This window comes from Cololabis saira, chromosome 24 (assembly GCF_033807715.1).
Source record: "Cololabis saira isolate AMF1-May2022 chromosome 24, fColSai1.1, whole genome shotgun sequence".
NCBI classification, from domain to species: Eukaryota; Metazoa; Chordata; class Actinopteri; order Beloniformes; family Belonidae; genus Cololabis; species Cololabis saira.
Genome location: NC_084610.1, coordinates 779,370 through 1,036,647, shown reverse-complemented (window position 1 = coordinate 1,036,647; position 257,278 = coordinate 779,370). Strand labels below are relative to the sequence as shown.

Sequence of the window (257,278 nt, the reverse complement as noted above, 5' to 3'; positions counted from 1 at the left end):
TGTCCCAGCTCGTCTCCTGGTCTGCTCACATTCAGCTGCCACATTACTGTAAAATACCACCCTGTGCTCAGATCTGCAGAGATCCACACTGGACTGATGGAACGTCTCTCTAAGGTTTGATATTCAGAGGGAAACATGTTACACAAAAACAATATGTGTAGGTTGTAGTAATTAAATATGAACAATCTACCGAAATGAGGCAATAAAGCTGCTGTCGTTGTAACAAATGTGATGTTAAAATGACCCTTCCTCAATAAAATGCACGCACATAACATCAAACTTAATTCAAATACAACAATACTTTATTAATCCACAAATGGAAATTAAAGGTTGCAGTGGTCATGAATTCAGACTTTTCAAAGATTCATTGCAAAGGTTTATAATGTAACTGTAACAACCTTGGATATACTGCTGCAATGATGATGCGAGAGATTTAGTTGCTCCGTTTTTAAGTGTTTATATGATAATATTACATAATAGATAAAAATAAATGTGAGAGGAGAGGGTGTCAGACAGTAGGTGTGGTTGAAATCTCCAAAGTTGCTCCTGAATGAATCGCTTCCGGTTGTGTTTGTTGCTTGGCAACAACCTCAGTGACGGGGTCGCTAACAGGTAAGGCAGGTGAACTCCTTCAGTAGATACAAACATCTGGGCTGCAGAGGTGCTGCTTCACATCTATCTATCTATCTATCTATCTATCTATCTATCTATCTATCTATCTATCTATCTATCTATCTATCTATCTATCTATCTATCTATCTATCTATCTATCTATCTATCTATCTATCTATCTATCTATCTATCTATCTAAGTATGTAAACACACACACACACACACACACACACACACACACACACACACACACATATATATATATATATATATATATATATATATATATATATATATACACACACACACACACACACATATACAGTACATTCAGTTTTATGTATATAATCTAAAAGAATAAACAACAAATTCTTTATATAGTTCAGAAGTATGTTTTAAAATATATACATAGAAATAAATATGTATGTATGTATGTATGTAATGTATGTATGTATGTATGTATGTATGTATGTATGTATGTATCAATATATATACACAGACAAAGAATATATATATATATATATATATATATATATATATATATATATATATATATATATATACGTATATATATATATATATATATATATATATATATATATATATATATATATATATATATGATATATAAATAAAGAGAAAAGAAAAATAGAAAATTTGGGATTAAAAAGTCTTTTAATTTCTTTTTAAAAATTGGAATAACTTCATTCATGTTTTTCAGTTTTTCATAAAAAAACGTATAAGGATAATTTTGAAAAACAAAGCTTATTGGTATCCTTTTAGGATGAAGAATTTGTTGTTTGTCTTTTCATGATAACATATAGCAAGATATATGTATTATAATGACATGAGATATGTTGAATTGTTTGGTTTGATTTGTTGTCATGTCATATTCTATGAATGACTGTAATAACCAGCGTTAATGTCCAGTGTTATTATTCCTGGTGTGGTTTGCGGTGCCACCTGACTGCGGCCCAGTGACTCACCCGGGTCGTCCCTCCCGCGCATCCAGCTGTTTTCCAGCTGTTTGCAGCGGTTTTCCTGCGCCGTGCAGCGCTGCCGGTGTTCTGCCAATCCTTGTTCCCTGCCAAGAACTGCTACTTTGTGGTTCTGCGCATGCGCACAGTCGATTTTCAAAGTTTGCATCATTTCTTGCACGATGTAAAATGGATAATATGGGATGTTGAGTATTTGATCCTTCAAAATACACTTACCCATGACATGAATTGCATTATACTTTGTGAACATTATACGATAAAGAGAAAAAAAACAATTCTATCGCTTTATTTGATATTCATTCATTCATTCGCCTTTATTTAACCAGGCAGGTCATTAAGAACAAGATCTTATTTACAATAACGGCGTGGCAAGCGACAAAGACCACTTGGGGGGAAAAGGAAGTGGTTTAGGGAGTAAAACACAGTAAAATTGTAGCTCTACAAAGGTAGAAAACCATTAGGTAGCATTTTTTGGCAAAGCAGCAGAAATTGGCATAACACCGGAGGAAACGCGCATCAGCTCCTCTCGCATCTGGTGGCCCGGCCGCCGCGCATGCGCAGCTTCGTCTCCATCATCTCCAGTATTCCAGTGGAAGCAGCAGCAGCCGCGCATGCGCAGCGTCGCTCCATCATCTCCAGTATTCCAGTGGAAGCAGCAGCAGCAGCAGAGCTAATGGGTAGGTCCTGATTCTCCTTTTACCAACACTAACCCCCCCAGGCTCGGCTCATTCACAGGCTCGGCACCGGGACGCCTCCTCCGGCTCATCCCAGCAGATTGCGGGTTGATGCGGCGGAGGACGTGAACGTTAAAGGGTGTTAGTTAGCACTGCCGAGCTACGCTGCTAAGTGGGCCCCGTCCCGGCCCCGGGTTGGCCCGGCCTCGGCCCCAGACGGTCCGCGGGCCCCGCTCACGCCGATCCCCCGGAGCCCGGGCCCGGGCCGCGGCTCCTCGCCAGTCCCGGGTCTCCGTTCGAGCGCGGGAAGGTTTTAATTCCGATTCCACGTTCCGAAGGCGGCGCGCGCAGCCGCGCTACGTCCCGCAGCTAAAGGCTGATTTATGGTTCCACGTCACACCGACGCGTAGCCTACGGCGTATGGGACGCGTAACGGCGCGCGTCGCCGCGTACCCCTTCGGCGTATGCTACGCCGTCGGTTTAACGCGGAACCATAAATCAGGCTTAACTGCTGCTGCTGCGGGGATGTACACAAAAACACGCACGTCTGGCGTGTTTCTGCACAAACTCCCGCACACACGCACACACCAGCGGCTTCTGCGGGGCGTGTGACGCGGATCTGAGGCTCATTTCTCCCCGCAGTGTTGGAGCAGCAGCCCGGGCTCGAGGTGTGATGTTGGCTTTAATGTGGACGTGGAGGAGAAAGTGTTGCTTTATTGTCCCCGAGGGCAGAAAGGCGTTAAAACCACATTAAAACACAATAACAGGTTAAAACTCAGCGTCACAGTGACAGGATCTGCCACCAGACATGAAATCTTTGTATTTATTTATTTCCAAAGAGGCAGTCCTGACCTTGTGCAGCTTTAACATCATTGAGGTTCACTCTGGCCATCGTCCCACATTGAGGTTGAGTGATTGAAACCAAGCAATAAATACAAAAATAAAATAAAGGCAGACATAAATTCAGTAAAATATCATAATCAGGTTTATTGGCCAAGACGGGGAATTTGATCCGGTTGTTTTGCTCACAGTACAGTAAATAGACAAATGACAGCTCTTATTAATGTATATACAATTTTTAAAAAAAAAAGAAAGAAATGTGCAGCAGTATGAGGTATACATGGTTATTGAAAGGTGCATTGTTACAGCATATGATTGTGGTTATTATTATTATTGCACAGTGGTTGATTTCTCTGAGACTCTATGAGTGGTGAGAATTCGTCAGGGTAACAGCTTGGGGGAAGAAACTTGGTTTATTGTCTCCGAGGGCAGAAAGGCATTCAAATAACATTAAAACACAATAACAGGTTAAAACTCAGAGTGACTAGATCTGCCACCAGATATAAAATCTTTGTATTTATTTATTTCCAAAGAGGCAGTCCTGTCCTGACCTTGTGCAGCTTTAAGATCATTGGGGTTCACTCTTGCCATCGTCCCACATTGAGGTTGAGTGATTGAAACCAAGAAATAAATAAAAAAATTGAATAAAGGCAGACACAAATTCATTAAAATATCCTCGTAAAAACTGGCATCAACCTGAGAACTTTAAAGCTTGCCATGATTAGTTGTTTTTATTTTACTAACGGTGTTGACATGGTGCCCAAAAGTGTTGAGATTTTATTTATTTATTTACTGATGCACATCTTCAGCATTGCAGCGAGAGAGACAGCAGCTGGGTTTGTCATAAAAATCCACCTAAACCTCCTTCATCCAGTCAATTAAGTCTGGTATTGTGGTCTGTAGCGATAGATGATCTGCACCGTTTTAACCATACTAAACATCTTTTACTTATAAAATAAACCAATCGGGGCAGCCTTGTTTTTCATGTTGTACGATCAATGTTTCTGGTGTAGCTGTAGCTTTTAACCCCAAAAGAGGCAGTCCTGACCTTGTGCAGCTTTAAGATCACTGAGGTTCACTCTTGCTTTCGTCCCACGTCGAGATTGAGTGATTGAAACCAAGAAATACATTTAAAAAAAAATAAAATAAAGGCAGAGATAGATTCATTAAAATATCAGAATCAGGTTTATTTGGCCAAGTCAGGTCAAACAGGGAATTTGACTCGGTTATATTGCTCACTGTACAGTAAATAGACATATGACAGCTCTTATTAACATTTATACAATTGCTTTAAAAGTGAAAAGTGCAGCAGTATGAGGTAGACATGGTTATTGAAAGGTGCATTGTTACAGCATATGATTTGGGTTATTATTATTATTATTATTATTGCACAGTGATTGATTACTCTGAGACTCTATGGTATTTACAAAAACGGATATTTCCCCCTCTATGTTTTGAAAAATACCATCATATCATATCATCAGATTGTTTTCAAAATCTCTTCATCTACACCAGTGGTGTTCAACCCGGGTCCTCGAGATCTACTGTCCTGCATGTTTCAGATGTTTCCCTGCTTCAGCACACTGTGAAACAAGGAGCTGTGTCAACAACAGAACTGTCCACACCTTGATAACAAGCTAATGAGGACCGTTAATTAGAATCAGGTGTGCTGAGGCCGAGAAACATCCAAAACATGCGGGACAGAAGATCTTTAGGACCAGGATTGGTGACCACTGATTTACACGAACCTACGCTGTTAAGGTGCTATGAGCAGCCAAACCTACAGGGGGCAGTGTAACGGGAAGCATAAAGTCATGCTAGCCAATCGGAATCCTGGAAAAAACATCAACAAATGACATGAGTAACTACAGTAGACTAAAAAATTGTAAACACAGGTCGTACACGTGACGCTGGTGACGTTTCTGTCGCATAATGTGACGTTCTTTCCCTCTGTTTACAAGCAAACGTGAAGACAGAGTTTTTGCCAATCTCCACTTTGGCTGGAGTTTTCAGAAATGATGGTTTTTGGTGACTTTGAGCTTCGTTTTCATGTAAACGAACGGCCAAAACGCATGAAAACACCACCGTTTTTGCTACGTGTAAATGGGGCCTATGAGTGATGAGGGTTCATCAGAGCAACAGTTTGGGGGAAGAAACTGTCTCTGAGTCTGGAGGTTTTGGCGTACAGTGCTCTGTAGCGCCGTCCAGAGGGGAGGAGTTCAAACAGACTGTGTCCTGGGTGTGAGGGGTCTGGTCCTGGTCCTGGACCAGTACAGGTTCAGGTCCTGGTCCTGGGTGTGAGGGGTCTGCAGAGATGCTACCTGCCCATTTCCTGGTCCTGGACCGGTACAGGTCCTGGATAGATGGGAGGTTAGTCCCAATTATCCTCTCCGGAGACCTAGGGCCAATCCCAATACACCCCCTACTTTCTACCACTAGCCCTAAGAAAAGAAGCCACAGATTTTAGGGCACTTGAAATCTTCCCAGGGCCCTGTCCCAATACCCCCCCTACCCCTACTTTTCAGCACTAACCCTAAATTTTGCGTGCTATGTCACTGCGTGGTTTACGTTAGAGTACATAAGCGACTGCGTAGTTACGTTTGCACAAACGTCACACCATACCAGGAAGCCCAGAGCTAAAAGCTGTTTTAATTTCAGCTGTAGCGCTGTTAATATGCCACTTTATTAAGTTTTAATATTTTTTCAGGCGTAAAAGTAACCGTTAAGATCCCCAACCTGGGCTCAGTTTATCCAAATAACGCCTGTTAAGAAATTTGATACGATGTTTTCGGGGATGATAATAGCCGCTGGTCCGCAGCTCACGTACAGACGTGATCGCCGGGTCAACCTGCACCGTCGTCCCGGGGAGAAACCTGCAGCTCTGTGGAGAATTACCGCTGGCTGAAATAAATCATTTAGGAAGATAAATGTTGGTTTAATAGATGAAATCTAACAGTTGTAGCTACGCCTGTTAAGAAATTTGCTCAGAAAATGTAGGAATGAAAACTGCCTGCCGGCTCGGGAGCTGATTTATGGTTCTGCGTTAAATCGACGCAGAGCCTACGGCGTAGGATACGGCATAGGGTACGGCGTATGGCGCGCGTCGCCGCGTAACCTACGCCGTAGGCTCTGCGTTGGTGTAACGCGGAACCATAAATCAACCTCTGGCGAGGTTTGAAAAAGACTTCGCAACAACGGGCAAACGAATGATTACGTACATTCACGGAGTGAATATTGTGAAAGTAAAATATATTTCTCGCTAGAAATGTAATCAAAATGCATTTTTATGTAGAAACTAACTCAAAATATTGATTTTATTCACTAAAAAATAAGATATGTCCGCCATGTTTTTTTTTTTTTTTTTGATTCAGTCCGCAAATGACGACGAAAAGCATTCTGGGAAATTTTTTCTAGCCCTCGGTCAGCTAGTGAGCATCTGAAAACCCTCGCTCTGAAGGGCCAAATTTATAAGCACTACCCCTAAATAAGCACACTACCACTAGGTGAAAAGAGGAATTGGGACACCACTACCCTCACGGGAACGCGCAAAATTTAGGGGTAGTGCTGAAAAGTAGGAGTAGGGGGGGGATTGGGACTGGGCCCTAATTGTCCATGTTGGTTTTTTAAGTGTTGGTTTATTGTCCCCGAGGGCAGAAAGGCATTCAAACCACATTAAAACACACGATAACAGGTTAAAACTCAGCGTCAGAGTGACTAGATCTGCCACCAGATATAAAAGCTTTGTATTTATTTATTTATTTATTTATTTTAAAAGAGGCAGTCCTGACCTTTTACAGCTTTAACATCATTAAGGTTCACTCTTGCCATCGTCCCACATTGAGATTGAGTGATTGAAACCAAAAAATAAATAAAAAAATAAAATAAAGGCAGGCAATTCAGTAAAATATCAGCGTAAAACTGGCATCAACCTGAGAACTAAGCATGATTAGTTTTTTTTTTTTTTTTTTTTTTTTTTTTTTTTTTTTAAATACTAACAGTGTTGACATGTTGCTCAAACGTGTCATCAATGAAAGTGTCGTTTTTTTTTTTTTTTTTTTTTTTACTGAGTCCTTACAAAAACCAGGAAACTGGACCATATTACATCGGTCATGAAATCACTACACTTCCAGTGAGTCAAAGGATAGAGTTTAAAATCTTACTGCTGGTCTACAAAGACCTGAATGGTCTTGGACCAAAATACATGCTGGATCTGTTGGCTCCCAGAACCCTGAGGTTCATCTGGATCTGTTAGTTCCTATGAAGCTCCCAGAACCCTGAGGTTCATCTGGATCTGTTAGTTCCTATGAAGCTCCCAGACCCCTGAGCTTCATCTGGATCTGTTAGTTCCTATGAAGCTCCCAGACCCCTGAGGTTCATCTGGATCTGTTAGTTCCTATGAAGCTCCCAGACCCCTGAGCTTCATCTGGATCTGGTTTGTTGTGGTTCCAGAACCAGAACCAAGCAAGGTTCATCAGCGTTCAGTTATTCTGCTCCTCATCGATGGAACAAACTTCCTGTAGACCTGAGGTCTGCTCCAACTGTAGATCCTTTAAATCAGGCCTAAAAACATTACTGTTTACTGAAGCGTACTCTTAAATTAAATACTTACCTGCTGTACTCTACTGCCCTTATTTTCAACAACTTGTGCTTTTTATTATTTTACATCTATCTACCTCTTTTTTACCTTATCATTTAATTTTATTTGTTGGGGTGGTAGTCTAGTGGCTACAGAGGTGGGCCTGGGTCTGGAGGTCCCAGGTTCAAGCCCCACAATGGCAACCAAGATGAACCACCTTGAGCCCCTGAGCAAGGCCTTAACCCTAATTGCTCCATGGTGTGTGTCTCCATGGATAAAAGCATCTGCTAAATGACAGTATTAGTATTTCCTGTTTAATTGTGTCTTGCTGCTTTTAATGTTGATGTAAAGCACTTTGAATTACCTTATGTTGAATTGTGCTATACAAATCTTAGATGTTCTGCACTGTTTTAACCACACTAAACATCTTTTACGTTGTGCTGCAGTGACATGTATTTCAACACTTTGCGTTAAATGAGGATATATAAACCGGGTCGGAGCAGCTTTGTTTTTCATGTTGCACGATCAATATTTCTGGTGCAGCTGTAGTGAGTTTTACATGTCCACAAAATCCTTCATTTTGTCACCAACGTCTGACTTTAGCTGTGGTCTTTTGAGGCGAGTCAGCCAAGTCATGTACCACAGCTGGGACATTCGCAACGTAACTGCCTCAACACCAGCAAAAATGCATTTTAAAATACTTCCTTGACATGTTAAGATACAGTGTAAGAAACGAGATTCTCCTGAAAACGCCAGTCAGATGTTGCATCTGCATCTAATGACTTGAAGTCAGTTTTTGTGATTCTTGCTGATTCTTATCCACCTGGATCTGGACAAGTGGACCAGGTCTCAGATCACACAGAGACCGGTCGGCTGTGTGGCATTCAGGGTCAACATATTACCTTTTTGTGTTTTTAAGGTACTTCTGGACTGTGATTGAGACTGACTTAGTTGCTGTCATCTCTTCAGTTGTTGCACGACTGAGTTAAAAGCTTCTTTTTTCCCGTTTTTCCCTCTTCCTCCTGTGGTCACCGGTTCTTGATCTTGTAGTGACCCGAATCACGAGTGGCACATGAAGGTTAGCAGCTGCTTTACCAGCCAAAATGACTTCTTATTGTTGTCGTAACGAGTCAGTGTTCTCAGAAATAGTTGTGCTCTGGATAGGCGGTGGTTTAAGCCAAATGACATGGCAGATATTAAGCTGTAATGATTGCTGTGATCATTTAAAAGCTGTTAGGATGCTTTTTTAATCCAGTAAAAGGGTTAAACGTCCCAAATATCACAATATGGACCTCTTGAATGATGCTGAGACTCAGAACTGTGTTATGACACAAAAGCTACTATGTCTGATTTATATTCTTTAACATTTGGATATTCAGATGGAACGTTTTCATTTGCATAAAGTGTAGTCCTTAATGGACCACAAATGTGGTTACTGAGACATCTTTGGCTTTGTCGTTTTAATGTGATTTTTCTTTTAAGCTTCAGTTCAAGACCACATCCCTGTTAGACCTCAGCAGCGGTATTTGTGGATATTTCTGCATTTACACTTTTTGTGTGTGCAGTTCCCATCATGCGGAGGACAGCTGGGTGCCAAAACTTGTACCTTACCTTCGACAGATGCTTGCTACGTCACATTTTAAGGTCAGATACACCTTCTCAGATGGCCGTAAATATCTTCCGCTCACTATTTCTGTAGGCTCATCTTGCAGCGCAGACATCAGTGACTCTGCAGTGATGTTTGTCAGGTGTCGCGTTACTCTCCTTGTCATCTATTAAGGACATTTCTCCTCAACATTGCTTCTTGGTGACAGAGTAGTGACGACTCCAGTGCATGCGGCGGACAAAATGAGTGCAGTGGGGGCCTGTTACATTTACGTTTGAGCCAGGCTCAGTGTAAAATACTTACGCACTGATGGGATCGGGTGAAACAGTTTGCTCTCTTTCATGCAAAGGATCACAGTAAACCTTTGCTTGTTCACACCGACCAGGCGGTGGCTGCTGAGAGCGGTCGTGGTCGCGTTCAGGCGGCATGCCGGCATTGCAGAATCGCCTTAGAGAGCAGTAAACTCTGGATGCATGAGTTGTGCAGTAACCTGGCAGCACATTCCATCTCTGTCGCTTATAAACAGAACGGCAGGGTGCAAAGACGCCGCTACCGACCCACCTTAAATGTGCTGTGTGAAAGAGCCCATTGTCTTCGAAGGCCCTTAAATGCAGCAGTTTGACCAAAATAATGTTTAATGGCTTCAAAAATACTCTTATCTTCTTGGAAGAAATGTAATTGAAATAATTCAAGATTCATTCATGTGATAGTGAAACATTTTTAGATGTAATGTTTTTCTTAGTACTTGACGTCGTCCTGCTGTCAGTAGAACATTAATATTGGTGTATACGTCTCAGCGTTGAAGCTTTTCTTACTTATTAAAATCTTGGTCACCTCACAGCTCTGATTGGAGAAATAATTCTGAGGTGGATATTCCTGCTGTGTTCTGCTGATTGTTGTCCAGTCCCGTGACCCAGTTTTGACCCGGCTAGAGTGAACAAAAACATGGTCTCATTTATGATCATAAGATACTCTGGTACTGTATACGCATGAGTTGATGGTTCACTCAATGACTGCGAGGTGTCCTGGTCCATCATCTACGGGGGCCGAGATCCGCCATTGCTGAAAATTAAAGAAACGCTGCAAATAAAAAAACGCTGCTGCAAATAAAATAACGCTGCTGCAAATAAAATAAACGCTTTGCAAATAAAAAAACGCTGCAAATAAAAAAACGCTGCTGCAAATAAAATAACGCTGCTGCAAATAAAATAACGCTGCTGCAAATAAAATAAACGCTTTGCAAATAAAAAAACACTGCAAATAAAATAAACGCTGCAAATATATATAAAAAAACAACACAAATAAAAGCCACAACGGAAGTGAATTACCGGGGACTATTTTTGCCGATGCACCGGTGTTTTTACGTGAGAGGAGAAGAAGAAGACGAAGAAGACGTAAGTGAAAAGGAAGAAATAAGAAGATCGAGGAATAAGAAGAACAACGAATGAGAAAATAAATGAAAAGGTTCAACGTCGCTACGTGTAATTTTTAATGTGCTTAAGGTGCATCAGCAAAAATAGTCCCCGGTAATTCACTTCTATTGTGGCTTTTTTATTTGTGTCGTTTTTTTTATTTTATTTGCAGCGGGGTTTCTTTATATTTGCAGCGTTTCTTTATATTTGAAGCAGCGTTCTTTTTGTTTGCAGCGTTTATTTTATTTGCAGCGGCGTTTGTTTCTGTTTGCAGCGTTACTTTTATTTTCAGCAATGGCGGGTCTTGGCCACCGTGCTTCACATTGGGTGTGACGTGTTTCTGCTGAAATGCTGTGATTGGTTTCCTCCAAGCGTGATGTTGGACATTAAGGCCAAACATCTCCATTTTGGTCTCATCTGTCCACAGGACATGGTGCCACAAGGCTTGTGGCTTCTTCAGACGGTCTTGTGGTTCCATGTTCTTCTTAGACTGTTGAGTTGGTTCCTGGGAACGGTCCCAAACCAACCGTACCGGTGCAGTCTTCTTCCAAGTGGGCTGTCATGGACTTTAACACGTTCAGAGCATTGCATGGTCTGACTGTGGGGTAAATCTGCTAGAGGTCTTGGAAAGGTCCACAACGGTCCTGAATGTTTTCCTCTCGTTAATCATTTTCTCACTGTACTACGTTGAACTCCATAATATTTGTAACCCTTTCCAGATTGCTGTGCAGTAATAATTGCTTCTCTAAAACCATTGCTGACTTCTTTCCCCGTCGACACTGGATTAACACCATATATTGGATGCTTCAGACCAGGAAACTGCGAAAACAGAGGCTTTTATAGCGGTCTGCACACTTGCTGATGATGAGCAGCACCTGACTGCATATAACCTGTTTAAGTCCTGAGGAAACAGTAAGGGAGTGATCTATTAGTTGTCTTATTTTCTTCATTTTTGGATAAAGAATAATAACATGGTGAAAAAGGTTTCATGTCGTTGTCTGTCGTAGGTTGTATTTGCAAATACTAAGACCATCAGCAGTAAGATGTAGTATTTTTTGTTGTGAAGCTGAACTGTGGACCTGTGTCAGTGCAATGACCCAGTCAGGAGTCAAAAAGATCATATCATTGAGCTGTGATGGTTGACGTTGGGGACTTTGGCCAGTTTCATATTCAGGGTCGTTAAATTGAGTTGTTTTTCTCTTATGATGCCTTGATGTCGTCTTTATGGTTGCCATTTGAAGATGGAGCTCATAGAAATAAACAATTTGAGCTGATGAATCGCAGTTTTTCTGTCTTTATAGCTGCTGAAGCGCTGACTGAAAACATTATCTCTTTTAATGTTTTGCATATAAGGACAATTAAAAAAAATTGCTCTTCAACAGGTCTTATAATGATGTTATTACAACTTCAGATGAACAGCTTCACAGGATGTGACATATTCTGCGTTATTATTTATTTAACAGAGGAATTAAAGAATTAAGAGGGGAAGTGGCAGCCGGGTGCGACTAATTGAATGCAGGTGGATCAGTTGATCATCTGCCAATGTGAGCGCTCTATTGAAGCAGAAATTGTGGAGATTTGCTGGTCTGAAGCAATCGGGTGTGGGTTGATATAATACCAAGGAGGAACGACGTCGTTATTGGTGTTAGTGAAGCAGTTGTTGGTGCCCATCAATCTGGGGAGGGTTTCCAGGACACTCCCAAACAACAAGAAAGATTGTTCCCACGTAGATACAAACTGGAGGTCAGTCTTGGGAGGATTGGATGTCCCAGCAAGTTTATCTCAAGGTCAGACTGTGCAATACTCTGGGAGATCATGTTAAACCCCAGAGCTGCATCTCAGACTCCACCGGCCTCTGTTAGCATGTTGGAGGTTAAGACCATACAAATAGAAAGGTGAAGTTGCCCGAAGAAAGCCTGTAAGCCAAAACCAGCATGACTTCTAAATGAACCACAAGACTTCCTGAACGTTACCTTTGGGATAGACCAGACCGGAGCAGAGATGTTTGGCTGGAAGGCAGAGCTCAACTGTCAAGCATGGTGGTGGAGGGGGGATGATTGGGGCCTGCGTTACATCTAAACCAATGGTCTCCAACCTTCTCTGGACCGCGGACCGGTTTAATGTCTGACAATATTTTCACAGCTCAATCTAAAGGTGTAGCTGATAAAAACGAAATAAAATGACAAGATCGGCATTAAAAACTGTGGTATTTTCTCAATAATGACGATGATGATGAATAATAATAATAAAACATAATTTTCGAAAAAATAAAATAATGGAAATAGTAAATTACCTTTTTAAATAAATATTTCTATAAATGTGTTTTTATGTTTGTTTTCTCATTAACGTTATTTAAAGCCAGGCTTTTATTTTATTTGTTGGAGACCGATATTTAGTGCTTTTATTTTGAAGGCGTCTCAGCGAGACCTTGTAAACATCCGGCGCTTCGGACTTTAACCGTAAAAGTTTAACGGCAGTAGAAAGTTTGTCTGAAAGACTAAACTAGTGTCAGGAATGTTAAAGTGGAGCCTAACTGACACAAAACACAAACACAAAACACCTGCTGATAAGGATTTGTTTTCTTTGCAAATGTTATGCCGTATTTATGTCCAGCTTGAGTTTGGTTGCCATGGTTACTCATGTATTGTGGTTAACGGTAGCTGTTATTACCGACCGAGCGAGCAGCCGTGTCGGTCTGTATTTAAGTTAAATGCAAAAGTTGAAACTTATATGAATGTAGAAAGACTAACTCTATTTTATTTTTTTATTTTATTTTATTCCTTTATAGCTCTTACGGTGTGTTTGCAGTGTATTTACATCCAAGCAATAAAAACATTGAGAGTCAACCATCATCAGTCGGGGCTACAGAAATTATTTTTTCTTTCTGTGCGGCCCGGTACCAAATGACCCACCCGGGGCCCGGGGGTTGGGGACCACTGATCTAAAGGACCTGAACCCCTTGTGTGGACCGGTATGGATAATATTTAAAATGTGAGGCCATCCGGCTGAAATTTGGTTGTGTGACAGGACGGTGATCCCAAACACGTACAGTTTTTTATTTTGACCCGGTGTTGTGTTTCCTGCGTTGTCCGTCAGAGTTGTTTTCTTTTTCACGCTGACGTACATCAGCAGCGGCTTTGTGCGCAGACCTTTTGTGGGTTGCCGCGACCTGTTAACGTGCAACAAAACGGCTGTAACTTGTCTGCCTTCATCACTGGAAACTGTAAGGTAACCACACAAAAAGCCTTTGATGAATGCCTCGGAAAAAAATAAATCCACTGTAAGCTTCTCCCTTCCTGTAAGGCTTCAGTTGGCTTTGCTGTTCAGGTGGTTATTTTTTCTGCACCGTCGTCGTCCCGAGTCTGCCTGTCTCTTTTTCGTGTCACTCTGAACAATGAATGTGAAAAGGCCAAAAACACAGTCCTCAAAAAGATCAGCCTGCAGTAAAAGGTTGGGGATTTGTTATGTCATTCACTTTGGAAGTGGCTGTGGCTGTGAGTCAGGATGTGGTCACACAAGATGGGTGGCAAAACGCTAGAAAATCAGATTTACATGGACGCCTTTAGATGAGCAAAGGTGCAGATGAAGGTTCGCATCACATTTGTAATTTCTAATCAAAAAGCCTTATTGGCCGCCCGCTCTCCACAGTTTTAGGCGATACGAGCCAATAAAAAAAGACAAATGAGTATCCTGTTTTTTCCAAACATGGCGTTATGGGAAATTAGATTTTAATTGTGGCAGTTTCCCCGATTGGACGCTGCAGCATCTCCCGAGACGAGTCTACAGGTGCTGCTGTGTTTCCTGATAAACAGCATACGTTTAACTGCTGCCTCCTTTTTTTTTATTTTTTCGCATCCTCCTGCGTACCTCTATCCCTCTGTGGTTGTGTCGCCGGGTTCGCTCCGAGCAGCTCATAGAGCAGTTATGAGTCAGCAGCACCAGCGACGGAGACAAGGCTTAGCACGGAGCTCCATCACTCCGCCTGACTTACAAGCTCCCGGCATCATCCCGTATTTGAACTTCACGCTCAGGAAGACGGTAAAAACTTCAAATATTGCTGCAGCAAAACCTAACGGATCGCTCTACGCCACAGTTCCTGTCCACGTTTTCAGTCACGGTGACGTAAAAAAAAATCTGTGTAATGACAGTGAAGGGAAGAAAATGAAGGCTTTTATCTTTCTTTGTGCTGCACGGTTGTTAGAGCAGCAGTGATAAACGTAGGAGTGGGCTGGCGTGTGCAGCAGAGTACGTATCACAGCTGAGCAGACGCTGCTGTGGGTCCAGACACTTCTGCAAAGTACAGTGCTGACTAGTTGGTTAATAGAGTGTTTATTAACTTTTCAGTGGTTTCCTTTTAAGTGGTCCTCCAGGATGCTGCATGTAAAAATAGAGCTGTGCAATATGTTTCTTTAGCATTAATGTTGCAAATAGATCTTTTTTTTTCTTTCTGATACCAGTTGCGATACCTCTGATATTAGTATCGGCTGATACTGAAAACTGATCCCATTCCAGTGCTGCCTTTAGTTTTTAATAACAAGTTAAACAAGTTTAACAGCATCGGATGAAGAATGTTCGTTTATTAAATGAAGAAATCAAGGAATTAAAGCTATTAAGTTTTAAAATTAGACTCAGATCTTTAAGACCAACAAACAAGAAAACTGGAAATTATTTCTACGGGTAAAAATATGTGATTTATTTTATACAAAATGTTCTGCTCTTAAGACTAAGTTAAAACCCCTCTCTGACATGCCGTCGTCACCAGCAGGATTTGTTTGAGTCCTTCTCATAACCATAACTCCTGGATCGTTTAGGATATCTAGACAATTCCAAAGTTTGTGTTAGTGAGAGTTGGAGGATGCAGAGGATGGGGTTGGTTGGCTGTGGTGACCCCTGAAGGGACGAACTAAAAGGAAAAGAAGACCTGGAACAGCGGGATGGAGGTTTTGGCACATATACAGGACTGTCTCAGAAAATTAGAATATTGTGATTTTCTGTAATGCAATTACAAAAACAAAAACGTCATACATTCTGGATTCATTACAAATCAACTGAAATATTGCAAGCCTTTTATTATTTTAATATTACTGATCATGGCTTACAGCTTAAGAAAACTCAAATATCCTATCTCAAAAAATTTGAATATTCTGGGAATCTTAAACTTAAACTGTAAACCATAATCAGCAATATTAAAATAATAAAAGGCTTGCAATATTTCAGTTGATTTGTAATGAATCCAGAATGTATGACATTTTTGTTTTTTTTAATTGCATTAGAGAAAATAAAGAACTTTATCCCAATATTCTAATTTTCTGAGACAGTCCTGTAGTCTTTACGGGGCTATCAGGACATCTGACGCAGAATCACAGATGACCGTCGCCAGCGTGTCACGTATTTACAGTCTATTGGTCACACATTTGTAACGCTAGATTCTCTCTGTCGTTACTTTTTCGTGGTTGGTGGCGCAAATCCATTATACTACTACTACTACTACTACTACACTATGATCCACTAAATGGTAACCTTCTAATCGAGTTTTGGAGAGCAGATATTTGGGTCTCACGTACTATTGGCACTGGACTAAAATTACCTCTGGATCAGCAAAATCTGTGTTTTATCGTAATTTACAGATTTAAACTCCGAAGTGACGTCGAGGCCTCGCATTTTATTAAACAAGTTACATTTTAAATATTGATTCAAAAGCATCTGATGAGACACTGGATGCTTAGGTTTCAGTGACGATGCTCCACATTTTGGCAAGCCACAAAATCAGCGAATCGGGTATGGGGTATCGGGTATCTTTTAAGTTGCCTTGGTAACGGTAAACGTAACCAGAACTTTTGTTGAAGCCTAATGGGTAGAGTTTCTGTGTGAAGCCTTATGTTGATTCATTTCTGTACGTTTATCTTTAAAAATATCAGATAATTTCATTATTTTTGGTGGATATAGGCTAAAGTTGTAACATATCACCACACGACGATGTACCACAATCGCCGAAATTACTCTGGGAAAGACGCTGAAAAGGTGACGAAAGGATTCCAGCCTGCACATCAGCGAATTACTGACATGTGCATTCGGATGGGATTGAAATGATCTCATGACCACCTCAGTGGTTGCTGAAATAGGTAAAAAAAAATTACCGCAGGTCCCCAGATCATTTTAATCCCGTGCAAATGTGGAATAAGTCTCAGAAAAAGAACACGCAAAACATCTCTGTCACGCGTTTACGATTACGACTACGTTGACCATTCATTGCTGGCCCTATTTACCCACGGGAAAGATTTTCTCTGCTGGCTTTTGTAGCATCAAAGAAGGATTAGCCTTCGGTTTTTTGGCGACTTTTTCTGATGCTGATATTGATCCTGGAACGAGTCCAGTTAAGTACAGACAGGCCTCAGCAACCCGTGTCTGCTAACTCTGGAGTTTCCTTTCAGAAATGAGAGAAGTTCACCCACAGTTGCCAGAAATCCACAGCGATTGATCTGGATGATCAGCTCCTACCGGCCGTTGAAAACGTCAGATTTCGCTGCTCACTTGAACGTTTGCGGCTGTGGTTTAGTTGAATGGTGGCCTGGTGTCCCAGAGAAGTGAGAATGATGCTGTGGCGACAGTAGTAGGGCTGGAGATCGATTCAAATATCAAGATTCGATTCCGATTCTTAAGATTCAGAATCGATTATCACGCTTCGATTCGATCCGATATTGATTTGGGTTACTGTTAATAAAACTGTTTTTTCAGCTGTTGCATGAATTATATGACTGTCTAGTTCTGCAACATATTAATACTAGTATTATATTGAGATTCAACAGCAAGTATTGGCAGCTAATGATGCTGTAAGGACCAATCAGCTCCCAGAATGCTGATAGAACTGCTTTCAGAAACATCGTGGGTCAGAATTACCAAACAGATCCAGGGAGGAAACAGACGGATGAAATCGGTTTTATTTTTTCCCCATTTACGAGAATTTGGTTTTTAACATTTATGCAAATGTACCCCAAGACAGTATATAAAGCAAAGAAATATAGACAATGTATGCAATTATAACTGAAAACTTTAATGTTTTCATACCTTTAAACATATTTAAAGGCAAAAACATGGCACCAGTTATTCTCGTGTCCAACAAAACATTCCTTTTTTGGGCATAAACAAAAAAGTACCAAAAGTTGTAATGATGAAAAAAAAATATTTCTTCTTTTTTTTTTTTTAAATCGATCTTTAGACATATGAATCGATTTTTAGGAATTAATATGAGAATCGATTTGAAATCGGAGAATCGATCTTTTCAACACAGGCCTAGACGGTAGTCCGACAATCGTTCAAGGTTAGCAGAAAATACAATTTTAAAAGGAGAAAAAAAGCTTTTTCTGGGGCGCTGCATCGCTCTCCTGGTCGAGTGTAAACGGAGGCTCCGGTCCTCGTGGAGCCGGCCCGGGTTCAACCCATTTCCTTCAGAAACGGCCTCTTTTGCCATCAGATCTTCTTCTTTTGGATAAAACTGGTACTGGATGGGCAGGCAGTACCAGCCAGCACTCAACCCAGGTATCGGTGTTGAAAGGAGAAAAAAAAACGTAATCAGAAAATTACTACCTGGTTTTAAAGCTGGATACTTGACAGCAACCAAAGTTGTCAGAGGAACAGACCCGTCTTTAGTCTTGTGCTTCAGTCTCATTCATGTTAATGAGTGAAATGTTTGTTTTGATTAACGGTTAATTAAAATAATACAATGTGGCTGCGGTACTGGTATGATAAAATACATTTTCAGAGTCTCATACACTTTCTAAGGAGAAATTTTCATCATAATAGTGACAACAAGGAATTACTTGGCACTTTTTTCTAATAATCACGAATATTGGTGTTCATTATTCATGATAATTTTTTCACAGGGGTATGATCCTTCAGAGCTGGCTGACGTATAACATCTTCACCAAACACATCTGTCTTTCCTCTGTTGCGTTTCCATTCATCACTTCTGGTTCTGCACAGATGTTGAGGTTCTGTGACAGAAATAATGATTTATTTGACGTAACATGCCGTTTTCCTGTCTTAAACCGGCTTAATCTGGTCAGTATTGGCACCGACACCAAACGTCATTGATCCAGGTCTGAGCTAAATATTTAAATATAATTATGACCATTTTTACTCTCTTTTCCAGCTTATTTGAAACAAAATTAACTGGAAAACAGAAGTAATCAATTGTAAATGACAAGCCGCTGCAGGATATTAGTTTTCATTGATAATGTGATTAATTCCCAGAGCAGATCGTTTCATGAGCGTTTACTTCTGTGTGAAAATTGCATCAGTTCATGCCTTTGTCTCCTCTCTCTGGCTCACACAGGAACCATGGGAATAGCACGACCCAGCAGAGTTCAGGAACCAATATGCTGAACAGACTCTACGTGTCCCATTGAGGCACCGTTTTCTGGCCGCTGAATAATAAGTGCTGAAACATTAATAATAAAGGACTTTCCTTGGAAAGCACAGATCACGTCCCCCCTTGTGACCCCTCCCCTCCCCCTTCCCCCTGTCTGCCGGGATATGGCTGCGAATGACAACGTTCAGTAATGGAGGTCCACGCGGCGTTGAGCAGTGTAGCCATGAAGCAGCTGGCAGGGTAGGGTCTGCCGTGAGCTCGCCTCACCCGGCCCGCCGGCCCCAGCAGAGAGCAGAGTCCCACGTGGAAGCGTAATCTCACGGCCCCGCCCGTCTCCTCGGCCCTCCCGACGACCCCCACGCACACCCACCACAGCTTCAGCTTCGGAGAGACGGAACATGACGCGCATGGCAAGGACGCTGGTTGATGTCTGATAAAAGAACCTCTGAGGTGTCGCGCGCAAAACCGGTGGAGCAATGAATGGCGGAAAGGACTATGAGGCGGGAGACGAGAGGCAGGCCGTCCCTGTCCAGGTCCCCATTGGCTGGCAGCGCAGGCCGGAGCACGGCGGAGGTGTGGCCTACGTGAGGTAAGAATAATGTCATGAAATAACTGCACACATACTTTAAAAACAGCCCTTTTCAACAAAGATCAATGATTTAATTAATAATTAAAAAAAAGTGAGGTTTCTATATTTAACACTCTTTAGAACTTAATCTAGAGTCCCATAGGGCACGGCGGTGCATGTCTTCTCAAGCCGTGCCAGCGCCGACAGGAAGTCAAATGTGAGATTGGTATGGAGAATCTGGTGAATTTTCAAAATAAACTCTTATTTTGATATTACGTAAACCAGTGGAGACTGTGTGCAACCAATTCACAGGGTTTTAGAAGAAAGTTAAACCATGTATGAGCAGAGGTCCAGCCTGGCTGTAACAATATATCGTGCCACGAAATTTCGCGATACAAAAACGTCACGAAACGTGTCGTGGAGGTGACAGTGTATCGCGATATTGGGTTATTAATATTAATCTATTGTGTTGACTAGTAACGCGCATCCGACCGCGCCTCGACCCGCAGACCAAAATCTTCCTCCACTCAGAAGAAACTAGTACCGTTTTGGTCCCGATCACGGGACTCTTGCAGGGTTTTGAGCTCTGAACTTTTACTGATGTAAGGCTGGTGTAGAGTTAAGCCTTACCTTATTAAATTAAACCTTTTTGGGGTTGTGAGTAGGATAAACACGGGGAAACTTCTGCTGAGTTCCAGTGTACTTTAATGTCCCTCAACAGTGTAGGATTTTAGAACATCCACAGCACCTAGTGCCGTACTGGGGCGTATCACTCCGCCCAATCTAAAACAGACTAATCACTACAGATAAACTGTATAGTGTCATTATAGTCCCTGATTTACATCAGAATATAAAGAATATATTTATAAAATAATGAACCCTGAATTACCAAAATAACCTTCTTAACAAAAATAAATCTCCTCTTACACTTATAAGGTTAGCATGAATCAATCTTTTTTATGATGTAAAATTGTATGTATTTATTTACTTTTATTTATTTATTTAATTTTAGTTGTTAAATTTCTGGAAAAGAAAAAAGTCAAGTCATACATGAGAGAAACTATTCAGTTTGTGGCTAAATATTTGTACTTATATGAATCTGAAGATGCATAATGCAAACCTGACATTTACTTTTAGTTCAGTTTGTGGAAAATGGTTGGCCTGGCTTTCTCTTTAAAACTTAAACAGTTATAAAGCATTACAAACTGGAACAATAGGGCAAACGTACAGCATTGTTTTGTATTTTGTGTCTTTCAAATAAAAGACCATTTTTTCCAGTCATATGTTCCTCATTCAAGGTTGTTAAAAAAAAATACTGCTATAATATCGTTATCGTGACCTCAATATGGTGTTTCGTACCGTACCGTATCGTGATATTAGTGTATCGTTACAACCCTAGACACCGCTCATCGTGTTAATATGTACAAACATTAGTTTGCTCCAAAACCGAGCCGCAGCATTTCCACAGCCTGTGGGACCCAAGTGTTTGCGTTGTTCTTGCATCTATACCAGGGTTCAAGCTCACTGTTTTTGCTTAGATAAAATGTAGGATTAGATAGGAAAGCAATTCAAATGGAGGAATGAGGTTTCAGTGGGTCTGCGGCCATTGATCCCAATCCTTCCCCTTGTTCAGTACGGAGATTTAGATTGGCTGCTCTGGATGGGACTGTGGTTTCCAGGGTGCAGCATGAACAGACGCAGAAGAAATAGACAAGAAGCCAATGATGGCGCTTTTGCCCTAGTCCCGCCTTCCCCCGGCTCGGCTCGGTTCAGCCCAGTCTTGCACGTTTGCACTAGGGGCTGAGACGGGTAGAGCCGCTCCAAGCCGATACTATTTCTGTAACCATTCTGGCCAGGTTCTTTGCGGGCTGAGCCGGGACTATTTCCGACGTCACCACCCTCCGCGCCACTGATTGGTCGAGTCAGCGCGAGAGCGACCCGCAGCTCGCGGTGATTTTATTATAAAGCGCAAAACGTCTGTTTGGTGATCCAACTCTGAGGTGCAGATGTTCATAAATATGGTGGCTGACGAGAGAATTAAAAAAGGGATGTAGACGGGCTGTTTTACTCTCAGCCGTTCGCGGCTCCAGCTGATTTCTCATCAGCGCCGACATGAACAAAGCGGTTGCGCAATCGAGTACGTCACAGCAGCTTCACCCCAACCTGCCCACTTCTCCCCTGGCTGTGGAAAAACAAACGGGTAGAGGCGGGTAGAGGCGTGACGAGCCGAGTCTGGCCGAGTAAGTCCTAGTGCAAAAGTGCCATTAGAGAAACGGATCATGTGACACAAGCGGACCCGTATCAACAAAACACATCCAGCTCCGACACAAAGGTGATGGTGACTGTGGTACGTCATGTGACCTGCAGATGCCACCAAGGTGTTTCCATGGCAGCTTCACTGATTACAGCTTGCAGTGTTGTTGGCGATCAGCCGCGTTTCAGCCACGTGTCATCCGGAGCTGCTCCTGCGTTGCCTCTCCGTCACGTGCGAGTGTGACGTCGGGGAAGCAGTGCTCAGCAGAATACACAGCTGAGTATTTATTGGCGGTTGTATTGACGTCAGCAGCAGCGCATCTTTCACCTTTCATTGGTGATGCACCGTATCAGGCTCTAAAAGGTGTTGTGTTTTCTGTCTGACTCTTTGGTTTTTTTGTTTTTTAATTACCATAAAAAGGTACGAGGTGTCTGCTGACACGAGCGCTCTCAGCGCAGGTGAACTTCCTGAGTCTCAGTGTCTCCTCCTTTTCCTGCTTAAACTGCTCCTGTGTAGGGCTGGGTATCGGTTCAAATGTCAAGATTCGATTCAGATTCTTAATATTCAGAATTGATTATCATGATTCGATCCGATTTGATATTGGCTTAGTGTTATTTAAAATGTTTTTTTAGCTGTTGCCTGAATTATATGACTGTAAAATAACTAGTGAAATAATAATTTCACAATAATTATTGTGAAATAACTAAGAAATAAATAACTCAAACAGGCCTTTCAATATCCATTTAAAGTGCAAAAAAGAAAGAAATTGCAACAGTTCATGCAGTAAACAAATCATTTTAGCTTATCTAATGTATTCTGTCACCACGCACACATATTGCCATGAAGCACCTGGCATTTTTCAGAAGTGTCATGACAAACTGTGTGTCCGACTACTGGGATTAAAGTTCACCTGGCGAAAATGATGGGAAAAAAAATTGATCTTTAGACATAAAAATCGATTTTTAGGAATTAATATGAGAATCGATTTAGAATCGGAAAATCGATTTTTATTTTTATTTTTTTATAATTTCATTTTTTTTAATTTTTTTTTGTAACTTTAAAATCGATTTTTGTCAACACAGGCCTACCCCTGTGTGTTTTCCAGCATCCCGGATGCATACAAGAGACCATAAAACTGTTGCAGGGACTGTTCTGGGAAGATGCTTCAGACCCCTGATGTTGCTTTGAGATGAAACGAGAGGATTTATGGACACAGAGTTTAGCAACAAGGAAATGTAATTGTTGTGGTGTATCAGGGGTGAACATCAGGTTTTGGTGTCGGCCTTTGAAATCCGAGCCTCCGACAGGTTTGTTTACCGTTCACACACAGTTGGAGCTTCTCTAATTGATTGGCTCTGCAGGAGATGAGCAGAAACGTGGAGGTTTTTTGATGCTGCTGCTCGCCGCGTGGAGTCACGCTCTGCCGCCGAAGCGGGGCTGCAGTGCGTTGGACGTGCGCTCGCTGCAGAGATGTCTTGAACATACCGTACTTTGGGGGGGCTGTTGGCAGCTTTACGGAGACCGGTCCGTAAGGAATGGGCGATATTTTACCGTTCACGATATACCGTCAAAAAAATTCCCCACGGTAAGAATTTGTCATCTCACGGTAAAAACGATTAATTCCCGTTTATGACATTTTTGTGTAAATCAGATTTATGGTTCTGTGTTAAATCCACGCACAGAAGGAAGGAAGGAAGGAAGGAAGGGAGGAAGGGAGGGAGGGAGGGAGGGAGGGAGGATTGATGGATTCAAGTTAATTGGTGTAGTTTAGTAGTATTTAGTATCTTTTAGAGCAGTGTTTTGGGGGCGCCAAAGACTGAATGTGGTGATAGATTTATAGTTACAAAGGTGGAGTTGAGTTGTTTTTTTATCGTTATCGGGATAAATGCCAGAAATGATCGTGATACATTTTTTAGTCCATACCGCCCATCCGTACGGTCCGTTGGCATGCCGCCCAAGTGTTCATACTAACTTCTCTCCTCCGTCATGAGTAAAACCCAGCCCCGGTGCCACGAGGACCTGCTAATGAGTCGGGTCCTTTAACCAGTCAGCGTGTCATGTGGGCTGGAAGTTGGCGTCCTCCCCGGCACGTGTATTTACCAGCCACAATGAACTCGAGCAGTTGGCTTGTGCCGGGTTTATTTTGGGTGCTGGAAAGAATCCTGCCTCCTTCTGTGACCGGGCCCTGATACTGTCGCAGCGCACTCGGCTCGGCTGATGTTCCTGCACGTTTTATGGGCTGAGTAGATCCGAGCAGTAGATATTTTCCAGCCGCTGTAAGGGGCTGTTTGTGTCTGCGCCACCAGTGTTTCTCTCCTCCTCTCCTTTCTTCCCTCAACGGGTTAAACTGCTTCCAAGCCAAATGTTTCACAGGACTTGACATGAAGCTTTTGGGCTGAAGTGTTTTACTTGTTTTGCTCATCCTGAATGGGAAATGTTCATCATGTCACGCGAAAGCAATTGCAGAAAATATGAAAATGTATATAACCTAGAAAAGAAAGGAAATGCAATATAAAAAGGTGTGTTTTATTAATCTGTTTGAGTAAAACAATTAGGCTTAGATTTGGAGTCACATGGCCATGTGCTGTGATACGATTGAAGATAGCCTGCATGAAAATCAATTACAATAAAAACTACTTTTTATGAAGTAGAGGAAGTCAGTAAATGCAGATTTTTCTACTAGTTGGATTTGAAATCACTAGGAAGCTATTGGGGGGGAAAAAAACTAGGTGTTTAATTTGACTCTTGCAGCCCATCAACTTAGATTTGGACTGACTGGGTCACATGATATGTTTTGTCGGGTGTGTAATTTAATGACGGCCCCTAAACGAGAGCGGGGAGCATCTGTTGAACATGTAAGCTGAAACTAACCTCACTGCAGTTCTGCTAGCGGCTGCGTTTAGTGATAACACTCCGCTACCGTTCGCCCACAGCCACTGTTCAACTGATGCGTCCTGAAATGATTTCATGTTAATTTAATTCTGATTTAACTTATACGCCAGCGTTGCTGGGAAACCCCTGACAGGTGAAGCAGAACATGTCTCCAGTGTCCTCGTTACAGAGTCTCAGGAACTGGTCCTCGTCCCGGCGTAGGCGCCTTCCACGTCACCAGCCCCGGAAACGCTTCAAACTAGTGTTTTGATGCACACAGATGATGATTCATAAAGTGTGACGCGTGGGAGGATTGATTTCAGTGTTACAAGTCTGCAAAAGCTGCCTGAAGGAGCTGCTAGCCTAGCGTTTAGTAATCTGACTCAGAGACCTGGCAGCTCAGCTCCTCGTGTGTTTTTAGACAACACTTAGGAGCGTTTGTGCCGTGCGACGCCACCAGCCTCCACCTCACTGTGTTGTTTCCCCGTCTGCAGTCCCAGCGGCTCGGTGCTGTCCAGCTTCGAGCAGGTGAAGACCTACCTGCTGACAGATGGAACCTGCAAATGTGGCCTGGAGTGCCCGCTCATCCTCCACAAGGTAACGTTGTTGTCGTCGTTCATTTAAAACACGCCGGCCGTGCAGAGATTTTTACATGTACAAGCTGCAAGCTGGAAGGACCTTTTTCTTTTTTAAGTAATGGGCCTAGGGATGGGAATCAAAAACCGGTTCTTGTTGAGAACCGGTTCCCAGTGTTTCAATTCCTTGGAATCGTTTGCCTTTTTTGCAAACCATTCCCTTATCAATTCCAGTGGGACGAATGACGTCACCACGAAACGTTGCGTCGTTACACAATGTGCGCATTCGCACCGAAAGTTTGGTTACATTTTACCAAAAAGGATGACAACAGGGCGACTTGCAATACTTGCAAAAAGGAGAATTTTAATTTCTATTAGAGAAAAATATTTATTTTATTATTACTATTTTGTATTTTATATTTATTTTCAAAAAAAATATTTTTTTCTGGGACCCCCCTGGCCCACCATGGAGGAGCCCAAGACTGGGGGCATCTTAACACCTCACTTGTATTTTTTTGTTCGAAGATATAAAACAAAGTTGATGCTAATCAACCTGTTTGTTCTCCTTTTTTCCAAATGGGAATCGATAAGAGAATCGAATTGTTAAACAGAATCGAAAATGGAATCGGAATTGGAAAAATCTTATCAATTCCCATCCCTAAATGGGCCTGCTGTAATCTGCAGCAATGGTTGGTCGAACACAGTTAAATGTGAAATGATGAGAATGTATTTAATACAACCTTTCAAAAGCTTTTTTTTCTTCTCCATTGTAATGTTTTGGTGCTTCTGTTTCAGTTTTTAAAACACAATTCACCTTAAATGTTCCTAATTTCATCAATGCCCACCAGAATTGACCAGCTTTTAAAGCAGAGGAAGGTGGTGATGAAGGAAATGGCGCTTGCTGCAAATTAGTGAACCAAGATGCAATGAAATGGGAAGGGATAAATGAAAGAATAAACATGCAATTCTTTTGTTGTTGTTGAACATTTTCATTGGGGCATGAAAACTCAGCCCTGTCAGCCTGACGGGGCTTCAGGGAGCTCCTAGTTCTGCCTGTCATGGAGGGTGTTGAGCATGGGCAGTATGAATCAGTTTCACTTAAAATGAATCCCGGCAGCGACTGCTTTTTAGCAGCATCCCCCGCTCCCCAGGCATAACATAAATTTAGGCTGACCACCTTGCAGATCGCTGAGGGACCGAGCTACAAATGCTGAATTTTCTCACACCACCACTCATCTCGTCTACTGAAATTCTGTTGTTTGGTTTATCTTTTAAAAAAGCGAAGCAATCTTAAAGCTCCCTTTTCTTAAGTGAGCACATCTAAATGATCTTAAGATGGGGTATGACACCTCAAGGTGCGAGAGGAAGTCTTGTTTATTCAACAATTGTTCTACATACACACTGTGTGTGCCGTGAAAAGAGCCCCGTGAGATAAATGCAGTGCGCTGGTAGTTAGGTCTGTAAATTACGTCATCCTCAAGGATAGTCACCTGGCACCACCCAGCAGCCGTGCCATCCTTTTCCTGGGCCCAGAGCATCTTTGACAGGTCCTCTGATTGGTTGCATGCTGTGGGAATAAGCTTTGTTCTTTCTTTGAATTTATGATCACAGCATATCCTGGTTTTCTCTTTCTTAAATTGCAACTGCATCTAATGTAAAATGTCTTTTTTTTTTTTTTTTTTTTCATGCTATAATAAAAACAAATGCAAATGGGACTTAACACGCATTCCCCTATGTTCACATCACACTGATATTTTTCCTCAGGTGTTTAACTTCGACCCAGGGGCGGCTGTCAAGCAGAGGACAGCTGACGACGTGAAAGCAGATGAAGACGTGACCAAACTCTGCATTCACAAGAGGAAGCTTCTGGCTGTGGCCACGCTGCACAAGAGTATGGAGACGCACCCACCGCGGACACGAACCAGTCCTGCAGGAGGTAAGAGCTCCGGAAAACATGGCCGAAGTAGGGCTGGGCGATATGGACCAAAAGTCATATCTGGATTCTGGATTCTGGATTCTAGCTGAATGGCGATACTCGATATATATCGATATTTTTTCTGTGCCATAATTGGGGTTTCCCCCAAAGCATTATAGCATAGCATCTCTGTTAGCTTCATTTTTTTCTGAGACAAACCCTTAAAAAAACAGTCAGTTTTAATACAAAGCCTCGTGCCAAATGTCACACAGGTACATTTATTAACAGAGGTCTGCACAATATCAAAATGTATAAAACAAATGAAATAAAAATAAACTGCCTGCATATATAGAATAAAAATGCTTCTTGAATAAAATAAAACAAATATCCCTTTCCTGCATAACAGTTAAATTAAAATACACTGCAATTAATACAATGTAGACAGTAACAGACAGACTTTTCCACTGAGGTTGACAGTTGTGCAAATAACAAAACATTTGTCTAAATCTCAAATAAAACATTCAAGTCAATTTGTCACAAAATAAGCTATACCAAAATCATTAAAAAAAAAAAAAAAAGATTTAATCGATATAAACAATATTGTCTCGTACCATATCGCGTTTGAAAATATATCGATATATATTAAAATCTCGATACATTGCCCAGCCCTAGGCTGAACCAGTTCAGATAAACTCAAAAATCATTTAATAGCAGCTTAAAGGAAATAGTTCCTGGTGGCCGCTCCTCTTGAAAGGATAAATGGCAATATGCAGTTATCCAGTCTTTATTTTCAGAACTATTTCATCCACGGTGTTGGTATCGAGTAAGCTCACATGTGCTTCGTTTGCCTTCAAGGTACATCATCTGTGGTTGCTGTGCATTCCACAAGTCAACGAGCAATAAGGAGTAAACCCCACGACTGCCTGCCAAATGCTGTTGGACCCGACTGCAAGAATCCTCTCAAGATGTCAGCTGGACATCAGCAGCAGCAGAGGCTGTACTCGCCCCATGAGGGTGGTGGACCGCAGCACCCTGAGCTGTACTCTGGATACTCCAGGATACAGAGACTGGGCAGTGGGGAACACGGCCCCAAGTCCCCTTACCGGGCCGGGTATGGTGGCATGTTGAGCCCACCTCCCTCCAGTGCTAAACTGTATGGAGATGGCGCTCAGTCTCCCAGTGTGGACACTTTGGGTAGTCCCGACGGTTTTCCCAGGACCAATCCTTGCGGGTTTCCAGGAGCCGGCAGTCCCGGCTCAGTCTCCATCCTCGGGAACTCAAGGACGCCTCTTTCTCCACCCAGTGTGATGCTCCACGGCTCTCCTGCAGGCCAGCTGTCCTGTGCGATGACAGGAAGGACTAGCACACCCCTCTCCCCTACGGCCACTGCCAAAAGCCCTGTCATGAACATGAACATGCCTCGGGGGAACTTTCCCCCTGGTATGGATATGCCTCGTGCAGCATTTCACCATAAATCGCAGCCCCCTGTGCATCCCGTCACACATCCTTCATCCATACCACCGCCACCCTGTGCCCTTCAGAAAAGGCAAATGTCTTCTGAAAAGGACCCCTTAGGTATTCTTGACCCCATTCCCAGCAAGCTCCACACCAACGCCCCCAACCCTTCCAACTTCCAGCCTAACATCCACTCTCAGGTACCAATGATGAATGTAAACATCCCCCCTCCCGCCATTGTCCCTTTGCCAAGCAACTTACCTTTACCCACAGTGAAGCCCGGGCCTGTGGGGCACGGTGGCCATGTGCAAAGGACTCAACAGGGTGGCCCGACTTCCTCAATGTCGCCCTCTCCCGTCACGTCCCCCGTACACATGACCGGACCCGCCCTGGGGAGGATGGAGGCCTCACCGCATCGCTCTCGATCGTCCTCCACCTCCTCCGACCATGGAAACTTTGCAATGCCCTCTGGGCACCAGGGCCCATGTGGCGCCATGAAGGTTCCCCCTCGTTCCCCCAGGTCAGCAATGGGGTCCCCTCGACCGGCCATGCCCTCAAGCCCCTCCACCATTAAAACTGACCCACACCACCCATACAAAGACGCCCAGCTGCTGCCAGGGATGGCAAACTCCATCGGCACCCATCAGCACAACAACCCCATGTATTCACCCACTTCTTCCACTTCATCCTCCTCTTCTCTGGCAACCCCCAGCGCTTCCCAGAAGGGCCACCCCGGACTCCTTGGGATGCCCCTCAACCATATCCTCAACCAACAGAACGCCGCGTCCTTCCCTGCCAGCAGCCTCCTCTCAGCCGCAGCCAAAGCACAGCTAGCAAATCAAAACAAACTCAGCGCTGGTGGCAACAGCACCGCTGGCATGGCTGGTAGCAGTGTGGGTATGGGTGGCGGCGGTAGCGGAGGGGGTGGTGGGCACCCCGGCTCAATGAGCGGCCCTCAAAGCATGGAGGGACACAGCACTTTAAACCCCATGCTCCCGCCAAACTCCACCATGCTGCTCAACACTCCCGAGGGCCAGAGCGGCCGGGCAGCTCTTAGAGACAAACTCATGGCCCAGCAGAGGGATCCCACGCGCAAACGGAAGCAGTCGTCTGGCGGCGCCGTCAACCACGACAATGGCAACAACATGGCCTACAGCATGCTTAACAAAACAGGCATGGGGGGATCCCACATAGCCGGGCCCAGTGCCACTGAGCAGCTGCGGAAGGTTAGCCGAATAGGAAACCTACACCCAAACACCTCCATGGCACAGCTGCTCCAGTCCATGAGCAGCCAGAGTTTGCACAACCTGGCTGGGAACAGCCATCGCCCGGGTCTTAACCCCGGCCCCGGGTCTGGTGCTCAAGGAGCAGCGCAACTTCACTACAGCAGCAGCGCGGGGATGGTTGCCGGTGGTCCTCAGCAGAATCTCCTGGTCCAGCAGAGGCTGCGGTGTCCGGGAGACGCCATGCAGCACTGCCAGAGCATGGACTCCTCTGGGGGCCACCTGGTCTCTCGTCCAGGCCACTTCCCTGACATGATGGCTCATGTTTCCTCCATGAGTAACTGCGGGCCCATGGGGCCTGAGGGCATGGCGTTGGTACGGGCCAAAACTAACCCCCCACCACTGTCCCATCCCAGTCCACATCCCTCACATCTCCAAGGGATGGGCCGGACTAACATGGTGGTGTCACATGGAGGCGGGGATGGAGGCTGCATCCAGACCATCTCAGATACAGGTGAGATATCGGTGCTGCTGATGCAACACTTTTCATTTCATCTCTGTTTTGTTTTGTTTCTTTTCTTTCTGCCAATTATGATTTTATGAATATTCTGATTAGAGCTGGGTATCGATTCAAATTCCAAGAATCGATCCGATTCTCAAGATAAAGAATCGATTATCCCGATCCGATCCGATCTCAATTCGGGTTAGTGTTATTAAAACTAAACAAAAAACAAACGCATGCATTGTAGGTCAATTGATGATTCTAAATTGCCCGTAGGTGTGAGTGTGTCTGGTTGTTTGTCTGTATATGTGGCCCTGCGATGGACTGGTGACCTGTCCAGGGTGTAACCCCAGCCTCTCACCTGAAATGAGCTGAGATAGGCTCCAGCAGACCCCCGTGACCCTGCAAAGGATAAAGCGGGTATAGATAATGGATAGATGGATGGTTATTAAAACAGTTTTTTGAGCTGTTGCATGAATTATATGACTGTAGTTCTGCAACATATTAATACTAGTATTATATTGAGATTCAACAGCAAGTATTGCAGCTAATGATGCTGTAAGGACCAATCAGCTCCCAGAATGCTGATAGAACTGCTTTCAGAAACATCGTGTGGGTCAGAATTACCAAACAGATCCAGGGAGGAAACAGGACGTATGAAATCGGTTTTAATTTTTCCCACATTCCGTTTCGATTTTTAGGAATTAATTTGAGAATCGATTTGGAATTGGGAAATCGATTTTTTTCAACACAGGCCTAATTCTGATAAGTGTAGTAGGCCTGGGCGATAAACCGAAAATTTACCAAATTTACCTTCACTGTGATAAGCGACGTCAATTTTCCCATGTCGGTAAATTCTGTGTTTTAATTAAAAAAAATAAAATGAAAATACACGTCTTTTAGTCAGATTTTTGCTGATGGGCTAGTTTCATTCCCCTTGAAGACGCCGTGTCCGTAATCACGTGACTCCACCCATCCAGTCTGAACGAGAAGGGAAACCCAAGAAAATGACTGATGGTTCAAACGAAGAAGCGGCTGACATAACAAGGCTGTCTAGTGTGAGACTCGAGGATTTCAACAAGTTCACACACTCTCACGCCACACATGGCCTTTCTTATGCTGAGAAATTAACTTCAGCGCACAGTAACTCCAACGGCCCATCATACAAACGGTGTGCTACTGCGCGCTGAGCTCTGAGCTACATTTATTGTTATCGAGGTAAAACCGCCTTATTTATCGTGATATTGATTTGAGGTCATATCGCCCAGCCCTAAAGTATAGTACAAAAATAACATTATTAAACAACCATAAATGCTGTTGTGACTTGACTTGATTTGACCCAAACAAACAAGAAAAAACCTACAAGTCACTGAGTCACTGATTTACCGGTAACAGATGAGTCTTGCTCCTTGGGCAGCATGTCAGCTGAATGAATAATTGTCCATAAACATCCTCTGTGATGCTCAAAAAAGGTATTTATTTTTACACAGAAGCTCCTGTGTAAAATAAAAAGACCAAAAACTGCAACAATGCAAGGCCAAAGTTAAGATTATCAAAAAAAAACTGTGTGCTCACCGGCAACCAGGACACCTGCCCGTGATTAGCCTCATCTTTCTGAAATCTATTCCCCCAAACTCCATACACCACCTACAGTGCAAAAAGGGCACTACAACAATTCACATACCCACGCAAGTTATTAATTGTGGAGCACAACAATACAAAATTGGCTCTAACAGTTGCCAAAAAGGGGGAAAAAAGTGAAATGGCCAAAGCCAAGTACCCCCATAATTCAGAAGCTAGAGGATCTACTTTCAGCAGCAGTGACTGGAGCAACTTTGGCCCATTTTTCTTTTCAATGTTGCTTTATTGAGGTTTTTGGGTTTTCAATTCTGCACAGCTGTCTGAAGGTCCAACCACAGCATTTCAATAAGGTTGACATCTGGACTTGGACCAGTTCTTTCCAAAAGTGCATTATTTTATTGTACAGTCATTCTGATGTAGGTTTTCTGCAGCGTTTGAGATTATTGTTCTGTCACATGACCTCATTTTGAGAAAGCTTTAGCAGATGTCCTCAAATTTGTCTCTAGAAGACCAATTTGTGTCTGGTTTATAGAGGAGGTCACTGTTGCTGGCGATTAGGACCAAACGACTCTGCACTGGTCTCATCTGTTCATAGTTTCACCAATCTCAGTCGTGCTCCCATGTTCTGTTAACAGAAGAGGCAGACAGAAGAGGTTTTCCAAACAAAAATGCTTGTAATTTTTGGTAGCATAGACCCTAAGAATCAGAAGAGGAGAGTTGGAATCAGAAAGACATTGCACAGGTACAGAGAAAATAGGGCTGGGCGATATGGACCAAAAGTCATATCTCGATATTTTCTAGCTGAATGGCGATACTCGATATATATCGATATTTTTTCTGTGCCATAATTGGGGTTTCCCCCAAAGCATTATAGCATAGCATCTCTGTTAGCATCTCTGTTAGCTTCATTTTTTCTGAGGAAAACTCTTAAAAAAACAGTCAGTTTTAATACAAAGCCTCGTGCCAAATGTCACACAGGTACCTTTATTAACAGAGGTCTGCACAATATCAAAATGTATAAAACAAATGAAATAAAAATAAACTGCCTGCATATATAGAATAAAAATGCTTCTTGAATAAAATAAAACAAATATCCCTTTCCTGCATAACAATTAAATTAAAATACACTGTGCAATTAATACAATGTAGACAGTAACAGGCAGACTTTTCCACTGAGGTTGACAGTTGTGCAAATAACAAAACATTTGTGCAAATCTCAAATAAAACATTCAAGTCAATTTGTCACAAAATAAGCTATATCAAAATCATTAAAAAAAAAAAAAAAATTCTCGATATAAACGATATTGTCTCGTACCATATCGTGTTTGAAAATATATCGATATAAATTAAAATCTCGATATATCGCCCAGCCCTAAGAGAAAAGGTGTGTGGTCCGACCAAATAGCGGACAGGATCTGTCAGTGTGCTCGGGGGTTAAATGAGGAGTAAGTGGTGAGAGTTGAGCTGATGTGAACCTGCGTGCCACCATGATGCCAATATTTAACATGCTCAGCGAGGCCTGTAGGATCTGAGATGTAGCTCTTTATTTCTTCCTATCTTATTTCTCTGAGCGTTGCATGGTCTGACCTTGGGCTGCATTTGCTGGGAACATTACATTTTCCTGGGAATTATTGCCAACCGTCTTGAATGTTTCCCATTTGTAAATAGTCGTTTTCACTGTAGAGTATTGAACTCCCTCTTGGCATCGTTTTAACACACATCTGAATGCTCCAGACCAGCAAACGTCCAAAACTCGTGCCTTTAATGCAGTCTGAACACCTGCTGATGATAGATCAATGAAGAGATGATGAGTCCCAGCACCTGACTGCACCTGACCATCATAAATCCTATGGAAGTAAAAGGGAGTACTTAGTATTTCCTTCTTGATTTCCTTTTGACTTCATTTTTATAAATGAATAACTGAGATTGTACTCGTCAAATACCGAGACGATGTGCTGTCACAGTTCTGATCATATCAGGCCCTTTGAGCCATAGAGTTAGAAAAGTTAGAGAAACGCAACAAAAAATGAGTCTTTTCTGAAAGTAAAACACAAAAGTTCCCAAAAAGGTTCTCAGAATACCGTTTTTTCCGCACTATAAGGCGCAACGTATTATAAGGCGCACTAAATATCTGGTAAAATACCGTACTATAGTGGCTGGGGTTGAGTTACGTATCTACCTGATGGAGCTGCTACAGGAAATGCTACAAAATCCTACAGCAAATGCAAAAAAAAAAAACAAGAAGAAAAGTACTGTATGTCAAACTTTATTAACAAAATAAAAACCAGCTTTGCTCCGTCTGGTCAAAGTCGCCATTATGCGAGTCAGCGTCACTGCTGTTGTCTTGAACGTCTGACGATTCCTGACGTTTTTAGCGCCGTTACTTCGGTGACACCAACTACATTATCTACAATCCCCCTGACTACATTACCCACAATCCCCCTGACTACATTACCCACAATCCCCCTGACTACATTACCCACAATCCCCCTGACTACAGTAACAGAAATTACCGTAATGATCATATATAAGGCGCACTGCCAGTTTTTGAGGAAATGAAAGGCTTTTAGGTGCGCCTTATAGTGCGGAAAATACGGTAATTACTTCCTATAACCTTTCTAAATGAAACATGTCAGATTGCAGTCACACCTGATGAGTTATGATACGACTGTCTCAACTCTGTTAGGTGTTTTTAAAAGAGACGCAAAGGGAGACGACGTCCAAAACTCTGATACTCTTCAAAAGTGAATTTAAACTCAGCGTTCCAGTCCTGCAGGACGGAGACGTCGTCCTGTGCCATGAATCGGTGTATTTCACTCTGGCGTCCCTGTGATGAGCTGCCACCGTGATGGAGCCGTGGTTTCCATGGTTATGAGTGAACTAAAACTAGAGGATTTAGGTGATAGGCCCCGGGCCGAGACAGTCGGGCTCCTTCAGAACCTCCGAGCTAATGAGCGGGCCACTCATCTTTGGAGGCTCCGCTAATTGTCAGTCAGCCAGTGTGTCTCTTTGTTTCACGTGCATTGTGGCATCAGTAAATGGTGTAAGAAGATGGAAATGGGATCTGCATCACGCTTTAAGGGAAGCAACCCAGATAGGGAGCTCTAAAGAGCTTCTCCTGGCAAAGCCCGTCGCTATAGTAACAATAGACCCTGAATAGAGACCAGAGTGAAGCCTTTGATGAGGGTTTAGGCCTGTGCGCGTTTGTGCATGACTGTTACTACTTACGTATTACCGTGTGTGTGTGTGTGTGTGTTTATCTGTGTGCATATGACTACCTTGCGGTGTGACTGTAAATATATGTGTGTATGCATCCACATCCATTTTAGTGATTGCTCTGAAACCGCAGAAAAGAACGAGATCTATTTATTTTTATTTATCAGTTTCCCTCCCTGATGTAGGATTGGACTGGGTTTATGTATTCGCTCTGCATTTGTGTGTCCTCGTATGGTTTATAACGGCGATATGACAAAGGTTTGCTGCAGGCCACCTGTTCTTATCACCAGGTCCCCGGTTATTTTTATTTCCCCCGCATCCAGTCATTAAAATTCAGGTGGTTTTGTTTAGGCCTGCAGGTTGTCTGAGATGTTTACCATCAGTGGGAAGGAAACGGGGGTGAACATTGCAGTTCTGATATCCTCGTAGCGTCTTCGGAGGCAGGCGGGGGAATCTGTAAGATGATGAACCTTTTATTGTAGGTGGGTCAATGACGTGACGCCTATATTTTCTGAAAAACAGACTTTTTTTTTAATTCAAAAAGGGTTTAAATGGATAAAACAAATACCATATATATGAACTACCTGTCCCACATATGGACTCACTTGAATTTTACAAAAATACTAGTTATTTGGGATTTTGTTGTTGTTTTAAGCGTCAAAATGTCATGTGGTGCGACCGTCCGACCAGGACTCTTGTTTTGAAAACTTTTTTGAAATCACTCTAAATGTATTTAAATCAATCTTCTTCTATCTGGCATGATTTCTGAAGTATCTTGTAGTGTATAAGATTGCAACACATTTGTATTTATATTTCCATCATAATATACAAACAAAGTTTGACTGATGTCCATTTTATGAAATATCATGAGGTGCACCATTTAAAAAAAACAACCATTTTTGTATAACACTGAAAACTTGTAAAAGAAAAAAGATTTCAAGATGTTAAGGAAATTAATTTGAATGAATCATGGTTGCACCACATTACCTTTTTTAAGGCTAGTGCCATTTCATCTTGACAAAAACCTCTGAAATCACTTAATTCAAAATTTTTATATGAATTTATGTGTACATAACATTCTTAATGTTTGAACTACTGCAATAGATAGTCTTTTTTTTATTATTTTAAAATTGCCCTGTTGAAAATCCTTATTGGTCATTGACCCAGGTCGGGCTCATGCCAGACTGTCCATACTGTCTCCAAGGACCAGGGACAGTTTCTTCTGATAATCTTTTAACAGCAGACCAGTGCCATCCAGAAATTAGGAAGAGGCCAGGTCTGTGTCTGAGGACTGATGCAGAACTGTGGATCTGAAAAATTCAAAAATCAGTCGTGTTGCCATCGTATTGTCTGCGCTGATTGTCGGAGACTGTCGCCTCGAGTGGACGAGCTGCAGCTTTATGGAACGACGTGGTGACGAATCCAGGTGTCGGTCGTGCTCAGACTTTTTGAAAATGATAAAACAGCTCCTGGGCTCCTTTTATTCAGGCTCCGGCCTGATTCTCACATTTAAAGATTAGGAGACGGAACGAAAATAAGTTTTATTTTTAAAGTTTAATTATTTCTTAATCGATGATCAAGTCTTGCTTAACACCATAAGGAATTGACCTCTCGTTAAGATCCGCCCCTCAAACACAGAAGAGCCAATGGCTGTTGAGTATCAGTTCTGCAGGAACCAGAACTCGGACATCTGTAGTTTTCATCTCCGCAGAAAAGCAATGAAGATCCTGAACTCTCCTCTGTTTTATGAAGTTAATGCCAAAACAATTTGAAGACGTGTTTGGTTGGTTTGTGTCTGCAGATCCGGCTATTTTCAGAGGGTGGAGTTTAATTTATTCAATTTCCTAAATCTCCAAAAAATGGCTAAATGTTTGCTTTGGATGAAGCTGCCAACTTAACGTCCAGAAGATCAACTCTGCAGAAGTTACCTGGAGTTATATTTGTCACAATCGTGTGTTAATCTGCGATCGTGATGAGAGTAAGATGATTATTTTCCTGCTTTTATTGGAATCTATACTACCTCGCCAACATTTAAGTCCCATTTGAATGCTCCTCAATATCTTGTGGCAAGTTTTTTCACACATTGTAGATAGATTGTCCAAGTTAGCAACAGTAACCAAGGGGGCGGAGCTTATCGTTGGGCCAATTGAATGCGTCTAAGGAAGAGTTAACCTTTTTCTTTAATGGCATTACGTGACGTTTTACTATTGCATCCCATTTTTCACTTTTTCTGCTAATTCAAAAGCTTGTGGCATTTGAACCGTTGACCTCTGTCAACCTGGACAAACGATACTCGCTTTAGCTGCTCACAGAGTAAAATGCCAAGCAGTGTTTTTAATGACGAAGGTATCTCGCTCATGTCATTACCCGCTAGTCGTTTTCACACAAGCAAACCTGACGTTTCCCAGACCGACTTCGTTTCAGATCCCTGCGAGCTTTTACCTCGTTTTTACCAGGTTCATCCACAAATCTTATTTTTAGCCAATATTTTTGTTGCTGTCAGGCAACAGAAATGTCCTGACGTGTGTTGACACAAATTTGTGCAGCTATTGGCAACAGCTCAGTGCACGTATGCACATAGAAGTGGTGGTTGGTGTCGCTGGACGAGCTGGGACGGCTGTTCTTATGGCCATCTCTGGGATTTAAGTGTCTGGAGAGGAAAGTATCCAGGGAGGGAGTTCCCCGCATCAAGAAGGCCTCGTTGGTGTCGGGGTCAGGGGACATCGGCAGGTTAACGTGTCATCTCCAACATGAAAACAGCTTCCTCCTGCCTGGTACGACACCTCCGGCTGCTGCTGCTGCTGTCACGGTGCCCAGGATGTTTTTCTGGAAACACTTTATGTTCTTAATGCAAATTGCATCATTAAAACGCCACAGCCTACCAGAGTGGCCGTCCATTTATGACCATCATGTACCGTCCTCTGACGGCTGATTCCAGCAGGATTAACACAACAATGAGATCATGGTGCTTAAATGTCTCAACAGTCCCCAGAACCGGGTCCAGTAGAGCAGTGGTCTCCAACCTTCTCTGTACCAGGACCGGTTTAATGTCTGACAATATTTTCACGGCTAAATCTAAAAGGTGTAGTTGATAAAAACTAAATAAAATGACAAGATCGGCATTAAAAACTGTGGTATTTTCTCTATAGTAATAATAATAATAATCATAATAAAGAATAATAATAAAACATCATTTTCGAAAAAATTAAATAATGGAAACTGTAAATTACCTTTTAATATGAGTATTTCTATAAATGTATTTTTATGTTTGTTTTCTCATTAACGTTATTTAAAGCCAGGCGTTTATTTTATTTGTTATATATTAAGGAAACGGATATTTAGTGCTTTTATTTTGAAGGCGTCTCGCCGAGACCTTGTAAACATCCGGTTCTTCGGACTTTAACGGTAAAAGTTTAACGGCAGTAGAAAGTGTGTCTGAAAGACTAAACTAGTGTCAGGAATGTTAAAGTGGAGCCTAACTGACACAAAAAACACCTGCTGATAAGGATTTGTTTTCTTTGCAAATGTTATGCCGTATTTATGTCCAGCTTGAGTTTGGTTGCCATGGTTACTCATGTATTGTGGTTAACGGTAGCTGTTATTACCGACCGAGCGAGCAGCCGTGTCGGTCTGTATTTAAGTTAAATGAAACTTATATAAATGTAGAAAGACTAACTTCTGCTACAGAATGTACAGATGCTACAGGAATTATTTTTTCTTTCTGGGCGGCCCAGTACCAAATGACCCACGGCCCGGGGGTTGAGATCACTGCAGTAGAACACCTTGGAGATCTGCAGTGACGATATTATGTTGCGGTTGTGTCATAAATGTTTGTTGCACCTTGTTTATTCGATGCAATGAAGAATGAAGGTGGTTCTGCAAACAACACTGCAGAAACCAATGGTAATATCACAAGTGACTCTTAAGGCCTTGTTTGGTGGCAGAAGTGTCTGTTGGGATGTAATGGTACTGTGTGTCTAAACTGGAGCAGTGAGGTCTTGGGAGGATGTTCCTGTTCACCAGGAGACGTGTCGGGGTCTTAGGGGCAGGGAAAAGTCTTTGAAAGTGGTCTAGTCTTTGGCGTCTTAGCTTTAGCCTCTAACCATCTGTTTCTGAGCAGCTCGAGAGCTTTGAATCCCCCCACCTACCACACACACACACACACACACACACACACACACACACACACACACACAGTCTTGCATCAACAAATACTCCAAAGTTCATTGTAAACCCCCACAGACCCCCTGCCACCCAGCTGACCGCCGCCCCCATCCCCCAGCAGTCTAAAAATCACTCCACCCCTCCACCCACCCGACTCCCCCAACAAGCTTCCTGGCAGCGGACAGCACCACCAATCATCACTGGGTTCCCATGGCAACCTCCCCCGGCAACAGCCGTCACTATATCATAGCGGTACTGGAGGATGTGGGGAGGACGGGGGGAGGGGGTCGGCCGAGTCGTGGCTCTCAGCGTCGGAGAGGAGGGAGGGGGGTGGAAAGAAAAGAGGAAAGGGGAAGAAAAAAAAATGGAGAACACACACAGCTGCCCCTCAGCTACGTAGCATCGCACCAGCTGCTCCAGTCGCCGCTCGGCCACGCACACACCAACAACAACACACACACAAACACGTCAGGCCTCGGAGATTTGGTATTTGCCTGGGCTTTGTCTGCCCAACGTTGCTGCCGGGCCGTCTCCTCATTCATTGATACATCTGTGGCCTTGATGTATTTTGTTCATGCTCCGTCCTCGGATGCTTCGCTAACAAGTCTGGCTGTTCATCTGGCAGCTCGTCCATCTGCCGGTTTTAGGGTGCAACAGATTGTTAATGTGCGACTTTTTCTTTTGTCCCGAGTCTGGGCTCAGGAACGTTTTGTCAACAGCTTTGCCATTGATTTTGTCTTGTTTTATAAAAGCCGTAGATTTGAAAATGTCACAGCGCTTCTGTCAAAAGAAAACGCATGATAATACCAGGAGCACCGACAATGGGACCAGAAATCTGTACCAGTTGTCATTTGTGATTGTGTTTGGGACATCTTGGAAAACGCAGAGCAGGATGAGATATTAAGTTGAAGCAAGAACAAACTAATTGATATTCATCCTCTTCCTAACGAGTGACAGGGATCGTTCACACATTAAAAATACTTATGTTTAACCCGTTTTTGAGATATTTTCGACCCAAACAAAACACAAATAGAGCAGCAAGATTATTTCTGAAGCGCAAAAGAGCAGGAAATACTCGAACTAGAACCTACTCGGCTCTACTCGTCTCATCTCAGCTCGGCCTGGTTTCTTTTCCATAACAATCCACCTGGAGCCGAAGTAGGAGGTTGGAGAAGCTGCTGTGACGTATTTGATTGTGTATCTAAACGAAGAAGACAACAACTCTAAAGATGTAGAACCTGGAGGAGATGATAGATGTGCTACTGGGTCTGTGGCTTGTGTTTGATATCAAGTTAAAAAATGAGAGTGAGAGAAACTTCAAGCTGCAACGCTTTTTAATTTTGTTTAGTTTCTCTCAGCGCTGCTGAAAAGTCAGCTGGATCCGTGAGCAGCTATGAAGAGACAGAGCTCCTGGTAGATCTGGTCGTTCCTTATCTCCTCTAGATCCCTTTTTAATTCTCTCCTCAGCACCAGGTTTATGAACATCTGACCCTCAGAGTTGGATCATGGAACAGATGTTTGCTGGTTGAATAAAATGAACAAGAATCCGTCAGAGTCTCTTTCTCTGATTTCCTCCTCCTGACTCAGACGTCTGACTCCAACCCCCCGACCAATCGGTGGCCTGTAGTGTGATGATGTCAGATACAGCCGACTCAGCAGCTTAGAACCTCGGCAGAATAGATCAGAAAAGTATCTACTCGGCACGTTAGACCCCTGGTGGAAAAGAACCAAACTGGGGCGAGTCCAGTCGGTCTGTGTAGGTACCAGTGGAAAAGCGCCATTCCAAGCCCTCCTTTGTTCTGATTGGATAATGTGAATGTGAAATGAAATGTACTTGTGACCCGATGTTTACTGGCTGTGAAGAATCGGTAGAGGTGTGAGTTGTCCTGACCCGTTAAACCCACACCCTGCTGGTTTTTCAGGAACCCCCTCGTCTCTGGCCGTCCTGCAGCCTCACGCCAAGGCCGGAGGTCCGCTGTACCAGCAGCAGGTCCACCAGGGCCTCTCCCACCCGGCCTACCAGGGCCAGCAGCACTTCCCAGACAACCCGTCCTACGCTGAGGGCAACAGCGCCAGTGCGGGCTCCATGGCCTGCCTCTACCAGAACTACCAGGTGAGACGCAGAGGTGGCTTTTCAGATTTTGGCCCAGTCCCAATACTCCCACTAGTCCTACTTTTCATCACTACCCCTAAATTTTGCACGTTCCTGTGAGGGTAGTGGTGTCCCAATTCCTCTTTTCACCTAGTGGTAGTGGCTTAAACGAGGGCTAGGGGGCATCAATCTAGCCCTACAGAGCGAGGGATTTCAGATGCTGACTCACCGACCGAGGGCCAGAAAAATTTCCCAGAATGCTTTTTGTCGTCATTTGCGGACTGAATAAAAAAAAAAACATGGCGGACATTTCTTATTTTTTAGAGAATAAAATCAATATTTTGAGTTAGTTTATGCATAAAAATGCGTTTTGATTACATTTCTAGCGAGAAATATATATTTTACTTTCATAATATTCACTCAGTGAATGTACATAATCACTCGTTTGCCCGTTGTTGCAAAGTCTTTTTCAAACCTCGCCAGAATAAAAGCTGATTTATGGTTCCGCGTTCCACCAACGCAGAGCCTACGGCGTAGGTTACGCGGCGACGCGTGCCGTACGGCGTAGGCTCTGCGTCGATTTAACGCGGAACCATAAATCAGCGCCGGCAGGCTGTCCTCATCTCGAAAACTTTGGAGCAAATTTCTTAACAGGCGTAGTTACAACTGTTAGATTTCATCTATTAAACCAACATTTATCTTCCTAAATGATTTATTTCAGCCAGCGGTAATTCTCCACAGAGCTGCAGGTTTCTCCCCGGGACGACGGTGCAGGTTGACCCGGCCGTGAGCTGCTGCTGCTCCGAGCCGGCGGCTCTTCTCCCAAAACATCGGATCAAATTTCTTAACAGGCGTTATTTGGATAAACTGAGCCCAGGTTGGGGATCTTAAAGGAGCATGAGGCAGGATTTATGAAAAACATTAGTATACATTTTAAGTTTTCTAGTAATAATGTCAGATGAAGCGTTCCAAACCCAAAAGAATGTTTCCTCTAGTGTATCTCTCCGTTGCCTTGAACAGGCTGTGTGCTGCAAAATGTGCTGCAATTCCGGACCAGAATTTCCCGCGCTGGGCTGTGGATGTGACGTCACATGACGCTGCATGCACGTTCTCCCCGTTCTCCCGTGCCGGTGTGGGTACCAGATTGTATCGGGCTGCAATATTTTCCCCGGAAGTGTGCATTTTTTCCCCGCGATGGTATTTTAGTCAGAAGCAGCAGATCATAGTGGAGGTAAAAGGGAGAAGAAACATATACAAGGAATTATCAGAATTATCAGTGATCTTACTGACATAGGCTAAAAAAATATTAGAGTTAAAATATTTATTAGGGACTATTTTCATTAGACAATTGGGAGATTCATCAGTGAGCTGAAACAATAATAGCCTACTATGTACAGTATAGGGTAAACAATCTTTTGCTTGCTGCATAGCAGTAAGCAGTTAAATATTTTGATCTTAATAGACATTTTAAATTATCGATTTGCTTTATTACATTTATTAATCATCAGTTTTCACAAGACGGAACGTCATCAAAAACGTCATCACGTACGGTCAAAAGCCAATCACAAGACGAAACGTCATCACGTACGGGGAGCCGGTAAAAAAAAGCAGGTGGGAAAAAAAAGCACCGACACCGGCTTCACTGTTGGCTGCAGTACCCCCAACGGCCGTCGTGGCGAAGGGTGGCGCTAGAGAGTCTCATTTCTTAAAAGGAGCCTCATGCTCCTTTAACGGTTACTTTTACGCCTGAAAAAATATTAAAACTTAATAAAGTGGCATATTAACAGCGCTACAGCTGAAATTAAAACAGCTTTTATCTCTGGGCTTCCTGATATGGTGTGACGTTTGTGCAAACGTAACTACGCAGTCGCTTACGTACCTGAACGTAAACCACGCAGTGACGTAGCACGCAAAATTTAGGGGTAGTGCTGAAAAGTAGGAGTAGTGGGAGTATTGGGACAGGGCCCAGGGAAGATTTCAAGGGCCCTAAAATTTGTGGCTTCTTTTTTAGGGCTAGTGGTAGAAAGTAGGGGGAGTATTGGGATTGGCCCTTTACCTGGTCGGGGAGAGAGAACTGAGCGTGTTTGTGTGCCGACAGCAGGGGATGTTGCAGCACCCAGCGTTTGGGGAGGACCACCAGCCCCCTGGTGAGGGTCTTCCAGTGGGTCCAGCGGGCCCGGACAGGGCCACTGGGGGAGGCCCCGAGGTGGTGGATGCCATCTACCGGGCCGTGGTGGACGCCGCCAGCAAGGGCATGCACGTGACCATCACCACCACGGTGAGCGGCACCACGCAGGCCAGCCCGGTGCCCGCCCTCAGCGCCATGAGTGCCTTCACCGCCTCCATCGGGGAGCCCGTCAGCCTCCCCCAGGCCGTCAGCGCCGTCCTGCACGGCCACCCGGACGGGGAGATGCTCCCCAAGCAGGCCCGGCCCCGGCTGGTGAGGCCGGGCCGGGGCCACAAGAACATGGATCCGGGGAAAAGGACTCCGGACGGCCCCGAGGTCGGCGACTACTTCCGGTCCCCGGGCCGCGGCACCCCCCGAGGGCAGTGGGACGGGGAGCAGCACGGCGGGGGCTTCGACGGCCACAGCAGCAGCACCTGGGGAGGGGAGGAGTTTCTGGAGTGCTCCACGCAGGTGAGGAGTAGTCCCTGCATAGAGCGGCCCGCCAGCCTGGCCCCCGCCCCGCCCTGCCCCTCAGGGGGGGCCGGAGACCACGGCCTGGCCCTGGCCCCCGACAAGGCCTTCCTGGAGGACGGGTACCGCTTCAACTGCATCCGGGCCCCGGCCAACTTCAAGGAGCACCTGGAGCAGACGGTGGAGCGCTGCGCCCACATCAACGGCTCCACGCCTCACTACAGCAGCCGGGGCTACGGGGAGGTGCTGGGGCCCCCCCGGCAGGAGCTGACGGGGGACGACCAGTCCCCCAGCTCCTCCACCAGCCTGGAGGGCCCGCTGGCCACGGCCAAGGACTACAGCCACTACAACGGCCACTTCAACGGCATGGCGCCCAGCCCCTCGGACACCAAGAGCCTGAGCAGCGAGGAAGACCTGCGGCAGCCCGACTCCCCCTCGTCGGAGCTGCTGCACTACCGCTCCAGAACCTTCAACATGGGAGACCTGGTCTGGGGCCAGCTCAAGGGCTTCCCGTCCTGGCCCGCCAAGCTGGCCGGGGAGGAGCAGCTGCACAGCGCCGCCATGCCGCTGCGAGACCAGGCCAAGGTGAGACGCTGGTTTATTAAAAATTACTTCCTGGTGGCTGAATGTTCCTGAATGTCCTTGAATGCCTCCCGTCTCTCTGCAGGTGGAGCCGGAGAAGCTAAAAACACTAACTCACGACTTGGAGGCGCTGGACCGAGCCGCCAAACGAGGCCTCAAGTAAGTTCACGGTGACGGAGCTGATGTTCACCACACCTGTCAAGTTCTGGATTTAAAAATACGGGAAATGTTCTGCCACTGTCCCACCAGCCCAACCGACGTCCAGTATCTTACATTTTAAGATAGATTTACGAGAAATCCAAAATAACTACCTGTCAAACACTTAAAAAAACTATAATAATACTGAATAATACTAAAACTATAATAATACTGAATAATACTAAAACTATAATACTAAAACTAATAATACTGAATAATACTAAAACTATAATAATACTGAATAATACTAAAACTATAATAATACTGAATAATACTAAAACTATAATAATAAAACTAATAATACTGAATACTAAAACTATAATAATAAAACTGTAATAATACTGAATAATACTAAAACTATAATAATACTGAATAATACTAAAACTATAATACTAAAACTAATACTGAATAATACTAAAACTATAATAATAAAACTAATAATACTGAATAATACTAAAACTATAATAATAAAACTAATAATACTGAATAATACTAAAACTATAATAATAAAACTGTAATAATACTGAATAATACTAAAACTATAATAATACTGAATAATACTAAAACTATAATAATACAACTATAATACTGAATAATACTAAAACTATAACAATACTGAATAATACTAAAACTATAATAATAAAACTATAATAATACTGAATAATACTAAAACTATAATAATAAACTACAATTATTTGCTCAGAATTTGATAGTTCTACCTTTGTTGATACTGAAATGCTATGTACTTCCTATAATTCCTATAATAGAGCCTCAATGAAAACACAAAGGGGAATTAAAGCACATTTTAAATATTTTCAGTTTATACACACATTGATTGTCTTCAGGTAAACATCGTTCTTCCCCTGTGAGACACTAAAATCCCAGTTACACATCTTTCAGAACACGTAACTGAGCCCCATCCGCCTCCTCTTTAAGACAGTACATTTTTGATCCAAATTTTAGAGAAATTTACACGAAGTCTTCGCTTTTTGGGCAGAAATGCCTTCTCTCGAGGGACAAGTGGTGCAGCTGGTAGTGAAGCCGTCTCACAGCAAGAAGGTCCTGGGTTCGATTCCTGCCATGGACGCTGTGGGCGCTGAAGTGCGTGTTAGTTCCCCCATGACTTCAATAACGTGATCCTTCCACACGTCCGGCAGGAGAAACCCCACCTGCTCACTCCTCAGCTTAAGAAGGAGACCTGAGCTCAATGCAGGGTCTCCCTGGGTTTCTCCCTCGGGATAAAAATATTAAAAAAAATAAATAAAAAAAAAATGCCTTCTCTCTCGTTACATCCATCCATCTCTGATTTGTTGTTCCGAGTTTGCTCCCGTTGTCGCCATAATTCAGTTTGCTGTTTAACAATTATTATATATATAATATAATATATACAGGACTGTCTCAGAAAATTAGAATATTGTGATAAAGTTCTTTATTTTCTGTAATGCAATTTAAAAAAAAAAAAAAAAAAAAAAAAAATGTCATACATTCTGGATTCATTACAAATCAACTGAAATATTGCAAGCCTTTTATTATTTTAATATTGCTGATTATGGCTTACAGTTTAAGATTAAGATTCCCAGAATATTCAAATTTTTTGAGATAGGATATTTGAGTTTTCTTAAGCTGTAAGCCATGATCAGCAATATTAAAATAATAAAAGGCTTGCAATATTTCTGTTGATTTGTAATGAATCCAGAATGTATGACATTTTTGTTTTTTTAATTGCATTACAGAAAATCACAATATTCTAATTTTCTGATACAGTCCTGTATTATCATAAAACAGAAGATTTATGGGAAAATAATAATACGGGAGGACGGTGGGAAAGAGGGGTAAAATACGGTAAAATACGGTAGTTTCCGAGCCAAAATGGGAAACTTGACAGGTGTGGATGTTCACACGTACCTGCTGATGTTTGAAATCCCGTTTCAGAGCAAGTTGGTGTCTAGTTTGACTCCAGGTTTGTGCAGCTGAACACTGCCCCCTAGTGGTCAAAGTGTTCCACACACACACACACACACACACACACACACACACACACACACACACACACACACACACACACACACACACACACACACACACACACACACACACACACACACACACACCACAGTCCTCCTGGTTGCATGGGTCTGAAAGTTAATCCTGTAAATGTTCTCCAACAGACCGGGGAAACTCAATAATCACTTGGAAGCTGCTATCCACGAGGCCATGAGTGAACTCGATAAGATGTCGGGAACAGTGAGTGTCTGCTCCTCTGATCTGGTGAGAATGCTCTGCTCTCCCGTCCAGCCCTCCTCACCTGCCGTGATCTCTGTCCCCAGGTGAAGCTCCCCAAGCCCAAGAGGAGGAAGATCTCCAGATAACAGTGAATGTGTCGTCTCAAGAACGTCCTCAAAGCCTTCAGAGACTTGGTCTGTTCAGCCTTGAAGCGATCTGAGCTCTCTCCCAGGTGCTACACACGGACTCTCAGTGGTACTTCATCCTTGATGACAACCTGACTTCATGACTGACCACGGAAGGTGCTGGAAAATCCAATCACCAATACAGTTTTAACTGTAGGAAGAAAAAAACCAACAAAAAAAACAAGAGAAACGGTTGCAATTTGTCTACAGCTCACTGAATTTATTTTTTTCTAGTATAAGATAGTAAAATAAACAAAAAAAGCTGCAAGCATTACCTTACATATTTAAGAAAAATAGACAGTCCAAATATTTCTGATACATTTTCAATATGTATATAGATAATCCTGAAATTTCATGCTATTCAGAATTGTATGTAAATATTGTACAATGTCATGTACAAGCGTACCTAATGCACATTTTATCTTTTATTGTACAAAAACAAAGCAGAGGAAGCGTACCAATGTCTTGGTTTCTATTCAGAAGTGCGGTTGCGTTTGGGCCGCATGCGTAGGACGAATAAGATACAGCCTAAAGCTTTTATATGACCAACCGGAGTCGTGCCGTTTTTCCTTCCTTGGTTCCGTACGGGGCCGGCGACGGGCCGGCGCGGGTCCTCACTCCTCCGTTACCGTGGCAACGTCACACCGGTCCGGCGTTTCTTTACGAAAACCCAAACCAGAATGAACTTTACCAGCAGAAAGAGTTCAGCGCGACAAAGGTCGGGGGTCGTCACCGGGCCGGCGGAGGGAAAAGTCCAGCCCGTTTGTAGTTTTCACTCCTCAGGTACGTTCCAGGCCGCCGGGAGAACCAGTCTGGTTCTGCTACACATGGTACCGAACACCCCGCACCATTTAAAGTCTCTGTCCAGAGGCCGATTCTTCTGGTACCACCTCCTGTCCAGTCTGGAGGAAACGGAGCAGTTCAGGGCCAGAACGGTCCGTGGACTTCACCATCCGGTTTTTGTTTTGAAATGACAAAATAAAAATAGAGAAATAATCCAAAATAATCCGTTTCCCATCTTTTGTTTTGATAATAAAAAACAGAAAACGAACCGTTATCCGTTATCCGATTTCATTGATGTTTGAAAATCGAAATTGGGAATTAAAACAGAGTGGAAAACTCTTTTCTCTATTTCCTATCCAGTATGTTAGAGTTCAGTACATGTTATTGATTGGACGCTGCAGCTGAACGGACTGTCACAACATCATGACGGAGTGAAGACAGATTACAGATTAAACTCATGTTTCACTCCCAGGTTTCAGATTGGATTTATTTTCTGTTTCAACATTAAAAAAATCTAAAAATGTTAATTTTCAATCTGATCAACAAAAGAACCAGAAACAACTTTGTTAATTTATTACTGCGCATGTGCAATCCCCCCATTTGTCCAATCCTTGTTTTCAGTATCCTCCAACGAATAGGAAATAGAGAAAAGAGTTTTCCACTCGCTGTTTTAATTCACAATTTCGATTTTCAAACACATCAATGAAATCGGATAACGGATATTGGATAACGGATAACGATCCGTTTTCCGTTTTTATTATCAAAACAAAAGATGGGGAACGGATTATTTTGGATTATTTCTCTATTTTTATTTTGTCATTTCAAAACAAAAAACGGATGGATGAAGTCCACGGACCCAGAACCCCCAGAACCCCCAGAGCCCCCAGAGCCCCCTCCTGCACTTGATTCTGCTCCTCCGCCCCTGAGGCGTGGACCCGGTCCGGAGCTCGTCTCCCACCGGTTCTGAGCGGTCCCGGAAGCGCTGGGACCGAGACCCGGGGTGTTTCCCCCCCGACCCGGCCCGGGCCGGCTGCTGCCATCACGTTCTGGTGCTCATTTGTACGAGTTTTATTCTAGCCGTTTTTACCAGAATTCTAGCTTTAGTTAGCGTACCGAACCTCAGACAGAACTAGACCACGCAGAGGAAAACACTAACTCCACGGAAGCATTTCTCGCATTTAGGGGCCTTTTTGTTTTTGTTTTCTTGTTTATTGGTGTAAATTATTTATGTACAGTGCTTCATATTTATTTTAAGCTTTACAAATATAATAGATGGCAATAATACTACCAAGAGTTGAGAACTCGAGCCTTATATGTGTGTATATATGTTTTTCATGGATCGTGTACTCTCTCCATCATAGATGTCATATTCCCTCTTCTTTTATTTAAGTTTGTTTTGTTTCTTGAGGCCTGTTGTTGTTACAGATTGTCACAGGTTTCTTGGGTAATATTTATGAATTATGCACCTCTGGAGTTGTGAAATGCAGTTTTTAACACTACACATTGAACGCAGTCGCGGCTCGATCGATGGATCGGTCTGACAGTATTGGAAGCTCCGGATCAAAGCTGCTGCTCCGGGTCAGAACCCGACCCAGCAGCCCCAAACCACGGCAGAAAAACCACGTGCAATAAAGCGCTGCATCTCTGGGGATTTCACGCCCGCTCCATCCTGCACGTCTCCCAGCATCCTCCAACCCTCACACTTCTCTGTCCTTTGTTTTTATTTCTTTGGTCAAAGTGTTTTTCTCTCATCTGTTCATTCGCGGGAGCGGATTACATTCACTAGAAAAGTAAAAACAAGAATTTTTCTTTTACTCTTTAAAAATAATTATTTTTTTTTCAGTTTTTCTGACTTTATTCTCCTGTCAGGTTAATAAACACTAAGATAATGTGCACCATAAATCCAATATTGGAGCTAAAATAGCTTTTACGACTGGATTCAAGTAAAAAAAAAAGAAAAATCCAGTAAAATGTTTTTTTCTGAGGAAAAACAAATCATCTATATTTTTCAAGTGAATGTAAAAACGCTTCTGCGTCTCAGAAACGCCACAATGTCATTTTTAACTGTAGAAATGATCATTTTACTCCGAAGTACCCTGAAAACAAAATCCTTGATGTGCAAACAACTTTATAACCTTAAAGCCAAATGAAACCCGACGGCCGTTTTGAACTTTGAACTCTCTGCTCTTCTTGAAGGTTCCTCTCCGACTCTCACTACGTTTGAAGGAAGTTCATTTCTCACTACAGAGGGATGAAACGTCTAATTGGGTCAAAATGTGCTTTTTTATTTATTTTTTCTTTGCAGACTCGAGTCTCGACGGTAAACTGGGGCGTATTTACTTTTCTTTCTACGTGACTTGGGTGTCGGACGTGTGAGCTCCTTCGGTAAAGTTCATTCTGCCCTTTTTATCCCGTTTTTTTGTGCAATGACTCGCAAGACGCCGCGTCACGCGTTACAGATGCGTCACTTTCATGTTGTTTGTCGTCAGAGCTCCAAACATTTGCGGTTGTCTGTTTTTCTTTCTTCCTCCTGCCTGTGATCGTGTGTGCTGGGGTGCGAGTACGACTTTTATTTGGTTTTCTGACCTCCACCTCATCTTCTCCCTCCTCCACCCTTTCGTTATCAGTATTTGATTTCTTCAGCTTGTAATTAAGTATATATTTCCTCACTAATATATACTTAACAGAAAATAGACTTGCGTGAAGTATGATGTGCACTTGTTTGCTCTAGTTTATTTTTCTCTCCGCATTAATGTGGACTAGGGATAGTTTGTCAGAGTCCATTATTTTGAGATTGTTTTGACTTTTTTTTTAAAAGGTTTGATGTAAGCAGCATTTTTTTGTAAATATTGTGAAACATTACGGTCATGCAGTGATGTAACATTTTGAATAATGTTGCACAGATGTTTAAGATATTAAAAACATGTTCACTCTTACTGGATGATGTGGTTTTTGGAGTGACTGGTCGTCTAGCGGTGACTCAGCACGGACCCGCGTTTCCTGCTGCGGAGCGCCCTCTGGTGGAGGAACCGAGAAACACTCAGAGTGAGAGCTGCAGTCAGTACTGGAGATGAGGGGGGATGAGGGGGGATGGCATCCCCCCTGAAATAAATACAGTCAAAATCCTCCCCCCCTGAAATAAAAACGGTCCAAATCATCCCCCCTGTAAAACTGACATCCCCCCTTTCCATCCTTTATGTCATTTCATCAATGAGTGTGGTTTTACTGCTATTTCAACATTCAGAGTCATCACCAGAAAAATAACACCAGAAAAATAACTTATTTGACAAATTTCACCCGTTTCAAGTAAATTCTTCACTTGAAATAAGTAGAAAAATCTGCCAGTGGGACAAGATTTATCTTCTTATTACAAGTAAAAAAATCTTGTTCCACTGGCAGATTTTTCTACTTATTTCAAGTGAAAATCTACTTGAAACAGGTAAAAATTTTTGTTTTTTTCCAGTGATGAGGCTTGTTTTAAGTGTAATGAGATTTTCTTACTAAAATGAGACATTTTAACTAGAAAATAAGACAAATATTCTTGTTAAGATTGTGAGTTTTTGCAGTGATCCATGTTACTTATCCTGTGAAGGACAGAGTCATATTGATAAGTTCAGAAAAGTGTTTTTTATTGTTGTGTTTTGATGTATTTGATGTAAGCCCAGTGGATATTTAAAGCTTACAGAAGGCTGCATTTAACTGCTGCTATGTCATTCCTGCAGTATTTCTGCAGGTGTTTTGGTCACTGCTATTATTTGTAATCAGCACAAATTATCTGTCCCCATATGATCAAATCCACCATACATTTTACAACTCGAGTACTGGCTGCAGTAATGAGGTGGGTCTGCCCACGGGGGACCCGGACCGGGCCTCAGAGGTCAAACCCGGCTCCAGGGTCCAGGGCAGCTCTTTCAGCAAAGGGTTGCCCCTCTGGAAGGAAATAAATGTCATTAAAATGATGTGATTACAAATGTGTGCTGTTATCATAATGATAACAGCATACTTTATACTCCTTATCCTTTTGTATCAAATGCTCCAGGTATTTTAGTAATTGCATGTTAGGAAGGAGCAGTGGGCTTTTCAGAAGACCCTCTGTAGACTTGTAGTCAAGACCTAAACCAAGACCAGACAGTATCGAGACCGAGACCAATAAAAACCTAGTTATTTCCTGATCCTGCGTGATTGTAGAACATCATCCTGGTTCAGCTAGTTTCCATATGAGCTTGTATTCAACTGCAGATCAATAACACAGAGAAGTGGATGATGATGTTGAACTCACTATAAATGTTTTCATCCATCAGCTGAGATCAGATATGTGTGGCGACTGCACTACCGCTATTTCTACACTATTGGAGGATTGACTCCAGTGTTTTAAGGATTGACACACACGACTACTAGCTAGTCCCAAAGTATCTACCAGAATAGCCAGCTCCAACACCCCCCTCCACCTCAGAAAAGTCATGAATATAAATGTTACTGATTTAAATTGGACTTAAATTGGAGATGAAACCTGAATTTTAAATATTAAAGATACAATTATCGACTTGAAGTTGTATTTACCATTATAGTAATCAGATTACACCGTATATCAGCATCACTGAAATGGACCTGATGCTTAATCAATCACGATATGCAAATATTGTTCATATATTTATTCAAATAACGCCGTTATAAACACAAAACAGTAAATACAGACACATGCAGATGCACCAAAACATTAAATCAAATGCACAATACAAATAGTTAAAAACTGTACATTAACAAGAGGAAGAACTGCTGATTCCAGATTCTGTCACCTTGGTGTGCAACGGACTCTCAATGATCCGAGACACGGAGATTATGTTGTTTGTACCAGCAAACATTATTTGGTTGAAAAGACGTTTAAAAGACGACTATGGTCACCGTTGAAAAGACGTTCAAAATATAGACAATATTTCACCAGGAAATGCAATATTACAGAAATTCTTATCCACTACATGTACACATAATGTTTTGTCATTGTGGACAATTGAAATTTCGCATTGAAAAACCAGTATTGGAAATTAAGGTGAAATTTGGTCTAAATATGAACGTTTAATAAACGTCTTCAAATAGCGGGTGGAAAAACTTTCACTTTTGAACCAATTTTGAACTATTTTTCAACATAGTCGTTTTTTCAACGTCTTTTAAACGTCCTTTAAACCTGAAAATGTTTACTAACTTTGTTTTAAAACAATTTTATTTTATTGTTTTACTTATTGGATGCACGATGATTTCGGTGTAGATATTTAAAAAAGTGTCAATGGATGAGAAAAAAGCAGGCGAAGGATGCAGCGAGCGCATGCGCGCAGCGCGCTGCTGATGCAGGACGTCGTCGCGCACATAGATATATAAACGTAGACGCCGCATCGAGTGTTCTTGCTGCTGCTGCGATACGTCAACGACGCCGCCATATTGGATGTGGCAAGACTGCGCTGTAAACTAATACAAGTAAATGGACTTATTTTCATAAAGCTCCTTTCTACAAAGAAAATATATTTATTTTCTCAAATGGCAAAAATAAGAACTTTATTGATCCCACATAGGAGTAATTCATGTTATATCAGCTATAGAGAACAAGGTAGTGCCGAAAAACAATATATATCCTCCCTCACAAAAATAAGAAAAATAGAGAAACATATTTTCTAATCAACAAAGCATATTTTACATGAACATATTTACATTTTTTCAAGTAACAAAATAACATATTTGAACAATTTTTCAGATTTATTCAGTTATTTTATTGTCTGAAACTTTCTTAAATATGTTTATGTAAAATATGTTATGTTGATGAGAAAATATGTTTCTCTATTTTTCTTATTTTTGTGAGGGGGGATATATATTGTTTTTCGGCACTACCTTGTTCTCTATAGCTGATATAACATGAATTACTCCTATGTGGAATCAATAAAGTTCTTATTCTTGCCGTCTGAGAAAATTAAATGTATTATATTTGGTGCCTAACTGTTTCCCAAGTATATTAGTGCCTGTGTGAATGAATAAATGAGACGTAAAACGCACATTTCTTTGTAGAAAGGTGCTTTATGAAAATAAGTCCATTTACTTGTATTAGTTTACAGCGCAGTCTTGAACATCCAATATGGCGGCGACGTTGACGTATCGCAGTGCTCCGTGCTGCGTCTACGTGTATACGTCTATGGCCGCGCAGCCTCGGCGTGCCGCGGGAGCGCGCACCCCTCACTGGTCAGCACGATGCGGGTGTCGATGCGCATTCTCCCCTGAGCATCCCAGTGCCAGCCGGGCCGACACCCTCCATCTCCTCCTCCTCCAGGTCCTCCCTGCTGCTCCTTCCCCACACAACGCAGCCTCGGCTCGGATGAAGGTGTTGATGCAGCCGGACGCGTCTCACTTTGTCGTCACTGCTGATTCTTTTCGTGTGGAGGAGGGCCGTCAGCATCAGCATCCGCAGCCATGATGGATGCGGCGGAGTGCGGGGTGCGGGTCATGTGCCGCTTCAGGCCCCTGAACGCGGCCGAGATCACCCGAGGAGACAAATACATCCCCAAGTTCAAGGAGGACGACACCGTGGTCATAGCGGCAAGTTCCCCGACGGTTGTCCTGCTGTCCTGCTGGGGCTGCTCGGGTGTGCGGGGAGATGGGAGGCAGGCAGTACTGGAGTTGTATAAAAGAATCAGGGGGGATGGTGGATTTTATCATATGGGGACAGATAATTTGTGCTGATTACAAATAATATAATATATTACAAATAATAGCAGTGACCAAAACACCTGCAGAAATACTGCAGGAATGACATAGCAGCAGTTAAATGCAGCCTTCTGTAAGCTTTAAATATCCACTGGGCTTACATCAAATACATCAAAACACAACAATAAAAAACCCTTTTCTGAACTTATCAATATGACTCTGTCCTTCACAGGATAAGTAACATGGATCACTGCAAAAACTCAAAATCTTAACAAGAATATTTGTCTTATTTCTAGTTAAAATGTCTAATTTTAGTAAAAAAAATCTCATTACACTTAAAACAAGACTCATCACTGGAAAAAACAACAATTTTCACCTGTTTCAAGTAGATTTTCACTTGAAATAAGTAGAAAAATCTGCCAGTGGAACAAAATTGTTTTTCTTGTAATAAGAAAATAAATCTTGTTCCACTGGCAGATTTTTCTACTTATTTCAAGTGAAAATTTACTTGAAACATGTGTAAATTGTCAAATAAGTAATTTTTCTGGTGTTATTTTTCTGGTGATGACTCTAAATGTTGAAATAGCAGTAAAACCACATTCATTGATGAAATGACATAAGAGATGGAAAGGGAGGATGGCAGTTTTACAGGGAGGATGATTTGGACCGTTTTTATTTCAGGGGGGATGCCATCCCCCCTCATCCTCCCTCAACTCCAGTACTGGATGCAGGTCGTGTGTGTGTGTGTGTGTGTGTGTGTGTGTGTGTGTGTGTGTGTGTGTGTGTGTGTGTGTGTGTGTGTGTGTGTGTGTGTGTGTGTGTGTGTGTGTGTGTGTGTGTGTGTGTGTGTGTGTGTGTGTGCGCGCGGGTAGATGGGATGCAGGTCGTGTGTGTGTCGGGTAGATGTTGGAAGAAAGTCACCTGCAGGCAGCACGCCAAGTGCGCAATCAGCTCCTCCAGCCTGGAAGCTGCATGAAGGCACATATGTTTGCTTTGAAAACAAAACCCTAATCGATTAGTTTCATTGAGGAATTCATAATTTTCTAGGTTTGTTCAACTCAGCAGGGCCGACTCCAACGTTTTGGAGGCCTGATGGATCCTGTTTGGGGGGGCTGCTTTAAAACCCAGGAACAAAACAGCCCTAAAGTTCGGTTCTGCGATAAAGATGCATAAAGATGGCTCCCCATCACACCCCAGCAGACTTCTGGGTTGAGGGGAAGGTGGAAAGAAAGAAACAGTTCCTCTGTTGACCACTGGGGGTTGACTTCAACAGTGAACCAATCTTCACTGACCTCTGAATTCAAATATCAAACTTTATGGAATCAGAATCAGCTTTATTGGCCAAGTTTGAACATGCCAGACAATGATTTTGACTCCGGTTATTTCTCTCACTGTACCCAGATTTAAATAGTAGCAAACATTAAATAAACAAATGTGGCTCTTATTAACATATACAATTAAAAAAGGTGAAAGTCCTTTGTCCATGTTGCAGCATCCTTTGCCGGACACCGGAACCTGCAGGTGGTCGTGGGTGGCTTGTAGCTTGCATTACGGAGCACAAGTCTTTCCCTGACCCTGCACCCCAAACTGGGACTTGCTGATTGGGCCGGAGCTTCGGGAGCTGCGTGCTGGCCTGCGGTCCCCACCCCTGGTCATCCCGTTGCTGGCCCCCCCTTCTCCTCCCTTTTCTCTCTTTTGTCCTGCAGGTGGTCGTGGGTGGCTTGTAGCTTGCATTACGGAGCACAAGTCTTTCCCTGACCCTGCACCCCAACCTGGGACTTGCTGATTGGGCCGGAGCTTCGGGAGCTGCGTGCTGGCCTGCGGTCCCCACCCCTGGTCATCCCGTTGCTGCTTCCACCTGCCTGCTGTACTGTTGCCGTCCCTGACCCACCAGTCTGGCCCTCGGCAGGAGGGTCCCCCCTTATGAGCCTGGTCCTGCTCAAGGTTTCTTCCCTCCTAAAGGGGAGTTTTTCCTTGCTACTGTTTGGCTTAAGGTTTTTCTCCCACTAGGGGAGTTTTTACCTGCCATTGTTTATGTAATAACTGCTCGGGGGTCATGTTCTGGGTATGGGTCTCTGTAAAGCGTCTAGAGACAACTCTGTTGTATTAGACGCTATATAAATAAAATTGAATTGAATTGAATTGAATTGGCCTGGAGCAGCATTATGAGGTAGACATGGTTATTGAAAGGTGCATTGTTACAGCATATGATAGTGGTTATTATTAGGGCCCGAGCACTTACAGTGCGAAGGCCCTATTGTATCTGTAGGAATTCTTCGCGTTATTATTATTATTTTTCTGACAAAAGGAAGGCCTTTTTGCCCCCCTAAACGTGCCCAAAAAGTCACCAAATTTTGCACCCAAGTCAGGCCTGGCGAAAAATTTGATATTTAATGGTTTGCATTAATGGGCGTGGCAAAATAGCTCAACAGCGCCCCCTTGAAAACTTTGTGCCTCAAGCCCCACAATGCGGTTTGTCGTACATGCACGAAAATCGGTACACACCTGTATCATGGCGCAACTTAAAGAAAAGTCTCTGGGCGTCATGTCGAGAAACCGAACAGGAAGTCGGCCATTTTGAATTAATCGTGTCATTTTGACGAAATGAATGCCTTCCTTCGGCAGTTAATACGGCCCGAACCGTAACGTGCACCCAGGTGTGTTATACATCAAAATGTGCGTATCCATCCTCTGACACCACGCATTACTTTTCTCTTTCAAAAGCGTTACCGTGGCGACGCTAGACGCCAAAAAGCGCGCCCACCCTTCATCTGATTGGTTCAAACAGAAAAATCTTTGAGCCTCAAGCCCCATAATACGGTTTGGTGTACATGAACGAAAATCGGTACACAGCTGTATCATGTCGCAACTTAAAGAAAAGTCTCTTGGCGCCATGGCCGAATCCGAACAGGAAGTCGGCCATTTTGAACATTCTGAATTAATCGCGTAATTTTGGAGCAATATATGCCATTCCTTCGAGAATTAATACGGCCCGAACCGTATCATGAACCCAGATGTGTTATACATCAAAATGTGCGTCTCCATCCTGCGACTACGCGCATTACTTTTCTCTTTCAAAAGTGTTACCGTGGCGACGCTAGACGCCAACAAGCGCACCCCCCCTTCATCTGATTGGTCCATATTTGATAGTTCCCCAAAAGGCACCAAATTTGGCACGCAAGCCAGGCCTGGCGATAAATGTGATATTTCATGGTTTGCATTAATGGGCGTGGCAAAATGGCTCAACAGCGCCCCCCGGAAAACTTTGTGCCTCAAGCCCCACAATACGGTTTGACGTACATGCACGAAAATCGCTACACACCTCTATCATGGCACAACTTAAAGAAAAGTCTCTTGGAGCCATGGCCGAAACCCAGGTACTTTTCTCTTTCAAAAGCGTTACCGTGGCGATGCTAGACGCCAAAAAGCACGCCCACCCATCATCTGATTGGTTCAGACAGAAAAAACTTTGCGCCTCAAGCCCCATAATACGGTTTGACGTACATGAACGAAAATCGGTACACACCTGTATCATGTCGCAACGAAAAGAAAAGTCTCTTGGCGCCATGGCCGAAACCGAACAGGAAGTCGGCCATTTTGGACATTCTGAATTAATCGCGTAATTTTGGAGCAATTTATGCCATTCATTTGAGAATTAATATGGCCCGAACCGTAATGGGCACCCAGGTGTGTTATACATCAAAATGTGCGTCTACATCCTGCGACACCACGCATTACTTTTCTCTTTCAAAAGTGTTACCGTGGCGACGCTAGACGCCAAAAGGCGCGCCCCCCCTTCATGTGATTGGTCCATATTTGATAGTTCTCCAAAAGTCACCAAATTTTGCATGCAAGCCAGACTTGGCGATAAATTTGATATTTCATGGTTCACATTAATGGGCGTGGCCTAACGGCTCAACAGCGCCCCCTAGAATACTTTTATCTGCCATAACCTTTGAATGGTTTGACATAGGAAGTTGTGGGTGGTGTCATGGGACTCTGTAATGAGTCCTTAAGCTTCGTTGGCCTTAATTAGCCCCGCCCCTTCTTCTGATTGGTTGTCCCTTTTTTCTGCTATAACTTTTTAATGGTTTGACATAGAGAGTAGTGGGTGGTGTCATGGGACTTTCTACTGAGTTATTAAACTTCGTTGGCCTTAATTAGCCCCGCCCCTTCTTCTGATTGGTTGTCCCGAATTTCTGCTATAACTTTGGAATGTTTTGACATAGGGAGTCGTGGGTGGGGTCATCAAATTTTTTATGGAGTCCTTTACCTTCATTGGCTTGAATTAGCCCCGCCCCTTCTTCTGATTGGTTGTCCCTTTTTTATAATAAAATCGCCACGAGCCGCCAGTCGCTCTCGCGCTGACTCCCGCTTCCTGATTCAAACGTCTGCCGGCCCCGCCCCCCGACCAATCAGTGGCGCGGAGGGTGATGACTGCCCCGCCCCCCGACCAATCAGTGGCGAGTAGGGTGATGACGGCCCCGCCCCCCGACCAATCAGCTCCCTGTAATGTGGTGACGTCAGAAATATTCCCGGCTCAGCCCGGTTACAACCTTGGCAGAATGGTTACAGAAAAAGTAATAATTAAAATAGTAGGGTTTTACTAATATTTATAACTTACAAATATTTAAAAAAATTAGAAAAAAACAGTTCGAGACCTATATCCCTAAATATCGATATGTTGGTCTCTCCTAAGCCAGTAGGTCAAATAGAAAGAAGTAGCTGAGTCTTAGCTCAGCCAGAGCGTTCCCGTCTTTGGAGTCAGATATCCAGAGTTCGATTCCAGCAGTATCCAGATATTTTTGTCAGCGATTTTTTTTTTTCTACATCAAAATGTGCGTCCCTGTCCTGCAACGACGCACATTACTTTTCTCTTTCAAAAGTGTTACCGTGGCAACGCGAGACACCAAAAAAGTGCGCCCACCCTTCATCTGATTGGTTCAGACGGAAAAAACTTTGTGCCGCAAGGCCCATAATACGGTCTGACGTACATGAACGAAAATCGGTACACACCTGTATCATGTCGCAACTTAAAGAAAAGTCTCTTGGCGCCATGGCCGAAATTGAACAGGAAGTCGGCCATTTTGAATTAATTGTGTAATTTTGGCGCAATTAATGCCTTTCCTTCGGCAATTAATACGGCCCGAACCGTAATGTGCACCCAGGTGAGTTATACCTCAAAAGGTGCGTCTCCATCTTGCGACTACGCGCATTACTTTTCTCTTTCAAAAGTGTTACCGTGGCGATGCTAGACGCCAAAAACCGTGCCGCCTTCATCTGATTGGTCCATATTTGATAGTTCTCCAAAAGACACCAAATTTTGCATGCAAGCCAGGCCTGGCGATAAATTTGATATTTCATGGTTTGCATTAATGGGCGTGGCAAAATGGCTCAACAGCGCCCCCCGGAAAAATTTTCTCTGCCATAACTTTTGAATGGTTTGACATAAAGAGTCGTGGGTGGTGTCATGGAACTCGGTATTGAGTCCTTGACCATAATTGGTGAAAATTAGCCCCGCCCCTTCTTTTGATTGGTTGTCCCTATTTCCTGCTATAACTTTTGAATGGTTTGACATGGGGAGTCGTGGGTGGTGTCATCAGACTCTGTATGGAGTCCTTGACCTTCATTGGCCTGAATTAGCCCCGCCCCTTCTTCTGATTGGTTGTCTCTTTTTTCTGCTATAACTTTTGAATGGTTTGACATAGGAAGTCGTTGGTGTTGTCATTTCTGATATGCTTATGGGGGGCAGTGGCCGTGAGTGCGAGGGCCCGTTCATCGCTGCTTGCAGCTTTAATTATTATTATTATTGCACTGAATTATTATTATTGCATTGAATAAATAGGGGTGTCAATCAGCGGGTTAATCAATTACAGGCATATTAATTTATTTTTTAATCTCTAACTTTACTTTTTCTGTTTGCGAGTTGCCTTTATTTGGAACTCTGTTTGCTATGGGTTTCCTGTGCTTTTTTTTTTTCAAATTTTATTTTAAGATTTTAAACACAGTCAGAACATTGACCATGAACAATACAAAGTCTGGCATAAAAAAAGCAGATACATTACAAGACATACATTGAATGAAGTCCATAGGATATTGCATAGTAACATAAATATGATTAAAGATACATCCTAGGATGCACTGGGACACATCATCAGTGATGTGCCTGAGATCATCGGGGGTTTCGGGTCTTTCAACAATCATACCCCCTCCTTCAGGTGACCCAGCCGGGGTTGATCAAGCCCCGACTTGTGTCCCAGTAGCATTGGCCCACAGATCGCTCCTCCTGATCCAAAGCCATCTCGAGGCTCTCTCTGCTGCCTCCATGGTGGACTTGATGGCTTTCCTTTTTGCAGCCCCCGTAATACCAAGCAGCGTGAACACCTTGCAGAGGGAGCGGCCAGCAAACCCTCTGCAGCCTACTTCAATCGGCTCACAGCGTGCCTTCCAGCCTCTTCTTTGGCATTGCTCGACCAGCTCCTGGTACTTTGACCGCTTCCGCTCGTTTGCCTCCTCTATTCGGTCCTCCCAGGGAACTGTCAGTTCTATCAGTACCACCTGCCTTGAAGAAACTGATGAAAGCACGATGTCTGGCCTCAAAGATGTTGTAGTGATGTAATCTGGAAACTTGAGCTGCTTGCCCAAGTCCACACGTAGATCCCAGTCAACTGCTGAGGTGAGGAGGCCGGCTGCTGGTTTGGGCTGTGACTGCGGCTGCTCTCCAGCCCTGATAAAGGCAATGTTCCTGTTGCCGGGTTGTTGCTTGCTGCTGTTGCGTTTGGCCACGGTGGTGGAGATGGCTTCAGCAACTGTCTTCAGCACTTGGTCGTGCCGCCAACGGTAGCGGCCCTCCCCCAGGGCTTTAGAGCAGCTGCTTAAGATGTGTTCCAGAGAGCCTTTCCTGGAACACAGCGCACAGGCAGGAGAGTCAACCATGCCCCAGAGATGGAGATTGGCTGGGCTGGGTAGGACATCATAGACAGCTTGGACCATGAACTTGATGCGCTGGGGTTCAGCCTGCCTGAACTCAGACCAGGGCACCTTCCTCTCCAGCGCTCCCTCCCATCTTGTCCATGCTCCTTGCTGCTGCATGCCCACCATCCTACTGGTCCGTTCCTCCTCAACCCCTGCCCGCACCTCCTTCAGGACTAGCTGGCGTTTGTCCTTACCTCGAACCTTCTCATAGCGAGGTTGAGGAATGGCTCCCAGTCCTGCACGGCCTGTTGCAACGGTGCCCACCAGAGCCCTATGTCTCAGTCGAGACTCAGCCACCTCCAGGCCTTCCTGAGCCCTCCACTTCCTATGAGAGTAAGTTAAATAAAATTAAATAAAACTAAGTAAGACATTACTTAGTCTCCAAATATTCCTTAAATTATGTGTATGTGTTTTTATTTTGGGCTTCTTGTGCTTGAGTTGTGGGAGGAAAACAAAACAATGGAACGTCACAGCTTGCAGTGGACGTTGATTGGCTGTCCCGGTGTGTGGGCGTGGTCTCAGTGTGTGGGCGTGGTCTCGGTGTGTGGGCGTGGTCTCTCTGTGTGGGCGTGGCTAGCAGACGCTGCTAGGCTCCCATGGAAAGTGAAAATGGAGGAGCATGTGAACGTTTTCGGTCCAGTAATTGGGAAATGTACATTTCTAAAAAACCCCGACGGCACCTTTGATAAAGGTAGATTGATATGTGTTTTTTGTGGAAAGGAATTTGGTTACCAGCTAAAGTTTAGCTAACGCATGCGCAGCCACAGCTAACGTTAGCAGCAATGGTGTTGCCATAACAACGTACAACGGTCTTCTCAGCCCCCGGGTCTGGCGCTCAGAAGGCACGCCGATTTTTTTCCAGTGGCCAGTCGCGGTACTGCAACCAAAAATCCCATGGGACCCAGAAAGCTTTTTTCCCATAGACCGCAATAGTAAAAGAGAAGCCTCTAAAACTGTTCACAGGACACCTCCAGCTGTAATCCCCGGCAATTACTAATCTTTGTATTCTATATTTTTAAGTCATGGACTTTATATCCGTCAAAAATGTTTAATAACGGCCAGAAAAGTCAAAGAAAAGTCTCTTTCTGGGCGTGACGACACGGCTGACGTCACAGCCGTGTCCGTGCATTCCAGGGATGTTTTATATTAATATATATTATATAATTATATTATATTAATACATTAATAATATATGTAATGCTATACATGTAATAATATACATTAATTAAGATATTATATTAATACATCCATCCATCCATCCATTGTCCACCGCATTATCCGAGTCCGGGTCGCGGGGGCAGCAGTCGGAGCAGGGATCCCCAGACTTCCCTCTCCCCGGACACTTCCTCCAGCTCTTCCGGGGGGACTCCAAGGCGTTCCCAGGCCAGCCGAGTGACGTAGTCACTCCAGCGTGTCCTGGGTCTTCCTCGGGGCCTCCTCCCGGTGGGACATGCCCGGAACACCTCACGAGGGAGGCGTCCAGGGGGCATCCTATACAGGTGCCCGAGCCACCTCAGCTGGCTCCTCTCGATGTGGAGCAGCGGCTCTACTCCGAGCTCCTCCCGGGTGACAGAGCTCCTCACCCTATCTCTAAGGGAGCGCCCCGCCACCCTGCGGAGGAAACTCATTTCGGCCGCTTGTATCCGGGATCCTGTTCTTTCGGTCATGACCCAGAGTTCATGACCATAGGTGAGGGTGGGAACGTAGATCGACCGGTAAACCGAGAGCTTTGCCTTTCAGCTCAGCTCCCTCTTCACCACGACGGACCGATACAATGACCGCATTACTGCGGCCGCCGCACCGATCCGCCTGTCAATCTCGCGCTCCGTTCTCCCCTCACTTGTGAACAAGACCCCAAGATACTTAAACTCCTCCACCTGAGGCAGGAACTCTCCCCCGACCTGGAGGGTGCAAGCCACCTTTTTCCGGTCGAGAACCATGGCCTCAGACTTAGAGGTGCTGATTCTCATCCCAGCTGCTTCACACTCGGCTGCAAACCGCCCCAGTGCATGCTGAATGTCCTGGCTCAAGGGAGCCAACAGGAAAACGTCATCCGCAAAAAGCAGAGATGAAATCAAGTGGCTCCCGAACCGTACCCCCTCCGGCACTTGGCTGCGCCTAGAAATTCTGTCCATAAAAATAATGAACAGAACCGGTGACAAAGGGCAGCCCTGCCGGAGTCCAACACGCACCGGGAACAGGTCTGACTTACTGCCGGAAATGCGAACCAAGCTCCTGCTCCGGTCATACAGGGACCGTACAGCCCTCAGCAGAGGGCCTCCGACCCCATACTCTCGGAGCACCCCCCAAAGGATGCCACGTGGGACACGGTCGAAAGCCTTCTCCAAGTCCACAAAACACATGTGGACTGGTTGGGCAAACTCCCATGCGCCCTCGAGCGGAGGGTGTAGAGCTGGTCCAGCGTTCCACGGCCAGGGCGAAAACCGCATTGTTCCTCTTGAATCCGAGGTTTGACTATCGGCCGAATTCTCCTCTCCAGCACCCTGGAATAGACTTTCCCCGGGAGGCTGAGGAGTGTGATTCCCCGGTAGTTGGAACACACCCTCCGGTCCCCCTTTTTGAAGAGAGGGACCACCACCCCGGTCTGCCAGTCCAGAGGCACTGTCCCCGACTGCCACGCAATGCTGCAGAGGCGTGTCAGCCACGACAGCCCCGCAACATCCAGAGACTTGAGGTACTCAGGGCGGATCTCATCCACCCCCGGTGCCTTGCCACCGAGGAGCTTCCGAACTACCTCGGTGACTTCAGCTTGGGTGATGAATGAATCAACCTCTGAATCCTCAGCTTCTGCTTCCTCGACGGAAGGCGTGTCAGTGGGATTGAGGAGATCCTCGAAGTATTCCTTCCACCGCCCGACGATGTCCCCAGTCGAGGTCAACAGCTCCCCTCCTCCACTGTAAACAGTGTTGGCGGAGCACTGCTTCCCCCTCCTGAGGCGCCGGATGGTTTGCCAGAATTTCCTCGAGGCTGACCGATAGTCCTCCTCCATGGCCTCCCCGAACTTTTCCCAGACCCGAGTTTTTGCTTCCGCGACCGCCCGGGCTGCAGTCCGCTTGGCCTGCCGGTACCCGTCAGCTGCCTCGGGAGTCCGCCGAGCTAGCCATGCTCGGTAGGACTCCTTCTTCAGCTTGACGGCATCCCTTACTTCCGGTGTCCACCACCGGGTTCGGGGACCTTACGGCCGCAGCTCCAGACAGCCACGTCAACAATGGAAGTGGAGAACATGGTCCATTCGGACTCAATGTCTCCGGCCTCCCTCGGAATCCGGTCAAAGCTCTCCCGGAGGTGGGAGTTGAAGACCTCCCTGACAGGGGAATCTGCCAGACGTTCCCAGCAGACCCTCACGATACGCTTGGGTCTTCCAGGTCTGACCAGCTTCCTCCCCTGCCAGCGGATCCAACTCACCACCAGGTGGTGATCAGTTGACAGCTCAGCCCCTCTCTTCACCCGAGTGTCCAAGACATACGGCCGGAGGTCAGATGACACGACTGCAAAGTCGATCATTGACCTCCGGCCTAGGGTGTCCTGGTGCCACGTGCACTGATGGACACCCTTATGCTCGAACATGGTGTTCGTGATGGACAAACTGTGACTCGCACAGAAGTCCAATAACAAAACACCGCTCGGGTTCAGATCGGGGAGGCCGTACCTCCCAATCACACCTCTCCAGGTATCACTGTCACTGCCCACGTGAGCTCTGAAGTCCCCCAACAGAACGATGGAGTCCCCAGTTGGGGCACTTTCCAGCACCCCTCCCAGGGCCGATTTACATTTGACACACTTCCATAAAAGGTTTAGCACTCCCCGTCGGGGAATCAAACCCCGGTCTCCCGCGTGACAGGCGGGGATACTCACCACTATACTAACGAGGAGATGAACGGAGCACTGCATCTGTTCAAGTTTGTTAAAAAAGTAAATTGATAACTTTACAAAGCTACTTTTTTGTTGTTATACAGCTTAAGAAAACTCAAATATCCTATCTCAAAAAATTAGAATATTTTGGGAATCTTAATCTTAAACTGTAAGCCATAATCAGCAATATTAAAATAATAAAAGGCTTGCAATATTTCAGTTGATTTGTAATGAATCCAGAATGTATGACATTTTATTTTTTTTAATTGCATTACAGAAAATAAAGAACTTTATCACAATATTCTAATTTTCTGAGACAGTCCTGTATGTCAATGAAGGAAGACACCTCAAGTTGAGGACTTTTCTCAGCAATTTTTAGGTGTGATTAATTAGATTAGTTAATTACAGATCTTAATTAATTAATCTCAATATTTTTAATGACTTGACAGCACTAGGAATAAATTAAAGTATTTCCAGGAGTTTCCGGTTGGAGCTCGGCTGGAGCTTGGCCTGCCTTCATTGACATGTTTCCGTCGCCGTACCTGATTCAGTCAGGATGAACGTCAGGTCTCCAGCATCACAGGTTTGGGTTAACTTGTCTAGTTTTGGATTAACGGGGATTGAGCAGACTCGGTTCCTGCGGAGCGTTTCCCAGGGTGCCAGCATCAGAAGTTACAACATCCAGGTCAGCATCTTCTCATCCTCCATCTGAGGTTGATTTAAAACCACAGGAAAACATTCCCTGAATCTAGAGCTGTCTTAAATTAAAACCATGATCCACATGCACTGATACAAATACTGGATTTGAGAGCAGGGTCCTGGTCCGGTTCAGGATGCAGCCCTGCATCACCGTAGTGGTGCGTTGGTACCCAGACCCACTTCTGTCCAACGGACCAACCGCTCCATCAATCAACCAAAGCATGCTGCCATGGCAACCGTGGGTGCTGAGAGCTGGCTTTTTACAGGGATAAAGATTTTAGCTCTGAGAGGAAGAGTGGGAGGGGATGATGGATGATGTGACTGGAAAACCCTCCATGTTACTGGAGCGTCTCCAGCCAGAGGTTATGTGCGGGAGGTTGTTGGTGTTTTCTTCTTCTGTGTGTATTAAAACATAATAAAAGTGATCCAGAGCATCATCAAAATGAATAAATGACCAAATGTATTCATAATGATGCAAAACATATAGTTTAGAAACATTTAAAGACAAAATTGGGGATTTTTTTGCTTTTAATTAACAATAAAAACGTCACTTGCTGTGTATTATTTCACACGTCAGACGTTAACCCATTAAATGTCGTCCATTTGTTTGTGAACTGACGACTTTAGAGCGTCGAGTTTGCTGTGAATCCTTTAAGATATTGATCTTTTTCTCCAAACGGACGTTTCCTAGAGTTGTAGATGTGTTGTTACCGTGACAACCACAACGTTTGTGTTTTTGTATTGTACAGGGTAAACCGTACATGTTCGACCGAGTGCTGCCGCCCAACACCACGCAGGGGCACGTGTACGACCAGTGTGCCAAGCAGATCGTCAAAGGTATGTGAGCAGTCGCTCACTTTTAATGTTTATACCCTTTAAATGATTTGTTTTTATTCGTCAGAGTAGGGCTGTAGTACATGTAGTACAATAAAGTACTACCAGCTAGGAATGGGCAGTGTGGACTAAAAAATGTATCACGATCATTTCTGGCATTTATCCCGATAACGATAAAAATGACGATAAAAAAATACCAATTCAACTCCATCTTTGTAACTATAAATCTATCACCACATTCAGTCTTTGGAGCCAAAACACTGCTCTAAAAGATACTAAATATACTAAACGTCATCAATGGCAATTTATCTTTCTTTCTTTCTTTCTTTCTTTCTTTCTTTCTTTCTTTCTTTCTTTCTTTCTTTCTTTCTTTCTTTCTTTCTTTCTTTCTTTCTTTCTTTCTTTCTCTCTCTCTTTCTTTCTTTCTTTCTTTCTTTCTTTCTTTCTTTCTTTCTTTCTTTCTTTCTTTCTTTCTTTCTTTCTTTCTTTCTTTATTTCTTTCTTTATTTCTTTCTTTCTTTCTCCCTTCCTTTCTTTCTTTCTTTCTTTCTCCCTTCCTTCTTTCCTCTTTTCTCATTTCTTTCTTTTTTTCTTTCTTTCTTTCTTTCTTTCTTTCTTTCTTTCTTTCTTTCTTTCTTTCTCCCTTCCTTCTTTCCTCTTTTCTCATTTCTTTCTTTTTTTCTTTCTTTCTTTCTTTCTTTCTTTCTCCCTTCCTTCTTTCCTCTTTTCTCCTTTCTTTCTTTCATTCATTCTTTCTCTTTTTCTTTCTTTCTTTCTTTCTTTCTTTCTTTCTTTCTTTCTTTCTTTCTTTCTTTCTTTCTTTCTTTCTCCCTTCCTTCTTTTCTCCCTTCCTTCTTTCTTCCTGCTCTCTCCTTCCTTCCTTCCTTCCTTCCTTCCTTCCTTCCTTCCTTCCTTCCTTCCTTCCTTCCTTCCTTCACGTGCGTGGATTTAACGCAGAATCATAAATCAGTTTTACACAAAAACGTCATCAACGGGAATTTATGGTTTTTACCGTGAGATGACAAATTCTTACCGTGGGGATTTTTTTGACGGATTATCACCCATTCCTACTACCAGCAGTACTTTATTGTAGTGAGTCTTTAAAATTCAGGTTAATTTCATAAGCTGCATAGAAAAAGTCAATAATCTTCTAGTTGTTTTTCCAGATGTGTTGGCCGGTTACAACGGGACCATCTTTGCGTACGGACAGACGTCGTCGGGGAAAACGCACACCATGGAGGTAAACGGCCAGCACTTCCAACACCGTACTTTCCCAGTCAGATGTTTGTCTTTAAACTCTTCTCATAGTTCAGTGTGGTCTCTGAGGGTCTTGAGTAAAGCTAACTAGTGTTGGTTGTGGTCAGGGCAAACTCCACGACCCGCAGCTGATGGGCATCATCCCTCGCATCTCCCACGACATCTTTGACCACATCTACTCCATGGACGAGAACCTGGAGTTCCACATCAAGGTAGATGCACGTCCAGCTGTCTGCCGGGGCCGGACTGCCTTTTTTCATTTATTGTTCAGAGTACGAGCTGCAGCTATCGAATATTTTAGTAATACATAAGATGTTAGATGTTGGTAACACTTTACAATAAGGGTCCCTTAATTAACGTTAGTTAATGCATTATTAAGCATTAATTAACAGTTTAATAATAGTTAAATAACCATTATTATGTATTACTTAACATTAATTAGCATATTAGTTAATGCATTAATAAACAGTTAGTTAATGCATTATTAAGCATTGATTAACAGTGTAATAATAGTTAAATAACCATTATTATGTATTACTTAACATTAATTAGCATATTAGCTAATGCATTAATAAACAGTTAATTAATGCCTACTGCTCAGAGTTAATTAATACATTAGTAAGCATGAATAAACGTTACATGATGTAATTATTTATCCTTATGTATGCATTACTTAGTATAAAGTAATACATTAGTTAATACATAAGTAAAACGTTAATAATGTCCCTAGTAATCATTTACTAATGGTGTTTATTTGGAGTGAATATGCATTAAGTAACAGCTACCTAATACATCTACTAATCATTCACTAATGGTGTACATGTTTACTGGATGGGCATTATTAAACAACTATTTAGAGTCTTAAGTAATCATTTCCTAATGGTGCTGTGTATGTTATCAGGTAGCTTACCTGACCTTATGAACGGTAACCTGACATAAACCTTAATAAATGTATAGGAGTGGCTCATAACCATTACTTAACCATTAGTAAAGGCTTGCTGGACCCTTATTGTAAAGTGTAACACATTTATCCCTTAGGTAACACATTATTAATGCTTAACTGCCTCATAAGCATTACTTAACCATAATTAACCATTAGTAAATACTATTCTGGACCCTTATTGTAAAGTGTAACACATGTATCCCTTAGGTAACACATTATTAATGCTTAACTGCCTCATAAGCATTACTTGACCATAGTTAACCATTAGTAAATTAAGCAATCACATATAAAGAAGTTTACACTTTTTATTTAAAACAAAATAAAACAGATTTTAACAGATAACATTTGTTATATATATATATATATATATATATATATATATATATATATATATATATATATATATATATATATATATATATATATATATATATATATATATACACACACACACACATCTGTGATAACAGATACCTAACAATAATTCGCACAGAGGAGATCTTTGAACAAACATTATTTAGTAACATAATACAATAACACAGTATGATAGGCTGCCCTCTGTTTATCCTCCCTGGAAATGTCTGCTCCCTTTTGACATGATGAGCTATGAGTGGCACCAGTTCTCTCCTCCCCCTCTTCTCCACCAAGCAAAGCACCGGCTTCCCTGGATGTCTTCGCCCTGGCCGCCTCCGCGTGCTTTGCACCCCCAGCATCCCGAACACCCACTTCCTCCGCTTCCAGCCCCCAGCCATCCTGCCCCTTCCATACTGTGTTTTGGGGAAAATGACAGAACAAGAAACAAGATTATTAACCTTGTGTCAGATGCATTTATAATGTTAGCAGGAATAAAGTTGACAAATCTGATTAGACAAAGTAAAATGCAAGATTTCCATGGAATGGATGATTACTATAGCCAAATTTAAGAGTTTCTATAGGAATGATTCTGTCCCATTCTGTTTTTCATCACTATAAGCATGAACATTATAAATGATGGGCTGCTGTTTCAACTTGGCTTCTGTCGATCGGCAATCCAATCGTTTCACTGCGATTCAGAAGACAATCAACAATGTTTTTTTTTCTTGCCGATGTTATAAAACATACACACATGCTGCTACAGCTGTGTAGCGCCCCACCCATTGTGCTCTGGCTCAGCTGATCGACGCTCAGACAGCAGTTAGATCTTGAAGTTTTTAACTATTTTTATACACACAAAGTACAGCCAAATACCAGGCTAAAAAATACAGTATAGATCTCCACATTAGGATGGTGGACCAGAGCATGTGAGGGAAACAGAGCAGGTGAGAATTTTCTTGCTCCTTGCTTACAGACCTGTCCAAAAAAGCAGCGTTGTACACTTAAACCCAAACCTGGCATCGTCAGATTCCAGTATGAGTTCTGTTTCAGATCTCTTCCCTCCCACAGTTTGAATAATAATTTAATCAATTACATACTTTTCGATAACAAACAGATCCAGCTAGAAAACAAGCTGGTTGTAGGTCAGGTATGGGTGGCCCTGGAGCTAAATTGGAGCGGGATGGAGCAGGAGCGCTGGTACAACTTTTAAAATAAAAATCCGCACCCTGCTCCCTGCTGGAGGCCGCATATTTGCACTTCGCCACCAACTTTTACTGTTGCGCTTGTATTTGGTGCCTTTTGCATCTTCAATTGGTAAATGTCTTTGACATAACATTTAAACTCTTCTTTCTAAACATATTTCTGATAATTGCACATGATTTTGTAATGTTTTACCTCAAAATTCTGATCAAAATTTACATATTGAATCTTTGAATATACTAATTAATTTTTCCACATTGGTGATGTGGTTATAACTAGTCTCGTTTCCAAACTCTAATATTTCAAAATGATTGTCTGGGAAGTTCCACCTCAATTTTGTAAAAATAAGCGGGTGTCTGGGTGGAAACGTTTTGTGAGTTTAAAAAAAAACAGTGTTGCAAAACCAACCAACAGTCTTTTAGGGTGGGCCTTTCGTTGCTAACATTGCTGACGTTTCTGGCAAGGTGTGTGCAAAGCAGAGCTAACCAATCATTGGTTGAGGATGAAAGACTAACACAGATTTTCATTTAATTTCATTAACTTGTTCTGCCCATGGAAACATTCAAATTGTACCAAAGGAAATAGCAAACAGTTGCATCTTTATCCATGTTCAGAAAGGAGCAGGAAAAAGAAAACTCTTATTTAACCTGCCTATTTTACCTATTTTACCTTTTCAAGGAAGCTGGTTGCAACCAGCAGTAGCACTATTACAAAATCCTGCACTAACTTCCCCAGACATTCAAGTCTTGTCCAGTCTCGACCTGAACGTTGGGCATCACAAGACTAAGTCATAATTAATAATATAAAAAGTTACCTTTCTTTTATGTCTGAAGTGACTCATCTATGATCACGAAATGCTCCTTCCCCCAATTCTCTGTCCTTCTCTATGATGCAGCCTCTCCATCGCTGTCACGCAGACCCCCCGTTGCTTTGCCATTCTTGAAAGAGTTCTTGAGGATGCAGCAATGTTGTCCATCATGAAATCAAGCTGGCGAATAATAATAATAATAATAATAATAATAATAATAATAATAATAAAAATAATAATAATAAAAAAAATAAAAATAAAATAATAATAATAATAATAATAATAATAATAATAATAATAATAATAATAACAATAATAATAACAATAATAATACTGACCAAAAAAGTTATCCCACAATGTTAGCCAAAGTTACCTACCATTCAAATCGGTCCACAGATCCACAATCTTTTTCTTCAGCTTCATTTTGTGATGGCACCGGTTGCACTTGACTTTCCATCTCAGTATTTTTTTCTTTTGGAGCCATTCAATTAGTTTGAGGTGTTTGTGTTTTTTTGCCTTCTGTCAGCTCACTCAACTTGTTTGCTAACTTTAACCCACGCATGTCGTGTGCTCCTAAAATGAAACGTGCAGCTTGGTAAATGGCTATCCTGTTAAAATTACTGTCCGTCCTGCCAGAAAATTCTGCTCCTCCTACAAGGCAGTTACACCCAGGTTACACCGCGATAACTCCTGAGTTCTGGTGCGCGCCAATGCTGCGTTCATGACACCTCAGAACTCTGGGTTTCCCCATTGAAAACTCCCATTTCTGTCTTCAAATCGTTCCAGACATTGACATTAGACATTGTTGTGTGATGTCAGAAAACTGATTCTCCAAGAAGACTCTGAATTTCCCGATTAGGAGCACCAATATTAGGCCTTAGTTAAAAGCCTTAGTTCCGAATTGGCCTGAACGCCGCACGCCGCACTTTTTTCTTTGCGCGCACTGACCGCGGCCCCAGTTACAGAAGCGTCTCAAGATGGATGAGCTCGGAGTCTCACCTCGCAGGACCAGGATAACCACGCACAAGAAAAAAGTGGAAAAGGGAAATTCATCTGGAAAACATGGTAAGATTAATCTAACTACGTTAAACTGTTAGCTCTTAATGTTAACTTTATGACACTTTTTTTGAAAAGTTCACAATTCGAGTTGTCATAACAAATACATCATTCTGACAATATGTAAACTTTTCAAAAAGATGCTGCATATTTGACTCAGTAACACTTGAATAATGGAGAAGAAGAAGTTTACGTCGGTAAATTTGAAAGACTGACTTCTCAGTCATGTAACTGGGTGTGTGTAGAAGCTAATACACCTTGTGGAGGCTGACACTTTTTTAAACGGAAGACCCCAACTAAACACGGGAGCGGGATGGATGAGACGTCACTGAAACTTGATGTGATGAAGCTCTGCTGCCCCTGCTAGTTTTGGGGGGGTCACCAGACATAAAACCTGTTTTCTCTGTATTTTGAAGGTAGAGGCTTAGATTTATTAGGAATTCGTCTGAAAAAAATTATAATAGGTAAGAATTACAGTACATAAAAAATATGTGGTTATAATGGGAGTCAATGGGGCAAATTTGGACATGAAGGTAAAGAGTGTAAGTTTTTTTAAATGAACAATCATTGTTCCAAAAATAATAATGCATCAAAATAAATGTTATCAATTATTGACATAGTCAATGTTGTAATATATTTCACTTTGAACCTAATTTTTGAAAATATTGCATATTTTGTGATTTTTCTATTGAAAAAATCAGGAGTTGTAAAAATAATGTTTAAAGATTATAATTAACTTTATATCTATGGCTAGGTCTGAAGTTGTTGAAAAGATTTTATGTGGTGAAAGTGAAAATAAATATGTATTACATTTTTATTGCACTTTTATGAGATGGTAGTACATGAAGCAAATTTGGACTATGGGTAAAAAGTGTATATTCATTTTAAGGGATGCTCGAGGGTTAAAGAATGATGGGTGTGTACGTTGTGGGTGCGAAAGTTGTGTCATAGCTGTGTTTGTTGTTGTAGGTGTTTGTATACAATAAGCAATCAAACTGATGTAATCAACCATCAATCCTTGCATCCATAGCTTTGACATGTCTCAAGGAGGCTCAACAGTCCAGAAGAGAAGACAGTGATGATGAAGCGATGAGGGGATCTGAGATGCAGCATGACAGTGAAGACGACAGTGAGGATGACTCTGAATCCAGGATAAGGAGAAAAAGGCGAAGAAAAGCAAACATCGCTCTCGCCTGCGGGGTATGTGGAACGTATTTCTTGGCTGGCTTGAGCTGTATGTGTCTGTTGTCCCTACAAGTAGATCAATCTCTCATGACAAGCTGACAGGGCTTGAAATTAACTTTTTGACTTACTAGCCAAGTGGCTAGTAGATGAAAAAAGTTATTAGCCAACCAGATTTTTCACTAGCCAAAACCAAAACGTTGCTTTACTTTTGTATTTCGACATCACTTGTATATAGCAGTCATCGTAGTACCATATTACATCAATCCTGTTTTTCTATACGCTACAATTATCATTCAGTAGTGTACTACTATACTATTGGTGGAAAATGAGATTGCATGATGTGTTCTTGTATAATTTAATTTCAGTAGTTGCCTACTTAATTGTAAATCTAACATTTATGGAGGAATATATAACATTACACCTTCAAAGTAACACTTTGATCCTGTCCTGTCTGTATATTCTATAATGCAGCAGGTGTATTGTATAAATAATGTGTTTATTCTGGGCTGGATAAAAATGTCCAAAGAGAACGAACAAGTGAATTTAAAAACAAGCAGCCTTTTTATTATTAGCTCGAAAGTGTCTTATTAAGACTACAACAACCAACCTAGCCTGTCTTAAGACAACCACAAGACACCAGCTAAACCATTTAAGGAACTATACAGTGTGTTCCCTGCTGGTCAAACTGAGACATTGCATTGGTCCATTTTCTCCAGTTGTTCTTCAGAGTGTTTACTATTCATTCTTCAGAGTCAGACTCAGACGGTTCACCCGGAGTTGACATCAAGAATAAAAAATAAAAAGGTGCAATGGTGCGCACAGTATTGGGAATCTCAATTTGATTTATAAATGGCACAAAAGTTGGGAATATCGATTTTTCTAACTAGCCAAGTGGCAAGAAAATCTGTCTCGCCACTTGAGGAATTTGGGTCGCAAATGGCAAGTGGCGAGTGCTAAATTCAAGCCCTGCACGCTGATAGAGGGATGTACCAGAAGGACCAGTACAGTCCAAATGAATGTTCATTTCCAAAAATGATTCACCCCAAATGTGTCCATTTTTATTTAGCATTTTCCCCTCTTTTTCTCCCAATTTAGCCTTGATAATTCCCTGTGTGTGTCATGGTGTTTCCATGTACCTTGGTGAAGTTGTGCCAGAAAATCCTTCTACACTGTGTTGAGGTGTCACATATGGGATTAGTGTGTCTCGCGGCACATTGAACATTAACAGTAAAATACTATGATTTGTTTTTTTCTTCTCATCAATCTCATGATTCAAATGATACATTCCTTCTTGTTCTTGTGTGTTTATATTAGTTGGAGGACCAGGTGATGTGGTGAAGGAAGTCCTTGCCATTTTCCAGACGGGGAAGAATATGGCCAAATCCTTCGAGAAGTATGGAGTAGACAGACTTACTATTGTGAGGACTGCAGCGATTGCCGAGCTCGCAATAGCTGCTCCAGAAGAATATGATCAGGTGGAGAAGGGGGAGACGGTGGCAGACTTTGCTAAAAGATGCAAGGAGGTTATAAAGGCCACTAAAGTCATTTCTGCTACAATACATAAAATGAAGGATGATGAAATTATGCCAGCCTATCATACTGTGTTATTGTATTATGTTACTAAATAATGTTTGTTCAAAGCTCTCCTCTGTGTGAATTGTTGTTACGTATCTGTTATCACAGATGTATATATATATATATATATATATATATATATATATATATATATGTATATATATATATATATATATATATATATATATATATGTGTGTGTGTGTATAAAATGTATACATATAACAAATGTTATCTGTTATCTGTTATCTGTTTTATTTTGTTTTAAATAAAAAGTTTAAACTTCTTTATATGTGATTGCTTAATTTACTAATGGTTAACTATGGTCAAGTAATGCTTATGAGGCAGTTAAGCATTAATAATGTGTTACCTAAGGGATACATGTGTTACACTTTACAATAAGGGTCCAGAAAAGTATTTACTAATGGTTAATTATGGTTAAGTAATGCTTATGAGGCAGTTAAGCATTAATAATGTGTTACCTATGGGATAAATGTGTTACACTTTACAATAAAGGTCCAGCAAGCCTTTACTAATGGTTAATTATGGTTAAGTAATGCTTATGAGGCAGTTAAGCATTAATAATGTGTTACCTAAGGGATAAATGTGTTACACTTTACAATAAGGGTCCAGAATAGTATTTACTAATGGTTAATTATGGTTAAGTAATGCTTATGAGGCAGTTAAGCATTAATAATGTGTTACCTAAGGGATAAATGTGTTACACTTTACAATAAAGGTCCAGCAAGCCTTTACTAATGGTTAAGTAATGGTTATGAGCCACTCCTATACATTTATTAAGGTTTATGTCAGGTTACCGTTCATAAGGTCAGGTAAGCTACCTGATAACATACACAGCACCATTAGGAAATGATTACTTAAGACTCTAAATAGTTGTTTAATAATGCCCATCCAGTAAACATGTACACCATTAGCGAATTATTAGTAGATGTATTAGGTAGCTGTTACTTAATGCATATTCACTCCAAATAAACACCATTAGTAAATGATTACTAGGGACATTATTAACGTTTATTAACTAATGTATTACTTTAAACTAAGTAATGCATACATAAGGATAAATAATTACATCATGTAACATTTATTAATGCTTACTAATGTATTAATTAACTCTGAGCAGTAGGCATTCATTAACTATTTATTAATGCATTAACTAATATGCTAATTAATGTTAAGTAATACATAATAATGGTTATTTAACTATTATTACACTGTTAATTAATGCTTAATAATGCATTAACTAACTGTTTATTAATGCATTAACTAATATGCTAATTAATGTTAAGTAATACATAATAATGGTTATTTAACTATTATTAAACTGTTAATTAATGCTTAATAATGCATTAACTAACGTTAATTAATGGACCCTTATTGTAAAGTGTTCCCTAGATGTTAATTGACATTACTAAGACTAAATTATATAATCCAGTAGGTTCATGGCTGTGCATTTAAAAACCCTGAACTTACACCAGTTGACCAAATTCACTGCCTTCACTCAAAAAACTAAGGATCTTACCAAGAAATGTTCTTATTTCTAACCTAAAAATGCCATTACACCTGATAACACACATCACTTAAAAGGTTAGGTGTTTTTCCCACGTTTTTCAATTGAACTTTCATTTGTGTCAAGCACATTTTAAGTTCTAGTTAAAGGAGCTTGAGGCAGGATTGACGCAGGATTTATGAAAAAAATTCGTATACGTTTTAAGTTTTCTAGTACTAATGTCAGATGAAGCGTTCCAAATCAAAAAGAATGATTCCTCTAGTCTATCTCTCCGTTGCCTTGAACAGGCTGTGTGCTGCAAAATGTGCTGCAATTCGGAGTCTGAATTTCCCGCGCTGTCCTGCGGATGTGACGTCACATGACGCTGCATGCACGTTCTCCCCGTTCTCCCGTGCCGGCTTCGCTATTGGCTGCAGTAACCCCAACGGCCGTCGTGGCGAAGGGTGGCGCTAGAGAGTCTCATTTCTTAAAAGAAGCCTCATGCTCCTTTAAGTTTTAAGTTAGAGTTTTGGCAGTGTTCAAAATAAAATTATGAGACCTGCTGTATTGGAGCACATTTTCTTTTAGTTAAAACTGTAGCGGGAACAGATGTTTAGAGGAACCTACGTATGTACCGGGTTAGAGGGGGAACATATAGGAGAAGGGACCAGAAGAATGTAGAGTGGATTAAAAATAAAAGTTAAGCACACTCACTGCCTGAGCATGGCATGTTACAAAAACCAAACATACCCGCCGCCTCTTTCTTCTACTTTATGTGCGCAGCGTCAGCACGTTGTGCCGCATTAAATGTAGTCCAGGCGAAATACCTGCTTTGAGCTGGTGAAATTAAACGATTCCTCGAGCCAGAGAAAATTCCTCGATCATTTTTTGTAATCGAATTACTCTTAATTATGCGAGGAATCGTTTCAGCCCTAGTTCCGAGTATTGATTGTATTTAATGCATGACTTTATTTCAATTTTTTTTCACATCAAAAGTTTACTGTGTTGACTCTGAATTGAGTTTAATTTTCTCACAGGAAACTAAGTCTTTTATTTTGTGAAATGTCCACACTCACTTGTCTCTGCAGGTATCTTATTTTGAAATCTACTTGGACAAGATCAGAGACCTGCTGGACGGTAAATAAGACTATTTTTGAGCATTTCCAAACTTTCTAAGACATCAGAATGACACGTTTTGGTGTTTCGGTTCTGTTTGAAGTGTCGAAGACGAACCTGTCCGTGCACGAGGACAAGAACAGAGTCCCGTATGTGAAGGTTGGTAAACTCACGACGACAAACCATCAGCTCAAAGTGGCGTCTTTGCTCTTCTTTAACCTCTTTAAAGGCACCAAACTGCCTCCATACCAGTCTTACGTGTTGCAGGCCTGAAGTGTCAAACATAAGAGCAGGCAGAGCCGTGGCGCCATGGCAACCGTCTCATGACCTGTCTCTTGAACTGTGTCTCAGGGCTGCACCGAGCGCTTCGTGTCCAGTCCGGAGGAGGTGATGGACGTCATTGATGAGGGCAAAGCCAACCGGCACGTGGCCGTGACCAGTACGTATCAGATCTGTTTGATCCGCAGCTTCTGACTGCTCTGCTCGGTCTGGGGAATCGCAGGAGACGCCTTTTCCTCGTCTTATATTCATAAACATAAATATGAATATTGTATTTTTAGGTTAATAAAGGTGAACTTTAAAACATTTTTCTTCAGTAATTTAGCCACCGATCTACATTTTCCTGGTAATTCTGTTACGATGAGTAACCAAGGCGATGGGAACTCATGGGAGCAGCTCCCTGAGCTTTCAAGAGAACGAGTGAAACTTAAATCCAGACGGCATGAAGAGGAAGCATGGAGGAGGTGAGACGGGAGCGGAGGGGGTTTGTGTGATCGCCACGATCGATTCTGAGATCAATGGCGAATAAAATGGACGGTCACAGAGCCCTGATGAAGACGCAGCAGGACAATCAGGAATATGTTTGCTGTTGTTTGTTTGTAAGCTTTATTTAGTACTTATTTAGTAGTTTATCGTAAAGGGGAACCAGTGTAGCGCCACTGGAACTGGACCCGTAGCACGGCACTAGTCCAGCCTCGTCCGTGGATTCAATTTTTTCATTTCAATTCAATTTTATTTAAATAGCGTCTAATACAACAAAAGTTGTCTCTAGACGCTTTCCAGAGATCCAGAACATGAACATAAACCCCCGAGCAATTATTACATAAACAATGGCAGGTAAAAACTCCCCTAGTGGAGAAAAGCCTTAAGCCAAACAGTGGTAAGAATAACTCCCCTTTAGGAGGGAAGAAACCTGGACCAGGACCTGGATCATAAGGGGGTAGAAACCTGGACCAGGACCTGGATCATAAGGGGCGATCCTCCTGCCGAGGGCCAGACTGGGGGGTCAGGGACGGCAACAGCACAGCAGGCAGGTGGAAGCCGCAGCGGGATGACCAGAGGGGGGGAGGCGTAGGCAGGTGGAAGCAGCAACAGGGTGACCGGGGGTGGGGACCGCAGGCAGGTGGAAGCAGCAACGGGATGACCGGGGGGGGGGACTGCAGGCAGGTGGAAGCAGCAACAGGATGACCGGGGGTGGGGACCGCAGGCAGGTGGAAGCAGCAACAGGATGACCGGAGGTGGGGACCGCAGGCAGGTGGAAGCAGCAACAGGATGACCGGGGGTGGGGACCGCAGGCAGGTGGAAGCAGCAACAGGATGACCGGGGGTGGGGACCGCAGGCCAGCACGCAGCTCTCGAAGCTCCGGCCCAATCAGCAAGCCCCAGGTTAGGTTCAATTCAATTCAGTTTCAATTCAATGCAACATGGACAAAAGAGAAAAAAGGGAGGAGAAGGGGGAGCCAGCACAAGAAACTACAGGAACGACTCTAACACACTAAATCAGACCCAAGGTTGAGGGAAGAACCCCTCCGGAGACCCGTTAATGTGAGATTTAAACAACGGCTGCAAGTCAGACGTCATGCTCCCAGCGGGAGAAGAATTGACGCCATCAGGGCGGATTCAACCCCCCGACAGAGATCCTCTGAGAAATGATGATGATACTTTTGTGTTTGATTGACAGACTGAGCTTACAGATGTGTCTGTTGTGTCCTAGACATGAACGAGCACAGCTCCCGCAGCCACAGCATCTTCCTCATCAACATCAAGCAGGAGAACGTGGAGACGGAGAAGAAGCTGTCGGGGAAGCTCTACCTGGTGGACCTGGCCGGCAGCGAGAAGGTCAGCAAGACCGGCGCCGAGGGAGCGGTGCTGGACGAGGCCAAGAACATCAACAAGTCTCTGTCGGCGCTGGGCAACGTCATCTCAGCCCTGGCCGAGGGAACGGTAGGTCTGTGACGTGAAGAGCTGCTGAGGCGAATTTTAGTGATATCCAGTACTGGAGTTGAGGGGGATGAGGGGGGATGGCATCCCCTGAAATAAAAACGGTAAAAATCATCCCCCCTGAAATAAAAACGGTCCAAATCATCCCCCCCTGAAATAAAAACGGTCCAAATCATCCCCCCTGAAATAAAAACGGTCCAAATCATCCCCCCTGTAAAACTGCCATCCCCCCTTTCCATCCTTTATGTCATTTCATCAATGAATGTGGTTTTACTGCTATTTCAACATTTAGAGTCATCACCAGAAAAATAACTTATTTGACAATTTTCACCTGTTTCAAGTAAATTTTCACTTGAAATAAGTAGAAAAATCTGCCAGTGAGACAAGATTTATTTTCTTATTACAAAAAAAAAAATCTTGTTCCACTGGCAGATTTTTCTACTTATTTTAAGTGAAAATCTACTTGAAACAGGTGAAAATTGTTGTTTTTTCCAGTGATGAGTCTTGTTTTAAGTGTGATGAGATTTCTTTACTAAAATGAGACATTTTAACTAAAAAATAAGTCAAATATTTTTGTTAAGATTGTGAGTTTTTGCAGTGATCCATGTTACTTATCCTGTGAAGGACAGAGTCATATTGATAAGTTCAGAAAAGTGTTTTTTATTGTTGTGTTTTGATGTATTTGATGTAAGCCCAGTGGATATTTAAAGCTTACAGAAGGCTGCATTTAACTGCTGCTATGTCATTCCTGCAGTATTTCTGCAGCTGTTTTGGTCAGTGCTATTATTTGTAATATATTATATTATTTGTATTCAGCACAAATTATCTGTCCCCATATGATCAAATCCACCACCCCCCCTGATTTTGTTTTACAACTCGAGTACTGTACATGTTTGTTTTGTGTTTTTCCCTCCCAGAAATCCCACGTGCCGTACAGAGACAGCAAGATGACTCGGATCCTGCAGGACTCCCTGGGAGGGAACTGCCGCACCACCATCATCATCTGCTGCTCGCCGTCCGTCTACAATGAGGCCGAGACCAAGTCCACGCTCATGTTTGGACAGAGGTACCGCCACCGCCTCCCTGCAGCTTGTTGTGTTGTCAGCGCAGCTTTGCAGCTTGTTATCTGCACGGCGCAGGGCAGGGTTTCATCAGATCTTGATTTGACAGCCACCAGAAACATCCCTGTGGTCGTCTACGAGGGGGGGGGGGGCTGGGGTTGGGGCGTTGGCTCTGGGTGACGTCAGTCCTGGAAACCAGATGGCTGAGAGTCTCCCACTGAGCACCGGGCTTTTACTCCTCTTTAGCGATGCTCACTGCTAGGAATGGGTGATATTTTACCGTTCACGATAAACCGTCCAAAAAATTCCCCACGGTAAGAATTTGTATCTCACGGTAAAAACGATAAAGTCCCGTTGATGAGGATTTTGTGTAAAACTGATTTATGGTTTTGGAAGGAAGGAAGGAAGGAAGGAAGGAAGGAAGGAAGGAAGGAAGGAAGGAAGGAAGGAAGGAAGGAGGGAGGGAGGGAGGGAGGGAGGGAGGGAGGGAGGGAGGGAGGGAGGGAGGGAGGGAGGGAGGGAGGGAGGAAGGAAGGAAGGAAGGAAGGAAGGAAGGAAGGAAGGAAGGAAGGAAGGAAGGATAAATTCCCGCTGGTGTACTCATTTAATTGGTTTTTATTAATTCAATTGGTGTAGTTTAGTAGTATTTAGTATCTTTTAGAGCAGTGATTTGGGGGCTCCAAAGACTGAATGTGGTCATAGATTTATAGTTACAAAGGTGGAATTGAATTGGTATTTTTTTTATCATGATTTTTATTGTTATCGGGATAAATGCCAGAAATGATCATGATACATTCTTTAGTCCATACCGCCCATCCCTACTCACTGCACAACATCTGATATCTGGTCAACCCCAATCCCCAAAATAAACTTCATATTCATATTCTCATCATATTTAACTCCCAATAAAACGTAAAAAACATATTAAATGATAGAAGTGAGACGCTGATGTGATGGTTGACACTCATCCTGAGAAGGTCGGGACAGTAAAGTGAGTGATGTCAGAAAGAAACTCCCAGAGAGGCGGGAGCTTCCAGGGGTAAAGATGAGCAGAAAACCATCTGAGAAAAGAGAGAGAAGTCCTACATGATTTGAATACTTGGACTACTGAATTATATACAGCAAAAAATGTAATGGGAGAATCTGGAGGAGTCTCTGTGCATCAGGGACAGGTCTGACTGACGTGGAGACGACCCTCACGGTTGGATGTCTGCACCTCTGATGGTCCGGAGATGCATTAGTACCATTGACGTCATCAGTTTCAACAGCCGATATGTAGTTTACGTTCTCTTGGGAGTAAAATTAGGCATCATAAGTTTTCCCTGAATCACGTGGTTGGATAATTGGGGGGCGTGGACCTTTTTGATTGACAGATACTGAGGCCCTGTCCCAATACTCCCACTTCCCCTACTTTTCATCACTACCCCTACATTTTGCGTGAGCATGAGTGTAGTGGCTATGAATCTGGCCCTACGGATCGAGGGATTTCGGAGGCACCCTAGATGACGAGGGCCAGAAAAATTTCCCAGAATGCTTTTCGTCGTCATTTGCGGACTGAATCAAAAAAAAAACATGGCGGACATTTCTTATTTTTTAGTGAATAAAATCAATATTTTGAGTTAGTTTCTGCATAAAAATGCGTTTTGATTACATTTCTAGCAAGAAATATATATTTTACTTTCACAATATTCACTCAGTGAATGTACATAATCACTCGTTTGCCCGTTGTTGCAAAGTCTTTTTCAAACCTCGCCAGAATAAAGGCTGATTTATGGTTCTGCGTTACACCAACGCAGAACCTACGGCGTAGGTTACGCGGCGACGCGCGCCGTACGTCGTACCCTATGCCTTAGGCTCTGGGATTTAACGCGGAACCATGAATCAGTTCCGGAGCTGGCAGGCATCATCATCCCCGAAAACATCGGAGCAAATTTCTTAACAGGCGTAGCTACAACTGTTAGATTTCATCTATTAAACCAACATTTATCTTCCTAAATGATTTATTTCAGCCAGCGGTAATTCTCCACAGAGCTGCAGGTTTCTCCCCGGGATGACGGCGTTATTTGGATAAACTGAGCCCAGGTTGGGGATCTTAACGGTTACTTTTACGCCTGAAAAAATATTAAAACGTAATAAAGTGGCATATTAACAGCAGTGGTGTAAAGTAACGAATTACAAGTACTTCGTTATTGTACTTAAGTAAGATTTTTGAGAATTTGTACTTTTATTGATACTTTCATTTTTCTGTACTTTTACTTTTACTTCGTTACATTTTCAAGGAAAAAATCGTACTTTTAATCCGCTATATTTAAAATTGGACACGTCGTTACTCGCTACAAATTAAAGAACAGCACAGCGGGGGCTGATTTATGGTTCCGCGTTACACCGGCGCAGAGCTACGGCGTAGGGTACGCGGCGACGCACACCTTACGCCGTAGCCACGGCGTAAGGTGTGCGTCGATTTAACGCGGAACCATAAGGCGGACGGGAAGGAAGGGGGGCGCGTACCGAGAAGGAGCTGCAGCTCCCGGGAGAGTTGCGCCGCAGAGGCGGGCCGGAAGGCCGGAGGAACCGCCGTCGCGTGGAGGACCGATGAGGACTGAAGCCTGAATTATGGTTCTGCGTTAAATCGACGCAGAACCTCGCCGTAGGGTACGTTGGTGTAACGCGGAACCATAAATCAGCCTTGAGCGGCAGCCGACGCGTGTCCATGCGCACCATTCTTTGATTCCACCCCTTCTAAGGTGGTTTTGGCATTTAAAAGTTCAAAAGTCTCATCCTTTATCAGCTGGGGTTGCTTAATGTTGTCACTGCATACTACAGGCTGTGGGTGGACCTGTCAGCGGGGCCAATGGGCTACAGCAGCAGTGATGAGCAAAGGGAGACATTAAAATGGGGTAATGGAAACAAACGCTAAAGGTGTCAGAATAATATCACCATTATTTAGAGTTGTAAGCAAATTCTTGGATTCTTCATTTCTTTGCAATCCTTTTGAAAATAATTTTGTACTTTGTACTTTGTACTTTTTACTTTTGTACTTAAGTGCATTTTACACCATGTACTTTTTGTACTTTATTATATTTAAGTTGAGGTACTTTTATACTTTTACTTAAGTAATGTTCTTAATGGGTACTTTTTACTTTTACTTAAGTAATTTTCAAGCAGAAAATTTGTACTTTTACTTAAGTAGAATATTTTTGCTGATTAACAGCGCTACAGCTGAAATTAAAACAGCTTTTGGCTCTCAGCTTCCTGATTTTAGGGGTGGTGCTGAAAGTAGGAGTAGTGGGAGTATTGGGACAGACCTGGGAACATTTCAAGTGCCCTAAAATCTGTGGCTTCTTTTTTAGGGCTAGTGAGAGTGAGGGAGGGCTAGTGGTAGAAAGTAGGTATGTATTGGGATTGGCCCTAAGTTTGCAAAGTCCCGTAGCGTCCTCACCTCCTTCCTCCTGTGCCGTCTGTTCAGAGCGAAGACGATCAAGAACACAGTGTCTGTGAACCTGGAGCTGACGGCGGAGGAGTGGAAGAAGAAGTACGAGAAGGAGAAGGAGAAGAACAAGAGCCTGAAGAACACCATCCAGCGGCTGGAGGCGGAGCTGGCCCGCTGGAGGAACGGTGAGAGGAGACATTAAAGCTTCACCGTGTCATTTTTCCGCGTGCACGGCCGGATGAAGGTTTTAATTAACGGGTGACTTTCAGGGGAGAACGTTCCCGAGGAGGAGCGGCTGAGCGCCAAAGATCAGAAGAGCGGCGACGCCTACGACAACACTCCCGTCATCGACAACCTGCCGCTGCCCGCCGGCGGCGTCTCGGTGTCCGGGGAGGACAGGAGGAAGTTCGAGGACGACATCAGCAGCCTGTACAAGCAGCTGGACGACAAGGTGAGACAGAAGGAGACCCGGGGGGGACGCAGGGGTCCTACGAGGCTCTGGTGTACATGTAAATGTACTTTATTCATATAGCCCTTTACAGCCACCTCTAGGGGAGCCAAAGTTACAGAATAAAACATACAGAAATACAACATACAATCATAAAACAGAGCAAAAAAATAAATAGAATCAAAGCTGCAAGCAGCGATGAACGGGACCTCGCACGTGCAATTTTCACCAATAAAGGTCAAGGACTCAAAACCAAGTCTGATGACACCACCCACGAGTCATTATGTCAAACTATTCAAAAGTTATGGCAGAGAAAAGGAATTAGGGCTGAACGATTAATTGCATTTGCGATAATATCGCGATGTGATGAAACAAGATTTTCTGACCGCAAAGGCTGCGATTTGACCAGTCACGTGATCTGGTCACGTGTTAAAGAGGTAAAGCCACAGATTTGTTTTCTTTATTGTTGTAATCTGTGGTTTAAATAAATCTGACATTGTTTATTATAAAACAAACAGGACCTTGAAAAAATAATCGCATATTAAATCGCAATCGCAATATTGAGAAAAAAAATCGCAATTAGATTATTTTCAAAAATCGTTCAGCCCTAAAAGGAACTATCAAATATTGACGAATCAGAAGAAGGGGCTGGGCTAATTCAGGCCAATGAATGTCAAAGACTCAATACCAGGTCCAATGACACCACCCACGACTCTTTATGTCAAACCATTCAAAAGTTATGGCAGAATCACATATTGACCAATCAGCTACTAGTATCACTTCCTGTTTAATGTTGAAGTTTGACGCGGCGCCACGGCCACGCCATTTCACGAAAACTCACGATTTTGATAACTTTTCATCGTTAACGTCTTTTGTGTCTCCTGAGCGAGTTTTATGTCGAACGGACGATCCTGCTAGGCCGAGTTCGTTAAAGTACTACACGATTAATTCAAAATGGCCGACTTCCTGTTGGGTTTCAGCCATGGTGCCAAGAGACTTTTCTTTAAGTTGCGACATGATACAGGTGTGTACCGATTTTCGTGCATGTACGTCAAACAGTATTGTGGGGCTTGAGGCGCAAGTTTTCTAGGGGGCGCTGTTGAGCCGTTAGGCCACGCCCCTTTTTGACACTATTAGAATACGGAATTTTTCGCCACATGGGACAGGTGACACATGCGTGCCAAGTTTCACAACTTTTCGAGTAAGTTATGCACCTCAAAAACGCAATTGTTTTCGGATAAAATAATAATAATAATCTTTCCGATTTCAATAGGGCTTGGCACAAGCCTTGCTGGTGCTCGGTCCCTAATAAAGGAAAAAAGAGTAAAACGTGTCACCACACTACTGGGTATTAAAAGCCATTCACTATTAAAAGCCACTAAAATGGAGAGGAAGCCAATGGAGTGAATAGAGGACCGGAGCAACGTGCTCACATCTTTTAGTGTTAGTTAAAAGACGGGCAGCTTTCATCCTGATGTTGACCGTACTTGTATCAGATGTCACCTGGACTGACATTTTGGAAGAATATTTTCGATGCCTTCTCGACCATTTGTCATATATTTATTGAACCCAACCCTATGACTGCTATATTTGCACCATTACAATACTTATAGGCAACTAGTCATCATATCTGCTGCTCTCTGAAACACATGTTAATGCTCAATAGTACACATATATGCTTCTTTAATATATTTGCATTATACTAAGATACATTCATTTTCAATGGCTTTTGTACTTAATGGCTTTTCCCCCTTACATTACTTTTACTTTTATACTTTAAGTAGTTTTGAAACCAGTACTTTTATATCAATATTACTTGAGTAAAAAACTTGAGTTGATACTTGAGTAAAAAACTTGAGTTGATACTTCAACTTCTATAGTAGTATTTTTAAACTCTAGTATCTATACTTCTACCTGAGTAATGAATGTGAATACTGAAGACACCTCTGTCCATGTGTTATTCATCTATTAATTTATTTTAGCATCATTATTGTTGTTATTATTACTGATGTTATTTTATTTTATTTTCATTTTTTTTTTTTTTTATGTTTTATCGCTATTATCTTCTTTGTATGTGGGAACCAGGGAAGGTGGGATATACGGTATGTGGGGTTGTTTGTCTTAAAAAATATTGAAAAATCTTATAAATAAAGTTCTAAAAATAAAAAAAGACGGGCAGCTGCATTCTGCACTAGTTGAAGGCCAATAGAGGACTTGGAGACGCCAACATATAGTGCATTACAATAGTCTAATCTCGAGCTGATTAGAGCGTGAATAGCTTTGTCCAGGTTGTGACGATTTAAAAAAGATTTCACTTTGGCTAGGAGGCGTAACTGATAAAAACTTGTCCTTATCAACTTGTCTGTCAAATTTGAAAAAACTATCATTCTGATCCCGTTGTTTCTGCAGGATGATGAGATCAACCAGCACAGCCAGCTGGCCGAGAAGCTCAAGGAGCAGATGATGGACCAGGAGGAGGTTTGCCGCCCAGTTCTTTTCGTTTCATTCGTATCCGACCTTCCGTCTGCATGTTTTCACGGAGGCGTGGGTCTGTGCAGCTGCTGGCGTCGACGCGGCGCGACCACGAGAAGATCCAGGAGGAGCTGTGCCGCCTGCAGACGGAGAACGAGCTGGCGAAGGAGGAGGTGAAGGAGGTGCTGCAGGCTCTGGAGGAGCTGGCCGTCAACTACGACCAGAAGAGCCAGCAGGTGGAGGAGCAGGAGCAGGCCAACCTGCAGCTGACAGAGGAGTTGCAGCACAAGACGGTGGGTCGGCTTTCAGCCGTCTTTAGCTGCTACGAATCAAAACCACCTCCATAACACCACGAAGACGGCGCTCCATCTGTATTTACAGTGGGGCAAAAAAGTATTCAGTTAACCACCAGTTGTGCAAGTTCTCCCACTTAAAAAGATGAGAGAGGCCTGTAATTTTCATCATAGGTAACTTCAACTATGAGACCGATTGGGGGGAAAGAATCCAGGAAATCACATTGTAGGATTTTTAGTTGGTAAATTCCCGGGTAAAATAAGTATTTGGTCACCTACAAACAAGCAAGATTCGTGTCTTTCACAGACCTGTAACTTCTTCTTTAAGAGGCTCCTCTGTCCTCCGCTCGTTACCTGTATTAATGCAGCTGTTTTAACTGGTTATCAGTATAAAAGACACCTGTTTTAACTGGTTATCAGTATAAAAGACACCTGTCCACAACCTCAAACAGTCTCACTCTAAACTCCACTAAGGCCAAGACCAAAGAGCTGTCAAAGGACATGTATTTGAGTGAAAACCTCCTTCCATCAGCAGGGCATTGAAGATGAAACGTTGCTGGGTCTTTCAGCAGGACAATGATCCAAAAACATTGCCCAGGCAAACGAAGGAGCGGCTTCGTAAGAAACATTTCAAGGTCCTGGAGTGGCCTAGCCAGTCTCCAGATCTCAACCCCATAGGAAACCTTTTGAGGGAGTTGAAAGTCCGTGTTGCCCAGCGACAGCCCCAAAACATCACTGCTCTACAGTGATGTGCTAGTTACTGAAAAATAGTAACTACTTACCGTTACTAGTTACTTCATTAAAAAGTAATTCAGTTAGTAACTCAGTTACTTAGACCAAAAAGTAATGAGTTACTATGAAAAGTAACGTTTTAGTTACTTAAAAAAAAACATTATTTTAAACGCTCCCATTAATGCCCCATTGCCCCTCTAGCCTTCATTTCAGCAGGTACTGTATGGATTTGCTGTAGGATTTGTTGTAGGATTTGCTTCAATGTAGCCAGAAATAACGGAGTAACGCACCGTTTGGTAACGGTAATTGAGTTACTGAATTTAAAAAGTAATGCATTAGAGTATTAGTTACCGCCAAAACTAACGGCATTACTGTAACGCGTTACTAAATAACGCATTAGTCCCAACACTGCTGCTCTAGAGGAGATCTGCATGGAGGAAAGGGACAAAATACCAGCAACGGTGTGAGAAAACCTTGTGAAGACTTACAGAAAACATTTGACCTCTGTCATTGCCAACAACCTCACGCACAAGTGCGTGAGGTTGAGAGATACCGGCTAGAGATAGTCGGGCTCACCTCCACACAAAGCTTGGGCTCTGGAACCCAGGTCCTTGAAGGGGGCTGGACCCTCCACTACTCTGGAGTTTCCCAGGGTGAGAGGCGGCGGGCTGCTGTGGGCTTGGTTATAGCCCCCCAGCTCAGTCGCCATGTGTTGGAGTTCACCCCGGTGAACGAGAGGGTCGCTTCCCTGCGGCTTCGGGTCGGGGAAAGGTCTCTCACTGTTGTTTGTGCCTACGGGCTGAACAGCAGTGCAGAGTACCCGGCCTTCTTGGAGTCCCTGGGAGGGGTACTTGATAGTGCTCCAACTGGGGACTCCATTGTTCTACTGGGGGACTTCAACGCTCACATGGGCAATAACAGTGATACCTGGCCTCCCCGATCTGAACCCGAGCGGTGTTTTGTTGTTGGACTTCTGTGCTAGTCACAGTTTGTCCATAACGAACACCATGTTTGAGCATAAGGGTGTCCATCAGTGCACGTGGCACCAGGACACCCTAGGCCGGAGGTCAATGATCGACTTTGTTGTCGTTTCATCTGACCTTCGGCCGCATATCTTGGACACTCGGGTGAAGAGAGGGGCTGAGCTGTCAACTGATCACCACCTGGTGGTGAGTTGGATGCGCTGGCGGAGGAGGAGGTTGGACAGACCGGGCAGACCCAAACGGATTGTGGGAACGTCTGGCTGAGCCCTCTGTCAGGAACATCTTCAACTCCCACCTCCGGGAGAGCTTCTCTCAGATCCCGGGGGAGGCGGGGGACATTGAGTCTGAGTGGACCATGTTCTCTGCCTCCATTGTCGACGCGGCGGCTCGAAGTTGTGGTCGCAAGGTCTCCGGTACCTGTCGTGGCCCAATCCTAGAACCCGGTGGTGGACACCGGAAGTACAGGATGCTGTCAGACTGAAGAAAGAGTCCTATCGGGCTATGTTGGCCTGTGGGACTCCTGACGCAGTAGATGGGTACCGGCAGGCCAAGTGAGCCGCGGCTTGAGCGGTCCTGGAGGCAAAAACCCGGGTCTGGGAGGAGTTCGGGGAGGCCATGGAGGAAGACTTTCGGTCGGCCTCGAGGAAATTTTGGAGGACCGTTCGGCGCCTGAGAAGGGGGAAGCAGTACTCTGCCGGCACCGTTTATGGTGTGGGTGGGGAGCTGTTGACCTCGATTGGGGACATTGTTGGACGGTGGAAGGAATACTTCGAGGATCTCCTCAACCCGACTGACATGCCTTCCACTGAGGAAGCAGAGAGTGTGGACTCTGGGGCGTGCTCATCCATCACCCAAGCCGACGTAACTGAGGTGGTTCATAAGCTCCTCAGTGGCACCGGGGGTGGATGAGATTCGCCCTGAGTACCTCAAGTCTCTGGATGTCGTAGGGCTGTCTTGGTTGACACGCCTCTGCGACATCGCATGGAGGAAAGGGGACAGTACTGCTGGGGTGGCAAACCGGGGTGGTGGTCCCTCTGTTTAAAAAGGGGGACCGGAGAGTGTGTTCCAACTACAGGGGGATCACACTTCTCAGCCTCCACGGGAAAGTCTACGCCAGGGTACTGGAGAGGAGATTACGGCCGATGGTTGAACCTCGGATTCAGGAGAAACAATGCGGTTTTCGTCCCGGTCGTGGAACACTGGACCAGCTCTACACCCTCCGCAGGGTGCTCGAGGGTTCATGGGAATTTGCCCAACCAGTCTACATGTGTTTTGAGGATCTGGAGAAGGCATTTGACCGTGTCCCTCGTGCCATTCTGTGGGGGGTGCTCGGTGAGTATGGAGTCCGGGGCCCTCTATTAAGGGCTGTCCGGTCTGTATGATCGGAGTAGGAGTCTGGTTCGCATTGCCGGCAGTAAGTCAGACTTGTTCCCGGTGCATGTTGGACTCCGGCAGGGCTGCCCTTTGTCACCGGTCCTGTTCATAATTTTTATGGACAGGATTTCTAGGCGCAGCCAGGGGCCGGAGGGGATTAGAGATGAGTTTCCTCCGCAGGGTGGCTGGACGCTCCCTTAGAGATGAGTTTCCTCTCTTAGAGATAGGGTGAGGAGTTTGGTCAGCCGGGAGGAGCTCGGAGTCGAGCCGCTGCTCCTTCATATTGAGAGGAGTCAGCTGAGGTGGCTTGGGCATCTGTACCGGATCCTCCTGGACGCCTCCCTAGGGAGGTGTTCCAGGCATGTCCCGCCTCCCTATGGGAGGTGTTCCAGGCATGTCCCTCCTCCCTAGGGAGGAGTTCCAGGCATGTCCCTCCTCCCTAGGGAGGAGTTCCAGGCTTGTCCCTCCTCCCCAGGGAGGTGTTCCAGGCATGTCCCTCCTCCATAGGGAGGTGTTCCAGGCATGTCCCTCCTCCCTAGGAAGGTGTTCCAGGCATGTCCCTCCTCCCTAGGGAGGTGTTCCAGGCATGTCCCTCCTCCCTAGGGAGGTGTTCCAGGCATGTCCCTCCTCCTTAGGGAGGTGTTCCAGGCATGTCCATCCTCCCTAGGGAGGTGTTCCAGGCATGTCCCACCGGGATGAGTTCCAGGCATGGAAGTTCCAGGCATGTCCCACCGGGATGAGACCCCGGGGAAGATCCAGGACACGCTGGAGAGACTATGTCTCTCGGCTGGCCTGGGAACGCCTCGGACTCCCCTGGAAGAGCTGGAGGAAGAGCTGGAGGAAGAGCTGGAGGAAGTGTCTGGGGTGAGGGAAGTCTGGGACTCTCTGCTGAGGCTGCTGCCCCCGTGACCGAGAACCGATAAGCAGCGGACGATGGATGGATGCCAACAAAGTATTGAGATGAACTTTCGTTATTGACCAAATACTTATTTTCCACTATAATTTGCAAATTCATTTTTTAAAAATTAGACAATATGATTTTCTGGATTTAGTTTTTTCATTTTGTCTCTCATAATTGAGAAATACATGTGATGAAAATTACAGGCCTCTTTCATCTTTTTTAACCCTTGTGTTGTCTTCGGGTCAAGGAAGGAGGAAGGCAATAAGAGAGGAAGGAAGGAAGGAAGGAAGGAAGGAAGGAAGGAAGGAAGGAAGGAAGGAAGGAAGGAAGGAAGGAAGGAAGGGTGGGAGGGAGGGAGGGAGGGAGGGAGGAGGGAAGGGAGAAAGGAAGGAAGGGAGAAAAGAAGGAAGGAAGGAAAGAAGGAAGGAAGAGAGAAAAGAAAGCGGGAAGGGAGAAAAGAAGGAAGGAAGGAAAGAAGGGAAGAAAGAAGGAAGGAAGAGAGAAAAGAAAGCAGGAATGGAGAAAAGAAGGAAGGAAGGAAGGAAGGAAGGAAGGAAGGAAGGAAGGAAGGAAGGAAGGAAGGAAGGAAGGAAGGAAGGAAGGAAGGGTGAAAAGAGGAAGGGAGAAGGAAGGAGAGAGCAGGAGGAAAGAAGGAACAGGAGAACTAGATTTCCACCCAAAGACAGTACTAGGGTTACGTGGGAGAACTTGCACCATTGGTGTCTGACTACATACTTTTTCTCCCCCCTGAATGTCCGTTTGGAGCGGCAGCTTTACCAGGTGAGCTGTTCCTGCAGGTGCTGCTGTCGGTGGTGCAGCAGGAGCTGGGCCAGCTGCAGGAGCTGAACGGTCTGCAGAGGAAGAGGGCGGCCGAGGTCCTCAACCTGCTGCTGCGGGATCTCAACGACATCGGCGCCATCATCGGCACCAGCGACGTCAAGACGGCCACGGTGAGGAGCATTCGGGGCTCCGCCGCAGCTTTAGCCAGCGATGCAGAAGTCTAAACGTCTCCCTGCGTTCCCTCTCAGTCCTCCGAGGCGAAGGGGAACGGCTTCGCCGTGGAGGAGGAGTTCACCGTCGCTCGGCTCTACATCAGCAAGATGAAGTCCGAGGTGAAGTCCCTGGTGAACCGCAGCAAGCAGCTGGAGAGCGCTCAGGCCGACGCCCACCGCAAGATCCACGCCAACGAGAAGGAGCTGGCGTCCTGTCAGCTGCTCGTCTCCCAGGTAACCACACGCTCGGGGGGGGAGTTATGGCGCTTTTCCACTAGAACCTACTCGGCTCTACTCATCTCATCTCAACTCGACTCAACTCGCCCTGGTTTGTTTTCCACTACAATTCAGCACCTGGAGCAGAAGTAAGAGGTTGGGGTGAAGCTGCTGTGACGTAGTTGATTGTGTGATCTAAATGGAGAAGACAACAACACTAAAGATGTAGAACCTGGAAGAGATGATAGATGTGCTGCTGGGTCTGTGGCTTGTGTTCCATATCAAGTTAAAAAATGAGAGAAAATGAGAGAAGCTTCAAGCAGTGACGCTTTTTAATGTTTTTTAGTTTGTCTCTGCTGCTGAAAATTCAGCAGGAGCCGTGAGCAGCTATGAAGAGACAGAGCTCCTGATAGATCTGGTCGTTCATAATCACCGTCTAGATCCCTTTTTAATTCTCTCCTCAGCACCAGGTTTATGAACATCTGCACCTCAGAGTTGGATCATGAAACAGACTTTTGCTGCCATTGCCTGTTGGATAAAATGCCTGACTCAGACGTCTGACTCCAACCCCCCGACCAATCGGTGGTCTGTAGTGTGATGATGTCAGATACAGTCGACTCAGCAGCTTAGAACCTCGGCAGAGTAGAAACAGAAAAGTATTTACTCTAGTTAGACCCCTGGTGGAAAAGAACAAAACTGAGTGGAGCCGAGCCGAGTAGGTACTAGTGGAAAAGTTTCCTCTGACGAGGCCTCAAATATTAAGGTTTACTTTAAATAAAGGGGATTCAAATTGAGGTTGTGAGGGTCAAGCAGGTTTTCTCTCATGGCAGCACCAGGCCAAGATCAAGTCCCTGACGGACTACATGCAGAACATGGAGCAGAAGAAGAGACAGCTGGAGGAGAGTCAGGACGCTCTGACCGAAGAGCTGGCCAAGCTGCAGGCCCACGGTCCGAGCACGAGCACCGCACACGCTTCACGCTGTTTTATCACATCCACGACTGTTGAGATAACGCGAGATGATGTGTCCTCAGAGAAACGGCTGGAGGTGTCCGGGGAGCAGAAGGACGGCATCAGCCGGCTGGACGGAGACGAGGACATCAAGGTGAGCAGCCGGACTTGAAACCGTGACGCAGGGGGGTTTGTGCCTCTGACGCCAGCGCCGTGTCCTCCTGCAGAGCACGCTGGAGGAGCAGCTGCAGGAGCAGCTGGAGAGCCAGAGGGAAGCTCACCACAAGCAGCTCAGCCGGCTGCGCAGCGAGATCGACGACAAGCAGAGGATGCTGGACGAGCTCCGAGAGTGAGGACACGTCACACAAACTGCCTTTCCATGCATAAATAACCCTTTTAAAACCCCAATATTGGCAATAACCCGAATTTGCACGGCCATGTAAACACCAATAACCCCTTTGAATTAGGGCTGGGCGATATGGACCAAAAGTCATATCTCGATATTTTCTAGCTGAATGGCGATACTCGATATATATCGATATTTTTTCTGTGCCATAATTGGGGTTTCCCCCAAAGCATTATAGCATAGCATCTCTGTTAGCATCTCTGTTAGCATCTCTGTTAGCTTCATTTTTTCTGAGGCAAACCCTTAAAAAAACAGTCAGTTTTAATACAAAGCCTCGTGCCAAATGTCACACAGGTTCCTTTATTAAAGCGACACTACATAACTTTTCCACCTTAATATCATATTTCCAGAGTCATTGTGATGGAACATCAACTTCCAACAGGTTTAATGACACCTCTGTCATGGTCTGAGGGGTCTGTATCGCCTTCACTGGCACTATGTAACTTTGAGGAGCATGGTAGGAACCCTGCCACACTAAAAAACTACAAATCGTTACGACTTTGACTGCTTTACGGCATACGTCACTTACCCCTCCTTCCCGATTCGCAGTCGAGACGAAAATGGGCGGGGCTTGGAGCTCAGAGCTCCGCAGAACCTGTTGCTGCGTTGCTGCTGCAGCAGCTCCACACAACAGACGTGGGGAAAAGATCCTAATGGTTTAACTTTTCAACGGTTTCCTGCTCGGAGGCAGAACCACGCAGGCCAAGTATCTGATATAACAAAGTAAAAGAGTGAAAGAGTCGTCGGCTCGCTTTGGATCGCGGCTGTAACGACCAAACACACAGTAAAGCCTGATTTATGGTTCTGCGTTAAATCGACGCAGACCTACGGCGTAGGGTACGTGGCGACGCGCAACGTACGGTGCGTGTCGCCGCGTACCCTACGCCGTAGGCTCTGCGTCGATTTAACGCAGAACCATAAACAGCATTAAACCACAAACACTCACACAGACCGGGTCGGGTCAAAACACAGGTTTTATTCCCCACTTCTCCAGCTAAACCCAGTTGCTGGCCAGCTCTCTGCGGTGCAATTAACCCCAATCTTCAGATAAAACTAGTTTGTTGAGGAAAAAATATGAACTCTTATTTGTAGCTGCAGAGGAAAAAAATAATCTCACGAGGAAAACAAAAATAATCACGCCTCGGAGATTCTTCACCATAATATGGCAGTCAAAAAAAAAGAAAAGAGAAGTAAGAGGGATACAAAACATGTACTGTATGTTGTACTATTATACAAATTTATTGAAACACATGGGTCTTCAGTAGGGATATGGATCCAGACCGTTAATAATCATTATTTTCTCCATATACCGCTCCCTGGCTTCCTTGTTTAAGGTATCCCGGTAAATTCCAGTTCCTTTCCAGCAGTTTAACATCTTTTTTTTGCGTTCCTTCTGTTCACTTGGTGAAACAGAAAAGCGTCCCGTGTTCTCTCATCAAAACAAATGCAGCGACGGGACAGGAGTTTTCCGGCAGTACGCGCTGGTGCTCATGGGAAACGTAGTGTTCTTTCTGGAAAAACACTACCGATTTTGTCCACAAGATGCCGCCAAACTCAGAAAAGCTGAAAGTTACGTTGTGCTGCTTTAACAGAGGTCTGCACAATATCAAAATGTATAAAACAAATGAAATAAAAATAAACTGCCTGCATATATAGAATAAAAATGCTTCTTGAATAAAATAAAACAAATATCCCTTTCCTGCATAACACTTAAATTAAAATACACTGTGCAATTAATACAATGTAGACAGTAACAGGCAGACTTTTCCACTGAGGTTGACAGTTGTGCAAATAACAAAACATTTGTGCAAATCTCAAATAAAACATTCAAGTCAATTTGTCACAAAATAAGCTATATCAAAATCATAAAATTATTATTATTATTATTATTTTTTAAATCGATATAAACGATATTGTCTCGTACCATATCGCGGAATATCCCCATCAAACGGAACAGGAATTTGTTTTCTGCTCATGCTCTGTTCACAAGGAATCCTGGTCTTTTGAGTCCAGGAAGTTCTTATAAACACGGAGAAACCAAGACCAGGAGGAGACTAATCACTTCATAAATGTAATGAAGGATATGAACATTTCTGCATTTGTAGACGGTAGAAAGTACCGGGATAGAAGATTTACAAGAAGGTGAGAGAAAAGTTGCGCGAAGCAGCATTTGTTTTGAATTTGGATACAGGAAGAAGCAGAAATGACGGGAATTGCGTCATGACGTTCTCTGTGCGTCGCTGGTTTGATCCAGATATCCTGAATGATTAATTACCATGTGAACGGAATATTCCCAATGTTTCAGTAACCGGAATATTAGCAATAACCCGAACTTTGACTGCATGTAAACATAGTCACAGACAACTGTAGCCGTGATTCAGAGATCTGTACGCGGTAAACGGCTGCTTTCTGTCCCAGTCTGAACCAGGGTCTGCTGCTGGAGCAGGAGAGGCTCGCCGCCGACTACGACAAGCTGAAGGCCGAAGAGCAGGAGAAGGATGCAAACCTGCACAAGCTCACGTAGGAACCAGGGAACACAGATGCATCATGGGGGGACCGCAGCCGACACGTCATCCTTTATTTTACCAGCGGTTTTCTGTCTCCAGAGTCCTGAATGAGCAGCGGGAGCAGGCCAGGGACGACCTGAAGGGTCTGGAGGAGACGGTGGTGAGATAAACCACTTCATCTTTTGTGAACCTTTTTTTTTTCTAAATTACTTGAAATTCTTTTTGAACGATGATGGCGATCAATGAAATGAATGCTTTCACTTCAGAAGAAAAGATATTGATCACTTGTGGAAGTGAAAGGGTTTTTTAAAACCATTTAATCCCGTGGGTGCTGGGGGAGGGACGCTGCAGCACCTCCTACTGGCAGAACGGTGAAACTACAAGACAAAAGTAATCAACTAAAATACAGATTCAGGTTCAGACTTTATTAATCCCTTTAAGAGGTTCCCTCAGGGAAATTGACATCTCCATCTCACACACACAACACTGTCATTTACACATCAAACACCCCAAAAGCCAAACACCCATATAAAGATAAAAGGATAAGAAAATTTAAAATAAAGATAAAAGTAAAAGGTAAAAACAAAAATAAAATATTGATTAAGAAGCATAAACGGCCATTAAAAGAGGCTTGTTCATGCACCTGAAATAAATCACATTTGTGAATTAAAGGAGCATGAGGCTCCTTTTAAGAAATGAGACTCTCTAGCCGCTAGAGTCTAGCGCCACCCTTCGCCACGATGGCCGTCGGGGGTACTGCAACCAACAGCGAAGTCGGCACGGGAGAACGGGGAGAACGCGCATGCAGCGTCATGTGACGTCACATCCGCAGGACAGCGCGGGAAATTCCGGGCACAATTGCAGCACATTTTGCAGCACACAGCCTGTTCAAGGCAACGGAGAAATACGCTAGAGGGCTCATTATTTTTGGTTTGGAACGCTTCGTCTGACATTATTACTAGAAAACTTAAAACGTATACACATTTTTTTCATAAATCCTGCCTCATGCTCCTTTAATCTCACAATTTATGAGACAATTTAAGGTTTTTCTCTCAAGTTGACCAAAGGTCCTGAGGTCTTGATAACCTGAGGTTAATTTCTGATCCAAGTGCCACGAAAAACCCCTGGTTTTAGTTTGAGGGTGGAGTCAGGATCATAACCCCACTCCTTTTATGGGGTGTGCCTCTTTTGATTTTCTTGTCGTCCCCTTTTTTAAATGGTACCTTGTCCTTTCAGGCCAGAGAGCTGCAGACTCTGCACAACCTGCGCAAACTCTTCGTTCAGGACCTCACCACCCGAGTCAAAAAGGTACGTCCCCCGGTCGCTGGCGTGGTCGGCCGCTAGTCCACCGTCTCCTGAACCCGTTGTCCTGTTTCAGAGCGCGGAGCTGGACTGCGAGGAGGGGCTCGGCAACATCGCCCAGAAACAGAAGATCTCCTTCCTGGAGAACAACCTGGAGCAGCTCACCAAAGTCCACAAGCAGGTAAAGGAGAAACCCACGACCTCGCGTAGCAGAAGTCCGGCGCTCCAACCAGAATCAGAAATATCGCCGATATCTGACATCGCCGAAATATTTAATTATATAATTAAATATATAATGCAATATTGTAGATGAATAAAAACAAGACTAAAATGTAGATTACAAAATAAAAACTGCTAAAATTCTTCATTTTCGTTGACCAAAACGAGACGAAATGTTCTACCAAAGATCCTTAATGTCCATGTTTTCAGTAGTTTCTCTGGTTTAATGTCCATGTTTTCAGTAGTTTCTCTGGTTTAATGTCCATGTTTTCAGTAGTTTCTCTGGTTTAGTTCTGCTGGGTGACGTTAGTCCTCCATCAGTCGCTGCAGCGGGGAATCAGATCCAGAAGATGCAGCTGCAGGTTAGAGGCTGATGCCGTTAACGCAGAGCTCTAGGTTCACGTCCATTAAAATCAAAGTTACAGAGAGAAACTGTTGGGTCCCAAATCAACATAACATAAACAAGGAAAGACACAGAGGCTGTTATAATGATTTTTAAGGCCTTCTGCAGAAGGGAAGCAAAGTCGGAGCTTGCAGAGCAACATGGCCCTCTCGGCTGCTCTTGACAAATGCTTCGCTGGCTCCTCCTTTGCATCAGCTTTTATTGAGAAACTTTGACAGGAACATTACCATATTAAGAACAGTTAATGGACAATGGGAGGAGACAGATGGAGAAACAGACATCGGGGTTAAAAGGGTCACACATGTGACATTTTCAGTTAAAGAGGCTTGGTATGAAGAAACAAACAGACATCTTTAGCTTAAAGTCTTTTAAAAGAACACAAAGGTCAAGGGGTCAAATGCCTTCCTGGACAAAAACAGGAACTTCATGGGGGTCTTTAACAGATGGTCCAGGCTAACAATGAGACAGTTGTGGGACAGTCGACCCCCCTGACAGAACTCAGGAAGGGCTGCCCTGTCATCTGGTAACATGTGATAGTTTCATGAGGACTAACTAGTTCAGAAGTTTGATTAACTTCACAAAACGCGGGGATCTGCTCTGGGGCTGGAGAAGAAGAAGATCCATCTTTGGATTCACGAAAGAAAAGAAAACCCAATGTGTCGTCGGAAAAGAAAAGGACGGGGAGAAATGCGGAAAAATAAATATGTTGTAAACTCAAATTAGAGTCTTCTGTATCTGGGATGAATGTATTCATTCAGATAACCTTGTTTGAATTGGCTAAATACAATCTTTGACTAAAACTAGACTAAAATGGTCCTGGATAATTCTGACTAAAATGCTCAGACTTTTAGTCGACTGAAACTTGAAACGACTAAAAGGAGACTGAACGTGACTAAAACTACAATGATAGCTTGACCCAAAGACTAGACTAAAACTAAAATCGAAGCAGGCTGACAAAACAACACTCTTTACTTAGTATTTACTAAGTATTTACTTAGAATTTACTTACTTTCAGAACTGCAGCACACTCCAACAAAAGTTGCTATGCCGGGAAAGGCTTTAAAGTATCAAAACAATGAAGGATTAGGAGGAATGTGAACGTTTTTTAACCAGTCAAGGAATCTGGAGGAATGTCTGTGTGTAAAGGTGGAGAGATTCAATCTAACCATCAAGACCCATCATGCATCAGCATGGACATGATGACCGTAGAGATGCGGGTTTAAAGCTTACTGTGGGGGAAATAAGGCTTGTGTTGACCTTGTTCATGAAGCGAGAGCGACGTCTTTGGACGCTGGTCTGTCGTGGGTAGAGGAGTGGTGTGAGATAAAAAGGTGTCCGTTGTTTCCTGTCCTCTCCCCCAGCTGGCCCGAGACAACGCCGACCTCCGTTGCGAGCTGCCCAAGCTGGAGAAGCGTCTGCGGGCCACGGCAGAGCGGGTCAAGGCTCTGGAGAACGCCCTGAAGGAGGCCAAGGAGAGCGCCCGGAGGGACCGCAAGCGCTACCAGCAGGAGGTGGACCGCATCAAGGAGGCGGTGCGGGCCAAGAACATGGCCCGGAGGGGCTACTCGGCACAGATCGGTGAGGTTCATAAGGAATATCTGGGCAGAGATCTGACCTGCTTTTATGAATATCTTGTACTGAACAACTGTTTTCTTTTGCTGCTCCCAGCGAAGCCCGTCAGGCCGGGCCATCATCCCCTGTCGTCGCCCATCTGCGGCTCGGCCAGAGCCGGAGCCGTCTACACACACAACTGAACACACAACTGAACACACAACTGAACACACTGCAAGTAACAAGTAACCCTGTGAGTGAAAACATCTGTTTGTGTTAACCCTTGCACTGTCTTTGGGTCAAAATGACCTTCTCCTTCCTCCTGCTCTCTCCTTCCTTCTTCCCTTCCTCTTTTCTCTCTTCCTTCCTTCCTTCCTTCCTTCCTTCCTTCCTTCTTCCCTTCCTCTTTTCTCCCTTCCTTCCTTCCTTCCTTCCTTCCTTCCTTCCTTCCTTCCTTCCTTCCTTCCTTCCTTCCTTCCTTCCTTCCTTCCTTATTTTTTCCCTTCCTTCCTTCCTTCCTTCCTTCCTTCCTTCCTTCCTTATTTTTTCCCTTCCTTCCTTCTCCCTTCCTTCTTTCCTCCTGCTCTCTCCTTCCTTCCTTCCTTCCTTCCTTCCTTCCTTCCTTATTTTTTCCCTTCCTTCCTTCTCCCTTCCTTCTTTCCTCCTGCTCTCTCCTTCCTTCTTCCCTTCCTTCCTTCCTTCTTTCCTTCCTTCCTCCCTTACTCCTTGCTTCCTCCTTCCTTTCTTCCTTCCTTCCTTCCTTCCTTCCTTCCTCCCTTACTCCTTGCTTCCTTCCTTTCTCCCTTCCTTTCTTCCTTATTTTTTCCCTTCCTTCTTTCCTCCTGCTCTCTCCTTCCTTCTTCCCTTCCTCTTTTCTTCTTTCCTTGTTTCCTTCCTTCCTTTCACCCTTCCTTCTGTCCTTCTTTCCTTCTTTTCTTTATTCCTTCCATCCTTCTTTCCTCCCTTCTTCCCTTCCTCCTTCCTTGACCCGAAGACAGCACAAGGGTTGAAGACGATAAGATCAATAAATGTATTATTTATGATTAAATGAACATAATCTGCAGGAAAAATGAAAGTTTGAAAGTGTGATTAAAACGTCCCTGTGTGCAGACCATAAACGCCTCGCTGCATGCCGGGATCCACCAGCCCCGCCCTCCTGCTGGAGCACCAATGGGAAGCCTTCACCACGACCGCCATCACACCGTAACCACGGAGACGGACGTCTTCGCCACCGACATCATCAGCGCTGAGTTTTCTGTCGTACTTATACAACAGTTTCTGTTTGAGGTGAACTGGAGGCGCCGGTGACCAGAAACATCTGTAAAATGCTCGTTCAGTTTGGTGTCTAGTGGAATATTCTCTCTCTCATCCGTCCCGGCCGGAGACGGGCGGCTCCGGCTCCACCCGGGTCCAGATTGGGTGTTTAAGATCAGAGGGGTGTTGGTTGAAGCTTGTGTCCACGCCGACGCCTCAAAACCACGATCCCATCTCCCCGACTGACCGTTCACCGCCACACGCACGCACGTCCTCATGCTTCACGACCCACAGGGTTGCCACGGTAACCTGCGTCCACAGGAGAGCTGTAATCACTAAACTGGAGGTTGCTGGACTGGCTCGGCTCGGGCTGCCAGCGCCAGAGACCGTTCGGCACCGCTTGTATAATCTGGCCGATGTGCGACCCGGGGCGTAACCCCAGGGCTACAACCGGGCTACGACCGGGCCACGTCTGTGTCTGCGGACAGACGGCAGCCGATGGAGGATTCCTCCGTCGTAACGGGCTGGCTGTGCAAACACAACCAAGGTCCCAGTTTGATGAGCTGATTCGTCCGACAGACATGTATTTGGGCTAAACTTCAGAAATAAACAACTGCTGACTAGGAATGGGCGATATTTTACTGTTCACGATAAACCGTCAAAAAAATTCCCCATAGTAAGAATTTGTATCTCACGGTTTGATGAAGTTTTTGTGTAAAACTGATTTATGGTTCTGCGTTAAATCCACGCACAACGTACGTGAAGGAAGGAAGGAAGGAAGGAAGGAAGGAAGGAAGGAAGGAAGGAAGGAAGGAAGGAAGGAAGGAAGGAAGGAAGGAAGGAAGGAAGGAAGGAAGGAAGGAAGGAAGGAAGGAAGGAAGGAAGAGAGAAAAGAGGAAGGGAAGAAGGAAGGAGAGAGCAGGAGGAAAGAAGGAAGGAAGGGAAAAAAGAAGGAAGGAAGGAAGGAAATGAGCCTGAAAGAAAGAAAGAAAGAAAGAAAGAAAGAAGAAAGAAAGAAAGAAAGAAAGAAAGAAAGAAAGAAAGAAAGAAAGAAAGAAAGAAAGAAAGAAAGAAAGAAAGAAAGAAGGATAAATTCCCGTTGATAGAGGTTTTTGTGTAACAAACATGGCGGATCTGAGAGAGAGATAGATTTATAGTTAAAAAGGATGGAGTTGAATTGATATTTTTTTATGGTCATTTTTATCGTTATCGGGATAAATGCCAGAAATGATCGTGATACATTTTTTAGTCCCATACCGCCCATCCCTAGTGCTGATGGTTCTCAGCTGTTAACGATCCAAACCTGCATGCGTTTCCACGGCGACGGTATTTTGTTGTCACTTGCAGACGAGTCCATCGTAAACTGCCGATGCTGAATTTGACTGGAATTGATTTAAATTTGATTGGGTGATAAAATGAAGTGATTTCTGCATTTTTCCGGCCAGATTGAGAGACACGAACGAGCCGACAGTGGAGTTAAACATTTATGAGCCTTCTGTGCAGCTGCGACTGTTTTCAGCTACCAACACCTTAAAGGTGGGGTAGCTGATTCTGGAAATCCAGCCAATCCCCGACAGGAGGGTCCCTGCTCGCGTTGAGACGTGTCTTCTTGGGGAACACCTTTCTTTCTTTCTTTCTTTCTTTCTTTCTTTCTTTCTTTCTTTCTTTCTTTCTTTCTTTCTTTCTTTCTTTCTTTCTTTCTTTCTTTCTTTCTTTCTTTCTTTCTTTCTTTCTTTCTTTCTTTCTTTCTTTCTTTCTTTCTTTCTTTCTTTCTTTCTTTCTTGTAGCTTTGAATAAATATCTAACTTCTTGGTCTCCTACTGGTCAAAATTGAATAAATGCAAGATTAAATTTTGAGATAGAATTATGACTTAAGTTAAATTTATGAGATAATACATAAAAATGATTAAATGATCAATTAAAATGATAAGATAGTGAACTATAGTTATCAGCAAGTCAAGAATATGAAATATTAAATCAGAACAATAAGATAAGAGTAAATTATAGTTTTGAATATGCCAAAAATATAAAATAGAGGTGAGGAAGAGGAAGAGGAAGAGGAAGGCAAACTCTCCAACCAGATGAACCAACTCTCGGTTTTAGACGCGTTTGGATTTTTACTTCTTCAGAAAAGTCCAAAACATTTTGAGAACCAGCCTGAAGTCGGTTTCTGTCTGTCCATGTTGACCCGCGACGGACGGAGGGACGGACGGACTGACAGACAGAGAGAGGGAGGAGCTAGCTCTCCACGTATCGTTCCAACGTGAAAAGTCATCCAGAAATCGCGTACCCTGCCTTTAAAAGAAAACTTCTCTGCGCAGCCAACGATGCCCTGCTGCTTGAAACGCTTCAGCTGATTTGAGTTTTAGGTTTAATCACCTAACTCGGAGGACTCGGAGGAAGCCTGGCTTTGTTGAACTCTGACACACCCCTCTGCTCTTCAGCAACCATATTACACTAATCAATCCTTCTAAAGATTTCCATTTATGTCTACTTCCAGGTAACTACTTCAGCTTTTCAAAAACAATCCAAAATTGTAGCGTTCATTTCTTTTTTTAACGTTATTTCCTATCTAAGGATGTTGAATGTGAGATCCGTGACCTCCACGCGACACTGACCATCAACCAATCAGATGCTCCCTGGACAACGACGGGTTTTTGTTTTTTTAAACTTAAATGTTCACATGTTTATGATCAGCCAGCCGGACGCAGGATGTTTGTTTCTGTCAGGCCAAATACAGAACGTAGATGGATCTGTTTCGATGTTTCAAGCCCCTCTGACAGGGTGAAAAGTCTGTTTTTCACTTTGTGCCTTTTAGAAATCAGAAATGACCCCAAACAGACTGAGTGATAATATTTCCCCCGTTCTAACATGATGATAGTCAGTGAGGCTTGTAGAGATGTTGCTTTCCTCCCGGCTGCCAGATGAGCATGTCCTCAAATGTGTATCTTATTAATATTTGGTGATGGATGACACGTAGGTAGCGTTGGTGCATGGACTGCAGCTTGTGTTAAAGGCATGCTCAGGGAGAACGGTTCGCATTCATGATGCATTTTCCTCATCAACGTGTTTTCAGTTTCTCTTTGACCTCCTGGTTTCTGTTGGCTGAATATACTTGCAAATAAAGATATATATCTATATATATTTACTGTATATCTATTAAAACTGAATTCTTTGTCAAAGTAAAATCAAAACCACAACATCCAGATGTCTCGTCTCCATATGATTTTTAATATCCACGTAAGTGTTCCTGTTCGTTCTCACAGACATTTGTAAATAAGTTATTCTTTATGCTGATGGAGTTGTGAATGCAAAAGTTATATTTTCTAAAAGGGTAACTTCAGGAAAGACGAGGATCAATCATGTTCCTTTTGTAAAGGAACTATGAATAATTTATTACGGTTGGCATAAAATGAGAAGTAGGTTATAGAGACTCCATAGATTATAGCTAGAAAAACATAAAAGGGTCAAAATAAAATGAGAAAAAAGTGCCAAACATTTGTTTTTTTATGTTATTTCAGTGGATATCAGCAGATCTTTGGACATAAATGAATCTGAAGTTATTTGTCAAAAGAAACGAGCGTTTTCTTGTGAGGTTGCAGTTCCTCCTGCGGCCACTAGGCGGAGATGATGCTCCTTTGAGCTGGTTGCTCAGCTGATTAAACCAGTCTGGAGTTTTACCTGCACAGGTGTCGGAGGAGCAGCAACATTCAGGTAACTGCACTTCCACCTCCAGCTCGGAATCGGAACCTAAACACGCTGTAAATGTGGAGTTGAAGTTATTTTATGGCTGAATGACCAGAGACGGAGAAGGTGACGTCATGCTGTGTTGAGTGTCAGGACGTTGCCATGGCAACCTCTAAAATACAAAAGTTTGGACACCCCTTCTCATTCAAACAAATGGGGAAGTGTGTCCAAACTTTTGGTCTGTACTGTAATAAGTATTAATGTGCTAAAACATAAGAACTCACCAAAGTTTAGATTAAGATAACCTTTTAATGAGACTGGTCATTAAAAGAAAATAATCAATATAATAATCTGTTAATCATTTCAAATGTCATGCAGTTTCCTGCATTAAAGCAAAAAAGTATGGAAAAACATTTAAATCCAGAATGATGGAAGCAATAATAACAAATTTCTTTCTTTCTTTCTTTCTTTCTTTCTTTCTTTCTTTCTTTCTTTCTTTCTTTCTTTCTTTCTTTCTTTCTTTCTTTCTTTCTTTCTTTCTTTCTTTCTTTCTTTCTTTCTTTCTTGTAGCTTTGAATAAATATCTAACTTCTTGGTCTCCTACTGGGTCAAAATTGAATAAATGCAAGATTACATTTTGAGATAGAACTATGACTTAAGTTAAATTTATGAGATAATACATAAAATGATTAAATGATCAATTAAAATGATAAGATAGTGAACTATAGTTATCAGCAAGTCAAGAATATGAAGTATTAAATCAGAACAATAAGATAAGAGTAAATTATAGTTTTGAATATGCCAAAAATATAAAATGGAGGTGAGGAAGACGAAGAGGAAGAGGAAGGCAAACTCTCCAACCAGATGAACCAACTCTTGGTTAACGTTTCCTGAGCGACGTGCTGCATCTTACAGAAACCAGGAGATTTCCTTTTCTCTGCAGATGAGCGGAGAGTTTCCAGATGAGGACTGACGGCCCCGCCCCGCTCCAGAGCTGGTTCAAGTCCTCCATCTCTCAGTTTTACCTTCAATTTCTCTCTGAAAGAGAAGGTAAAACTCGTGTGAGTTGAATCCTCGACCCCAGGACTCCCAGCTCTTCTTCTTCTTTGGTTTCAGGCGGTGGACTTAAAAACTGAATCCATCATAAGTTGTGGCTCCACCACTCAGACCCAGATCCTCCCAGGGATTGAACTTGTATCCTCTGACTCCCCGGGCAGCTCTCTGACACCCTGAGCTCCTTTTAAGCCTCAAACGTTAAATCTGTCAGCGACTCAGAAGGATCCAGATCGCTACGACGGGCGACTCGGTCCTTGGTCACCGTTACGCTCAAAGGCCTGAATCAAAGCAGCCAGACTTCGGTTTCTGTCCTGAAAGACGTTTCATCGTCCGTCCAGGAAGCATCCAACTGACGCCGTTTTCCTGCTTGGAGGTCAAACGTCTTCAACACCAAACCAGAGGAAGCCTTGTTGCATTAATTGCAGGTAAACCGTTGTTGTTCAAACCATTAATCGGGCCATTATTTTCATCTGGTTTCATCTGTAAACGCTACATGAAGTCTCTGTTCATGTGAAATTTATAAGAATTATAAACTATAAAATAATCCATCTGTCTAAAATGAAACCTAAGTTGCATTTTTGTGTTTTTATTTCTGACTAAATACAAGTTGAGGTAAAAAGAGGTTTCCTAAAGAGGTTTCCTTGTACACTGGAGTCTGATATAAAAGGGTTAAATCCAGAGTTGGCCCTCTTCCTGGAATCTGGTGCTGAAGAACCTCCCTCTTCTTCCTGCTGTCAGACCAGCAGATGCAGTCGGACCAGTTTCCTGGTTCCCTCCCCTGCAGATCTGCAGGTGGAAGGCGGGTCTGAACAACACGAGCTGAACAGTGAGAGCTGACAGCCTCCTACTCTGCACAGACGCATGATTTGTAGATCAGCGCTCAGACTAGTTTCAGCTTTGAGGAAGTGAAACTGTCTCAGTCTCAGTTACCGAGAGGTGAAATGGCGCAGAAAGGAGATCAGCTTGACCGGGAAACCTTTTCTTGTTCCATCTGTTGGAGGTTTTAAAGGATCCGGTGACTATTCCCTGTGGACACAGTTACTGTATGAACTGTATTAAATCCTACTGGGATGAAGGAGAGAAGAAACTCCCCAGCTGTCCTCAGTGTAGAGAGACTTTCACCACGAGGCCTGCGCTGGTGAAAAACACCATGTTAGCAGCTTTATTGGAGCAGCTGAAGAAGACGGGACTCCAAGCTGCTCCTGCTGATCACTGCTATGCTGGACCTGAAGATGTGGCCTGTGATGCTTGCTCTGGGAGGAAACTGAAAGCCATCAAGTCCTGTTTGGTCTGTCTGGTCTCTTACTGCGACAAACACCTTCAACCTCATCATGATGTGGCTCAATTAAGGAAACACAAGCTGGTGGATCCCTCCAAGAACCTGCAGGACAACATCTGCCCCCGTCATGACGAGGTGAGGAAGATGTTCTGTCGTACTGATCAGAAGTGTATCTGTTATCTCTGCTCTGTGGATGAACATAAAGGCCACGACACAGTCTCAGCTGCAGCAGAAAGGACGGAGAGGCAGAGAGAGATGGAGGTGAGACGACAACAAATCCAGCAGGAGATCCAGGACAGAGAGAAAGATGTGAAGCTGCTTCAGCAGGAGGTGGAGGCCATCAATCAGTCTGCTGATGGAACAGTGGAGGACAGTGAGGAGATCTTCACTGAGCTGATCTCTCTCCTCCAGAAGAGAAGCTCTGAGGTGAAGCAGCAGATCAGATCCCAGCAGGAAACTGAAGTGAGGAGAGTCAGAGAGCTGGAGGAGAAGCTGCAGCAGGAGATCAGTGACCTGAAGAGGAGAGACGCTGAGATGAAGCAGCTCTCAGACACCGAGGACAACAACCAGTTCCTCCACAGCTATCCCTCACTGTCCCCACTCAGTGAGTCCACACACTCCTCCAGCATCACCATCCGTCCTGTCACACACTCCTCCAGCATCAGCATTCGTCCTCTCACCTACTTTCAGGATGTGACAGCAGCTGTGTCAGAGGTCAGAGGTCGACTACAGGACATCCTGAGAGACATGTGGACAAACGTCTCACTGGCCGTCGCTGAGGTGGATGTTTTACTGTCAGATTCACAATCAGAACCAACGAGCAGAGCTGGATTCTTGAAGTATTCATGTGAAATAACTCTGGATCCAAACACAGTATACACACAGCTGTTACTGTCAGAGGAGAACAGAAAGGTGACTTTTATGAACCAACATCAGTCTTATTCTAGTCATCCAGACAGATTCACTACATGGTGTCAGGTCCTGAGTAGAGAGAGTCCTGACTGGACGTCATTACTGGGAGGGAGATGACAGCAGGTGGAGTTTATGTAGCAGTTTCATACAAGAATATCAGCAGATCAGGGGGGTGGTGGTCGGAAAGTGAATTTGGATGTAATGACAAATCTTGGTCACTATGGTGTTACTCAGACGGATATGAATTTAGTTACAACAGCATCACAACCTCCATCTCAGGTCCTCAGAGCTCCAGAATAGGAGTTTACCTGGATCACAGAGCAGGAGTTCTGTCCTTCTACAGCATCTCTGGAACCATGACCCTCCTCCACAGAGTCCAGACCTCCTTCACTCAGCCGCTCCACGCTGGAGTTCGGGTTAATAACGGTCCTGGAGAATCAGCTGAGTTCTGTAAACTCAAGTAGAACGTGTTTCCTTTTCATGTTTTCATCTCAGTTTTTATTGATTTTGTTTCCTTCTCAGAGACGAACGTCTCAAACTCTGATGGATGGAGGGATGTTGTTGTTCTATAAGTTGATGTTTTGTTGCTGTTTCCTCTTTTGGAGGTGGAAGTCGTTCTTTTGTAGCTTCACCTGGGAAATATTCATGTTATTAACATCTTCTATGTTGGTATAAAAACCAAGAAATAATCTGTGTTGTAATTGTTGTTCACTGTTAGTTTGGATGTGTTTCTAGGTTGTATTTCTCTTTTCTTCTCCTCTTTTTCTTCTTCTGAGATCTGCACGGTTCTTGTTTAACGCTGCAGAGGTCAAAGTTCATGAAATGGTGACAGATGTTTGTTCTGTCTCTGACTTGTTGATGGTTGTTTGTTGACGTGTGAGAGAGGCTTTGTACATGACAGAAATAAACCGCCACGCTTTAAAGAAACTCCAGCACGTCCCAACGGCTCTTTATTTGCACCGCGGAGACGAGAAGAAACTCATTTGAACAAAAACGCTGACTATAGATTAAGTATTTCTGAGTTTCATTTTCCAGACACGAGCACAAAGTTAATGATTTTCAGAAATGTTACTGACCAACAGCAAAGCACTCCAGCTTGGGTCCAAACTGATAATAAGGTAATAAACGGAGCAGCGGGTTCAAACTACCTCAATGCTGAACTTTAAACAAGTGCAGGCCCACATGATTCCCTTTGAGAAGCGTAAATTTAGGGTGGAACCTGCAACCCTGGTGGGGCAGGAGATGAGGCTCATCAGCCAGGAGGTGGAGGTTGGACTTTGTGTGGTCCTGAAAGACCGGAGTGGAGCGCTGCCCCGGAGGACCACAGGAGCTTCATTATCACGACTCACCAGACTCTCCTCCATGTGAGTGAAGGTCCTGGTTCACCAGACTCTCCTCCAGGTGAGTGTTCTGGTCCTGGTTCACCAGACTCTCCTCCATGTGAGTGAAGGTCCTGGTTCACCAGACTCTCCTCCAGGTGAGTGTTCTGGTCCTGGTTCACCAGACTCTCCTCCAGGTGAGTGATGGTCCTGGTTCACCAGACTCTCCTCCAGGTGAGTGATGGTCCTGGTTCACCAGACTCTCCTCCAGGTGAGTGATGGTCCTGGTTCACCAGACTCTCCTCCAGGTGAGTGAAGGTCCTGGTTCACCAGACTCTCCTCCAGGTGAGTGTTCTGGTCCTGGTTCCCCAGACTCTCCTCCAGGTGAGTGATGGTCCTGGTTCACCAGACTTTCCTCCTCCAGGTGAGTGATGGTCCTGGTTCACCAGACTCTCCTCCAGGTGAGTGATGGTCCTGGTTCACCAGACTCTCCTCCAGGTGAGTGAAGGTCCTGGTTCACCAGACTCTCCTCCAGGTGAGTGTTCTGGTCCTGGTTCACCAGACTCTCCTCCAGGTGAGGAGGAGGAACTTTTTGAGTATGACGGCAGAGTTTTGAGTTGGGACCAAATATCTGAGCGTGACATTTGGGGATAAAACCTTGTAATATTCCCTCATACAGTTCTCTTCAAACACTTTAACTGGACGTGTGAAGGTTCGTCACAGTGTTGAACGCTGGTGAAAACAGCTACATCAGATTTGCAGGAAAAATATGCACATGAGACAGAAATGTATGGAAATGAACTGAGAATAAAAATACGGGATCTGAAAGTAGAAATAGTGATCTGGGACGTCTTTCTCAGAAATGTGACTAATTCACAGTTTTATCAAACTAATAACTTTAACTTCAACATTTTGACTTACTTTTACAATTTTTACTTTGTCAGTCTCATAACTTTTTCAATTTTATGGTCTTAACTTATTCATAACTATAATTAGCTCATCATTTTTAATTTCTTAATTAATTTTTTAAAGTTTTACTTAAAGCTCATCATTTTGCCCATCTGTTTCATATCTGTTGTTCACCCTCATGTTTTAGTTTTAGTTTTTCATAATCCCTATTTATTTATTACTGATTCACTATTTCAACATTTTGACACAATATCATAATTTTTCTTATCTCAAAGTCCTAAACTATGATCTCATAATCTTGACTCTCTATTTAGTTTTAACTTTCTCATCATTTTTTCCTTTCATGGTCCCAAATGTTGTCATCTTATAACTTTGACTCACAATCTTATGATTCTGACTTACTCCCCCAAACGTTTTACTCTTTCATAATTATGGACTTGATCATTTGTACTTACTTTCTGACTCACTACTTCATAGTTTTGCCTATTTCATAGTCTTGACTTATTCAAACATGTACTTTTACTTAGTACTTGGTACTTTTTACTGACTCTCTTGTCTCATATTTTTGTTTAACCATCTCCAAACTCTGACTTGTTAACTTTAATGCACCAAATCATCATTTTTAGTTACACCTCCTAAATGTTATTGTCTCGTAATTTTGACAATTTTATAATCTTTGCTTATTCATAACTAAAATTCACTCTCTTATTGTTCTGAATCAATACTTCATATTCATGATTTACTGATAACTATAGTTAACTATCTTGTTTTAATTTATCATCTAATCATTTTTATGTATTATCTCATAAATTTAACTTTGTCATAAGTCTGACTATCTCAAAAGTTTAATATTGTATTTATTACATTTTGACCGAGTATGAGACCAAGAAGTTGGATATTTTTTCCATACTTTTAAACTTCACTGCGGGGAACTGAATGACATTTGAAATGATTAATTATTATATTGATGATTTATTTCAAATGTTTAATGACCACAGTCTCATTAAAATGATATTTTAATCTAAACTTTGGTGGGTGCTTCTGTTTTAGCACATTAATACTTATTATACAGTACAGACCAAAAGTTTGGATACCCTTCCCCATTTGTTTGAATGAGAAGGGGTGTCCAAACTTTTGGTCTGTACTGTATTTTAGAGGTTGCCAGGTAAACTCCAGACTGGCTTTAATCAGCTGAGCAACCAGCTCAAAGGAGCATCGGAGGAGGAACTGCAACCCCACAAGAAAAATAAATAACTTCTCAGATTCATTTATGTCCAAACAAACATCTGCTGATATCCACTGAAATAACATAAAAAGACAAATGTCAGTGATTTCAAACATAAAATAAAACCCTAACCCGTCATATCCGCTAGGTGGCAGCGTAGATCTGTCAGTCATGGGGGTCCCGTCCCTCATGTGTCCAAATCCTCCTGGAAATAACAGCAGATGAGAGCAAACATGGTATTTTAGGCATGAAACCTTAGACCATAAATGAGTTTTATCTTTCAATATGTACAGTATTTTAGTACAGATGAAAAAACACTGGAAATGTTGCATCATCAACACTTTTACTCTTGTTTTAAATGCACATATGCAGCCTTTTAAGTGCTTAATTCAGAGTTGTACGCAGCCTAACCTTCCTCTTTTTCTGCCTCATTATCCTCCTCTTCCTCACAGCTCACTAAGCCGTCTACTTTCGTTCCATCACATTAGTTTCCAAAACGTAGTATTTCCCACCTACACCCTCGCTGAGAACCTGAACCTACACACGACCCGGGCTCCACCAAGATGGCGGTCGTGTCTCGGTTTATTACAGGCTCTGCAGCACCGATGAGGGCTGTATTTACTGTAATCACCCACACTTGGGACAGGACGGGCCTTTTCATCATGGCAAACTGACACGGCATCAGAAACACCTCGCCGTCTGCCAAGTGTCCCGTAACCAAAGATGACAGAGGGAGAAAAGGCAAAGCCTTCGTGGTTCAGGAGGTCCGGCTGCACTCAGACCCGGGATGTGGATGAAAGGCCCCGCTGACTGTAAAGGGACTCGGAGTCGGGGCCTAAAGGGACCCCTACAAAACTGATTACACGTGGACCAGAAGAAATAGGCCAAGACATCAGGAGAGGAACTGAGTGTCTGGTTCATGAGGTACAACGTCCGGATGTCTGAAGTTCCCACTTTCGACTGTTCAAACACAAGAGACACCTTGATAGTTGGATGTAAAATGTGCAAATGGACTCAACATCAACATTAGAGCTGGTGAAGGGGCTGAAACCAGGAAGACAGATTCATTATCTTCATAGCGAGAGGAAACTGCTGCTCCAAAATCAGCGTAAAAGATAGATTACACATGCCCTGCACCCCAAACTGGGACCCTGCACCCCAACCTGGGACCTGCTGATTGGGCCGGAGCTTCGGGAGCTGCGTGCTGGCCTGCGGTCCCCACCCCCGGTCATCCCGTTGCTGCTTCCACCTGCCTGCTGTGCTGTTGCCGTCCCTGACCCACCAGTCTGGCCCTCGGCAGGAGGGTCCCCCCTGATGAGCCTGGTCCTGCTCAAGGTTTCTTCCCTCCTAAAGGGGAGTTTTTCCTTGCCACTGTTTGGCTTAAGGTTTTTCTCCCACTAGGGGAGTTTTTACCTGCCATTGTTTATGTAACAACTGCTCGGGGGTCATGTTCTGGGTATGGGTCTCTGTAAAGCATCTAGAGACAACTCTGTTGTATTAGACGCTATATAAATAAAATTGAATTGAATTGAATTACAGTTTACAGCCGGGGAGGGGCGAGAGGGGCGAACTACTACAGCCCAGATCTTGGCACTTAGGAGACTGATAGAGGAGGTTGAGAGGAACAACCTGTCTGCAGTCCTATGCTTTATAGATTTTAAAAAGGCATTTGACTCGATCCACCGAGGTATGATGGTGAAGATCCTCAAGTCATACGGTATTCCTCCCAACCTAAGCAATAGAGACCATGTACGCGGGAACAAGGGCCAAGGTGGTGACCCCATATGGCAGCAGCGAGGAGTTTGACATCCTTGCTGGGGTTATGCAAGGAGATACATTAGCCCCCTTTCTCTTCATCATAGTCCTTGATCATGCACTCAGGAAGGCAATCAGTGGGCGAGAGCAGGAACTTGGCTTCACGCTAACACCAAGGAGGTCAAGTCGAAAACCTGCAGTGGTCCTCACAGACCTTGACTATGCAGATGATATCAGTTTGCTCTCTGACAACGTGGAACAGGCACAAGAACTACTAAACAGGGTAGAGCTAGAGTGTGCCAAGGTTGGCCTCAGGTTAAACGCCAAGTAAACTGAGGTCATCACCTACAACATTCCACCAGAACATCAACCTCTGACTACAGCAGGAGGCACTGTGCTGAAAGAAGTTGATGACTTCAAGTACCTGGGTTCGTGGGTCAACTCAACTGAGCAAGATCTAAAAGCGAGGAAGGCACTTGCATGGATGGCCCTGAACGGGATGACCAGTGTATGGAACTGTGTCTCTTCTCAGTAGAACCTCGTTTTATTTTCATCAGTAAACATTTCACAAAGTCTTCATGAGTCTAATATTGGAAACTCTGGAAACTGAAAACATTGATATTTCCTCTCTTTGAACGGTTCACTTCCACAAACTTTAGCAGAAATCTGATCATCGTCTCATCACAACTTGCACTTTGTCTCCTTCCTCGCGTACGAACAACTCTATCTATCTATCTATCTATCTATCTATCTATCTATCTATCTATCTATCTATCTATCTATCTATCTATCTATCTATCTATCTATCTATCTATCTATCTATCTATCTATCTATCTATCTATCTATCTATCTATCTATCTATCTATCTATCTATCCATCCATCCATCCATCCATCCATCCATCCATCCATCCATCCATCCATCCATCCATCCATCCATCCATCCATCCATCCATCCATCCATCCATCCATCCATCCATCCATCCATCCATCCATCCATCCATCCATCCATCCATCCATCCATCCATCCATCCCCCCCTGATTTCAGATCAAAGCAGCCAGTAAACATCATAAACAAAACAACCAGTAAACATTTTCTGCTTCCACGGATCCGTCAGGATCTTTGATCCGACCAGAGCGGCACATATTTGAGCCATTTTACCAAACAGAGCAGACGCTCAGAGACTGACTGAAGAAACAATGTGGTCACAAGATGTTGGGGGGCATGAAGGCGGCGGTAGAGGAGGACATGCCTCCTGCAGGCGCTTCCCTTGTTTTTCTCACAGTTAAATGAAGGATGTGCAACATCTGGAAGCGTTCAGGAGGCAGCGCTCACACCTCCCCCATCCGTCGCTTCTCAGGGTGCAGACATCAAAGCAGCAGCAGAGAGTCTCCTCTCCACCATCTTTAGCTGAGCTGGCTCTGGGAAAGGTGTGTGGGGGCGGAGCCACAGGACCAGGTGTGTGGGGGCGGAGTCACAGGACCAGGTGAGGTGGGGGCGGAGCCACAGGACCAGGTGAGGTGGGGGCGGAGTCACAGGACCAGGTGAGGTGGGGGCGGAGTCACAGGACCAGGTGAGGTGGGGGCGGAGTCACAGGACCAGGTGAGGTGGGGGCGGAGTCACAGGACCAGGTGTGTGGGGGCGGAGTCACAGGACCAGGTGTGTGGGGGCGGAGTCACAGGACCAGGTGTGTGGGGGCGGAGTCACAGGACCAGGTGTGTGGGGGCGGAGTCACAGGACCAGGTGTGTGGGGGCGGAGTCACAGGACCAGGTGAGGTGGGGGCGGAGCCACAGGACCAGGTGTGTGAGGGCGGAGCCACAGGACCAGGTATGTGGGGGCGGAGTCACAGGACCAGGTGAGGTGGGGGCGGAGCCACAGGACCAGGTGTGTGGGGGCGGAGTCACAGGACCAGGTGTGTGGGGGCGGAGTCACAGGACCAGGTGTGTGGGGGCGGAGTCACAGGACCAGGTGTGTGGGGGCGGAGCCACAGGACCAGGTGTGTGGGGGCGGAGTCACAGGACCAGGTGTGTGGGGGCGGAGTCACAGGACCAGGTGAGGTGGGGGCGGAGTCACAGGACCAGGTGAGGTGGGGGCGGAGTCACAGGACCAGGTGTGTGGGGGCGGAGTCACAGAACCAGGTGTGTGGGGGCGGAGCCACAGGACCAGGTGTGTGGGGGCGGAGCCACAGGACCAGGTGTGTGGGGGCGGAATCACAGGACCAGGTGAGGTGGGGGCGGAGTCACAGGACCAGGTGTGTGGGGGCGGAGTCACAGGACCAGGTGTGTGGGGGCGGAGTCACAGGACCAGGTGAGGTGGGGGCGGAGTCACAGGACCAGGTGTGTGGGGGCGGAGTCACAGGACCAGGTGAGGTGGGGGCGGAGTCACAGGACCAGGTGAGGTGGGGGCGGAGCCACAGGACCAGGTGAGGTGGGGGCGGAGCCACAGGACCAGGTGTGTGGGGGCGGAGCCACAGGACCAGGTGAGGCGTCAGGCAGGACGTCGACCTTCACGGGTTTGAGGAAAAACCTTGAAAACTTCCAGCTGATGTTTTAAAGGACGAGGGAACTGGGAGCAGACGAGAAGAAAAGACAAACAATAACAACATCAAAAAATGTTCATGGGAAGAATGTGGCTATAAAATGAGCAAAAACAACCAGAAAGAGCTTTGAAGCCTCAATACTGACCGAAAATGTGTCTTTTTGTGTGACTTTAGGGTCTTTTTTACATCAATATAACAAGTAATTTAAAATTTTTCTCTTCATGTGTCACATTTTATCTATTACAGGATTATCTTATCTTATCTTATCTTATCTTATCTTATCTTATCTTATCTTATCTTATCTTATCTCATCTTATCTCATCTTATCTCATCTTATCTTATTATTGCTACTAGTGTAACTAGTGATGGGATAAAAAGGAGAGGATACATTTCAGTGTTTCCATGTAAACTGACGAATAAAGAGATTATTATTTTTATTATTATTTCAAATAATTAAATATTCCATCAAGTAAAAATGAAACAAATACTGTTTGAAAACTAATTATAGATTAAATCCATTATTTTGGGAAACTGGTCAAGTTTTTAGCCTTGTGGTTTTCTTTTGCTCGGACAAGGATCAGAGGTCTTACCTTCAAACTTTTCTGACAGTTTCAGCAGAACTTCCACCTTCTTCAGAGAGTAACGTGATGGAATGTAACACGTCTTATCAGCTGTTGTTACTACGAGTCATGGTCAGAGTTTTTTCCAAACTCTTATAAGAAACGAAGTAACTACGTATGTATATATGTATATATATATATATATATACATATATACATATATATATATATATATACATATATATATATATATATATATATATATATATATATATATATATATATATATATATATATATATATATATATATATATATACATACATATATATATATATACATATATATATATATATACATACATATATATATATATATGGATGTATATATATACATATATATATATATATATATATATATATATATATATATATATATATATATATATATATATATACATACATATATATATATATATATATGTATGTATATATATATACATATATATATATATATATACATATATATATATATATATATATATATATATATATATATATATATATATATATATATATATGTATATATGTATGTATATATATATATGTATATATGTATATATATATATATACATATATATATATATATATGTATATATGTATGTATATATATATATATATATATATATATATACATACAGACAATTTTGAGGGGTCTAGCTGTGGGATTTCTGTATTTAGAAAAATATGTATAAAATTACAGTAAAAAAAACGATTTACATTTTTTTGTTAGTCATTTGCACTTTTTTAGCTATTTATTTAGTTAGTATGGACTTGTAACATACAGATTATTAAAGATTGGCCTACAGGACTGTCTCAGAAAATTAGAATATTGTGATAAAGTTCTTTATTTTCTGTAATGCAATCAAAAAAACAAAAATGTCATACATTCTGGATTCATTACAAATCAACTGAAATACTGCAAGCCTTTTATTATTTAAATATTGCTGATTATGGTTTACAGTTTAAGATTAAGATTCCCAGAATATTCAAATTTTTTGAGATAGGATATTTGAGTTTTCTTAAGCTGCAAGCCATGATCAGCAATATTAAAATAATAAAAGGCTTGCAAAATTTCAGTTTATTTTTAATGAATCCAGAATGTATGACATTTTTGCATTACAGAAAATAAAGGGTTTTATCACAATATTCTAATTTTCTGAGACAGTCCTGTATATTCAGGATAAATAAATAAAATAAAAACTTAAATGTCTCTGAGAGAGCGAGTGATGATTTTGACATTAGGAGGAAGTTTCTCATCATAATGCTGCGTAGGATGTTCTCTCCACGTCTAAACTAACGCTCTAAACTGTGCAGCTGTGAGAGCGGAGTTACAGCGAGGGCTCAATGAGAAGGCGAGCGTGAACACCTGCTGCTCCACTCAGGTCTTTTATTTAGTGGAAAGGTATGTGGTTGTTCCCAGCGGCCTCCAGCACCTGATATTTACTCTAAACTGGGGAGACTGACCTTCTCTGTGTCAGCTCTGCAGGTAGACGCGCCCCTGCAGTGAAATCAGCTCAGTCACATGACGAGAGCGAGGGTTCAGAGGAGGCGGCCTCATCCAGGAAAAAGGAAAAACTTGGAGTTTCAGCTAATAATTCTTCCTAAAAATGTGGAATTTGAGATGTATATAATAAAAAAAACATGTTTATAAGTCACGTGCAGTGCAAGAGCTGCAAGCATGAGTGCCTCCTCTTTCACTCCAACATGTGGGTAATACTAAGTACCCCCTTACTGCGTCCAGAGGATTTAAGGTGCTGCTTGATTAGCTGATCATCAGCAGATGTTCTGGGGGTTTGATGGTCTGACCGTGAACTCTGCATACCAGAGTAGTGAGGAGGGAAACGTGAAGCCGTCGCTGTGACACATAAAGCATCGTCTAAAAGAGGCCATGCAACTGGAATATCGTCCGCAGAGCAGCAGGAAATCTACATCAGAGCGGTTGAAAGATAAAACAATCAAAGGACCTCCAGAGAGTCGGCTTTAAGTGGATGCATTAAAACTTTCAGACAGTGAAGAAGAATGAGACAAAAGTCCTCCTCAACCTCGTAACTGATTTTTTTTAAAAGACTTTGCACACGACTGTATTTCCATGACTTCACTTTTTTTCTAAAACAGTTAAATGTGGCAGACAGATGAGAAAATGCTGCAGAAACATTGAAAACGAACCCAAGGAGCAAAAAACGACAGCACATGCATGCAAGCTGCTGTTAATCATCCATCCCTGAGCAGCTTCTCATGCAAATGTTTGTCTAAAGTGAAGCCTGACTGGATTTGTCCACATGTTGTATGTAAACACGTGCAGCTGCACAGAGGTGCAGCTATGTCACGACTGCTGCTCAAACATCTCTTTACTTCATTTTGGGGATTCGGTCATTTCAAAGTGACCTGAACAGGAAGCACCGCCTCCTTCTGGGTCACGCGGGCACAACAAACCACACAAGCTACTGTTTTCTGGGACGTCTTTATTCCCAGAAGTGATGGGTTAGCTTTGGCCTGCAGCTTGAGACGTCACGGTCATGATTTAACAATCGGACAAGCAGACGGATCGTCTCAATTTGAACAATATATAGTGTCTAAAATCAAGATAAACATCTCAATTGATTGTAGGAGTGTGATATTTTATTTTGTCCATTTAGAAAAATGACATCACTTTTATTATAAACATGTTCATTCTGTATGGCAAATTTCACAAATGTAAATACTCCAAAACTCCACCCCACTTTAAAGGTTTGTTACTTGAGTTTAAAGAGTATATTAAATCCCTTAACCTAATTGACACAAAAAAATGTATATAATCCACCGATATATACGAGAAGTTTTTTTTAAAGATGAATACTGTATTTACATTTTACTTATTTATTTTTTCATTTACTTTTTTTTTCTTTTTCATATTTTTCTTTTATGTATCATTCTCCCTACTTCTGTTAATTTCACAGGAATTTTATACTTATTTTATTGTTACATATATATTGGAGCACTTTTCTGATCTTTGTATATAACTTCTTCTCAATAAAAAAAAAAAAAAAAAAAAGCAGACGGATCGTCTTGGTGGGCGCATTAAATCTGGCGCTGCCTTCCCCGCGGACGACGGTATCAGGACGTCGTTTTGGTTTCAAAAGCTTCGGCTGCAGGTTTATTAGGGCGCGAGCACTTACAGTGCCAAGGCCCTATTGTATCTGTAGGAATTATTCTTTCTTCCGACGAAAGGAGGGCCTTTTTTCCCCCTAAACGTGCCCCAAAAGTCACCAAATTTTGCACCAAGCCAGGCCTGGCGAAAAATGTGATATTTAATGGTTTGCATTAATGGGCGTGGCCTAACGGCTCAACAGCGCCCCCTAGAAAACTTTGCGCCTCAAGCCCCACAATACAGTTTGTCGTACATGAACGAAAATCGGTACACACCTGTATCATGTCACAACTTAAAGAAAAGTCTCTTGGCACCATGGCCGAAATAAGTATTCTAATGGTTTTCTCATGCTCTGAAACCATGAAACAGACACCAAGTTTGCATTTCTAGCCCATTTGGTTCAAAAGTTATCACCAAGCTATGTTTTGATAAGTGGCCAATATTAAGGTGGCCATATTGAATTTCCAGCAAAAAATTGGCAAGGTAGTCCATATAGGTTGTGTTCCTACTGGGTCATAGGTATTATTTCTGGTGGATTACCTTTTATAGCAGGGCAAATGCAGCACACTAAGAAAACAGGGGACTTGCCCCCTGGGTAACCAGAAAAATAACTTATTTGACAATTTTCACCTGTTTCAAGTAAACTTTCACTTGAAATAAGTATAAAAAATCTGCCAGTGGGACAAGATTTATCTTCTCATTACAAGCAAAACAATCTTGTTCCACTGGCAGATTTTTCTACTTATTTCAAGTGAAAATTACTTGAAACAGGGGAAAATTGTTGTTTTTTCCAGTGATGAGTCTTGTTTTAAGTGTAATAAGATTTTTTTTACTAAAATGAGACATTTTAACTAGAAATAATATTCTTGTTAAGATTGTGAGTTTTTGCAGTGATCCATGTTACTTATCCTGTGAAGGACAGAGTCATATTGATAAGTTCAGAAAAGTGTTTTTTATTGTTGTGTTTTGATGTATTTGATGTAAGCCCAGTGGATATTTAAAGCTTACAGAAGGCTGCATTTAACTGCTGCTATGTCATTCCTGCAGTATTTCTGCAGGTGTTTTGGTCACTGCTATTATTTGTAATATATTATATTATTTGTAATCGAGTACTGCGTGGACCCACCTACGGCTCTGCCCCGTCCCCCGTCCCCCCTCACCCCTCTCTCCCTCCTCCTCCTCCTCCTCCTCCTCCTCCTCCGTCCTCCCTCCTCTCCACTCCCGCTGCGCGCAGAGCAGCGGCCAGTCTCCGGCGAGAGGAGCGCGCGTCTCATCCCTTCATCTCCTTCTTCTCCTTCTTCTCCTTCTTCTCCTTCTCGGTAATTAGAAAAGTCCCACTCGGGACATTTTGGCGAGGTTTGTCCCCAGTCCCGATGGGAGCGGGCCCCTGAGACGACCCTGCAGCTCCGGTCCCCTCCCAGCCTCAAACATGCCCGGCTGCGCCCTCGGGTGTCTGCGCATCGCGCTGCTGTGGCTGGTGCCGCTCGGCGCAGGAGGACAACACGGTAGGTGTCCAGTTATTCTTCTTTTTACTCTAAATCACAGACAAAGGTTCAGAAGTGCATGTTCCTGCCATCCACGAGCTCTGGCGCTTGTCTCTCTATCTAATATCTGGAGCTACTTCATTCATTTTCCACCTCATTTACTAAAAGTCCTGCATGTGGAGTTTTACTTAACTTGGAAAAACTGCAGAAAAAAGTTTCATAAACACCACAGACGGAGTCAGAAGTCAGTCCTAATCAATCAGTAAGCATTTAAAGGGGACCTATCTAATTCCTATTTTAAACAGGCCTTGAATGTCTTAAAAACAAGCTTTTGATTGTTTTTGCTAAATAAATTAGAAATTCAGCCTCTGAGCCATGTCTTTATCTTCCCATTCTCTAACCTCATTATCTATGCAGGATTCTGAGTGGGCGGGGCTATGATAATGAGGCTCTGTGCTGATTGGCTGCCTGAATGACGCGATACACCGCTACGAAAAAATGGCGGAAGCTCCGGCCGGCGGAGTTAGTTGTGGGCGTGGTTTCAGGCGTTGTAGGCCAACCGATGTAAATCGCATTTTCGTTCCGTAACGACGGGAGCAGAATCTTATTGGCTCGTAGATCCACATCACACTGGAGGATCATCCGGGCGGCTGTACAGACACTGCAGAATCTGGTTGTTTCCTCCTTCTCTGAGTTGGCAGGCTGATATATATTAAAGCAAGAGAAAACCTGTTTTTCAGAATAGATCCCCTTTAAATCAACCAAACAAGCTCAGAAAGCAGAGATCTGACTCCTGTAGTGCTCCTCTCTGAACAAGCCGAACAAATCTTTGCAGATCCTGGCACCAAAGGTCACATATCCCTCGTTGGAGAGCTGCTGCTCTCCCATCCGTCGGACGGCGGTGAAACGAGCTCGTCGTCCTCCCCCTGACCCGTCACCTTCCATCTCACTCGTATGTTTGTCTCCAGGGCGTCAGGCCCAGATCAAAGCATGCGGTCGTAAAATTTAAGGCAGTCAGTCGTACAATGAAGCTCTGCAGCAAATACGGGACGTGTGACAGCCAAAACAGCGTACAGCGTTTCCAGCTCTAGGGAGCTGTTTCCTCTCGCTATAACAGAAGAAATCAAACTTCCTCGAGTACCAGAAAGTATTTTTAACCCCCGTGACCTCTCAGTGGGACACAAACCTGCTCAATGTGATTATAAAGCCCAGTCAGGCCCCCAAAGCGCAGAGTTTATCAAGAGGCCAAATATTTCAGTTGGTTCAGAGAACAAGGCAATTCAGATTCACAACCTCAGGCAAACTGAGCAAACAAAAAAGTCCCACAATGCAATAGCAAGAAGCAGGAGAACTATCTGCAGAAACGTGGTCCAGACTTTTGTGATGAGGGAAATGGATGGGCTCAAATTAATGCCATAAGTATTTTGTATCTGTAAATAAACTTTGTACTTTGTACTAAATATTTTGTGCGTGTGCAAAAAATATTTGTACTTGTTGAAATATTTTGTGCGTGTGAAAAAAATATTTGTACTTGCAAAAAATATTTGTACTTGTAGAAATATTTTGTGATTGTGAAAAAAATATTTGCACCTGCAAAAAATATTTGTACTTGTAGATACAAAGCTACAAACCTTTTTAATAAAAGCTACAAACTTTTTACAAAGCTACAAACTTTTTTACAAAAGCTACAAACTATTTTTCAAAAGCTACAAACTTTTTTACAACTAAGAGTTATGGCACTGTTTTGACGTGCCAAAACTAATGCCGCGTTCCATTTGTCCTCGGAAGTCGGAATTTCCCAGTTCCCAGTCGGAATTTTCAACTGGAACGCCCCTCAAAGTGGGATTTCCTACTGGGAAAGTGGGAGAACTAGAGGACAGAAGCAGCATCTGCGGCATCATCGTCCCACTTCATTTAACCTCATCATCAGTTGTGTCTAGTTTTTCATATCAGTTCATGTTTGTTTAAAACATCTGGGGACAAGTTCTTTTTACCCCGAAAGTCGTCATCGTGAAACTGTAATCTAAGGGGTCGGGGCTTACTACCAGGCTAATTAAATGCTGCAGTAGGAGCTGAAGGTCAAGCAACGAGACTTCCTCACATCAGATGTTAGTATTACGGGGCGTTTTGCAGCTCTGGGGAGATCTCAGATCCAGGTTCCAGAGCCGGCCTCGTGACCGTAACTGCTCATCTGTCTGGTTTGATCTGGCCAGGCGCTAACAAGCCCTCTGGGAAACAGACCCCCGGCCTCGGTTGTCTTAACACCACCTTCCCTCAAATTAATCTCCTTCTCCCTCCCTGTGGGGTTCCTGCACATCTGGGCCACCGCTGGCGTCCTCCAGGGTGGGGGTCTGGCAGCTCCCTCCCCCCAACACATCCACCTCCCTGCAGACCTGGTTGTTTGAACGACCTGCGACCTCTGGGCTCGTCCACACAGCTTCCAGGCCAGGCTTTACGCTCGGGCTACGTAAACAAGAGCGTTTGCTGTCCTTTCCACTAAATAAGGCTGTCAACATGAAGACTTGTTTGGGCTTTAGGGGGGGGGGGGGTCAATACATCCTAAACGTAGTGAATGTGTGTTTTCCCTTGTGTAACATTCATCTACCTCCACAATTAACGTCAGACGAGGGGAAAGGTCTTGCTGTCTGGAAGCAGGACCTGTTCTTCATCTCCACACATCTGTCCAGATCTGCTCACTAATCTGGTTTCAGAGGTGTCAAGTAACAAAGTACAAATACTTTGTTACCTTACTTAAGTAGAAATGTTGGTTATCTATACTTCACTGGAGTAATTATTTTTCAGACGACTTTTTACTTTTACTCCTTACATTTTCACGCAATTATCTGTACTTTTTACTCCTGACATTTTAAAAACAGCCTCGTTACTCATTCATTTTGGCCTTTAAATAAAAACTATCCAGTTAAATTGCTCCATCCGGATAGAGTGAATTTGGTTGTGGTTGTTTCAGATGTTCTTGTCCAGTTTTGTTCTTACATCCGTTCCCTCAGATTCCTGCAACTAAACTTGGATGTACATTCCAATAAAGGTTAGGATAAATGATAACATGAACATGAAGTTTGACTTTTTGCACCATTACAATACTTATAGGCAACTAGTCATCATATCTGCTGCTCTCTGAAACACATGTTACTGCTCAATAGTACACATACTGTATATGCTTCTTTAATATATTTGCATTAAACTAAGATGCATTCATTTTCAATGGCTTTTGTCCTTAATGGCTTTTCCCCCTTACATTACTTTTACTTTTATACTTTAAGTAGTTTTGAAACCAGTACTTTTATACTTTTACTTGAGTAAAAAACTTGAGTTGATACTTCAACTTCTAGAGGAGTATTTTTAAACTCTAGTATCTATACTTCTACCTGAGTAATGAATGGGAATACTGAAGACACCTCTGTCTGGTTTGTTTGAGCCTCCGGCTGCAGGTCACGCGCTGCTGGTCCAAGCGTCCTCTCCCGGAGCGATGCAGGAGAGGTGGGGCGCTCCCAGGAATGTCTTTGGTCATTTAGGGACCCTGCAGGGCGTGAAATGATCCTTCCTGCTAACCCCCCCCCCCCCTGCAATAAATGTCATGTTTTTCCTCAGACGACGCAAAGAACAGAGGAGAATAAAACGGAGCTTTATGTGATGGATAACCGTGAGAAAACAGCAAGGCAGAGAACGAGTGTTTCCCCCGAGCCTTGCATCGTCTGATCTTTGAGTCAATTTGCTGGGACGTCCACTCCTGGGAAGATTGACAGCTGTCGTGAAATGTGTCCCACTTGTGGATAAATGTTCTCACTGTGCAATGTTGTCAACGGCCTTAACCCTCCTGTTGTCCTCATTTTCTGAATACACCCCGTGTCCTCTGGGTCAAAATGACCAGTCTTCAGTAAACCCTCATTATAAGCAGCTTAATTGACTTTTAAACACCAAATTTCATCTTGCTTGAAGAAACAACTTGTCATTCATCACAAAATGTGTGAATGCTTAAGTTTTCCCTCTTTTTCATCTTCTTTATTTCTATAGGTAAAGAAAGAAATGTGCAAAAGGGAGTTTTGAATGCATTTTTATTCATCCCAATGACTCAGTTTCTTTTTTTTTCTCCAGTGAACAATTTTTGACAATGTATAATATGAAATATAACATCCCATTCAACTAATTAGCACGTATAGGGCAGTATGCAAGTGCACAGATATTTATACACCGTATAGTCCTTCTTTTGAGGGCAGAACTGACATCTCTTCCTCTTATTTGCCCTAGCTGGGGAAGTGAAATTTCAAGTTAAAAAAATATCGATTAAACGATTTAGGTTTCTTTTTTTTAACTCAGTGGCAGGTCATTGTGACCCGAGGACAACAGGAGGGTTAAAAGGGCCTCCTGGGATCGATGTGAAGTCACAGTTGCAACATAGCTTATGTCCTTCCCTCTTGGCATTGTGTGATGCTCAGTTTACCATGGGTGGATGATTGGCAGCTGTTTCTTTTCTTCGGTCTGATCTCTTAGCTCTGTCCTTCAAACATAAAGACGTGATCTGATTACAGCCTGAGACTCTTCAGTTGACATTTCCACAGACTCAAAACAGGATTTGAGGTTTGGAGAAGCTGGTATTTCAGCTCAGAGACCGACTCTAACCTGTGGTCTCCTATCGAACGTTCGTGTGGACTCCTGTCAGCAGAGTTTTACGCAGTGTTGTGCTAGTTACTGAAAAATAGTAACTAGTTACCGTTACTAGTTACTTCATTAAAAAAGTAACTCAGTTAGTAACTCAGTTACTTAGACCAAAAAGTAATGCGTTACTAGGAAAAGTAACTTTTTAGTTACTTAAAATAAAAACATTTTTTTAAATGCTCCCATTAATGCCCCTCTAGTCTTCATTTCAGCAGGTCCTGTATGGATTTACATTGTGCATCGTGTTCTGCATTCTGATTGGCTAAACAGTCTCCCCGCTTCTTCACTTCCTGTGTCAATAACGTTGGTTTTTTAGCAACAAGCTGAGAACGGCCAATGAGCTTCAGCAGCAGCTCAAGAACGGGACTCTTTGATGAATCGTTCATTACAGTCTCAGATATAATCCATGTCGGTTTATAAGAATCTTTTTGCCCAGAAGAAAAAAGAGCGACAACAACGACCTATAACTATTTTCTTCTCTCGCAAAAACACACCTGCACCGCGGCTTTAGGAGAAAAAGACGCTACAGAGTCGGGATGCAGCGGCTCAGAAGAGCAGTGGAATACGTGCGAGGCGGTGCTGATCTCTGCAATTTGAATATTATTATAATTGTAAAAAGAATTTCACTTATCACGGGTTCTTTTTGGAACGTAACGTAATGACAATATCTCCACGTTGCGAAACTCGCCTTCTCTTGGCTCATGACATGACTGTCATGTTTTTGAACACACACACACACACACACACACATTTCCTCCGGTCTCCACGTGCGGGGAAAAAAGGCTTCACTGTCGCCAGAAATAACGGAGTAACGCACCGTTTGGTAACGGTAACTGCGTCACTGAATTTAAAAAGTAATGCGTTAGAGTATTAGTTACCGCAAAACTAACGGCGTTACTGTAACTAATGCGTACTAAATAACGCGTTAGTCCCAACACTGGTTTTACGTCATGGCTGCTCTTCTTCACAGCTCCAGAGTGTTCCCCCGGAGGCCACAGAGTCCTGCACAACTCGTACCGCAGCGTTGACTTCGACTCCACGGAGATCCAGAACACGGCCATCCAGGACCTGATCTGCGACCACTCGCTGTCGCCCGGCTGGTACAGGTTCCGGATCAACAACAAACCAGCGGAGATGCCGACCACCTGCGTTGAGGTGACATATTTTATTTCGTATTTTTTACATTTTATACTTCTCCGAGCTTTGCATGACCTTGGAGTAAATCTGTTGGGGCCTCTACACCTGAGAAGATTGGCAGCGTTGAATGTTTTCCACATCTTAACCTCTCACTGGGCAACACTTTTAAACCCTCTCCAAATGTATGTACAGCAGCAGTAACTACTCTAACACCATTGCTGATGTCTTTCCCTCTTGGCATTGTGTTAATGCTCAAGCGAATGCTCTCTTTGAGAGGTCTACCGACCTGCTGATGATTAACATCTGACTGCAACTCATCGGCTTAGGTCCTATGGAAGCAGTAAGGGGGCACTTAGTATTACAAACATTATCTTTCATTATTTATTTAGCTTCATTTATGTTGAATAAATAACAGCACAGTAAGAAGAAGGTGCATATTGTTCATCTGAGGTTGTATTTGCCTGACGCTACGGTCAAGATTTTTGTTTGCACGTGACTGCAGTGGAGCCCAGCGCCGTGTTTGAGCTCTAATCGTCTCATTTGTGCGTCCCACTTCCTCCCACTTGTCTGTCTCGCATTTTACTTCCAGCAGGCTGGAGATAACGAGCACCTTCAGCCCAGGTGCAGGTTCAAATAACCCCTTTGCTGTAGATAATGACTGTTTCTGACTGTTTCCCCATCCTGCAGATAGTGGGTGGTGTTTACCGGCACTGTGCTTCAATGGTTCAAATCTTACTTGCAAGATAGGGCCTTTTTTGTGTCTATTGGAAACCATGAGTCTGAAGCTTGAGTTATGGTTCTGCGTCAGAACGACGCCGTGCCTACGGCGTGTGGTACGCGTCGACGCAGACCACACGCCGTCACTGACGCCGTCGCTGACGCCGTCACTGACGCCGTCACTGACGCCGTCACTGACGTGCACCTCCCGAAAATTGTAACTACGCGTGGAGGCGACGCAGACGGAGAGGGCTGTGATTGGTTCACTTGGTAGCAACGCATTTGCGGTTTCCGGTTTGAAGCAGTCGTGAACTTTCAGCGCTCTTTTCTTTGTGTATGTGTGATTTTTCTTTGTTTTGGTTTTTGGCAAAAAAGTTGTCCTTATCTCTCTACTGCACCGCGGAGAAATGGAGTGCTGTACTGCCCTTACCTTTTAACAACTTGTGCTTTTTATTATTTTACCTATTTTCTTATCATTTTATTTCATTTTATTTGTTATTTACTGTTTAATTGTGTCTTGCTGCTTTTAATGTTGATGTAAAGCACTTCCTTGTGTTGAATTGTGCTATACAAATAATGTTGCGTTGCAGATGAACCGCTGCGGCACCCAGGCTCCGGTGTGGCTGTCCCTCAGGGACAGCTCCCTGCCGAGGCCCGGCGAGGTCCGCCAGCTCTCCGCCTGCGCCACCTGGCAGTTCTTCCAGGGCAGCACCAAGGACTGCTGCCTCTTCCGCATCCCGGTGGCCGTGAGGAACTGTGGCGAGTTCCTGGTCTACTACCTGCAGCCCACGCAGGGCTGCATGGGCTACTGCGCCAGAGGTGAGCGCGCCGCCGCCACGTAGCATCATCCCAGCAACGTTTTCTGCAAATGATGGAGGTTTATGATGATGAAGGTGTTGACCCTGTTAATAAGGACGTATGTGGGTGAAATCATGTTGCAGTTGCTTCAAATGTGGGAACCAAACTCTGCCTACCAGGAGAAGTGGAAGTAGGAGGTCGATGCAAAGGTACCAAACTTCCTGGAGATTTGTTGTTGAGAGTTTGATTTAAGAAAAAACTAAATTACCGTATTTTCTGGACTATAAGCCGCTACTTTTTTCATAGGTTTTGACCCATGCAGATTATACAAAGGTGCGGCTATTCTGTGGATTTTTCTTCCACCGCTCGGGGCGCTCTAACCGGAATTAGAATCAAAACTAAGACAAAATAAATGCAAAGAAGAATACGCTACTTCTTCTTTAGCAGATAGAAGTAGGTAGAAGCAGATTTCAAACGGATAAATAGATAAATAAATACTGGTTATTTTCTCTTGGTTCTGTCCCGTTTTAATCAGCAAAGTTGCTGCCGTGTTAAAAGACACTGTTAGGAAAGATCTATTTAGGTACAAACATGTACATCATTTACAGTTCAAAATCCTTCTGTACATGTAGTAATTATCTAATCTAACAACATAAATATCTGCGGCTTGCATATCTATTTTTTTCAATAGAGCGGATGCAGCTTATATGCAGGTGCAGCTTATAGTCCAGAAAATACGGTAAATCAGCTTTACTGAACTCTTTCAGCCTCCGTCCCGCCGCTGCCCTCCCGGCCGGTCGTCACCCCCGAGCTGATCGGGCACAGCGTCCACCTCCGGTGCTCCTTCGTCCCGCCGGCGTGGAGCCCGGCGCTGGGCCCGGCGCTGGGCTTCCAGGTGGTTTGGGCCAGACACATCGGCCCCAGCATGAAGGCTGAGATCAGGCAGGAATCCACGCTGACGCCCTTCTCCCTCGCCGAGATGGATGGCGTCCACTTCAGGCTCGGGGAGACGGTAATTCCTGCCAGACTGTGTGGGGGGCGGGGGGGGCACACGTGAAGGGTTTGACCCATCCAGTGGGCAACATAAGCCGTGGATCACGCTGACCTCCCTTTGTCGGGGTTCAACCCCGCCCTGGCCCGGCGGGCGGCGGCGTGGCTCCTATCCAGTTAATAGAAAGCAAGCAGAGGGCGGAGACGTTAAATCAGTTGCAGGTTAGGAAAGCCTCCGTCCACATGGAGCCATTTAAACCAGAATCCAACAAAATCTTCACAGTAAATTCCAGAAAGTTATTTCAAACAGACGCAGAATTATTTTTGCGGTTTGAGTTGATTTCTTCGCCGCTGCACGCAGAGGAAAGTAAGAACCGTAGTTTGGAGGGTAATCATCTAGAGGTCGAGAACGGTGGTTGATGCACAACCCCAACGAGCAGTACTCAAGTTGTATAAAAAAAATCAGGCGGGGGGGGGGGGGGGGTGGATTTGATCATATGGGGACAGATAATTTGTGCTGATTACAAATAATATAATATATTACAAATAATAGCAGTGACCAAAACAGCTGCAGAAATACTGCAGGAATGACATAGCAGCAGTTAAATGCAGCCTTCTGTAAGCTTTAAATATCCACTGGGCTTACATCAAATACATCAAAACACAACAATAAAAAACACTTTTCTGAACTTATCAATATGACTCTGTCCTTCACAGGATAAGTAACATGGATCACTGCAAAAACTCACAATCTTAACAAGAATATTTGTCTTATTTCTAGTTAAAATGTCTCATTTTAGTAAAAAAATCTCATTCCACTTAAAACAAGACTCATCACTGGAAAAAACAACAATTTTCTTCTGTTTCAAGTAGATTTTCACTTAAATGAATAAGTAGAAAAATCTGCCAGTGGAACAAGATTTTTTTTTGCTTGTAATAAGAAGGTAAATTTTGTCCCACTGGCAGATTTTTCTACTTATTTCAAGTGAAAATTTACTTGAAACAGGTGAAAATTGTCAAATAAGTTATTTTTCTGGTGATGACTCTAAATGTTGAAATAGCAGTAAAACCACAATCATTGATGAAATGACATAAGGGATGGAAAGGGGGGATGTCAGTTTTACAGGGGGATGATTTGGACTGTTTTTATTTCAGGGGGGATGATTTGGACCGTTTTTATTTCAGGGGGGATGATTTGGACCGTTTCTATTTCAGGGGGGATGATTTGGACCGTTTCTATTTCAGGGGGGGATGATTTGGACCGTTTTTATTTCAGGGGGGATGATTTGAACCGTTTTTATTTAAGGGGGGATGATTTGGACCGTTTTTATTGCAGGGGGGATGATTTGGACCGTTTTTATTTCAGGGGGGATGATTTGAACCGTTTTTATTTAAGGGGGGATGATTTGGACCGTTTTTATTGCAGGGGGGATGATTTGGACCGTTTTTATTTCAGGGGGGATGATTTGAACCGTTTTTATTTAAGGGGGGATGATTTGGACCGTTTTTATTTCAGGGGGGATGATTTGAACCGTTTTTATTTAAGGGGGGATGATTTGGACCGTTTTTATTGCAGGGGGGATGATTTGAACCGTTTTTATTTAAGGGGGGATGATTTGGACCGTTTTTATTGCAGGGGGGATGATTTGGACCGTTTTTATTTCAGGGGGGGATGATTTGAACCGTTTTTATTTCAGGGGGGATGATTTGCACCGTTTTTATTTCAGGGGGGGTGCCGTCCCCCCTCATCCCCCCTCAACTCCAGTACTGCCAACGAGAGGCTGCAGGTTTCCACCGTATGTTCAGTGTCATCAGGAGATTCTGGGTTTTGATGTGCGAGATCTCTTAATAAACTGACTTATAGTTGCTTAACCCTGCAAGAAAACCAGAACCAGTGACGGGAAAACCTCAAAGGAGCCCGAGTCGCCTGGGGGCCGATTCAAATTGAAATAGATTAGTGATCTAATTAGTCTGAGACAGGATCAGTGAGGAGAAGTGAGTCAGGCTGGGTGATGACGGGGAGATGGACCTGGGTGAGACGAGCAGAGGATGCCGGGGATTATTGCTCTCTAGCAGTAAAGTTCACAGATTCCTGGAAACTGAACACGTGCACTGCAGGACGGTGTGTGAGTGATTAGTTAGTGATCTTAACCAGACGGCAGCTCTGTTCCCCCTGAGGTCGTCCAGGACGTCCACATTCCAGCCGGAGGAAGACATGAGCGGGAGATCCTTCACAGATAATAAACCCTCACGCGTCCTGCTTTTAGACCATCCCCGTTTCCATGGCAACAGTAATCAAAGGGTGTTTTATCTGAGGTTAAACCTCTGGCTGTCTTAATCATTGTTTTATTTAACCCTTGTACTGTCTTTGGGTCAAAATGACCTAATTCTCCTGTTCCTTCCTTCTCCCTTCCTTCTTTACTCCCTTCCTTCCTTCTTTACTCCTTTCCCTCTTTCTTTACTCCCCACGTACATTCTTTCCTTGTTTTCTCCTTTCCTTCCTTCATTCTTTACTCCCTTCTTTTTTCCCTTCCTTCCTTCCTTCCTTCCTTTCTCCATTCCTTCCTTCCTTCCTTCCTTCCTTCCTTCCTTCCTTCCTTTCTTCCTTCCTTCCTTCCTTCCTTCCTTCCTTCCTTCCTTCCTTCTTTCCTCCCTTCCTTCTTTCCTTCCTTCCTTCCTTCCTTCCTTCCTTCCTTCCTCCCTTCCTTCTTTCCTTCCTTCCTTCTTTTTTCCCTTCTTTCCTTCCTTCTTTCCTTCCTTCTTTTCTCCCTTCTTTTTTCCCTTTTTTCCTTCCTTCTTTTTTCCCTTCTTTCATTCCTCCCTTCCTTCCTTCTTTTTCCATTCCTTCCTTCTTTCCTCCCTTCCTTCCTTCCTTCCTTCCTTCCTTCCTTCCTTCCTTCCTTCCTTCCTTCCTTCCTTCCTTCCTTCCTTCCTTCCTTCCTTCCTTCCTTCCTTCCTTCCTTCCTTCCTTCCTTCCTTCCTTCCTTCCTTCCTTCCTTCCTTCCTTCCTTCCTTCCTTCCTTCCTTCCTTCTTTCCTTCCTACCATCTTTTCTCCTTTCCGTCCTTCTTTCTTCCCTTCCTTCCTTCCTTCCTTCCTTCCTTCCTTCCTTCCTTCCTTCCTTCCTTCCTTCCTTCCTTCCTTCCTTCCTTCCTTCCTTCCTTCCTTCCTTCCTCCCTCCCTCCCTCCCTCCCTCCCTCCCTCCCTCCCTCCCTCCATTCCTCCTCCCTTGACCTGAAGACAGCACCAGGGTTAAATCCTGGATCCAGATGAGGAAGAGGTTTTCTGCAGGGCATTAGCAGGATGGAGATCCTTCATCACTATTCCTCCTCCTTCCAGCTGGAGCTGCTTCAGCACAAACCTCCACCTGGAAACCAGAAAGCTCACGTGGGTCTAGTTTCAAGCACGCCCCGACCTCCAGCCCCGCTGACAGCTCCAGAAATAACCTCTGTGTCCGTGTGATGGTATTTAAGCCGAGATGATGTCACCGTCCGTCCGCTCTGGTGCAGCTGTTGCACATCTGGATCATCTGCAACACATGCTGACATAAGGTCGGAGGTCGGTGCCTTCTTTCAGCCACAAAGTGAGATAATCCTGGATTTGGGGAGCAAGGAGACGTTATCCCATTAGACGCCTCTATGGAAGAGAAGAGGAATGTTAACTTTTCCACAGAAACCACCAAAAGTGTCTATAGTCAGTACTGGAGTTGAGGGGGGATGAGGGGGGATGGCATCTCCCCTGAAATAAAAACGGTCCAAATCATCCCCCCTGAAATAAAAACGGTCCAAATCATCCCCCCCCCTGAAATAAAAACGGTCCAAATCATCCCCCTTGAAATAAAAACGGTCCAAATCATCCCCCCCTGAAATAAAAACGGTCCAAATCATCCCCCCTGAAATAAAAACGGTCATAATCATCCCCCCTGAAATAAAAACTGTCCAAATCATCCCCCCTGTAAAACTGCCATCCCCCCTTTCCATCCCTTATGTCATTTCATCAATGAATGTGGTTTTACTGCTATTTCAACATTTAGAGTCATCACCAGAAAAATAACTTATTTGACAATTTTCACCTGTTTCAAGTAAATTTTCACTTGAAATAAGTAGAAAAATCTGCCAGTGGGACAAGATTTATCTTCTCATTACAAGCAAAAAAAATCCACGTTTCCACTGGCAGATTTTTCTACTTATTTCAAGTGAAAATCTACTTGAAACAGGTGAAAATTGATGTTTTTTTCCAGTGATGAGTCCTGTTTAAGTTTAAAGAGATTTTTTTTTTACTAAAATGAGACATTTTAACTAGAAATAAGACAAATATTCTTGTTAAGATTGTGAGTTTTTGCAGTGATCCATGTTACTTATCCTGTGAAGGACAGAGTCATATTGATAAGTTCAGAAAAGTGTTTTTTATTGTTGTGTTTTGATGTATTTGATGTAAGCCCAGTGGATATTTAAAGCTTACAGAAGGCTGCATTTAACTGCTGCTATGTCATTCCTGCAGTATTTCTGCAGGTGTTTTGGTCACTGCTATTATTTGTAATATATTATATTTTTTACAACTCGAGTACTGTCTATAGTTTATAATTAAATGACGTGGGGGCTGAGGTGTCCCCATGCAGGACGTCCTGCTGAGCTGCATTTTGAGGAAGTGCTCCATAACACCTGGGGATCTTATAATGTGGACGTTAATCCCACATCTCGATGCTCTATTTGCAGTTCTCCTGCAGCGTATCGACTTTCAGAGTCAACTCCAGCTACTCCAGATCTGCTCCAAAGGAAAGCGAGAGTTTCTACGCCGGACTGAAGGTAAACGCGCCCCGACGCCGTCCTGACACCGTCCTTCACGCCACACTCAGGAGACCGAAACCTTGCACAGATAAAACCTCTCTCTCCGTTTTTTTTACTTCAGTTTTATCCAGATTCGCTGCACGTAGCGGAGAATGGCAAGGAGCACGAGGCCACCGTCCACAGCACGGTACCCATCCCCTGCTTGGACTCCGACCTGGGCCAGTGTGGCGTCCCGCTGGCTCTGAGCGTCCACGACCCAGGTCAGACCTGCGACAAACCACCACATCACATGTCTTTGCTCAGAAAACCGATTTATGAATGCTTATCTAAGACTTTTGCTGATATCTTTCCCTTTTTTGGCATTGTGTTAATAGACAACTGAACTGCTTTTAATGTTGGTCTGTAAATCTGTTGAGGATAAGCATTTGAAGTATTTGGCTGCAACTTCCCTTCTTACATCCTACATAAGGGGGTACTTACTATTGGCCAAATTAAATAAAAGTTAAAGGTTTCTAGCTGTTAGACGCTAAATCTGCATAATCCTAAGACTCAGTATGATCAGAATACAGGACTGTCTCAGAAAATTAGAATATTGTGATTTTCTGTAATGCAATTACAAAAACAAAAATGTCATACCTTCTGGATTCATTACAAATCAACTGAAATATTGCAAGCCTTTTATTATTTTAATATTGCTGATCATGGCTTACAGCTTAAGAAAACTCAAATAGAGCATCCGGCTTAGCTGTACATGGGGTGAGACGTAATTAGCGGAGCTCCTGCAGAGTTAATTTTAATTCAGCATTTATTGGCACTTTTTGCATCACTCCCACGGCTTTGGTTTTAACTAACCTATTTTCAACGCGGTTACTTCGACGACTTATCACGGAAATGCCTCCAAAGTCCATCAAAGCGGGGAATAACCCTCCAGCTAACCCGCGGCCTGCTGCTCATGCCGTCTCCTCGCCCCGCGGTGATTCTCCTCCTCCGGAGAGCACCTGCGCTGCGCAGGTTCCAGCTGCGGAGTTCAGCCGGCTTAAAACCGAACTTCTCTCCGCTCTTCGCAATGATGTTGCGGCTGTATTTAGGTCAGAGCTTCAGCAAGCACTGAACGAGAATTTAACGTCCATTAAGTCCGAGCTGCTTTCCCTTAAAGCGGATCTTTCTGGCAGTATTTCCTCCATGAAGGCGGACGTCGCGGGTCTCGCAGCCACGGTCGCTGGGATCGAGCTCTCGCTCTCAAGCTGCTCAGATGACATCGTTGCTCTCCAGAAAAAAGTTGATCACTTGTCGAAAGAATATGTGAGGCTGGAGGACAGATGCGAGGATTTGGAGTCAAGGTCTCGTCGGCAGAACCTGCGGATTATTGGCGTCCCGGAGGAGGATCCTGACTCTTCATCTGCAGCCGGGGTTTCCAGGCTCTTGGCGGAAGCCTTCTCCCTCGACGCAGAGCCGGTGGTGGACAGAGCCCACCGCACCCTCATGCCGAGACCGAAGACCGGGGAGCGGCCCCGCGCAATAGTGGCAAGGCTCCATTATTACACCGACTGCGCTGACATCCTGAGAAAGGCGAGAGAGCGGCAGCGGATAAAAGTCCGGGGTATGAGCATCTCCGTGTTCCCGGATCACACAGCCAAGACAGCGCGGGCGCGCGCTGCCTTTCATGACGTGCGCCGTCAGCTGCGGGAGATTGAAGGAGTCCGGTATGGATTGCTGTATCCCGCCCGGCTGCGTGTAACCCATGATGGCCAGCAGCGTGACTTCACGTCGCCAGATGAAGCCCTGGCATTCATCAGGAAAATAAAAAAAGTGACTACCAGCTAATTTTCTGGGACGATTTATCCAGCTTGCTGTCCATGCGGGACTCTGGCCCGGGGTGAGTGACTGAGTCAATTCAGAAAATGGGACTTTATGTCGTAATTTTTTTTATTTATTTATTTATTTATTTTTTTTTTTATTTATTTTTTTTATTTTTTATTTTTTTTATTTTTATTTTTTTCTCTTCTAACTATAAATGGGAACAACACCGTTTAAAATTTAAGGCCTAATCATTTCTCTGGTATGATGCCTTGATTAGAAAATATGCACACACCCCTGTCTTTGCTTAAATTGTGTGCATGTGTGTGCGTGTCTGTGTGGGTGTGCGAGTACATATATGTATGTATCATTGTTCTATAGGCCAAAGATCTCCTTAATTTTAATTAACGTTTGTTGTTACCCTGACAAGACAGCGATCGTCAGAATGGCTCAGATTGTTGGTTTCATATGCTTCCATGCGGGACTCTGGCCCGGGGTGAGTGACTGAGTCAATTCAGAAAATGGGACTTTATGTCGTAATTTTTTTTATTTTTTTTATTTATTTATTTATTTTTTTAATTTATTTATTTATTTATTTTTCTCTCTCTCTTTTAACTATAAATGGGAACAACACCGTTTAAAATTGAAGGCCTAATCATTTCTCTGGTATGATGCCTTGATTAGAAAATATGCACACACCCCTGTCTTTGCTTAAATTGTGTGCATGTGTGTTTGTGCGTCTGTGTGGGTGTGCGAGTACTTATATGTATATATCATTGTTCTATAGGCCAAGGATCTCCTTAATTTAATTAACGTTTGTTGTTACCCTGACAAGACAGCGATCGTCAGAATGGCTCAGATTGTTGGTTTCATATGCCTCATATTTTATTTTATTTTATTTTTTAAGGTTTTAACTCTGCAGGAGCTAATTTTGTTTTCGTTTTTGTATCTAGCTTTACAGTCGAAAGCATCTCCTTTCGAGAATGGCTTCCTTTGAAGCCAGCACGGCTGTTTCCATCGATTGGGGATGGGATCATCTAATGTGCGTTGGGTGGGTGGGCGGGGGTTATGGGATGTTGGCTTTTTGTCTCTGTAGGTATGTATATACTCCTGAGTTTTGTTTGTTTTGGTTTTCCCTTTTACCTCTTTTCCTTATATCTCCTCTGGTGGTGGGTGAATCGGTCTTATTTTCTCTCAGAGAATGCCTATGAGCGATCGTAATCTGCGCAAGCCTGATACTGGATCAAACATTACATTCACTAGCTGGAATGTTAAAGGTGTGAATAATCCAATTAAGCGATCAAAGATTTTTTCACATTTGAAACGCTTGGACACTGACATAGCTTTCCTTCAGGAAACTCATTTGCGAAATAAAGATCATTTCAGACTCAAACGAGCTTGGGTGGGTGATATTTTTCATTCAAATTTTGATTCTAGGTCTAGAGGAGTAGCAATTTTGATCAACAAAAGAGTCAATTTCTCCGTCTCCAGGACAATATCTGATAAGAATGGTAGATATCTTATTGTTGCGGGCACTCTATACTGTAACCCTGTATTGTTGGTGAATATATATGCCCCTAATTTTGATGACCCCAATTTTACGGATAGGCTGTTTGGCAACCTCCCTTTCTTAAATACGCATATTACAATACTGGGCGGTGATCTGAATTGTGTTATTAATCCTTCTTTGGACCGTTCGAATCCTCGTACTTTGACTCAATCCTCTATGTCAAAATCTATTACCGATTTTACAGTCAAGAACGGGCTTGTTGATCCGTGGAGGTTCTCACATCCTGGAGATAAGGAATTCTCTTTTTTTTCTCAAGTACATCAGTCATATTCACGTATTGACTTTTTTTTTTGTTGATGGCTCTCTTCTCCCCAAAGTTACTTCTGTCGTATACCACCCAATTGTTATTTCGGATCACGCCCCTCTAACTTTGAATATAACATGGTCTGAGCGCCCCCGTTTTTCTTCTCCCTGGAGGTTTAATCCATTGCTTTTATCCGACGATGCATTTAATGTTTCTATATCTGCTTCAATAGATGATTTCATTGCATTAAACAAAACAGACTCTACCAGTTTTTCGCTAGTATGGGAATCACTCAAAGCATATTTGCGAGGACAGATTATCTCTTATTCAGCATACGCCAGTAAAATCCGCAGGGCTAAATTACAGGAGCTCACATCTAAAATTCAGGACACAGACAGACTAAACTCAGTTAACCCAAGTCCGAGTTTACTGAAACAACGGCTTGATTTGCAGTCAAAATTCGATCTTATAGCGACAGCCGATTCTGAACGGCTCCTATTACGCGCTCATGCCAACTATTATGAACACGGCGATAAACCAAGCAGGTTATTGGCTCACCAATTAAAAAGGCAAGCAACGTCGAGACTGATTCCCAGCATTAGAGATTCTAATGGCACACTTACCACCGATCCAATCGCCATCAACACAATTTTTAAGTCATACTACTCCTCTCTCTATGAGTCAGAATCTCCACTTGACACAGCAGAAATGACCTCCTTTCTTGATAATATCACTGTCCCTACTATTAATTTGGATGTGGCTAATGGCCTCGATGCTCCTTTCAGCTTGCAAGAAATTGCTGCCGCCATTGAAGCTACGCAAAGCAACAAGGCCCCTGGTCCCGATGGGTTCGGAGCTGAGTTTTTCAAAAAATTCAAAGACAAATTAGCCCCCCTTTTACTTTCAATGTACAATGAGTCCCTTGATCATGGCTCATTGCCTCCCTCTTTAATGCAGGCGTCCATTGCCCTCCTTTTGAAGAAGGACAAGGACCCTGAATCATGCACTTCTTACAGGCCCTTGTCTTTACTGAATGTGGATGTCAAAATTTTAGCCAAAGCACTAGCAATTCGTCTTGATAAGATCCTTCCTAGCATCATATCTGAGGAGCAGAATGGTTTCATCAAGGGACGCCAGCTCTTTTATAATGTTCGTACACTCCTTAATGTGATTCTCTCTAAAGATTCTTCTCCACTCCCTGAAGTTGTTATCGCAATTGATGCTGAAAAAGCTTTTGATCATGTCGAATTTAACTATCTTTTTGCAACACTTCATAAATTCGGATTTGGACACAGGTTTATATCGTGGATTAGACTTCTTTACACTTCCCCTCAGGCCAGCATTCACACCAATGACAACTACTCCACTTATTTTACATTATCACGTGGCACGAGACAGGGCTGCCCTCTCTCCCCTTTGCTATTCGCTCTATCCGTCGAACCACTTTCAATTGCTTTAAGAACTCTTCCTCTATTTCGCGGAGTCTCTAGGTCCAATGTGGAACTCAAATTGTCACTTTATGCAGACGACCTCCTTTTATATGTATCTGACCCTTTAACCAGCATTGCACCAATATTATCTCTGTTGAAGAATTATGGATCCTTCTCCGGCTATAAGGTCAATCTTAACAAGTGTGAATGCTTCCCCATAAACTCCTCTGCTTTACAACTCAAACAATCTGATATCCCCTTTAAACTCAGCCCGTCGGGCTTTAGATACTTAGGGATTAATGTGACCCGCAATCTGCCCTCTCTTTTCACCGCTAATTTTTCCTCACTGGTAACTCAAGTGAAGGCGGACTTACAGAGGTGGAACTCCCTACCATTGTCGCTGATAGGAAGAATTAACACAGTGAAAATGACTGTATTGCCTAAATTTCTTTTTTTGTTCCAATGCACTCCTTTATTTCTACCAAAATCTTTTTTTAAATCACTTGACCAAATTGTTTCCAACTTTTTATGGGCCGGTAAGACACCCAGAGTGAGGTATTCGCTTCTCCAAAAATTTAAATTTAATGGGGGTCTAGCACTACCAAACTTTATGCTTTACTATTGGTCAGCGCATATTCACAAACTAATTTATTGGCTTCAGTCTCCTGAGTTATTATGGTGCAGATTGGAGGCTCAGTCACTCTCTTCATCCTCTGTAACGGCCCTACTCTCCTCCTCTTTACCATTGAATCCCTCTAAGTTTACAAATAGCCCTGTGGTGCTTTCCTCCCTTAAGATTTGGTCACAGTTTAGGCGCCACTTTAAATTTGCTTCTCCATCCATCTATACACCTGTTACTAAGAATCATCTGTTCCCTCCATCACTAATAGACACCACTTTTATGATTTGGTACAACCGGGGCATTAAGCACTTCAGGGATCTAGATAAGGATGGTATCTTTTCCACATTCTCAGATCTGAGGTCAAAGTTCAATTTGCCTGCCTCCCATTTGTTTCGCTACTTCCAGCTTCGACACTGCGCCTCTGCTCTGTTTCCATGCTTCCCTTCCCTTCCTGCGAACCAACCGTGGGATGATCTTCTAACTATGAAACTCAGTCAAAAGTCTCTGATATCTAAGATATATGCACTGTGTATGACATTTGATGATCATTCTGTAGATAAAGCTCGGGAGGGTTGGGGACGAGAGTTGGGCCTTGACTTCACAGGGGAGCTGTGGGATAAAGCTATCCGTAGCATACGATCTAGCACGCCTTGCGCTAGACTAGAACTTATTCAATTTAAGGTGCTGCATAGAGCCCACCTATCAAAATCCCGATTATCAGAAATATATCCGAATGTTGCAGACTTATGCGACAGATGCCAGGGTTCTCCCTGCAATTTAAGTCATATGTTTTTCTCCTGTCCTAGGTTACAGAAATTTTGGAGTGATTATTCTGTGATCATGTCTAAAGTTCTGGGTAAAAAAGTTGTTATGGCCCCTCTCTTAGCAATATTCGGACTCTCTGTTGACTCCTCACATATCAGCCACACACAGTCAGAAGTATTGGCTTTCACATCCCTTTTAGCAAGACGTCGTATCTTACTTTTATGGAAATCCCCCAGGCCCCCGTCTATTTCTATTTGGCTTAGTGATGTTATGTTTTTTCTTAAATTGGAGAAGGTGAGATACTCTGTAAAAGGCAACTCAACTAAATTCATTCACAAATGGCAATCGTTCATAGACCACTTTACCGCGTTGAAGACTCTACCCACCGACTGACCCCCCCCCCTCCCTTAATTTTCTTTTCACCTCCTTAATTTGTTTTTTTTTATGTTTTATTTATTTCCAGTTTCATTTCTTGCTCATCTGTTTATTTATTTTTTAACGCTACAGAGACTCTGTTCCTTTGTTAGGTTTTGTGTGTTTAAAAAAAAAAAAAAAAAAAAAAAGGAGACAATGTATAATGCGTCTGTTTGACTACACGTTTCCATGTTTTAAGTGTATGTTGTTTCTTATAAAAAGATCAATAAAAAAAAAAAAGAAGAAAACTCAAATATCCTATCTCAAAAAATTTGAATATTCTGGGAATCTTAATCTTAAACTGTAAGCCATAATCAGCAATATTAAAATAATAAAAGGCTTGCAATATTTCAGTTGATTTGGAATGAATCCAGAATGTATGACATTTTTGTTTTTTTAATTGCATTACAGAAAATAAACAACTTTATCACAATATTCTAATTTGCTGAGACAGTCCTGTACTTACTATTGGCCAAATTAAATAAAAGTTAAAGGTTTCTAGCTGTTAGAGGCTAAATTTGCATAATCCTACGACTCAGTATGATCAGAATAGTTACTATTTTGCTCCAATAATTAATTAAAGTGGGGTATAAACCCTTCAACATAGCTTCTGCAGGTTTTCCATGGTTGCTGTTTCCCGTCTTCCTCGTCTGCTTTTTCCATCTCTCATCTGAGCAGCTGCGTTCAGCGAACCAAGTTCTGAATTTTTATTGCCAGTATAAATGTTAAAATTGTCTGAATAAAAAAAATAAACCATCACAAGATGGAAACCCAAGGCGCTGCTGGCACATGAGAGCATGGTCCACTGGTTCTGACTCCTTCTGTGCTTCTCCCACCTTGTCGTGCATCATCACATCAAAGCCAGCCGAGGCTGCAGCCTCCCGTCTGCTGCACTAATTTACTGCCGTGTCGACACCCACAGACAGTCTGGGGCTTGAGGTCTCAAATGTGGTGCTGTCCGCCTGCCAGGTGGAGATCCAGCCGAAAGCCTGCAGCGGGGGCAGCTGTGGGTGGGCCAAGTTCTTCGTCAGCGCCGTTACCGATTTCACGCGTGACGGGAACCGGCCGAGCCTGGTGGCGGCGCGGCCTGAACCCGGGGCGCCGCGGCTCTGGAGGACCTACGTCCCCACGGCCCTCAAGGTGAGTCCCAATCCCTTCCTCTGAAATACACCCGGATAAAGGAGCTGAACTTCCAGGAAACATCAAACGTTTGTCTCCAGGGGGTTTGGTGGATATAATTAAGGTTTTGATGAAATGCCTACTCGCAGGTCTAAAGGGTCTTTAAAGGATTTGTGCTGGTAATGAATCCTTTAACCCTTGTGCTGTCTTTGGGTCAAGGGAGGGGGAAGGGAGAAAAGATGGAACGAAGGAAAGAAGGAAGTAAGGAAGAAAGGAGAAAAGATGGAAGGAAGGAAAGAAGGGAGTAAGGAAGAAAGGAGAAAAGAAGGAAAGAAAGAAGGAAGTAGGAAAGGGAGGAAGGAAGGGAGAAAAGATAGAAGGAAGGAAAGAAGGGAGAAAAGGAAAGAAGGGAGGGAGGAAGGAAGGAATGGAGAAAATAAGGAAAGAAGGAAGAAACAGCAAAGAAGGTAATAAAGGAACGAATGACGAAAGGGAGGTAGGAAGAAAAAGGAGTAAAGGAGGGTAAAGAAGAGGAAAAGAGGAAGGGAAGAAGGAAGGAGAGAGCATGGCAGGAGGAAAGAAGAATAGAAGAATCGGGTCATTTTGACCCAAAGACAGCACAAGGGTTAACTGGCTCCAGTCGTCTGCAGGCCCCAGGGCCAAACACGGGTTTGAGGAGAAGGGGAATCTTACTGTAGCTTTTGTTGGAGGTTTTTCATGCATTATAAAATTATTTTGATTTGCAGAAACTTAATGTTCTGGACATCATAATTTCGAGCATCAAAGTGACCTGTAAAGGAACTTTTGGCCCTTTCCCACGAGCGCCTACGTGGCTCGGCTTGACCTCCGAGGGGTTTGTGGTTTAATGAGACTTTTTCAATTCAATTCAATTCAATTTTATTTATATAGCGTCTAATACAACAAAAGTTGTCTCTAGACGCTTTCCAGAGATCCAGAACGTAAACCCCGAGCAATTATTACATAAACAATGGCAGGTAAAAACTCCCCTAGTGGGAGAAAAACCTTAAGCCAAACAGTGGCAAGAAAAACTCCTCTTTAGGAGGGAAGAGACCAGGACCAGGACCTGGATCATAAGGGGGATCCTCCAGCCGAGGGCCAGACTGGGGGGTCGGGGACATCAACAGCACACAGCAGGCATGTGGAAGCAGCAGCGGGATGACCGGGGTGGGGACCGCAGGCCAGCACGCAGTTCCCGAAGCTCCGGCCCAATCAGCAAGCCCCAGGTTAGGTCGGGGAAAGGTTGAGAAGGGGCAGGGCCAGGGAGAGGAGTCTTGACGGACAAACCCCTCTCCCCCCTGACCGGGCCGTTACCCTGCCCCTCTCACTCCCACGCTGCAGGTTCCGGTGTTGTGCACTTTATCTTCCCTGATCTGCATGAACTCCTCTTCCTCCAGGTGACGGTCCAGGACGTTCCCACCTCCACCTGCTACTCTCTCACCGACCCGCATGTCATCACGTTTGACGGAAGGTAAATCCCCAACGTGTGAAACAGTTTGTGTCTCAGTCTTATGACCTAACTTGACCCGTGTGCTGGTCTGTGGCTCCGGCGCCTGCAGGCGCTACGAGAACCCCCAGACGGGAACCTTCGTCCTGTACCGCAGCCTGGCCCGGCCCTTCGAGGTCCACTCTCGGCAGTGGGACTGCGGCAGCCGGCACTACGCCGCCGCCTGCAACTGCGGCGTGGCGGTGAGGGAGGGGAACGACGTGGCCGTCTTTGACATGTGCAACGGCCAGCTGAGGGAAACCCGGCCGCGGCTGACCCTGAGGAGCCCCGGAGATGAGGGCAGCCGGGTCCGGGTGCTGGAGTCCCACCAGGGGAAGAAGGTCACCGTAGGTATCCCAACATTTCAACACTTTGTATTAGATTTGTAGTCAAGACCAAGACACTGCCAAGACCAGAGAAGATCAAGACCGAGACCAATAAAAACCTAGTGATTCCATCATCCTGCGTGATTGTAGAACATCATCTCCATCCTGGTTCAGCTAGTTTCCATATGAGCTTGTATTCAACTGCAGATCAATAACACAGAGAAGTGGATGATGATGTTGAACTCCATCATCCATCAGCTGAGATCAGATATGTGTGGCGACTGCACTACCGCTATTTCTACACTATTGGAGGATTGACTCCAGAGCTTTTAATGATTGACACGACTACTAACTAGTCCCAAAGTATCTACCAGAATAACCAGCTCCAACACCCCCCTCCACCTCAGAAAAGTCATGAATAGTAAATGTTACTGATTTAAAGTGGACTTAATTTGGAGATGAAACCTGAATTTTAAATATTAAAGATACAATTGTCGACTTTTTTACCTGATGCTTAATCAATCACAACGATATGCAGATATTATCCATATATAACCTGTCTCTTTGAAAGTGCAATAACTATAATAATTTGGCCGCTAAATACCTCACGTATTTTTGCACATGTAAATATTATCCGTTTTTTTGTGTTTACTATTTTTTTTCTCTTTTTTCTCTTTTTCTCTCTCTATTTATTGGTTATTTCTATTTGAATTTGTTTGTATAAACCGTTGAGTGTGTTGCTGCTGCACGATTGAATTTCTCCTCTGGGAGATCAATAAAGTCTTCTATTCTATTCTATATTTATTCAAACAAGGCCGTTATAAACACAAAAATTTAATTAAATACAGACACACATGCAGATGCACCAAAACATTAAATCAAATGCAAAATACAAATAAGTTAAAAAACTGTACATTAACAAGAGGAAGAACTGGTGATCACCAGATTCTGTCACCTTGGTGTGTGCAATGTTATCTCAATTATCCAGGTCCGAGACATGACCAAGACCACAAAAAAGTGTCTTGAGTCCAAGACCGGTCTGGAGAACTACAAGTCTACTTTGTATGCATGTCACTAAATCCTCCATGAGCTGTAGTCCTCGTACGTTAGATCAAGTATGCACATCTTTGTCAGCTTGTTCATGTTTGCTCCCACGGCACCGGGCGACCGTGTTAACCCGCTGTTGGATGTGACTCTCCTCCTGTAGTTGATCTTTCCCTCCGGGGCCTTTGTTAGGGCGGACGTCGGCGACTGGGGGATGAGCCTGTCCGTCCGAGCGCCCAGCGCTGATTACAGTAAAACCCGAGGCCTCTGCGGGACCTTCGACCGCAACGGCAACAACGACTTCCAGGGCCGCGATGGCAGCTTCTACGGCCCGGAGGAGCTGCAGCGCTTCATAGAGGACTGGAGGTGAGGTTAGAGACTGCAGGACAGAACCAATGGTGCTGAGATCCCCGTGTCCTAACTGCTGCAACGCGAGCGAGCGTCAGCGACAAAATCAATTCCATTGCTTTATTTTCCATTGGACTGTCCTAACTGGCTGCAGCGACGCAGCGCGCCGTTTTGAGCTGAACATTTGTCGGATGCCCTGCTTCTATTTTCTTCCTATCGCTCGTGTTGAAAGCCGGTTGAAAGCGCTGTAGGAAACAGTCATTTCAATACATGAACCTCAATAAAGTGGCAGCTGCTGGAGGGAGATGGACAGGGAGCTGGAAGGTTCTGATAATAATATATAATAATAAGATAATATATAATAATAATATAATAATAGGATAATATTTCTTTCTGCCACTTTATTGAGGTTTTTGTAGTGAAATGAGGAGGAATCATAGAGATAACTTCTCATTTCAACTAACTGGATCAGCCGTTCCTCATCATGACTGTTTCCTACAGCGCTTTAACCGGTGTTCAACGTGAGCGGCAGGAAAAAAAGAAGAACATTTAAATATCACAATATCAAGCTTGTTTTCTGTTTAGAGAGTACAAACGTAGGAAGATTACAAGTACTCACGCATCTTTTACTTGTCTCTTTACTCTTTTAAGAGTTATTTTAGGAGTTTCTTTCAGGAGCGCACGGGCGGGTAGTGCGGTGAATAAAGGCTGATTTATGGTTCCACGGAAAATCAACGGCGTAACCAGTACTGGAGTTGAGGGGGATGAGGGGGATGGCATCCCCCCCTGAAATAAAAACGGTCCAAATCACCCCCCCCTGAAATAAAAACGGTCCAAATCACCCCCCCTGAAATAAAAACGGTCCAAATCATCCCCCCTGAAATAAAAATGGTCCAAATCATCCCCCCTGAAATAAAAACGGTCCAAATCATCCCCCCCTGAAATAAAAATGGTCCAAATCACCCCCCCTGAAATAAAAACGGTCCAAATCATCCCCCCTGTAAAACTGCCATCCCCCCTTTCCATCCCTTATGTCATTTCATCAATGAATGTGGTTTTACTGCTATTTCAACATTTAGAGTCATCACCAGAAAAATAACACCAGAAAAATAACTTATTTGACCATTTTCACCTGTTTCAAGTAGATTTTCACTTGAAATAAGTAGAAAAATCTGCCAGTGGAACAAGATTTATCTTCTCATTACAAGCAAAGAAATCTTGTTCCACTGGCAGATTTTTCTACTTATTTCAAGTGAAAATCTACTTGAAACAGGTGAAAATTGTTGTTTTTTCCAGTGATGAGTCTTGTTTTAAGTATAATGACATTCTTTTACAAAAATGAGACATTTTAACTAGAAATAAGACAAATATTCTTGTTAAGATTGTGAGTTTTTGCAGTGATCCATGTTACTTATCCTGTGAAGGACAGAGTCATATTGATAAGTTCAGAAAAGTGTTTTTTATTGTTGTGTTTTGATGTATTTGATGTAAGCCCAGTGGATATTTAAAGCTTACAGAAGGCTGCATTTAACTGCTGCTATGTCATTCCTGCAGTATTTCTGCAGCTGTTTTGGTCACTGCTATTATTTGTAATATCTTATATTATTTGTAATCAGCACAAATTATCTGTCCCCATATGATAAAATCCACCATCCCCCCTGATTTTATTTTTACAACTCGAGTACTGGGCGTAAGGTCTGCGTTGGTGTAACGCGGGACCATAAATCAGCCTTTTAAAAAGCGAGTTTCAGCTGTCAATCAAAATAACATGTGGGCCCATAACGCGTTCAGTGTTTCAGGACAGAGAGCGTCCGATGCCACGCAGTGCGATGTGTGCAGTTAGGACAGGCTGTGACACTGATTCACTGCCGTGTTTCTGTTTTCCTGCTAGGATGCCTCCCGGTGAGAGCTTATTCGACAAAACGCCTCCCGGGACGACGCAGGAGGTCAGACGGCACTTCTGCCAGTGCTACAGAGGACACGCCGCTTCTCTCAGCCCGGGCAGAGGCCCGGTGAACGTGGCTCGGTCCGACTGCATCGCCTACGACAACGTGGATTACACATCAGTGTTTCCCTCCGTGGACACAACCGTGGAATACATCCAGAGTCCTGGGAGGGAGGACGGCCTCCAGGAGACGTCTGGCACGCGTCGCCATCCTCTGGAGAGGAGGCACCTCTGGCTTCATGGCCAGAACCAGCAGAACCACCAGAACCAGCAGAGCCACCAGAGCCACCAGAACCAGCAGAACGGCGGGGATGATTTGGACCTGGCTGGCCTCTTCAGGGAGGACCACCTGATCTCCGTCCACCGACCTAAGAGACAGTCTCCCTTGGAGTACCGGCCCGTGTTCACCACGCAGAGCCTGACCCAGGCCGACCTGGACAGCCTGGCCTACTTCTTCCCCGAGGACCACCTGGCCGAGGTCCGGCCGCAGGCGGCGGCCCGCTGGCCCACGCCCAGCGGCCTGACCTCGGCCCGGGCCCTGCAGGTGTGCCAGGCGGCGCTGGCCAACTCCACGGTGGGCGCGGTGTGCCGGGGGCTGCTGGGCCGGCGGCTGGACGAGGCGCTGGACCTCTGCATGCTGGACCTGCAGCTCAAGGACGACCTGGGCTGGGACGCGGCGCTGCTGCCGTACCTGGAGAACGAGTGCGAGCGGCGGCTGCTGGAGAACCGCACGCTCCGGGCCGTGGAGGTGGGCGGCTCCCCGGGGGCGGCCGGGGAACTAGTCGCGGCGCTGCGCTGCCCAAACTTCTGCAACGGGAACGGAGCCTGCACGGAGTGGGGCTGCAGCTGCGACGCCAGACACAGCTCACACGACTGCAGCCTGGCCATCAGTGAGTATCTGAGGAATGAAACGCTGGGTAGGATACACCTACTCTTAACCCTGCTGCTGTACTCAAGTCAGGGAAGGAAGGAAGGGAGGAAGGAAGGGAGGGATGGAGGGAGGAAGGGAGAAAGGAAGGAAGGAAGGAAGGAAGGAAGGAAGGAAGGAAGGAAGGAAGGAAGGAAGGAAGGAAGGAAGGAAGGAAGGAAGGAAGGAAGGAAGGAAGGAAGGAAGGAAGGAAGGAAGGAAGGAAGGAAGGGAGTAAAGAAGGAAGAAAGGAAGGGAGGGAGGGAGGGAGGGAGAGAGGAGGAAGGGAGAAAGGAAGGAAGGAAGGATGGGAGAAAAGAGGAAGTAAAGAAGGGAGGGAGAAAGAAGGAAGGGAGAAAAGAAGGAAGGAAGGAAGGAAGGAAGGAAGGAAGGAAGGAAGGAAGGAAGGAAGGAAGGAAGTAAAGAAGGGAGTAAAGAAGGAAGAAAGGAAGGGAGGGAGGGAGGAGGAAGGGAGAAAAGAAGGAAGGATGGGAGAAAAGAGGAAGTAAAGAAGGGAGGGAGGAAGAAGGAAGGGAGAAAAGAAGGAAGGAAGGAATGAAGGAAGGAAGGGAGAAAATAGGAAGGGAGGAAGGAAGGGAGTAAAGAATGGAGTAAAGAAGGAAGAAAGGAAGGGAGGGAGGATGGGAGAAAAGAGGAAGTAAAGAAGGGAGGGAGGAAGAAGGAAGGGTGAAAAGAAGGAAGGAAGGGAGAAAAGAAGGAAGGAAGGAAGGGAGAAAATAGGAAGGGAAGAAGGAAGGAAGGAAGGGAGAAGGAAGGAGAGAGCAGAAGGAAGGAAGGAAGGAAGGAAGGAAGGAAGGAAGGAAGGAAGGAAGGAAGGGAGGAAGGGAGGAAGGAAGGAAGGAAGGAAGGAAAGAGGAAGGGAGAAGGAAGGAGAGAGCAGGAGGAAAGAAGGAACAGGAGAATTAGGTCATTTTGACCCCAAGACACTACCAGGATTAACAAACAGGTAACAATATACTCAACTTTCTTAATGAAAAGCTCAGCTTTAAGCAAATAAAACCGTTTCCAGATGTGAATCCAGATGGTGGTGGCGTTAGGAGACAAACACTCACCGGGCAGAATAAACAAAACCTCACCTTACCTTTGGTGTTTCATCATCGTAAATCATTTCATAGAGGAATATCTTTTCACACATTAATGACAATCAACATGAGGATTCTAACTTACCAACTAGAAAATTTCAGGAAATTTTGATATGGGCATGCCCTACGGCCCATTCGTCCCCTCTCGCTGCTTTGGTTTGGGGCTGTAGTGGTTGTGTTCGGGGTGGTTTTATGTCAGTTTGAGGTGTTTACGGTTGTATTGCATTCATTCCTTTGTGGCGTCTAGCTCCCCCCACGGTGACACTTTTGACTGAGAAAAGTAATGCCCATCGAGGCAACATGGAGACGCATCCAACGATGTATGCCATGCACGGGTGCAGGTTGCGGTTCAGGCTACGTTAACGGATAGGCTTTTTTTTCACCGTGGTAAAAAACCTATCCGAATGAATGGGGCCATTTGGCATGGATTTTGACATAAAATTTCCTTAAATCACAGCTTCATGAAATTTTAATATGTTGAAGTCCACAGCGTGCCGAGTCGGGGAACATTTGTAGGATGTCTCTACGATAATCTGTTGCCTAGCAACAAGCGTCCAAAGTCAAATGAAAATAAAAATAAAGAATAAAAGGTCAGTATCGCAAAAACTTTAATAAATGGCATAATGAGTTTGTACGGTCCGTTAGTGCCAATCGGGCCGAGTGTTTGAAAGTTTGAACGATGTCTCTACGATAAAGTTCGGCTGAGCAATAAGCGTCCGAATTTTCGCCTTTTTTTTTGCTTTTTGGCATCTAGCGTTGCCACGGTAACACTTTTTTTTTTTTTTTTTTTTAATATTTTTATCCCGGTTTTTTTCCCATTTTTACCACCCCGTGCTCCTACGTACTGACAGTCCTGGGCATTGCCATCCTCTACCAACCCCGGGAGGTCCTGCACTGAGCTCAGGTCTCCTCCTTAACCTGAGGAGTGAGCAGGCCGCATCTTTTCACCAGACAGGGTGGGGCTTCTCCGGCCGAACGTAGCGCGTGGAAGGATCACGTTATTCCGGCCGGATCCTCCCCACCCCATCTGGCGCCCCGGTTGGCCAGAGGGGGCATGTATAGCCCAGGACTGTGTGCATGTTTTTGTGGGGGAAGCTCACATTAGCTACCCAGGGGAACACGGGGAGAACATACAAACTCCACACAGAAAGATCCTTTCGCCAACCCCACCCATGGTGTGGGCACTGAAGTCATGGGGGAACTAACACGCACTTCAGCACCCACAGCGTCCCCCGGCGGGAATCGAACCCAGGACCTTCTTGCTGTGAGACCACTGCACTACCAGCTACGGTAACACTTTTGACTGAGAAAAGTAATGCCCATCGAGGCACGATCGAGACGCATCCAACGATGTATTCCATGCATGGGTGCACGTTCCGGTCCGGGCAGCATTAACAGATTGTTTATTCACATGCTCTCCCATACAAATGCATAGGTTTTTGTTGCCATGGTAACAAGCTCCATGGGATAGAATGGGACAATTTGGCTTCAATATCTCAAAAGCTGTAAACGACAGCGTAATGAGACCTCAGTATGTTGTAGTCCACAGCAACCCGAGTCTTTTAACGTTGAATTAAAGTCTCTACGATATTGCGTTGCCGCGCAACAAGCGTCCGAAATTCCGTTAGCATCAAAATGAGCAAAGTGGAATATCTCAAAAACCGTAATAGCGAGCATGACGAGACTAAAATATGTTGCAGTACAAAGCGTCCAGGGTTTGTCAATGTTATAATGATGTCTGTACGATAAGCCGTTGCCTAGCAACAACCGTCCAAAATAAAATAGATTTTTTTTTTAAATTGAAAGTTAAATATCGCAAAAACCGTAATAACTAGCATGATGAAGTTGTATGGGCCTTTAGGGACAATCGGGCCGAGTGTTTGAAAGTTTGAACGATGTCTCTACGATAAAGTTCGGCCGAGCAATAAGCGTCCGAATTTTCGCCTTTTTTTTTGCGTTTTGGCAACTAGCGTTGCCACGGTAACCCCTATTACTGAGAAAAGTAATGCCCATCGAGGCACGATGGAGACGCATCCAACGATGTATGGCATGCATGGGTGCATGTTGCGGTTCAGGCCGTATTAACGGACGAAAAAAAGTGCGGAATAATAATAATAAGAAAAGGGAAACCTTTTCTAGATACTAATATATCGCCTTCATTTTCATGTTTTTCCTCATTTTTTCGGGCGTGTTTTTTGGGGATTTTTTTTTTCCACATCAGAGCGGGGTCATGCTGTACACCCGCTGGTGTGACGTGGGACTTTTGCGACTTTAGCTTGTTAGCAAAATGCTAGCAACATTGCCCTTTGGGCCATTCTGGACGATTGCAATATGGTCATGCCACTACTTGGCATGCCCATAACTAGTGATCCTGTTTAACACCCAAGCAACCCATGACTCTGTAGCCCAGGGGTCTTCAACTAGATTAGGCCGGGGGCCACATCTGCAAAAGGACTGTATGGTGAGGGCCACACTGTGTGCGCACACAAAGCGCACACTGTATGGGCGCTTTGTGCACGCACATGGAAAATTTGGGGGTTTTCAAAATGTATTTTGCACTCAAAGACGAAGATTAATGTATATATAATACATTTGTGCTCAGGGATGAGCAGGAGAATATCTGTATTTTACATATGAATTATGTATTAATTGTCTCCAGATTTAGTCATTGTGAATGTTAAATATAATATTCAGATAAAGAAATATTATTTTAAATGCAAGTTCATTTTGAAACCATGCATTGTGCAAACTTAATGAAGTTTATATTGACCTACTTTTAATAAAACACGCCATAATGACAAAGCACCACTTTCCACCAATATTTCCTTATTTGAATATTATATTAAGCATTGAGCACAAGCATTTCAGTCCATAGTAGCCAGTTTGATGTTATAAATAAGCAACTAAAATATTAACCATAAGCTCCATTATTTATGACACATCTGTGCATTATATCAGCAAAACAAAACAATCACATGGAATTATAGGAGGCTTAGAAGTTCAGCTGAAATGCAAAGTCCTCATTTAGAGATTCAAATGAAAGAAATGTCAGGCCAATCCTAGAAGCTAATGATGTAAACAAGTCCTCTATAAACGGAGGTTAATAACAAATAATGTGACAAACATTATCAGTAGTAAAAAAACATCTCCAACAGAGATTAACATGTACAAACACTCTCCAATGAATCATTAACCAACTGAAAAGGCTACCAAGCATCTGAAACTTGTATTAATTAACAAAATGCGATATGTAAACCATGTTAGTTTCGCCGGCCGCCGACCGGAAGTGACGTCCGATCGATCAGGACGACACTACTTCCCCCCCCTTTTTTGAAATATGACCAGGGGCCACATAAAAGCTCCTGGGGGGCCACAAGTGGCCGCCAGTTGCATATCCCTGTAGCTCCACCCACCATGAAACCCATCCAGCTGTTCCTGGGATACGGCCTTGCTTACGGCCAAACCCAGTTCACTCAGAGTTCTGTCCATCACGTCCCTGCCCTGGACTAGGGGCTGACCCGGGGCCCGGTCTGGAGGAGGGGCCCCTGGTACCCGAGGCCCGGTCTGGAGGAGGGGCCCCTGGTACCCGGTCTTATCCCACGGGGGTCCGGCTGAACGGGCCAGACCCCCCAGGGCTGACTACCTGCACAGGTCAGGTGGAAGCTTTCCTGCTGACCCCTCGGCTATCCAAACTAGTTCTGGTGATGGCGAATGTTCCACAATACTGTTTTACTGCTAAGTTTCTCAAGAAAGTTCCTCTTCAGGAAGGGTTTCATCTGAAGATGGTCACATAAACAACGTGTCCTCCAACAGGCCAACCGATCGAGATAACGGATCTGGAGAACAGTGGACTGTGTGACATCACTTCCTTTGACTGCCGCAGCGTTCGGGTCTTTGGCATCGGCTTCATCGACTCCCCGGACCTGAGCTGCCACGCTACCCGACTGAAGGTTGGAAAAACTAAGTGGACCGGGAACCCGAGAGGGTGCAAGACAACAGCTATCTTACAGGACTGTCTGAGAAAATTAGAATATTGTGATAAAGTCCTTTATTTTCTGTAATGCAATTAAAGAAACAAAAATGTCATCCATTCTGGATTCATTACAAATCAACTGAAATATTGCAAGCCTTTTAATATTTTAATTGCTGATCATGGTTTACAGCTTAAGAAAACTCAATTATCCTATCTAAAAAAATTTGAATATTCTGGGAATCTTAATCTTAAACTTGAAACCAAAATCAGCTATATTAAAATAATAAAAGGCTTGCAATATTTCAGTTGATTTGTAATGAATCCAGAATGTATGACATTTGTTTTTGAATTGCATTACAGAAAATAAAGGACTTTATCACAATATACTAATTTTCTGAGACAGTCCTGTATTTATTTGTTTTCTTGAATTTTCCCTGACAGTACATGAACAGAGTTTGGGTTCCAGCAGAAAAGCAGAGGACCAAAGCCTCCTTCCTCAGCTCCAAGGCTCTGGACTGCGCCGTCCCGTCGCTCAGCAACGCCGTCGTCCACGACGAGGACTTCATGATGGACGACAAGCCGTACGCGCGCTGGGAGATCAAGGCAAGGTTTATTCTAGTAGTTACCAGCAGGTTTTAGTTTGTGAGTCCTGCCAGGAGTCCTCACCGGCAGGTTTTAGTCTGTGAGTCCTGCCAGGAGTCCTCACCGGCAGGTTTTAGTTTGTGAGTCCTGCCAGGAGTCCTCACCTGCAGGTTTTAGTCTGTGAGTCCTGCCAGGAGTCCTCACCTGCAGGTTTTAGTCTGTGAGTCCTGCCAGGAGTCCTCACCTGCAGGTTTTAGTTTGTGAGTCCTGCCAGGAGTCCTCACCTGCAGGTTTTAGTCTGTGAGTCCTGCCAGGAGTCCTCACCTGCAGGTTTTAGTTTGTGAGTCCTGCCAGGAGTCCTCACCTGCAGGTTTTAGTTTGTGAGTCCTGCCAGGAGTCCTCACCTGCAGGTTTTAGTCTGTGAGTCCTGCCAGGAGTCCTCACCTGCAGGTTTTAGTCTGTGAGTCCTGCCAGGAGTCCTCACCTGCAGGTTTTAGTCTGTGAGTCCTGCCAGGAGTCCTCACCTGCAGGTTTTAGTTTGTGAGTCCTGCCAGGAGTCCTCACCTGCAGGTTTTAGTCTGTGAGTCCTGCCGGGAGTCCTCACCGGCAGGTTTTAGTCTGTGAGTCCTGCCAGGAGTCCTCACCGGCAGGTTTTAGTCTGTGAGTCCTGCCAGGAGTCCTCACCTGCAGGTTTTAGTCTGTGAGTCCTGCCAGGAGTCCTCACCGGCAGGTTTTAGTGTGTGAGTCCTGCCAGGAGTCCTCACCGGCAGGTTTTAGTGTGTGAGTCCTGCCAGGAGTCCTCACCGGCAGGTTTTAGTCTGTGAGTCCTGCCAGGAGTCCTCACCAGTAGGTTTTAGTTTGTGAGTCCTGCCAGGAGTCCTCACCGGCAGGTTTTAGTCTGTGAGTCCTGCCAGGAGTCCTCACCGGCAGGTTTTAGTCTGTGAGTCCTGCCAGGAGTCCTCACCGATGCCGCCCCCCCTTCTGCCTCCCAGGTGACCAACGACGGCTCCCTCTTCAGCCGGGCCAGGGTTCTGACCATCTACGACGGTCTCTGCCAGGTCTGTGAGGCCTCGCTCTCAGGACTCTGTAAGTTAAAGGTAACTTCCATACAAATGAGAACTCATCAATTAACTGATATGATCATTTGACCAAAAATTCACTCTAATGGTTTTGAGATTTTTCAGGGAACTTTTCAGGGAAGCGATATCAGTTTTTCACAAGTGAAAAGTGCAACGTTTTACCAATTTTTGGCAAATTTGAGCTCATTTTCAATTTGATGGTTCGTCGAAGTTGGAACTAAAGTCCCGAGAAGTCAGTGGTGCAAAAAAAGAAACATCTGGAGGAGCATCTTAATTATGTCAACATAGTGAAATAATTGGGTTTAAAGGAGCATGAGGCAGGATTGAGGCAGGATTTATGAACAAAATTCGTATACGTTTTAAGTTTTCTAGTAATAATGTCAGATGAAGCGTTCCAAACCAAAAAGAATGAGCCCTCTAGTGTATCTCTGCCTTGAACAGGCTGTTGCTGCAAAATGTGCTGCAATTGTGACCAGAATTTCCCGCGCTGTCCTGCGGATGTGACGTCACATGACGCTGCATGCACGTTCTCCCTGTTCTCCCGTGCCGGCTTCACTGTTGGCTGCAGTACCCCCAACGGCCGTCGTGGCGAAGGGTGGCGCTAGAGAGTCATTTCTTAAAAGGAGCCTCATGCTCCTTTAATCCTTTCATCAATCTCAAATACAAATCTGTCGGCATGAAGTCTTGACGATGTTTGAGATCAGACACTTCCAAGTCGATATTTCTCCACAATTGTGCACAAACAAGTCATGAGTTTATATCTTGAGTCAGAGTTTGTTAGTTAAATGTTAACTGCTTAACTAAACTCAAGGCCAGACTATTACAACCACGGATAATCATGGAAAGAAGAAGACTTTTGCAGATGATCCAGAAACATCCAGAAACTATGTCAAACCATTCAAAAGTTATGGCAGAAAATAGGGAAAACGAATCAGAAAAAGGGGCGGGGCTAATTTTCACCAATTATGGTCAAGGACTCAATACCGAGTCCCATGACACCACCCACGACTCTTTATGTCAAATCATTCAAAAGTTATGGCAGAGAAAAGTATTCTAGGGGGCGCTGTTGAGCCATTTTGCCACACCCATTAATGCAAACCATGAAATATCAAATTTATCACCAGGCCTGGCTTGCATGCAAAATTTGGTGACTTTTTGGGAACTATCAAATATGGACCAATTAGATGAAGGGGGGGCACGCGTTTTGGCGTCTAGCGTCGCCACGGTAACACCTTTGAATGTGCGTAGTCACAGGATGGAGATGCACATTTTGATGTATAACACACCTGGGTGCACATTACGGTTCGGGCCGTATTAACTGTCGAAGGAATGGCATAAATTGCTCCAAAATTACGCGATTAATTCAGAATGTTCAAAATGGCCGACTTCCTGTTGGGTTTCGGCCATGGTGCCAAGAGACTTTTCTTTAAGTTGCGACATGATACAGGTGTGTACCGATTTTCGTTCATGTACGTCAAACCGTATTGTGGGGCTTGAGGCACAAAGTTTTCCGGGGGGCGCTGTTGAGCCGTTAGGCCACGCCCATTAATGCAAACCATGAAATATCACATTTTTCACCAGGCCTGGCTTGCGTGTAAAATTTGGTGACTTTTTGGGCACGTTTAAGGGGGAAAAAAGGCCCTTATTTCATCGGAAGAAAGAAGACAGAAAAATTCCTACAGATACAATAGGGCCTTCGCACTGTAAGTGCTTGGGCCCTAACTAAGGCCTTTCTGCGCAGAGGTCGTATCACGACCTTGCAGCTGCTCTCCTTTTATCAAAGATGTGCACACTGGCAGGAAGAAAAGCTCAGAAAAGCTGGATGCTCTTGTATTTGTTGACGGGACGACAGGAAGTTGATTGACGAGACGGACGAAACTGAGCGGGTGTTTAGTGGAAATGTTTGCTAGAGCTATTAATGTGCCCCGTCAGGATCTAAACGCAGAGGAACTTGTTGACGTGAAGACTAAAGCAGAGTTCCTGTGCTCCCATCATGCAGCAGCTGCTTCTGGAAACACTTTACGCTCATGTAAACGGGGTCGGGGGGGGTCTTGTTGTTACTGGAACTGCTTTCTCACTGGAGTAAACAGTCCCAAGTGGATCCACCCACGGCCAGATGCTGACAGATGTGCAACCGAAGAAGCAGACACCCTGCCTTGAGCGGGTTTTACGTAACGTTACACACTATGGAGACTCTGTTCTGTGTGTGTGCTGTCTGCGTCGGCCAGGAGAAGACGTGCAACGTGGACGGGATGTGTTTCGCTGCCGGAGATTCCAACCCCAGCAGTCCGTGCCTGCTCTGTGACCCCGACGCTTCCAAGTTCACCTGGAGCGTGAACCAAGGTACGGAGAACCCGCCGGCTCTACTCACGCATAGATAGATAGATAGATTTATTTATTGTACCCTTGGGTAAATGTGGTTTACAGTGAGTTTTTCCTCATACAATCCAAAACCAAACACTCAACAACACAGGATAATATAAAGTGACCACAGCTTTGGCTAAAAGAACAAAGAACAAGAAGGACGGCCCCAAGATAAGAATCAAGATAAGTTAAAACATCAGTAGATAAAAACACTCAAATATTCAAACCAAGCCAAAGGATAAAAAATGTGCCTTTTCATAAAAACAAGATAAAGGAAACAATACAAAACATAAATACAAGGTAATGTTGCAGTTTCTCTCACTTGTTAATAGCACTGATGGCTGCTGGTACAAAGCTGTTTCTGTAACGTTTGGTTTTACAAGCAGGAACATGAACCTCCGACCTGATGGAGCAGCTGAAACTCACCTTTAAGAGGGTGGAGTTGTCTTTTAAAATAAACTCACCTTAAGAGGGGGGGTTTGTCTTTTAAAATAAACCCCCCTTAAGAGGGTGGAGTTGTCTTTTAAAATAAACTCACCTTTAGGGGGGGTTTGTCTTTTAAACTAGAGCCAGCTCTCCTCTGTAACTGGTTAGTATACAGGGATTCTGGCTGAAGCTGAGACTCACCAATCAGCTCGCCCGACCATTTCACGATTTGGTTTAAACAGTTTTTGTTTTTAAGGGACAAATTTGCAAACCAGGAAGCAAGACAGAAAGATAAAACTAATTCTATAAAAGCACGATAAAACAAGAACAGCATGGTCCTGGCAATGTTAAAAGTGGACAGTTTTCTCAGACAAAACAGGCGCTGGCGTCCCTTTTTGTCCACAGCTTGACGCATGCCTTCTACCGTCCTGCAGCACGGCGGTCCTGCTAGTCTCCTGCTAGTCTCCTGCTAGTCTCCTGCTAGTCTCCTGCTAGTCTCCTGCTAGTCTCCTGCTAGTCTCCTGGTCGTCTCCTGCGAGTCTCCTGCTAATCTCCTGCTAGTCTCCTGCTAGTCTCCTGCTAGTCTCCTGCTAGTCTCCTGCTAGTCTCCTGCTAATCTCCTGCTAGACTCCTGCTAGTCTCCTGCTAATCTCCTGCTAGTCTCCTGCTAGTCTCCTGCTAGTCTCCTGGTCGTCTCCTGCTAGTCTCCTGCTAGTCTCCTGCTAGTCTCCTGCTAGTCTCCTGCTAGTCTCCTGCTAGTCTCCTGCTAGACTCCTGCTAGTCTCCTGCTAATCTCCTGCTAGACTCCTGCTAGTCTCCTGCTAGTCTCCTGCTAGTCTCCTGCTAGTCTCCTGCTAATCTCCTGCTAGTCCCCTGCTAGACTCCTGCTAGTCTCCTGCTAGTCTCCTGCTAGTCTCCTGGTTGTCTCCTGCTAGTCTCCTGCTAGTCTCCTGCTAGTCTCCTGCTAGTCCCCTGCTAGTCCCCTGCTAGTCTCCTGCTAGTCTCCTGCTAGTCTCCTGCTAGTCTCCTGGTCTTCTCCATTAGCAGATCAAAGCTTTCCCAGCATGCCCTGACCCGTCACCTAACCACTGGGGGGGTAAATCACATGGTTGATTTCCACAGCAACACAAACTGGCAATCATCCTGGAAGCAGAGACGGTGAACTGCAACTAATGACCACTTGAACCCATAATTAGTCATAATTAGTCTCATTATCAGCCCCCAAACTAACCAATCCATCATCCCTGTCAATGATCTCAGCGGAGGACGTTGCAGGACTCTGATCAAACAGACAGAAACCCTTCCGAGACATGAGCGTGCATCCTTGCAAATATTAAAAGAAAATGTTTTTCCCAAACCAAGCTTCAGGTTTCCAGGTTCTGTCATCTAAATAAGATGCTGGGAAACACCCGGGGATGACTCAGGGCGCCACATCTTTGAACCATAATGACATAAACAGTCCGTAACTCAGGTTTTCTCATCTGCTTTCAGTCAACGAGCCGCCGTCCTTCCACAGACCTCAGGAAAACCTCAAGACATTCGTCGGGGAGAATTTCGTCTTCCAGTTCGCGGCGTCCGATCCCGAGGGCTCGGAGCTGCTGTTCCAGCTGGAGGAGGGTCCCGGGGGGGCGGCGCTGTCCCCCGCCGGCCTCCTCATCTGGAGGGTGCCGTCGGCCTCTGGGGAGGAGGAGGTCGAGCTTCAGCGGAGCTTCAGGTTCACGCTGTCCGACGAGTGCAACGCCCAGAGCAGCGTCAGCGTGGAGGTGAGGTGGAGCAGCGGCGCTGGAGCGGCGCTGGAGCGGCGCTGGAGCGGCGCTGGCGTAGCGGCGCTGGCGTAGCGGCGCTGGTGCTGCGGCGCTGGTGCTGGCTTAGCGGCGCTGGTGCTGCAGCCTTAGCCGTTACACATGCAATCAGGAGTTTAGGTCTCAGGTCGCTGGTACTGTTGTTTTCATCAGCCTGTTTTGATTTTAGTTTTAGTCTAGTCCTTGGGTCCAGCTATCATTTTAGTTTTTATTAGTTTTAGTCACGTTCATTCTCCTTTTAGTCGTGTCAAGTTTCAGTCGACTAAAAGTCTGAGCATTTTAGTCTAGTTTTAGTCAAAGATTGTATTGATCCAAACCCATTTTACAATTCAAACAAGGTTATCTTATTATTTATATCGTTACCTTATAGACTCAAGAATACATTCATTCCAGATACAGAAGACTCTAATTTGAGTTTACAACATATTTATTTTTCCGCATTTCTCCTCGTCTTTTTCTTTTCCTTTTTTTTTTTTTTTACCTTGTCTGCACACATATTAATGATTGATACCATGACGGTAGAAACCAAAAGTATATATATGTGCATTATTACTATATGTAATATATATACATATATATACGCATACATATGCGTACACATACATAAATATACACATACAAACCCAGTGATTTATTTATTTATTTTTTTAATTTATTTATTTATTTATTTATTTTTTTGGGGGGGGGGGGGGGGTGACGACATCCACTGCCAATCCAGGAAGCAGGAACACACGGAAACACACGTCAAGCACTGGAAATCTGCAACAAAAAACCACAAACACAACGACACATTGGGTTTTCTTTTCCACGTCTATGTAGAAAGTGTTTCCAAAGATGGATCTTCTTCTTCTCCCCCCCAGAGCAGATCCCCACGTTTCTCTATGTAACTTTGTTTTTAATGGACGTGAACTAGAGCTCTGCGTTAACGGCATCAGCCTCTAACTCTGCAGCTGCATCTTCTGGATCTGATTCCCCGCTGCAGCGACTGGGATTGAGGACTAACGTCACCCAGCAGAACTAAACCAGAGAAACTACTGAAAACATGGACATTAAACCAGAGAAACTACTGAAAACATGGACTTTAAACCAGAGAAACTACTGAAAACATGGACATTAAACCAGAGAAACTACTGAAAACATGGACATTAAACCAGAGAAACTACTGAAAACATGGACATTAAACCAGAGAAACTACTGAAAACATGGACATTAAACCAGAGAAACTACTGAAAACATGGACATTAAACCAGAGAAACTACTGAAAACATGGACATTAAACCAGAGAAACTACTGAAAACATGGACATTAAACCAGAGAAACTACTGAAAACATGGACATTAAACCAGAGAAACTACTGAAAACATGGACATTAAGGATCTTTGGTAGAACATTTCGTCTCGTTTTGGTCAACGAAAATGAAGACACATTTTAGCAGAGTTTTTATTTTGTAATCTACATTTTAGTCTCGTTTTTATTCCTCTACGATATTGCATTTTATATTTAATTATGGTTATCGTCACATGACCAGCATTTTCGTTGCGTCTCGTCTCGTTTTCCTCGGGTGATAAAGGTTTAGTGTCCGTCTCCTCCGTGTCCCACAGATTGACGTGTTGGCGTGCGGCTGCCAGAACGGAGGAACGTGCGTGACGGACGTCAACTTTCCCGCAGGCAGTGGGAAATATCTGTGTGCGTGTCCGGACGGCAAGCAGGGCGAGCTCTGCGGCGCGGACGTGGACGAGTGTCTGTCCGCTCCGTGTGGCGTCGGCCGGTGCATCGACACGGCCGGCGGGTTCCGGTGCGAGTGTCCCGCAGGGCTGCGAGGTGAGACCGGGGTCCCGGGGTCGTGGGGTCCCACACGGAGCTGGATCTGCTGCTGCCGCCGTGACGCCTGTCGTTTACGTCCCACAGGTCTGACGTGCAGGGAGGACGTGAACGAGTGCGAGAGGAAGCCCTGCTTCCCGGGAGTTCAGTGCTTCAACAGATTCGGCTCGTACGGCTGTGGCCCGTGCCCCAGAGGCATGCTGGGAAACGGGACCACGTGTGCTGGTAACTGACAAGATAACTTTTTCAGTCATGACGAAGGCTGAATAACACATGCTGTCATGCAGAAGTTTGGGCCCCCCTAGTTTCTTGGACCCCCCGGCACTGCTCACTCCATGATCTGTGTGTAGGCAGATATTTGTGTTTTTGTTAATATTGAGGAAGTTCGTGGTACGCCTACTCTCTAAAACGTTATTTACTCTTTAATCAAAGTTGTTATCCTTAAAAACACAGCAGGGCCTGGAAACTGGGTGGATTACAGCTTAATTTAATTTTGAACAGTTTGCAAATCTGGAAAAATGCGGGATCTATATTCTATATTTTACAGGACTGTCTCAGAAAATTAGAATATTTTGATAAAGTTCTTTATTTTCTGTAATGCAATTAAAAAAACAAAAATGTCATACATTCTGGATTCATTACAAATCAACTGAAATATTGCAAGCCTTTTATTATTTTAATATTGCTGATTATGGTTTACAGTTTAAGATTAAGATTCCCAGAATATTCCAATTTTTTAGATAGGATATTTGAGTTTTCTTAAGCTGTAAGCCCTGATCAGCAATATTAAAATAATAAAAAGCTTGCAATATTTCAGTTGATTTGTAATGAATCCAGAATGTATGACATTTTTGTTTTTGTAATTGCATTACAGACACACACAATATTCTAATTTTCTGAGACAGTCCTGTATAGCAGTTTGAGCCCCAACCATGACTAACCCACCACCGTGCCAAAGGAGAGCTGGTATTTATGACAAAACCTACCTGTGTTTGATTTCTTAAATTAAAAACTAGCATCTTATTTTTTTTACGTGTCGTGACTACATGTTTGAAACAGTTCCTTGGAGGTCGTCTGTCGTCTCTGAGCACTCGGCCGATAACAGGACGCGCTCTAAAATACCCAAACCAAACCCTCCACCACCGTGCTTATCAGCCAGTCCCAAGATTTAACTTCACGTGCTCAAATGACTGTCCTTATTCCAGATTAGTACTTGCTTATATCGTACCCTCGTGGCATTGCGTTGATATTCTTGAACGCTTCAGACCAGCAAACTGCAAAAACATCTGCACACCTGCTGATGATCGACTCATCAAGGACCGATTAGCAACGCCCGTCCGCCCCTTACCCTCTTAAATCCTACGAGAGCAGTAACGGGGTACTTGATATTGCTCGTGTTATTTTCATTTTCTTTATTTTTGTTATTAACAGCTCAATGAAGTTACTTGTGGTTGTTCATCTAAGTGTCACAGCCACTAGGATCAGAAGATCTTAGGATCATAGGATTAAAACGGCGGCGTTTCTAACATTTACACACGACTGAACTCCGCTCCAACAAACCCGGCTGTTACGGCGCTGATGGACGAAGCAGCGTCGATTATTTGTCATTTTTATTATGTAGAGATGAGCAGCAGCAGACTCTTGAAGACGGATGTTTGGATTTCCTCATCGTCTCAGTTTTACTGCTTTTTCCTCGGGCCTCCACATGTGTGGTCAGATTTCAGCTCCAGTTCAGCCGAGCAGAGACACGACTGTGTGTGTCGGGGGAGCTGCAACGTCAGGGATCTAAAGCAACCGTTAGCTGTATTTTCTGTCCACGTCTGCTCAGATCAGGGTCAGAACAGACAAGTGTAAATCTAAACAAACAGTCATCCCAGACCAGGGTTACGGTAAACCAGATGTTTTACCAGCAGGATAAATCAGACCCAGGCGTGTTAGCCTTGCTGCCATGTCTGCTGTCATTACTCAGTGATGTCTCTGATTATAAACGCGCTGATGGGCGGAGAGCAGCGATCACGCCTCACCCAGACCCTAGAGCAGGGGTCGGCAACCAGAAATGTTTTAGAGCCATGTTGGACCAAAAACACAAAAAACAAATATGTCTGGAGCCGCAAAAAATGAAAAGTCTTGTATAAGCCTTAGAATGAAGGCAAATGGCGAGAAAAAAGCTGAAATGTTGAGAAAAAAGTTGAAATGTCGAGGAAATAGTAAACATTTCGAGAAAAAAGTCGAAATGTCGAGAAAAAGTCGAAATGTCGAGAAAAAAGTCGAAATGTTGAGAAAAAAGTCAAAATGTCGAGAAAAAAGTCGAAATGTCGAGAAAAAAGTTGAAATGTCGAGAAAAAAGTCGAAATGTCGAGAAAAAAGTCGAAATGTCGAGATTAAAAAGGAAGAAAAAAGAGAAAAAGAAGAAAAAAACAGAAAAAAGAAGAAAAAAAGAGAAAAAAATTTTAAAAAAGAAGAAAAAAAAAGGTCAAACATTTCTGAAAAAGCTCCAGGAGCCACTAGGGCGGCGTAAAAGAGTCGCATGCGGCTCTAGAGCCGCGGGTTGCCGAGCCCTGCTCTAGAACAAACCCGTGGGTCTGTCTTATTAGAGACGACCCTGTAAATCCCATTTCCTGCCTGGACCTTCCCCTGCAACATGTCCTGAAAGAGCATCAGATAGAATGATGCTTGGAGGGAAAACAGGATTAACTCCGTCTGTGTGCTGCAGTCTACAGGCCAGCTGCCGCCGCGCCGACGTCTGTCCCTCGGATCACTGCGTACAAGGTACCAGATGTTCGGCCGCAGCCCGCCAAAACAAAGACAGACGCAGTGTGGGAAAGGGCCGGTGGCGCTGCACCGGTCAAGGCTGAAGCAGGAGAGACCGTTCCAGGAACCCACCCAGGAACCAAGTGGCTGGTTTTCAGAGGAAACCCAGGAATCCCCTCGGACCCGGAGCCCGCACCGGCAGAAACCGGGGCCACAGAGGACAAGAGTGGGCCTTCAAACCCCTCCAACACTCGGAGATCAGACCAGGACAGAATCAGCGGCGCCGTGGACGAGACGTCTGCCGGGAAGTCACAAAACACCAGAACAGCACCAGGCAAGCCCAATTAATCACCTGACGTGAAGTATGAATATAACCAGAGACGTTTTATTGTAAACTCCTGTTTCCTGTATCTGTGTCACGTGGGTTTCCCCACCGCCCCTTTAGGAGACAGGAAGTAGGTCCTGAGTCTATTGAGTCCTATGGGAAAAGTGAACGTGAGCACAGATTATTACCAATTCCTTCTCCCCATAAGTAACCTAAGTAAATATGGGACCCATTTTTCAAAAGCCACAAACCTTCTGAACATTCTGACACCAAAATGGCAATTTTCAGACCGACAAATTAGGAGAAAATGAACTTTGTTTGAGACCTGTCTCTGTCTGAGCACTCTCGCCAGATTTAGCTCTCATAGCTCTGCTCTCTGGTGGTGCTGATTATAGACATATATACATATACATATACATATACATATACATATACATATACATATACATATACATATACATATATATATGTATATATATATATATATATATATATATATATATATATATATATATATATATATATACACAGGGCTGCACATAATTATTTTGGTCTGGTGCTCAGAGGAGCCCCTGGATATGTGACTTGGGGCTCCAAAAACGCGGTGACCCGTCTCGCCGGATCGATAAAAGAGGGATGCAGGAATAAGTTATAGGCAAAACGATATTTATTCACTTATAAAGATGAATTAACAAATTATGGTGCGTGTTAGTCTGTAGAGTCAGTATAAAAGCATATTTTGCACCTAGGGTTGCCAACTTTCAGAAACAGAAATAAAGGACGCCCTGATTTCAGCAGCGCAGGAGCCAAAAAAAAGCCCCAAAACTTCTAAACTGCATAACATTGTTTATTTTATATGAAAAAACGTGTTCTTTAATAGCATTGAACTTGCATGACTGTACAGACAGCCAACCATATAGCAGCTGAATTAGCCTCCTATGCTCTGTACGTCCACATCAGCCAAGGTGTAGAATATTGATACAGGTGAAGAATATGGTGTAAAAGTTAACTTATTTCAATAATTCAACTAGAATATGGTGTAAAAGTTAACTTATTTCAATAATTCAACTAGAATATGGTGTAAAAGTTAATTTATTTCAATAATTCAACTAGAATATGGTGTAAAAGTTAATCTATTTCAATAATTCAACTAGAATATGGTGTAAAAGTTAATCTATTTCAATAATTCAACTTAAAAGGTGAAAATAATATATTACCTAGTCTTATTACATGCAAAGCAAGATATGTTGAACGTTTATTTTTTATAATTTTGATGATGGAATTGTTTATTGATTTCATAAAATATTCTCTAATTTATTTTTTATTTGGGGTTTTCATAAACTGTGAGCCATAATCAGAGAGCAGCGTCTTGCTGGTGCAGAAAACTGCTGCAGTGACGGACACTGGCTGATTTATGGTTCCGCGTTGCACCAACGCAGAGCTTACGGAGTAGGATACGCGGGAACGCCAACGTACGGACGCGTCGCCGCGCAACATCATGCAGCCACTTCTCAGCGAACACACGTTTTCTGTTCGATTCGGGTAGTGGTTCAGTTTGGCGTCTCTTTGTAGTTGGTGGTGGTGGAACGGCAAAATAATTACTTAATGGCGCTTGCTTCTTGGACATTTTGACGAGACGTGTCGGGGTTTGTTCAGTAAAGCTGATCCTTACCTCTCTTCCTGCCCAACCCACCGCCGCAACGAGCATGGAGGGGGAGTAAGGACGCGCTGTGATTGGCCAGTACCAACTTTGAGTGGCAGTTCTGGGGAAAAGCTCTCGCAATAGATTTTTTAATATTAGTTTTCTGGTCTGGCCACAACCAATAATATGAGCCCCAGCTGTCGGTACGCAAAAGCGCTTTGCAGCACAAGATTGACAGCGCACTGTGGATTTATATATATATATATATATATATATATATATGTCTATGGTGCTGATTCAGAGTCGTCGGTCACTGCAGAACTGCCAAAGTCGTTTTCCCATCAGATAAACTGAAATTTAAAACTAAACTAAAACTTGCTTCTTTGCTTAATAATACTGTTATTGTTATTATTGAAGTCTTTTTGGAAGGGAAAAAAAGAATATAAGACTGATCCGATGATCTTGTACTGGGTTGATATCAGACATTAAGGTAGCAGATAAAAAAAAAACGAGCGGCAAAATAAGGCGCAAATATTAAAGTTGTACTGTATCTAGTGTTGTGGGGAGAGGGGCGACGACGCCCACTTAGGAGACAGGAAGTAGAACCCATTTCATACCATTGGCAGAAACGGTAATGCGTGATCTTCTGTATAGAGTATCTTTGATTTAACCAATAGTCTCTGTGACTTAATGTGTTTAGTGGGTGGGGCTTGAGACTGTGACATCACAGACCCGGATGAGAGAAGAACCAGCCACCTTCTGCATCCTTATCTGCACCTGATTTTACACCACGATGCCTTTGCTGCGCAGCAGAGATGCAACATAAATGTCAAAAGGAGGCACATCCGACAGGAGATGAGGGTGGAGCTTACTAGCTGGCTCCGCCCCCTCATTAGCTGCTATGAACAGAATTGGAGAAACATGCATTTATCACACATTTGTCAGGACTCGGGTGATGACCCCGTTGGTTTCTTCCAGGACCGGGTCAGCCTCCGGCCACCAATGTGTCGTCTAGCTGCGCCAGCAGGCCCTGCTTCCCCGGCGTCCAGTGCATCAACCGCAGGCCGCCGCACGTGGGCTACGTCTGCGGCCGCTGCCCCCCGGGACTTCACGGGAACGGCCGCATCTGCATGAAGACCTCCAAGGAAGGTCAGGGAAACTTCACAGCAACCGCCTTCGTTAACATACGCAATAGTGATGCACCGAAATGAACATTTGTGGCCGAAACCGATAATAATAAACACTTGGCCGAATACCGAATAAAACCGAACATGGTTCTTCGCAGATTTTCCATTTATTTTGACAATTTTTTCAACATTGCATATATCTAATAAATGTGCTTTAGGCGTGGCTTTTCAAAGAAAAAAATATTTTACAAAATTACAAGGTAGAAATATTTATTGAACATGAACAACTGAACATTTTCCAGCATTTTTTTAATATTCCAGCAGACATTATACCAACAAAGCACAATAACTAGAATAAATAAATTGGCAAAATATGGCCATCTTAGGCCTATAACTGACTGCTGAAAAATTGTAACATAGGCCTTAAAACAAAAAAAATGCATTTAATGCATTAAAGTGCATTGTAAAAAAAGTGTAAAAGAAGTGGATAAAACAAAATAAAGAAAAAGAAAATCACTCCCTTCCCATACCATATGGGAAAGGGATTTGATTTTCTTTTTATTTATTTTGTTTTATCCACTTCTTTTGCATCATCTAAACACGCCGTTATTAATTGTTCAGTTTTTTCCCCACTTATTCCAGCGAACACCGAAAGTGTTTTTTTTGCTATTCTCGGCCGAACAATTTCGGTTACCAAACATTCGGTGCATCACTAATACGCAAAAATCAAAGATGATTTCACTCCAGGCCTTTCGTGTTGTGTTTCCTATGATGGCAGCAATCATAAATCCTGGTTTGTTTTTCTTATTACACTAGGATTTCCTGATGTTGTTCCGTGTGAGTGGTTGGGGGCCGTCTGAATGTGATAACCACAAGTTTTCGACATGCTTTTTCTCACGAGGGCAGCAGGAAACTGGGAGGAGACAGTCTCATTCTGGCTTTCATCCCTTCACTCTGGATCCTGTGATCTGGGAAGTCAGCGGGACAAAGTGTTAATGCAGATGATTCGGCCTGCCTCAAATAAAGCACATCACTTCAGTGGTTGTTTATTGCAGTGACAGATGTTGTGCATGTTCTATCTTAGCCATGATTTAGCTTTTTGGTGAGAAACATAAAGGCCTTTTAAAGTCTTCTCATGTGCTGCGAGAAGTTAGAGCTCCTTTAGTCTGATCGTATTGGGTCTGATTAGGCAAATATAACTACGGGTAAAGACTAAAATCTGGAACCAATGAAGCCTCAAGGGAAAAAACCCCCAGAACAAAACATGTGGGCAATACTAAGTACCCCCTTCCTGCACCGATAAGATTGAAGAGGGTATCATTTAGTTTGCTAATTCTTTTTGTCGGACAAGAATATTTAGGTTTTAGGTTAATATGTAATGGCTCCCTTTTCTTTCTGGTCTTTTAGAAGCAATGCCCCAAAATAGGTTTCATAATTTTACATATTTTCTTGTGACTCTGATGGAGGTGAAAGGAATCGCTGAAACAAGTCAGGTATTTAAAAAACCTAGATATTCTTGTCTGACAAAAAGAATCAGCAAGTTAAATTGTAAAGCCACGGACAAAATTAACTTTATTAAATCATTTAAGAGGGAAGCTGCTGGTGCTTGATGATCCATCATCATGTACAGACCTCCATTCAGGTGTGTGTTAACATTAGTGCTGTTTCTGTCAGTCTGTTTCAGTTTTAGTCTAGTTTTTGGGTCGAGCTATCGTTTTAGTTTTTATTAGTTTTAGTCACGTTCATTCTCCTTTTAGTCGTGTCAAGTTTCAGTCGACTAAAAGTCTGAGCATTTTAGTCTAGTTTTAGTCAAAGATTGTATTTAGCCAAACCCATTTTACAATTCAAACAAGGTTATCTTATTATTATTATATTATTATTATTATAGAAGACTCTAATTTGAGTTTACAACATATTTATTTTTCTGCATTTCTCCCCGTCTTTTTCTTTTCCGACGACACATTGGGTTTTCTTTTCCACGTCTATGTAGGAAAGTGTATCCAAAGATGGATCTTCTTCTTCTCCCCCCCAGAGCAGATCCCCGTGTTTCTCTATGTAACTTTGTTTTTAATGGACGTGAACATAGAGCTCTGCGTTAACGGCATTAGCCTCTAACCTGCAGCTGCATCTTCTGGATCTGATTCCTGCTGCAGCGACTGGGATTGAGGACTAACGTCACCCAGCAGAACTAAACCAGAGAAACTACTGAAAACATGGACATTAAACCAGAGAAACTACTGAAAACATGGACATTAAACCAGAGAAACTACTGAAAACATGGACATTAAACCAGAGAAACTAGTGAAAACATGGACATTAAACCAGAGAAACTACTGAAAACATGGACATTAAACCAGAGAAACTACTGAAAACATGGACATTAAACCAGAGGAAACTAATGAAAACATGGACATTAAACCAGAGAAACTACTGAAAACATGGACATTAAACCAGAGAAACTACTGAAAACATGGACATTAAACCAGAGAAACTACTGAAAACATGGACATTAAACCAGAGAAACTACTGAAAACATGGACATTAAACCAGAGAAACTACTGGAAACATGGACATTAAACCAGAGAAACTACTGAAAACATGGACATTAAACCAGAGAAACTACTGAAAACATGGACATTAAACCAGAGAAACTACTGAAAACATGGACATTAAACCAGAGAAACTACTGAAAACATGGACATTAAACCAGAGAAACTACTGAAAACATGGACATTAAACCAGAGAAACTACTGAAAACATGGACATTAAACCAGAGAAACTACTGAAAACATGGACATTAAACCAGAGAAACTACTGAAAACATGGACATTAAACCAGAGAAACTACTGAAAACATGGACATTAAACCAGAGAAACTACTGAAAACATGGACATTAAACCAGAGAAACTACTGAAAACATGGACATTAAACCAGAGAAACTACTGAAAACATGGACATTAAACCAGAGAAACTACTGAAAACATGGACATTAAGGATCTTTGGTAGAACATTTCGTCTCGTTTTGGTCAACGAAAATGAAGACACATTTTAGCACAGTTTTTATTTTGTAATCTACATTTTAGTCTCGTTTTTATTCCTCTACGATATTGCATTTTATATTTAATTATTGTTATCCACACATGACCAGCATTTTCGTTGCGTCTCTTCTCCCTCAGGTGATAAAGGTCCGTTGACGACGATATTTAGTCATAATTTTCGTTTGACAAAAGCAACTTAAAGGAGCTGTATGTAAGAGCAATAATAAAACGAATCATAAAATGAACCCGATATGTCAACAGACATTTAAAAATCATGTTCATTTCAAATACTTATGTCACTGACAACAGCACTCAAGCCAGGATATTCCAGTTTAAAAAGAGGAGTTGCAGCCCTCAACTGATGTTTATGTTGTCATTTTTTGTTTTGGCCTGAAGCTCCACCCTCCACCTATCTCCCAATCACCAAGTCAGTATTGTTTCTGAAGCTCCACCCTCCACCTATCTCCCAATCACCAAGTCAGTATTGTTTCTGAAGCTCCACCCTCCACCTATCTCCCAATCACCAAGTCAGTATTGTTTCTGAAGCTCCACCCTCCACCTATCTCCCAATCCCCAAGTCAGTATTGTTTCTGAAGCTCCACCCTCCACCTATCTCCCAATCACCAACTCAGTATTGTTTCTGAAGCTCCACCCTCCACCTATCTCCCAATCACCAAGTCAGTATTGTTTCTGAAGCTCCACCCTCCACCTATCTCCCAATCACCAAGTCAGTATTGTTTCTGAAGCTCCACCCTCCACCTATCTCCCAATCACCAAGTCAGTATTGTTTCTGAAGCTCCACCCTCCACCTATCTCCCAATCACCAAGTCAGTATTGTTTCTGAAGCTCCACCCTCCACCTATCTCCCAATCACCAAGTCAGTATTGTTTCTGAAGCTCCACCCTCCACCTATCTCCCAATCACCAAGTCAGTATTGTTTCTGAAGCTCCACCCTCCACCTTTCTCCCAATCACCAAGTCAGTATTGTTTCTGAAGCTCCACCCTCCACCTATCTCCCAATCACCAAGTCAGTATTGTTTCTGAAGCTCCACCCTCCACCTATCTCCCAATCACCAAGTCAGTATTGTTTCGGCATCCGGGTTGCCAGCTCAGCTCTAATTATCGCAGCCATGGCAGCCTACGTTCCTGCTGCATTCTGCAGCCTACCTGGCAACCTCTGGTCGGGGGAAGGAGGGGGAGGGTACACGCCGCTCAATAATATTTTGAAAGTGACTGCAGTACCAGTTTTGGACATTTCTTACAGACGGCTCCTTTAAGTTAACACAATGCCAGGAGGAAGAGACATAAGCCATTGTTTTTGAGCTGTGAAAAACCGTCGTAGGGATTTAAACATTCTGATCTCCCGTCTCTCTTCAGCGTCCTCTCACCTCCGCCAGCAGCAGACGGTGGGGAAGTCGGGCCGGTTCCCGCCTGGAGGCGTCAGCAAGGCGTCCCAGCTGCACCTGCCCAGCCTCCCCGCCCGGCACCGGACCAAACCCCCGTCCCCTGGGACCAAACCCCCGTCCCCTGGTACCAAACCCCCGTCCCCTGGGACCAAACCCCCGTCCCCTGGGACCAAACCCCCGTCCCCTGGGACCAGAGCCCAGGACGGGGGGACGGGGAGGGGGGGTGGCACGGGCCGGAGGGAGGCGGTCACCTCCGCCTCCAAGGACACGCCCGTGTCTGCCGGTGCCCTCCGCCTCACGTCCAGCGGTCGGAGCACCAACCCCCGATCAGACGGCAGCGCGTCCACCAGGTCCAGAGAGTTTCTCTCCAGGGTGAGTTGATCTTTGGTGCTGACGAGCCGCAACATCTCCAGGCATCACGTTCCCCTTTATAGTGCAGGAGATAACCAAAACAATCGTTCAGTTTGTGATACAAGCATAAAATTTGGTACACACATAAATAGCCAAAGTCATTCCAAAAATAATTGGAAGTGGAGCCATCGTGAATTTTCAACATGGCGCCCATGGCAACCATTTTTCAAAATGGACGCCAGAAACAACTCTTTTTATATGACTTAGGGACATAATATGATATTTTACATATTTACATATTTACCACATATAGTACATGGTAGATGTCTCTTGGATAATTGAAAAGTTGTCATTCAATATTCAAGATGGCGCCATTTTTTTAAAGATGGCAGCCATCATTTGTGTGATTGTCTGATATGGATGATCTTGGTGTCTAATCAATCATTATTTATGATGCAGAAATCACATTTGAAACATTGGAATTGGCCAGAAGCTTTCTTCTACCTCAAAACTGAACATGACAACTGTTTCTTTCATGATAACGGCCATATTAGCCAAAATAAAATATATACCGTCATTTCATGAAAATAGATTTATTATACATAGGGTTGCCACCCGTCCGGTAAAATACGGAATTGTCCTTTATTTGAGAAAAAAATGTTGCGTCCCGTATTGAACTAATACGGGACGCGATTTGTCCTGTATTTTCATTAACGCCCCATACACACGTCTGTCACACACACATCAACACTAAATTTAACAATACTGAACAAAATAAAAACACAGGAAACATTAAGGCCAGCAAAATCTTTGTGGCAGGACAACAGGACCTGCTGCGCTCTGTATATTCTAGTTGAATATTGAAATAAATTAACTTTTACACTATTTGCTAGTTGAATTATTGAAATAAATTAACTTTTACACTATTTGCTAGTTGAATTATTGAAATAAATTAACTTTTACACCATATTCTTCACCTGTAGGCTATATTATACATCTGGGCTGATGTGGACATACATAGAATAGGAGGATATTTCAGTTACTAGTATGGTTGGCTGTCTGTACAGTCATGCAAGTTCAATGCTATTAAAGCACTTTAAAATTTAAATCAAAGCATTTTGTTTTTTCATATAAAATAAACACTTTTTTATGCAATTTAGAAGTTTTGGGGCTTTTTTTTTGGCTCCTGCGCTGCTGAAATCGGGTGTCCCTTATTTCTATTTCTGAAAGGTGGCAACCCTAATTATACATAAAAACAAACTTTGAACTAATAAACCAAAAAAGATCCTCATATCTGCAAGAACTGAACCATCCAATGAATGGATAAGTAATAGAGTGGATGTTGAAGCTCAGCCAGGGCAAACTGGCAACTCATTTCAACTAATCACTCATTAGAAAACACTTGTTTCTGGCGGCCATTTTGAAAAATGGCTGCCATGGGCGCCATGTTGAAAATTCACGATGGCTCCACGTCCATATCTTTTGGGGATAAAGAGAAAAAAAAAAGAGGAAAAAAATATGGAAAAAAGAGGGAAAAAAAGGAGAAAAAGAGAAAAAAGAGGAAAAAAATATGGAAAAAAGAGAAGATGAAAAAAGAGAAAAAATAGGAAAAAAGAGGAGTGAAGACTCATTAGAAAACACTTGTTTCTGGCGTCCATTTTGAAAAATGGCTGCCATGGGCGCCATGTTGAAAATTCACGATGGCTCCACGTCCATATCTTTTGGGGAAACCTTTGGCTATATGTGTACCAAATTTCATGCTTGTATCACAAACTGAACGATTCCTATACATTTTATAGCTAAACAGCTGGACTATTATCCCTATTTCCCAGAATGCTGAGGCAGCTCCCTCCACCGAGCAGCTCAAGCACCTGGCGACCACCCGGTCCAAACCCTGGACCCCTCCCAGACCCGCCCTGCCCATCACCTCGGCCCTCACCGCTCTGTCCTACTCGCTGTCCGAGTCCGACTTCTCTGCCGATGGGGACGAGGCCGAGCTTGGCCCAGAGGTGCTGCAGGTGGTGCCGGTGGTGCCGGCCTTCAACCCCCCACCTCACCGGGCCGCCGCCGTCCAGCTGTGGTTCAGGGCCGGCGCCAACACACACCTCATCACCTGTGCAGACCGGCCGTGTTTCCCTGGGGTCCAGTGTGAGCCGGACCTGGGCGGGGCCTTCCGCTGCGGGAGGTGTCCCACCGGATACGCCGGGGACGGACGCAGCTGTCAGGGTAAGACCTTCCAGCATCTGCAGCTGTCAGGGTAAGACCTTCCTGCATCTGCAGCTGTCAGGGTAAGACCTGCATCTGCAGCTGTCAGGGTAAGACCTGCATCTGCAGCTGTCAGGGTAAGACCGTCCTGGATCTGCAGCTGTCAGGGTAAGACCTGGATCTGCAGCCTCAGCACAACCTCACAAAATACAAAACTCTGCTAAAGGGGATCAAATGTTGCTTTTCAACTACAGTAATCCCTCGTTTTTCACGGGGGTTACGTTCCAAAAAGAACCCGTGATAGGGGAAATCTGTGAAGTACCGTATTTTCCACACTATAAGGCGCACCTACAGTAAAAGCCTTTAATTTTCTCAAAAACCGGCAGTGCGCCTTATAATGCAGTGCGCCTTATATATGATCATTATGGTAATTTCTGTTACTGTAGTCAGGGGGATTGTGGGTAATGTAGTTGGTGTCGCCGAAGTAATGGCGCTAAAAACCTCAGGAATCGTCACAGACATTCAAAACAGCAGCGACGCTGACTCACATAATGGAGACTTTGACGAGACGGAGCAAAGCTGGTTTTTATTTTGTTAATAAAGTTTGACATACAGTACTTTTCTTGTTTTTGTTTTTTTTTGCATTTGCTGTAGGATTTTGTAGCATGTTCTGTAGCAGCTCCATCAGGTAGATACGTAACTCAACCCCAGCCACTATAGTACGGTATTTTACCAGATATTTAGTGCCTTATAATGCAGTGCGCCTTATAGTGCAGAAAATACGGTAGTAACCTTTATTTATTTTTTTTACAATTATTATATGAGGCTTCCAATTGTGGAGATCAGCACCGCCCCACTGCGACCTGATTAATTGGATTTGAAAATGAAAAATTATTATGAAAAAAATACAATAAGTCCAGTAGGACAGATTGTGACTGATGCGTATTTCACTGCTCTTCTGATGCTGCTGCATCCTGACTCTGTAGCGTCTCTTTCTTCTAAAACCTGCAGGTGTGTTTTTTCCAGAAAAGAACATAGTTATGGGTCGTTGTTGTCGCTCTTTTTTCTTCTTATAAACCGTCATGCCACCATGGATTATATCTGAGACTGTAATGAACGATTCATCAAAGGCTCCCGTTCTTGAGCTGCTGCTGAAGCTCATTGGCCGTTCTCAGCTTGTTGCTCAGCAACCAACGTTATTGACACAGTAAGGAAAAAAGTGTGGAGACTGTTTAGCCAATCAGAATGCAGAACACGATGCACGATGCAAATCTGTGAAGCAGCGAGACCATGAAAGGTGAACCGCGTTATAGTGAGGGATTACTGTATTTTTCTCCTATGAAATTGTTAAAAAAAAACAACTTTATAACAATATTTCGAAGTTTATAACCAGTAACGCCACCAACCACCGGGGGGCACTTGAGAGCCTGCAGTCGTATCTATGAAGTCATGTTGAACTAATCTGCCAGATTAACCCCAACTGTCTTTCTCCAGCCGTTTGCAGACACACGTGTGGTGGAAACATGGAGTGTGCTGCCCCCAACACATGCCGCTGCAGACCGGGCTACACGGGGTTCAACTGCCAGAGAGGTAAGACACATCACCCTGGAAGATTCATTTAACCTTCAAGGCAATGTTCTTTCTTTGTTCATAACTTTTTTCTTTTTTTTTTTTTTTTTTTAAATATCTTTTTATTATTTTATAATAGGAGCCCCGACAAACATTGACAAAACAAAACAAGAGAAAAAAAAAAAAAAACAAACAAACAAACATCCAAACAGACAAAAAATTAGACGCAGACAATGGTTAATAAATACAGTGAATATATATGCAGTGAATACATGAGATAACAGCAACATTTTGACAAATGGTCAGCTCATTTAGTGAGTCATGTCAGTCCATATTTTCTCCCCCTAATTGATTTAGGAGTGGAGACCACAGCTCACGGAACATTTGTTCTTAGCCGTGTCCTGAGAGTTAGCCTCTCCAATGGGAGGAATTGTATTATTTGTTCTTTGAACATTTCAAAGGTGGGCAGCTGTTCCCCTTTCCAAAGTAGAAGAATACATTTTTTTGCATAATATGTTATCCTAATAAGCAGTGTGTATTTCTTTGAGTCCATTCGTATTTCTGGCAGTTCATTTAATAAATATGGGGATAAATCAAATTGTGTCGTCAATGCAGCTTTTGCAAATGAGTGGAAAGAGTTCCAAAATCCATTTAATTTTTCACAATACCAGAACATATGCGCAAAAGTACCTTTATTGGTTTTACATCTGGGACAGTTTGGTGAATTGTCATTTGAAATTTTATTCATTTTTACTGGTGTTAAATAAAATGTATGAATGAATTTAAAGTTGGTTTCTTTAATTTCTTCATAACTTTTCTGATTTCTTTTTTTTTTTTTTTTACATTTTATCAGCAATCTGTAAGCCGGAGTGTGTAAACGGAGGCATTTGCGTCGCCCCAGACGTGTGTCAGTGTCCCAGAGGTTTCCATGGAGACACGTGTGAGGACGGTAAAGTCCAGTTTAACCATCACTAAATACATCCAGACACAAAGGTGTTGGTTTCAATCGACTTATTGGTTCATCAAGTTAACAGAACTCCCTCAAAACATTCCAACACCAATACAGAACGTTTCATCATCATCTTGATGATTAATTCAGGCCTGGTTAATGTGTGTTTCTACTTTTACACGCTCTGCAGCTCTGTGTAGGCGACCTTGTGAGAATGGAGGCAGTTGCGTGGGACTGCAGACGTGTTCCTGTCCTTACGGGTTTGTTGGTCCACGGTGTGAGACAAGTGAGTTCCTTTACCTTTTCTGTGGAGCTTCATGTGGGTAGAAACTAATGGATTGTGGTAGGCCTGTGTTGAAAAAATCGATTTCCCAATTCTAAATTGATTCTCATATTAATTCCTAAAAATCGATTCATATGTCTAAAGATCGATTTTTTTTTTGGGGGGGGGGGTTCTTTTTTTTCTTTTATTTATTTATGGGTTTTTTTTCATCATTACATTACAACTTTTGGTTATTTTTTTGTTTATCCCCGAAAAAATTGGACACGAGAATAACTGGTGCCATGTTTTTGCCTTTAAATATGTTTAAAGGTATGAAAACATTAAAGTGTTAGGTTATAATTGCATAAATTGTCTATATTTCATTACTTTATAAACTGTCTTGGGGTTACATTTGCAAAAAATGCTAAAAACCAAACGCTCAAAAATTAAAAACCAAAATAGACCGAAAATAGAAGTAATAAAAACGGAATGTGGGAAAAAATAAAAGCGATTTCATCCGTCTCTGTTTCCTCCCTGGATTTATTTGATAATTCTGACCCACGATGTTTCTGAAAGCAGTTCTATCAGCATTCTGGGAGCTGATTGGTCCTTACAGCATCATTAGCTGCAATACTTGCTGTTGAATCTCAATATAATACTAGTATTAATATGTTGCAGAACTACAGTCATATAATTCATGCAACAGCTCAAAAAACAGTTTTAATAACCCTAACCCAAATCAATATCGGAATCGAATCGGATCGGATCTTGATAATCGATTCTGAATCTTAAGAATCGGAATCGAATCTTGACATTTGAATGGATCCCCAGCCCTAGATTGTGGGTAGAAACTGTCTGTGAACCTGCTGGTTGGGTGTTAATGCTTTTCAGCCGTCTGCAAAGGGGGACGCGTCCTCTCTGTAGCCTCCCAAAGTGCACGATAACTTCCTTGGTCTTGCTGTTAAGCAGGAAACCACAAAGTTTAGCGCCCTGACCTCCTCCCTGATGGTGAAACATGAACCCCCTCAAAAGTGCGTTTAACGAGTTCAGCTCCTCAGGCAGAGAAGCTGACGCCTTGTAATTATATTTTAAACTGGTAAATAAGTCTTTGTTTCAAGAGCATCATCAGGAGGTCCGAGTAGCGGTTCCTCCTCCTCCAGCTTGTATTTGTGAACAAAGACCTGGAAACAGGAAACTTCATGGCATGATCCAAATTCCTGCCCCACCCCGATGCCAGAACGTGAGGCACCGCAGCGTTACGGCGTTACGATCAGAAGCAGATTCGTCTGGGAGGGGAAACATTTCCCGTCTGTTTTCTCTTAAAAAAAAAAAAAGATTGATGCTTTCCTCATTTTTTATGAAAACTTACTTTAGATGTTTTTCTAGAAGCTTTTGGATTGAAAAAAGAAAAAACCCTAACTCAGGAATTAAACGAAATTCCATCCACCTCTAGAGGGCACCGCAAACGTTAGATGTCACAGTAGTCTAAATAAACTAAATTTCATTTGTGGGGTCAAAATGTGTTTAAAGGGGGCCTATTATGGCATTTAATGTATATTTTAAACAGGCCTTGAATGTCTTAAATACAATCTAAAGCTTGTTTTTTCTACATAAAACAGAAATTCAGCCTGTGGGCCATGTCTCTAGTTTTACCGCTTCTAACCTCCTTCTCTATGCTGGATTCTGAGGGGCGGGGCTATGATAATGAGGCTCTGTGCTGATTGGCTGCCTGAATGACGTGTAGCAGGGGAGGGAACAAAGCCTCGCTCTGGCAGAAGAGCAACGGCTCCGTACACAAAGCGTGTCCCATGCGAGGGAGCTTCGGTGACAAAATAAATTTCATTGCTTTATTTTTTTTGTATTGGTCCTAACTGGCCGGGAGTTTAACAGTTTCAGTGTGGACAGAGAGAGTTTAACAGTTTCGGTGTGGACAGAGAGACTTTAACAGTTTCAGTGTGGACAGAGAGAGTTTAACGGTTTCAGTGTGGACAGAGAGAGTTTAACGGTTTCAGTGTGGACAGAGAGAGTTTAACGGTTTCAGTGTGGACAGAGAGAGTTTAACGGTTTCAGTGTGGACAGAGAGAGTTTAACAGTTTCAGTGTGGACAGAGAGAGTTTAACAGTTTCAGTGTGGACAGAGAGAGTTTAACGGTTTCAGTGTGGACAGAGAGAGTTTAACGGTTTCAGTGTGGACAGAGAGAGTTTAACGGTTTCAGTGTGGACAGAGAGAGTTTAACAGTTTCAGTGTGGACAGAGAGAGTTTAATGGTTTCAGTGTGGACAGAGAGAGTTTAACAGTTTCAGTGTGGACAGAGAGAGTTTAACAGTTTCAGTGTGGACAGAGAGAGTTTAACAGTTTCAGTGTGGACAGAGAGAGTTTAACAGTTTCATTGTGGACAGAGAGAGTTTAACGGTTTCAGTGTGGACAGAGAGAGTTTAAAGCCACGCCGGGCGCCCGGGAGCAGCGCTGCTGGAGCAGCGCACATCACCGCGGCTTTAACGGGGGAATCTGACTGGTTCCGACCGGGCGGGACCGCAGGAACCGGCCTGGACTGGTAGCAGGGACTCCCGGGGACCGACCAGCGGAATTTCAGCCGGATCTGCCCGGCGGATTCTGCGCGACAGGCGCCGCAACCGCACGGCGGGCGCACAGATCGGCTCCGGAGCGCATCCGCGGCGCATCGCCCGTTATCGGGGATCAAACCGACAGATTTGCCTGAAAATCTCGGAGGGTGAAGCTGGTCCAGCCTGGGACAGATCCCCGAGGACCCAGCTCCCAAACCACCCGGGAACCTGGATGATTCAACCCGGATCCGCTCCGCCGCGGCGCAGCGTCCGACTGGCTGAAGGATGGAGCGCTCCAGCAGCGGAGAGAGCTGGTTGTGGGCGTGGTTTCAGCAGCGGAGGCTGAACCTATGGAAATCTGCTCCTGTCGTTACGTAACGACGGGAGCAGATTCTAATCGGCTCAAAAAAAACCACGTGACACTGGGGGACTCTGTCCAGCGGGGGTCAGAGAGCTTGCAGAAATTCATGGTATTTTGTCTCCCCTGTGCTGGCAGGGTGAGGGGAGACCACTTTATATACGGTATGTTAAAACAAGAAAAAACGTGTTTTTCATAATAGGTCCCCTTTAAGCCTGATTTATGGTTCTGCGTTAAATCGACGCGTACCCCTACGCCGTAGGCTCTGCGTTGGTGTAACGCGGAACCATAAATCAGCCTTTAGTTCCCTGAAGACGGAACGGGTCACCTCGTCTTCACACTAATTCACACAGGAAGATTTAATTGAATTCTAAACAGGTACACCACAGTTCTTTACTCCGATTCCTCATCATTTCATTTCTTAAGTTACAAGACAAATGAATCATGTTAACTGTAAAGAAATCACAACACTGAATGTTCACAAATGGCAACTTTATTGTTAAAATATATAAATAACATGTATGCACTATTGCTGGCTCAAGGAAGGACCGTACGTCTTCTGAAGGTGACGTTGAACAGATTCAGGTTGGAAGATCTGAAATCATGAACAGAAGAAAATGTATTACTAATAGAGCTCCAGTGTTACCTAAAGAGTGAGTGGCTCCGTTAGGGAACACTGGAGCCACCGGGGCTCCTCACCGGTCCGGTCCGGGGCTCCGGAGCTGAGCTAAATACTTAGCCCATGCAAAGATCATACTTGTAGACAAATATAAATAACATAAAAAATTAACGTCACTTACCGCTGACTCGTGTGCAGTTGCCGGGTCCGTGCTGTTGGAACTGATCCTTTTACGAGGGTAAATGTCGATGCAAAACCTCATTTTAACTGTCCCCTCGCTGTGGAAACAGCCAACGCTGCTGAACAATGTTGGAGCTGCGGCCGGTGGAGTTGGTTGTGGGCGTGGTTTCAGCAGCGGAGGCCGACCTATGGAAATCAGCACCTATCGTTACGTAACGATAGGCGCTGATTCCGAACGGCTCGTAGAAAGTCACATGACACTGGATTCAGCAGGGCGGGGGTACAGACCCTGCAGAATTTCATGGGATTTCATCTTTCCTGTGTTGACAGGCTGAGGGAAGACCACTTTATATATGTTAAAACAAGAAAAAACTTGTTTTTCATAATAGGTCCCCTTTAACCCAAAAACTTTGGAAACAATTTCCTTTTTTTTTTGCCCCCCGGTGGTGAGTTGGTGAACTGCAGGTTCTCTTAGCTCCTTGCTTGAATCCTCTTGAGATTGTAACTGTGATGAATCTTTCCGTCTGCAGTGGTGTGCAGCCGTCACTGCCACAACGGAGGCCGGTGTGTGTCCCCAGACGAGTGCAAATGTCCACCGGGCTGGACGGGACCGTCCTGCCAGACCGGTGAGTCGTGTTACCACAAACTTTGCAGTTATTAATCAAGAATTTCCACTGTGGGACTCGAAAACACTACTAATCCACCAGAACGAGCCAGTGGACTGCACCGATGGAGAAGTGAAGCTGTTCTCATCCATGAACTCAATACATGAAACTATGCGTCTGTTTTGCTTTACAGATTGAATTTATACGCAATAATACACCATTTATATTCTGACATCCTATTAAACCGCTATGAATGAGGTCTGAGTTGCTTTGAACGGGGAGCATTAATGCCCCTGTTTTGAAGAAGCTGTTAAGGGTAAACTAACGGGTCCTTGCCTCTACAGCTCTCTGCTCTCCCGTCTGCCTGAACGGCGGTTTGTGTGTGCGACCCAATACCTGCGAGTGCCCTCACGGATTCTACGGAGCGCAGTGTCAGAACGGTAAATCCACACCTTCAGGCCTGAGTCATCATCATCTGAAACGAGAGCGTTCGTCTAATGTCCCCTTGTCTGACCCTCCTCCCACAGCCGTGTGCGGCCCGCCCTGTAAAAACGGCGGCGTGTGCATGAGGAACAACATCTGCTCGTGTCTGCAGGGATACACGGGGATACGCTGTGAAAAAAGTCAGTCCTTCATACCTCCTTCTATTAAGTCCTTTCTCCTTTTAATGCACCTCATCACTTCATAAACTCAATGTTTTCAGCTCAAGTTTTTTTAAATATTATATTTTATAATTCACTGCTACTACTGGGATTTGACTTTTATTTTGAAGGACTGTATTTTAGACTAAAAACCATTCAGGTGGAATTAAAAGATCGACACAATTTCTGCAATTTTACATCTTGGTGTGTTAAAATTTCCCTCCCCGTGTGCTCCAGGCGTGTGCGAGCCCCGGTGCATGAACGGCGGCCGGTGCGTCGGCCCAGATGTTTGCGACTGTCCCTCCGGCTGGCGAGGGAAGAGATGCGACAAACGTAAGTGAGCCATCACAATAAACTACAAGACAAGCAGAAATGGTTTGGTGATGCGGGTCAGAGTGAGTCGGTCCAAGAACGTACAACAAAATTACATTTTGGGCTGGGAAAAATGCTCAAAGTGGACGAATGCTTAAGAAAATAGAGTCTCGCTGTTCCAAAGAATCAGGGCAGTGATTGAAAAAGCATCTGCAAAAAAATCAATATAAAAATAAATAAATACACATATAAATAAATAAGTTTTGTTCATGAAAAAGGCTAGTTTTTCATGACTTTAATTTTTTTAACTTGTATTTGTCTATTTATGTATTTTATCATTTTTTGTGTATTTCTACATTTACACAGTACAGCATTAATAGATTCTCCCAGTTAACCAATCGTGCTGCAGACAAATGTAAAACCACCCACCTCATTAACATATGGAGACAAATGTAGAAATAAAAGTGGAAATGTAGAAATAAGTGTAGGAATAAATAAATAAAAGAAGAACGTATTATTAATGAATGTATTAATACACAAAAAGCAGACAGGAAGCCCGTTTTTAGCTGACTGATAAGTCACTACGACCAAACATCCTTTCTGTCGTACTTACGTTAAGATGCAGAAAATTCAGGTGGAGCCAGATCTTCTAATTACTGAGGCAGTTTAACAATAACTGCAGGGAATGATTCAACTTCTTTGGCAGATAAATGTAGATATTCTCTCCAAAAAACAACGGAAGGACAGATTTGCTAAAGATGTACCGGTACTCGGAGGGCAAAAAGCAGCAGATCCAACCCCTCTTGGGGTTTTCCGCAGGAAAGAAAACTCAGAAAACCTGAGCTGAACAGAGAAACTATGGTGAGTTAGACCAACTTGTTGAAATGCGATGAGCAAACCGAGGCATGTTGCACCAGCTGCTGATTGATGATCAATATCAGCTGAGCTGGTGGAGGAAACACCCATGGGACCAGGACACACACATGCAATGAGGAGCTCATTTGAAAAAAGGTCTTCAAATAAAATACTCAAAGTATTTCAAACTAAATTTAGAAATTAGCATGTTATAATAAAGACTTGAGATTTTTAAATAAGACCCAAATAAATCATCTTAGCTGGATTTAAAGTCATACGCAGGTCTGAGAACTCGATGACATCGTTGTGTATTGGAACCAAACAGCTGTCTAGTCTTAAAAAAACACTTATGAGTTAGAATATTTGTTCTGAGATTGTTGAGTTTTCTAGGAAACAATCAGTACGTTTCCATGCAGCAAAGAGATGGGATTTCTGATCCTATCAGATAAACACCCAGAACCCAGTCACTTCTCTGAGTTTACATGCTGTTCAGAGAATCAGATAAATGTCCAGAGCATGGCTGACTCCGTGACGCTAGGTGGTGCTGTAACCATGGTAACCATGGTGACCATTGTAACCATGGTGACCATTTCAACAAAGAGCCACTTCCGGTTGACGGTTGTTTTGTTTGCCGCCAATGTTACGCCTTCCGTATATTTTTCCACTTTATTTTGCTCCGGTGTCCTGATGAAGCTTCTGCCATCTTTTTCACCATCTTTTTAAAGGTGTTTAAACAACTATTTAACGCTGTCTCCTTTCACTTTTGGGTCAATGCCCCAGAGGAAATTCTCCAGCTGCTCAGACTGCAATATCCAATCCCCCGTATACATGTCGTTAACATTCCAACTGTGAACGGGTTATCTAAGTGTTGTTATCCGATTATTAAATGTCTGATATAGGTCCCAAGTAGATCGGATTGAGGTGTTTACATGCAGTTTAAAAGTCCGAACGATGTCTTATACGATCAGAAATCCGATTGAACTGCTGCATGTAAACGTACTGAATCAGAAAAGGTGATGTGGTGATGAATCCGGACTTAGCGGTCTCTCTGTGGTGTCTGGTTGTGTCTCCTCTCAGCCAGCTGTCTCCAGAAGTGTCTGAATGGAGGCGAGTGCGTGGGTCTGAACGTCTGCCTCTGTCCTGGAGGCTGGGAGGGCGCGCTGTGTCAGATCCGTGAGTACGACCTGCCGACATCACGTCCTACGTTCAGGGGACAGAAGCTGCAGAGAATAAACTCTTCCTGCCTCCGTCTCCCTCAGCTCGCTGCCAGCAGAAGTGTCTGTACGGCAGTCGCTGCGTCCGGCCCAACGTCTGCGCCTGCAGGAGCGGATACTCGGGGTCGCTCTGCTCCAGGAAGGTGAGGAGGACAAAAAAACACGTATAAGAGTAAAAAATAGCAACTCAGGTTTTAGAGCCAATCCCAATACACCCCCTACTTTCTACCACTAGCCCTCCCTCACTACCACTAGCCCTAAAAAAGAAGCCACAGATTTTAGAGCACTTGAAATCTTCCCAGGTCTGTCCCAATACTCCCACTACTCCTACTTTCAGCACCACCCCTAAAATCAGGAAGCTGAGAGCCAAAAGCTGTTTTAATTTCAGCTGTAGCGCTGTTAATATGCCACTTTATTAAGTTTTAATATTTTTTCAGGCGTAAAAGTAACCGTTAAGATCCCCAACCTGGGCTCAGTTTATCCAAATAACGGCTGTTAAGAAATTTGATGTGATGTTTTCGGGATGAGAAGAGCCGCCGGCTCGGAGCAGCAGCAGCTCTGTGGAGAATTACCGCTGGCTGAAATAAATCATTTAGGAAGATAAATGTTGGTTTAATAGATTAAATCTAACAGTTGTAGCTACGCCTGTTAAGACATTTGCTCCGAAAATTTCGGGATTTCTGCCTGCCTGCAGGCTCAGGAGCTGATTTATGGTTCCACGTTAAATCGACGCAGAGCCTAGGGCGTAGGGTACGGCGTAGGGTACGGCGTAGGGTACGGTGTATGGCGTACAGCGCCGCGTAACCTACGCTGTAGGCTCTGCGTCGGTGTAACGTGGAACCATAAATCAGCCTTTATTCTGGCGAGGTTTGAAAAAGACTTCGCAACAACGGGCAAACGAGTGATTACGTACATTCACTGAGTGAATATTATGAAAGTAAAATATATATTTCTCGCTAGAAATTTAATCAAAACGCATTTTTATGCAGAAACTAACTCAAAATATTGATTTTATTCACTAAAAAATAAGAAATGTCCGGCATGTTTTTTTTTTTTGATTCAGTCCGCAAATGACGACGAAAAGCATTCTGGGAAATTTTTCTGGCCCTAGTTCAGCTAGTGATTATCGGAAATCCCTCGCTCCGTAGGGACAGATTCATAGCCACTACACTAGTTTTCTTCACTCCCACTAGGTGAAAAGAGGAATTGGGACACCACTAACCTCACGGGAACGCGCAAAATTTAGGGGTAGTGATGAAAACGAGGGCTAGGGGGGGATTGGGACTGGGCCTTAATTAGATCAGAAAATATAAAATCATAAGCCTAGCCAGACATAAACATTCACTTCACTAAAGGTTTCTCTGGTGAAACCCGCCTGGTTCCTCCCATTCACACAAAATGTACCGAAGCAATCACGCTAATTAAAACGATCACGATGCTGCAGAATCGTTGATCAACCTTTGATCAACACGTTTTTACTGTAAAACCAACAACAGTCATTCACATACCAGTCTGGCTCTCTGATTGGTTGTCCATTCAGAGTTCTTCTGCCTCCTGGAAATCAAAGGTTAAGGTTTGGCTGGCCAGGTTAAGTATACGTAACTGTGCCTGATTTAAGAATACTGAAAGGATGCAGCACATCTGCATCCCAGATGTTGATCTGCTCAGTTCACCTGTGTTTCCTGCTGGTGCTGCATGTGATGTCAGGCAACAAACACAACAGGGCAGTAATATTACTCTTTATTTTAGTTTTTACCTTTATTCTATATTTTTTTCACACTTCAGCAACATCATTTTAATAAATGTAATAATCAAGCTACTAAAGATGAATGCTGGACTAATGTCTCCAGGTCCTGCTGAGACATCACATCTTTTAACCTGATATATTCTTAAGGTGGTAGTAGGCTGACTTTGTCATTGCCTTAATGTGTTTTTCCAGATTCAGGTCTGAGTCCATCCCTACACCCAGGTTTCTGGCCTGGTTTCTGGTTTTTAGGTGTAGATTGAAGCTCTGTGGTGACCTGTAATCGTTTCTCTTTAGTTCCAAAGACAATTATCTCGATTTCGTTTTTTTTTAACTGGAGAAAGTTGTGGCGCATCCAGTGATCTTTGCTGTTAATGGGGTGAAAGTGTTTCTTGGCTCCGGATTTCAGGGGATACAGCACATATAAGAACAGTGTCAAGGGAAACGAGTTAGTAGAAAGACCCTGAACTTATTTAAAATCATTATTTTATTATTTAAAAAGAAAACTAGGGTGGAAACAAACCAAATCAACCAAATGTTTGATAAACACGTTCAAAGAAACCAACATAAATACTGTTTAACTTGAATTCTGTGTCAATTTCAGCTGCCTATCGCACGGGGCTGACATCTGAAAACAGCCCCCAACATCTGGGAACATCTGGCGACATCTGTCACCATTTAAACAATATCTGTCGACATCCAACCTCTGTCGACATCTGATAAGCCACCAACATCTGGAAACATCTGCCAATGTCTGTCAACATCCAACGACCTTTGTCAACATCTGTCACCATTTAAGGACATCTGATAACAAGCACCAACATCTGGAAACATGAGAGCGTATCTGCCGACAGCGAGCAGCTGCTGTTCAGCTTCTGTCTCCGAACAAGAGGAGTTGCTTCACTCACTTCAACATTAAAGTTCTGCCTCAACAACCAACACTGACTATGTTTACATGCAGTCTAAATTCAGGTTATTGCTAATATTCCGGTTACTGAAACATTGGGAATATTCCGTTTACATGGTAATTAATCATTCAGGATATCTGGATCAAACCAGCGACGCACGGAGAACATCATGACACAATTCCCGTCATTTCTGCTTCTTCTTCCTGTATCCAAATTCAAAACAAATGCTGCTTCACGCAACTTTTCTCTCACCTTCTTTTAAATCTTCTATCCCGGTACTTTCTAGCGTCTACAAATGCAGAAATGTTCATATCCTTCATTACATTTATGAAGTGATTAGTCTCCTCCTGGTCTTGGTTTCTCCGTGTTTATAAGAACTTCCTGGACTCAAAAGACCAGGATTCCTTGTGAACAGAGCATGTGCAGAAAACAACTTCCTGTTCCGTTTAATGGGGATATTCCGTTTGGCGTTTACATGACCCAATATTCAGGTTTAAAAAGGAGTAACCCAGGGCTCATGTTGGGGTTTTTAAAAACCAGAATATGAGCAAATTCAGGTTATTCAAAGGGGTTATTGGTGTTTACATGGCCGTGCAAATTTGGGTTATTGCCAATATTTGGGTTTTAAAAGGGTTATTGATGCATGGAAACACAGTCGTGACATGAAAACTCTGCACATGCAGATATTTTCACATCCCGTGTTTTATCAGCGTCAGATACCAGAAAGGGAACTGTGTGTTTTATAAAGATAGTTTCTTGGTCCTGGAAGTTTAAGTCACATCACTAGACACTGCAGCCAAGGTGGTTATTACTGCTGTAAACCTGCGGAGAACCACGACGGACTAAATCCAGAATAAATCAATATGCAACCAGAAGCAGAGAAACATAATCAGATATAGAAATGGTTAGATAACAAAGACGTGGCCATGCGTTAATCTGCTCAACTTTAAAGCAGAACAGTGAACTCTTGTTCACATTAAAATTTCATTTGAAGGAGAATTTGCTTACTTTTATAATTGCAGCGATTCCAGCTCCGGTCCTGGTCGGATAACATCGACTCAGCGACGCTGACACCAGGTCACAGAGATACAGCAGTCACAGCAGAAGAAGAGAAAATGAGAAGGCGACTGAGGAAGAGAGAACTGCTTACAGCGGAACCCAAAACGCTAAAAAGTACAAGAAAGTAAAGAACAAATATAGAAATTACAGATGTATCAAAGCTCCTCTCTGTGGCACTACCTGTTCGGACCACATGGGGGCGTACAAACCTGCTGTGTACAAACACTAGTGAGGGACGGTCCGGCTCGTCTGCTCCTTAAACTGGACACATGGACATTCTTGTAATCTGCTGCCTCCATGTGGCCAGAAGTGGCGTTACATCGTGATTTAAAAAATTGAGTAGTAAATAAATGAAGAAATGCAAACATGTATAAACACAATAAATGTTAAAACACAATCATTTCTCCGGTTCTGTTAATCCTGTATTTTTGCATTTGTTTTTTGAGTTGTGATTTCTGTCAGTTGTGGTTCTCCATAAAATACCTCCCAATCAGGTTCTGACCACAAACAAACATCTCTGTACGTGTAATTATTTATTTGGTTGTTTTATATTGTCCCATATTTGTTGATGTATATATATCCTAATTGCTATGTAATCTGTTGATTCTTTGGAAAAAAAAATGAAAAGAAAGACAAAAAGAACTGTAAACTGGTTGTTTTATAATAAAATAAATGTCTCTCAGAGGTAGTTTCCTCAGATTCTGCATTAAATCCCTTTATGTTCTGAAAATAGGGATGGGGGTGTAATGGATAAACATTGACTAACATCTTCCTTTAGTTAACCACAGTAAAGCACAAATATTCATCAGAAATGTGAACAAATCCAAATATAAACATCCAAACATACACGTGTATATACATACATATGTACTTATACATGTAAATACATATGTATATACATACATACATATGTACTTATACGTGTACATACATACCCTGAGAGTGAGTGGTACCCCTGCCTGTAAGTACAAGAACCCAGGATCCCGGGGTTACCACGGCAACAGCACTCCCCTAACATCTGAGTTCCTGCTGAATCAACGGCGACATACATGACTGTCTCAGAAAATTAGAATATTGTGATAAAGTCCTTTATTTTCTGTAATGCAAAAATGTCATACATTCTGGATTCATTACAAATCAACTGAAATATTGCAAGCCTTTTATTATTTTAATATTGCTGATCATGGCTTACAGCTTAAAACTCAAATATCCTATCTCAAAAAAATTGAATATTCTGGGAATCTTAATCTTAAACTGTAAGCCATAATCAGCAATATTAAAATAATAAAAGGCTTGCAATATTTCAGTTGATTTGTAATGAATCCAGAATGTATGACATTTTTGTTTTTTTAATTGCATTACAGAAAATAAAGGACTTTATCACAATATTCTCATTTTCTGAGTTAAATCTGCATAAATGTGTCCATTTTTTTGTAATTGTTTCCTTGATGTCATACGCAGGGACTATTTAGGCGTCTTTGAGCTCATATGGCTCATTTTCAACTCTGCCAAGAGTGAGTTTGGACTGTTAGTATCCACTTGTGGTTTGTTTCCCGTATTTTTGTTCCTTATATGTGGAAACTCTTCGTCATCTCCTTGCATCTGCTCTTTGGTTCATCTTTTGCATCTGATTTTGTGGCTTTGCTTGGGAATCTTTTTGACATATATGTGGGGGGTAAAACTGAACAATAAAAGCTATTGAGACAGCCAGCAACATTCACAACCTTTCTAGAGGATTCACGACTGTATAAGCTGTCACCACTTGTCCTCGGTACCTGTGGATGCTTTTACTTCCACTGAGGTATTTGACTTTAGCACAGGAACTGGACAGGTTCAGTGGGGCTGCGAGGAAACGAGGATTAAAAGATTAATGAGGTCACATTAGCTCCGCATTGCGGCGGTGGACTCCTGCGTTTCCGTGACCGGAGACGAGTGTCAGCTGACTCCTCTGGAGAAAAGCTCAGTTTGTGAGGCGGCTGCACGTCGGGTCGTCCTCACAGGGAAGATTTCTACTAAACGTTTTCTTCTGCTCTCTGGGCCATTTCAAGCTTTTTTGGGGGATCCTCTGCAAGATTCTGAACAGTGGGGGCATTCAAACCCTTTAACCTGATCTGAGTCGATGAAGCTCATCATGAAGATTGTCCAGAATTGTTGAATCTAAATTCAAATTCAAAGTGAATTAAAGCTGCAAGCAGCGATAAACGGGCCCTCGCGCGTGCAATTTTCACCAATAAAGGTCAAGGACTCAAAACTAAGTCCGATGACACCACCCACGAGTCTTTATGTCAAACCATTCAAAAGTTATGGCAGAAATTAGGATCTATCAAATATGGACCAATCAGCTTCTAGTATCACTTCCTGTTTAACGCGGCGCCATGGCCACGCCATTTCACGAAAACTCACGATTCTGTCTCCTGAGCGAGTTTTATGTCGAACTGACGATCCTGCTAGGAGGAGCTCGTTAAAGTACGACACGTGAAAATGGCCTAAATTGCGCCAAAATTACACAATTAATTCAAAATGGCCGACTTCCTATTGGGTTTGGGCCATGGCACCAAGAGACTTTTCCTTAAGTTGTGCCATGATACAGGTGTGTAGCGATTTTCGTGCATGTACGTCAAACCGTATTGTGGGGCTTGAGGCACAAAGTTTTCAAGGCGGCGCTGTTGAGCCATTGGGCCACGCCCATTAATGCAAACCATTAAATATCAAATTTTTCGTCGGAAGAAAAAAAAAAAAAATTCCTACAGATACAATAGGGTCTGGGAGGAGTTCGGGGAGGCCATGGAGGAAGACTTTCGGTCGGCCTCGAGGAAATTCTGGAGGACCGTTCGGCGCCTCAGAAGGGGGAAGCAGTACTCTGACGGCACCGTTTATGGTGCGGGTGGGGGGGAAGCAGTACTCTGCCGGCACCGTTTATGGTGCGGGTGGGGAGCTGTTTACCTCGACTGGGGACATCGTCGGACGGTGGAAGGAATACTTCGAGGATCTCCTCAACCCGACTGACATGCCTTCCACTGAGGAAGCAGAGAGTGTGGACTCTGGGGCGTGCTCATCCATCACCCAAGCCGAGGTCACTGAGGTGGTTCATAAGCTCCTCAGTGGCACCGGGGGTGGATGATATTCGCCCTGAGTACCTCAAGTCTCTGGATGTCGTAGGGCTGTCGTGGTTGACACGCCTCTGCGACATTGCATGGAGGAAGGGGACAGTACCGCTGGAGTGGCAAACCGGGGTGGTGGTCCCTCTGTTTAAAAAGGGGGACCGGAGAGTGTGTTCCAACTACAGGGGGATATCACTTCTGAGCCTCCCCGGGAAAGTCTACTCCAAGGTACTGGAGAGGAGATTACGGCCGATAGTTGAACCTCGGATTCAGGAGGAACAATGCGGTTTTCGTCCCGGTCGCGGAACACTGGACCAGCTCTATACCCTCCGCAGGGTGCTCGAGGGTTCATGGGAATTTGCCCAACCAGTCTACATGTGTTTTGTGGATCTGGAGAAGGCATTTGACCGTGTCCCTCGTGCCATTCTGTGGGGGGTGCTCGGTGAGTATGGAGTCCGGGACCCTCTATTAAGGGCTGTCCGGTCTCTGTATGATCGGAGCAGGAGTCTGGTTCGCATTGCCGGCAGTAAGTCAGACTTGTTCCCGGTGCATGTTGGACTCCGGCACGGCTGCCCTTTGTCACCGGTCCTGTTCATAATTTTTATGGACAAGATTTCTAGGTGCAGCCAGGGGCCGGAGGGGATCTGGTTTGGGAACCTCAGGATTTCATCTCTGCTTTTTGCGGATGACATTGTCCTGTTGGCTTCATCAGACCGGGACCTTCAGCATGCGCTGGGGCGGTTTGCGGCCAAGTGCGACGCGGCAGGGATGAGAATCAGCACCTCCAAGACCGAGGCCATGGTTGTCCACCGGGAAGGGGTGGCGTGCCTTCTCCGGGTGGGTGGAGAAGTCCTGCCTCAGGTGGAGGAGTTTAAGTATCTCGGGATCTTATTCACGAGTGAGGGAACGATGGAGCGTGAGATTGACAGACAGATCGGTGCAGCGTCCGCAGTTATGCGGTCGATGTACCGGACCGTCGTGGTGAAGAGGGAGCTGAGTCGAAAGGCGAAGCTCTCGATTTACCGGTCGATCTACGCACCTACCCTCACCTATGGTCATGAACTTTGGGTAGTGACCGAAAGGACAAGATCGCGGATACAAGTGGCCGAGATGAGTTTCCTCCGCAGGGTGGCTGGACGCTGCTCCTTCACATTGAGAGGAGTCAGCTGAGGTGGCTTGGGCATCTGTACCGGATGCCTCCTGGACGCCTCCCTAGGGAGGTGTTCCAGGCATGTCCCTCCTCCCTAGGGAGGTGTTCCAGGCATGTCCCTCCTCCCTAGGGAGGTGTTCCAGGCATGTCCCACCGGGAGGAGACCCCGGGGCAGACCCAGGACACGCTGGAGAGACTATGTCTCTCGGCTGGCCTGGGAACGCCTCGGACTCCCCCCGGAGGAGCTGGAGGAAGAGCTGGAGGAAGTGTCTGGGGTGAGGGAAGTCTGGGCATCTCTGCTGAGGCTGCTGCCCCCGCGACCCGGGAACGGATAAAGCGGCGGACGATGGATGGATGGATGGACAATAGCGCCTTCGCACCATCAGTGCTCGGGCCCTAACTAGAAAAATAAACATTGCTAATATAACATTTGAATTTCTTCCTTTAAGAACTCACAAACTGAAGAGAAAACTGACTTAAACACAGAGTTCACTGAAGATGCTGTAGTGACAAGTGGGGATGGACCAGAGCACTTTGTCCCACTAGAGGTGATAGAAGTCCTCATGGCTCTCAGTGATGTGGAAGCAACATGACATTATCTCTGTTATTTTAAAGATAATAATACGGTGCCCTACTCGGCGACCCAAGCAACCACGAGTCCCAGCAGAGCTCTGCGAGGCCTTGTCTCAGCTCTGGCTGCTCCTGCATCGGAGTAACGTTCAATACAGTTCAATACAGTTCAACACAGTTGTCCGGTTACTCCGCCCATTTTTCAATTAACCAGGTTTAGACTGAGTCTGTCCTTGAGACTAATAAAAGGTTTCAAAAGCACTCTTCAGATCTGACGTCCAGTAATTGTGACTTTATAAATTCATGTAGAGGTGCCAAATGGCACCTTATAACAACTATGGGGCCAACGGTGTTAACCAAAGTCAAATTCCCTGTTTGATATGTTCAAACGTTGTCATTAAAGCTGATTCTGATTCATACATTTGCTTAAAAGTATAGTCAGTAATGTTGGAGAGCTAGCAAGATTTGAAAGTGGCACCTCCTCTAAGTCCCACCCCCTCCTCCCCCTCCCCTCAGCGCTCCGTCCAAAGCCACGCCCCTACAAACTTTGGGGAACGCGCATTTGCAGGAGTCGAGTTTTCCAGGACATTTTGGACAGCACATTTTCAACAAAACTACCCCATGTCTCATTCACCTGTAAGCGAGGCCGGTTTTAGGGGGGGGCTGTGCCCACCCAAACGTGCGTCCTGCCCACCCAATCAAAGTTATGGGGATCCTTTATTTTTTTATAAATATAAAAAAATATAACAGAATATCTGTACCGTTTCTGATTGGGTGGGCACTGCGCATCATTTTTAGACACCAATGAACGCATACCACAAAAGTTGTGTCTCGGCGGAGGAACCCGATGTCCCAGCAAAATGAGAACAAGAGAGAAGTTCAGAACAGACACAGAGCACACACTGAAGGCCAGAGGTGGCAAATCCGGCTTCAGAAAGTAAAAGTCCTACCATGTATTTGTTCTGTCCATTCACTCAACCAGCTGATTCTAATCAGCACAGCTCTTCAGCCAGGTAGATGAGCTAATTAGTGAACTCACCTGGTTTTAGTGAATGGACAGAACAAATATATGGCAGGACTTTTACTTTCTGAAGCCGGATTTGCCACCTCTGCTGAAGGCTGATTTATGGTTCCGCGTTACACCAACGCAGAATGGTGCGCGTCGCCACGTACCCTACGGCGTAGGCTACGGCGTACTCTACGGCTACGGCGTACCCTACGGCGTAGCCGTGGCAACAGAGCCTGCAGGGCACTGCAGCGCACCGCCAGCCGCACGGGCGCTCTGCGCCCTCGCCGAGATGGAGACGCCTCCATCCCCATGGACCCCCATACTGGGGAGGGGGATTTTTGGCTGCGTTTTCTCGTTTTCTGCGCCATTCTTCAGCAAACGTGACTCAAGTGTGTGAAGTTTTCCGGCAAGATTTTCGACGTGAAGAGTGTGCGCATGAGACAGAGGGGGGCGTGGGCGAGACTTAAAATGAAGGCATCTGATTGGTTCTTTCCCCCCTGCCAAGCCTCTGGTCCTCTGACCAATCCATGCCACTCGGAGCGCAAAAAACAGATTGGTCAGAGTTTTTACAGGATTAAAGCTGTCAGAGAGGTTGGATGTTTTTCTTTCCTTTTTCTGAACACATTATTCACTGGCTACTCTCAGGATGGAAGGACCATTTCACCCAGTATTACAATAAATGTTTTTGAATACGATCACAGACTATACCTTTAACTGTGAGAAAACTGATTGGATCGCAACGGTTCGGACAGACGGTGAACATCCCAGTGAAGCACTTAAATGTGATTTAAAATTAAATTAAAGGTCAATTTATTTCTCCCTGAACTAATAAAGTGCATTGGGGTTGTTTCTTGGGGGTCCTCTAGTGGCTGCAGACTATCCTGGTGTTTGTTTGCAGACTCCGCTGGAGTCCCACAAGCAGGTGATTAATGAGAAGTTACCGCCCTCTAGTGGCAGTGCGCTAAATAACGTCAAACATTTCAATGATTTGAAGAAAAACACACAACGATGATGTTTTGGCTTCATGGACATAAAATCTCATTCATTTGAAGCAGTGAGTTTAAAGAAACTCGGACAATTCATTGTGTCCGAACCTGAATGAAAACTGTCAGACTGACATTGACTGTGAGCTCCAACGGCAGCTCCAGCCATCATCCCTTCAGATATTTATATCCATCCCCAAAGATGGAGGGAGAGGGTGGCACTGACGGGTCGGCCGGTACACCTGCACTGTTCAGTCAGTCAGTCAGTCAGTCCACACACACACACACACACACACACACACACACACACACACACACACACACACACACACACACACACACACACACACACACACACACACACACACACACACACACACACACACACACACACACACACACACACACACACACACACACACACACACACACAAGCCATGAAATAGCCTTAAAATAAAAAAATAAAAATAAAATAAAAAGCCTTAAAATAATAAAAAGCTTGCAATATTTCAGTTGATTTGTAATGAATCCAGGATGTATGACATTTTTGTTTTTTGTAATTGCATTACAGAAAATCACAGTATTCTAATTTTCTGAGACAGTCCTGTACATGTTTTCACGTGTGATGGTTCACCCCAGACGCCTCCGAGCCCAAAGACATCAGATTCAGTACGGACAACATTCCAGCTCCCGGGATGAGGTCAACAAGGAAGTTGGGAAGGCTGCAGTTCCTCTACTGAACCAGTAGGAGCTGGATCCAGCAGTCACTGCAGTTTTGGGCAGATTTGTTTCAGAACAACGAGAAAAAGGGTTGAAAAGCAGCCGTCAGACACCCATGGATGACATCACGGAGGACTTTGAGGCTGATGCTTCCCTTTAAAGAAGCATCAGCCATTGAGCCGGTCTTTGTACGTCTTGACCGTATAGAAACGTAATTCTCGTCAGTTGTGTGAAATAAGACCTGGAAATAGGCATTGTGGCATAGAATTGTCAAATTGGTTTAATTCACCGTACGAATTGTTAGATTACTTTTGTAATACTGTATTTCACCCGGTCCTTGCACGTTTTGACCGCATAGAAACGTAATTCTTGCCATTTTAATAATGGGATGTACCTGCCGGATCTACTGCCCTTACTTTTTAACAACTTGTGCTTTTTATAATTTAACTCTTTTCTTATCATTAGTGCCACGGGGCATCTATTGTTATCCTGCGTGTTTATTATTATTCATTTTCCGGACAGATTTTGGTTCGCTACTACTCCTACAGATTTCGTAGGACGTAGGCGCATCATATATCAAAACGTGCGGCTCGATCGGGAATAGTGTGCTATGACTTTTGGTGTTGAAATTCCCATTTTTCGCAAAGTTATTCCCAAAAAAAACGTCCAAAAAACCCCATTCAAAGCGGATGGGAGGACGTAAAAAAAACCCTGGAAAATTCACCTTTTTTCCGAGTCACCTAACTTTCTCATACCTGCACGTAGAAATGTCATTCAAACTTCAAAACGGAGGAAAACTTCTATTCTCTCCAAAACACAGAACTGTTTTTTTCCTAAGATGTACACTTTTCAAGATATGAGCACACAAACGAGGACTGGAAATCACTTTTTCGTCAAACCTAGAGTGCGGAATGTCAGTTGGTAGAGTGCGAGAAACAGTAAAAAAATAACCCAAATTTTTATTTGTAACTCGAGCTCACGGCCAAACCGTAAAAAGGAGACAAATAATTTTTGGTCAGAATGTAGACATAGGTGTTGGGATTCATAAAATGTGACTTTGACAGGCGGGGTATGCACAAAATTTAAACAGATGGGGGGGGGGGGGGGGGGGGGGGGGGAGGGGGGAGGTAGAGCAGCGCCAATACCTGTCTCAGTCCCCATTGACTGTAATGTAATCGAACGTTTTCTTCAAAAGAATCTCACTCTGTCTTCGCACTGAGCTTGCTTACTCACTCATTTTAAGGAATACCTGAATAAAATTCAGATTGTCAGAATCTGCTCGCTTCTGTGTCTCTCACAATGTTTTCGTTTTTCTGCTACGAGCTACGGTTTGATCACAAATCGGAGTTATTTGAGACCTTGTCAGAAGCCAAAATCTGGGTTTTTCTCACAGCCAAACCGGAAGGTTCTGAAGTGGAGGTTCTTGTTGCCGTGGTAACCAGAGCACAGCTGCTGACTCATTGCCTCAGCCAGAACTGGTCACATGACTCGGTCACTAAAGACTTCATATACTTTAACCTGAAAAATGGAGACGCCTCAAAGAATTCTGGGATATCTGACCCCTGACCTTTGACCTTAGCCTTCATTGGTGCAAATTAGCCCCGCCCCTTATTCTGATTGGTCGATATGTATGTGATAGTCCGATAACTTTTGAACGGTTTGACATAGAGAGTCGTCTGTGGTGTCATCGGACTTAGTTTTGAGTCTTTCACCTTTATTGCTGAAAAATAGAGCAATGTACACAAATGGGCAGCAGCCCCCCGTGGCACTCTCGAAATTTCTGCGAGGAAATTTTCTAGTTTTATTTGTTATTTACTGTTTAATTGTGTCATTACGCTTTTAATATTCATGTAAAGTACTTTGAATTACCTTGTGTTGAATTGTGCTATAAAAATAAACTTGCCTTGCCTTAAACAATAAAGCTGTGATTAGTCTCCCCAATAATCCCATCCGTGTTTACATCAGCTGTTGATAAGTGAAGTGATTGTTGTTTTTTACACACTGCTTCAACTTTTTCTGATAAATTCGTAAACAGATGAACCAATAAAAGCTGGATATTTCCAAATGTGATTTCTCTCCTTATTTCCTCAGGGTTCTGGAGGTTTCTGAGCTGGTCATGTGTTGGTGGAGCCGAATTTAACCTGCATCCTCCTCCCAGCACAACAGGTGTCCCCCTCCCGGGCCCCCTCCCCTCCCACCGGGCTCCCACCGGCCCCCGGGCCCCTTCCCCTCCCACCGGGCCCCCTCCCCTCCCACCGGGCCCCCTCCCCTCCCACCGGGCCCCGGGTCCCCTCCCCTCCCATCGGCCCCCGGGCCCCCTCCCCTCCCAGCGGCCCCACCTGTCCCCTCCTAGCGGCGGGCTGGCCGTGACCCAGCAGCAGCCGTCATTCATTAGCTATGGTATGCTGGTGGGCCGGGGGGCCCGGCCGGTGCTCGCCCCCTTCGGTCACCGGATCGGCGGCAGCTGCTCGGCCCCCGGAGCTATTTTCTCCCTGGTGATCGGGTGCAGCGCTCAGAGCAGCATGAAGTCCCCCAGCAGCGAGCGCAGCGGCGCCAGCGGCGCCTCGGACCTGGACGAGCTGGACAGCGGCAGCTCCAGCGGCGGCTGCAGCCCCTGCAGGGACCCGGGCCCCCCGGCGGAGGGGCCCGGGGCCGGGGCCGAGCAGGGGAGCAGGAGGAGGAGGAGGAGGAGGCGGAGGAGCGGCGGGGGAGAGGAGCGTCTGCCCGGGGTGAGCCGGCAACGACAGGCCGCCAACGCGCGGGAGCGGGACCGGACGCACAGTGTGAACACAGCGTTCACGGCGCTGCGCACGCTCATCCCCACCGAGCCGGCCGACAGGAAGCTGTCCAAGATCGAGACGCTGCGGCTGGCGTCCAGCTACATCTCCCACCTGGCCAACGTGCTGCTGCTGGGCGAGGAGCGAGGGGACGAGCAGCCCTGCCTGCGCTACCAGGGCATTCTGCACGGACACGCGCTCAGCGCGCCCCCGCTCAGGCCCATCTGCACCTTCTGCCTCAGCAACCAGAGGAAGCAGGTGAGTGCTCACCTGCTTTGGTAAAAGTCTTTAAAAAGTTCAGTTTGGGGACTCAACTCCCAGTAACCGCACTGATGTAGGTGTGACGCACCTGCATCTTCATGTTAGATGAGAAGAGCTGATGGTGCAAACTCCCAGAACCTCCAGAACCTCCGCCTCTGTGAACTTAGTTTAAAGCAGAACAATATAAATTTTCCACCTTAATCTAATATTTCCAGAGTCATTGTGATGGTACATCAACTTCCAACAGGTTTAATGAACCTCTGTCATGGTCTGAGGGGTCTGTATCGCCTTCATTGGCACTATGTAACTTTGAGGAGCATGGTAGGAACCCTGCCACACTACTGGTAAAGCACTACCGCTTTAGTCCAAAGGAGCCGCCAAACTCAACAAAAGCTGAAAGTTACATTGTGCTGCTTTAAGCAGCACAATGTACAAACCCAATTCCAAAAAAGTTGGGACACTGTACAAATTGTGAATAAAAATAGAATGCAATTATGTGGAAGTTTCAAATTTCAATATTGTATTCAGAATACATCATAGATGACATGTCAAATGTTCAAACTGAGGAAATGTATAATTTTAAGGGAAAAATATGTTTTTCAATTTCATGGCATCAACACAAAAAGTTTGGACAGGTAGCAATAAGAGGCCGGGAAAGTTAAATGTACATATAGGGAACAGCTGGAGGACCAATTTGCAACTCATTAGGTCAATTGGCAACATGATTGGGTATAAAAAAAGCCTCTCAGAGTGGCAGTGTCTCTCAGAAGTCAAGATGGGCAGAAGATCACCAATTCCCCAAATGCTACGGCAAAAAATAGTGGAGCAATATCAGAAAGGAGTTTCTCAAAGAAAAATTGCAAAGAGTTTGAAGTTACCATCATCTACAGTGCATATTATCATCCAAAGATTCAGAGAATCTGGAACAATCTCTGTGCGTAAGGGTCAAGGCCGCAAAACAATATTGGATGCCCGTGATCTTCGGGCCCTTAGACGGCACTGCATCACATACAGGTATGCTAGTAGCTACTGTAGTGGAAATCACTAAATGGGCGCAGGAATACTTCCAGAAAGCATTGTCGGTGAACACAATCCACCGTGCCATTCGCCGTTGCCGACTAAAGCTCTATGGGTCAAAAAAGACCATTTCTAAACAAGATCCAGAAGTGCAGGTGTTTCCTCTGGGCCAAGGCTAATTTAAAATGGACTGTGGCAAAGTGGAAAACTGTTCTGTGGACAGACGAATCAAGATTTGAAGTTCTTTTTGGAAAACTGGGACGCCATGTCATCCGGACTAAAGAGGACAAGAACAACCCAAGTTGTTTTCAGCGCTCAGTTCAGAAGCATCTCTGATGGTATGGGGTTGCATGAGTGCGTGTGGCATGGGCAGCTTACACATCTGGAAAGACCATCAATGCTGAAAGGTATATCCAAGTTCTAGAACAACATATGCTCCATCCAAACGTCGTCTCTTTAAGGGAAGACCTTGCATTTTCCAACAGGACAATGCCAGACCCCATACTGCATCAATTACAACATCATGGCTGCGTAGAAGAAGGATCCGGTACTGAAATGGCCAGCCTGCAGTCCAGATCTTTCACCCATAGAAAACATTTGGCGCATCATAAAGAGGAAGATGCAACAAAGGTGACGTAAGACAGTTGAGCAACTAGAAGCCTGTATTAGACAAGAATGGGATAACATTCCTGTTTCTAAACTTGAGCAACTTGTCTCCTCAGTCCCCAGGCGTTTGCAGACTGTTATAAAAAGAAGAGAGGATGCCACACAGTGGTAAACATGGGCTTGTCCCAACTTTTTCGAGATGTGTTGATGCCATGAAATTGAAAAACAACATTTTTCCCTTAAAATTATACATTTCCTCAGTTTGAACATTTGATATGTCATCTATGTTGTATTCTGAATAAAATATTGAAATTTGAAACTTCCACATAATTGCATTCTATTTTTATTCACAATTTGTACAGTGTCCCAACTTTTTTGGAATTGGGTTTGTAAGCTCCGACGAGGAGCTCCACTCTTAAGTAAGGATTTACTGCCGCAGTTCTGCACAACCCACGTCTTACTACCTTGTTTAGGAGTGTTTGGCAGCTGCTTTGGTAAATGTTTGACTCGCCATGTGTTTCAATAAATTTATATAATAGTACAACATACAGTACATGCTTTGTATCACTCTTACTTCTTTTTTTCTGACTGCTATATTATGCGGAAGAGGCTCCGAGGCGTGAGCAATATTTTTGTTTTCCTCGTGAGATTATTTTTTTCCTCTGTAGCTACAAATAGAGTTAATATTTTTTCCTCAACAAACTAGTTTTATCTGAAGATTGGGGTTAATCGCACCGCAAAGCGCTGGCCAGCAACAGCGTTTAGCTGGCGAAGTGGGGAATAAAACCCGTGTGAATGATCCGTGTGAGTGACTCTTTCACTCTTTTACTCTGTTATATCAGATACTTGGTCTCCGTGGTTCTGCCTCCGAGCAGGAAAGTGGTGAAAAGTTAAACCATTGCGACCTTTTCCCCACGTCTGTTATGTGGAGCTGCGGCAGCTATAACACAGCAACGGGTTAACAGCTTCTGCGGAGCTGCGCTCCACGCCCCGCCCATTTTGGTCTGGACTACGAATCGGGAAGGAGGGGGAAGTGACGTATGCCGTAAAGCAGTCAAAGCCGTAAAAATGTGTAGTTTTTTAGTGTGGCAGGGGTCCTACCATGCACCTCAAAGTTACATAGTGCCAGTGAAGGCAATACAGACCCCTCAGAACATGACAGAGGTTCATTAAACCTGTTGGAAGTTGATGTACCATCACAATGATGATGATTAGATTAAGCTGGAAAAGTTAAATAGTGCTGCTTTAAGCAAAGATAACGTCTCTGGTTTAAGCTCTGTTTGAAATTCAGTCGCCTTCAAACGCTGAGCATAAAAGAGCCTCATTTCAGATATTCTAACCCGGGACAGTGATTAACATTACTTACCAGGACTAGTAGAACTGAAACCAGGACTAGTAGAAACCAGGACTAGTAGAACTGAAACCAGGACTAGTAGATCTGAAACCAGGACTAGTAGATCTGAAACCGGGACTAGTAGAACTGAAACCAGGACTAGTAAAGCTGAAAACAGGACTAGTAAAGCTGAAACCAGGACTAGTAGAACTGAAACCAGGACTAGTAGAGCTGAAACCAGGACTAGTAGAACTGAAACCAGGACTAGTAGAACTGAAACCAGGACTAGTAACTGGAACCAGGACTAGTAAACCTGAAACCAGGACTAGTAAAGCTGAAACCAGGACTAGTAGAACTGAAACCAGGACTAGTAGAACTGAAACCGGGACTAGTAGACCTGACACCGGGACTAGTAGAACTGAAACCGGGACTAATAGAACTGAAACCAGGACTAGACCTGAAACCAGGACTAGTAGAACTGAAACCAGGACTAGTAGAACTGAAACCAGGACTAGTAGAACTGAAACCAGGACTAGTAACTGAAGCCAGGACTAGTAGAACTGAAACCAGGACTAGTAACTGAAACCAGGACTAGTAGAACTGAAACCAGGACTAGACCTGAAACCAGGACTAGTAGAGCTGAAACCAGGACTAGTAGAACTGAAACCAGGACTAGTAGAACCGAAACCAGGACTAGTAGAACTGAAACCAGGACTAGAGCTGAAACCAGGACTAGTAAAGCTGAAACCAGGACTAGTAGAGCTGAAACCAGGACTAGTAAAGCTGAAACCAGGACTAGTAGAGCTGAAACCAGGACTAGTAAAGCTGAAACCAGGACTAGTAAAGCTGAAACCAGGACTAGACCTGAAACCAGGGCTAGTAGAACTGAAACCAGGACTAGTAAAGCTGAAACCAGGACTAGTAGAGCTGAAACCAGGACTAGTAGAACTGAAACCAGGATTAGAGCTGAAACCAGGACTAGTAGAACTGAAACCAGGACTAGTAACTGAAACCAGGACTAGTAGAACTGAAACCAGGACTAGACCTGAAACCAGGACTAGTAAAGCTGAAACCAGGACTAGTAGAACTGAAACCAGGACTAGTAGAACTGAAACCAGGACTAGAGCTGAAACCAGGACTAGTAGAACTGAAACCAGGACTAGTAAAGCTGAAACCAGGACTAGTAGAGCTGAAACCAGGACTATTAGAACTGAAACCAGGACTAGAGCTGAAACCAGGACTAGTAAAGCTGAAACCAGGACTAGTAGAACTGAAACCAGGACTAGTAGAACTGAAACCAGGACTAGAGCTGAAACCAGGACTAGTAGAACTGAAACCAGGACTAGTAAAGCTGAAACCAGGACTAGTAGAACTGAAACCAGGACTAGTAAAGCTGAAACCAGGACTAGTAGAGCTGAAACCAGGACTAGTAAAGCTGAAACCAGGACTAGTAGAGCTGAAACCAGGACTAGTAAAGCTGAAACCAGGACTAGTAAAGCTGAAACCAGGACTAGTAAAGCTGAAACCAGGACTAGTAGAACTGAAACCAGGACTAGTAGAACTGAAACCAGGACTAGTAAAGCTGAAACCAGGACTAGTAAAGCTGAAACCAGGGCTAGTAGAACTGAAACCAGGACTAGTAAAGCTGAAACCAGGACTAGTAGAACTGAAACCAGGACTAGTAGAACTGAAACCAGGACTAGTAGAACTGAAACCAGGACTAGTAGAACTGAAACCAGGACTAGTAAAATTGAAACCAGGGCTAGTAGAATTGAAACCAGGGCTAGTAGAACTGAAACCAGGACTAGTAGACCTGAAACCAGGACTAGTAGAACTGAAACCAGGACTAGTAAAGCTGAAACCAGGGCTAGTAGAACTGAAACCAGGACTAGTAAAGCTGAAACCAGGACTAGTAGAACTGAAACCAGGACTAGTAGAACTGAAACCAGGACTAGTAAAGCTGAAACCAGGACTAGTAGATCTGAAACCAGGAGTAGTAAACCTGAAACCAGGACTAGTAAAGCTGAAACCGGGACTAGTAGAACTGAAACCGGGACTAGTAAAGTTGAAACCAGGGCTAGTAGAACTGAAACCAGGACTAGACCTGAAACCAGGACTAGTAGACCTGAAACCAGGACTAGTAGAACTGAAACCAGGACTAGTAGAACTGAAACCAGGACTAGTAGAGCTGAAACCAGGACTAGTAGAACTGAAACCAGGACTAGAGCTGAAACCAGGACTAGTAGAACCGGAACCAGGACTAGTAGAACTGAAACCAGGACTAGAGCTGAAACCAGGACTAGTAAAGCTGAAACCAGGACTAGTAGAACTGAAACCAGGACTAGTAAAGCTGAAACCAGGACTAGTAGAATTGAAACCAGGGCTAGTAGAACTGAAACCAGGACTAGTAAAGCTGAAACCAGGACTAGTAGAACTGAAACCAGGACTAGTAGAACTGAAACCAGGACTAGTAGAACTGAAACCAGGACTAGTAAAGCTGAAACCAGGGCTAGTAGAACTGAAACCAGGACTAGTAAAGCTGAAACCAGGACTAGTAGAACTGAAACCAGGACTAGTAAAGCTGAAACCAGGACTAGTAAAGCTGAAACCAGGACTAGTAGAATTGAAACAAGGGCTAGTAGAACTGAAACCAGGACTAGTAAAGCTGAAACCAGGACTAGTAGAACTGAAACCAGGACTAGTAGAACTGAAACCAGGACTAGTAGAACTGAAACCAGGACTAGTAAAGCTGAAACCAGGGCTAGTAGAACTGAAACCAGGACTAGTTTAACTGAAACCAGGACTAGTAAAGCTGAAACCAGGACTAGTAAAGCTGAAACCAGGACTAGTAAAACTGAAACCAGGACTAGTGGAGCTGAAACCAGGACTAGTAAAGCTGAAACCAGGACTAGTAGAACTGAAACCAGGACTAGTAGAACTGAAACCAGGACTAGTAGAGCTGAAACCAGGACTACTGGACTCCGCTGGGACCCGCCGGGGCCTCATGCAGCAGGACTGCAGGTTGCACAGCAGACTTGTGCTGGAAGGGATCAGCTGCCCTTTGGAGCCCCTGGTGGTCAGTCAAGGAACTGCAGCTTTTATTACTTCTGCTTGGTTGCCAGAAAGGAACAGTGTGGACAGCAGATCGCATTGTTCTTGCCCTCCATGATCTGTCTGAGATAGTGACGGCGCTCCCAGTGGTCAAGACAGGGACTTGCATCCCGTGGTTTCTTAACCAGCAGCCTCCATCTGCCACCTTGACAGTGTCCCTCTACACCTGAGGCTGCATTAACCCGGGCAGACACTGTGCGATTATCGGCTCGTTTTGAGACGATTTTCCAGTCGTGCGACTATTTTTTGGATCGGGCCGGATTTCGATCCAATCGTTGGTCGTGCCTCGTGCAGTAAACGTGGGGTAACGACGAGAGATTAACACCTCACGACGAGAGATTAACACCTCACGACGAGAGATTAACACCTCACGACGAGCTCCCGATCACAAATCGTGTGCTCGCAAGAAAATCAAACGTGTTTGAAATCCTGGTCGTGCTACGACCCGATTGGCCTCATCCTTTCGCAGAGAGCATGCACTTGGACAAACTATTATTTGTAGTTTATAGTGTTGCAAATTCACATTACAAATCATGTTTTAATAGCAGAAAAAAAGGCCGCATTTCCCACGTCTGCCCAACCATACGGCGTAGGGCACGCGGGGACCCGCACCGTACAGGGCGTGACGCTGTGTACCCTACGCCGTAGGCTCTGCGTTGGTGTAACGCGGAACAATAAATCAGCCTTCAGTGTGTGCTGTTCTGAACTTCTGATTCTCATTTTGCTGGGACGTCGGGTTCCTCCGCTGAGACACAACTTTTGCGGTATGCGTTCATTGTTGTGTCTAAAAATGATGCGCAGTGCCCACCCAATCAGAAATGGTACAGATATTTTGGGATTTTTTTTTATATATATAAAATTATAAAAAAATAAAGGATCCCCATAACCTTTGATCCGGTGGGCAGGACGCACGTTTGGGTGGACACAGCCACCCCCTGCCCCAAAACCGGCCTCGAGTTCCAGTACGCAGAGCTCCGACGGGAGGATTATGATCGTATAGTGTGAGCAGACGTGAGGATTATGATCGTATAGTGAGAGCAGACGTGAGGATTATGATTGTATATTGTGAGCAGACGGGAGGATTATGAACGTATAGTGTGAGCAGACGGGAGGATTATGATCGTATAGTGTGAGCAGACGGGAGGATTATGAACGTATAGTGTGAGCAGACGGGAGGATTATGATCGTATAGTGTGAGCAGACGGGAGGATTATGAACGTATAGTGTGAGCAGACGGAGCATCAGAGCGTTGGGTCGTACAGTGTGAGACCATTAATCGTGGGCTGTGAACTTTGGCTGTGAACTTTCGAACTCAGTCGTGCAGTGTGAGATTGGGCTGAATCAAACTATTTAAAATATCGCACAGTGTCTGCCCAGCTTTAGGGACGCGTTCTCTCCAACAACCACAGCAACAGCTAACATCTTCAAAGTTCTCACGCCAAATAACTCCACAAACACTTGGAGGAGGAGCTCGTTTCAGCTCTGGAATAATCCTTTCAGGGGTCAGAAGCTGTAGCGCATCACCACATAAACCCTGCTGCCACTGGATCGGTACGTTCTGTACCGGTGGAAGTGAAGCAGGTATTGCTGGCCAAGGTCATAGAGAATACCGCTAACATCGTAAACATCCGCTCAATATCCCCTCGCTGACCCCGCTCTGGTAAAATGAGACACGACACCAGGTGAACGTTACGATGCCTTCACTGAACTCTTGGTAAAAACTGCACATTTCTTTGCTCCCACAGCTCAGAGACGGGGGGAAGCACTCGGCCGCCGTCTGAAACCAAGCGACTCCGGAGAGACGAGGAGTCCACCTCCAGGTTGTTCATATGTAGGACTTTGTAAATATATAAATATATTTATTTTTTGGATTACTTTTGAAAAACAAAAAGAACTGAAAAATTCAACACTGACGAGCACTTTCTGTTCAAGTTCATGTGTTTCTGGACCTCTGTGTTTTGGCTGAGTCGTAACCTGAGCTGATGTGTGAAGCTGCACCTGACGTGGGGCTATTTCGGTCCCCGCGATAGTACCAAGCGCCCCCGACCACAACTACCCACCCCCACGTCTGCTTCCTCAATAAAAAAAATCAAAACGCCCCGTCACGTCGGCCTCATGGAGGAAAACGAAGGGCAGCTTGTGCAGGACTGCTGTCGGTTTGATGTTACCTTCAAACGCTGTCAGGAACGACACTAGTCTCTATTCTTTCTCATGTTTTAATCAGAAATTGAACTGTTTTGGCCTCATTTCACCATGAGTTGCTCACACCTTCGGTGAGGAAATGTTTACTTTTGCATCGTTGCACAATAACTTTGAGGGTGGGACGGGGACGCGGCTCGAGCATCGAGCTGCCTTTTGCACTAATCTGGAGAATAAACTCACGTAATGATTTTAAAAGTTAGCTGGATGCCTGGACACTTACTGCCTGGCACTCAACTATCACTGGGACATGTTGCACACTACCTCAGAGCTGTGTTTAAATTAAAGGCCTACCTCTCAATCAGACGGGTGACATGACTGTATCGGAGTACTTGAATTCCTGACAACTGTGTCCTTTGCACAAACTGAGAAGCTGCTTGAAGAAAAGAAATGTATTTTTATACAATTAAAATAAAAACTGTCTGATATCAAATTGTCTGCTGTTTTAAATAAGTTGTGGTTAATAAGTCCTTAAAATACTTAACTGAATTTACTACATATACATAATCTAGGTTTAATTTCTTCCTGGATTTGTTCTCAGAAGCTACAAGTCGGCCTTTATTTCTAAAATTTAGGAAAAAATAAACGAACCTGAATATGAACATTTAAATTAAGACGTAGATATGCACTGTGAGTTTATTAGGGGAGAAATTTGTCAATTTAGCTTTCTTGCAAATATCTGAAATGTTTTCTCATGCAAGTTTAGAATTATAGAAACAGCTTTCAGAAGGTTCATTGTAGAAAAAAAAATCTAAAACCAGTTATTTTAAGCAACTTTTTGAGTTGGTTATCTGTGAATGTGGCAGGATTTCTTTTTTTTTTCATTTATTTATTTTTACAAATTTCTGCTTTTGAAAAGACACAATTTAAATTCGTATTTTTGTACAGTCTTTTCTTTTTCTTGCTAAGCTTCCTCTTGCAAGTTTTTACCAATTTCGTCATTCTTTGGAAAATCATTTTTTAGGAAGACAATCTGTTTTGTGCGACTTTAATCAGACGTTTGTTTCCAAGTTTGTAAAAGCAAGAATTTCATTTTTGCATTCAAAAATTTCGAATTTTTACAGTAAATAAAATAAATTCTCAGGAATGTTTTATGTTTGAGCTTCCTCGTGCAGACATGACATTTCTAATTTTCTCAAGTTTAAAGATGAAATTCTGCATTCATGCCTTTAAAAAAAAAAAAAAAAAAACTTTAGTCAGTTTCAAGTCAGAAGTTGAGAAACTTTGTTTTTTCTTCAACCACTATTAAACTTTTATTAATAGCTTCTTCAGACACTCAAAATATTTGTTAACCAATTCAGTCACATTGTGCAACTTCAATTTCAACTTTAGATCTGCAAATTCGGGTCGTCTTTTTCTTAAAATTGTTAATTCAAAAGCACTAAAATCATCTTAAATGAATTAATTCTGCCTTTGCACTGGTGTTTTCAGGATTCGAGGCCGAAGGTTTCACTGATCTGTGCTCTTCCATCCACAACTGCCGTCATGTGAATCCCACGACTAATAACTACTTTTAAAATTCACATACTTGTGAAAAACTTAGCAAAACTCCACACAAAGTTTGAGTCATGTACTACAGCAATCACATTTAAAAAAAAAAAAAAAAGGTATAAATGTGAGCAGATCAAGTTTTGATGACGTGGAAAGCACAAACAAAAGCCAGGCCGTCAGCACCGTGATAGGTTTCATGAGTCTTTACACCTTTGCGTCATTTAAGATGCAAATAAAGGCTCAATCGCAATTCCAAGTCCATGTTAGTTTGGTTTTTACTGTATGGACTCCTTCATTGTTCACTGCAACGGACAAGTCCCCTGGAGGTGCAGCCATGCCGTTCACACACACCGTAGCAGGAAAGGAGTTTAAATTAAATATCTAACTGGACATTAGTAAATAAATGGCAAAAGTCACAGCAATAATCATTTCAATAATCTTTATTTCATAAAAAAGTCAAATTGGTTTATATCAGATTAAAGAAAGTAGAAACCAATAATCAGGTAGCTGGCGAGGCATCTTACAGGGGGCGTGTCTTCCAACAGACCGAACAGAGCGACCTCGACAGGCAGTACATGTTTACCCGAAAATCAGGGAGGCCAAATGCAAGACTGAACAGAGCCGAACATGAGCAGGGCAATGGAAAACAAAAACTTTAAGGGGAGTGTGAGGGGGAAGAGAGAGAGAAACTTTGGCAAAACTGATTACATTTCTTTCGGCTTCATAGTCGTGTGGCATGAAGGCAAACTTTATCAACCAAATCCAACTTCGGATTCACATCGAGATCACGTGGAATGTTTGTCTCCAAATTACAGTAGGCGATACAAAAAAAAAAAAAAAAAAAAAGGTTAATTTATCATTTGAACACTTGACAAGTTGTGAGTGAAGGACTGAGCCCTTATGCGCTTTGTTTAAATACTGTTTAGATGTCTGAGTGGTTCTAGTGTGTGTGCACGAGCGTTTCTGGGGATAAATAAGTAACAGGAGGTAGAAGAGAAAGAAGGGCAACGACATTCTACTGCTCCTGCTGCTATTCCAAAAACAAAACAAAAAAAAAAGAAAAAAGAAAGGAAAAGGGGAAGGAAAAAAAAAAAGGAAGAAGCTCATCTGGCGATGGAGGATTCAGTCCGCCTCCTCTTCATCCGATTCTGACTCTGCGGAGGGACGAGAAGGAGAACGGGTCAGTCACAGCAGCCGCTCACCCATACGGTAATACAAAACCTTTAGAGGCAACGTTGTATAACTACATTTAACCATTAAGTCATTTTTAAGCCATTAGCAATTTAAAAGTCCCAGATATCCTTATTAAAGATCAAAGAGGACAGTTCTGATCCCACTGGACCTTCAACGTGGTCAAATGTTTCATCTTGCTGCATCAGAAATGGTCATTTCAGACGGCACGTAGCGGTGGGTTCAATCCTGTCACACCTCACCCACTCTTCTGGAGGCCCCTTTGGTTCTGTGCTGGGGTCCTACACCTCTACACACACTAGGAATGGGCAATATTTTACAGTTTACGATAAACCGTCAAAAAAATTCCCCACTGTAAGAATTTGTCATCTCGCGGTAAAAAGATAAATTCCCGTTGATGATGTTTTTGTGTAACAAACATGGCAGAAGGAGGATCTGAGAGCGAGGAGCTCGTTGTTAAACGAGGCTCCAGCTCCGTTATCTGGAACTGGTTTGGATTTAAAACGAGAGACGAGGAGCAAACATCATCTATTATGTGCAGAGTCTGCAAAAACAGAAGGAAATGGTTGTTACATTTTGATATAACGTTTGAGTATTACAGAAAAAAATTGCAATAGTATCTAATTTGTGGCATGTTCCAACCACAGGTTAATCTGCACATTTTATTTATATTAGAAGACGTCATCACTGATAGGATTTGATTTTCAGTGAACTTTTATTTGTCCTGTTTCTTTATTTATCAGGTTGTATTTTTTTCTACTTTGTGATTTTATAAGCTAAGAAAACTTGAAGGACAATGGTACTTTTGCTGTTATCCCACTGTTTAAGCCATACAGTTTGAAATGTAAGAACAGATTCAACATTTATTCAAACTTGTTTCATTTGAGTCATTCCAGTTTAGCAGTACAGGTGTACTAATTTAATTGGTTTTTAATAATTCAATGTAATTGGTGTAGTTTAGTATCATTTAGTATTCTTTTAGAGCAGTGATTTGGGGGCTCCAAAGACTGAATGTGGTTAGGGCTGCAACGATTCGTCGACGTTGTCGACAAAAATCGATAATCAAAATTGTCGACAATGAATTCCATTGTCAACAATTGCCAGCTCCGGGGCCCACTAGCCTCTCTCCGGGGCCCACTAGCCTCTCTCCGGGGCCCACTAGCCTCTCTCCGGGGCCCACTAGCCTCTCTCCGGGGCCCACTAGCCTCTCTCCGGGGCCCACTAGCCTCTCTCCGGGGCCCACTAGCCTCTCCAAGCTCATTTCAGTGTCCAGATCAGCTCCAGTGGCTCTGTCCTGCCACAGCTGAGAGAAACATGGTGTCATGGTCCATCAGTTCTTCTCCTACCACGTGGCATCTGCATATTCAGCATAAATGCCACACAAATCTTGGTTCACGCTGATTCTCCCTCAGCCTGGTTATTACAACTCTTAAATCTCTGGAGTTTGTCCAGAACACAGCAGCACCTCTATTCAAGTCTGCCGGCTACTCTTGGTTTCCAGAATAAAGTTCAAGTCACTAAAACTTGCCTGCAACGCTGACTTCTGGGTCTGCAGCAAGTTACTGCAACTCTGTCCTCAAGGTTTCTTCTGCAGAGTTTCTGGTTCTACACCGGTGGATCAAACTACCAGTAATCAGACCAGGACACAGCCCTTTCTACTCTGAAGCTCATGAAGACATCTCGTCCAAGAAAACCCCTTCTAACCTCCGACATCTATCTACCCCGTCTTAATACACCTTTCTCTTTTGATTGTCATTTCCTTTACTCAGTATTTAACGGCAGGGTCTGCAACTGCTGAAGTTTGTTGTTCGTCACTCTTAAGTCACTTTGGACAGAGATGTTGGCTAAATGAGGAACTGTAACTGTAAAATCAAGTAAATCAGGATTCTGACAAACATTCCGATGATGTGAAAGTAGTGAAAGAAACAGGAACGCCCTCCTGCCACAGACGTATTTGTCTCATTTGAGCTCTTCAATCAATAGATCTTTTAAGTAGGCCTGTGTTGAAAAAAATCGATTTCCCAATTCTAAATCAATTCTCATATTAATTCCTAAAAATCGATTCATATGTCTAAAAGATCGATTTTTTTTTCTTTTATTTATTTATGTATTTTTTTTTTCATCATTACAACTTTTGGTTATTTTTTGTTTCTGCCCAAAAAAGGAATGTTTTGTTGGACACGAGAATAACTGGTGCCATGTTTTTGCCTTTAAATATGTTTAAAAGGTATGAAAACATTAAAGTGTTCAGTTATAATTGCATAAATTGTCTATATTTCATTACTTTATATTCTGTCTTGGGGTTACATTTGCAAAAAATGCTAAAAACCAAACGCTCAAAAATTAAAAACCAAAATAGACAGAAAATAGAACTAATAAAAACGGAATGTGGGAAAAAATAAAACCGATTTCATCCGTCTGTTTCCTCCCTGGATCTGTTTGGTAATTCTGACCCACATGATGTTTCCTAAAGCAGTTCTATCAGCATTCTGGGAGCTGATTGGTCCTTACAGCATCATTAGCTGCTAATACTTGCCGTTTAATCTCAATATAATACTAGTATTAATATGTTGCAGAACTACAGTCATGTAATTCATGCAACAGCTCAAAAAACAATTTTAATAACACTAACCCAAATCAATATCGGATCGATTCAGAATCGATTCTTGACATTTGAATCGATCCCCAGCCCTACTTTTAAGCCAAACTTTAAAAACGTACTTCTTGCCCAGATGTGTGGAAACCATATGAAACAAGTCAGGATACATGAATCTCTGATTCAATAAAACGTTAACTGCTTGAGGACAAAGTTGATGATGTCGTACCTTCCTCGGCGTTCTTGAGCCACTCGACAAACTTTTTCATTTGCTCGAGGAAAACGCTCTTCCCCTTGGCGACGTGGGCCTCGGTGTACCACTTCAGTATGGCCTCTTCGCTCAATACATCCGCTGTCACAAAGAAGAAAACAACAGCGTCACCAGCAGAACTCATACAGGACGTTCAACATACTAAATACCTTGGATTTGCCTTTAAAAGATGATCAAATCAAGAAAACGGCCAAACTGATGCTTGGTGGGAAGGTTTTTTGAATTCTTAACAGTTTACCACCCAATAAATCAATGACTGTTGGGAAAACTCCAAACACAAGCTGAAGCTTAAGGGTTTAGTTAAAACTGACACCAAGCATTAGAGGTACAAGAGTTTAAGATTGAGGAAATGTTGAAAAATGACCTCAGACTTGTCAGCATTAAAAAGGAGTCATAAACCTAAAACAAGATGAGACACACTGTCAGTGACTGTGGACACAAAGATGTGAGGACGACGTGGCCGCCGAGGCCGACACCGACCTTTGTAGAGGAGCACCACGATCTTCTGGAAGGCCTTCATGAAGTGGATGTTGTCGTAGCAGTACTCCTGGATCTTCAGCAGCAGGCTGAGCTCAGACAGACCCTGGGAGGTGAAGGCTTTCAGCAGAGGGCTGTATTGCTGCAGAGAACATGGAGACATTTTAACTAAAGTCTAAATGTTTATGCTGCAGACTAGGCCTGTGTCGAAAAAAATTGATTTCCCGATTATAAATCGATTCTCATTCTAAAATCATTGTAAATCGATTCTCTTCTGAAGATCGATTTTTTTTCCTAATCATTTTCGCCAGGTGAACTTTAATCCCAGTAGTCGGACACACAGTTTGTCATGACACTTCTGAAAAATACCAGGTGCTTCATGGCAACGTGTGCGTGGTGACAGAATACATTAGATAAGCTAAAATGATTTGTTTACTGCATGAACTGTTGCAATTTCTTTCTTTTTTGCACTTTAAATGGATATTGAAAGGCCTGTTTGAGTTATTTATTTCTTAGTTATTTCACAATAATTATTGTGAAATTATTATTTCACTAGTTATTTTACAGTCATATAATTCAGGCAACAGCTAAAAAACCATTTTAAATAACACTAACCCAAATCAATATCGAATCATGATAATCGATTCTGAATATTAAGAATCGGAATCGATTCTTGACATTTGAATCGACACCCAGCCCTGCTGCAGACTAATCTCAGGAGAAAATCCTGAAGAGTCCATCTGGGGTCAATAGAGAGAGTCTCTCCAGGTTTAAAAGTCTTAGTCTCCACTCATGGAGGTTTTTTCACATGTAATAAGTGACATGTAATAGTGTCGTTGGCCTTTGATTCACAAAATAATCACGTTGGAGTTACGGTGAGTGTGTTGTGATACCACAAGATCCACACTGCAAAATGTTTAGTCTTCAAGTTCGAGCGGCTCAATCATGAGACTCGTTCCCTGCAAATCCCCTGGAACAGACGCCGCTTAGAACCACATTTTCACTCAGATTTGACCCACTTTAAGTGTGAGGGCTTAAAGCATGACGAGAGCGCCAAAAATAAACCATACCGCTACAAATGCTTGTCAAAGAACAAGTGATGCAGGGTAGTGCTCTTGTTCATCAGGATGCTGCAGTGCAGCTCAGTTGCCAGCATGAAGTCCAACCATATGACCTGTGAGCAAACGACTGCAAAAGGTCACGACGGACCAATACGCCTCATCAACTCGGATACGGAGTTGGATCTGAGACGGTGACATCAAGTCTTCAAGAGTTGGGTTTAAATGAACAATACAGTGCTCAGATTTATCAGCTCGGAGCCTCCTGTCCGTCTCGTGTTCAGAATCAGGAAGTGTAATAAGAGATGCCAGTGAGGCATTTATCTGCCAAAGTGAACAAGATTGTGGTATCTTTTATTTATGAATCTGTTCTTTAGAGTTAAAAGTGTAAACTAGAATGCAAAAAAACAAGTTTGTATACATTTTAAGAATTACAACGCATGAAGAGAATCCCATTTCCCCCTCCAATACTCTGAATCTTGTCTAAATGTAGTTTCCCTGCAGGTGAAGGACTTTTTATTCAGAGAAAAATGACTCAACAGTGAGTTAAACCAGTATTTAAGTGCCACAGTCAACAGCTCTGCGTACCTTCAAGTGTTTGATGGCTTGTTCGGTCACCAGCTCTTCCTTCTTGTTCCACTCCACGCAGCTCATCACACTGGTCCAGATGATGCTGATCATGGCCTGCTCAGAGAGGTTGGCCTTCTTCATCTCCTCCTTGGTGAAGGCGATGATCTGAGGGGCAGACGGGGTGGGGGTTAATGCTCCTGTGAAGAGGGAACACGGTGACAACCCGAGCGTCTCAGATGAACCCTCACCTCCTTCTGAGGGTCACCGCGGTTCATCATCTCCTGCAGCTCCTTCTGCAGCTCCTTGCGGGCGCCGATGGATTGCTGGTTGCGGGCGAAGTCGGACAGCTCCTTCAGCCCGGCGTCAGTGAAGTACTTAGAAAAATGCTCACAGCTCCGTTTGTTGGCAGGGAAGAGTTCCTGTAGGAAGAAGACATTCAAAACTAACTAAATTAGGCCTGTGTTGAAAAAAATCGATTTTCTGATTCTAAATTGATTCTCATATTAATTCCTTTTTTTTTTCCCCCCCATCATTACATTTTTGCCTGGTGAACTTTAAGCCCAGTAGTCCCAGTAGTTTTGAAAACTCCTGAACTAAATGAACTTTTCTTTAGAGAAAATGCTGGACATTTCAGCTTAAATTTCTAAATGTTATATTAGTTCAATGAAGTTCATATTATCTATATTTACTATAGCTTGTTTGGTTTCTCTGTTATCGGACACGGTTTGTCATTAAATACCTGAAAAATGCCGGGTGCTTCATGGCAAGCTGTGTGTTTGGTGGCAGAATAAATCAGACAAGCCAAAATAATTTGTTTACTGCTTGAGCTGTTGCAATTTCTTTCTTTTTTTGCACTTTAAATGGATATTGAAATGCCTATTTGAGTTATCTATTTCACAATAATTATTGTGAAATTATTATTTCAATAGTTATTTTACAGTCATAATCCAGGCAACACTAACCCAAATCAATATCGAATCGGATCGAATCAAATGGTGATAATCGATTCTGAATCTTAAGAATCGGAATCGATTCTTGACATTTGAATCGATCCCCAGCTCTAAACTAAATGCTCCGTTCTTGAGCCGGATCACGACTTCCACCAGCGAGCCTCACCATCAGCCTGTTGTCCATGCCCACTTTACGGAGACTGCCGGCAACAGAGTTGATATCCTTCTCGTTGATCCACGACTTGAACAGCTTGACAGCGAAGGCTGCAGAGACTCCTGGGAGAAGAGGACGGGACCGGTTAGTGTTGGGGTGAATACCAAGTCTCCACGTTGGTCTAAAGAGAGGCTCTCACCCTCCTTGACGAGGTTCTCGTTGAAGAGGCTGTTCAGGATGGAGGCTGATATGCTGCCGTTGGCCAGCAGGATGCCGGCCAGCATGGCAAGTTTGTTGCGCTCAGACTCAGTGAACCCTTTAAGAAACAGCAGCAGCTACAAAAAGAAAACAGGTTATGGTTTGTTTAGTGCACAAATCCAGGTTGGGAAGTCCAGAATATGTTCACACGACACAGATTTGTGTCAAAGCTGCCAACCTGAAGCTACTCGTGCCACACCAACGTTATAAATCACTAGTTTAGTGTATAAACACTTGTCAAACTGGTAAGGCTGAGTTATGGTTCTGCGTTAAAACGACGCCGTGCCTACGCCGTAGGGTACGCGTCGACGCAGACCACACGCCGTCACTGACCTGCACCTCCCAAAAAATTGTAACTACGTGTCGAGGCGACGCAGACCAAATGCAGACGAGAGGGCTGTGATTGGTCCGCTTGGTAGCAACGCATTTCCGGTTTCCGGTTTGAAGCAATCGTGAACTTTCAGCGCTCTTTTCTTCGTGTATGTGGGATTTTTTTTCTTGTTTTGGTTTTTTTGCACAATAGTTGTCCTTATCTCTTTGATTCACTGTGACCGGAAAAGTCGGATAAACCATTCAGGAAAAGATCGCAACCTAGCGGTCACGAGGGGAACTGCACCGCGGAGAAATGGAGTGACGGAGAAGTCCGAAGGTTCACGACGGCGTCACGGTGACGGCGTGTGCTCTGCGTTGGTTTGACGCGGAACCATAATTCGGGCGCGGAACCATAATTCGGGCTTTACTTCTGTCATCAAACCAATTAGCTGAAACTAAACTTCCATCTCAGACACGTCTGCAGGGATTAAAGCAAAAAAATATTTTTGACTGAAAATTTCTTCTTTTCAGGCCAGTTCATATTCCCCCTCCATCTCTGTGCTGAACCACTTTAAGAACCCTTAAGGCCCCTTTTCTGCCGTGCGGTCGCTTCCCGAAGGTTTCAAGTAAAAAAGTTAGTGCTGTATTAGCCCTTCTGTTTTCTAATACAGCATTTAAGGTGTAAGAAGACTTTAACCAACACTATTTAAATACTCCAGACCAATAGCATTTTATAGGAGGAAGGTGATTTTGAGCAGTTTTATTATTGTCAGTTTGCTTTTAATGTATATGTTTTGATCTATTCAATAAAAGGGATACCTTTTGCAGGGCTTGACTCAGTTTGTAATGTAGTCATACAAATAATTAACCGTCTACAAATCTTTTCAGTGCAATTGTGCTAGCATTAAAGAACTATAAATTGTGCAAATGTCTATGTGCTTGAATTATTTCTTCTGCTTTTTGGCAGTGAAACCATCTGCCTGAAGCATGGCTCCACCTGATGCCCTGATGTTTCAGGGTTTTCTTTGGTAGTGGCTCTGACTCCAGTAGGAGGAGGCTTTAGGAGCAGAACATGTGGAAGCTTTTGTTACCTTTCTAACCCTAATGGCTGAGAGGACTTTTACAGCTTCTCTCAGTTTCCTCTCCTTTTGTTTATCAATTTGCTCCTTCTTCTGCTTCAAATGTGATTTAGACATCTCATAAGAAGAGAGGCACTTGCTCCTCATTGCAGCGCTGATGTCAATATCCGAGGCTGTTTTCCCTGTCGCTTTCACGTGTGACGTGATAATGGCTAAGCCTTCAAACGTCTCAACGTTCAGCCTGACTATCATTTTCAATTATGTCATCCATAATATTAAATGATCCTTCGACAAGAGGGCCAGTGAACAATAAGAGAAGAGCCTTCACCAATTTGGATAAGATGGGGAATCTCATCTCTCCTGCTGGTGTCTTCATGGCACAGATCCCACTGCACCAGTCCACATCAATTCATCCAGGCCTCTCATTAAAGCCTTGGGCCTGTTCTAGATCTGAGTCAACTGCTGCACTTCTTCATCCAGTTGACCAGCTGCTCTGATGTCACTGCACTTGGCAAGGCGTTGGCCAAGGTGATGAAAACATCCTGGACTGTTCCATGGACCATCAATGATGGTGTTAGTGCAGACCAGGGGTGTCCAAAGTCGGTTCCCGAGGGCCGGTGTCCTGCATGTTTTAGTTGTTTCCCTGCATCAACACACCTGATTCTAATTAACGGTCATCACCACTTTCTCATCAAAGTCTGGATAGTTCTGTTGATGACTAAGCTCTTTGTATCACGGTTTGATTAAAAAAAAAACATCTAAAACATGCAGACACCGGCCCTCGAGGACCGACTTTGGACACCCCTGGTGTAGACAAAGAGATGATGATGTTGTTGTTGAGAGGAAGGTTTTTCGTAATCACATCAACACCCCCCGTGGGCCTTCGCGATACTTTGTTTTAATTAAACAGTGGGATTCCCCTGGTCCGCACCAGTTCTAAGTCAGCTGCTAGGGCCAGCCGAGGCGACCCGCCAGGGGGCCCGCGTTAACGGATCCCCGGCGGGCGCCGCAGCTGGGGAGATCCACGGGAAGGGTCCAGCGCGCATCCAGAGTCGCCGCCGCCGTAACCGACCCCCCCCGGTGCGCCTTCTGCGCGGTCCCGCGAAAAACCCTGCCCGACGATGGACGAACGCCAGCGGCGGGGAGGGGAGGGCGACTGCTCCCCCAGCCGCGGCTCCAGCCCTGCCGCGCAAATGAACGATGGTACAGGAACACTCACCTTCTTGATCTCCTCTTCGAAACCCTTCTCCAGGTACTTGTAACGTCTGATCAGTTTGTTAAAAACCTGTTTGAGACAAATACATTAAATATCATGTTACAGGGCTGTTCCACCACCTGCCTCAACAAATAACCAGCGGAGAGCGGCGTTTACCTGAGCATATGCTTGCATTGTCTCCAGGTCCTCTTGTGCCGTGAAAAGGCAGTACTCAGTGCGGGTCATGTCATCAGACAGAGTCCCTCCTGGGGCTGGAAGACAGGAAAATAACCATTTAAGAAAAAACTCCAATGGTTTCAGAACATGCCTTAACTCATCCACTCGTCCACCGTAACTCACCCAGCATCCCGCCAGCCACCAGGATGTCAAAGAGTGTCTCTGCATACCGGCGGTAGTCAAGCTTGGCGCCAGAGGCATCAAGAAACTTCGCAACCGCTTCCAAATCAGTGCCAGTTTGATTCAAGCCTTGTACAATACTTTCCTGAAACTGAGTAGGGTCAAACCTCTCCTTTTCATCTGTGGAAAGCAGACACATGTGTTGGCTTCAGAAGAAAAAGAAAAATGAAAGGACTCTGGGCAAAAACAAACTCAATGCAGAACACATGCAAAGCAGCGGCGCTGGACGCACCTCTTTTCCTCGTTTTGAAACGCTGGCCGGTAAGCGTAGGCTTCTGCTGCTTTTGATTATTCATAAAAGACACCCTGAAAAGTAAAACAAGTTGTTAATGTTTACACCTCAACACAAAACTGAACACAAAGTTCCTTTTGACATCGTGTTACACGAGAATCTGAGTACAGCTTATGATAGAGGTGCAGATGACTGGATGAGTTCACAACTGTACTTAACAGCTGGGTTTTCTCGTGAAGCCGGTGTTAAAATCTACACGGTCATGTCAGCTTGCATGTTTGGGGGAGTGTAAACCTCCTCTCTGAAGTACAGAAAAATCTAATCCAGACCCCACCAAACTACAAAGGTGACAGTCACAGAGGAGCATAAAGCCTGCTTGTACCGGCGTTGGACAGTCGTACATTCATTCATGATCATTCAGTGAAGTTGAAAATGTACACACCTGAATTATCAGTGAACGGAAGTAGTGACTGGTACTACATTTACACGAGTCCATAACAGAACTATCTGCAAGATGTCAGAGTCCATTCTACATGATAAATGCGTCACATGACCCAGCATGCTTCCTGTGCGTGGACACACAAGCAACACCAGGCTGAAAACTCCCACAGAAACAAACCTTTGCTGCAGGTTGCCTTTTAGATTTTTTTTTGTCTTGCAGTTTTATTAAAAACAGACTTCAGGTGCATGAAAGCCACACTTCGTCTTTTACACGGTCATTAAGGCAGCCCTTTTGCTAATGGTCATGAGATACAAACTTGGCAAATCAGTGAAGGGCACATTATGACCCAGAAAACCCAACCATGAAGAAACTATGTCAAACTGCGCCATTGTCCCCTCATGGTTTTGTCCATCCACATTAGACTGCCACAGCTGTGTTTATGAACTGAAACGGAGTCTACAAAAGGATTCATTTTTGGGGTGCTTTTTTAGGGCAAAAATTGCCATCAGTTGTGACCGAAGTTTTATCTTTTTAGAAGAAAATGCACCAGACTATTTCAAATTGGACTCCTTTCCAACACCTAAGTTCAAGCATGTGACCAAGATTTGTAGCATCAGAAGAGCCCGTGGCTACACCTAACGATTATTATGTTAAACGACTAGTCAACTATTAAAAGGCCAGGACACACCAACACGACAAGCGGCCGTCGGATGCTGTCGGGCGATGTCGAGTTGGTGTGTCCCGGGCAGTTGTCCGTCTGTGTTCTTTTTGGCTGATTTGACACGTAGAGTGCCAGCCCTTGACCAACTAATCAGAATTATCCGGTAGCTGCGATGGTAAACATTCTAGATAAACGGCAATAGCCCGGACGCTACACTATCATGGCACCAGTTTGGATTGTGTTGTGAACGCCATCATATTTTCATTAGCATTGTATTTTCAACCCTTCTTGACTTCTGTGAGAAGTAACCACTGTGACCGATGACAGCAGGCTCTGTTCAGGACTCTAGACCAGAGGGATCCGTCATTTACGCTTGTTTTTCTTCCTTTTTCTTTCTGGGGGACATCACAGATCTGCGCCGCCTGTTTTTGGGGACGTATTACGCCTCACGCATGCACAGAACGTACGCTCCAGTCGGCGTCGGGTTGGTGTGTGTTCGGGAATATTTTTTTTGACCGACTCGGGCAGACGGAGTCGACTTTCAGCCCGACTGCTTTTCTGCCGAGGGTTGACCATCAGGTTGGTGTGGAACGGCCCTGAGACTCCCCCGGCATTCCTCACTGAAAGGCTTCCGTGAAATGTTGGTTGTGCATCACAGAAACAGGTGATTGGATCGAAGCTCAGTCCAGTCACCAAGATAGTGTACAACCATTTTGTTCTCAACCCATTATTTCCACCGACCCTTTCCAATGTGCGTTTCAAAAAAAAAATAAAAAAATACATTGACCCATGAACCTTTGTAATAAAGCAGCATAATGCCTGGTTTTTAAACATCTTTCTAAACCAACCTGTGCTCAAACAAAACTGAGGTTATCTGTGGCATCTGCCGCGGGTCAGATTGCCACCTTCCACCACCTGCCCTGCACTTTTAAATACACGATATACCACGCACATCAAAACTTTAGACCCACAGGCCAAACAAGGCCTGTCAACTCATTTTATCTGGCCCACGAGAACATACAAAGATGATTTTGTATGTTCAATACAATTTTATACTGTTTTAGAAACATGACCCACAAATCCAGTAATTCTTGATTTCATTACCTGCACCATCATGACATCTGGATGATATCAACTCAAATACAAACATTTTCTACTGCTCTTCTGTTTTTAAGCTGTGGCTTTGAAACAATGCCTTATGACTTATCTAGAGGAAAGGCAAATTGAAGACAGAAGGGGAAACAAACATGTTTTTGCAGAATGGAGACCACCCACTATTGTTTATTTGAAGATGCATCTGTCAAATAATCTGTCAAGTTTCTCCACACCTAAACAATAATAATAAACATATCCATAAAAGGCAATCATGCTCTGATTAATAAGCCATTAAATTACAAGTTTTAAACTGGTACTGCCCAAGTGATGAGCTGCTAAAATGGCTCTTTCTGTGCTGATTTTTTTTGCCATTTGAGCTGGTTTGGATGATTGTAATTAAATTATTTTATTTGTAATTCAGGCCAGAGTAATTTGCAACACTTTTGCACACTCATGCTCAACTAATGCCAGAGGTGTGATACGGTGTGAAAACCAGGAACGCAGTGTTGCGTTTTCCACCAAGCAGGAGCATGTCTGGGACTCCAGCAGGTTTTACAGATTTTGTAAACAGACAACTGGCTAATGATGCAGCAGAAGTAAGCGAGGCAGGCTTGGGTTCTTGCTGATCTTGACATGCCCCCATGAAGAAACACCTCACAGACCCTGATGTTGAGCAGCTAGCTGTGACTTGCGTCAACAGTGTTGTGCAGAAGCTAAATGTGACATCATTAGGTCAACTGTTGCTAGGTTACGGGAACAACACAGTACAGCATCCACTGATAACTGATCTCCATCATGATGCTCTCTCTGATAGTCACCTAAAGCAGTTTACGCTGCAACAATTAAATTAGCCCTTTTTGTGATTAATGAAGCATTAATCCAGTCAATTTTAAAAAACTGCAACAAAAAAGAGAGCATAAAAAAAAAAACCTGATTCCGATTGGTAGTCTAATCGTTTCAAAAATCGCTAAATGTATAGACTATCAGATTAGTCATTTGTTGCAGCTGTAAATAACAAGTGATTACATTTAAAATGTTCTTGCAGCTGCTTTACAAATAGGGTTGCAAGGATTAATTGACAATGTCAACAAAAAAAAGCATAAAAAAAGACCTGATAAGTTGCCCTTCTCACCATTACAACTTCTGGTATTTTTTTTGTTTATGCCCAAAAAAGGAATGTTTTGTTGGACACGAGAATAACTGGTGCTATGTTTTTGCCTTTAAATATGTTTAAAGGTATGAAAACATTAAAGTTTTCAGTTATAATTGCATAAATTGTCTATATTTCATTACTTTATATACTGTCTTGGGCTTACATTTGCATAAAATGCTAAAACCAAATTCTCAAAAATTTAAAACTGAAAAAGACCCAAAATGGAAAAAATAAAAACGGAATGCGGGAAAAAATAAAATGGATTTCATGCGTCTGTTTGCTGCCCTGGATCTGTTTGATATTTCTGACCCACATGATGTTTCTGAAAGCAGTTCTATCAGCATTCTGGGAGCTGATTGGTCCTTACAGCATCATTAGCTGCCAATAGTTGCTGTTTAATCTCAATATAATACTGGTATTAATATGTTGCATAACTACAGTCATAATTCAGGCAACAGATCAAAAAACATTTTTAATAAAACCAACCCAAATCGATATCAGAATCGAATCAAATGTTGATAATCGATCCTGAATCTTAAGAATCGTAATCTAATTGATTCTTGACATTTTAGTCGATACCGAGCCCTGGTCATGACATTCCTCAAAAATGTCGGGTGCTTCATGGCAAATTGTGTGTCTGGTGATAGAATATATTAGACAAGCTAAAATGATTCGTTTACTGCATGAGCTGTTGTAATTTCGTTCCTTTTTTGCACGTTAAATGGATATTGAAAGGCCTATATGAGTTATTTATTTATTAGTTATTTCACAATAATTATTGTGGAATTATTATTTCACTAGTTGTTTTACAGCAACAGCTCAAAAAACATTTTTAATAACACTAACCCACATCAATATCGGATCAGATGGTGATAATCGATTCTTGACATTTGAATCGATACCCAGCCCTAGAAGAAACTGTCTGAGTCTGGAGGTTTTGGTGTACAGAGCTCTGTAGCTCCGTCCAGAAGGGAGGAGTTCAACCAGACTGTGTCCTGGGTGTGAGGATAGGGGACGGGAAGAGTACAAATAGTTAATTAAATTACCACATCATTTAAACAATCCCATGTAAAATTAAAGAGCTAAATAAGAGCCATTTAATAATTATGAGATTCGTAACCAGATTAGTCGCCTAAAGCAGTTTACTAAACTTTATTAAATTTGCCTTTTTTGTGATTAATAATGCATTATTCCAGTCAATTAAAAAAAAACCCCAAGTGATTACATTTAAAATGGTCTTGCAGGTGGTTTCCACAAGATTAATCGACAATGTCAAACAAAAAAAGCATAAAAAAAGACCTGATTAGTTGCCTTAAGGCTGAGTTATGGTTCTCGACGCCGTGCCTACACCGTAGGGTACGTGTCGACGCGTACCGCACGCTGTCACCGACGCCGTCGTGCATCTCCCAAAAATTTGTAACTACGCGCCGAGGCGACGCAGACCAAACGCAGACGAGAGCTGTGATTGGTTCGCTTGGAAGCAACACATTTTCCGGTTTGAAGCAGTCGTGATCTTTCAGCGCTCTTTTCTTCGTGTATTTGTGTGATTTTTTTTCTGTTTAGGTTTTTTGCACAATAGTTTTCCTTATCTCTTTGATTCACTGTGACCGGAAAAGTCGGATAAACCATTCAGGAAAAGATCGCGAAGTCCAAAGGTTCACGACGGCGTCGCGGTGATGGCGTCGATTTGACGCAGAACCATAATTCAGGCTTAATCGTTTCAAAAAATAGAAATAAAATAAAAAAAATGTATAAAAAAAAAAAATCGATACATTTATCGACTATCAAAATAGTCGTTTATTGCAGCCGTAAAAAAACGAATTTGTTAAAAAACAAGTAATTACATTTAAAATGATCCTGCAGTTGCTTTACAATTAGGGGTGCAACGATTGTCAACAAATTAGCATTAGAAAAAGACCGATTAGTCGCCTAATTGTTTCAAAAATCGATTGAACTTTCAATTATCAACTATCAGATTGGTCATTTGTTTCAGCTGTAAAAAACAGGTGATTACATTTAAAATTGTCTTGCAGCTGGTTTACAAATAGCGGTGCAAGGTTTAATCAACAATGTCAAACAAAAGAAAGCATATAAAAGACCAGATTAGTTGCCTAATCGTTTCAAAAATCGATACATTTATCGACAATGAGATTAGTCGTTTGTTGCAGCCCTAAAAACAAGTTTGTTAAAAAACAAGTGATTACATTTCAAATGGTCTTGCGGCTATTTTACAAATAGGGTTGCAAGGATTTATCGACAATGTCAACAAAAAAGCATAAAAAAGACCCTAATCGTTTGAAAAAAAAAATCGATAAATGTATCGACTATCAGATTAGTCGTTTGTTGCAGCTGTATTTACAATCCGCCCTTTAACTCGAGGCTGGTGTGACCCAGGAAGTAATAATACCTAGTTTAAGGTTTAATTAAAAAGTAGATGAGAGCTTTTTATGGCACTGCACTTTTTATTTTTACCTTTTATTTCTATTTTTCCTCTCTATTTTTAATCTTTATTAAAAGGTGTTTTGGTTTCTGGGGTGTTTGATTTGTTTAAAGCAGTGCTGTGAGTGAGATGGAGATGCCATTCCCCGGGGGAACATCCCAGAGGGATTAATAAAGTGAATGTGAGGTTTCTGCTCGGCCTGACCTCAGGTAAACTCAGGTGAGCTGCACCAGCAGAACAAAGCGCAGCGGCGCTTCACGTGGCTGGATCCACCACTATTAACCAGAACAGGTGTGAGCCCCCACAAGCAAACGTTTGGGACTCGTTCCCCTCGCAAAGCGCCACCGGCGGGGCTTTAATCCGGGATCTTGTCCGCCTGCAAGCGGCTAAATGTGGATTAGCCGGAGCTAGCTCCGGCCTCGCCATGCGCCATGAGCCCAACCCGAGAGATTCGCCCTCCAGCACTCAAAAACACCCAAATTACTTACAATAAGCACATATTAGTGTGTATAAGAAGGAGCAAATGTGATAGGCGACACGAGCGAGGTGGAAGCAGAGGTACTCACCGAAATTAATGCAGATAAAAAACGGTAGTTGACCAGAGGAACTGAAGCGAGCGTCGACGGCGTGATCCCAAACAAAAAGACCTGACGTCACACCGCGCAGGCCCCGCCCCCCGCGCATGCGCGCAGCGAGGCGGGGGGTTTCCGTTAGAAAAAAAAAAGTTTAAATATAAAATAAAAGAATCAGAAATGACAACAGCTTTTAGTACTGTGTATTTTTTCTAAGCGAATATTAAATTAAGTAAGGAAAAAAAATAAAAAAGTAAAGATACATTTTTTAAAGGGGCGATTGAGCCACTTTTGGAGCCAGCCCCTGGTGGTCAGTAGAGGAACTGCAAGTGTTCTATGAATTGTTGGTGCTTGATATAAAACCAAGCCATTTCAGGTTTTTCCTTGTCAACTTCTGCTCATTTCCTATTATAACTACATTTAAGACCTGCAAACCACTACAAGAAAGTTGTATATTAAAAAAAATAATATACACACATATATATATATATATACATATATATATATATACATATATATATATATATATATATATATATATATATATATATATATATATATATATATGTTTGTTGTTTGTTGTTTGTGTGTTATATTCTGTTTTATTTAGTTATGTAAAAGTGGTTTTATTCTCAATGAGGATTATACCTGGTTAGATAAAGGAATATATATATATATATATATATATATATATATATATATATATATATATATATATGTGTGTGTGTGTATATTCATACAATTAAGTTCACTGTTTGGAGTTATTTGTTTGTGTATGATGGTTATATTCTGTTTTATTTAGTTGTGTAAGAAGTTTTATTCTCAATGAGAATAATACCTCGTTATATATATATATATATATATATATATATATATATATATATATATATATATATATATATATATATATATATATTTATACACTGCTCAAAAAAATTAAAGGAACAGTTTTTTATCAGGGTATGGCATGAATTCAACTGTGCTTTTCTGATCAGGTTTTGGTCAGGTACGTGGCAGAGGGGGTTGTTAATCAGTTTCAGCTGCATTGGTGTTGATGGAATTAACAACAGGTGAGGATCAACAACGAGACGGCCTCCAAAACAGGACTGGTTTTGCAGGTGGAGGTCATTTCAAGTTCCTCCCTCTTGATCTTTTTTAACTGTTTTTCCACAAGTGTTGGCTTTAGCTAGAGTCATTATCACGACTGGGAGCATGAGGCGATTTCTTAATCCTCCTGAAGTTGCGCAGATTGTCCAACTCCTTCAGGATGGCACATCCATGCGTGCTGATTCAAGAAGATTTGATGCGTCTCCCAGTACAATCTCCAGAGCATGGAGGAGATTCCAGGAGACAGGCAGTTACTCCAGGAGAGCCGGACAGGGCCGGGTGCAACGGGTGAAATCCTTGCACCCGTGGTCAGACCCTACGCTGGTGCAGCAGGTCCTGGTTCCTCCTGATCCACGACAACGCCCGGCCTCATGTGGCTAGAGTATGCAGACAGTATCTGGAGGATGAAGGAATTGACACAATTGAACGGCCCTCACAATCACCTGATCTAAACCCGATAGAAACCTCTGGGACATAATGTTTCGGTCCATCAGACGCCGCCAGGCTGCTCCTCAGACTTTACAGGAGCTCACTGATGTCCTTAGACAGATCTGGGAAGACATCCCGTCGTCTCATGAGGAGCATGCCGCGACGTTGTCAAGCATGCATACAAGCATGTGGGGGCCACACAAGATATTGAAAAGAATTTTGAGTTGCAGAAATTGAATTTAGGCAAAATGGACGAGCCTGCAACATAATTTTTTCACTTTGATTTTTGGGGTGTCTATATACTGAGCCCTCTGTAGGCTGAAAACTTTTATTTCCATCAAAAGATGTGGCATCCTTTTGTTCCTGAGACGTTAAATTGTCCATATCAGTATAAATATCCAACTTTTTTTTTTCACCATTGAAATCTGATGTTTTCAAAGTGTTCCTTTAATTTTTTTGAGCAGTATGTATGTATGTATATATTAAAAAAAATGTCGCCCCTTTAAAAAAATGTCCAATTTCAGAAATAAATGTATTTACAGCCTGGTACAACTAATAGTTTTGGTCTCTGTAGTTAGATTTTAAATCCATGACAACAGCAGACAGCCTATGTTTAAGGCAAAACGGGGAAAAAAGTATTTCTTTCAACATGAAACCATTGAAATCTCTTACTAAAAAGCCCCAGATGAAGAAACTACATAACGAGTTCAATTAACGAGTTCCACCTGACTGCTGTGTGCTGCTGACGTCCCTGACTCCCCCAGTCTGGCCTTCAGCAGGAGGGTCCCCCCTTATGAGCCTGGTCCTGCTCAAGGTTTCTTCCTCCTAAAGGGGAGTTTTTCTTGCCACTGTTTGGCTTAAGGCTTTTCTCCCACTAGGGGAGTTTTTACCTGCCATTGTTTATGTAATAACTGCTCGGGGGTTTATGTTTATGTTTATGTTTATGTTCTGGATCTCTGGAAAGCGTCTAGAGACAACATCTGTTGTATTAGACGCTATATAAATAAAATTGAATTGAATTAAACTGAAATGTATCTCACATGTAACACAGAACAATTTACGTTTCTAATTAAACTATTGTTAGGATTTAATGAAATTATTGAAGCTCAAAACTGTCTAAGCTCTCTCTTCAAAGTAATCTCATTCTGATTAAGAGCAAAAGGTTTAAATTAGATTAGAAGTTAATTACAAATACACATCTTAGGAGAGGAGACGGGGAAAAGGTGACACCTTAGGGTGATTCCTCCTTCATCTTGCTCTCCTAATGAAATTAATTTGCAATACACATGCAATGGGGAGAAACAGATGTTTAGCATTGGGGGGTCTGATCTGCGGTCTGGTTTGACACCTCAGATGGGAGACAGACAGTAAAGGAAATGTAGAGCTGGAAGTGACAAAGTTTGGGGGTTCTTTCACGTCTCTTAGGCTCAACCAATGAAAATCATTTGCAAAGAACACCCTCTTTTTCAGTATAAAACAGATGGGATCGATGACTACCGCGTGATTTTCTCTTGTACCATACGTGGTCTGAGAGAAGTCTCCTCCGGCCGGAAAAACCTTGTGCTTGACATGATTAAAAGTTGTATTAACCTGTAACTTTATTCCACTAGTCTTTCTTGGTTCTCCAGACAAACGAACACGAAAATCTTTCACTATTTAGTTTTAAAAGGAATCAAAAGATTACTATCACATGTTTTATAGTTCTTTATTATTGTCTGATAAGTAGAAATGATCAAATAAAGTGCATCCATTTTCAGATTTATACAGTTGTACTTAAATGTGAAATACAGCACAGACTGATCAAATGGAGGAAACTGATTATCTGTGAAAATCTGTTAATTGTACCATTTAGTAAAACGAGTTTTAGTTCCAGCAGCTGAATGAAAACTGATGAAACATAGTTTTTATTGTGCTTATTTCATTAATACTGTAAGACATGAAATGAAATGAGTCTGTGTCATGGTTAACTTTAGTTAGTGGTTGAACATTCGGATTCACAGATTAAAACTGATTGAGTGCTTGTGGTTCAGTCTGAGCTCAGATGTTTAAACTCCACGGTGTGAATGATCCCGGCTCGCTGGCTGGAATCTGGAAACAAAAATAAAGAAACAACATTTAGTGAACAGAACAGGATAACTACCGTATTTTCTGGACTACAACCGCACCTGCATATAAGCCGCTCTATTTTTAAAAAAGTAATTAAAAAAATATATACAAGCCGCACCCGCTCTATTTAAAAAAAAGAGATATGTAAATCGGATATTTATGTTGTTTGATTAGATATTTACTACATGTCCAGAAGGATTTTGAACTGTAAATGATGTACATGTTTGTACCTAAATAGATCCTTTCCTAACAGTGTCTTTTAAAACGGCAGCAACTTTGCTGATTAAAACGGGACAGAACCAAGAGAAAATAACCAGTATTTATTTATCTATTTATCTGTTTGAAATCTGCTTCTACCTACTTCTATCTGCTAAAGAAGAAGTAGTGTATTCTTCTTTGCATTTATTTTGTCTTAGTTTTGATTCTTATTCCGGTTAGAGCGCCCCGAGCATTTATCGAAATGTCGAGAAAAAAAGTCGAAATGTTGAGAAAAAAAGTCGAAATGTAGAGAAAAAAAGTTTAAATGTAGAGAAAAAAAGTCGAAATGTCAATAAAAAAAGTCGAAATGTCAATAAAAAAGTCGAAATTTTGAGAAAAAAGTCAAAATGTTGAGAAAAAAAAGTCAAAATTTTGTGAAAAAAGTCAAAATTTTGTGAAAAAAGTCGAAATGTTGAGAAAAAAGTCGAAATGTTGAGAAAAAAAGTCGAAATTTTGAGAAAAAAAGTCAAAATGTCGAGAAAGTTATCTGTTTATCTGTTTGAAATCTGCTTCTACCTACTTCTATCTGCTAACGAAGAAGTAGCGTATTCTTCTTTGTATTTATTTTGTCTTAGTTTTGATTCTAATTCCGGTTAAAACCCCCCGAGCGGTGGAAGAAAAAGCCACAGAATAGATAAGCTGCATGGTTGAAAAGCGGCTTATAGTCCAGAAAATACGGTAGTCATGATTTTCTCATCTCAAATAAAGCCATTCCCTATTTACCTTTTAATAATCAAATGCAGCATCAGTTATGGTGAAAATATGATTTAAAAGTCACGACAGTTTAAAAAGCCTTGCAGTCTCTCTCCACCCATCACCTTCTGAGTGAAGCTGGACGCGCAGGCCAGACAGATTCTCTCCGGAGTCGCAGGACTGTCGAGAGGAAACGGGCCGACGAGGCCGGACTCGGAGCGCGACGCCGCCACGGCGTCTTTGATGGCGAAGAACACGGAGCTGCCCAGGAAGAGGACGGGTTCTCCAATACCCTGCACAACCAGAGCAGCATGAGCTCCAGCAGAGATTGATACATGTGCTAAAGATCGGGGTTGGTGCCGACCTTGGAGGAGTAGATGGCGTGGGGGTTGTGGCTGTCCGGCAGCAGGTACACGTTGAACTGGAGCGGCATGTCGCACACCGCCGGGATCTTGTACTGAGACGGACCTCGAGTGTACAGGAGCCCGGACGGGGAAAAGTTCAGCTCCTCCAGAGTGTAGAGACCCAAACCCTGAGTGAACGCTCCTTCAATCTGAGAGGAGGAGAAAAGGAAGGGAGGAGAGAGGAAAGGAAACACATTTAATAAAAAGGACCTTGGAACCTGGATCTCCAAACGTACATCCACATGTTCCCTTTTTGGGTTTCTAAACCAAACCACCAAACTATTAAACTTGTATACAGATGGAGCCAAATGTCAAAACCACCTGGAAGAATATTTCTCAATAGGTTTCCAGCCAAGAAAAAATAAAGACATGTTTTCTTTTTCTGCATCTGCAATGAAACCTCTGCGGTTCCCTATTTAAAGCCTTACATTATTGTAAACATGCACCCTGGGTATCCAGCATAGACGTAAAACAGGGGTCACCATGGCAGGCTGATTTATGGTTCCGCGTTACACCAACGCAGAGCCTACGGCGTAGGTTACGCGCCGTACCCTACGCCGTACCCTACGCCGTACCCTACGCCGTACCCTACGCCGTACCCTACGCCGTGCTCTGCGTCGATTTAACGCGGAACCATAAATCAGCTCTGAGCCGGCAGGCAGAAATCCCAAAAACTTCGGAGCAAATTTCTTAACAGGCGTAGCTACAACTGCCGTGAGTTGCTGCTGCTCTGAGCCGGCGGCTCTTATCATCGCCGAAAACATCAGATCAAATTTCTTAACAGGCATTATTTGGATAAACTGAGCCCAGGTTGGGGATCTTAACGGTTACCTTTACGCCTGAAAAAATATTAAAACTTAATAAAGTAGCATATTACCAGCGCTACAGCTGAAATTAAAACAGTTTTTATCTCTCAGCTTCCTGATATGGTGTGACCGTCACACCATATCATATATGTGACGTATGTGCAAACGTAACTACGCAGTCGCTTACGTACCCGAACGTAAACCACGCAGTGACGTAGCACCCAAAATTTAGGGGTGGTGTTGAAAAGTAGGAGTAGTGGGAGTATTGGGACAGGCCCCTGGGAAGATTTCAAGGGCCCTAAAATCTGTGGCTTCTTTTTTAGGGCTAGTGGTAGAAAGTAGGGGGTGTATTGGGATTGGCCCTTAGTCTTCCAAAAATGTCTTCACAGTGTTAAAACAGAGCTTTAACACTTGTATACTTGATCTGCAACTTTCATTTACAGAAAGCATTGACTTGAAAAAACAAAACAAACAAACTGTAGCTTTAAGAGTTAATTTAAGAGTTTGCACCTTCACTGGTGGCATTAAATAGAAATAGCAGTCCCACCTGGCCGATGTCCACGGACGGGTTCACGCTTCTGCCGATGTCGACCACGATGTCCGTCCTCACCGTCTACAACGAGCAGGAGAACAGGAACGTCACTCGGTTCACAACGAGCCAGAACAACGTTCCGAGCTAACGAAAGGGTCCGGACCCGGGAGTCTCCGGTCAGGCAGTCCAGCTCCACCTCACAGACGCAGCATCCGAACGTGAAGTAGGCGTACGGACGGCCCTCCATCTTGTCCCAGTCCATGTAGAGGTCTGGGCCTCTGAGGACGCACAGGAAGACACCGCTCAGCGTTTCTGCACCACTTACAGCACGGTCCTGTCGGACTCAGTCGTACCTGAAGAATCCGGTGGCTGACAGACTGATCTTCTGGAAAAATGCGGCTGTGACCTGAACGTCAACGTAAAGAAACACGTTTTCATATTTCTTCACAAGCCAGTGTTCAACTTTCCTTTCATGGCATGTTCATACCCAACTCTCCCATGAGCCTTTGGGGTTCTGCTGCCTGATTGGCTCCAGTCTCTGGTACAGAATCTCACAAGCATTCTGATGTCATCAAAAAAAGAAAGCAATAACAATAATTAGGGATGCCCTGATACCGATACTGGTATCGGTATCAGGGCCGATACTGCCCTCATATACTCGTACTCGCAAAAATTCTCCAATACCAGGCACCGATACTTCATTGTTGTTGTAGTTACTGGTTAGCGCCACTAGGGGGAGATGTTGAGCCGCCTCGCGGCTCCCCGGGTCAGTCTGCAGCCTGGCTGAGCAGCAGCTCTGTGGCTGCAGCCAGCTGTTCCATGTTTCAGTAAATTCTATCTTCCTTAATTATACAAACTGGACGGTTGAGTATTACCCTTACTTACAGGGAACTTTATTAAACACTCCACGTAACTCACAGTACAACATAAACAATCCCATTCTTACAGTCCGGTTAGCCGCCTGCTAGGAGGAGTTCATTAAAGTACGGCACGTGAAAATGGCATAAATTGTGCCAAAATGACACGGTTAATTCAAAATGGCCGACTTCCTGTTGGGTTTGGGCCATGGCGCCAAGAGACTTTTCTTTAAGTGGTGACATGATACAGGTGTGTACTGATTTTCGTGCATGTACGTCAAACCGTATTGTGGGGCTTGAGGAACAAAGTTTTCTAGGGGGCGCTGTTGAGCCGTTAGGCCACGCCCCTTTTTGACACTATTAGAATACGGAATTTTTTCGCCACATGGGATGTGCGTGCCAAGTTTTACAACTTTTCGAATAAGTTATGCGCCTCAAAAACGCAATTGTTTTCGGATAAAATAATAAGAAGAATAATAATAATCGTTGCGATTTCGCACAAGCCTTGCTGCTGCTCGGTCCCTAATAATAATAATAATAACAGCAGCAGCAGCAACATGAATCAGATCAAGCTGGATCAAGCTGGAGAGAGGTGACTCACCTTGACGGCCATGCCGTTGGCGTCGGTGCCAAACGAAGCAGCAGACGGGCAGGAGTTGGGGACGGTGCTGGTGCTGGTCTCGCTGATGTAGATCTTTGTGGCCGGGATGTGAAGCTCCCGGCTCGCAACCTGACACCAAACAGGATCATAAAGCATTTCATTCTGTAGTCTGTATTCTCTGAAGCCCTGGACCGATCAGGCACAACGATGAGGCCCATGAACGGTTCTCGTGTCTGGTGTGGACTTAGTGAAGCAGGAAAGTGAAACTGAAAATAACTTCTAGACTCTTGTACTCTTATTCACTTTAATGATCTAATTATATATCAATCAATTTTAATCAAACTGAACGATTTATTTCAAAATTCCAGTAAGATAAAATAATAAATAATAAATAATAAAATTGTAATTACTTCACAGGAAGTACAATAGAACAAAATAAAATAATTAATTTAATTTAAAATGAAAGAAATGTAATAAAAATGACAGAAAACAACACAGCTTATTCAATATAAAATAAAACCAGGTACCTGTGTGCATTTATGAAATAGTATTATTATTATTATCAATCTTGGGCAGAAAAGTTGCTTTCACAAGTTTCTTCTTAGCGTTTCGGTGTAAAACATTGTTGTACATTTTTAAAAACTATACGTTAATCTTTAGTTCCGGCTTTTGAATCAAGTTAGCGTGACATGTTATGGTTGTTAAAAATGTATATTTTACAGTAATCACGTGTCTGCAGACATGCTTTTAAGATGCTTTCTGAACATATAAACCTACTCTAAAGAAGTGGTACCATTATCGTCATAAAGGCTAAATAATCAAAACACAACGCCACATGCACGCCGTTTTCATTCACTCCACAGTACTTTATGAATTTATTTAATTTCTTATTAATCTGTAACTTAGTTTTTTTTAAATGACCTATGACCTTTGTAGCTTTGGGAGTCTTTAGGTCATTCACGTACTCACACTGTGTAAGGTTGCAAAAATAACAGCAATGTATTAACTGTTGCCACGGCGACCGCTGTCCAATCAGCACACATCGCTTCAATTAAACTAAAGCTAAAAAACCAACAAAAAGTTTGGGCATGTTTCTCACAGTACCTGCTGCATTTTGGTGTGGATTCCCTGACCCATCTCCGTCCCGCCGTGGGTGACCAGAACAGATCCGTCCTTATAGATGTGGACCAGCGCTGCAGCCTGGTACACACACACCAGGAATCAGACATAGGGCTGGGCGATATGGACCGAAAGTCATATCTCCATATTTTCTAGCTGAATGGCGATACTCGATAAACATCTGTGCAATTAATACAATGTAGACAGTAACAGGCAGACTTTTCCACTGAGGTTGACAGTTGTGCAAATAACAAAACATTTGTGCAAATCTCAAATAAAACATTCAAGTCAATTTGTCACAAAATAAGCTATATCAAAATCATAAAAAAATTTTTTTTAAAAAGATTTATTTTTTTTAAATCGATATAAACGATATTGTCTCGTACCATATCGCGTTTGAAAATATATCGATATATATTAAAATGTCGATATATCGCCCAGCCCTAATCAGACAGAAAACCAAGGCCTTCTCTTGATGCCCGAGCCCACAGACCTGGTTTAAGAAGCTCTCTGCAAAGGCAATGCCATATTTGATGGGAATGATGGCCATGCCCCTCTTCTTCCAGCGGTTCTGCTGGTTGAACTGGTCAACGGCTGTGCGGCGGGCGCTGTAGTCGCACTTGAGCTTGCACTGGTCCCAGCAGCGCAGCAGGTTCTCCGGGCTGAACTCTAACTTGTAGTGGGTGGTTGACGGACCCCGGTACATGTTGATCTCCCGGATCTGATGAGGAATCAGAGATTTTAAAGACAGCGTGCTGGGGGAAAACCCACAGGATGACGGCGGGAGGCTGGACCTGGTCGGCGGGGCGTCCCAGCACCAGGGCCACGTCGTTCATCATGTTCTCCACCACCAGCAGAGTCTGGGGCACGCCGAAGCCCCTGAAGGCCGTGTTGGAGGGCAGGTTGGTCCTGCAGGCGGCGCTGCGGCCGCGCAGGTTGGGGATGTTGTAGCAGTTGTCCATGTGGAGCAGGATCTTCTCAATGACCTTGGAAAGAGATGAATCAATAATAACGGCTGATATGTCACGTGTGGGTGTTTCTTCCTCTAGAGCAGGGGTCGGCAACACAAAATGTTGAAAGAGCCACATTGGACCAAAAACACAAAAAACAAATATGTCTGGAGCCGCAAAAAATTAAAAGTCTTGTATAAGCCTTAGAATGAAGACAACACATGCTGCATGTTTCTATATTAGTTAGAACTGGGGGGAGATTTCTTTTCATTATGCACTTCGAGAAAAAAGTCAATGTTGAGAAAAAAGTGGAAATGTTGAGAAAAAAGTGGAAATGTTGAGAAAAAAGTGGAAATGTCGAGATTAAAAAGCAAAGGAAAAAGCAAGAAAAGAGAAAAAAAGGAAAAAAGAAAAAGAAAAAAAGGAAAAAAGGAAAAAAAGAAAAAAGGAAAAAAAGAACAAAAAGAGAAAAAAAGGAAAAAAGAAAAAGAGAAGAAGAAAAAAAGGAAAAAAAACAGAAAAAAAGGTCAAACATTTCTGAAAAAGCTCCAGGAGCCACTAGGGTGCTAAAGAGCTGCATGCGGCTCTAGAGCCGCGGGTTGCCGACCCCTGCTCTAGAGGAAGGTCACCGATCTGTCCACATGTCCACGTGTTTTCCTTCACCCACCAACACAGATTCATCCACACAGCAGCCGGCGTTGGTGTAGTACTGAATATCTGCCGCCACGATCCTCCCATCGCTCATGAACCCCACCTGAAACAAGCAGCGGTCAGGCTCTCTTCTTGTATTCAGACTCTTAATAAGCTCTTTGTCCCCAACACAAAGCCCGGGTGCCCGGGTGTCTAATCATGTGAGTAATCATGTGCCCCAGCTGACCTTGAGGTCAGGTTGGCTACCTTGTATGTCCCCAGGACAGGATGGCGTCCTCCAGTGATCAGCATGTCCTCGCCTCTCTCCAGGACGCAGCGCACAGCGCGGCCCGTCCTTCACACAATTACAGCAAAAGGAAAATAAAATGATTTCCTGCCTCTTCCCGTGTTTGGAGGTGTCCGGCTCCTCGTCAGAAGGTCTTACTTCCACGCAGCCACGGAGGTGATGGAGGCCAGGTTGGCCGTCTTCGTGACCTTCCCTCCAAAAGCGCCGCCCAGCCTTTTGACATGACAGTTGACCCTGTTGGACGGGATGTCCAAAGTCTCTGCAACGGCGTCCTGCAACAGCAACAAAAACACTAAATCTAGTAACTTGACAGCAGGTACAGTTCTCTGTACCCGACCGTACCGGACTGTACTGGCACTTTTCCACTGGTACCTACTCAGCCAAGCTCGGCTCGGCTCCACTCGGTTTGGTTCTTCTCCACCAGGGGTCTAACGTGCCGAGTAGATACTTTTCCTGTAACTATTCTGCCGAGGTTCTAAGCTGCTGAGTCGGCTGTATCTGACATCATCACACTACAGGACACCGATTGGTCGGGGGGTTGGAGTCAGACGTCTGAGTCAGGAGGAGGAAATCAGAGAAAGAGACTCTGACGGATTCTGGTTCATTTTATTCCACCAGCAAAAGTCTGTTTCATGATCCAACTCTGAGGTGCAGATGTTCATAAACCTGGTGCTGAGGAGAGAATTAAAAAGGGATCTAGACGGAGATAAGGAACGACCAGATCTACCAGGAGCTCTGTCTCTTCATAGCTGCTCACGGCTCCAGCTGACTTTTCAGCAGCACAGAGACAAACTAACAAAAATTAAAAAGCGTTGCTGCTTGAAGCTTCTCTCTCTCATTTTTTAACTTGATATCAAACACAAGTCGTCAAAGACCCAGCAGCACATACAGGACTGTCTCAGAAAATTAGAATATTGTGATAAAGTTCTTTATTTTCTGTAATGCAATTAAAAAAAGAAAAATATCATACATTCTGGATTCATTACAAATCAACTGAATTATTGCAAGCCTTTTATTATTTTAATATTGCTGATTATGGTTTACAGTTTAAGATTAAGATTCCCAGAATATTCTAATTTTTTGAGATAGGATAATTGAGTTTTCTTAAACTGTAAGCCATGATCAGCAATATTAAAATAATAAAAGGCTTGCAATATTTCAGTTGATTTGTAATGAATCCAGAATGTATGATATTTTTGTTTTTTTAATTGCATTACAGAAAATAAAGAACTTTATCACAATATTCTAATTTTCTGAGACAGTCCTGTATATCATCTCCTCCAGTTTCTACATCTTTAGTATTGTTGTCTTCTTCGTTTAGATACACAATCAAATACGTCACAGCAGCTTCTCCAACCTCCTACTTCTGCTCCAGGTGGATTGTTATGGAAAAGAAACCAGGCCGAGCTGAGCTGAGCTGAGCAGGTACTAGTGGAAAGTGCCGTACCCGAGCGACGAGCGTACCTGCATCAAGGCCGGCCACTGGGTGGATACGTAGACGTTAAGCTCCGCCTCCTCCCCAACGGGAACAACCAGCATGCTCTGCGTCTCCATGTAGAAATGCTCCTGGCCTCCCATCCCAATCTCTCCTGCAGGAAACCCGTTGTGAAGATGAAACCGTGACAGAATTCAACACGCACGTTCACGGCGGTTGATCCCACCTTCATGGATCTGATCAACACTGCTGAAGGCGTCCGTCACATTTCCTCTCTCGATCGCTCTTCGAGGCTCAAAGAAGGACGACTTCTGGACGGCCTCCTGACGTAGACAACGACGGATCAATCACAGATGCTGACTGAAGTTACGGCTCGGAGAGCGCGGTGGGAACGACGGGGCACCTGGATGGTGAAGACGGGGTCTGGCAGGTCTTGGTAGCTGATCCTCACGACGGCTGCTCCTCGCTGGGCATGCGCCTTCGTATCAGCGACCACGCCGCACACAATCTGCCCAATGCACGACACCTGAGCACAACCAGCAGGGCAGCACATTCAGTGACATGTGGAAAACTACACATCACACATTTTTAACGGGCATCTTTACTGGTCACCATGGCAACGCTATGCTGTGAAAACACAGCTGCTGTCTCTGCACAACTTTTCCTTTTGATCAAAAACTCTTCAAGTGTTTGTTTCACCCTACCTGGAAACAAAGTAGGGTGGGTTCTCCTAACACAACGCCAAGGAGGAATGACATCAGTAATGGCCCTAGAGAAGCTACTCTTGCTGGAAGGGCGATAAAATTATTCGGAGCGCATCACTTTAAAGTAAGATAGATTATTCACAAATGGAAGACCCAGGGTTTTTCAGAGAGGTTATGTTTCTCAGCTGGCCTGGGAACGCCCCGGTGTCTTCCCAGAGAAGCCGAAGGAGGTGGAAGAGAAGGTCTGGACCTGTGCTTAGGCTGCTGTATGGGCAGAAATATGTGCCACTAGAAACTGAATTTGAATAATTTATATTTGAATTTGAATTGCTCAACTTGAATAATTGCATTAAAAAACTGAATCTGAATCACATAATTTGAATTCGAATTGTTTAATTTGAATCATTGCATTGAAAAACTGAATCTACATTCACTTCTCACAATTCAAATTCAGTTCTTGCAATTCAATTTCAATTTCACTGTGCCAGACATCCAGGTCTTCCGGAGGAAGAGCAATCGAGGGCAGATACAAAGAACTCCTTTTCACGTAGCCTAACCCTACTATAACCTCTCTTTTCTTTCAACGATATAAACGACCAATGGGAGCTAGGTATTTCGAAACCTATTGTGTTTTCTCCATTCTGTGTAAAAAGTGTAGATTTATATCTTGCCGTTTTGTAGAAAAAATTCTGTTGAGGAGTGTGTGAAGATTTGCGCCTATGGGTGAAGCCTGAATTTTGGTTCTGCGTTAAATCGACGCAGAGCCTACGCCGTAGGGTACGCGGCGACGCGCGCTGTACGGTGCGCATCACTCGTTGCCAGTAGTGTAAAGTAACGAAGTACAAGTACTTCGTTATTGTACTTAAGTAAGATTTTTGAGAATTTGTACTTTTATTGATACTTTCATTTTTCTGTACTTTTACTTTTACTTCGTTACATTTTCAAGGAAAAAATCGTACTTTTAATCCGCTATATTTAAAATTGGACCCGTCGTTACTCGCTACAAATTAAAGAACAGCACAGCGGGGGCTGATTTATGGTTCCGCGTTACACCGGCGCAGAGCTACGGCGTAGGGTACGCGGCGACGCACACCCTACGCCGTAGCCTACGGCGTAGGGTGTGCGTTGATTTAACGCGGAACAATAAAGCGGACGGGAAGGAAGGGGGGCGCGTGAATATACCGAGAAGGAGCCGCAGCTCCCGGGAGAGTTGCGCCGCAGAGGCGGGCCGGACGGCCGGAGGAACTGCCGTCGCGTCGAGTACTGAAGCCTGAATTATGGCTCCGCGTTAAATCGACGCAGAGCCTACGCCGTAAGGTACGGGCCCTGCGTTGGTGTAACGCGGAACCATAAATCAGCCTTGAGCAGCAGCCGACGAGTCTCATCCTTTATCAGCTGGGGTTGCTTAATGTTGTCACTGCATACTCCAGGCTGGGGGTGGACCTGTCAGCGGGGCCAGTGGGGTACAGCAGCAGTGATGAGCAAAGGGAGAAATTAAAATGGGGTAATGGAAACAAACACTAAAGGGGTCAGAATAATATCACCATTATTTAGAGTTGTAAGCAAATTCTTAGATTCTTCATTTCTTTGCAATCCTTTTGAAAATAATTTTGTACTTTGAATTTTGTATTTTGTACTTTGTACTTTTTACTTTTTACTTTTGTACTTAAGTACATTTTACACCATGTACTTTTGGTACTTTATTATATTTAAGTTGAGGGACTTTTATACTTTTACTTAAGTAATGTTCTTAATGGGTACTTTTTACTTTTACTTAAGTAATTTTCAAGCAGAAAATTTGTACTTTTACTTAAGTACAGTATTTTTGTACTTTTTCCACCTCTGCTCGTTGCCGCAACCGGATGTCTGGCACAGTAAAATTTAAATTGAATTGCAAGAACTGAATTTGAATTGTGAGAAGTGAATGTAGATTCAGTTTTTCAATGCAATGATTCAAATTAAACAATACAAATTCAAATTATGTGATTCAGATTAAATGGTTGGTTTTCCTTTTTCAAGACATGCCTTGAAAAGGCCTATGATTTGTAAAGCGACCTTGGGTTCTTTGAAAGGCGCTATATAAATGCAAGTTATTATTATTATTATTATTATTATTATTATTAAATGTTTTAATGCAATTATTCAAGTTGAGCAATTCAAATTCAAATATAAATTATTCAAATTCAGTTTCTAGTGGCACATATTTCTGCCCATACTGCTGCCCGAGCAGAGGTGGTTGTGGAGGATATCTGCTGCCAACGTGTGGTGGACTTGTGAATGACATGAACACTCACCGACAACCCCGACGTGAACAAGCAAGAAGTTAAAGGATGGATGGAGCGGTAAGAAGGGGAATGGTCTTTTTATTGCTAATAAAAGACACGTAGAGGAAGCAGAAGGTGGGAGACAAAAGGAGGACAGGGAGGACTCAGGCGCAGCGTTGCCAGGTCCGGTTCATAACGACACGTCTGTCCTCATGAGCCTTGCCTCTTTCCAGAGGAGACGGTTGCCGAGGAGATGTGCTGCCACCGTGTGGTGGACTGGTGACCGACATGAACATGAACACCTACACGGGCGTAGGGAGGGTCATGACCCAAACGTTGGCGAGCAGGGGACCGTCTGTGACGTGGGATCTTCTCTACCTCATCTACTCATCAGCAAATGTGAGTACCAGGGGCCTCATTTATAAAAGAGTGTGTAGGATTCATACTAAAAGTGTATGTGCGCCCAAAAGCCGAAAATGGCGCGCGCAAAAAAAACCGTTTATAAAACCGTGTGCACGCACACTTGTACATTCCACCTGGAAGGTTGCGCACGTGAATTCGCCTCATACCCCGCCCTCTACACGCCCACTTTATACCATAAATGGTCAATTCAAAGCACCTGGCGACTGCTTTTGCATATAAATGAACCTGCTGAGCATGCACAGCAGCTTCCTGCAGTCTGTTTCTGCTGCGTCGGGATGAATGAGACATGTGTCGAGCCGGTGTTCTGCTGAGGTGTCCTACCTCGGCAGAACATACTACCGTACCATCCCTGTTTCTTTTATCTCAGTTTCTTTTTTTTTCAAAGGCTTTTTCATGCAAATAGACGATTTAACAGCAGGAAGTCAGAATGTGCTTCACATAGATCTATGTGAACGACGCTTCGGCGGAAGAAAAAAACCCGTCAGATCACGCTTCCACATAGACATCAGCATTTATCTATGTGGAAGCGTGATCACCGGCTTGGGTGTACATGGATCTATAAGTCTGATATGTGATGACATTAAAAGTATGACATGAATCTGGCTTCATTTCACCACCTCATTCTCAGCCAGCAGCTCCTCCTCGTAACCAAACATCTGGCGGACTTTCTTCCCAGGAATATCTTTGGTTGTGATGACATCGACAACACCAGGAAGCTTCAGGGCTTCACTCGCATCCAGGCTTCTGTTAAAGAAAAAAAAAGAAAAAGGGAGAAAGATTGAATGAGATGACGCTCCTTGAAGCCTCCTTGATCCCACTTCCTCCTTACATGATCTTGGCGTGTGCTCGGGAGCTGGTGACCAGCGCCAGGAAGAGCTCCCCGTCTGTTCGGGGGATGTCGTCGCAGTACACGGCCTCGCCGGTGGCCTGGACGATGGCAGAGCGGTGCATCATGGGACGCCCCACCGGGTCCTGCTCACTCTGGCTCTCTGACACGGGCTGAAGGACACCAGGAAGCAGAGTGATGAAAACTTGCACAAAAAAGAAGCACATTTGCTTGGTATGTGAGACACAAATGAATGTGACCTGGAACTCCTGCCGGCTGCGTCGGATGTCTCTGGGTAACGGCAGCAACTTCTCCGGAGGCTCGTCCCCGACCAGCTTCTGTTAAAACCATCACACCAACCACAGCGCTGGTGTGAACACTAGGAATGGGTGATATTTTACCGTTCACGATAAACCGTCAAAAAATTCCCCAAGGTAAGAATTTGTATCTCACGGTAAAAACGATAAACCCTGTTGATGACGTTTTTGTGTAAAGCTGATTTATGGTTCTGTGTTAAATCAACGCACAACGTACAGGAAGGAAGGAAGGGAGGGAGGAAGGAAGGAAGGAAGGAAGGAAGGAAGGAAGGAAGGAAGGAAGGAAGGAAGGAAGGAAGGAAGGAAGGAAGGAAGGAAGGAAGGAGAGAGCAGGAGGAAAGAAGGAAGGAAGGGAAAAAAGAAGGAAGGAAGGAAGGAAATGAGCCTGAAAGAAAGAAAGAAAGAAAGAAATAAAGAAAGAAGGAAAGAAAGAAAGAAAGAAAGAAAGAAAGAAAGAAATGAGCCAGAAAGAAAGAAAGAAAGAAAGAAAGAAAGAAAGAAAGAAAGAAAGAAAGAAAGAAAGAAAGAAAGAAAGAAAGGAAGAAAGAAAGAAGGAAAGAAAGAAATGAGCCAGAAAGAAAGAAAGAAAGAAAGAAAGAAAGAAAGAAAGAAAGAAAGAAAGAAAGAAAGAAAGAAAGAAAGAAAGAAAGAAAGAAAGAAAGAAGGATAAATTCCCATTGATGAGGTTTTTGTGTAACAAACATGGCGAATCTGAGAGCGAGATAGATTTATAGTTACAAAGGTGGAGTTGAATTGGTATTTTTTTTATGGTCATTTGTATCGTTATCGGGATAAATGCCAGAAATGATCGTGATACATTTTTTAGTCCGTACCGCCCATCCCTAGTGAACACCCTGCAGACTGCACCAGAAACACACCCCTCCTCTGTCTTACCGCCGCGCTGAGCTTGTGCAGCACCGCCAGGTGGAACTTGAAGAGGAGGCTGAGAGTCAGCGCCCGCCGGAACTCCACCTTCCCTCCGGGGGCCGACGGAGGGAGGACCAGCTCCTCCAGGAGCACGTCGTAGGCCCGGCCCAGGGTCTCGTCGTCCCAGGTTCTGAGGGACAACAGGAGCCAGCTTCACTTTAGATTTCAGTCGGGTTGAGAAGGATGGAGAGCAAGGAAAGGAAGTAGAAAAAGGCAAAACAACAAGCTCCATCTCACCTTCCCACGATGGCGTCACAGGTTTTGTGAGCACAGACGGTGGTGGGACCCATCCCTCCGTAGTAGATGCTGACGTCCTGGACCACCCGGGACCCCGGGGAGAAGAGCACCCTCATCCCGGTGGTGACGGTGGCGAACGACGCCTCCTTCCTCGGAGCCTGACGGAGGGCTCCCACAAACTCCCCCTGCAGGACACACACGGCACTGCACTGTGAGCAACTGTGGACTTTTACACAACTATAAAATCATTACAAAAACAAAAAAACAATCAAAAACACATTTTTTTTATTATAAATATTTATGTATAACGCCAAAATTAAAATGAATGAATTTTAAAAAATCAGCTTTTGACCAATTTATGATATACAGCCTCAAATAAACAACAATGAATCACAAATTGCAGTTTCATTTTCTAAAATTAAACACATTATATATATATATATATATATATATATATATATATATATATATATATATATATATATATATATATATATATATATATATTAGAATAGAATAGAAACTAAAATTTGTGTGTGATAAAACTGACCCAAGGTGTTTCTAATCAGATGCACAGGATTTATTGATCATCAGCAAATGTGAGGACCTGGACACTTGTCAATCACATTTGTCTGACAGACAAAGCTTTGAAATGAGGTCATGTGACAGGAAATAAAAGAAATCATTCCTTCAAACTTATTTTCATTCCTCCATGTCTGTCTTTTTTGTCCACTGAAATGTGAACGTAACCCGACGCACCGCTCTAACTTTAACTAATGCAACTGTTTAATATCAGAGCTGAAATAAACCAGAAACAGATCTGACACCTGGGCTCGTGTACCTTTCTGGAAAACGGGACGAAGACTGAGACGACGATTTCCTCCGGTTTCAGGGCGGTTTTCCCAAAACCCACGAAGAAGTCCTGGTTGAGCGGGACTTCCCGTCGTCCTCCTGGAGGATTGAAACAGAACGTGTTGGGTTTAATCCTTCTAATGTTGGACGGTGTGGTGTCTTGGGTCCGGAGCGTGGCGGCTCACCGCTGGAGGTCACGCTGAGTTTGCAGCTCCCAGCAGCCAACACGGGGTTCAGGTCGGAGTTGGGGAGTGCACTCGCAATGCTGCCTCCAAGAGTCTGCAGATACCAGGAGTTCAGGAGAGAAGAGAGTGGCAGTGTGATCTTACGGTAAGACTTTTAATTAAATTGTCTTTTTTTTCCTTCTTTTAAAAGAAATTCTGACTCGTTTGCATCAATATTGTAATTTTGAGCTGAGCATTGATTCTTCTGAACACACGAGCAGGAGCAGGAAACTGACAGACTGTGATTGACTGTGTTTCCATGCATCAATAACCCCTTTAAAACCCAAATATTGGCAATAACCTGAATTTGCACGGCCATGTAAACACCAATAACCCCTTTGAATAACCAGAATTTGCTCATATTCGGGTTTTTAAAAACCCCAATATGAGCCCTGGGTTACTCCTTTAAAACCTGAATATTGGGTCATGTAAACACCAAACGGAATATCCCCATCAAACGGAACAGGAATGTGTTTTCTGCACATGCTCTGTTCACAAGGAATCCTGGTCTTTTGAGTCCAGGAAGTTCTTATAAACACGGAGAAACCAAGACCAGGAGGAGACTAATCACTTCATAAATGTAATGAAGGATATGAACATTTCTGCATTTGTAGACGGTAGAAAGTACCGGGATAGAAGATTTACAAGAAGGTGAGAGAAAAGTTGCGCGAGGCAGCATTAGTTTTGAATTTGGATACAGGAAGAAGAAGCAGAAATGACGGGAATTGTGTCATGATGTTCTCCATGCGTCGCTGGTTTGATCCAGATATCCTGAATGATTACCGTATTTTCTGGACAATAAGCCGCTACTTTTTTCATAGGTTTTCAACCGTGCAGCTTATACAAAGGTTCTATTCTGTGGATTTTTCTTCCACCGCTCGGTGGTCTAACCGGAATTAGAATCAAAACTAAGACAAAATAAATGCAAAGAAGAATATGCTACTTCTTCTTTAGCAGATAGAAGTAGGTAGAAGCAGATTTCAAACAGATAAATATATAAATAAATACTGGTTATTTTCTCTTGGTTCTGTCCCGTTTTAATCAGCAAAGTTGCTGCTGTGTTAAAAGACTCTGTTAGGAAAGGATCTTTTAGGTACAAACATGTACATCATTTACAGTTCAGAATCCTTCTGTACATGTAGTAAATATCTAATCTAACAACAGAAATATCTGCGGCTAAATATCTTTTATTTTTTTTAAATAGAACAGATAAGGCTTGTGTGCAGGTAGATGTATGTATGGATGTATATCTTTTTTTTATTATTTTTTTAAAAATAGAGTGGATGTGGCTTATATGCAGGTGCGGCTTATAGTCCAGAAAATACGGTAATTACCATGTATTCAGGGATAACCCTGTTTGCTCACGCATGGAAACTGAATATTCTGAAAGTTTCAGTAGCAGGAATATTAGCAATAACCCCAATTTTGACTGCATGTAAACGTAGTGATTGATAACAAGGAGTGGAGCGTCTTTACAGCGACGTTGCGGATCTGCTGGCTCCCCAGGTTCCCCAGCTGCTGGACCAACGCTCCGATCAGCTCCGTCTTCTCCTCCGGCAGCCGAGCCAGCAGCTGCTCCAGCAGGGAGCGCAGCTCGGACAGGGTGGAGCCGGCGCCGACCCAAACCCCTGCAGGGACCAAGCAACGGGTCAACACACGGAGCTGTGGGAGCAGTTTCCTACAGACACTGACCAACCCGGAGCAGACCGGCACCTTGTGTGGTCTGAGAGACCTGGAACAGCTCCGGGACTCTGCCGGGGGAGATCACCAGCGGGTGCACCACTCCTCGGAACTTTATCTCCGGGCCTTTAACGCGGAGCAGAGATAAGAGAGGAGATTAAAGATCAGCTGATCATCTCCACTCCGGGAGTCAATTATCACCCTGAAATTATGAACAGCCATGGCATTAATCACATCAAACCTGAAATAAAAACCCCCAACGTTAAGGTTCACGTTTGAATGCAAGATAAATATTTAAGCTTTCCTGCTGAGAAGCTCCAGGTTTCCCCCAGAAGATGGAATTATTCACGGAACAATGGGCTAAAATCCCTCAAGAGAGGTGATCCAGCTCCGCCAGGGGCTACCAGGAACTATTAGGGGCTACCAGGGACTATCAGGGGCTACAAGGGACTACCAGGGGCTACCAGGAACTATTAGGGGCTACCAGGGACTATCAGGGGCTACCAGGGACTATCAGGGGCTACAAGGGACTACCAGGGGGTACCAGGAACTATTAGGGGCTACCAGGGGCTACCAGGGGTTACCAGGGGCTACCAGGGGCTATCAGGGGCTATCAGGGGCTACAAGGGTCTAACAGGGGCTACCAGGGGCTACCAGGGGCTACAAGGGTCTAACAGGGGCTACCAGGGGCTACAAGGGTCTACAAAGGGGCTACCAGGGGCTACTAAGGGGTACCAGGGGCTACTAGAGGCTACAAGGGGCTACAAGGGGCTACCAGAGGCTACTAGGGGCTACTAAGGGGTACCAGGGGCTACAAGGGACTACAAGGGGCTACAAGGGACTACCCTGTTACCAGCTGGAAGTCACAAAGTCCAAACTGTTGGTCAGTAAAGAGATCAGTTCCTGCTAGAATCAAATAAAGGTCATTTCCTCCACACGGCTCCTGTATAAAGTGCACCAACTGCACCTATGTTGGTACCTATGTTGGTACCTATGTTGGTACCTATGTTGGTACCTATGTTGTTACCTATGTTGGTACCTATGCTGGTACCTATGTTGGTACCTATGTTGGTACCTATGCTGGTACCTATGTTGGTACCTATGCTGGTACCTATGTTGGTACCTATGTTGGTACCTATGTTGGTACCTATGTTGGTACCTATGTTGGTACCTATGTTGGTACCTATGCTGGTACCTATGTTGGTACCTATGTTGGTGTTGCCCATGAGCAGCGGCGTGCCGGGGTGCCTGGTCTTCAGCTGGACCAGCTCCTCCAGGGTGGCGGGGGACACCCAGCTCATCCTCTCCCCGTGGAAGGAGAGCGTCTGAGGGTTGGGCGTCTCCGCCATCAGCTGTCAGACATTAGCACGTATGAGCTGAGACGGGCGGGTCAACGGCCGACATAAACCAGTTGATTCCGGCTCGGCGACCTACGATCAGCTCTGGAGGAAAGATCAGCTCCTGCGTTGGATCCATTGGAAGAAACTCGTCTTTGTTAAACAGCTCCGGGGTTTTCCCTGCCTCCTCCTGAAGAGAACAGCCCATGTGACTAGAGTTCAGGGTTCAAATATAAAAGAGGCAAAAAAGGATCAAAGTTGAACTCACGTCCCCGGGTGCGTCTGCAGTTTCTTCTCCATTTAGGCAACACTTTGCTCCATCGTTGGCTTTGCAGCAGTTGGTTTCCTGCCGGAATCAAAATTAATTAATTTCCACGTCATCAAACCTGAACTCTTCAGATTTTCTCTTCAAACCGTTAATTTGGTTGAAGGTAGCTACGAAACCTTTACCTGACAGAAGGTCCTGCAGCCGTCCACGATGGGCCGATAACCAGTGCAACGACACAGGTTCCCTGAATAGCAACGACACACACGTTTTTATTACTTTACTAGTTGCACCTTCCTAGAAAAACAGCAGTGTGTCATCGGCATAGCTGTAAAAATCAATGTCTCCTAATGGCATCCCCAGGTGGAAGCATGTATAAATTAACATTAGTTGGGCCTAGAATGGAGCCTTGGGGCACACCGCGTTTGATTTCATGGATCCCCGAGGAGCATGTACTTACCACTAACCTTCTATCTGTGAAGTCGTAATCAAACCAGTTAAGACCGGTGCCACAGAGACTAACTAGGGGCCTCAGTCTATTCACTTGTGGAGACCATTTGAGAACAGTGACCTCATTGTCGTGTTGGGTTGAACCAGTTTGAGACGATTCAAGCTCTGAGTCACGTTATCTGCTGGACTTACAGGCCATGAGCCAAGAGCCCAAAATTGACCAATTGCAATCAAACAGGTGGGCAATTTCTAATATGTTTTTTTGAGTTGCTACACATCCCTAGTTGACAGTTTGGCATGATAGCCCTTGCAGACTGGTAGCTTATTGGTGGTTATCATGCATTTAATATATGGACCCCTATAGCGGAAATACGAGAGCAGCGTATGGTGCTTGTTTGGTATTATGGGACTTGTTGACTACTTGTTGACTACTCAGACTGCCTAAATCAATCTAATATGTTCCTCAGATATTGGAGAACTGAAATAATGGTATTTTAGGTTTCCCAGATGAAATCTGAGGCTGTTCCAGCCTTCTTTTCAGAAAAACTTTATAAGCGGAAATCAAAATTTAAGTTTTCTGTTGTGTTTCTTTCCACAGCAGAGTAATTGAATAATATAAACATTAATTTGTGGACCATATTTGACACCCCCCAGGCCTCACCTTTCAGCAGGTACCAGATTTAAGCCTGTAGCCCTTATACCTTTTGGAGATATACTCATTTTTGTGTATGCATGTTGTTTTAGGCAGAATCTTGCCTGGATTTCAGCTGAATAGGGTAGAAAATATATAATACAGATATCACTATGAAACCTTCCCAGTTTATTACCAACCTCAAAACAAAGAAAAAAATGGATTGCACGTTTTCTGAGATTTTATGTTTATGTAGGCTATGCAAATTATACTTTATCCATTTCACTATAGGGAATGTGTGAAGTTTCCGCAGTGTTCAGAGCATACAACACTTATTTGCACAATGGCTGAAATGGAGGTTCAGTGTTGAGTAATTTTGGAGGAAGATCCTAATAATAGATCCATATTGCCCTATAAGTATGCTTCCAGTATGCTCACGCACACAGCGAGATTCACTTGCTGACACTATTAGACGCAGGGCAGTTGCTAGGAATTCTGGGCCCCCTTAAACAATATTGCCGTGGGCCCTTTTTTTTTTTTTTATTGCTGTAACAACAACAAATCTAACAAAACTTTTTTTGTGGTTTTTGGCTACTCAAATGTCGCACTAACACATCTTTACAAGACCACATTGAACACATCATGATAACGTAACGGACGTTCGTTTGATGCTCATAATTATTGATTAGGCTAAAAAAATAACTACTGATTAGGCTTGATATGAATGCGCCATAATACAATCACTGCAGACAGAGACAGTCACTGTAGTAGCAACGTTATTAGTATTATTAGTCTTGTGCTTTTTGCAGGGCATGATAGCTTTCCACCATCTAGCTACTGCACATCTAGTCCAGCTGTGCTCTCACGTTAGCGCAGCACGCTGCTCACTCGCACAGAGCTGGGTGGACCAAACCATTTTTAAGAAGGGAAGGGGCAAAGGGAATTATCGAAGTGATTTAAACTAGAGAATATTGTGTGACTGGTGGCTCTGTTTGAATTTGGATTCATTAGTATGAGTATATATTGTGTATTATGCATGCATAATCATTTTTTCATAGGTTACTGGGGGGGCCATGTGTGGGCCCTTATAATTGTCACCACCTTTCCCCCCTATACGACGGCGCTGCTTAGACGTCAAAAGATGGATAAAGTGGTCCTAAAGGGGCGGACGGGGTCAGCAGGAGCCCTCAGGTGGGCTGGGGCTTTTAAATTATCCTCAACTGGTACGAAGAACCTAAAAGTGTGCGGAGATAACATCCCCCCCTACCATCATACCACCACCACCAACCTGGATCGCTGCATCTTTCACTGTTTTAATCACATTTGAACACTATCGTTTTCTGTTCTGTTTGTTCTTTATTGATCCCTCATAAATTCAGAACCAAGGTTCAGGTTTGTAACCTCAACACAACTGGACCGACACAGAACTGACGGTCCTACGGATGCTTGTGTGTGCACATTAACATAACATAACAATACATAACAATACATAACAGAACAGAACAGGTGTATTTTCTGAATGATGTTTGTTGCACTTTATCCATTCATTGACTTCGTTTACATGCAGTCAAAATTGGGGTTATTGCTAATATTCCGGTTACTGAAACATTCAGAATATTCAGTTTCCATGGTAATTAATCATTCAGGATATCTGGATCAAACCAGAGACACACGGAGAACGTGATGACACAATTCCCGTAATTTCTGCTTCTTCTTCCTGTATCCAAATTCAAAACAAATGCTGCTTCTCGCAACTTTTCTCTCTCCTTCTTGTAAATCTTCTATCCCGGTACTTTCTACCGTCTACAAATGCAGAAATGTTCATATCCTTCATTACATTTATGAAGTGGTTAGTCTCCTCCTGGTCTTGTTTCTCCGTGTTTAGAAGAACTTCCTGGACTCAAAAGACCAGGATTCCTTGTGAACAGAGCATGAGCAGAAAACAGATTCCTGTTCCGTTTGATGGGGATATTCTGTTTGGCGTTTACATGACCCAATATTCGGGTTTTAAAAGGAGTAACCCAGGGCTCATATTGGGGTTTTTAAAAACCTGAATATGAGCAAATTCTGGTTATTCAAAGGGGTTATTGGTGTTTACATGGCCGTGCAAATTCAGGTTATTGCCAATATTGGGGTTTTAAAAGGGTTATTGATGCATGTTGCTTTATGTTTTTATACTGTGCTTGTTATACTTATTTAGTCCTCTTATTTTGATTGCTTCCTTTGCACTTTGGTGGGAACATCCTAACCAATCTCGTTGTAACCTGAGCACAATGACAATAAAGTCTATTCTATTCTATTAGCAGGTTTGGTCCTGCTCAGCAACATAACTCCACGCTAGCGTGGAACCGAGAGGAAATAGAGCAGACGAACCGGCCAGCGCCTCGGTGAGGTCGTCCAGGCTGGGCTGGGGTTTGTTCCTCAGCAGGGCGTAGGTGGACATGACCATCCCCGGGGTGCAGAAGCCACACTGGGAACCGTGAGCCTTCGCTATTCGCTCCTGGAAGCACAGTTGGAGTGGAGAGCAGGAGAACAGGGACAAAGGTTTCCATGTGAGGAGAGTCCTGGCTGCATCTACACGCTTCTGGTTCCTCAGTTAAATATTAACAACCAGACTCAGACCGGTGACAGTGAGATTCATGGAAGGAAACCTGTTTATGGTGCATTATCTGGCAGATAAGGACAACAGAAGGAAAAAACAGGGGCCGGATTCACCAATATGTTCTTAAGAACGATCTAAAGAAATGTCTTAAGATCTAAAATTAAGAAGTTCATAAGAAAGTTCTTCAGTGCAATTCCTCAATATTTTCTTAAAGGCATTCTCCCTGATTCTCCCTGAGCTAGCAATAATTTTGAAAGAGGCACCTCTAAGCCCCCCCATTCGGTCCGAATGATACGGATTGGTTCAGGTCCAGGAAGGGAAAGAACCAATCAGATGTCTTCATTTTAAACCACGCCCCCCCGCCCTGTCCCATGCGCGCACTCGCTTCCAGCCGCCCCCGTGTCCACTTCCCACGGGTCCTCCTGGGCTCACAGTGTCCCAGTGTAACCCCCCTCCCTCCCTTCTGCCACGGACCCCAGTATATAGATATTATGTAGTTATTTCCAGAGCGGGTCGGTCCCGCTGTGTGTGACCGGGGAGCGGGAGCCGTTAGTCCGCTGCTGCAGCAGCAGCCCGCGGGGACACGTGAACAGCCGCAGCCGTGAAAAGCCGCAGCAGCTCCGGCTCGGAAGCTGTATGGGGTCCGTGGGGATGTAGGCGTCTCACGGCGAGGGCGGAGAGCGTCGGTGCACGGCACGGCAGCGCGCTGCGGTGCCGTGCAGGCTCTGTTGCCGCAACTACGCCGTAGGGTACGCCGTAGGGTACGCCGTAGGCTACGGCGTAGCCGTGGCTTTAGAGCGTGCAGCGCACTCTCCGGGATGGAGACGCCGGTGGGCAGAATGCACGTTTGGGTGGGCACAGCCCCCCCCTGACCCCCCTAAAACCGGCCTCGCTTACAGGTGAATGAGACATGGGGTAGTTTTGCTGTAAATGTGCTGTCCAAAATGTTTAATAATCGTATGCGCGTTCGTGTTTGTGGGGGCGTGGCTTTGGACGGAGCGCTCGTGGGTGGGGGCGGGGCTTAGAGGAAGCGCCAATTTCAAATCTAGCTAGCTCTAGGAAGTTGCATAGAATAACTTTAAGAACCGTCTTAAGAACTGTCATTTCTTACGAATTTCTTATTTTTCCTACTTAAGAACTTCTTAAAATATGTCATTGCATTGCACGCGCCAACAAACAACATTTATATATATATATATATATATATATATATATATATATATATATATATATATATATATATATATATATATATATATATATATGCTATATATACACAGGTAGTTTGTGTCTTAACCGTCAGTCACTCACTAAACACTAAACAGGAGAAAAAGAGATGCAGGAACTTTTCAAGATTATGGTGGATGAGATTAATGTACGAAAAAAATACTATTGGGGAAAATTAATAATAATTAACTACCACGCTAACTAACATGCTAACAAACAGTTAACAGGCTAATTACTTTGTAATTAATTACAAAGTATATCCTCAAACTATGACCTACTAGTCTAAACTTGTCTAAAATGTGTTGAAAAGGGTGATATTAGAGTTTTACCTTTTCACAGAAGAAATTTTAAGACGGGTCAAGGTTGTCTTAAAGTTAAGAAAAAAGAACAAATTTGAGAACTTTTATTTCAAGAATACCATTTATTCTTAAGTTTTTTCTTAAGAAGAAACTTAAGAATAAAGTTGAGAAAATACTTAAGAACTTTTTTTTGAGAATATGACTTCTTCTCTTTTTTCTTCTTAAGACTGAACTTAAGAAAAAAATTATACTTAAGAAGATTTTTTATCTTAAGAATGTTTTGTGAATCCGGCCCCAGGTGAGCAGAAGAACTCCGACCTGCACCGGGTGGATCCTGGTCTTGGAGCTGCCGATGCCCTCCACCGTGGTGACGGCGGCGCCGTGCAGCTGGCAGAGCGGCAGGAGGCACGCGTTGGCCGAATAGTGGCTGAGGGGGAAGTGAAGGAAAAGGGAACGAGAGGATTTCAGTCAGTCGCCAATATGATCACAGTAACTTCAAATCCTACCTCTTTTCCAGCACCTAAGAGTCTAAGACAAAGTCCTAGATCAGGGGTCGGAAACCCGCGGCTCTAGAGCCGCATGCGGCTCTTTAGCGCCGCCCTAGTGGCTCCTGGAGCTTTTTCAAAAATGTTTGACCTTTTTTTCCTTTCTTTCTTCTTTTCCCTTTTTTTTCTTTTTTTTCCTTTTTCCTTTCCTTTTTAATCTCGACATTTCGACTTTTTTCTCGAAATTTTGACTTTTTTCTCAACATTTCAACTTTTCTCACGAAATTTTTACTATTTCCTCGACATTTCAACTTTTTTCTCAACATTTCAACTTTTCTCACAAAATTTTTACTATTTCCTCGACATTTCAACTTTTTTCTCAATATTTCAACTTTTTTCACAAAATCTTTACTATTTCCTCGACATTCTGACTTTTTTCTCAACATTTCGACTTTTTTCTCAACATTTCGACTTTTTTCTCGAAGTGCATAATGAAAAAAAAATCTTCCCCCAGTTATAACTAGCATAGATACATACAGCATGTGTTGTCTTCATTCTAAGGCTGATACAAGACTTTTCATTTTTTGCGGCTCCAGACATATTTGTTTTTTGTGTTTTTGGTCTAATATGGCTCTAAAACATGTTGGGTTGCAGATCCCTGTCTTAGATCAAATGTGAGGTTTAAAATCTTAACTTTCACTTGCACTAAATGGTCAACAGTTCCTTACCAAATAAAATAAAACAAAAACACCCTTCATTCCTGCATGTGAGCTGAACCCAGCAGGACCAGCAGGACCAGCAGGACCAGCAGGACCAGCAGGACCAGCAGGACCAGCAGGACCAGCAGGACCAGCTGAACCCAGCAGAACCAGCAGAACCAGCTGAAACCAGCAGGACCAGCAGGACCAGCAGGACCAGCAGGACCAGCAGAACCAGCAGGACCAGCAGGACCAGCAGGACCAGCAGGACCAGCAGGACCAGCAGGACCAGCTGAAACCAGCAGGACCAGCAGGACCAGCAGGACCAGCAGGACCAGCTGAAACCAGCAGAACCAGCAGGACCAGCAGGACCAGCAGGACCAGCAGGACCAGCAGGACCAGCAGGACCAGCAGGACCAGCAGGACCAGCAGGCTGCCCTTAAGGATACATGATGGTTTTGGTAGCCGGCTGGTAGCGTGACACCATCACTGTACACGCCCCGCAGCCTCCGCCGCCGCATCCAGACTTGGTTCCTGTTAACCTCACTGGAGCAAGAGTCAAGGACGAAACAAGACCCAGAAATAATTCACTCATCTAATTAGGCTTTGGGTTTAGGTGGAGGATACGCTTCTCTCTCAGGAAGGACAAGAGCATCGTTTCAGGGTCGGCATGGCCCTCCGTCACCTGGGAACCAAAAACACTGCACAGTTTAGTACTGCCACACTACCACAAATTAAACTACAGTACATTTGATTAATGTTTCGCCCTTTGCAAACTCTTTCAATGCTTTTAACTTAATTTCCACTCACTTTTAGAACCAAAGAAAAAACTAAAACAATATATTTTCTATAATTTTTCTACAATTTTGGTATTCTGTGTAATACAGTATTGACTTCTAACACTTTCACTTTTCCTGTTTATTTTCTGCTTTAAAGAGTGTTAAAATATACATTTAAACTTATGAACTGAAGCAGCTTACAGTATTAGCTTTAAGACAAATACATCATCATTGGCTCTGCTTGACAAGATTTTTAAATAACCATTATTTTTTTTCTTTAATCTATTGGACATGTGTAACATCTTTGTAAAAGTCTTTTTTTCTATTAATCAGAAACACAAATCACAAAGTATTTTTCCAGCTGAGCTTTTACTTGATAAACCAAACGGTCATTTCCGTCCCAGAATCTCACGGGTCGCAGATTTCTGTGCAATACCTACTGTTCTACTTGACCACATTTATAACTTTGTCTTTCCAAATCTTTGATTCAACCTTTCAAATCGACACAGGACTTTTTTCCACATGCACTTTTAGTGATAACATCACCTGAAACCAGAAAACTGACATTTTGACCGATTTTAGCCAAAACCCACAGTTAGAAAAGTAGTTACACCAATGAAAAACTGTTAATGAGATGTCACAAACGTCAAATTTACCTTTTTTCCATTGATAAAGAAGCATAAAGTGTCTCCTTGAGTGTTTGCAGACATCATTGTTTTGCGCACTAGAGCAACAGCAGAACAGTCAAGACGCAGCAATGAAGCCGCAACACTTCCGCTGGCGGCTCATTTCAAAATAAAACTTCGCTCTTTAGCAAAAGATCTTGAAAGTTTGAATCTTTTTTTATTTTTTATTTAACCAAGTGTGATATATTTATGTAAAACACAAGTTACTGCTTCTATGCTTTTTGTATACACTTTTATCATGACAGTCACTATACAGTATTATTGTTGTATTTTGCAAAGTAAAATACTATTTTGTGACGCAGTAACAGTTAGTGAGTTATTTAACAAGATAACACGCTTCTAATTAGACAAATAGATGCTTTATTGCAGGAAACGTTTTTGTTTCAGCATTTAAAAAAAAGAAAAGTAAGACAAAACGCAAAAATAAAAGTCTGCGTATAATGTAATTTAAAAAAAAAAGATGAAATAACGCCATAAATACTACAAAATAATCAAATGCTAAAAAACGTTTAGCTACATCTAAACTGAATTAAAATTGATCAAACTTTATTCCTTATACTAAGTGAAACATTTAAATACACTTACTAATTAAAGTAATATTTTTGTTAGGTTCAAATTGTAGAAGCCTTTAAAACTTTTTCAGGACCATTCTATGCTTTATTTTTCTTTTCCTCTCTTTTTTGTAAGTTAAAATTCAACACTTTAATTTCAGATTATGCCAATTTACTTCTACAAAATAATTGGCTATTTAATATTTCATTTTGGCTAGAGTTGCACAATACGTGTAGAAAATGACCAACTTCCTGTCACAGACTGCTGCTAAACTCTAACTTGACTTATTATGTTTGGCACACGAATGGAAACGCCCCCCTGCAACCTTATACCCCCATGACACATGGCCTAGAATCA

At 43.6% G+C, this 257,278-nt stretch overlaps 7 protein-coding genes across 8 annotated transcripts; 5 read left to right on the top strand and 2 right to left on the bottom strand.

Annotated features, from left to right (window-relative positions):
• Window positions 1-2,205: 2,205 nt before the first annotated feature.
• LOC133425018 (methyl-CpG-binding domain protein 5-like) lies at window positions 2,206-48,339 on the top strand. Of its 2 annotated transcripts, none has more exons than XM_061715664.1 (10): window positions 2,206-2,287; window positions 19,051-19,675; window positions 25,274-25,376; window positions 27,119-27,290; window positions 28,125-30,461; window positions 41,333-41,523; window positions 43,601-44,725; window positions 44,808-44,881; window positions 47,089-47,164; window positions 47,248-48,339. In XM_061715664.1, exons 2-10 carry the CDS (start codon window positions 19,563-19,565, stop codon window positions 47,287-47,289), a joined length of 4,233 nt encoding a protein of 1,410 aa, XP_061571648.1. In that variant the 5' UTR covers window positions 2,206-2,287; window positions 19,051-19,562; the 3' UTR covers window positions 47,290-48,339. The 2 variants fall into 2 exon arrangements, with proteins under 2 accessions (XP_061571648.1, XP_061571649.1); XM_061715665.1 differs by lacking the exon at window positions 2,206-2,287 and adding an exon at window positions 9,265-9,344.
• A 6,004-nt stretch (window positions 48,340-54,343) lies between these two features.
• Window positions 54,344-101,883, top strand: LOC133425029 (kinesin heavy chain-like). The gene is made up of 25 exons (XM_061715679.1): window positions 54,344-54,687; window positions 67,092-67,179; window positions 68,343-68,416; window positions 68,541-68,645; window positions 78,148-78,196; window positions 78,279-78,334; window positions 78,527-78,614; window positions 80,168-80,397; window positions 81,312-81,460; window positions 84,922-85,070; window positions 85,155-85,336; window positions 87,743-87,811; window positions 87,892-88,098; window positions 92,886-93,038; window positions 93,117-93,314; window positions 94,127-94,244; window positions 94,329-94,399; window positions 94,473-94,594; window positions 97,070-97,171; window positions 97,258-97,318; window positions 98,395-98,466; window positions 98,537-98,641; window positions 100,444-100,660; window positions 100,751-100,886; window positions 101,744-101,883. The coding sequence occupies exons 1-24, from the start codon at window positions 54,562-54,564 to the stop codon at window positions 100,834-100,836; spliced, it is 2,877 nt and encodes a 958-aa protein (XP_061571663.1). The 5' UTR covers window positions 54,344-54,561; the 3' UTR covers window positions 100,837-100,886; window positions 101,744-101,883.
• LOC133425436 (tripartite motif-containing protein 16-like) lies at window positions 101,804-109,285 on the top strand. Its single transcript, XM_061716290.1, has 3 exons — window positions 101,804-101,893; window positions 107,631-108,821; window positions 108,935-109,285. Exons 1-3 carry the CDS (start codon window positions 101,804-101,806, stop codon window positions 109,283-109,285), a joined length of 1,632 nt encoding a protein of 543 aa, XP_061572274.1.
• Window positions 109,286-121,614: 12,329 nt separating this feature from the next.
• si:ch211-246m6.5 (von Willebrand factor D and EGF domain-containing protein) lies at window positions 121,615-188,170 on the top strand. Its single transcript, XM_061716289.1, has 33 exons — window positions 121,615-121,822; window positions 127,446-127,630; window positions 128,920-129,148; window positions 129,271-129,336; window positions 129,895-130,139; window positions 134,832-134,921; window positions 135,025-135,163; window positions 142,668-142,885; window positions 144,280-144,353; window positions 144,442-144,715; window positions 145,902-146,104; window positions 147,978-148,921; window positions 153,855-153,991; window positions 154,456-154,617; window positions 155,589-155,693; window positions 157,904-158,018; window positions 159,957-160,228; window positions 161,869-162,088; window positions 162,176-162,313; window positions 164,802-165,173; window positions 167,785-167,955; window positions 172,349-172,749; window positions 174,561-174,954; window positions 176,428-176,523; window positions 177,356-177,451; window positions 177,642-177,737; window positions 181,964-182,059; window positions 182,383-182,478; window positions 182,566-182,661; window positions 182,917-183,012; window positions 184,924-185,019; window positions 185,106-185,203; window positions 187,409-188,170. The coding sequence occupies exons 1-33, from the start codon at window positions 121,747-121,749 to the stop codon at window positions 187,427-187,429; spliced, it is 6,117 nt and encodes a 2,038-aa protein (XP_061572273.1). The 5' UTR covers window positions 121,615-121,746; the 3' UTR covers window positions 187,430-188,170.
• A 9,045-nt stretch (window positions 188,171-197,215) lies between these two features.
• Window positions 197,216-208,025, top strand: LOC133425433 (uncharacterized). Its single transcript, XM_061716288.1, has 3 exons — window positions 197,216-197,225; window positions 198,396-199,339; window positions 207,155-208,025. Exons 1-3 carry the CDS (start codon window positions 197,216-197,218, stop codon window positions 207,188-207,190), a joined length of 990 nt encoding a protein of 329 aa, XP_061572272.1. The 3' UTR covers window positions 207,191-208,025.
• A 1,498-nt stretch (window positions 208,026-209,523) lies between these two features.
• Window positions 209,524-226,312, bottom strand: bzw1a (basic leucine zipper and W2 domains 1a). Its single transcript, XM_061715579.1, has 12 exons — window positions 226,217-226,312; window positions 219,860-219,933; window positions 219,571-219,747; window positions 219,388-219,482; window positions 219,235-219,300; window positions 216,566-216,701; window positions 216,379-216,488; window positions 215,511-215,681; window positions 215,281-215,427; window positions 213,638-213,776; window positions 213,116-213,238; window positions 209,524-210,253 (listed from the first exon to the last, which is right to left on the bottom strand). Exons 2-12 carry the CDS (start codon window positions 219,921-219,923, stop codon window positions 210,222-210,224), a joined length of 1,260 nt encoding a protein of 419 aa, XP_061571563.1. The 5' UTR covers window positions 219,924-219,933; window positions 226,217-226,312; the 3' UTR covers window positions 209,524-210,221.
• Window positions 226,313-229,447: 3,135 nt separating this feature from the next.
• Window positions 229,448-256,448, bottom strand: aox6 (aldehyde oxidase 6). Its single transcript, XM_061716178.1, has 35 exons — window positions 256,340-256,448; window positions 255,532-255,589; window positions 255,354-255,450; window positions 254,040-254,148; window positions 251,967-252,093; window positions 248,698-248,759; window positions 248,516-248,593; window positions 248,345-248,437; window positions 248,118-248,262; window positions 246,944-247,036; window positions 246,707-246,858; window positions 245,192-245,285; window positions 244,996-245,105; window positions 244,155-244,339; window positions 243,885-244,047; window positions 242,934-243,011; window positions 242,677-242,846; window positions 242,465-242,591; window positions 238,860-238,982; window positions 238,683-238,779; window positions 238,486-238,610; window positions 237,160-237,293; window positions 236,982-237,069; window positions 236,752-236,838; window positions 235,929-236,120; window positions 235,628-235,855; window positions 235,120-235,215; window positions 234,016-234,144; window positions 233,045-233,119; window positions 232,911-232,963; window positions 232,721-232,835; window positions 232,573-232,638; window positions 231,180-231,368; window positions 230,941-231,108; window positions 229,448-229,846 (listed from the first exon to the last, which is right to left on the bottom strand). The coding sequence occupies exons 1-35, from the start codon at window positions 256,394-256,396 to the stop codon at window positions 229,796-229,798; spliced, it is 4,014 nt and encodes a 1,337-aa protein (XP_061572162.1). The 5' UTR covers window positions 256,397-256,448; the 3' UTR covers window positions 229,448-229,795.
• Between the last annotated feature and the right edge of the window lie 830 nt (window positions 256,449-257,278).

Coding starts and splice junctions, on each gene's coding strand:
- LOC133425018 (XM_061715664.1), top strand. CDS start 19,563: ATGAATGGCGGAAAGGACTATGAGGCGGGAGACGAGAGGCAGGCCGTC. Junction 19,676..25,273: donor GGAGGTGTGGCCTACGTGAG/GTAAGAATAATG, acceptor CCCCGTCTGCAG/TCCCAGCGGCTCGGTGCTGT. Junction 44,882..47,088: donor GCCGCCAAACGAGGCCTCAA/GTAAGTTCACGG, acceptor GTTCTCCAACAG/ACCGGGGAAACTCAATAATC.
- LOC133425029 (XM_061715679.1), top strand. CDS start 54,562: ATGATGGATGCGGCGGAGTGCGGGGTGCGGGTCATGTGCCGCTTCAGG. Junction 68,646..78,147: donor ACCTGGAGTTCCACATCAAG/GTAGATGCACGT, acceptor TTGTCTCTGCAG/GTATCTTATTTTGAAATCTA. Junction 94,595..97,069: donor ATGCTGGACGAGCTCCGAGA/GTGAGGACACGT, acceptor TTTCTGTCCCAG/TCTGAACCAGGGTCTGCTGC.
- LOC133425436 (XM_061716290.1), top strand. CDS start 101,804: ATGGGAAGCCTTCACCACGACCGCCATCACACCGTAACCACGGAGACG. Junction 101,894..107,630: donor TCAGCGCTGAGTTTTCTGTC/GTACTTATACAA, acceptor CATCTGTTGGAG/GTTTTAAAGGATCCGGTGAC. Junction 108,822..108,934: donor TGTCAGAGGAGAACAGAAAG/GTGACTTTTATG, acceptor ACTGGGAGGGAG/ATGACAGCAGGTGGAGTTTA.
- si:ch211-246m6.5 (XM_061716289.1), top strand. CDS start 121,747: ATGCCCGGCTGCGCCCTCGGGTGTCTGCGCATCGCGCTGCTGTGGCTG. Junction 177,452..177,641: donor TGGAGACACGTGTGAGGACG/GTAAAGTCCAGT, acceptor CACGCTCTGCAG/CTCTGTGTAGGCGACCTTGT. Junction 177,738..181,963: donor TGGTCCACGGTGTGAGACAA/GTGAGTTCCTTT, acceptor TTCCGTCTGCAG/TGGTGTGCAGCCGTCACTGC.
- LOC133425433 (XM_061716288.1), top strand. Junction 199,340..207,154: donor TCAGCAACCAGAGGAAGCAG/GTGAGTGCTCAC, acceptor TTGCTCCCACAG/CTCAGAGACGGGGGGAAGCA.
- bzw1a (XM_061715579.1), bottom strand. CDS start 219,923: ATGAATAATCAAAAGCAGCAGAAGCCTACGCTTACCGGCCAGCGTTTC. Junction 215,682..216,378: donor GCATGGACAACAGGCTGATG/GTGAGGCTCGCT, acceptor TTCTTCCTACAG/GAACTCTTCCCTGCCAACAA. Junction 210,254..213,115: donor GCTCAAGAACGCCGAGGAAG/GTACGACATCAT, acceptor GTCCCTCCGCAG/AGTCAGAATCGGATGAAGAG.
- aox6 (XM_061716178.1), bottom strand. CDS start 256,396: ATGATGTCTGCAAACACTCAAGGAGACACTTTATGCTTCTTTATCAAT. Junction 242,847..242,933: donor GCAGCCGGCAGGAGTTCCAG/GTCACATTCATT, acceptor GGTGTCCTTCAG/CCCGTGTCAGAGAGCCAGAG. Junction 237,294..238,485: donor AGTGGCCGGCCTTGATGCAG/GTACGCTCGTCG, acceptor TTGCTGTTGCAG/GACGCCGTTGCAGAGACTTT.